This window comes from Heloderma suspectum, chromosome 1 (assembly GCF_057233095.1).
Source record: "Heloderma suspectum isolate Gila_16-S chromosome 1, 16-S_ref, whole genome shotgun sequence".
NCBI lineage: Eukaryota > Metazoa > Chordata > Lepidosauria > Squamata > Helodermatidae > Heloderma > Heloderma suspectum.
In genome coordinates this window covers 246001553-246289910 of record NC_139458.1, presented here as the reverse complement: position 1 = coordinate 246289910, position 288358 = coordinate 246001553, and the positions used below count along the sequence as shown (strand labels likewise).

Sequence of the window (288358 nt, the reverse complement as noted above, 5' to 3'; positions counted from 1 at the left end):
AGGGCAATTTTGACAAAGCTAATTAAAATATTTCATAGGGGGCTATTAAAAATTTCACTAAGTCTAGACAATATTTATTAACCTATTATAATATATTAGCAGGCTTTTTAAAATCAATTTTTATTGTGCGTTTCAACAAAACAAAACAAAAAATTGAAAATATAACAACATACTCTAAAGTCCTCAGTTTCAAATATTACAACATTCTAGGGTGAAAAAAAAAAGAATTACACTTAAACTTCTGCAAAAGCAGATCAGATATCCAAATATAAATCCATTCAATCAGTCATTTAGCAGCCAAGAGGGAGCAAAAAATCCATTTATACTGACCGTGTGTTACATTCCAAAAAGCAGGTAAATAGTTTAAGAGAACATGTACATAAATAAATATTAAAGAGCTTTCCAATACAAAGTTTATCCGTATGATAACTTCCTCCCAAAAGGAGGCAACTATTGGGCATTTCCAAAATGTATGAATAAAAGAAACATTAACTGCATTACATCTCCAACAATTAGCCAAGTTTGACAAACCTTTGTTAAAAAGACATTGTGGTGTCCAACAGACCCGAAACAAAAAGTTTTTGCTGAATAAGACATAACCAGAGGTCCACAGAGATATCAAATAGAGACGTTGAAATGGCAGTCCATTGATTAGACAAAATAGGACATTCCAATTCCATTCCTGCTTGTAGATCCCATGTATCATATTTATTCATTGACAATAAGTAATTGTAAACATGAATCGTGGGTCAGTATACCTGGTCAGCTTCAATAAGTGTTTCCAATAGCAAAGGAGACTCTGAGGCAGTAAAAGCAGCAGAACCGAATCTAGATACTAACAAATTATTCAGTTGCAAATAGCATTCTGCTCTAGTAGGCAAGTCAAATTTATCTTGCAAAGTTGAAAATAACAAAAACTCATAATCAATACACAATAATTGATCCAGGGTAAAAATCATTTTATCTGTCCAGGTCTGCCACAGAAACATTTTCTTTCCTGTTCTGGATTTCCCCATAAAGTCAATTTTGCATGGGAAAATAGGTCAAACTGTAATTGGCGTGACACCATGCACCTCTAACTGCCAAGATTGTGGGAGGAGCTTTATCTGCCTTAATAGCCGAGAACCTAATGCCTTCCATTTGGGGAGAGGCTCCAGGCAGGAAGATTCCAGCAGTGACGAAGGTGGAAAATCAAATCTGAGTGGAAAAGACCAAAATTTAGTACAGGTCAGCAAGTAAGCCTGATGCATAGCAAGATCTGGAAAACTGGACCCACCTTCTTTAATTGGAAGCTGCATCCTTTTCAAATATATTCTTGCTGTAAAGGCACCCCAAAAGAATTTATGAAACAAAGCATTATGTTTTTGGAAATATCTTCCAGGTATAAGTACGGGGATCCCATGTATGATGTAAAAAATTTGAGGTATAGTATTAATCTTAAGTGTATTAACCTGACCCCATAAACTCAACTTTAAAGATGCCCATCTATCTATATCTCGTGGAATATCGTTAATCAGTTAATCAACTTCTTTAAATTTAACTTAATCATTTGAGATGTATCTCTAGGGATAATTATTCCCAAATAAGTAATAAACTCTGGGCACTGTTGAAACTGGCAATTGGCTAATACACTAGAGTAGGAGTGTATGAACCCCACCTACCTGGCTCCGCTGGGGGTCCGCAGGGGGGGAGGCGATCCAGTCCTCCCCCCCGAATCCTCCCCAGCCGGCTCCAGCCGCTGCCAGACTTCCAGCTGTGGCCGGTCTTCGGACACAAATGGCGTCCAACCTAGCGAATGCCATTTGCATCCCTTTGTCTTACCGTGATAGGCTATGTAAAGATTTACGTAGCCTATCACGGTAAGGCAAAGGGACGCAAATGGTGTCCGCTACACCGGACGCCATTTGTGTCTGAAGACCACCGTGCATGGACCCGGCCAGACCCAGACCCGGCGGTGCCAGGTAGGATCCGGCTGGGTTGGACTTAGGGGGTGCCTTTTCCGCCACGGACTCTGGGGGGGGGGATTCTAAGAATCCGCCCCCCCCGAGTCCGTGGCGGAATTCTCCGCCATCCCTACACTAGAGTATACCCTATCTCCAGCTGGCATTATTTTAATTGAATAGCCAGACAAATCACCAAAAGTATTAATCAATTTCATCAAAGCTGGAACTGATGATTGGAGTTTCCAAATAAACAGCAAAAGATCATCAGCATAAAGGCTAATTTTAAATTCTAAGCCAGAACGCACAAATCCATGAATGCTACTATTTTGTCTAATAGCACATGCCAGGGGTTCCAAGCTTGTCAAATATCAATGGGGAAAGTGGACATCCTTATCTGGTTCCCCCCCAAGTAAAAAAAAAAAAATGCTGAAAATAAACCGTTAGTCATTACTTTTGCTCTTGGAGCTGAGTATAAAATTTTAACCCATTTCAAAAATTCTATAGGAAAACCAAAATTAGTCAATGTAAATCAGTCAAAAGTAAATTTCCAATGAATTTTGTCAAAGGCCTTTTCTACATCTAAGGAAATTATGGCCACCTGGTCGGTTCTTTCAGAGTTTAAAGTGACTAGATCGACAACTAATCTAAGATCATCAGCACGCTGTCTATTTTTTAATGAATCCCACCTGGTCCAGTCTAACCAACGTGGCAATAATTTGTTGCAGTCTATTGGCCAAAATTCCCCTTCATGGATCACTGCCTTGTTGTGGCGAAGGGGCTTGCGTAACTCAGTGAAGCCATAAGCTATGCCGTGCAGGGCCACCCAAGACGGACAGGTCATGGCAGAGAGTTCTGACAAAATGTGGTCCACTGGAGAAGGAAATGGCAACCCACTCCAGTATTCTTGCCAAGAAAACCCCATGGAACGTATCACAAGGCTAAAAGAGATGACGCCGGAAGATGAGCCCCTCAGGTCGGAAGGTGTCCAATATGCTACTGGGGAAGAGCAGAGGGTATTTCCAAGTAGCGCCAGAAAGAGTGAAGCGGCTGGGCCAAACCCGAAAGGACACTCAGCTGTGGATGTGTCTGGCGGTGAAAAGAAAATCCGATGCTGTAAAGAACAATATTGTTTAGGAACCTGGAATGTCAGATCAATGAATCAAGGTAAGTTGGAGGTGGTCAAACATGAGATGGCAAGATTGAACATCGACATCTTGGGAATCAGCGAACTAAAATGGACAGGCATGGGCGAATTTAATTCAGGTGACCATCATATCTACTATTGTGGGCAAGAATCCCTTAGAAGTAATGGAGTAGCACTCATAGTCAACAAAAGGGTGGGAAAAGCAGTACTGGGGTACAATCTTAAAAATGATAGAATGATCTCAGTACGAATCCAAGGCAAACCATTCAACATCACAGTAATTCAAGTCTATGCCCCAACCACTGAGGCCGAAGAAGCTGAGGTTGATCGGTTTTATGAAGACCTACAACACCTTCTAGAACTAACACCAAAAAAAGATGTCCTCTTCATCATAGGGGATTGGAATGCTAAAGTAGGAAGTCAAGAAATCCCCGGGATAACAGGCAGGCATGGCCTTGGTGTACAAAATGAAGCAGGACAAAAGCTAATAGAGTTCTGCCAAGAGAACATGCTGATCATAGCAAACACTCTTTTCCAACAGCACAAGAGGCGACTCTACACATGGATGTCACCAGATGGTCAATATCGAAATCAGATTGATTATGTCCTTTGCAGCCAAAGATGGAGAAGCTCCATACAGTCAGTAAAAACAAGACCTGGAGCTGACTGTGGCTCAGATCATGAGCTGCTTCTTGCAAGATTTCGGCTTAAATTGAAGAACGTAGGGAAAACCACTAAACCGTTCAGGTATGACCTAAATCATATCCCTGATGAATATACAGTGGAGGTGATTAATAGATTTCAGGGATTAGACCTGATAGACAGAGTGCCTGAGGAACTATGGACGGAGGTCCATAACATTGTTCAGGAGGCAGCAACAAAATCCGTCCCAAAGAAAAAGAAATGCAAGAAAGCCAAGTGGCTGTCTGAGGAGGCTTTACAAGTAGCTCACGAAAGAAGGGAAGCAAAAAGCAAGGGAGAAAGGGGAAGATATACCCAACTGAATGCAGAGTTCCAGAGAATAGCAAGGAGAGACAAGAAGGCCTTCTTAAATGAACAATGCAAAGAAATCGAGGAAAACAATAGAATGGGAAAGACTAGAGATCTCTTCTAGAAAATTGGAGATCTCAAGGGAACGTTTTGTGCAAAGACGGGCATGATAAAGGACAAAGAAGGCAGGGAACTAACAGAAGCAGATGAGATTAAGAAGAGGTGGAAAGAAGACACAGAAGAACTATACAGGAAAGATCTGAATGTCCCTGATAGCCATGATAGTGCGGTCACTGAACTTGAGCCGGACATCCTCGAGGGTGAAGTCAAGTGGGCCTTAGGAAGCATTAGTAACAACAAAGCTAGCGGAGATGACAGTATTCCAGCCGAGCTATTTAAAATCCTAAAAGATGATGCTGTTAAAGTGCTGCATTCAATATGCCAACAAATCTGGAACACTCAACAGTGGCCACAAGACTGGAAAAGGTCAGTTTACATTCCAATTCCAAAGAAGGGCAACGCCAAAGAGTGTTCAAACTACCGCACAATTGCGCTCATTTCACATGCCAGCAAGGTGATGCTCAAAATCCTACAAGCTAGGCTTCAGCAGCATGCGAACCGAGAACTACCGGAAGTACAAGCTGGGTTTCGAAGAGGCAGAGGAAGTAGAGATCAAATCGCCAACATTCGCTGCATCATGGAGAAAGCAAGAGAATTCCATAAAAACGTCTATTTCTGCTTCATTGACTACGCTAAAGCCTTTGATTGTGTGGATCACAACAAACTGTGGCAAATTCTTAAAGTGATGGGAGTACCAGACCACCTTACCTGTCTCCTGAGAAACCTGTATGAGGGTCAAGAAGCAACAGTAAGAACCAGACATGGAACAACCGATTGGTTCCAAATTGGGAAAGGAGTACGACAAGGCTGCATATTGTCACCCTGCTTATTTAACTTATATGCAGAGTACATCATGAGAAATGCCGGGTTGGATGAATCACAGGTCGGAATTAAGATTGCCGGGAGAATTATCAACAACCTCCGATATGCAGACGATACCACCCTAATGGCAGAAAGCGAAGAGGATCTCAAGAGCCTCTTGTTGAGGGTGAAAGAGGAGAGTGCAAAAGCTGGTTTGAAACTCAACATTAAAAAAACTAAGATCATGTCATCTGGCCCTATCACTTCCTGGCATATAGAAGGGGAAGAAATGGAAGCAGTGACAGATTTTACTTTCTTGGGCTCCAAGATCACTGCAGACAGTGACTGTAGCCATGAAATTAAAAGACGCTTGCTCCTTGGGAGGAAAGCTATGGCAAACCTAGACAGCATAGTAAGAAGCAGAGACATCACCTTGCCGACAAAGGTCCGTCTAATCAAAGCTATGGTTTTCCCAGTAGTAATGTATGGCTGTGAGAGCTGGACTATAAGGAAGGCTGAGCGCCGAAGAATTGATGCTTTCGAACTGTGGTGCTAGAGAAGACTCTTACGAGTCCCCTGGACTGCAAGGAGGTCAAATCAGTCCATCCTAAAGGAAATCAACCCTGACTGCTCATTGGAAGGGCAGATAATGAAGCTGAAGCTCCAATATTTTGGCCACCTAATGCGAAGAGAAAACTCTCTGGAAAAGACCCTGATGCTGGGAAAGACTGAAGGCAAAAGGAGAAGGGGACGGCAGAGGATGAGATGGCTAGATAGCATCACGGATGCAATGAATATGAACTTGAGCACGCTCCGGGAGAGAGCGCAGGACAGGAAGGCCTGGCGTGCTATGGTCCACGGGGTCACGAAGAGTCGGACACGACTGAATGACTGAACAACAACAACAACAACAATTGGCCAAAATTGCTGTTAATTTTTTGCTATCTATGTTAATTAATGATATAGGTTGATAGTTAACATAATAGGTATGATCCTTGCCAGGCTTAGGAATACGGTAATAAAAGCATCATTGAATGATGAAGAAAGGGAGTCTACCTCAAAAATATGGTTATAGAGGCAGTACAGCTTTGGAGCTAAAAGGCTGGAGAATGTTTTGTAGCACTCAACTGGGAATCCATCCAGACTGGGTGATTTCCCAGTGTTCATATTCATAATTGCATTCATAATTTCCTCCAAACACAAAGGAGCCAAAAGAAGTTGTCATTGTGAAGGATCTAAGCAGGGAAGATTAATATGAAAAAAAAGCTTCCATATCTTGCTCTGATATCTTGCTACCAGTGCTGTAAAGATCAGAATAAAACTTTTTAAATTGTGAGTTTATATTTATAGAAGTATATACTTTGTCACTTTCATCTTTAATAGCTGAAATGACGTTTTGATGTTGATGCTGTTTAAGACAATGTGCAAGGATCTTATAAGGACATTCTCCATTTTCCCAATATACCTGTCATAAACAAGTGAGAACAAATTCTGCCTGCTGTGATAGAATATTATTCAACTCATGCTTAGCATTCTACAGCTCTTGATAATATTGTGCAGTAGGGGAATGTATTGCCCCTGCAGTAGGCCTCTTAATTTAGAGGTGCCAAGATAGTGATAAATCAGATCCAGGTTTACTTACAAGGAGTACTTTATTGAGTACCATCAGCACACAGGTGTACCCAATGGTTGGATCAGACAGCTTCTCTGTACCCAGAGCCATGGGGTAAAATGGGTTTTATACCATACATGTTAGCAGTGAGGCAGCATGACAACAGCAAGTGTTATTTAGCATTCATCTACAACTTTCCCAGCATAGGCTAACAGTGCTTGGTCAGAAGGGAAACAATCAGAGCTTTCCCAGCCCAGACACCTGCAGCTTTAAGGCAAACAAGCTTCACTTCCCAGGCACATCTTGATAAGACACTCCAGCTGGTTAGCATGGAATGTGCTGAGGCCGCACTATCGACCTTTGACTCATCCTGGTAAATCAAGAGGCCTGTTAGGGAAAACAGCAGCCAACTGAGCCAAAGTCAGAGAGCATTATGGATCATCTAAGCCCCTCTAAAACTACTAATAGCTTGGTTCAGGACTGGGGCCTTACAGGGAAATGGCAAACTGAGTTATAAAAGATTTCAACTTCTTATTTAAAAACATCTGTGTTTTTGTTTGTTTTTTAAAGAAGCATAAGCAATAATTTGCCTCCTTATAAAAGCTTTACTGGCATCCCACTAAATGGTGCACAAACCTGCCGTACCCTCATTAGTATTAAAATACTCTGTCAGTTCAGCTAACATCTGAGTCTTAAACTTCTAATCATTAAGAAGAGAAATGTTAAGGTGCCAAAGACCAGGGGCCCTAGGGGTGTCAGAAAATTGCGATTCTAAACATACTGGGGTGGATATGACACCATGTGTCAATCTTGCAGTCTTTTATTTGACATACCAAAGATGTAGAGACCAAAAAATAATCTAATCTAAAGCAATTATGGTGAACTGGTGAAATAAAAGTATACTCTCTGTTGGTAGGATTTAAAATTCTCCAAGCATCAATTAAACCATATTCCATCACGTAAGCCTAGAGTGCCAGTCTCACAGCACTTGGGTCTTAGGAGAAGGTGTACTCCTATCCAACAAAGGATCTAAGACCTCGTCAAAATCCACACCCGCAATCAAACAATCATAAGCAGTATCAACCAGTTTAGCAAAACAATCATGAAACATAACCAGAGAATCAATATCAGGCCTATATACATTGATCATAGGAATTAGTTTATCCATATACTTCCCAACTAGGATCAAAAAATGCCCCTCAGTGTCAAGAATCACCCACTGAACTGAAATAGAAAGTTGCTTATGAATTAAAATTTCAACCCCGTGTTGAAGTAACTGTAACATAAACCTCACCGATCAGTCCTTTCACAAGATATATCCATCTACAGTCATCAAATGGGTTTCTTGTAAAAAAGCCATATCAGCGTTAAGCTCGTTTAACTTAGAAAGAATTATTTTCTGCTTATTTACATTTCACAGCCCCTGGACATTCCATGAAGTCAATTAAGCATTGAAAAAGCAAAAGCAAGTTATTTGTCTCTCCGCCCAAACACATCTTTCCAGATTTGCAACAAATAACTAAATTTGTATAGCGTAAGTAGTATAACAAATACATCCTTAGTTTACATTCAGGACTAACCATTTCAAACATCATCAAAATAATTTTTATTATATAGAAACTGAGAAAATCTTTAAAATTATTCAAAGGTATAAACAATAATTGAAAATAATCCTCCCCCAAATAAAAAACAAATAATCAAATTTGTGCCCAAATCTTTTATCTAATTCCAAAAAGAAAAAGTGCCCCAACCCCCCAACTAAAACAAAGCAACCTCAACAAAAACAAAAACATTTGCATTTTGAAAAAAATTCAAAATGTGGCAGGATATTTGATATGGTATTGCAAATTGATTTGATTTGCAAGATTTCTCACCTTGGTAAACCATTTTCTTCTATCAGCGATTTCTTTAGTATAATCAGGAAAGAGCATAATCTTATCATTGGTTGGCCCCCACTGAAGTTCTCCTCTCTCCCTGGCTGTACACAGCAGATATTCTTTAGTGGAGGCCCACAGAAACGGAACAATAACCGGCCCTGCTCTAGAACCTCGCGTAGAACCAGGAATACAATAAGCATGCTCGATATCAAGTGGAAAATTGGAAGACAGTGCCAATAAAGTCACGCAAAAATTCATCCATAAATTCAGCAAGATAGAGGTCTGTCGTCAACTCTCTAAGGCCAAGAATATGCAGATTAGCTCTCTGAGTAAGGGCTTCTAATTGAGAAATTTGAACAGATAATACACTGTGAGAGGCATCCATTGCAGTTTCATGAGCAGTGATCCGTGTTCAAGCACATTGACTTTTGACTCCATCTTTTGAAGATGAGCATCTATCAAATCTATAGACCCTTGAAGAGTATTGATGGAAACTTGAATCAATTTCAACTGTTCAAGCTGCTTTGACTGAAAAGGTAAGTGTGAAGAATTTTTTTTATCAAAACAAGCAGCTCTTCTCCCTCAGTTGCCGTTTTAGAAACCTTCATGAGGGGCCAATGGTGGCATAGGTGGCATTCCTAAGCTTTTCTTCCCTTTCGGTGTAGCCACGGCTCCTCTTGCCTCCAAAAGCACAACAAGGAGATAAAATGTAGAAAACAAAAACAAAAGCTTAAAATGAGATTAGTAGCAAATACCCAGATAATGCAACAGTCTCAAAGAGGATTTTTTTAAAGCTGAAACTTGGGAGAGACCCAGGGAAGATCTGACCACGATGCCATCTCCAGCTGGAAGATGCTAAATTAAGCCTATATTAGCAGGCTTAATCTTCTATGCCAGTCAATAGTTTTCGTTTCTCCCAAACCCACTGGACAAACTTGGCAGTCCTGTAGGACATATAATAATCTGTACCACCCAGTAATAATGTTATACTTAGAGGAGATTTGTTACTGGATCCAACTGTTAATGGCTCAAGTTATTGCTTCCTCAGGGGACATTCCATTAAAAAGTGTACCATGTCCTCTTTCTTGGAACAGCCAACTGGGCAGTATCCTTTTGCACCATGGTGAACTCTATAGTGTGCCTTCACCTTCATCAGCTGCAGCGAATTCAGTCTGCATGTTGTCAAAAGCCATCTCATATTGAGCCAACAGAGGACAAATAAAGGGGTACCTTTCCTGGAGAAATAATACTGTCATGTTTCCCAATTCCCCCAGCACACAGGCTCAGGTATTCTGACACCAGATACCTGAATAAGTGAGATTTCTTGATTGCAGGAAATCCCACGGCAAAAGCATAGTGGTTATACACTTCAAAAATCATATAGCTGATGGTCAGTAGCTATAGGCGCTATGTAATTCCAGAATAGTCTAAAGCTATTAGACTACCACCGTGACTGAGATCCTCATCAACATGGTTTCCTCATTGCTATCTCCATGGCTCTGAACACAAGGGAAGGGACTGTGGTTTCCTGGTATCTACCCAGGCAATCCATACATGGGGTTCCAAACCCCGGACAAAGAATGGGAATTATTCCAGGAATTAGAATATCAGGAAAACAGTCCATGGAAATATTACCCCCTTTTACTTTTGAAAAATTAACTCCAGCCTTCATCTTTCTTCCCTCCTCCATGAGGTGCTGTAGTAGCTTCCTCAACCTTGTGTCCTCCAGATGTCTTGGGCTACAATTCTTATCAACCCCAGCCAACTTTGGTACATCTGGATGGCATCACATCTGAGAAGGCTACTGTAGGAGAAATCCAGGATATGGGTTTACTTCGGTGGGCAAGCTTCTGGTGAAATATTTGTCAGAAATGTTGTATTCTTCAAGTTAAAATCAATCAGGCTGAGTTTTACCATGTTCAGGGTTTGTTTACAGGGCTGTTCACACAACACACTAACCCACAGTCAGTGATTGGGTGTGGGTTGTTTTGAAACATGGGTTTTTGTTGAACCGTGGGTTATTTTTCTGTCTGAACGCAGCCAGGGTGGCTTGTTAACCATGCAGTGTGCTTATTTTCTCAAACAAGCCACCTTGAGAACCCATGGTTTGTTGGGTTGTTCAGGGTGGTCAACAAACCACACTGCATGGTTAACAAGCCACCCTGGCTGCATTCAGATAACACAATAACCCACTCTGCGGAAAACACACTGCGTTGAGACATAATGCTAATCCACGGTTCAACAAAGACAGGTTGCTGCCTATAACTGTAGTTCTTTTAGTGTTCATCTGTGCATTCACACATGGGCTCAGTGCCTGTGTGGAGCTTTGATTCGGGAAACTTCTATAGCTGAGCAGTTTGGATAGGAATCCCTCCCTCACCGTTCTAGTGCGCATGTCCACAGTGGATTCCAGCCTATTTCCTCAGTTCCCTGAGACTGACATTGTAGCCTTGGAACCGAGAAAGAATACCTTCAGGACCCTACATCAAACCTGAGTATGACACCGAAGAAGGGATGGTGGGTGGGTTATGTGAATGCGCAAATGACCACTTGAAGAACTACAGTTACAGGCAGCAACTGTCTTCTTCGTGGTCTCTGCACATCACACATATGGGCAAGCTGACTTACAAGGAGGTGGCTTAGTGTCCTATTGCAATACAGAGGAAGATAGTATGACCAAAACTACAATCAGCTCTAGCCCAAACATCCAGTCTATAATGATGAATAAAAGTAGGCAGGGTCGACCAGGATGCAGTGCGACACAGCTCAGCCCTCTGTTCAACGCGACCAAAGTCGCTACCGCAGGACTAAAGTGAGCTCTGACCGGGGCAGACCATTGGAGTCCAACCAGCTCATGCTATAGTTCAATGATCTTAATGACCCAGGAAGCAAAGCGCTGAGTTGAAAGAAGTTGAGCTTTGTGTCTGGCACCGTAGCAAACAAAGAGACAGGGTGAAGTCAAAACTGTTCAGTCCTCGACTTGTAAAAGGCTGAAGCATGGTGAACATTGAGCACATGCAAGGTCAACTCCACAGGTATAGAAGGGGAAGTGAAGAAAGCAGGCAAAACAATGTCCTAGTTTAAATGAAACCCTGACACCACTTTGGGGAGAAAAGCAAGATCAGGTCTGAGGACCACCTTATCTCGGTGGAAAGTGAGGTAAGGCTGGTCTACTCTGAGTACACAGCGTTCACTGGTGTGGCGGGCAGATATAATGGCCACCAAAAATGGCACCTTCCAAGAAAGGAGGTGCAAATCCGTCATCAGCAGTGGCTCAAAAGGCTTAAGATGAAAGTGCCTATAGCACCACAGAAAGGCTCCAGCTTGGTACCATAGAACGAACCAGTGGGGCCAGATTCCTGATCCCTTTCAAGAATCTCTTCACTGTCGGATGCAAGAACACAGAAAATCTCTCAACAGGAGGGTGAAATGTGGAGACAACAGAGAGGTAGGCCCTTAAAGAAGATAGTTCGAGCCTTCTCTTTGCAGAGTCAGGTGGAAAGTTGGTGGCTCCTTTAACAGAGTTATATAAGGGCAAATTACTCTATATGGAGAACCTCTGTGGACCCATGCAGACATTACTCTACTGGAATCAACACAGCATAAATTTCTATCTGGAGTGCTTGGAGTACACAGATCCACCTCTGAGGTTATTGTCCGATTAGACACAGCTTGCCATTCCAAAAAGCAGCCATTTCCTTTTGGTTAAAGATAGCTTTTCAGTTGGCTCAATCCTTGGTATTGTTAGCATACAAAGACATGGGGAGAGACTCTTGGGCAGATAAATGTACTTATTTCCAAGCTGGGCTTTTTGCGAACTTGTTTGCTTGCAAGGGGGTATGATGGTGCCTGGGAGGAGATCTCTAGAAGATGACATGATGTTGCTGCTCAGATTGCAATGGCCACTGCTGCTGGGAGCCGTTCCAATACACCCTATAAAAGTATTTGCTAGGGCCCAGCCTCAGCACTGCAGTGGGCCTTGTAGGTTATAGCCAGGAATTGATTATTTATTTATTATTTAAAACATTTCTATCCCACCCTGTATCATTAAGATCTCAGATCGATCTAAAATAGATTTAAATAGTATAAAACAATAAATAATTTAAACAGCCAAAAACATACTAAACATTGAACAAGCTAATACCAATTAAAACCTAAAGCAATAAAATCGTTAAAACGGTGTGCTACCTTAGGGAATGCATTTAGCCCTCAAAGGCTCTGGTAAAAAGCCATGTTTTTACTTGGCGCTGAAATGAAACCAATGTCTGCTCCAATCAGGCCTCCAAGAGTAGGGCATTCCACAACTGGGGTGCCACAGCACAGAAGGCGCTCTCCGATGTCACACCATAGTGTCTTGTATGTAATATTCAATTATGAATATTAGAAGTAGCCTGAAAGTGCTGGGGCCTATTCAGCTTCTGGGACGTCAGAATCTGCATGAGCTCATCTCTGTCAGTGTTCCCAGAGTAGAGCTGGGGGAGTCACTCAACTCCCAGTCCACCTGCTGGTGTGGCCTTAGAAGGCAGGGAAGCTGGAAGCTGTATGTGAGAACATGACAGAGGTGGGGTGGGGTGGGGTTTGCAGAAGGGTTGCCTAGGCTGATATAAATTCCTCTCGAAAGACGTTTGCCCCATTAGAGAAAGGTTGCAGGTTAAGGCCATTGGTGCTTGCTAACATATAGGGCATTTCTACATGAGGCTTTTATCCTGCACATTTACTGGTGCTTCTGCTTCCAGATTCTTTGCAGGATCAAGATTGGTTTACACGTGCTTTTTTCTGGGATTTTTCTTTCTCTATCTTTCTATGTTTCATTATACAACTACTAGATGGTGCTGAGGTATAGCGGAATTGAACATTTACATGAGGCGTCTATGGCGTAATCAAGCAAAAATACCAGACTTTCCTTGTTATGAAAAAAATCTGCAATACTGTTTGCAAAGAGCGGGAGATGTCCTGGAGGATGACAACATATGTAAAGGACTTGCAAACTACTGTGAGTGAGCAATCATGAGTGCACAATAAAAACCTTGCGTAGCAATGCCCATATAGAAGCTGTCCATCCATATGCCCTCTAAATGCAAATCATAACATGCAAAAATGTTGATCTTGCAGACAGAGGCTGCGTTCAGATTATCATAGTGGGGGAAGAAGCCATTGAATTGAACCCAGAGAATTTCCCTCACAAGGCCACCACAATGACGGTTGAAAGAAAACTGAGGCAATAGGCAGGAACCCACTGGGAACATGTGTGCTAGGACAGTGACAGTTCCTGCCAAAACTCCTCAGCTATAGAAGTTTCCTCAACTGAGACTCCGCACAGGCACAGAACCTATATGTGTGATGCACAGAGACAAGGAAGAAGAACCTACAGTTCAAAATAACCCTCACTCAACCACTGAGTATGGGTTACTGTGTTGTGTGAACAGCCCCAGAGAGTGAAACCTGTTTAGTATAGAGAGTGTACTACTGCTGCAACAGTGATGCCTCAAAAGGGGAAATCCAGAGCTGCTGCATTTGAATCCTCCCACCAACCCATAAATAGATGACACGTAGTACTTGAGAAGAAGCTAAACTTCTCATTGATTGTCACTACAAATCACCTTGAAAGCTATTGTGGCTGTTACTAAGATCTCTCCTGGGACAACCTTCTGAAGAGCTGGTGTTGTTCTGTTTGAAGGATGATTCATCCAATGTCACTGGGAAGGTTGCTAGGTTCTTTCTCATTTCAATGCAAACAAGGGAAAAAATTATGTTGGCCCCATTTTAAAATGTATTGGTTTTATTTAATTACTCTTAATTAGTTGTATCTTTCTTTTGTACAAATTTGTGTGCTGGTCTGTGACCATAGTAAACAATTCATGTGTTCTATTGTGGCTGTAGTGGACATCACAGGTGCTAGGGCTATGCATTGTTTCACATGAAAAAGCAAAGCAGAGGATGTGTGAGTTTAAGAATCCGAAGTTCAAACTCAAACCAAATGAGCACGGCTCATTGAATGGGAACTCTAAAAGGGTCCTTTATTTTAATAAAATTCTCCAGCAGAGAATAAGTTATTTTATCACTAACAGGAACCAGAAGGGAATGAGTGGCCCTCCAAAATATGCCGAGGGGTTTGGACTTGGGAGAGTTTACAATTTCAGGATTAGAATGTGGATATCTGCATGGCTGACTTCTCTATTGTAATGCATTTGTGGGCTGGCCTAGATTTATGCACAACTTTGCCACTTGAGAGAGTGAGATATTTAACAGGAAAAATAAATATCTGGCTTCTGACATGGTAGTAAGACATGCTCTAGTAGGAAGCAAAGGGCAGAATCCAGCATGGTGCTTTCACCCCTGCTGATTCCCTTCTGCTCCGCTAATTCCCTTCCACAAGTGGCGGGTCCCACTAATCCCATTGTGCAAGCAGGACCCATCACTTATGCAAGGAAGATTTAGCGCTCCCTAGAGGAAGCCCCCAAGCAAGCAGAAATGCTAGTTTCTGAAAGGAGGCAGCTTGGCAGAGCTCCCTAATGTGAGCTCCGCTGACCTGCCTCCTCCTAGAAATGAGTGTTTCCTCTTGTTTTGGAAGTGCTAAATCAAAGTTGCGCAAGCAGTGGGGGGCGTTTGTGCAATGGAATCATTGGGGTGTAAGCACCCTGTTGGATTCTGCTCAAATACAATATATAATTTCCTTCCCATCCAACAGCAACTTTCCATCAGTTGCAACAAAGATCTCACCTGACTTGTGCAACATGGAATTAGATCAATACTCGAAGTAAGGGATTGGCAACTTGTGGCTCTCCAGATATTTTGGGCCACAACTCCCATCAACCCTAGCTAGGATAGTCAGTGGTGAGGGATGGTGGGAGTTGTAGGCCTAAAAGGTTGCCCACCCTTGGTGTTACCAAATGGGGAATAAAATGGGGGGATTATCTCAATCACTAAAGTCCAAAAGTAAAACTTTATATTTATTAACTTTTGTTCTCAAAACACCCATGCACATTCAACAGTAGAGAAAAATGGTTTCATTAGTATATCCACCCCCTAGCACATAGGGTGGCCAAGTGTCCTCCTTTACAGAGGACAGTCCTCTATATGGAGGGCTGTCAGAGGACCATCCTCTATTTGAAGGGCTGTCCTGTCCAATTCCAGTTTAAAGATAAAGAGCCCTAAGAACTGTTGCTCATCCACAGCGAGTACCTGGACAGCAGGCTGAACAAGCAGGCACACAGGTCAAAGGCTTCTATACTGTGGTGAGATGTACTGTATTTCTATTTAAATTAGAATAATTATTTCTAAATTTGCATCTATACATATAACTTAGCATCTGGAAAGGTTATGGAAATCATGGTCCTCTGTGGTCCTCTTCTTTGGTGATGCATTTCCTCTTTTTTGATGATTCATAAGTGGCCATCCTACTAGTACATGGGCCAGCATAGTAGTTCTAATAGGTCTAAGAGATGGAGACAGATGGAGATTGGGGAAAGTAACATTTGCCAAATAAAGAAGGAAAGGTGGCACTATGGAAATAGCAAGGCAGGGGATTGGAAGCACACTGAGCTTTTTATCTGTGATTGAGATTGCTCCTTCACGGAAGTTTGCGGGCTCTTTACATGACACCGTGAAGTGGCAAGAAGAGGAGCGAGATCAATGAAAGGTAACGGAAGGCTAAGATACGGGGAGGAGGAGGGGGAAGGGGGCGGGGGGAAAGGAAGCACGTGAAAAAGGGAGTCATTGTGATCCTGCATTTAAAACGGAAGCAGAAAGCGCCATTTTAAATGCAAGATTTTAGGCTGGTGTAGAGATGCCCCAAGGAAGCTCAGGAGCTGGTGACAATGGCAGGAGTGGAAATTGATAAATTTAGGAGGAAAGGAAAGGATATAGAGCACAAGCATACCCAAACAGACCCTTGATTTCTTGGTACTTGCAGCAAGGATGGGGAGACTGAGTACAGGCTCAGCTGTTATGAGAGATTGTGCTGCCTCCAGCCCTGTATTGTATTAAAGTATAAGAAATGTATATACTGTGGGTGGAGAAATCAAGGATCTGCTAGCCAGGCCTGCTGTAGCTGGATCCTAGCAGTCTGAGATGAACTAGTAGAGACTTTCCTTTGGGCAGGAGTCTTTCTTTACTTTAGGCCTAGCCAGCAAAGAAGCATGAGGCTCAGAAGACTTGGTGGAGAATACTCTTGATTTTTACCAGACCTCACCCCTTTTTATCCAGCATCCACCAATCAACCCAAGGACAGCGGAGCGTGGCGGAATGGACCACTCACCTCCTCCACCCTGCAAAGTTCACACCGGCCGGATCCTATCTGCCACCAGCCGTGTCCATGTCCGTCCGCTCACTCCGCTGCCGTCCGGCGGACGCAAATGGTGCCCCTGCTCTTTGCCGTGATAGGCTACGTAAATCTTTACATAGCCTATCATGGCAAAGAGCAGGGACGCCAGACACCATTTGCGTCCGCAGACGGGCAGCCGATGGACCCGTCTGGTGGCTTTGCAGACTTGCCGCAAAGCGGAACAAGCCAGGGAGGATTCCGAGGGGAGGAACGGATTGCATCCCCCCCCCCCCCCCCGCGGACTCGGGTGAGTGGGGTTCGTACACCCCTGCCTAACCCTCATTTGTGACAACCTCCTTATTTTCTGTGGACTGTGAGTTATTATTTCTTTGTTGTTCCATTGAAAGAAACTGTTCAATAAAGAATTGTTTGTTGGATTTAAAGAGAGGCTTGAGTTCAGCTGGCTGAAAAGTGTCTATATGCAGGACACATAGGCATGGAAACAGCATAGAGATCCCAGAGCCACCTAAATTCGGTTAAATATAGTTTTAGATGGAGAGCCTTGCCAATGGGTCTTCTTAGAGTTTCCAATGAGATTTAGAAATTGTCCATTCAGCTGGACGCTTGTTAGTAGTCACTTTCCAATAACCTAAGTTCACTTCTTGACCACCCCTCCACTGGGCTCAAAGACAGCAGCTCACATGGAAGTTGCAGACTACCTGAGTGGCCCCACAGGTCAAGCTGCATTTCTACATGTATGGAACCTGACTTTGGGACCGAATGGGCATTTCACCAAGGTTGGTAAAGTGTTCTGTTTGGGTGTTCTCTCAAGGTACTTCATCAGTACCACATTATACACATTCAACCTCTACTGAAAGATGTAAAAAATCCAAAAATGAGTCACTTTCCCAACAAAGACTTTTTGACCATGGTGAAAACTAAAACGAGCTAGGTTGAGAAAGGATGCATCACCCAAATCTCTGGAGTGATCCAGCACATGTCCAGTTAGTTTCTTCTAGAAATGGGAGGTCAGACACTCATTGGTTATTGAAGCCATCGACGGGTTAATTACAACTAATGCTGTCACTCGTCCTCCTTGTGCTACTGACAGAAATGGTTTTTATTGATGTAAATTTTCATTTTGTTCTGTTAATGTGTGTCATTTTTATTTTGCCAAGCACATGGATGAGCAGGATAAACATTTAATGAATTCATTCATTTATGCATGCTTGCTTTGTCCAGGGGACTGCATTGATTACACTGGTTTCTCCTGGATAAATGCTGCAATACTAAAGTATTGCAGCATTTATCCAGGAGAAACCAGTGTAATAACAAAGGCACAAAACAGAATTTGCTGAAGAATTTGTCTCTGGCTTGTTAGATCAAATCTCAGGCATTGTGTATGGGTGTGCAAATATTTAACTTCAAAGTGAAAGTAATGAAGACTTCTCCCAAAATATGCAGCAATTTCCTGGCTGGAGGAAGGTGAGGAGGAAGTTTCCCTCTTTACTTCAGAGAAAAGCCCTATTTAACTGAAGAGCTGCAGGCTCAACCCTGCCAGTCTGGAAAAAGTTGTGACATTAAAACAAGGCCAGTTCAGCAAGAATGTAGGACTAGGAAGTAACTTCTAAGGTGGTGAAACTGGCCTTCATAATAGTGTATAATTATGATGACTCAGTTTCTTAATCTAATAGGTGCATATGATACAACCACCACCCTTGGAAAGATCCACATGTTTATATTTTGGCAGTATAGCTTGGGTTCATATTTCTGAAGAATTTTGCCATAGTGCACAGAGTTTGCAATGTGTGAAAAACATAAGACCAAGTGACTCCAATGTGCGTAACTCACATGTTACTCACAAGTGCATGATTTATTCTCCATCATGACCAAACACACTGAAAGTAGGGGATTTTAGTAGCACTAACTAGCCCGGCTAGGTGATATTCAACCTGTTCTGGAGGGGGTTGCACTCCCCCTAAAGGATCAGGTTCGTAGTTTGGGGGTGCTCTTGGATCCAGAACTGTCACTTGAGGCACAGGTGAACTCAGTGGCACGGAGCACTTTTTATCAGCTTAGGCTGGTATACCAACTACGCCCTTATCTGGACAGAGATAGCCTAGCTACAGTTATCCATGCTCTGATAACTTCTCGTCTGGATTACTGCAGTGCATTATACGTGGGGCTGCCTTTGAAAACGGTCCGGAAACTTCAGCTGGTCCAAAATAGGGCAGCAAGATTGTTAACAGGGACTGGCCTGTGAGCTCATATTATGCCAGTACTTTTCCAGCTGCACTGGCTGCCAGTCCATTTCCGGGCCCGATTCAAAGTGCTGGTGTTAACATTCAAAGCCCTTAACGGCTTGGGGCCAGGTTACCTGAAGGATTGCCTCCTCCCATATGTGCCTGCCCGGACCTTAAGATCATCATCAGCGGCCCTTCTCCGTGAGCCCCTGCCAAAGGAAGTGAGGCGGGTGGCTACTAGGAGGAGGGCTTTTTCTGTTGTGGCACCCTGGCTCTGGAATGAGCTCCCTAGTGAGGTTCACCTGGCGCCTACATTGTACTCCTTTCGGCGCCAGGTGAAGACCTTTTTATTTTCCCAGGCATTTTAGCATTTTAGCTTTCTAAATTTTTATCTTTGCTGTTTTAAATCTGTATTTTAAACTCCTGTACTGCTGCTAGGTTTTATTGTGGTTGTATTGTTATATTGTGGTTTTAATGTTCTATATATTTTAAATTGTTTTATTGTGTGTTGTTTGGTTTTAATTTTTGTGAACCGCCCAGAGAGCTTCGGCTATTGGGTGGTATAGAAATGAAATAAATAAATAAATAAATAACTGTTTCTCTTTTTACAGCATGTTACTGCTTGCTCTTGAGAGTCAGCCCCTTTGAGCTGAGCCACCTGGCAGTTCAAAGAAAGAATGACAAAGCCAGGACATTTCAGCTTTAATTTGGGCTCTGAAGGATGAGAAATGTTTGTGTTGAACATATTCTAACATAATTCATTTCCACTTATTTCCGTGGAGCTTACTTCCAAACAAGTATGCTTCTAGAGCAATCCTGTGTTTTGCTACACAGAAATAAGACCAAATGAATTAAATGGAACTTATTTCCTGGTACGTGTGTATAGGACTGCAGAATTAGAACTGCAGTTTAAATTCATTCTCTCTCTCTCTCTCTCACACACACACACACACTTTTATGCAAATTAGGCAAAAGTATATTTAATTGTGCTAAGTCATACCTTAAAAAAAAATGAACAGGGTTTTTTGGAGCTATGACTGGATGATAGGATGAGGTATGTGAGCACTGAGAGTGGTAAGAAATAGGGGGAGGAGGGAAGTCATCTGGAAGCTGTAGCAAAGATGCTGACCTGTACAGGCTATAGATTTCATGACTTCTAACAAGCAGACGTGTTGCTTATACCAAGGTACAGCCCTATGCATGATGTCTTTGAGAATTTGATCCTTCACTGGGGCAATTCTACTGCTACTAACAGAAATATGTGGAGGACATCCATGTAAGTTATCCCACCATTCACTTCTGATCCACCATAAATCTATACCCCTTTTACCCAAGGTAGCTGGTCATTAAGCATGAGACCAAGAGATCAGAGGTACAGGTATAATGAACAAAGATATAGAGTATTTTATTTAAAATAAATGAAACAGGAACACTGTTTAATTTAACAAAATTTATTTATTTAAATTAAATGAAACAGGAACACTGTTAAACACATTTATGTAAAAACACACACCCAGGGCTTTTATGTTGTGACTGTTGCCACGAATCAGGCTATTGAAGCTACAGTTCCTAACCCTAATCAAACTTAAGCCAATTCTCCTATCAAGCTCCACACTAGTTAACATACAGGCCTGGCAATGAGGACTTGATATTCCTTTATTTGCATCAGCTAAAGGCCTTTGCATTTAAAATGTAACATACAACGAATAAAAGCAGAATTAGATTCTAGAAATTTACATTAAACATAAATGCCAAAATTAGTATGCAATCCTTTGCACGTGAAAAAAATTAAACACAAACTACCGATCAGTCAAAAGTACTATGTGAACTTTAGACTCAGATAAAATAGTGGATCTTATTTTAATAGCGCCCATGAAACATTTCACAGTCTTTGCTGACACTAGTTTATCTTGATCGTCAAGAAGAGAAGACACAGAAACATTAACTGACCGCCCTGAAATGGATAACAGTAGTGAAGTAATCAGCTCTCTCCTCAAATCTCTCTAAAAAGAACAAAATAATATATGAGCTACTGCTTCAGTACTGCCATCTCCACATGGGCATACACAATACTGCAATGGGATTCTTTTAAATCGGCCCTCAAGTACAGCTGATGGCAATATAATCCATCTTGTGTTAGTAAAAGCTATTCTGTAATTTAGAACCATTTTGCAAATAAGATGCCAGTGTGTCAAAAAGACTGGGTGGAAAGTAATCATACCATGGAAAGAATTTTCTTATGGTGGCCAAATTGTTCTGTCATTCAGTATCATGGATGTGCTGTCTAATTAGATCTCTTGCTTTACTAAATCCCAGAATTGATAACTGATGTGATAATAAACCAAAATAATAGAGCTTTAAAGCGGTGGTCATCCAAACACTCTCATGGAGATCCTGCAGAACCAAGGGGATCAAACGAATAGGAGTTAGGTTCAGCCGAAGCCAATAATTCAGTGTCCTGCATCAAGCCTGCAAACCGATAGAGGCAAGATCAGCTTCCAAGTGCAAGGAAGCATTTGGACTTCATATTCTGATAAGGTTTGACTTCCACTTGGGACCTTTAATGACAGTTTACCAAACTTCCCTTGAAATCTTCCATATAGTCCAACAGCTTACTCTGTCTTCAGACTTCCTCCAACTGTTACGTAGGCATCAGCTCTTTCTCTCAGGGCGGACAAACTCTCAGACAGCTGGACAGGCCAAATGCCTGGCTCGGACGCAGTCCTTCCTTACAGCCAGGCATTTGGGGAGGAGGGGTGTCCCTGGAGATCACCCATACCCCTCAGAGCCAGGCATTTGGGCCTGGACACTTGTCTGAAGAGCTGTGCTAGCTGCTTTTCCAGCCAACACAGCTATTCAGAGGGCTCGGCCGCCCAGCCTGAGAGTATTTGCAGAGTGGGCGGTGGTGGCAGCAATACAGGCAGATAGGTAGGTAGGGTGGTGAGTAGATGGATGGTAGGCATGCAGTGGTGGCAGGTCCTCCTGGTGGGGTGGGTGGGGGAGTGCACAATTTGCCACTCGGTCACTTGAGGCGATTCAACCCACCTCATGAGGGCCAACCCTGCACAGAATACACCCATTAAATGTGGGGAGGATACTCTTTTGCTGCACTTCCCATTAAAGACTAAGGAAAGTTGTACTTGAGGAGTTGGAGTGCTATTTCTACTGCTGCAGTGTTCACTGCTGAGAAGACAGCCCAAAAGGCTTGTATCTTTGGTAGTGAGTGAACCTCTAGCAGCAAGAAAAAGCAAGAGAAGGTCCAGCAAGGGGCCATCTACATGGCACTGCTTTCAACCTTCACTCTGTCAGAACTGTGCAGCATTGCAACTGCGAATTAGCTTCCGCTGTGGTACACATGCGATTTACTGTGGACTTCTCCAACAGGAAAATCCCTGACACATAGCCATTGAAGCAAAGTAAACCGCAGCAGTCTCGCTGCTTTTTTACCATTATATTTAAATGCGCTGCTTTTTTACCATTATATTTAAGTGCAGGCACGTGGGGGTGTGACACTTCAGGTTTTGTGGCTGTTTTGTATTTTAGGGGTTCTTTTGTGTCTCTGTTCCTCATTAGGTAAAATGTGGGTGGTCTGCTCCTTCATTATCATGTCAGCTGTTTGGCAGTTCTCCAGTCTGAGACTCTCATGATGGTTCACATATGCCAAGTCGTGTGCCCATAAGAGGTATGTGCCTACCCATCATTCCAAAATGGAGGGTGAAGCGAAGTTGGTCCTGGACCTTCTGCTCCTCCTGATACCCCCGGCCCTTGGCCACTGACTCCAAAGCAGTCATTGCGAAGATATGAAGCTGTGAAGGTGTGCAAAGATGTGGATGAAGAAATGAGCACACTTCTCCATGCCTCTGTAACTGTGCAGCCATGAAGGAACGTGGAAGGGCATCACAGAGTGACACAAGCACTAGGCGTGCCTACCAGACACCCACCACAAAATGTGAAATCGGTTCAGGGAAGGGACAGACAGCTTGCAACCATGGGAAACCTGCAGCAAACCAAAACGCCTCTTTGGAAATCCGCATTTTCTGGGTGAAAACCCCAGTTTGGCTGCGATGTGGCGACTGCATCGTATGTCCCGAAGGACCTCAAATTGAAGCAGCACCAGAATAAATGGCTCATGTAGATGGGGCCCAAGAAAATATCAATTAGAGTCTGAGGCATAACATTCCTTAGTTGTCCATGTGCAAGTCTGTATATAAGAAAATCCCCCCTAACCCCATGTAAGTTGTACTTGAAAGGAAATAGATTGGTTTATGACTGAACTGGCAGTTTCCTTTCAGAAAGTGATGCATGAATCTCTTTGATGAGTACACTGCAAACTTAACTTAGAAATTACTCACAATTAAACCACTGCTCAGAAAATGGCTGGGGTACATGTTCTCTACCCAATTATGCAAATGTAATTGTGTCTAATGGATGTAACATAATTGGGAATGTATCATGGAAGATCTTAATAAATCTGGAATAGTAATAACCAATGATTTCCTTGCTCTTCCTCTCCGTGTTAATTTGTGTTGCTATTAGTAGCAACTGCTTCAACTAGTATAGCATACATGATGACACATAATATAGTGATTAAAACAAAATCTTGTCTTCCACTGTAATGAGGAATCAGAAGATATACAAGTCTTTATACATTAGTCATAACAGGCAATGACGGGATCCTCCATTTCACCTCAAGAGTTAAGATGCATGCCACCCTGGTAAAATTGAGTTACATTATGCCCACTATACTGGAGATGTAAAAACGACAAGGGCACTTATATGCATGTGTCCTGGGACTGTCCACAAAACCAAGAGATTTGGAAGGCTGTGGGCGAGATCACACCTCATGACAACCCATTGTGGGTGACAAGCTAAGTTTGTGCACTTGACAATCGGGCTTGACGCGGCTTGTTTTCCCCCTCAGTCCTCCACATGGTATCCCAGGGTCCTGCACAGCAGAACCCCTCTTGTCTGCCCATCCCATCCCCTCCCCCTCCCCGCTACAATCATGATCCCATTTTAATTCCCAGCTTAAAAAAAAAAATTGTTGGTCTTTCACAATTGTGAAAGAGCACACTTTTGCCTGTCTGATATAAATAGCCTTGCTGTTTTAATGTCTTCCTGTGTGAACGGGAAGAGGGGAAAGATTGGGAGAAGTGCACCAAAACGTGAGAGGGAATATCTCGCAGTTCTCAAGGTGATCCCCAGTTGAATTTACCCGAGGGTCCCACATTCCATTGCATACATCCCCGAGTCTCCAGAAATTACAGAGCAAGCAGTGGAACTATCTGCAGCTATGGGATTATCACTGTATACTGGTCCTAACAAACATCTGAATTATAAGGAACTCTTAATATTTTTCTGGATGGCTGCCAGTCTAGAAATAGCAAATTGGAAGACACACAAAGAACATAATTTGTGGCTTGGGAACATAAGATGTGGGATTTTGCTTTGATGGGAAAACTAACAAAATAGATTCAGCTACAGCTGGGATACAGCCAGTCTAATAGATTTTAGGATAAATTGTAGGCATTCACTGAATTTGCAAATAAACACAAAGAAACTGATCATCCACTCATGGTGACTTATGGAGAGACTTATTGGGTTGAGGCAGTGAACTCATTAAAAAACAATATAACAAAGGAAATAAAGAAGGAAGCAAAAGGAACATACATGTGTGTGCACAAGACAAAATGAATGTAAAACATGTTATGGTGTCTGTGTTTGCACACAGTTTAATGTTGTGAACAAATTTAAATAAACAGTTAAAAAAAAAGAGCCAAGATGCAAAAGGCACCACCGGGAACAGTTCTACTGGCCAACTTTGTACAGATGCAATAGTGGTGGAAAATTCCAGTTTCTTTACTATCATGGAGTAGTCACTGACTCATGTTTGGTTGAATTCATCATGCGTTTTCCTCCACCATCATTCTAGCCACCATCACCTCTGGTCCTACAAGGAAGACCTGGCTGCAATGCATTTCTCCTTGCTTAGGGTGCAATCCCATGGGGATAGGTGGCCCCCTCCGAACTCGGAGGTGACCACCTAGCCAATGTAGGGCAAGAGAAGCATGGAGGGGATTGTTCCCTGCGCGCTTCTTCTGCCCTGCATTTCTGGCTAGACAGCTGATTTCGGCAGAGCAGGGGAGGAGGCTGCTGGATGACACATAGGATGCGTCGTACCGGCATTTCCGCCTTCCCCACCCCGGAACACCGTTTTGGCCACTCCGTGCTCCTCTTTGGGGGTGGGGAGGTCAGTTCTCCGGGAACCGACCTTGGAGTGCGGGCTCTGAGGTCAGTTCCTGGAAAATCACATATCCTATGGCCATCTAGCTACTGACTAGCGACCGTAGGATTGCTCCCTTATTGACTTAATGGTGCCACTACCCACTCAATTCACCCTACATCTGTGGTGAGTGGAACCTCAGACCTGTAGGATAAATTTACTTCGGAGGGAGGCAACTCTTAGCAGTCCCCCCAGTCACCATTCACCAGAGTCCAATCTGTTGTCCCTTTACCCGTAATGGCAAGGAACACACATGACCCTTTGGGATGTCGGAGTACACAGAGAACCACCTTCGGTTCCAAGAAGGATGCTTTATTAAGGTAAAAGACAAAGGAAGGTGAAGGAATCCTCACAAAATAACTTTTTACTCTCTAATCCATGATTTACATGCATGTTGTACAGATTACCCAGGAGTTCAGTCTATGAACAATGGGTGTGTCAGGGGTGCCTCCGAGCATAGTCAGTGGCAGAGCAGCTCAGATTCCGAAGAGGAACTGCAAAACATGGGGGAGGAACTTTCCCAGACTCTTCCAGATAGGGAGAGACAGATTCCTCAGGTTTCAATAGTCCAGTTGGACGGAGAGGGCTTTGCTTCACACACCCCTGTGAGAGATAGCGAACAGGGAGAGGTGGGGTGTTGAGAGCCTGAATTCTTAGACGCCAGGTGCAGGCGCAGAGCCAACAGAGAGATGGCAGGGGTGGAGCTTAGGCGATCTGCCCGATTGGCCCGGCGGGAAAAGCTACCGGTAGAGTCCTCACGAGATAGAGGGAGATCCCCACCCCACCCCTTAAGTTAGGATAGCCTGCCCACCTTTTTTCAAACAGTGGGCAACTTTCAACCTGGGTAGCTTCCCCTTGAACTCCCTGAAGGCTTTTCTTTGTAGACTGTGAGTTACTGACAGTTTGCATCTGTATGACGCATTGAAGTAAAGGATTAAAGAGCCTTTTGTCTGTGTTTTCGATTTGGTTTTTGAAGTTCAGCAGGGACAAAAGGGAATCCTGACAAGGTGATGGGTAACAAGTTTCAAGCAGTATAAGCCTTGCCTTTAAGCATGGAGACCCATGGAAAGGGACTGACTGGGTCAACCAATTGAGTAGGAGTAGCTGTCCTTAATGGGGACTGTGGATGTTACATTGATGCATGTCAAGTCAGCACTGATGCAGGAAGCTCTTATGAAAATAAGAGATCAATAACTCAGGTACATAGGAAGGATAAGACATATGAAGTGGAGCCATTTCCTTCTGTTTCCTGGCAGTCAGGGCTCACTAGGAGGGAAGGAAGTTCATCCTCTGTGTGGGAGTGATGCTTGATATGTGACAGGAAGGAAACCATGGAATGGAAATTCCAAGTCAATGTGGCCAGAGATAGTGCATTCTCAGCTGTCTTCACACCCAACAAACCAGGGACCTGGTTGAGCTCTTACAAATAGGAAAGTGTCCCAGAGTGATTTGCCTTTGACATGTTAATATCCAGTAGAACAATCTATCTCCATTAATCTAACTATGTACTTAATGGTGCACAGTTCCATGGGAGGAAATCCCACTACAGAGGTCTTACTTCCAAGTGGACATGTACAGGATTGTGCTGTTTTTCGTAATAATATCTGCTGTGTTCCCTTGCATTGTAGTTGCAGATTTAGACTGCAACATTATAACCACTTACCTGGGAGTAAGCCACATTGCACTCAGTGAGGCATACTTCTGCAGAGACATGAATAGGATTGCTTTATTAAACAGCAGGGGGAAACCTGGATTATTCAAATGGGGCTGGCTGGGCCAGGAAAAGCAAAAAGCAGCATAATGCTATATTAAGAGACAATGTAAGCGCTAAGTTAATAATAAAAGAAAAAAACAAGTTAAGAGCTAGACTGAGCAATTGTTTTACCAGCTCATTTCTACTTTGGACCTGCTTTACCCACAGCCAGCTCCTGATTTTCTAGCCAAGTTGCTAGGTGGATGGAATTTCCATGTCATGCGACTTTCTATCAGCTTTATCTCAACTAAGGATACACAGCCAGAATGTCTGAACATTTAATCAAATAATGTGTAACTTTCAGGTTAACCAAAGCCTCTGGGCTTTCCTCGACTGGAAGAGTTTCAGGATTGGTTTTTCCCTCCAAATAAAATGTGTTCTATGCTTAGCATTGACCCTGTCCTTTAAGTACCCTTATTCCCACTAAAACATTGTAGATATTTCTTAGATACTTTCCAGATGATCAATTTATTGTACAATCAATGCAGAGGTTTTTGCAGGTAGGGGTGGAATTTTACAGAGTCTGCATGTCTTTCCTTTTTTTCTTTTTTACATTAGAGACTTAAAAAAAAAATCCCCAGCTCTCAAGTCACAATATTTTGTTCTTGGGAAAATTTGACTCCTTCTGCAGATAGCGCGTTTATTGCTATCACGATTATTGTGTGGAATGTAATTCTATGAATGTTACAGGCTCCTACTGGACATTATTTATTATATTATTAATTACAAGATAATTAACTCTCCTCAATGCCCATGCCATTCCAAGAAGGAATATCTTTTAATTACTCTTGAATGCTTGAGAGGCTCTTTTGCTGTACAACAGCAGCATTCGGGCCCTTGTACAAAAATCTATATGTTGAATCTCTTATTTAGTTTCATGTTATGTTCTATTTTTATTAATTAGAGGACGATTAGGGAACCACTGGCTCACAACCTCCCTTCCCTTGGTGGCAATTAGGCTTACAAATCCCACCCCCGCAAAACACTTTTCATTCATATCAGAATGTTTTTCATAAGCCCAATTGTAATGTGTGTGTGTGGGGGGGGTGTTGGGGGGTTGGTAGGTAGGTAGCTGGGAAGCAAAGGGTTAGCCCTTCCTTCCCCATGCACCAGAGGCAGCTGGTAAGGTTTGGAGTTGGTGGGTCCAGTTGTAGTGTACAGTTTTTGTGTGTGTGTGTGCACACTTTTGGATAAACACTGTAAGCCAACTAAAAACCCTTCAAAAGCATTGATCTACAGTCCTGTAGCAAATGATAGTCACTTCTTCTGCCATTATCACACTAGTTCTGATACTTATCCCTTGTTTATTTACATTTTTGTAAATAAAGATAGGCACCTCAAGGCCAGGTTATAATGTACCTTTGGGATTGTCAAATCCCCAAAAAGATGTTGAATGGATGTTCCCTTACATTAAAGTTTCAAAGCTACAGATTCAATGCTATACTTAATGTACAGCCAACCTGATATTGCTTTATTCCATATCCCCAAGTAACCTACATTGCACTACTTTTATCATGGGTAATGAAATATACCAGTAAAGTACTTTGAACATTCTATGGCAAACCTAGACAGCATAGTAAGAAGCAGAGGCATCACCTTGCCAACAAAGGTCCGCATAATCAAAGCTATGGTTTTCCCAGTAGTAATGTATGGCTGTGAGAGCTCGACTATAAGGAAGGCTGAGCGCCGAAGAATTGATGCTTTCCAACTGTGGTGCTGGAGAAGACTCTTAGGAGTCCCCTGGACTGCCAGGAGGTCAAATCAGTCCATCCTAAAGGAAATCAACCCTGACTGCTCATTGGAAGGACAGATACTGAAGCTGAAGCTCAATTATTTTGGCCACCTAATGCGAAGAGAAAACTCCCTGGAAAAGACCCTGATGCTGAGAAAGATTGAAGGCAACAGGAGAAGGGGACGGCAGAGGATGAGATGGCTAGATAGCATCACCGATGCAATGGATGAACTTGAGAACACTCCGGGAGAGAGCGGAGGACAGGAAGGCCTGGCATGCTATGGTCCATGGTGTCACGAAGAGTCGGACACGACTGAACAACTGAACAACAACAAATTTTTATTCTCAGTACTAAATACCAGCGTCTATATTTCCCAAAGATGAAGTATCTCCTACAAAACAAATATATCATACATATACATTACTACTGTATACTCTGCTCATGCTCAAAGCCTTTCAGTATGAGTGCAGTGTAATAAACAGCCTCCATATTGGTGGCTGTATGAGGCAACACAGAACAATACAGAACACAACCTTCCCAGGCCCCCAGCTGCCAACTCTGGCTGAAGTCATTCCTGGATGCCGCCCCCCCCCCTTACTATTACTATTTTAGACAGTAAACTATTAAAATATCCAGGATTGCTTAACCACAGGGGTTTTGTGAAGATAAGAGGGGGTTGACGGAATTGTATGTTTGCCACTTGGCGCTCCTTGGAGGGGAGGGACACAAATGTGAACATTTGTGTTCACATTTGTTCACAATCCTTGAATGGAGGGAAGGGAAAATGGGGTAATTTGACCATAAAGAATTTGCATGCCTGGCTTACTTTTTACACCAATTGGGCCTGCTAGAGTAGGGTGGGCAGTTAAACTGCCAGCTCCAGTTCACATGGGATTAAGATGGTCTCCTTTACACATGTTTTGTTTTCTTCAGGGGAGGGGTCTTTCTCTGCCTTTCTATATTTTCCATTACACAATGATTAGGTGGTGCTGTGGTATAGTGGAATTGCACAAATATGCTAGGGTTTCAGGCTGCCATTCAGGGATATGCCAGACTTTCTTCGTTTGGAAAAAATGCTAAAACAGTTGCAAAGCACAGAAGAGACCATGGAGGACAACAACATTGTATAAAGCACCTGCAAACTACCATGAGTGAAGAATCACAAGCACACAATAAATGCCATGTATAGAAAGGCTCTCAGAAATAAAGCTCAAATTTGTGTGAATGGGACCTTTTTTTCTAAACCTAATTGCCACATAGGGGAGGGATTTTATTTATTGATTGACTGATTGAGAGATAGACAGACAGACAGACAGACAGACAGTGAAGGGGGCAAAGAACAAACAAAACGAAAGTGTCAGAAAATGGATAGCCCACTGCCAACTCTGGCTCAACCAACCCCTGGCATGCAGCTCCTGAGAGATTTTCTCCAAGAGAATGCAGCCCTTGCTAAAGTAACATTCTGCACCTCTCATGTGAAGGGTACACTCTTTGCTCTTACCCTTCTGTGCTAAAACGAAAATTTAACCATTTTTTAAAAGCCAAAGGTCACAAACAGCAGTGCCTACATCCCTGCATTTAAATGCAGACAAAATTGACTGTTAAAAGGGCTTACTAAAATGTAGTTGGGCCAGGCTAAACTTGATTGTACAGAAAGTCTAATGCTGCAATCCTAAACATATTTACTAGGCAGTAAACTCTACTGAACACAGTGCATAAACATGCACTGATTATACTGTATCTATTTGGGAGTACAGATGCTGGCAACAGCACCGAGCATCACTCTCTTCTATAGTGGAAACATGCTCACCACCTGCACACTGGCACATCCAGTAGGAAAAAAACTACTTTAAAAAGATTGGGGTTTTCATTGCCATCTCAAAAAACCTTTACTATCTGAAGAAGAGTCCAAATGGCACCCCCCCCCAAAAGAGCCAACACTTCAAAAATAACGTTTTGCTACACCATTGACACCCCAGTTTTAGCTTTCATCTCTCCCGTTCAACTACGATTGCTTAATGACAGAGCTAAGGAGTTTAATTTTGCAGGTTGCCAAATGCCCAAGGAAGGAAACTTGTTTACTGAATGTATCAGGCCTTAATAAATGTAGGCACCTCTGAGTTGTTCCTCTGGTCATTTGCTGCATTCAGTGCCTTTCCCTTGTGGTCCCCCCCCACCCCCAATCTATGTGTACACACACACACTGAACACTAGGCTTTTCCATGATATGATGAGTTTACAAAAAGGAACCCTGACATTCTACAATATCTTTTCCTGTGGTATGTTGACATACTGGGTAAGTTCTGCTTGCACAATCTGTATGTCCCAGCTGTGTCAAGTAGTTTCTAAGTACATCAGATTAGCTGATGACTCGTCTTATGCTCCTGCCCTTCTCGTTAGCTGTATAGCTTCCTTGTTTGAGCAATCTCCCTTTCATTTTACTAAATCTATCCCGTGTGCTACAAGCTCACCCTCCCATCTAACAGTGTCATGCTTTCTGTGCTGTGATTCACTAAACTTTAGCTCAGTAATTCTTGGGTTTTGTTACATTTTGTCCCCAAATTCAGAAACAAGAACAAGTTTGAGCAACTCTAACATTTGAAAAAATAAAAAGTCTGAATTTGCTCTTAAATTCAGATACTAAAGAAAAATGTCAACATTTAAAATGCAAAATACACTCATAGCACTATCAATGATCAGTGCTCCATACACAGCTGGGTTTCCTTAGAACAAGCATATAAGTGGTGATCAGGAACGTAAGAAAACACACCTATTTAAATACGTATGTGTCATTCATAACATCAATTTTGAAATTAAAACATGGTACAGTTGTACTCAAGTTTGAAAAGTTATATGAGTTTGCCTTAAGTAATTCAAGGAGTCTAAAACAAACATACATACAAACAAACAAACAAGAGTATTTCCACTCAAACCCCGGGATGGTGATAGGGGGAAACATGCAGCCCCTAGCATCTCCTTTAACCTGTATAGGAATACCTATCTTACAATTTGATTTTCAAAAACTGACGTATTACACACTCGTTTCTTCTTCTGTGTAATATATTTCAATACACTTATTGGAGTGCAAATATTGCTGCTTTGAAGTAGGCAGTTTAATCTTTGGAGTCCTCAAATTATCTCAATTCTACCATTCCCATTGCGGATGAAACTTTCAATGTATTCTTTAGCAATGCTACATCAGTCCCCATGTACAAGTAAGAATCTAACCATATGCTAACCTATCAGTGGCCAAGAATAACATATCTCTCAAAAGGCCATGCCTAAAGACACATACATGCAGCTTAACTATCACTGAGTCCATGGAAAGCGCTATGCAAATCTGACCAATAATAATAGCTGTATTAATTCCCATGCATGGACAGGTGGTTTTTGTTTGTTTGTTTACAAAAAAAGAGTCAAATAAGTACTTTCAAGTTGAATGTGTGATAGAAAGTGGAGGATGATTTGGGAGCAAATGAGAGGAGGTGGAGCCTGGTTTTTTTCTCTCAACTGAATAGAGTTTCAGGCTGCAGTCATTCTGAAATGCCAGACTACTACTTTCACTAACCTCCTGCATAAGAAGTGGCTTGGTTTGTAGACTGCAACCTTACAGTTTCCTCACACTCCAAATCCCCTTAGTTAAATGGGAATGTTTTTTACTAAGCCTCAACTCCTTTTAAATCATAGGATAAATGATCCTCTAGCAGACAACATCAGAACTGTCTTTGGAGCGCAGCGCAAATCAACCCTTCTTAGAAGCCAGACAAACCATTCACACAATTTGCAACACATTGCTCTGATAAAGGGAGCCCATTATTTTCAGTGATCCTGGAAGCTGATCCAAGTGACCCACCCCTATCAAATCAGAATAAATTATTTTGGGAAAGCCTGTTCCAAAAATTATTTTAACAGGTGTTCTGGCAATAAAAGGTACTACTATCTTTAAAAGGTCTCGGTTGTATTAAAGGTAGTGGCTTTCTTCACACGGAGCTTTTATCCTGTGATTGAGATGGCTCCTTCACGGAAGTTTGCAGGCTGTTTGTGGTGTTTACATGACACTGTGAACCTCCAAGGCATCTCCTGCACTAAATGCCCTTTGTTCCGTTTTTAAACAGATCACAGATGAGCTATCAAATTACCCCATTGTGTTCCACTTGAGTTCCCTCCATGAAAAGAGGAAAGGCAGCAAGAAGAGGAGCAAGACCAGTGAAAGATAATGGAAGACTATGGGGAGAAGGAGGGAGAAGGGGGTGGTGGAAAAGAAAGTGGGTGAAAAGGGAGTCATCGTGATCCTGCATTTAAAACGGAAGCAGAAAGCCCCATTTTAAATGCAGGATTTTAGGCTGGTGTAGAGATGCCCAGTAGTTGTACCTTTTGTTGCCAGAACACCTGTTAAAAGTTTTGGGGACAGGCTTTCCTGAAATAATTTGTAGTCTTTTCTTGTCAGAAAAACACCATGCCTCCTAATCCAAACCCCCAAAAGGCGCAGTCTGAGATGGCTGAAGTAGCAGTGTTTTCTTCCCGTCTAGATAGTTAGCAGTAATGGGAGTGAAGCACATCCTCTCTCAGCAACATGCTAGGACAGTCCAAGTTCTAAGCAATGTACAGAAGCTTCATTATAGAACATGAATTCAATTATTATATACCAACCAATGGTCCTAGAGCCCAGCATTATATGAAAATTTCATTTGTTGGGATGCCATTTACTTCCAGCTCTTTTCAAATTAGCCAAGAAATAGCAACTGTTGAGGCTTTGTAGTGTGTAGATATAGTGGGCATACTGGAAATCTGGTGGGATGGAGAGAACCAGTGGGATACAGTCCCCACTATAGGAGGGACAGTAAAGAGCGTCCTGGTTGCAATGCCACTCTGTACATCAAAGAAGACATCGAATGAGAAAGCTCAAGAGATTCTTCACAGAATCACTGTGGATGATAACACTACACCCCAAAAGTAATTTAGTACTGGAGACATGCTATTGCCTCTCTGACCAGAATGCTCAGGGTGATCTTGAGATGGAGAATACAATCAGGGAGGCATCCAAAGGAGAAAGTGTTGTAGTAATGGGTTTATTTATTTATTTATTTATTTCATTTCTATACCGCCCAATAGCCTTACGCAGACTGGGTAAATACACATTCGAGTCTCAAAAAAGAGGTAAAATCTCTTGATACCCTAAATGATTGTGTTGTAGCGCAGTTGGTTATGGGATTGACCAGAAGGGAGGCGACCTTGGACTTTATCCTAAGTGGCACCCAGGAGCTAGTGCAAGATGTATTATTGAATCAATTGGAAATAATGACATCAGCACTATAAACTTTAATTTATATGTAAGTGGAAAATTACCAAGGAAGTCCAACATAGTCAGATTAGATTTCAAAAGAGGAAGCTTCTCAAAAAACAGAACACCACCTTGATCCCTTTTTATCAGATAAGGTAGTATATAATGTTAATGCTAAATAAATAATAAAAAGAAATTTGAAATGAAAATTAAGAGGGTCAGATCTCTTCAGAATACTTGGTGGTTACTCAAAACCACAATAATACATAATCTAGAACGTATATCCCAAACTGTAGAATACACTCCCCTATGAACTACGACTGGCTCCCACTCTCTTGGCTTTTAGAAAGTGTGTGAAGATGCATATTTTTAATCTAACCTTTTAAGTTGTGCAGTTGTTTTAATATTTTACTGTTTTTAATGTTCTTATTGTTTATTGTTTTAAGGTTTTGTTGTTTTATATTGCTGTGCACCACCTTATTGGCTTTTTAGCAAATAAGGTGGTATATAAATGTAAATAAATACTGCAGGTCAGGAAAGGTACCACAAAGTGCAAGAGGTCACCAGCATGGTTAATGAACAGTGTCAAGGAAGCTATTTGAGGAAAGAAGGCTTCCTTCAGAAAATGGGGGTCTTACCCATATGAGGACAGAAAAAAGGAACACAAGTTTGCACAAAATAAATGCAAGCAGACAATAGAGGATACAAAAGGGGTTTGAGCAGCATATTGCAAATAATATTAAGACCAACAATTAAAAATGCCTGGGGCCTATAGCATTTGTTTCCACAAGATGTAGTGATGGCTCCCAACTTGGATGGATTTAAAAGCGACTAATTCATGGAGGATAAGGCTATCAACTCATGATGGCTGTATATTACTTCTGGTGGTTACCTCCAGCAGTATGCCTCTGTATGCCAGTTGCTGGGAAACATGAGCAGGAGAGTGCTATTGCCCTCATGTCCTGCTTGTGGTCTTTCCTAAGTCTGGTTGACCACTGTGGGAACAAAATGCTGGACTAGACATGCCTTTGGTCTGATCCAGCACAGCACTTCTTATGTTCTTATGTGTAACCTGCAAGACTGAATGCTCCCATTTGAAGCCAATGCAGAGTAATAATTACTGAAGAACTGCCCTGTTTAAAAAAAGATAAATATAAAAAAGATTTATCTAGATCTATCTAGTTAAACTCTCAGGCCCAGTTTGCATGATCACTGCAGCTTAAACTGGTGCATTTGCCTAATTACCCACCTGGGCATAGCTTGTTGTGGCTTGTTGTAGGGAGAAACAACCCTCAAATAACCCAAGGGACACTGGCCTGGTCTGCACGATCACAGAGGGGAAATAACCCACGGTGGCTACAACAGCCCATGCATTTTGAATGGCTTGTTATCCATGGCAACAAGCCACCTTGGCCAGGTTCACATAACAGAACAAGCCATGCTGCCAAGGGTCCCAGCTCCAATCGCAATTGCAGCCCTTTAAAAAACCTTCCCCCAGCCTTGTTTGTGAGCAGAAAATGAGACCAGGAATTAGGGCAACTGGGTCTATGGAGGGAGTTGGATTTCCCCCCTAGAGCCGGTTTTCGGCTCAAGGGGGCAGTTTTAATTTTTTAAAAAGCCATTTGCACCCATTCTTGGGGCACAGGGAAGTGCAGAAAAAAATCCTGGTCCCATTTTTTATGCACAAACAAGTCCAGGAAATAGGGTTTTTTTAAAGGCTCTGATTGCGATCGAAATCATGATCATAGTTAGGAAGGGGGGATTGGTGCAGGTGAAGGGCGGGGTGACAGCCCCTCGAAAGTGCCATTTGGGCACCACTGGAGGGGCTGTCACTGGCTAGGGAGAAAAGGCAAGGATGGGCAGAGGTTTGGCTGTGATCATGAATGGCGATTGTGGCCCTGCTTGGCAAGAATAGTGGGGGGGGTACCACTCTTGCTGAGCAGCTAACTGCCCAACGCCCTTAACCATGATGGGTTGGCATGTCTGGGTTCAAACGACACGCCAACCGATGGTGGGTAAAATAGCCCCTACTGCAGATCATTGGTTATCAGGGTAGATGGTTTGGGAAAAACAAACTACCCTGATAGGAACGGTCCAGGTTGACAGCTGCCCATGATGGGTTAGCGTGTTGTGTTAACCCAGTCACTATTTCCAACTATGAACAGCCAGATAGCATGGGAGCTCATAAGCAGTTTGTTCCCAGCAAGACACAATCAGATGTGTAGTGCTTCTGAAAAGGAAGGCCCTATGTTTAGCTAATATAATTCTCCAATAATTTGTCTAATCAATTTTCTAGTCCTTTTTAAAAAGTCATCTAAGATATGACCATTAGTACATCTTTTGTATTCAACGTATTATGCATAGCATAAAGCAATAATGTAGATTTATCCTGAACCTCTTCATTTTGTGTGAACAATTTCTCTATTCACTTTCCCCACATTGCTCATTAAAACTCTATCATCCTCCTCACCCTCACCTATGGCTGCTTTTTTTCAAAAGCAGAAAAACTCAGCCTTGCGAACCTTTCCTCATAAGGAAGATATCCCATCACTCTGATAATGTTGGCCACCCTTTAACACAAGTATTACCAACTGAAAGGCATCCAGGTCATATTTTTCTTTCCACTAACAGAGAAGTCAATCCTGATCTGGCCTTGACTCCCACAGTGATCATTACCTTTGGGCAGTCTTGAGAATCCCTTGACCACCATTCCTTCATTCCTTGTCCACCAGTCTTGTGTTTCTATTTAAAACTTGTTTCTTTATTGAAGCAGAAATCAATTCCTAAGAATAACATTACCATCACCACCCCTTTGGGTGAAGAAATTAAAGTAACTATGTTGAAAAATAACACTGGTCCCTTGGTTTCATGTAAGCAAGCGCTAATTGAATCATTTGGGACCAATCAAAGCCTGATAAAGAACATTGCTCTTCTAGATGTAATCAGAGTTTTTACTTTGTTTTGTTTTGTTCTCTCTCTTAAATATTGACATATAATCAACAGAGCCTCTACCTGCTTATATGTCCCAAAACACACACAATGGTTTAACTTTGTATTTTAATTATGCTTACTAATTTAAAAAATTAAAATCTAGCTATTGATTGAAGAAATAATATTTATGGTGTTTTGTATGGTCCTCAAATGATTTATAGAAGCACATCTGGTAACTTGGATGTTGCTCAGAAAATCCTGTCTTTTAATTACTTAAGGACGAAACACTTGACATTAATTGTGTGACTGCAATTAATGTGCTTTTTTTTTGTTGTTATGTGTAACCCCACTTTCCTACCCAGCAACGCTTTGTGATGGTGGGAACTATGGAACCTGGTTCACGCAGTAGACTGAGAGAGTAAATGCTGACCTCCCAAAAGCGTGTGGTACCTCTTGACTACCAGGGACCAGTTCCCTGAAAGGGGGTAGGGAGAAAACCAGTGAGCAACTTACTGGGATATAAAAAACAAGAACTAGGAATTATTTAATGGGGGGAAGAAGCAAAAGGTACATGGAAATGAACAAACACTTTAATTGAAGTCTCTAAGCAATTAAATGAACGCCCAAAACTATATGATCCACAAGTGTGGAGATAAACTTTAACATGTGTCTTTGGCTGTGTAGTATGGGGTTCAGAGGCAGATGTAGGCCTCAGTTGCTGTCACTTGATGGTGGAGCAGCTGCTGAATGGTAATTGTGGGTGAGTCGAATGATACTACTGCTGCCATTCACCTTCCCAGTCTTCCCTCAGTACTCCTCAGGATTTTGCTTCTCTGCCTCCTCTCCCTCTTATAGTCCTCCTCAGAACCTCTCTCCTCTCAGAACCAACCCTTCTACTGTAGCTCATCAGGATGAAAAATGGGTTGAGCTCCAGGCATATTGTTGTTATTCAGTCGTTAAGTCATGTCCGACTCTTTGTGACCCCATGGACCATAGCACGCCAGGCCTTCCTGTCATCCGCTATGTCCCGGGGTGTGCTCAAGTTCATATTCATTGCATCGGTGATGCTATCTAGCCATCTCATCCTCTGCCGTTCCCTTCTCCTTTTGCCTTCAATCTTTCCCAGCATGAATGTCTTCTCCTGGGAGTTTTCTCTTCGCATTAGGTGGCCAAAATATTTGAGCTTCAGCTTCAGTATCTGTCCTTCCAATGAGCACTCAGGGTTGATTTCCTTTAGGATGGACTGATTTGACCTCCTTGCAGTCCAGGGGACTCGTAAGAGTCTTCTCCAGCACCACAGTTCGAAAGCATCAATTCTTCGGCACTCAGCCTTCCTTATAGTCCAGCTCTCACAGCCATACGTTGCTACTGGGAAAACCATAGCTTTGATTAGACGGACCTTTGTCAGCAAGGTGATGTCTCTGCTTCTTACTATGCTGTCTAGGTTTGCCATAGCTTTCCTCCCAAAGAGCAAGCGTCTGTTAATTTCATGGCTACAGTCACCGTCTGCGGTGATCTTGGAGCCCAAGAAAATAAAATCTGTCACTGCTTCCATTTCTTCCCCTTCTATATGCCAGGAAGTGATGGGGCCAGATGCCATGATCTTTGTTTTTTTAATGTTGAGTTTCAAACCAGCTTTTGCACTCTCCACTTTCACCCTCAACAAGAGGCTCTTTAGATCCTCTTCACTTTCTGCCATTAGGGTGGTATCGTCTGCGTATCTGAGGTTGTTGATAATTCTCCCGGCAATCTTAAGTCTGACCTGTGATTCATCCAACCCGGCGTTTCTCATGATGTACTCTACATAGAAGTTAAATAAGCAGGGCGACAATATGCAGCCTTGTCGTACTCCTTTCCCAATTTTGAACCACTCGGTTGTTCCATGTCTGGTTCTTACTGTTGCTTCTTGACCCTCATACAGGTTTCTCCGGAGACAGGTAAGGTGGTCTGGTACTCCCATCTCTTTAAGAATTTGCCACAGTTTGTTGTGATCCATACAATCAAAGGCTTTAGCATAGTCAATGAAGCAGAAATAGACGTTTTTCTGGAATTCTCTTGCTTTCTCCATGATCCAGCGAATGTTGGCGATTTGATCTCTAGTTCCTCTGCCTCTTTGAAACCCCGCTTGTAGCGCAATTGTATGGTAGTTTGAACACTCTTTGGCATTGCCCTTCTTTGGAACTGGAATGTAAACTGACCTTTTCCATTCTTGTGGCCACTGTTGAGCGTTCCAAATTTGTTGGCATATTGAGTGCAGCACTTTAACAGCATCATCTTTTAAGATTTTAAATAGCTCAGCTGGAATATTGTCATCTCCGCTAGCTTTGTTGTTAGTAATGCTTCCTAAGGCCCACTTGACTTCACTCTCTAGGATGTCTGGCTCAAGTTCAGTGACTGCACTATCGTGGCTATCAGGGCCATTAAGATCTTTCCTGTATGGTTCTTCTGTGTATTCTTTCTACCTCTTCTTAATCTCATCTGCTTCTGTTAGGTCCCTGCCTTCTTTGTCCTTTATCATGCCCGTCTTTGCACAAAATGTTCCCTTGATATCTCTGATTTTCTTGAAAAGATCTCTAGTCTTTCCCATTCTATTGTTTTCCTTGATTTCTTTGCATTGTTCATTTAAGAAGGCCTTCTTGTCTCTCCTTGCTATTCTCTGGAACTCTGCATTCAGTTGAATATATCTTCCCCTTTCTCCTTTGCTTTTCACTTCCCTTCTTTCCTCAGCTACTAGTAAAGCCTCATCAGACAGCCACTTTGCTTTCTTGCATTTCTTTTTCTTTGGGATGGATTTCGTTGCTTCCTCCTGAACAATGTTATGGACCTCCGTCCATAGTTCCTCAGGCACTCTGTCTATCAGGTCTAATCCCTGAAATCTGTTCCTCACTTCCACTGTATATTCATCAGGGATATGATTTAGGTCATACCTGAATGGTTTAGTGGTTTTCCCTACGTTCTTCAATTTAAGCCGAAATTTTGCAAGAAGCAGCTCATGATCTGAGCCACAGTCAGCTCCAGGTCTTGTTTTTTACTGACTGTACAGAGCTTCTCCATCTTTGGCTGCAAAGTACATAATCCATCTGATTTCGATATTGACCATTTGATGATGTCCACGTGCCTCTTGTACTATTGGAAAAGAGTGTTTGCTATGATCAGCGTGTTCTCTTGGCAAAACTCTATTAGCCTTTGTCCTGCTTCATTTTGTACACCAAGGCCATGCTTGCCTGTTATCCCGGTGATTTCTTGACTTCCTACTTTAGCATTCCAATCCCCTATGATGAAGAGGACATCTTTTTTTGGTGTTCGTTCTAGAAAGTGTTGTAGGACTTCATAGAACCGATCAACGTCAGCTTCTTCGGCCTCAGTGGATGGGGCATAGACTTGAATTACTGTGATGTTGAATGGTTTGCCTTGGATTCGTACTGAGATCATTCTATCGTTTTTGAGATTGTATCCCAGTACTGCTTTTCCTACCCTTTTACTGACTATGAGTGCTACTCCATTTCTTCTAAGGGATTCTTGCCCACAGTAGTAGATATGATGGTCACCTGAATTAAATTTGCCCATGCTTGTCCATTTTAGTTCGCCGATTCCCAAGATGTCAATGTTCAATCTTGCCATCTCATGTCTGACCACCTCCAGCTTACCATATACTCTATATTTATGGCAAGGGTCAGTTGGCCAGAAGAATAGATGTTCCTAAAGAACAAGGAATAAGACCTATGACCTGAAACACAGTGGAGGGAAATGATTTCCGTACCCTTCCTAAAGGCACCTCTGCTACCCAGGAACACGATGGTACAATTTCCTGTTATTGTAGGGGTATTCATATTCTGAAACTAACACAGTTTTCTGGGATTTCTCAGTTCCTGTACAGGTTCTGAAACACTTTTAACTTACATTGTAGTATGATACAATTTCAATTTGGAACCTGTAATAAATTGCTTACATAGGCATACCCCCAAAAGCAAATTCCAGCATAAGCACTCAAATAAGCTGGCTGTGCACTCACACTCTGAAAAGACCCTTATTCGTGAACATGAAATTAACGAAGTATTTCATGCCATTTTTATATATAGAGAGTGGCCCAAAAGTAGGTATACAGTTGTTTAGAATGTTGATGGGAGGGGGAGAGAATGTGTGAGTAGAAGATGTGTGGGTGGAGTCAGAATGACAGTTGGGAAGAGTGAGTGACAGGGAGTGACAGTTAAATCAGTTAAGTGTAGAGAGTGAGGGGAGTGAGGCCCTTAAGTAGGTATACAGTTGTTTAGTTGTTGTTTTTTTACTAATATTGTGAATGATGGCAGCGAACTTGAGTCAAGAACAAAGAAAGTGGATTCTAAAGCAGTACTGGAAGACTGAAAATTCTCTCCCCCTCCCATCAACATTCTAAACAACTGTATACCTACTTTTGGGCCACCCTGTATAAAAAGAGCTACCTCTTAAATATGGATTTGTTTATCTTATATGTATTCATTTAAGTAGATGCTTTGCTGGATGTATTATTGTCTAATTGATCCCTGGGGAACTTTTTCAGACAAGTGGCATGTTTCTGAATACTGTCCAAGCAACCAAAGCAGGCCCTTGATCAAAACAAGATGAGAGAAGAAAAAAGCTTTTTATCCAGTCATGCTGTACCAGGTCAAGTTGAAGGCACTCAAGTCTGAAAAACCATTCTCTCTCTCTCTGTCTCTCTCTCTCTCTGTCTGTCTCTTTCCACTCTCCACTATTTAAGCAGTCCCCATCAGGCATTATATCCATATTAAACCACAGCTCTAAAATGGAAAATGCTTAGTGTTGAAAATGAAAGACGTTGGCAGAAGCAAGTGGGAAAAAAGGATACGCTGACAGATCAACATATTTTAGCAACCTGAGGATATTAGTTAAGGACAAACAGAACTGAAGTAATAGCTATTACTGTTAAATGATTACATAATAGTAATGTTATTAAATAGTATTTTAGCACATACAATAATAAATACAAATACAGCTGTAGAGGAGGTATGGACATGCATGAGGTAAGAAGGATTTACAGAGATCTCACTCATATTTGCCACTTTGTTCAGATGTAACAATGCTGATATATAAGCCATAGCTCCCTTCTTGCCCCTCCCCTTGCATGCCTCACTTCGAGAAAGATATTGTGGTTTGTTAAAATACAGTTTCCTGTGATTTCTGACAGTTGTATCCAGCAGCGTCCTTCCGCATGTGAAAAGAACACTGCTGACAGAATAAATTCCCCCTCTCACCTGCTGGCCTTCCACCTCTTCCAACACATTTGGGTTGGGGTTGGGGGCTGCAGTGGGAGGAGGAAAAGGGAATCTGCATGGGGAGCAGGGGGAAGAGGAGAAGGGAATTCTGCATGAGCAGAAGTCCACTCATGTAATGTTGGATTTAACATTGGATTTTACTGAACCAGGAAACTATGGTTTAAGCATTGCTTAAAACCTAGGATATCAGCCAGGATCTAGTTTAACAAACCACAGTATCTTCCCCAAAGCTAAGCATGCAAAGAGAGGTGAGAAGGGGGGGGAATGAAGAGGGAGTGTGTGGGCATAAAGTTCATTCGATGTCTGTTAAATTATTTTGATCCATGATTTATCAGACTGAGATTATTATGTGTGAACTGAGCTTTTGAGATGAATACTGGAATTCTATAGATCAATCTTAAAATGAATATCCAAGATTTATTGTCAAAGATGCAACTGTTTTTCTTCTCCCAAATTATTTTAGGACAAATATCAACAGGGTATGTACTAATCCAAAACAAATGAAGGAAAACAGGGGTGACATCATTACTAGATAATTGTGGGTTAGGGTCAGAGCTCCCAACTGTGACACAGTTTTAATTTTAAAAAAGCATGCAAAACTAATTAAAAATTAACAAAAGAACAAGGGAAATACAGGTCATGCTTCAGAGCCATCATAAATGCAGTGTACGAAGCTTAAAATCTTATTTTGGTTTTAGAAATAATCTGATAAGTGCAACTTGATGAAGAAGAAACAGAAATGGCAACAAAAAAATCAAAAGGACATTACAAATCAATTAAAACAACTTAAACAATAATTAAAAATAGAAAGGCAAGACTCAAATCAGCCTTCTAGAAACAAAGACCTAAGAAGTAAATGAAACTGCCAAGACAGCTGATGAGGCTTTTGAGTTGGAAATTAAGACATTAAACAAGCATTATAACATTTAAAAAGTCTAGCATAGAACGACAGGATCATGTGAAAGACTTAGAAAATATGAACTGCCAGCCAAATCTAAAGGCCAGGGATTTATAGGGTGAACCCCCCTATTCAGGAATCTGCTGAAGAATAGAATTTAATAACATTCCTATTTATTTATTCATTACATTTCTATACTGTGCCATAGCTGAAGCTCCCCTAGTCTTAATGCTGTCTGAAATACTCCCTGACCTACCGATTACAGCAGGAGAGACTGAATGGGTGCATAGAACCCTAACCTCTAAGGGGGCAATCCTACAAGGATGGTCAGCTGCCTCCGAACTCAGAGGTGGCCAACTATCCAATGCAGGGTGGGTGGAGCGCAGAGGGAATCTTCTCCTCCGTGCTCTGGCCGCCCTGCATCTGCAGCTAGATGGCCAATTTTGGCTGTCTAACTGGGGCACCTCGGAGTGGGGGGTGGGGAGCGTGGATGGCGCATAGGAAGCATCGTAATGGCACTTCTGCAGTTCCCCCCCCCGCCCTGCCCCCAGGAACGCCCCCTTTTCAGCTCTTCCACACTGCTCTTCTGAGTGCAGAGCTGCACCACCTATGAGGTGGCGGGGGAAGGGGCTGGGAATCGGGTTTCTGGGGACTGAGCTCGGAGCACTGGCTCTGAGCTCGGTTCCCAGAAACCAAAAAATTCTATGGCCATGTAGACACTGTCTAGCAGCCATAGGATTGAGCCCTAAGTCACAAAATGGGGGAAAAACAGAATATGTTACAATTAGATTCACAAATAGTACCATGAAAGATGAAGATGAAGGAGAAGAGGGAAATGAAAGTAGGTTTGGAAATAAAACTAAGTGAGCCAGAAGTGGAAGAAAGAAAAAGAGAAAATGAGATGCAAAATAACCAAGAACAGGGAGATCTCCGACACCATATCTCTTTTAAGAACATAGAAGAACTGAACAAGCATCAAAGCTCAAACTCCTACCTATATTGAGCGTCTTGCTCAGTACAACAGGACAATTACCAACAATAGAATTCAGGGGGGATAAGGTTAATTTTTTTCCAGGACTCAAGCCAAGAAACTTTACAAAAACCTACTGATAGTTCACAGAACATAGAGAAGTGGGAATCTCATACGGATAGGCTTCCCCTTTAAAATAACCATAACTCAAAGACGATATAACCCACATTATAAATACCATGATGCAAACCATGATGATTTATAACTAGAAGTTATTCTAGTTATAAATCACTGTCTGATGTCAGTAATGGACTGGATGAGGATGAACAAAATGAAGCTTAATCCAGACAAGACAAAAGGTGCTCCTGCTAAATAAAAAAGCAGAGCAGGGAATAAGGATTCAACCTTTGCTACATGGGGTTACACTCAGGCTCACAGTTTGGGTGTATTCCAGGACTCGGCCCTGAACCCGGATGCCCGGGTTTTGCTAATAGCCAGGAATGTGTTCATACAGCTGAGGCTAGTGCACTAATGTCTGATCTGGCCATGGTCACACATGCCTTAGTTACATCAAATTCGACTACTGTAACATGCTCTAAGTGGGGCTGCCTTTGAAAACTGTTCAGAAGAATGCTGTGGCCAGACTGTTGAATGAGCCAGTTACAGGGAGCATATGTTAGAACAGCTTCACTGGCTACCAGTCTGTTTCTGGGCACAATTAAAAGTCTGATTTTGACCTATAAAGCCCTACATGGTTTGAGACCAGACTACCTGAAAGACTGCCTTTTCCCATGTGAGCCTGCCTGATTTAAAAATCTCTGGGGAGGCCCTTCTGTCCATACCACCACTGTAAACTACCCAGAGAGCTTTGACTATGGGGTGTGATAACACTGGGGGGAAAAAATCATACCTACGTTTGGTGGGAACATGAGAGAGTGCCTTCTTAGGGGTCACTCCCAGGCTCTGGAACTCCCTGCTGAGGGAGCCTAGGTTGGCCCCCTCTCTGTCTGTTGTCCTTCCACCAGCAGGCAGAGACATTTTTATTCAGTCAGTATCATCTGGTCTGTTACTGAAGGGGGCTTCAATTTGTTGGTGCTATTTCTTTCTTTTATTGCTGTGTTCGTAATTGTTTTTATTTATTTGTTTTTTTATGTTTTAGTTAAGATTTTGTTTTTAATCTAGATTTTATTGTTAGCTGCCTTGGGCCCATTTTTGGCAGAAAGACAGCATATAAATCAAGATTAAATAAATACAGATGAATTGGCATTCACAAGTGTTTGGGATACGATGAAAGTGGTGTTAAGAGGACCTTGCATAAGTTAAGTGAGCTATATAAAAGAAGAAAATAAAAAATGACAAGCATTTCAACAACAAGAGATTACCTGTTAGAGATAAAGCATAAACAGAATGGAAGGAAACCAATACTAGGCTTCTTAAATAAAAAATGGGACTACTTGACATAGACAAAAATCACAATATCCTTGCACCATTTAAGCAAATAGAATTAGAACACAAAAATTAAAAAATGATATTCATATGATAAGAAACTACGGCAAAATTATACAAAAATAGGACTACTAAATTGGAAAAGTTCTTTTCCTCACTATATTCTTCATATGGTCCAAATATTGAAAAAATCAGAACTGTACCTAGAAAAAAAGAAAATAAAGAATGTTAGTATTGAACATCAAGAATATTTACAATAAAATATAACCACTGATAATATTTAAAAATTAAAATTAAACATAGATTAGATAGCCTATTCAAATATTTTTATTAAAAAATGAATCAAGTCTTATCTTCCACTTGGCTACATTATGCAATAAAATATTACAAGGAGAACCTATACCATAGTCCTGGTCAATGTCTAGAACAGTAGTACTACTACAACTGGGATAGGATAAAGAAAATATTGACGTGTATCAACCAATAACCTTAACAGATCAGGTTGCAATTTTTACAGGGATTTTAACTAACAGTAATGTAGCTTCAAAATATATTCTTTATAATCAACTCTACCTTGTTAGAAATTGACCAAAAATCATGTTAAAATTGGCCATAATATTATTAGAAGCCATTAAGGCATTCAGTAAAAGAATTATTAAAAGAACTTAATTTGGGTAACAGAATTTTAGAAATAGTATTTGATATCACAACAATAAGCACTCATAAGAATAAATGACCTTGATTCAAAACTGAGGAAAAAAACAAGATTGCCCCATGTCTCCCCTTTTCTTTGCTTTTTCCATTGAATCTCTAGCAGATTCTGTTAGAGATAATATCAACATTTTTAACTTATTTATTACTTTACAAAACACTGTGGACACTAAGACATTACTATTCATTAGACAGTTAACACACTAAAACCTATTACAAACATTAAAAAGCACTAAGGCCCATCAAATGCCTTATAAAAAGGTAAAGGTGTCCCCAACCAGTCGTGTCCGACTCTAGGGTGCGGTGCTCATCCCCGTTTCTAAGCCGAAGAGCCAGTGCTGTCCGAAGACGCTTCCGTGGTCATGTGGCTGGCATGACTGAAAGCCACCGCGGCCCCACAAATGCCTTATAACAAGGCATAAATAACCTCTGAACAGTGAGACATTACAGTAAAGGAAACGGATTGCCATGTACCACACTGTGCTTATCATTCCAGAACTTCCCGAATGGCTCCCATTTCTGTTCAAATTGATTTATTTTATATCTTCCCTGCTTAATTCAAAGGACCCATGTAATTTTGCTTAGGGTTGCCATATCCCACAGTTTAGTATACCACTCTTTTAGTTGTGTTATTTCTCTTCCAATACTTGGCATCAAGAAGATATGCTGCTAACTTCATATAAAATAGTATTTTTTTGGTTCTTTGGTACTGCATCTTTCAGTTAAGTTAGTAAGCAAATTCTAGGATTAAAGGGTATTGTATACTGCAGAATATTATTAATATTAAAAAGTAATTTCTTTCCAGACTTTCCTTACCTCAGAGCAATTCCACAAACAATGCATGAAGTCTGCTCTTCCCTTTCCACACTTCCAACAAATATCCTTACACTTTTCATAGATTTTAAAAAACAGTAAAAGAGTTATGTACCACTGAGTCAGAAGCTTAATTGAATTCTTTGTTGAAGATATAAAGGCTGTATATCAGTTCGAGTTATTGCAAATAAATTACCTCATTTTACCTGATGTTCTTTCTCCAAGTATTTTCTCCCATCTTTGAATTTAATCTAGTCTTCTGTTTTCTTCAATGGGTGCTATAATTTGGTAGATTTGGGTTGGGCCCCATTTATATGGCACCGCTTTGACCCCCCCCCCATTGCAACTGTGCAGCAATGCGGCTTCAAATCAGCATGCCCTGTGATACTCTCGCGATGTACTGTGCACTTCCCTAACAGACTCGCTGTGCCCCCTTTTTTTGCTATTATACTGAAATACGCAGCTGTGCAGTCCCGTGAGTGTGGGGGTGTGACACTTCAGTGTCTGTTTTGTATTTGAGGGGCTCTGCTGTGGAGAGAGCGGAAGACAGGAAGGCCTGGCGTGCTATGGTCCATGGGGTCACGAAGAGTCGGCCACAACTTAACAACTGAACAAAAAAGCTGTGTCTTTCTGTCCCTTTTTAGGTAAAAGGTGAGTGTTTTGTGCTTCTTCCTTTCCATGCCATCAGTTTGTCAATTCCCCAGCCCAAGACTCTCGCGATGGTTCGCACTTACAAGCATGAGCGGTACGTGCCTAGCCATCGCTCCAAAATGGTGGCTGGAGTGATGCTGGTCTCAGCCCTTGGGTACTGAGTCCAAAAGCAACGTTGTGAAGATATGAAGCTGCAAAACTCTGCGAAAATGTGATTAAATAGATGAAAACGCCCCTCTGTGCATCTGTAACTGCGCAGGTGCAAAGGGATGGGGGAAGTAAAGGGGCATCACAGAGTGACGCAGGCACTACGCACCCCTACAACACGCCCACTGCGAAATGTGAAGTTAGATTGGGACAGAAGGCTCACAAGTGCAGGGAAACCTGTAGCAAATGAAAAACATCGCAGCAAAACAACTCTTTGGAATTCCGCATTTTCTGGGCAAAAACCACAAAGTTGCAACTGTGTCATCTATCATGAGTGACCTCAACTCGCACCCACCCTGTAGTAAAAGCCAGGTGTAGATGGGCCCGTGGAATCTTTTTTGGTTTGTCCCACATTATCTTCTCGAATATATTTAAAAAAGCAATCCTAGGGCCCCTAGAGAGCATCGGGGGGGAGGGGCATAGGATAGTTCAAATTCCTGGATCCGATGTCCGAGACACCACTCTGACCTTGGACCAGGCTCCAAAAACTAATTCAGTGCTAGGAAAATGCTATCATCCCCCAAACCAGAATGCTCAGAGTGACCTTGAGATGGAAAACAAAATCAGGGAGGCCTCCAAACAAGAAACGGTTGTAATAATGGGCGAGTTCAATTACCCCCACATTGATTGGATAAATGCATGTTCCAGCCACAAGAAAGAGGTTAAGGGAGCAATCCTATCTAGATAGGTGGCCACCTCTGAACTTGGAGGCATCCGCCTATCCAAAGCAGGGCAGGAGAAGCATGGAGGAGATCGTTCCCTCCATGCTTCTCTTGCCCTGCTTTTACAGCTAGACAGCTGATTGCAGCTGTCTAGCTGCAGGAGGATGAATTGGGGAAGGAGGCTGCCGTACGACACATCCTATGCTCTCCCTGCCTTGGAAATGCCCCCAGCTGCGCCCCATTCCGGCCTCTCGGCACTCCTCTTGCGAGTGTGGAGGATGGGGCTGTCCTGCGCTGCCTCCAAGGCCGTGTGGAAGTGGGAGGAGGTCGGTTCTCTGGGAACCGACCTTGGAGCATGGGGTTGGAGCACAGTCTAGCCACTGTCTAGCAGCCATAGAATTGCTCCCTAAATTTCTCAATTGCCCTAAATGATTGTGCCCTAGAACAGTTGGTCATGGAACCAACCAGAGGGAAGGCGACCCTGGATTTAATCCTAAGTGGTGTCGCCCAGGACCTAGCATGAGATGTAAATCTTGTTAAACCGCTTGTAAACAGTCATCACACAGCACTATCAGATTTAAGTGGAAAATTGCCCAGGAAGTCCAACACAGTTACATTTGACTTCAAAAGAGGAAACTTCTCTAAAATGAGGGAACTGGTGAAAAGGAAGTTCAAAGGGGGAGTCAAGAGGATCAAATCCCTTCAAAATGCTTCAAAACCACAATTATAGAAGCCCAGCTAATATGTATACTACAGGTTAGGAAAGATAGCACCAAGTCCAAGTGGTTGCTGGCATGGCTAACAAGCAGTGTTAAGGGAGCTATTAGAGAAAAGAGAGCTTCCTTCAGAAAATGGAAGTCTTGTCCAAGTGAGGAAAACAAAAGGGAGCACAAGCTTGCACAAAGGCGATGCAAGCAGACAATAAGAGATGCAAAAAAGCATTTTGAAGAGCAAATTGCTAACAACAACAAGGTCAAGGTCAACAATAAAGAATTCTTTAAATATATCAGAAGCAGAAAACCAGCTTGGGAGGCTGTTGGACCATTGGATGACAATGGAGTTAAAGGCGTACTGAAGGAGGACAAGGAGATTGCAGAGAAGCTGAATGAATTTTTTCATCTGTCTTCATTGCAGAAGAGATAGGACAGATACCTGTGCCTGAACTGATGTTTTCAGGAAGGGAGTCGGAGGAACTGAGGCAAATAGTGGTGACAAAAGATGAAGTTCTCAACCTTATGGATAGATTGAAAACAAATAAATCACCAGGTCCAGAAGTTATCCATCCTAGAGTTCTCAAAGAACTCAAATATGAAATTGCTGATCTTCTAACCAAAATATGCAACATGTCCCTAAAATCAGCCTCTATACGGTATCGTCCTGGACCGCATTGGAGACACCATATTGTGGTGGTTCCGGTCCTTCCTCTCTGGCAGGTACCAGAGGGTAGCATTGGGAGAGGAGGTTTCGGATCTGTGGCCACTCACTTGTGGGGTGCCATAGGGTTCCATCCTCTCCCCGATGCTATTTAACATCTATGTGAAGCCGCTGGGGGCTATCATCAGGAGGTTTGGGGTGCGGTGTCATCAATATGCGGATGACACGCAGTTCTACCTCTCATTCAAATCTTCACCAAGGTTGGCCGTAGAATCCCTGTCCAAATGTCTGGAGATGGAGAGTGGCTGGATGGGGAGGAATAAGCTGAAGCTGAACCCTGACAAGACTGAGGTACTTTTGGTGGGAGACAAGAGAAGGCTGGGGGATGTTGACCTGGTGTTGAATGGGGTACGGCTACCCTTGAAAGACCAGGTCCGCAGCCTGGGGGTCATTTTGGACTCCCAGCTGTCCATGGAGGCTCAGGTGTCAGCTGTGAGCTGGACAGTGCTGTATCAACTCCATTGGATACGGCGGCTGCGCCCCTTCCTTCCCGACCATCTGCTCCCATTGGTAGTACATGCCCTGGTCTCCTCTCATTTAGACTACTGTAATGTGCTCTACGTGGGGTTACCCTTGAAGACGGTTCGGAAGCTGCAGCTGGTACAGAACGCGGCAGCTCGCCTGATTAAAGGCAGCCACTGGCAAGATCACTTCACTCCCATGCTGAAAGAGTTGCACTGGTTACCAGTTGTTTTCTGGGCCAAATTCAAGGTGTTGATTTTGACCTTTAAAACCCTATATGGTTCTGGCCCAGCCTATCTTAAGGAGCGCCTCCAGCAACACCAGACAGGCCGCTTAACAAGATCAGCCTCGGATGGCCTTCTCTCTGTCCCATCAGCCAGGACAGCTAGACTGGTGGGGACGAGGGAGAGGGCCTTTTCTGCGGTGGCCCCCACTCTGTGGAACTCCCTCCCTAGGGAACTCTGTCACACCCCCTCTTTAATGAGCTTCCGCCGTGCATTAAAAACGTGGTTGTTCAGGCAGGCATTTGGGGTGGGTTAGGGCATTTTAGAAAATGTTTTTATTGTAGAATTTTCTTGTTTTAAACTGTTTTATTATATGTTGTACATCGCCCAGAGTGGCTGGGTGACCAGCCAGATGGGCGATTAATAAATTAATAAATTAATAATAATAATACCAGAACTGGAAGACAGCCAATGTAACACCGATTTTCAAAAAGGGATCTGAGGGGGTTACAGGCCGGTTAGCTTAACATCTGCTCTGGGTAAATTGGTTGCAGGTATTATTAAAGATGAAATTAGTAAGCATATAGAAGGACAAGCCCTGCTGAAAAAGAATCAACATGGCTTCCACAAAGGTAAGTCCTGTCTCACTAACCTTTTGGAGTTCTTTGAGAGTGTCAATAAATATGTAGACAGGGGTGATCTGGTAGACATTGTTTACTTAAGACTTCCAAAAGGTTTTTGACAAAGTCCCTCACCAAAGACTCCTGAGCAAACTTAGCAGTCATGGAATAAGAGGACAGGTCCTCTTATGATCAGTAACTGGTTAAACAACAGAAAGCAGAGAGTAGGAATAAACGGAAAATTCTCCCAGTGGAGGGAAGGAAATCATGGGGTCCCACAGGGATCTGTGTTAGGACCAATGCTTTTGAACTTGTTCATAAAAGATCTGGAATTAGGAGTGAGCAGTGAAGTGGCCAAGTTTGCCAATGACACCAAGTATTTAGGGTGGTTAAAACCAAACAGGATTGTGAAGAGCTCCAAAAGGATCTCTCCGAACTGGGAGAATGGCAAAAAATCTCAACTTCAAGTATAGCCTGATGGGATCTGAGCTAGTGGGTGACTGACCAAGAAAGAGATCTTGAGGTTGTGGTGGACAGCTCAGTGAAGATGTCAACCCAGTGTATGGATGCTGCAAAAAAGGCAAACTCCATGTTAGGCATAATTAGAAAAAGAATTAAGAATAAAACTGCCAATATCACACCGCCCCTATACAAATCTATGGTGTGACCACACTTGGAATACTGTGTACGGTTCTGGTCACCACGCCTAAGAAAAGATATTGTATTGCTGGAAAAAGTGCAGAAAAGGGCAACTAAAATGATCATGGGGCTGGAGCATCTCCCCTATGAGAGAAGGTTACAACAGCTGGGATTGTTTAGCTTGGGAAAAAAGGAGGGTGAGGGGAGACATGATAGAGGTGTAGAAAATTATGAATGGTGTGGAGAATGTGGATACAGAGACATTTTTCTCCCTCTTTCAAAATACTAAAACCCAGGGTCATCCCATGAAGCTGATTGGTGGGAGATTCAGGACAGATAAAAGGAAGGACTTCTTCACACAGTTGAATAGTTAAACTATGGAATTTGCTACCACAGAATGTAGTGATGGCCACCAATTTCGATGGCTTTAAAAGGGGGTTGGACAAATTTCTGGAGGAAAAGGTTATCAATGGCTACTGGTCTTGATGGCTATGTACTACCTCCAGTACCAAAGGCAGTAAGCCTCTGTACACCAGTTGCTGGGGAACATGGGTGGGAGGGTGCTGTTGCACACATGCCCTGCTTTTGGGTCCTGGTCAACAGCTGGTTGGCCACTGTGTGAACAGAATGCTGGAGTAGATGGACCCTTGGTCTGATCCAGCAGGGCTCTTCTTATGTTCTTATGAGTGCGAGCGTCCCTCCCCTCCCCCTCCAGGTGGTGTGGAAAGAACTGCAGCGGCTGTTTCTCTGAGGCCACAAAGGCAAACTTGGAGGGAAGGGAAAAGGGGCATGTCGGTGAGCAGTGAGGGGAGGGACGGCTTATGCTGTACCCCCAGGCCTCCCCAGCCTCCGTTCCTCCCCCTCCCCAATGCCTCAGCTAGACGGGTAAAAAAGCCCATGTAGCAAAAATGCCGAGCGGGGGAAGAGCAGAAGAGAAAATCACCTCCACTATTCCTCCCACTCTCTATGGGATGGCTGTAAGCCTCCAAGTTCAGAGGCTTACGGTCATCCCCACAGGATTGCGTCCTAATTGTCTTAATCCTCCCCTCCTGATTTCATAACTAGCTATTTCAATCATCTCTAATTTGAAAATAGTCAAATAATATCGGTCCTGTATTAAGCATTTTTTTCTCCAAGTGGTTTAAACGTTTAATTTGATCACATCAATACAATGAAAAAAATTATCAACCCCATAGCATATTGCTATTTTATAAAATTACCAATTACCCAATTTTTACTTATTTTGGAACATGTAAGACTGATGCCAGTTGTGATTTTGAAGGACATAAATAGACCTTTTGTTATCCGAAACTGTCAGTAAGACTGATAATACAACTGATTTCCTTCAATTAATTTCTTCTTTCAGATTCATCCAAAACATGGCTTCTAATGGTATTTTAACAAAACTTGTTCTAATACCTTTCATTCTCTAATTTCATAATAGCAGTCCACAATCCACATTAAAAATTTGCTTGAAAATAACTCTTCAAATCTGGTAAAGAAAGTCCCCTTCTTTTCTACTGATAATCATGGTTTTAATCTTTATTCTAGGTTTTTATATCCTCCTGCTGAATATAATCTTACATTGCCATGAGTTCATTCTTGATTCTTTTATTGCTATAGCAGTATTTTGTAATAGGAAGTTTATTTTAGGAAAAATATCTTTATTGCTGCTATTCTTCCTGAAGAAGATACATTAACATGTTCCCATCTACCCTGTTCATCCTGTATTTTAGTTTCCAATACTTCATAATTTTGTACTTGTAAATGTTCATTTGTGGTTGTAAATCCAATCCCCAGATATTTTGCTGACATTTTCTTAAATTTGAATTTTATCTTACTTTCCAGTATTATTAATTCCTGTTATGTAAAATAAAAAGTTAACAACTCTGATTTAGTAATATTTTTAAAATAATTATTTACTGAAAAAGTATCTAAGTACAAAATAGCTGTAGCATGCATCAAATACACATGTACATATAACATACCAAAAAACAAAAAAAAAGTCAACATACAAAAGATACAGTCAGATAGGGACCACGTGATATTAAAGAGGAATTCTACCAAAACATAAAACTATCAGCAGCATCACTGGTTCATGCCAGAAGTTTGATACATAGCAAGTAAATGGTCTCCATATGAGACAGATGGCTTGATAGTCCATAGTGGTCCTCTGATAAGCAGTTAGTTTAATAAATTTAAGAAGATCTCTGTTAGACTGCTTGAATCCTACTGAATCCCATGGGATAGAAAGTCCAACTGTGCACAGGATTGCAGCCTACAGCAATAGTACAACAGGGGTTCAACTTCTGAACCATTTTTAAAAAATTATTAATTTATTATTGTTTATAAACAGATTTCTCTACAAAGCTGATCACTGTGAACACTAAAACATTACTTTTAGACACTGTGAACCCTAAAACCTATTACAAACATGAAAAATCAGAGAGCCATCAAATATCTTACAAGAGTAAAAACATCTAGACATAAATAAGCCTTCAAATTTACAATAAAGGAATTGGATTACCATGTATCACACCTTGCTTATCATTCCAAAATTTCCTAAATGGCTCCCATTCCTGTTCAACTTTATTTTTCCTGCGTCGTCCCTGCTTAACCCAGAGAACCCATGTAATTTTGCTTAGGGTTGCCAAATCCCACATTTTAATATACCACTGTTTCAGTCTGGGAATTTCTTTTCTTTTCCAATATTTGGCATAAAGAAGATATGCTGCTAGTATCATATAAAAGTGTAGTTTTTCTTTGTTCTTTGGTACTGCATCTTTCAGAGAAGTTAATAAACAAATTCTAGGATCAAAAGATATAGTATATTGAAGAATATTACTAATATTAAAAATAATTTATTTCCAGAACGTCCTTACCTCAGAACAATTCCACCAACAATGTATAAAATCCCTTTCCACACTTTGAAAGAATATCTTTACGACTTTCCTAGATCTTAGATAACTGTAGAGGAGTCATGTACCACCGAGTCAGACATTTAATTGAATTTTCTGTTAAAGATACAGAGGCTGTGTATCTATTTAAGTTATTCCAGATATATTTCTACATTTCATCTGATGTTCTTTCTCCAAGTATCTTCTCCCATCTTTGAATGTAATCTGGTCTTCTATTTTCTTCAATGTGCATTATAATTTGATAAATTTGGGTTAGCATTTTTTTTGTTTGTCCCACATTATCTTCTCAAATGTATGAAGGGCGCAATCCTATCATGATAGTCAGAAGTTTCCGAAGCTGGAGGCTGCTGAGTATCCAGGGTAGGGCAGCCGGAGCATGGAGGTGATCCTGACCTCCATGTTCTGACTGCACTGCATATTCTCTAGATGGGGAAAGTGCAGGGAGTGGCTAGGTGCAGCTTTGGGGAGGGGGTGGGAAGGAGGCTGGGACACACATAGGAAGCTGTGTAATGCAGCTTCTGCTGTCTCCTCCCCTTCCTGCCCCAGGCACGCCCCCTTTTCTCTGTCTTTGCGCTCCATTTCTGAGCGCAGAGATGGAGCTGGTGTGGAGAGAACCGCACCAGTTACAAGGGGGGGAGGGTGGTTTCTGGGCTCTGAGCTCAGAGCCCTGGTTCCAACCTCAGACCTCAGAAACTGAACTATCCTATGTCCCCCAGATGCTCTCTAGGGCACATAGGATTGCACCCTTACTTGTGGAAAACTTAATTCCCAGATATTTTGCTGATGTTTTATTGACTTTAAATTTTGTCTTACTTTCCAGTATTGTTAAGTTAACTCTGACTTAGTAATATTACTCCTATAGCCCGCTATTTTACTAAATTCCTCTACAATGTTTAAAAACTCAGGGAGCAATCCTATGGCTGCTAGACAGTGGCTAGACAGCCATAGGATATGGTGTTTTCCGGGAACTGACCTCCGAGCCCATGCTCCAAGGTCAGTTACCGGAGAACCAACCTCCCCCCACTTCCACAGAACAGCCCTGTCCTCTGCGCTTGCAAGAGGAGTGTGGCATGTCTGGAAAGGGGCGTGTCTGGGGGGTGTTCCAGGGCAGGGAGAGCGTAACTGCCCGTATGACACAACCTATGTGTCGTACAGCAGCCTCCTTCTCCACTCTGTGCTCCCGCAGCTAGACAGCCACAATTGGCTGTCTGGCCAAAAAAGCAGGGCAGGAGGAGTGCAGAGGGAACGATCCCCTCCGTAGTTCTTCTGACCTGCTTTGGGCAGGCGTTCAACTCTGAGTTTGGAGGCGGCCGCCTATCTTGATAGGATTGGCCCTTAAAGAAAACTGGTTCTGTATTGATCAGGGCAGCAGCATATTACACAGCATATACACGGACCTTAATTTCTTTATCTCCTATCCTTTGCCCTTTTATCTTAGGGTTGTTCCATAATGCAGACAAAAATGGCTCAAAATATAAATTAAATAAATATTGGGCTAAGGGGCATCCTTGTCTACTTCTTGACAGTTGAAACTGTGGGGATAATAAATGATTAACTAGTAATCTTGCATGTGGGGATCTATAAATACTATTAATCCAACTCTTAAATTTTAGTCCAAATCCATAATATTGTAAAACCTGAAATAAGTAGGGCCACCCTACCCTATCAAAAGAAGGTCTCTGTTAGGCTGTTGCCCTGTGAGCTCCTATGTCTCTGCTCTCCAGGGCACATGCTGTGAGTCACAGGGCAAAAGCACTTTAGCTCTTACCTTTAGGCTCATGTCAAGGGCTCATGCCCCTAGCAGGCACTAGCCTTTTATTATCTGGTGGGGGAGGCTGAACAAACACAGCCTCAGTTCAGCCTCAGGGTCCACAGATGCACTTGGTCCTCTTCCCCACAAGCTCCTTCCCCAGATCATATCAACATTAAAGGAATTAAATGAAAAACATAATAAAAGCAACTTATTTGCAGATGATACGGTTCTTTACTTAACACATTCAGAAGTATCAATGAAAGCAGTAATGAATGAAATTAAAATATATGAAATAGTAGGGTATGAAATAAAAATGTAAAAATATTGACATATTATGAATATGGATAAAGAGTCACAGCTGAAACTACAGAAGGGTACAGGAATAAGATTCTGCAATTAAAAAACTGAAATATCTGGGAATCCTCAGGCAGTATCCAACTGTGTCATTCCACCAGCGCAAATGACGTTGTGCTAGCAGAAGCCAGGTTCCAAATTATGCATAAGAAGAGAATCCAACTAAAGTTCTGTTTGTGCACGCAAGTTTCACAATGGAATGCACAACCCATTGTGCACCCTGTTGTGCACCCCCTGCACAAGTGTGATGCACAAGTGCTTGTGCAATTGAAAGATTTGGCAGAGCTCCGCTAGCACTATTTGAGTTTGTGGAATAACACTGTTGGATACTACCCCTTATCTCACAAGAAATTATTGAAAATAACTGTTAATCCTCTCATAAAACAAAACTTTAAAAATATACATAAGTGGACTACCTAAAAATTTCCTGGTTAGGAAAAGTAAGTGCTATTAAGATGAATATCTTACCTAAACTTATGTATCCTTTTCAGGTCCTTCCTACTCACATGCCAGAAAAATATCTAGTTAATTTGCAAAAATATTAAATAATTTTATACACAATAATTTAATATTCTAGACTAAGCAAAACACATTATACAGGAATTCTAATTATGGGGGAATTTTATGTCCAACCTACAATGATACTGTGAGGCATTCCAATGAGGTTAATGACAATAATACATAATGATAAAAAAGCATGTCTAGAAATGGAATGCAGGTATAATATAGCACAAGACATACCAGGTTTGCCATATTCAATGCGCAACAAAACAGCATTGAAGAGTATTAAAAAAAACCATTTCTGTAAGAGACACTCAAAATCTGGGGAAAATGGTATAAGAAGTTATCTCCTCCCCTATAGCTCTTCCTGTCACCTATTATTTTTTAATTTAGACAAACATTTACAGTACAAATATTGGAAATCAAAAGACTTATTTGTGATCTATATATATAGGTGACAATCATAAATCAGGAACACAAAATATCAGCTTGGAGAAATAAATATAAATTTGAATACAACTTCATCAAATTCTGCATTTTAGTGTCATCTTGAAGTGAAAAGTCAATCCATCAGACATCTTACATCCTATGAAGAGTTAGCCAACCAATTCTGGAAGTATATATTTTTTACATTTATAAGATTTTAGCATCAGAGGCCACAGGAATCACAGATGGTCTTAAAAAATGGGGAAAATATATGAAACAAAATATAGATCCAAAATACTGGGCAACAAACTTGCAGAAAAAAACCTTTCTAGGGAAGCTTGGCAAACATAACAGAAATTGCCATTACGACTACACACCAATGGTATCTGTCTCTAGTTAAATTGTATTTATATTATTTTGCCTCCTAAATGTTGGAGATGATGTAATGAGACAGGAACTTACATTCACATGTGGTAGGAATATACAGTGGTGGAGAAATTTTGGAATAAGGTATTTCAAGAATGTAGCAAAATTGTGAATCAAAATATATTAAGTGACCCAAAAATGGCTTCACTATTTATCTTTGATGTACTAGATGAAGCATTACTTTATAAAGAACTGTTAACCTTTATGTTTGTACTTGCTAGATAAATAATTGTAAACAAATTGGAAAACAAATATAACTGCATTTTCCCAGCACTCAAGCCACATTTTCTTGTTGCTGGGAGGAGATAACTATTCTCATAATCTTTCTAATTGCCATTTGTACATAACAAATAAGTTTAATCTAGGCTTTCTGAAAGCAGTAAGAAATCTACTGATTTCTGTATATCTTATATCTTAGATGAAGTGAATGCTTGCTAATATTTTAAAAATATTTACATTGTTTAAAAAATATTTTAAAACTGACAATAGGAAATTAATGCCAATTTCAATTGCTCAAAACCAAGGACTGTGAATCAGGACATCTCCTTAAGTCATGAAGCAAAGTGGTTCTCCCTCTCTTCCCACTCCCCTTCTATTCAACTACTGATGCGCCTAATTTGTCCATATAAATCAGGAGTGGGCAACATGCATACTGGTTATGCTAAGAAGTCCTCATCCTGCAATCATCACAGGAACAGCAGCCACTCAACTGGAGCTGCCACAAAGGATCACAACAGAGATGGCAGGCGAGTGGATGTGCCAAGGAACCTGGACCTGAAGGAGCCACAGGCCTCCGAGCAGCCCTTTGGCCACCAGATGAGAACTTGAGACTATCATCTTGGATCAAGATTGGCTAGGATCTCCATGCTGCACCACTTTCAGTGCTTAGGAAGAGAAGAAGGGCTGCTCCTGAACTCAGGTCACGGACATTATAGGATAGACTTCTTGAACTATAGCTTCTCTGTTCCACACAAGTTCTTTCGCCATCCATCCTCTGCAACCTTAGTACCTGTGAATTTTTTTGCTGGGTATAATCCTATTTCACACAACTCACCAGTTACTGTTGTCACTTTCCTAACATCACCTTGAAATACCTTAATAATCTGTTTCTATCAGTTTAATTTCTGATAAACTGATTAAGGGTGCAATCCTATGCATGCTTAGACAGCAAAAGGTCCTACAATTCCCAAATTAATTTTCAGAACAGGGAGATTACATAGGAGCTTGTGCTGCATTCTCCATGGAGTACTTCTGGAAGTTCCCCACTTGGCATTCATTTCTGAGGCCCACGAAACTTTGTTCTGTAATAAACATTTTAGCATTTTAGGTGTCACAAGACTCTGTTTTCTCTGCAACAGACTAACACAGCTACCTCTCTAGTTTACCACTTTTGTGATTGCAAGTAGGCAGTGGTATAGCTAGGTAATTTCAGACCCTGGACCAAATGGCATACATGATCATCCTCTCCATTCTATTTTCACAACAATCCTGTGAGGTATGTTAGGTTGAGAGTCAGTGGCTGGCTCAAAGTCACCCAGTGACCTTCATGGCGAAACGGGGACTAGAACCCAGCCCAGCACTCTAACCACTACACCACACTGACTCTCTTCAGTTGTGAAGCACACAACTAATATTTCTCTTCCTCATCCCCAACTACCATTCCATGCTTTACAACTGCTTCAATATTGCTTGCATGTTAGAACAACAAAACTGTTTGCCTAATTTAAAATATTTTATATTTTAAACTCACTTAAATAGTAGCACCATCGTGGCTACGGGAATAAAATGGAGTTTGCTTCTGCTGCCGTCATCGCTTATCACTGTCTGGGTGGTCCTTTGGGGGCCCTCTGGGCTGTGGAGCCCTGACCTCTGGCCCCAAGGTCCAGCCCTGGCTGCACCACTGGAATTAGGAAGCATATGATTTCTCACCAAAAACCCTCAATGTTGGTGGTACACCGGCCAGTAAATTCAAATATGTGTAAGGCTTCTCAGTGCCTGTGCCTGTGGCACATGCCATTTCTCCAATATGGATACAGGGTGCTATTAGTGTTGCCAGACACATTCTGGTATGGAAAATGCTTACCAGTGTTTTGTTAATTATCAAGAGCTGTTTAAAGCAAGCTTATCAAGTGCAACATAGGTTCCTTATCAGGATCAAATTCCAAATCACAAAACTATATCTGAGACTGAGACTACATACATACTTACCTGGGAGCATGCCCCACCGAACTGGTAGGATTTCTGAATAAATACCCAGAATTTTGGACTGCATGTAGATTTTGAAACTGGGTGATTTTGCATTTCTCATGGACTTGCGGTTTAAAAGGCACAGCATGGTTTGGAATGTTCCTAGCTTTAGAGCATCTGTTCTCTATTAAGAGCAGTTGCTTTAGGCAACACAGTTTAAATGTTTCTGAATTTTGTTACATGCATTTGATCTATTGGGAGCTTACTGCTGTGTAAGGGCTTACTGTTTATTTCTTTTGTCTCACATTTGTATCGTACCCTTCTCCTCCAAGTGGCTCAGGGCAGCACACATAGGATTATTCAAGTCTGTAACCACAACCATCCTGAGACGTAGGATTAGGATGATTTTGCCCATGGCCATCCACTGAGCTTTGTGGCTTAATGAGGACTTAAATCTAGGTCTATGAAGTCTCAAGTCCACCACAATCTTGCATGGCACTCTTCAACATGGGAAGAGAACTCTACAGTTACATTAACACCCCCTGCCCCCAGAAGGCATCACAGCTAGATCCTGATTGTGGCTGAAGTGGCCTTAAGGACACCCAGTTTTCAATACAGGAGCCATGCACAGAAAAAATTTGCATTAAGAATTCTACAAATACAAAATACATTAAAATGTACTTAAGTGTTCTTAGGGCGCAAACCTATGGCCACTAGACAGCATGTAAATGGCCACAGGATTTTTTGTGTTCTGGGAACCAAGCCCATAGCCAGCACTCTGAGGTCGGTTCCCAGAAAACCGACTCCCCTCCCCTTCCCAGGAGTTGTGGTTTGTCCCAGGCTCTGCGCTCAGAAGAACAGTGCAGAGCGGCTGAAAAGAGGGCATTCCTGGGGGCAGGGAGGGGATGGCGGAAGCACCATTATGATGCTTCCTATGCATCATCTGGCCTCTCACCCCCTGCTCTGAGGCGCCCTGGCTAGACAACCGAAGTCGGCCATCTAGCCACAAATGCGGGGTGGCCAGAGCGCGGAGGAGAAAATCCGCCTGCCCTGCACTGGATAGTCTGTCACCTCAGAGTTCGGAGGTGGCCAACTATCCCCATAGGATTGTGCCCTTAATCTACTTGGTTTATTCTGAACTTGGTATCAGATCTGAGGAGGGCGCAGAAGAAGCAGCATTGTTAAAGGGGTGTCTGGGTAGAAAAAAGTGATTGGAGTATAAGGAAGGGAATTTTACACACACACACACACACAGTGTGAATGAATATGTGAGAGTGAAATCCAATGAACTACTTTCCTGGTAACAGAACCAGGAGGGGCATGATTCACCCTCAGCACTGTGAACCCTCAAAACCTGCTCCAGATGCTGGGGGATGCCCTGGAGCAGATTATCAGGGAAAGGCCAGGGGGATGACAGGAGGAGGAGGGAGAGAGGGAAAAAGTCCCATTGTATGAGCAGACGGATGTTGGATTCTGCCCTTAGTCTATTAAACACCATCATGTAAGCAACAAAACATCACTATTTTGAGATCCTGTTTCTTTCACTGAATAATTTTATTATTTTGGAAAATCACAGGATCGAAGTTCATTCCTAAACAACAGTTATACTTGCCACTTGAAAAAGACTGAAGACCACAAAGCTTTCAAATTATGCCTCATTAAACAGTTTGCTTTGGCTGTTTTCCATTTAAGTTGCATAGTAAAAAAAACAACAACCCTATCCTATTAGGTAAGAAATTCTGTTCCTGGTCCCTGTATCTTCCCAGTGTCTGTCATACTAAACTGTATGCCAGTGGCCAGGGACAGTCTCCAACGTTATTGTTGTATAGCGTGTACTAGTTCAGAGAGCAACCCCAGGAACCCCAGGATTAATTCAGAGTCCCCGCTCCAAGACTGTAGACACTGCTACAACCTCAGAAGAGGGACTCTGGGATGTGATCGCTCCCCCTGCCCCTTCACGGCCGCTGCAGAAAGAACCTCAGTGTCTGCATTACGAGGTTGCAAAAGTGGCTTTGGAGGACCTCAGAGAGATCTGAAAGGGGGTGTTGCAGTGGACAAGGGAGGAAGGACAGGAGAGGCCAGATTACAAAGAATCTTGTGGCCTCTCTAGCCCCAGCCCCGCACCCACCACCACGCCTCTGCTAGAGGAAAACAACAACAACGGAGGACAGAGGTGAAAATCGCCTCTGTCACTCCTCCCGCCCTGCCGGCAGCAGCCTTGCAGGGCACTGGATACTTGGAATCCTCTGAGATCAGAGGCTTCCACCCACCTAGACAGAATCCATATGATTACGCCCTTAGGCACTTTTGAAATGAATAATAATGGGTTCAATCCACACTAAATTAGTTACACTTAGTTCCCACTGAAATAAATGGGACAAGTCATGACTAGCCTGTCCCACTGATTTCAATGGGGCTTAAGTGCAACTAAGTTAGGATTCCGCACATTGACAGACATGTATTATTGTTATTACATACACAGAACATACGACATAGAATAAATCTGCTGCAGGAAGTTAAAGTGTCGAACTATTGCAGAAATGTTTCTAGCAAATCTCACAGCAACACACCTGTTTTCAAATTCAAAGACATTTTATTACATTTACAAAAATAGAGTTGAAAAAACTTATTTTTATCTCCTGATAAAATTTAGAGACTTCAGATAACATGACCTTTGGGGATGCAATAAGCAGTGGAGTAAAGCAGTAAAACTGGATACAGAAAACAGAAGGACAAAAGCAAGGAAGCTAGTAACACATGTTAAGGTAAGTACACTTACAGCACTATCATATGCATGTTTACTCACATGTAAGTTCCACTGTGATCAATAAGCCTTATTCTCAGGTATATGTGTACCAGATAGCAGTCTTACACAGTCCAATCCTATATATCAGTGGAAGGCAACTTGTGGCCCTCCAGATGTTTTTGTCTATAACTCCCATCAGCCCTAGCCAGTCTAGCCAATGGTGACAGCTGATGGGAGTTGTAGGCTAAAACATCTGAAAGGCCACAAGTTGCCCACCCTTGCTATGTATCTTTACACAGAGGTAAGCCCCTCTGGATGTAGGCCTGCAGCCTTAGAGGACAAAGGGGAAGAATATGACATTTTCTGTGTTAACTTAAGCATGCAATTTTATCACCAGGATGGAATATTTTAAGAACGAACATTTTCTTTCAATCAATATATTAGGAAGAGCTTTCTCTGATGTGCTTCCATCACACACTATTTTAGTGAATGCGGAAGAATGGCATTGCTCTAATCCTTTAGATCAGCTTTCCCCGGCCTGGTGCCAACCAGATAGTTTGAACTTCAACTCCCATCAGCCCCAGCAAGCATGATTAGTGGCCAGAAATTCTGGAAGGCAGTAGGTTAGGGATGGCTGCTTTAGATCACCATCTAGATAAGCATTATATATGCCTTTACAACAGTTTATGTACGTTAAGAGCCTTTACTACCAATGCTGTTATTGCAGGTCTCTTTAGCAGGCTCTTTGCCACTGGAATGGCATCTCATACTATCATTAAGCCTCCCCTATACGAAGACTGGATTTGAACTATCATGACGGGAAAAGAAGCCATTGTGGCTTCTCCCCCTGCCCCCATGTGTGCAACCACCATTTGCATAATTCCCCTATGATGCAGCGCAGGTTGGCGTATCATCTGAACCTAGTGCATGGCAGGCCAGCTTCGTACCCACCCCACAACCTACAACATGCAGTAGAGGTTGCAGGCGGGTACAAAGCCACCCCCACCGCACTGTGCGCCAGGCTCAGATGACACGCCAACCCACGCTGCATTGCGGGGGAATTATGCAAATGGCGGACACGCGGGGTTGCAGGGAGAAGCCACAATGGCTTCTTTTCCGTTGCGATCTTCCAAACAAGCCCAAAGATAATGGCAGTGTTCTTGGGCAGCACTGCTGTACCCAATCGAAACAGAAGGGCTTTTCCAGTGCAAAAATATCATCCAAAGCTCCATTCTGATCACAGCCTGTTTTTGCAAGCAGTACAATGATAGGAATTGCTGATGGACATGAGTATTGTGCAATTTTATGGACTTTGATGCTCATGCAATGAATCACTGAGCAGGCTACAAGAGTACTATAGTAAATGAAAGTTCCAACATACTCCTGAACAGATTGTTCATGTAGTGATTGCTGTAGAGTGAACTTTTAGGATTTTCGGGAAGCGTTACACAAACACTGGGATGTGCACAAATCACATTTTTTTTCAAATTCAAAAACAATTAACTTTATTTAACATTTGATATTTCAACACATTTAAAATAGTGTATTCTATTTAAATATGATTGACAACACTATACAAATGTTTCTTAAATATATTTAAGAAAATGTTTTGGTCTTCAATCTGAACAATAAATACAGGCACTTCTACTTATATAAAGACAGCAGTCACTGTTTTGAGTAATTGTCTGATATAAGACTGATGAAGATATGGCAGGTAGGAATTCTAGTATTTTAGGACCTATTCCTTTGAGATACCCTTCACAATTTTAGGTTCACTTGAAAATCTTGAGATATCAATAATCACTACATTTTCATGAGGTTGTAAGTCTAACCTGTAGAAGAGGCCCAATCTTTCTGAACCAATTAGCAGTTTCACATATCAATTAAATTGTATCAGTCAAGTTGCCTGATGTTTTTTTAATCAATGTAAAAGGCAGCAACTGAGCAAATGTTAAGCCTAGCATCTAAATAAAAGGAGGCTGTGTAGCTTTGATGCCAATTTAAAAGTGTAAAATGTTTGTCAGTTAGCTAAGCTTGATACAAAGAAACACTTAACCTCCCAAATTACATCTCAAGCTTTAAGCTACATTACTTCTCAGCCACAGAGAAATATATCATAACATTTGAACTTTTAAATGCACTGTCACATATAGCTGCACAGATGTCTCCATCACATTTAAATGAATACTGTTCGGTGGTGGGATAATTGGGGGTGGGTGGGATAAAAAGAAGAGTTGCCAAAAAAAAAATTGTTTCAGGAATTAGGGCATTATTCATCATGTTTATTTACGTTGAAGTTACTTTCCTGAATTTGACCTATAACACAGTCTCCAAGATATGACACCCCAGGTAAACAAGTCAAAGAGTGTATGGATCCTACCACCGCAATTAAGTAATTACTAGCACTAGAACACAGGAAAGTCCTTCCAGTATCACAGGGCTAACTAGTCATTTAATCAATGATTAGTTTAATCACAACTTCTGATGGCTAACATTTTTCAAAATTTTATTATGTGAAAGTATTGAACACACATGATAAAAGATAAGGATTATATCTTCGTGCCATATCCGCATAATGTGCACTGTTATAAATCTAGCCTTACTAGAAGCACTGGACAAACTGTTCATAGATCATTTTGGTCTGCAAAACAAGCTATCAAATGAAAACAATATACTATATAACTAAGAAATTTAAACCAAAGCTTAGAAAGCACTTTGGACACATGTACTTAACAACTTAAATGTGGATCTTGCAAGTTTGTCCAAATCTTAATCATTTCTTGAGGTTTCCTGCTGTGGACTAAGATTAGGTTTGTGTAGGAACAAATATTATTCCTGTGTTTCTCATCGATATCAAAGGTCTTGAAGCCTTTGTGTTTTTCTGGAGCAAGCCCAAGTTTCTGAAGGCACATTCCAATATACACATCATCGATCGGATAGAGAAGGACTTGGTCAGATATGTTGGTTAACCTTAGTGCTAGATCACCAGAGTAGAGAAACCCACCACCTCCTGCATATGGAGGATAAGAACCATCATAAATACTTTCTGGGATATAGTACTTCAGTTTCTTATCACGATGAGGTCCAGCATCTTGGATAACATCACCTACGAACAAGTCTTTGGCTTTTTCCTTGGTTAAACTCTTCAAGTAATCCAGGATCTGATGGGTATTCACAAAAACATCATCATCTCCCTTAAAAATAAATTGGACATCCGGGCAGGTACTACTGACCCATTTCAGAAACAGTACTTCTTTCAGAGTCAAATTGAAGAAAGTATCTCTGTAGTTCCATAGAAGAATGTCTTGGTGGGTATCACTCTCAAATTTCAACATATCTGAGAGATCAGGATAGTTGTCCTCTGGAGGGGTCTGGCCCAAAAGAAAGACCCTCACAATAGTTATGCCTCCTGATCTAATTTCTTTTCCCCAAGACTCCCTGATTGCTTGTCTTCTATCAAAATGTGGTACAAGTGATTTAATAGCCAGAAGCAGGAAAGGTTTATGCTTGCACTTGTGTGGTTGGTCCATTAGTAATGAATAATTCCTACATCTCAAGTAAACCAAGAAGTCTTTAAATCTATCTGGCAACTTTTCAAAGCCATTAAGTTCTGAAGCTACATATGGGTCAGGATCACAGGAGCTTGAAAAGTTACTATTAGTGGATAACCTTTCTTCCACCGTCATATTGAAAAGCAATGCAAAAATAGGATTGTATAACTGTTCCAACTTCTGCTGCTGTTTATTCCAGTATGCCTTATGAGGAGTATACCTCCGCCAAAAACTGCTGTCTGATAGTATAACATGTATTTTTGAATTCTTCCCTTGGCCACTGCTCTTTGAGACTTCCACGATCACATATATAAAGAAGTTTACCATCATCAGAATTCCCAGCAACTTTAATCTTCTGCGTCCAACACTCATGTCTCATATCTGGGGGGAAAAAGAGCTATTAAAATCAGGAAAAAATATGTATAGTATAGCAAGATATTATTCTAAATTCATTACGTGAAGGTCAGCAAATTATATTGTCTTAAAGAATATCTAACTAAAGCACAAATGACATCCAGCAACCATTTTGAATAAAGGTTTTCAAAAAGCCCAATGAAAGCTCTCAAACATGAAGAGTATCAAGACCTCTCCAGACACAGAACTGCAAGAAATACAGTCATATCTGATAAGAGAACAAGCTAGCTACTAAACAGTTTTATATAATCATTAAAGTAATACACCATAAACCACACACTGGGCAGTATCCAACGTAGCCCTTGTGCAGGTGGCTCTGGTGCACACGCAGCTGGCCACACCGGCATGCACGCAGCCCCTACCACTGGCGGCTGCAATGTAGCGCTTCTGGGGGGAAGCAATGCAACAAGTGAAAACACTTGTTTCTGGAAGGGGCAGGTTGCACCCCTTCTAGAAATGAGCATTTCTGCTCACTGCAGCGCTTCCCACCGGAACTAGTAGGGGGTTCAGTGGTACGGGCTGCGCATGCTCCAGCAGGCCTGGGACGCCCATGCAAGGGCTCTGTTGGATACTGCCCATTATTCGCAAAAAACCTGGAACTAAATATGGAACATACAGCCAACTTACAGAAAATGGCTACATATAAACAAATAGGCTGCATTAATAGAAGCATAGCTTCCAAATCCTGGGAAGTACTAGTTCCCCTCTACTCAGCACTGGTTAGGCCTCATCTGGACTACTGTGTCCAGTTCTGGGCACCGCACTTGAAGAAGGATGCAGACAAGCTGGAGGGGGTTCAGAGGAGGGCAACAAAGATGATCAGGGGACTGGAAACAAAGCCCTATGAAGAGAGACTGAAAGAACTGGGCATGTTTAGCCTTGAGAAGAGAAGAATGAGGGGAGATACGATAGCGCTCTTCAAGTACTTGAAAGGTTGTCACAGAGAGGAAGGCCAGGATCTCTTCTCAATCATCCCAGAGTGCAGGACACGGAATAATGGGCTCAAGTTACAGGAAGCCAGATTCCGGCTGAACATCTGGAAAAACTTCCTGACTGTTAGAGCAATACGACAATGGAACCAATTACCTAGGGAGGTAGTGGGCTCTCCCACACTGGAAGCATTCAAGATGAGGCTGGACAGCCATCTGTCGGGGATGCTCTGACTTGGATTCCTGCATTGAGCAGGGGGTTGGACTTGATGGTCTTATAGGCCCCTTCCAACCCTACTATTTTATGATTCTATGAAATGATAGAGGATCTGAGAATAGTCTTATTCAATTATATTTACATAGCACTACATGTAGTTTTTATTGCAGACATGACTTTAAAAGCAATTAGGAATTAATGACAGTGTAGCAGCTTGGATGTTAGATTGTCGGTGAAGATCCTCTAGCTCAGAATCTTACCCTTCTGATGTTGGCTGTATGTTAAAGGTTAAAAATCACTCATACAGAGAGAACGGCTAGAATACTAGCATGCACTTCCTTCTTACCCCTTTTCACATAGTGTCTGATTAGCTCATTGGTTCAATTTTCTTCTCCCATTACACGGAAGGGAATGTTTGAAAAAGGAGTGAGTTTTGTGAGGCTTCATTTACATGATTGGCGGATTCAACAATTGCTTTCACTCATGCTTTTAAATAACTCCAAACTCATGCTTGGAAAAAAAAGGTAGTGTGTAACTAGTTTAATAAAATGTGATGCACGCAGAGCCCATTTAAACAACAAATGTCTGCATGGTACATACCTTTGACTCATCTGTACCACTGCAAAAATAAATAAAAGGGACTGTGTTTTAACCCCCCCCACACACACACATACATTTCAGGACATCCTTTCATGTAAAATATGCTTGAATATGCACACTGGATTCTAATGTAGTAGTTTAGGAATTAATATTACCTTCCTTATTTGCTGTTGCACATTTTATCATTCAAGAAAACAGACACATGTCAAAAGAGACAACCACCCACTGTAGCTGTGATGGAATGTTCTTAGTACTTGTTAAGCGCTCCAGAGTAGAGCCAGTGTGGCATAGTGGATAGTGTCAGACGAACCAGGAAGACCTGGGATCAGATCTCCACTTAGCTCAATAGGCGATCTTGGGCCACTCATTCATTCTCAGCCTAACCTACCTTCCAGGGTTGTTGCAAGGATAAAGGGATGGGGGGAGATCACCCATATGTGTACCATCCTGACTCCTTGGAGGAAGGGCAGGTGTGTGATAATTATGTCAAAATTTGTACCACTTGTATTTAGGACAGTCAGAGCAATGTTAGCAGATCAGACTGGAAACATGGGTGCCTCGAGACACGTTTGTGATACTTTACAACACAGAACACACAACAGCAACAAAAGCTGAATTACTTGCTTTGTAGTTGTAATACCAGTTCTTCTATGCAGTCCTGGTTAGGTGGCAATTTTTGCTCACAGACCTGAAGGAATGTGCCAGAGTAATATTTAACATTTCAGATTTTTTATTCATAGCAAAGAGAATTTATTCATAAATTCACCCTTTCAATCATGTGGTTTGTCAGTTTTATTTTAAAATATTTATAATCTTTTTTTTGCACAGAACATTCAAAGAAGCTCATGTGATCTCATAGATAGACATAAAAACAATCAAACTGGTCTTATTCAACAAACTGGTCTTATTCCAGGGAGTCGCCATTTTAAAAATGGCAAGTCCCTGCAAGAAGCTTCACCACACATCCAGGCCTCAGGAGGTGGCAGCTCCCACTTTCGCTGCCTCTGCCGCCATCTCCTGAAGCCTGGACGTGCGGTGACTCTTCTTGCAGGAAGTTGTCATTTTTAATATGGCGACTCCCTGGAAGAAGACCAGACGCTGCATGTCCAGGCCTCAGGAGGAGGAGGAGGAGGCAGCAGCAGTGGGCGGCAGCAGAGGAGGCGGCAGCGGCCCATGTAAGGAGCTGGGGGGCTGTGTGGGGGCAGAGGAACCCGCTTTGGGGCGGAGGCGGGTCAGCCCCCCCCCCCGGATCTGCATGAGCTGGATTGGGCCCAACTCGGATCGGGGGGTCCCGGCAAAGCCCAATACAGTCCATAATGAAGGATGAGTTACATGTACCCAGGATGAACAGCATGAGAGTCAGTGTGGTGTAATGGTTAAAGTGGTGGACTAGGACTGAGGAGACCTGAGTTCTAGTCCCTACTTGGCCATGAAGTGTACTGGGTGACTCTGGGCCAGTCACCAACTCTCAGTCTAACCTACCACAGAGATTGTTGTGAGGCTAAAATGGAGAGGAGGAGAATCGTGGAGGAAAAGCCGGGCTATAAATGTAGCAAGCAAACAAATAAACAAACATGTAAATCAGAAATTCTAACAGAATGTGTGGTAAAGTGCAGGTTTCTAGGTATCGTAAAACACAACTGATTTCAAGTAAGCAACAGCAGCCTATTCAGGCATCCCCAAATCATGGCCATTTAAGTAGCTGCTTTCTATATTTGGAGTTGCAGTGACTGTGAAATTCAGAGAGAGTTTTGCAAATATGTGATATTTTGCTACCAAAAATGCAAACTTGCTAAGTAATTTACACATTAAGCTAATGATTTGGGATTTAGCACTACCTAGGAGCAGTCCCACTTTACATTATGTACAGTTTACATTATTTGTGCTACAATTTGTAACTGCAACATGTGTCATTGCAATCTGAACCTATGCATACTACTTAGAAGTAGGAGCCAATGAGTTCAATGAGACCTCCAAGTAATCCTGTGCATACTTTTCAGAAGCAAGTCCTAGTGAACTGAGTGGGGCTTACATCTGAGTAAAAAAATATAGGAGTGGGTTACTAATCCCTAAAAACTAAACTAAGTTCACCTATATATCCTTTTTATCTTCTGCTGGATCAGCCTAGAGTGAATATCTAAATGCAAGGGCAGATTGGAGTTCAGAACACAAATCTCTATTCCTCATCTTCAACAGCTATCCAAATCTGGCTTATAGCCATATGAAAGTATTAAAACTTACTGCTAGCTCAGTACATTATCTTAGGGATTTTAGCGCTAAACATCTGTTTGATTCCTAGAGTTTCGCAAGCTTCTAACGCAAGGGTTGGTGACCTGGTGCTCTCCAGATCTTTTGAACTACAACTCTCATCAACCACAGCCAGCACAACCCAATAGTCAGGGATTGTATGAGTCATAGTCCAAAACATCTGGAGGGCACCAAAGGTAGAATCCAATGCAAGTCCTACTTAGAGTGGGCCCAATGAAATGAATGGGACTTCAGAATGACTAACTTAAATCCCATTCAATTCAATGTGTCTACTCTAAGTAGGACTTACATTGGATTTCACTCAGTGTTGCCTACCCTGTTTTAAGGCCTGTAAGTGCTACTAGCTTCTAGGCCTTCAGTGTCAGATCCAGGATCCCTCTTTCACTTCTACTTTCAACATATGGTTTGCTTTTTATTTTTCCCCTTCTCATAACTCTCTGCTGTATCCCTCCTCATGCAGTTTACCTGTCTAGTTTAGCAGTCTAGCCAAGACAGTCACACTTGGCGCTAAACTAGACAGGATGTTAAATATGCGAATGCATTAACAGGTCTTTTTTTCACTTTCAAAATTGCAGATGTGAGGGCAAAAGGGGGGGAGAGAGAATCATGATTGGGACTGTGGTCTATAATTTTTAAATTACATATTATAAAATGCAAATACATTTGCATCTTGGTAAATTTTGTAAAAAATTTTTTTACAAGATTGGTAAATATTCTAATATATACAATTTACAACACTAACTTTGCATATACAAAATACAACACTAACATTTTACAAGATTGGTAAATATTCCAATATATACAATTAGGAACGTGATTAGTGCGTCTACAATTTTTAAGAAAATACTATAAATACTATACAACTACTACCAATACATAAATTTAACCCTATTCTAACCATACATCTAATATTTAAATCTCATCATTCCTTAATATGTCTTATATTTATCAATTTACCAAATTGTATTTCTGATTCAAACTCTAAAAAAAAGGTTTCCAGTTATTGAAAAAAAACACCTTCCTTCTTCCTGTCTCTTATTTGTACATACTCTGTTAATTTTAACATTTTTGCAATTTCCCATAGTTTCAATAACAAGCGTTTAACAGCGTGTACCTTGTTATTTCTCTATTTGGTGGCTATTAATATTTTGGCTAGAGCAAATAAATTCCAAGCAAACTTCTGATATTTACTTAACAATACCTCTTTCACATATTCTAATAATATAACAATTGGGTCTAATGGTATCTCATAACCTAACTTTAAGTATGTTTACTATTTGTTCCCCAAATTGTACCACCTTAGGACAACTCAACCATATATGGTAAAAATCTGCATTTCCCTCTTGATAGTGCCAACACTGATCTGTTCCTTGCCTATCAATCTTAAATTGTCATGCAGGAATAACATACCATGTAATATTTTACTTATAATTATTTGTAGGGCGCCTTTAAGAGTGGAACTTTATAACCTTACACTGGCTCTGTCTAATGTCTGAGCACTGTGATAAAACTGGTCCTTCACTAAAGATATACCACAATTTTTGTTGTGTTTACTGATTTTCAGTCATTTTCCCAAGTATTCATAAATGTCTTACCCTTTAAACCTACAGTCAATACTGCATTATAAATTCTAGCTGTCAATCCTTTACTGGACTCCTTCATGGTTAATTCTTCATGACAATTTAAAGCTTCTCTCAGAAGTCCTTGAGGCTTTTTTTCCTTTCTATGTAATTACAGAGTTGCAAATATGCTAGCTGTTCACCTGTTTTTTAATCCTAACCCAACTCCACTTAAACAGGATCCATTAATCATTATATCTTTAAATGTGGTTGTAACACAACATCTATTCCCACAGGATGCCACTAGTTTTAAATCATGCATTGTAAATGATCAATTTCAAATTAGTGACCTGAGGTTTTTTTTAAACCCCATTCTCCTGTGTAGTGGCCCCTGTGAGAACCCCCACACCAAGCTGCTATTGAATCCAGCAGAGAGGCTGCCATTTGCAGCAAAAGCAACTTCCCCGCTGAAGGTGACTAGCAGTTTGGGGATGGGGGGATTTTCACTGAGATCACAGCATGGGGGCAGGAAAGGGTAAATCCCTCTCTCCCTGGTCCCAAACTTGATCTCTCTCACACACTCACATATTTTGAAAGTAAAAGAGACCCATTAAATACATTCATGCATTTTACATTATGTCTGGCTTGTCACTGGCTTCTGATCTACAAATGCCCAGCAGCAACCTTTTTAGATCCCTCTTTGGTGCTTTTTTATGCATTCCAATTTCTTCCTGTCAATCAGAAACAAAGAACAAAAATTGGAGCACAATTGCTCAAATTCACCTCAAGTCAGTTTTTGCAAACCTAAAAACTGACAGTTTCTAGAATGCAATCCTGGCCCCACACTGTATCCCCAAAGGAACCCCCAGATCATACAAGCAGTACTCTTAACAAACACAAATCACCACCAGAAATAGGACCATCTTCTAAGGGCTCCATCACACAGCCAGAGAATTCCACATCAAAGCCCATTCTTTCCCCATCCAGTATCATCGCAGGACTGGGTCATTCTCTTTAGAAGGCTGTCCCCATCATGTTCTTTTTCGTTTCTTTCCTTCTCACAGGGGTGGTGACGCCGCTCAGAGGCACTGCCACCTTTCAGCAAAGAAGCATTACACGTGCTTGGGGTGTAGCGACAGCTCCTCCCTGGTTCCTGCCCCTTTCCCTCCCCTTGCACGTTACTGGTGGATGGGGACTGAGGCGCAGACAGTCCCCCTACCAATCCCCTCCCCACCTCTCTGTTCAGTATTTTTGACAATCTCTGCCGTTTACTCAACCGTTTACTTGCTGGGAATGCACAGAAGGGGGGCATCCCGGCAGGTCGGAAGGCTGGCATGCTGCTCTGCCAACCTGCTGCCTTGTTCAGAACGCTGCAGGCCGAAAATGAGAAGGACCCAAAGTGGTGCAGGCACGAGAAGGCGACACACCCCACAACCCGTTGTCATCGCCTTCGCCATCATGACCGCACCCCCAACAATCCAACACAACCGCACTCCATCATGGCGCTCCATCTGCACATATTTGGAAAAATACCATGTTTTTTCTGTTTGAGGAAAACAGAGGATAGGTGGGTAGAAATGGTGGGTTAATGACTGGACAATGACGACATCATGTAATGGACCGACACAATTCAGCAAGTGGCCAATCACGAACGTGCAATAAACTGGAGGTGTAGAGACGCCTTAAGTCTAGGGCTATGCTGCAGAGCTTACTAAAACATCTTCAGTAGAGATGTGGGTGGAAGATTTCCTATTTCTAAAAAATAAAATAAAAACACATTTTTCCATAAAATTAATTAGTAACATAATGAATGGAAATAGGAACTTCAAGGTTGCAATACTCTTTTCAGGTAACTATCCCAAGAAGCATATATTTTAAATAGGCATCTCACACACAAACTGCTTATATGTATAAATGGAGTTTGTGGGATGGTAGTGGAAAAATTAAAACTAGAAGTACACATAACCCAAACATGCCAAATCAGATCCTAATTGATTTAGGATACTGGAAAATTTCACTTGCTCTGTTTACGAATTTGCCTAATCTTGCAACATTTTTTTAAAGGTTACCTTATTTTTAAATAGTTCGTTCAAGAGCATTTTGATGGTTTGGCAGGCTTACAACACAGTTACCCAAGCATTTTCCCAGTGTTCTAAAAAGGCACACTGTCTTCCCAATTTTCTTAGGGGGGCAAGGGAAGAAAAAGGAGGAAAAAGCCTATGAATGGCTCATCCACAAATATTTAGAGAAATAACATAAGACCACTAAAGCATTTATCACTATATCTATGAAACTGATACTTGGCGCTCCACACCTTCGTTAAGCGAGGCGAGAATTATTACAAGGATTTGACATGTTTCTCCACATCACAGTTAAGCTGTAGAAAGTCAGGCAGCTTCAACACCCTCTACAATCTGTACCAAGATTCACCTTTCATTCTCTGGTTACTTAGATTCTCAGTGTTGAAGGACCCAGAATAACTAGAAGTAGAAGTAGTAACTACTTCCTCAGTTCTCTGTGTATGCCAGAACTCAAGAGGGCCTCCTGAGCTCTGCAAGAGGCCCTTCTCCCTACATTCTCTCCAATTCACTGAAAACCTGGAGGAAGGAGGGGGAGGGCAAATCTTTATGCTGGGCATCCATGTCGTGGCAGGACCAGAAGTGAATGTACACTGGCAACCCTGATTTCCGGAGTCCTGCAAATTTTGCTTACAGGATGTTTTCCACCACCCACTAAAAGTTGTTTGGGAGTATGTGTGGTGATTCTACATGTACAATATGTAAGTAGTAAAAGCTTGTATATATGTATGGTGGCTGGTATGTATCTGGAATGACTGACAGGTGAGTGTGAGGTGGGGTTTGGCAGAGTGTGGGCAGAATGACAGTTTGGCAGGTGGAAGAAAGGGGGAGTGGCTGAGTGAGAATGGAATGCAGTGTGATTGGAGAAGAGCTTGGGCAGAAAAAGGCGGGGCGATTGCTTCTAGGGAGTCAGATCAGTCTGGGAGGAAGGTAGATTCGGTACAGCTAGAGAAGTCTGAGATGTGATTGGGAGATAACAGTGAGAACATCCAGTGCGACAGTCTGTGGGGTAGAGAGAGTGCGTCAGATAGTGCGAGAGAAGGTGTGAAGGGTTTTGAATATACAGCTACAAGCAAGAATTATACTGTTGCCTTATTTTAATCATCATCCCTGATATCCTTTCCTCATCCCAACCCAGTTCCTGTTTCCAATCCTGTTGTACCAAATAAACCTTCTTCGTTTTTGGTTTTAAAAGACAGTTTCCTTTTCTAGTGATTAGGGGGGGTTTCGTGGAATAACCCCCACGTGCTGGCTGCTTGGCCTGTGCTCCCAAAAAGGAAGAAAGCGGCTCTGAAAGGGTTATTGGTGGCAGCGACTGACAGAGTGGTGAAGCATCACAATACACCAACAGAGGGCTGTGGGTGAGATCCTAAAGGTGGAAGTGTGAGGGGAGACACTGGCCAAAGCACCTGACCTGGTGACTAGGAAAGGCAGACCCGATGGCAAGGAGTTCTGTAGTCATCCAGGGGTGTGTGGAAAACAAGGATTTTGAGGCGAACTTCACCAGTGCAGGAGCATAGACACTGGTTAGAAGAAGGGAGGGAGACACCCCCCCCCAGGTAAAGGGAACCCCACTATTCCCTCCCCCTTCCTCAGACATGCAGCGCAGCCCTCCACAACCTGTGCTTTCCAGATGCATTGTCTGGGGCTGGTGGAAGTTATAGCATAATGCATCTGGAGGGCACCAGGTTGGGGATGGTTGATCTAACTTCTGTACTGCATGCTAATGAAAAAACTATTGGTGTATATTACACCTGTGAGATTTTTATTCTTTAATAGGAAGCCGAGATATCAAACACATTGATACACGAATTGCCCAATCAAAGTAGTTATAAGTTAGGAAGTTCCAGTTTTGCATATGCCCAATAAGTTTAATTTTGCTTTTCCGCCTGTATGACAATAAAAACTTTTGACTACTTGATTATATTTCCCTCCACAGAGGAATTGCCTGGTAAATGATCTATTTATAAGGGACAGAATTAAGAATTGTGCATACAAGTATTAATTCTTAATTTTCAAGTATCCAGTTCTGCAATTTCAGGCATACGTCCTATGGAGTAAGTCCTACTTACTCAGTTGGACTTGCTGCTGAGCAAGCATTCTTAGGATTGCTATTGCTTTACAAGGTGTCTTTCAGTCTGATCCTAAGCAGATTTATTTAGAATCTGGAACCCATAGGTTTAATGGTAATTTATTTTCATAAGAATGAACATCCAAGAAATCATTTTCAAGATAGGCCAAAACCTGTGTCAGCTTATATTCCTACAGCTATTAGAGCAAACTTGCCAAGTTCTCAAGTACACATTGATTAGAGTTACTTTTGAGAAGCACTCTATATACTTAGAACTATAAACTCCTTATATGCTGTAGGCAGCATCACAGAAATCTTGTAGAATGGCTGAAATAAAATATGAAGTAAACTTAAAGATCACTCCCCTTCAGTTTTAAAAGGAAATAGCCAAGAATGTGTGATGAAAGTTTTTATCTAGATTGTATGATAGTCAAGATCATGAAGTGGTAAAAGAACAGTCACTGGCTTGATTCAAGATAAGAGACCCTCAAGGGAGTAAAATTTGAATTACTCTGCTTTTTAACTAACAACTTCCAGAACTCTAGCAGTTAAACTTCTCCGAAAAAGAACCAGTGGGGGGAAAAAGAGTTCAGCTACAAATTAACAGAAGCTGGTAGAAGACCACAGGGGTCAAATGGTTCACTAGTTGTTTGGTTGCCTCTCCTGAATTTTTTTTTCCTCCCCCACCCCACCCACAAGTACAGACCTTTAACACAAATATTGCTGTTTGCAATGCATCACCACTGAACAAGATAAGCACTTCTATTGTGAAGAGGAACACACCATGAAGCACTTACAGTTGTTTTGAACATGTTCATGCAACAATATCAGCAATACAAAAATAAGAGGGATATATGAAGGGCCAAGCCAGTGTCACACTTTTTCATGCACCATTATTCAGAGTATTAACAACATTTGAACAGAGTCAATCATGTGTCAAAAAGTTCTGTAATGAACCAGTCAATATTTTCTAAGTGCTGTAGGGACTATGATGACAAGCTTTCCACAGTGGTGCATGCAAAGTTAAGTCAGGCTCTCACCAAGTACGAAGTCAGTCACAAGCCAGCTGCAAGGACTAACCTACACAGTCCTTCTGCTTACCCTCTGTTCACATCTCTTATTCTGCTTGGACCACACATAACATGCCCTCTTAAGGCTGCCAAACTGGGAGTGGGCAAGCAGGGTTATGTCCTTTCCTTTCTTTTAGCCACCGTATGGGATGGCCAAACCTCCCAGAAAGGAAGTGGCACAAACCAAGGGAAGTTGCATTTTGCTCTGCACTCATCTGGGATGTGGCTTCAGGACACCATTCAAGGGGTGCACCCTGAGATGTTGCAGAAGATGCTGAAGCACGACTCTTGGATTTCATCGTAGCCTCTTTCCTCGGCCAGCTACTTCCTTTGTTTTCTTAAAAGAAGTTAGGACACACCTTATCAAGGTGAGATTAATTCCTGGTGGGCTGCAAACTGAAGAGGGCTACATTCTGCTAGCAGATCATACACTGTTAAGGCCTGGAATAAAGCCTTGACTAAGATCTTTTCCATGAATAAATTCTGACTAAAGAAATGTTTGATCATGCCAAGTGATTTTTCTACTCATGTCTAACTAGGCTTTATGCTAACCTACTGCTGATGAAATCATTTCATCAAGTTTATTCCTGCTTTTTAAAAAAATTAACCAATCCACCAACCACATTGGGACTTATTTGGTTAAGCACTAATTGCCTCTCAAGGGGTTTCTATTACATTTCTTTTTCATAGCTGAATATACAATAATGCAAACATTTCATTATTCAGCCATCTTGCTGCATTCAAATGACTTGTTATATTTATTTATTTATTTATTTATTATTAAATTTATTAATCGCCCATCTGACTGGTCACCCAGCCACTCTGGGCGATGTACAACATACCATAAAACAATTTAAAACAATAAAATTCTACCATACAATTTTTTTTAAAATACCCTAACCCACCCCAAATGCCTGCCTGAACAACCACGTTTTTAATGCACGACGGAAGCTCATTAAAGAAGGGGCATGACGGAGTTCCCTAGGGAGGGAGTTCCACAGAGTGGGGGCCACCACAGAAAAGGCCCTCTCCCTCGTCCCCACCAGTCTAGCTGTCCTGGCTGATGGGACAGAGAGAAGGCCATCCGAGGCTGATCTTGTTAAGCGGCCTGTCTGGTGTTGCTGGAGGCGCTCCTTAAGATAGGCTGGGCCAGAACCATATAGGGTTTTAAAGGTCAAAACCAACACCTTGAATTTGGCCCGGAAAACAACTGGTAACCAGTGCAACTCCTTCAGCACTGGAGTGATGTGATCTCGCCGGCGGCTGCCTTTAATCAGGCGAGCCGCCGCGTTCTGTACCAGCTGCAGCTTCCGAACCGTCTTCAAGGGTAACCCCACGTAGAGCGCATTACAGTAGTCTAAACGAGAGGAGACCAGGGCATGTTCTACCGATGGGAGCAGATGGTCGGGAAGGAAGGGGCGCAGCCACCGTATCAGATGGAGTTGATACAGCGCTGTCCGGCTCACAGCTGACACCTGAGCCTCCATGGACAGCTGGGAGTCCAAAATGACCCCCAGGCTGCGGACCTGGTCTTTCAAGGGTAGCCGTACCCCATTCAACACCAGGTCAACATCCCCCAGCCTTCTCTTGTCTCCCACCAAAAGTACCTCAGTCTTGTCAGGGTTCAGCTTCAGCTTATTCCTCCCCATCCAGCCACTCACCGTCTCCAGACATTTGGACAGGGATTCTACGGCCAACCTTGGTGAAGATTTGAATGAGAGGTAGAGCTGCGTGTCATCCGCATATTGATGACACTGCACCCCAAACCTCCTGCTGATAGCCCCCAGCGGCTTCACATAGATGTTAAATAGCATCGGGGAGAGGATGGAACCCTGTGGCACCACAAAAGTAAGTGGCCACGGGTCCGAAACCTCCTCTCCCAGTGCTACCCTCTGGTACCTGCCGGAGAGGAAGGACCAGAACCACCACAATACAGTGTCTCCAATGCCCAACCCCTCCAGGCGGTCCAGGAGGATACCGTGGTCAACGGTATCAAAAGCCGCTGAGAGGTCGAGGAGAACAAGGAAGGAGCATTCACCCCTATCCAGAGCCCTCCTCATATCATCCACCAAGGCGACCAAGGCCGTTTCTGTCCCATGCCCAGGCCTGAAGCCCGATGGGTTCAAATGGGTCTAGATAATCAGTTTCTTCCAAGTGTGCCTTCAACTGCACCGTCACCACCCGCTCAATCACCTTGCCCAAAAATGGCAGATTTGAGACTGGGCGAAAGTTGTTCAGAACTTGAGGATCCAAGGAGGGCTTCTTTAAGAGCGGTCTTATCACTGCCTCCTTGAGGGCTGATGGCATCACTCCCTCCTCAAGGGAGGAGTTCACCACCGCCTTGATCCCCTCACCCAGTCTCTCTCTGCAGCTCATAATGACCCAAGATGGGCAAGGATCAAGTAAGCAGGTGGTCGGCCTTACAGATGAAAGCACCTTGTCCACTTCACCAGGAGGAAGAAGCTGGAACCGATCCCACAAAACTGGTTTGCCACAGGCCGCCTCTTGCTCACTAACTGTATCCACAGCGTGCAGAGTAACACACCTAATCTGATCAATTTTATCTGCAAAGTGCCTTGCCAAAGCCTCACAGGAGGCCTTAGAATGCTCCAGTGGTTCCGGAGCCACAGGACCGACCAGGCTCCGGACCACTTGGAGCAGCCTCCTGGGAAAGCACTTGTTAGATAATAATCTGCTGCTGCCACTGATACTACTACTACTACTACAGCATATCTTTAGCATCAATGTGCTGGCCACTGTACCCAACTAGCAAGTAGTAATATGGCTCCATTTGAAGGCCAAGTTCTCATTTAAGTGGTAAATTTGTATCAGAGCACTGCCGCTTCAGACTACAAGCGAGGCTCACATGACTGAATGTACCTTCTTACAAAAAAAATCTCTCCACAGAGAAACTAGCATATCAGGGAGAATGGTGCTAGCTTAGCCTTCTCTCTGACATCTAGTTTTCTACATTCAGGGTGTTTTTTCTGTTTGGAGGAGCATGCAGTTTTATGATTCCTCACCTACAGTTTGAAGTGGCACAGCCCAGATACAGATTTACTACTTCAGTGTAAGGCCCCAGAGCACTACAAAGCACATTTTTAGAAGATATACTGATGTTGGAACCATTTATTAATTACATTGTTAATCCTGCTATAATGGAAAGTTCTTAACATTCCTTCTTCTTCAATATGTTTTCCTTGTAGGCAAACAGACGTCTTACTCTGCAAACACCAATTGACATCTGACAGAATATAAAATTCATACATCATTTTGGTTATAACAGGAGGGAACATGTTTGACCAGTTTGAGATACGAAACATACTGTACTTTTGATTTCTTCCCCCATAAAATATTAAATTTAGCACTCAAAGCAAACATGTAGACAAACAGACAAAATAATGGCTCTGGCTTTGACATTTCAATGAAACGGAAGGTTATAAACTGCTTTCCAAGATCTTAGTAAGGATATTTTTCAGTAAACACATTTTGTGTTTACTGTTTAGATAAACATCTGCCATCAGAATCTGCATGAAGATAGCTCAGTGGATGTGATCCTAGACTTGCATAAAGAGCCACTGCATCAACCCTTCCCTATCCATATTTTATGTAAAAAGGAAACAGAAGATTACAGAGGTAAGATTAAAATCAGAGTGAAATCCGATTGTGTCCATCTCCTGACAGAACAAATCCTGCTCCCCCCTGAAGCTCCTGTTCCACCACATCTGTTTTGGAGGGTTGGGGGGACCTTTTGGAGCAGGTGTGGGGGACTTGTGGGGGGAGGAGAGGAAGGAAAAGGCCTACTCGCACAACATTGGATGTAGCCCTCAGACCTGCAACAAGCTTTTTTAAAAAATTGAAACCATATTTGTATTTAAATCATTTAAAGTCCAAATCAAAATATAGTGAATTAGATGGCCCTTAAAAATAACCTACTTTAAAATTATATCTGAATACAAGTATATTAAAAAAATCTAAACTCAAAATCACTTAAAACTGAATCCATGACCCCTAGTCTGTTTGATACAAAGACTTTCTATTTAAAAACAAACCAGGGGCAAAAATGCATGACTTTTGGAGGTCAAGCACTATAAATATGACAATAGATCAGAGGTGGGAATCATAGAATCATAGAATAGTAGGGTTGGAAGGGGCCTACAAGGCCATCGAGGAATGTTGACTGAAGAATGAGTCATGGTGGATCAGGAACTGTTACCTGTGTTTCCGATCTTAAGTGTGGCTGTCACGTTATGCTACCTTTTCTCCTATAATTCCAGTCTTGCATGCATGCAATACAGGGCAAGATGAGAAGGGATGGAAACTTGCTTCTGGGCATATGCATAATCTGCAATGGTTGTTGATGAGGATTCAATTGGCTTTCTTGCCTTGTAGTTGGGTTTGGATGATGTCAGCCACAAGAATGGCTTGCTAGCAGCCTTCCACCAGCAGCTCCTCTGCCTTAAGAACATGAGAAGAGCCCTGCTGGATCAGACCAAGGGTCCATCTACTCCAGCATTCTGTTCACACAGTGGCCAACCCGCTGTCGGCCAGGAACCCACACGCAGAGCATGAGCACAACAGCACCCTCCTGCCCATGTTCCCCAGCACCTGGTGTACATAGGCTCACTGCCTCTGGTACTGGAGGTAGCACACAGCCATCAAACCTAGTAGCCTTTGATAACCTTTTCCTCCAGGAATTTGTTCAACCCCCTTTTAAAGCCATCCAAATTGGTGGCCATCCTGTGGTAGTGAATTCCATAGATTAACTACTCAACTGTGTGAAGAAGTCCTTCCTTTTATCTGTCCTGGATCTCCCACCAATCAGCTTCACAGGATGACCCCAGGTTCTAGCATTTTGAGAGAGGGACAAAAATGTCTTCCTATCCACATTCTCCACACCATGCTTAATTTTGTACACCTCTATCATGTCTCCCCTCACCCTCCTTTTTTCCCCAAGCTAAACAATCCCAGCTGTTTCCAAGCTAAACAATCCCATCTTCCCTCACAGGAGAGATGCTCCAGCCCCTTGATCATTTTAGTTGCCCCTTTCTGCACTTTTTCCAGCTCTACAATACCTTTTCTTAGGTGACCAGAACTATACACAGTATTCCAAATGTGGTCACACCATAGAGTTGTATAAGGGCAGTATGATATTGGCAGTTTTAGTGTCAATTCCTTTTCTAATTATGCCTAACATGGTGTTTGCCTTTATTACAGTGGCCGCACACTGGGTTGACATGTTCACTGAGCTGTCCACCACAACCCCAAGATCTCTTTCCTAGTCGTCAACGCTAGCTCAGATCCCATTTGGCTATACTTGAAGTTGGGGTTTTTGCCACAACGTGCATCACTTCCTACTTGCTTGCATTGAACTGCATTTGCCATTTAGATGCCCATTCTCCCGGTTTGGAGAGACCCTTTTGGAGCTCTTCACAATCCCTTTTGGTTTTAACCACCCTAAATAATTGGTGTCATCGGCAAACTTGGCCACTTCACTGCTCACTCCTAATTTCAGATCATTTATGAACAGGTTGAAAAGCATCAGTCCTAACACAGATCCCTGTGGACCCCACTATTTCCTTCCCTCCACTGGGAAAATTTACCATTTATTCCTACTCTCTGCTTTCTGTTCTTTAACCAGTTACTGATCCATAAGAAGACTTGTCCTCTTATTCCATGACTGCCAAGTTTGCTCAGGAGACTTTGGTAAAGGATGTTGTCAAAAGCTTTTAGTCTGATGGTGGCTGGTGGGGCATGTACAGCTGTGGCTAAGAGCAAGTAACACAAGTCAGCCTCAGCCCCCAGCTAATACATTGGTCCTCTTCACCATTCTCTTCCTAAGATGATCATTCCAGCATGAAGGGGGAAGGGAGTTGTAGAAATTAAAAAGATTTGGATTGAGAGTGTCACTATGTCCTTCATGTTTAGGATCCATTAGATGTACAGTCTACAGATTTGCCATGGGTACCCAAGGCTAAACTGTATGAGGCTGAGTCAATTGGTTTTTCACCCTAGGAGTCAATCTGACAGTTACTGGCAATCGGAAGGTAATGATTTCACTAGTCACAAGCAGGGAGTCAGGTAAGTTGCTGTTCTTTGGAAGATCCACCAGCATGGTTTGGGGCTGTTTGGGAAAAAAAAAGCTATTACATATACAATCTCAACCTCTGCTTGAGGTGGTAGGATGAGTAATTTTTTTAGGAAGCCCCTTTTTAATTCCAGATATTTCATCTTCTGTCCATTCTTCCCTTCTTGGTAGCAGGAGAACAAGTTATAAATAGGCATCTCCTAAGGATTTGGAGACCTTTCTAATTCTTAACAGAGTTCTCCCAGTATAGAAAATATGTTGAAATAGGAGCCATTCAGACAGACAGAGCAAATCCTCTGGAAATCCAACAGATACACAAAGATCATGTGTTTGGGAGTGGGGGAATGATCTGGCAAAGAAGAAAGATAGCTATCTTCTCATGCATCACCAGCTCACTGCGTTCCTATCCTTTCTCTTCTCGACACACAACATGGAAGCTAAGCAACCTGGCAAAGCAGGAACAGGGGAATCTCACCTTGGATTGTCAGCTTTCTCCATCCCTTTCTCAGCCCCAAGATGGGGGAAGAGAGAGAATGGGAAATAGAGAGTGTTGCTTTGGCCACACCCATTTTAGTTTTGGCCATGCTCACCAGCTGAAAGGTTATGCCTGACCAGATGTGGCCCTTGGGCTGAAAAGGGTTCCCCACCCCTGTTGTATCCTTATCTGGGCAGTTCTGGATGCTTCAATCTCTCCTTGGGCTTTCAGGTTCCTCAATAATGTGTCTAATCATTGGAGAAAATCAAGGGCCTTTTCATCAGGATTTTAAGTTTTGAACTTAAAATAGAGTTCCTCTCCATTGTAAGCAGGGCTACATTTGTCTTCAAGGGTCTTCTTTAAGCAATCCTTTCTTGTGGCATTAGGGCAGTGATCTCTTAATGCACTGGTTACATCAGCAGCTGGAGGCTTCAAACTGTCCAAAATCTTCTCTCTTTTTGCATCAGAACATGACCACTCAGGTAGGATCTGTGTTATGTGATCCAATTCAGACTTTAAAAAGTATTTACCATCTGGGAGAGGAATAGCTGCACTAATTGAATATAGGGTCAGGTCTCACAGTGTGCCTTCACAGCCTCTTTAAGAATGGTTCCTGGTGAGGCAAAGCTACGGGAAAGATCTATCACATCCAGAACATCTCAAATATTCTTGCCTTCCTGTGATAAGAGAGGTAGTTGCTAGAAATCCTCTGAGGAGGCAACTGGATTACTTGCTCTGCAGAGTATTAGTTGGTGCTCTAGTGCAAGTCAGGGTCCACTCAGTGACTTTAGTGGGGTTTTGGGAGGTAACTGACAATGCACCATCCACACTACATTCAACTAAAGCAGCAATCATAGATTTTAGAATTTGTTTAAAAATTTTTTTTTTTTTTACTTTAACGGTCCTCAGTATCTACAGGCTATTCAGGATGGATTTCAAAAGCACTCCTGATCTGTTTGGATGCTATCTACTGTAACAGCCTGAGTGGGATCAGTTCCCCCAACCGCACCAATCAAGCAACACAGCAGTTGCCATATCAGGAGAAGTAAACTCAAAGGGAGAAGTGAAGGGAAAATATTAACAATTTTAAATATTAAGGGAGATAAACTGAGGGTAATGCAAGGGCCACTATGCACACCTCACCCAAACATCTAAGGCAAACGTCACAGTGCCTCCAAATGCAACACATTTTCCTTCCCATCATCCCTTGTTGTGCAGGGGATAAATGAGAGGGAAGAATGCCTGGGCCCCAAAGCAGGGCCTTCAGCCCACGAACCCACATTCCTTGAAAGGATTTAGGGAAAACAACCAGTGGAAAACTTAACAGAACAGAAAAACGAAAGCAAGGATTTCGTTTACAGGGAAGCGGGGGGAAGAGGGAAGGAAGCAGGAGGAACACGGATAAGGCATGCAGTTTAAAGTACATCTCCAAACAACAAAACAGGAGTGGATGGAGTCCAAAAATGGAATTACACAAAGGTGAGCATTCAGTCTCTCAAACCTGTCTCTGGCTATACAGTCCTGGGACACATGTGAAGGCCTCAGGCTCTGCCACACAACCTGGCAGTGCGCTGCTGCTGAATAAATGCTGCTGTGTAAGGGCAGAAGGTGGCTGCTCCATGGTTTTCTCTGGATGGTTTCTTTTTGTGCCCTCCCTCCCAGTAATCCCCCCAGTACCTCTTTTCTAGCGCTAGTTCTCATGTCCCCACAGACGTCTCTCCCAATCTCCTCAGACCAAAAACCTTCAGCCCCCTATGGCAGCTCCTAAGAGCCAAAAAGAGTTGTGCTCCAGGCATTCCACTGGGAGCTACACGGCACACAGTTAAACAGGCATAGAATTAGGTATTAAATTTGGTGTCTTGAGAATGCCTGAAATCTTTGTTAGACCTACTGAATTCAGGGGAGCTCATATCTGACCTGCCATTTTGTGACTGGCCTCAGCTCCAGCCCTTGTGTTGCCATTTCGTGATGGACTCTGGCTAGTGGCTCTGGAGCTCTGGCGAAAAGACAGACAGATCACATGAGTCTGAAGTCCACCCACCCTGCGATACATCATGTATTATTATGTATTTACTACTGTGTAGGTTATGTCTACCTAGACAGTCACCAAAAAAACCCCTGCCGTTTGCTTTCTATGTTATGGAGAAAAAAACCTGCCAACTATCTACCAGCCCTTCCTTCTGGAAAGTGCTCAGGAGGACACAAGCCATTTCATAACTGCTACCCTACGCAGATATAAAAGTCTATAGCTCAAAAGGTATGTGGGCTGCTCAGCGGTAGTATAAAGCTCTATTTAATTTTAAACACATGAGTTTTAATTGTTATAGCAACGAAGTTAGGTGTTAAATGTTAAGTGTTCAGGAAATTGATATTCAGCCCTTTTTCTTAGCAATTTAAATCATTTATTTAAATTCACCTTGATTTAAACCAACCTACCCACACAAAAGTTCTAAGTGTCATGACTCATCAGGAATATAATCTACCAAGAAAGATTCTCACATTTTATGATAAATGATTTGATCATGTGATGCCAGTGCTTCATCAGCTGCACCAACTTCCTGTCCATTTCAAAGCGCAATTCCAAGTGTTGATATTGATCTTTAAAGCCCTAAACAGCTTGGGACCAGAGTATTTAAAGGTACATTTCCTCCTGTATGTACCTGCTTAGGTCATCTTCAGAGTCCCTCCTCCATATGCCCCCACTGAAACTAGTTCAGCAGGTTGTGGCACCCCCCTTAGACGTTTGCCTGGGGCCTACATTGTTATCTTTTTGGTGCCAGTCAATGACGCTTCTTTTCTCCCAAGCATTTTAGAGACCTAGTTCTAGATTTTTATGGCTATTCTATCTATTGCTGTGCTGTTTGTTGTTTTGTATTGCATTTCATTCTTTTAAATATTTGTATTGTATTTTATATTTTTAACTGTTTGTATGACATTTTAGTCATTCAACTGTTTATAATCTACCCAGAGAACATTGGCTATTGGGTGGATTAAACATAGCTTAATAAATAATAATGAATAAATAATTTATTCGTGTGCATGTGTGTGTGTATTCAACTAGTGAACTCACAGTGAGAATTCAAAAGATTCACCCTTCTGATTAAATATAAAAATAGGCTTGTTTCAGAAATAGAGTTTTAAAAGCGGAGTGTATCTAATGCTGTAAATTTCAACATTTAGCACTTCAGCCTTTAGTCAGTAGCAACTCTCACCATTCAACAGGATTTACATCTATGTATGAATACTCTTTTTATGTTTCAGCAGTGGTGATCTACCTTTAATTCCCAGTATGAACAAAAAGCCTTAAAGCATTTTTCTTGCAAATCAGTATGCAAATATACAGAGTCACCGTGGGCTCCTTGTGAGAAAGAGTGGAATATAAATAAATTTAACAAATATTGCAAGGGACCTACCCATATGTTGAGTATCAGGCATGCTATTTGAAAGAAGCTAGGAACTACACCTTCACTTTCATTTTACAGAACCTGTATAAGGGATGACCACAATTACCAAGCTTAAGTACGTCACAGAAGAACCATCCTGTAGCCAAGAGCCCCCACACTCTTTCATCATATCTCTTGCTAATCTGTCTCATCCCTAAATACCCTCCAGTACCACTTCCTTTACAATATTCTCCACTTCTGTTCCTCGAGACCATAATGTGTCAGGTGATCCCACCATGCCTGCAGTGTGGTACCTAATTCTCTGCTTGCTCTATAAGGTTCCTAACACGTGCCAAGCAGCTGAAGGAGGAAAGGGGGCAGGCCCATAATCTCTGTAGTGCACTGACACACCAAGAAGCCTTGGAACTTGTCTTTCTATTCAGTCCCTTGAACTGGCAGAGGCCAAACTTTTACCGCCTTTCACTCTACTATAGAGATGTATGCTACTCAAGTCAAAGGCTTAAGAACAAAAATGAGAAATCACTATGAAAATTGAACACACCATTGACGTTACATACCAGACATGGGAGTATTCCCAAACCTAAAATTATTTTATTGCCATGTAGATCACAAGTTAAAGCAGGGGGTCCGCAACCTGGTGCTGGACAGGACTCCCACAAGTGCAACTGCCAGACTCATCCCCATTGTTCCTCCCTCTCACCCACACTGCAGCTTCTGCCTCCAGCAGTGCTCAAATATCTAGGAAGCAGGAATTCAGCAAATCAGAAGACTTATTACATGATCTGTGGACCTCCTGCTTCCTACTGCTGAGGTGAGCACAGCAGGAGGCGGAAGCAGCAGTGTTAAGGGAGGCGGAAGCAGCAGTGTTAAGGGAGGCGGAAGCAGCAGTGGTAAGGGAGGCGGAAGCAGCAGTGGTAAGGGAGGCGGAAGCAGCAGTGGTAAGGGAGGCGGAAGCAGCAGTGGTAAGGGAGGCTGCGGGGGGCAAAAGAAGTGGGAACAGGGAGAAAGAAAAAGGGGAAAGGCGCAGCGGCAGGGGAGGGAAACCCTGAGTAGAAAGGAGAAGGAGGAAGAAAGGGGGGCAAGAAAATTGGGGATCAAGGAAGGGCGGGGACAATAAAATGTGCCTGTGGCCCTGAAAAAAATTGTCACATGCCTGTGGGCCCAAAATGGTTGCCTATCCCTGGGTTAGAAATATTACTGTAATAATTGCTCCGAAAGGCATTGGAATGTAAGCTGTGGAAGTGTGAGGGACAGAGAATGGAGGGAAAAGAGAGTAGGATGCAAATTTAAACAGTACTGGAGCTGGAGCAGAAAGACAGTAGGAGAAGCAGATAAGGCCAAGGAAAGAAGAGTGCCTCAGGAGGAAGATAAGGGAAAGCAGCAGAGTGGTATAGACACAGGGAAAGAAACAGAAAGAGCAATTCTCAGCCAGTGGGAAATGTCAAAATCCAGCACCAGAGCCCAGCCACAGGAGATCAAGAAATTATGAAAGTAACTGTCACTGTCCTCATAACTGGACTGTAATTAGTTAGCATTAGAGTTACTTGTATTTGGTCTAAATATTTATATCAGTTGTTTAATTAATACTGCTACCTGTTGTCTATCTTAAAACTAATTAAATATTTCTCCCTCGATATATTTAGCTGGATGTGCCTGATCTCGTGTGATCTCAGAAGCTAAGCAGGGTCAGCCCTGGTTAGTACTTGGATGGGAGACCGCCTGGCAATCAGGCTTGCGGCATTGAGCAGGGAGTTGGACTCTGTGTAGGCCACTTCCAATCCTATGATTTTATGATTTATATTTGACTCCTGAGTGATTGGCAATCTGCCCCTTCTCACCGTTTCCCTACCCATGAAATGGTGGTATCTGGTGAAAGGTTCTTGGTAGGCCATGTTTACTGAGACAGATTCCATGTTACCCATCCAAATCCTGGAGTTAATAATTAAACTACACCACTCTGGACTATTATCTGGATGTCAGTCTAAGGGAGTTTTAAGCGACTTTCCCCATACATTTTTGTAGAATGACTAATGAATTCTGGGTTACAGACTGGCTATATTTAAAACAGGAAATGTAAGGCTGCTTCACACATGATAATCTTGATATCTGAAATTAGTCTTAAAGGATAACAGTGTGTCATGTATTACAGAATTAGACACGATTCTGTGGAGGTACACATTCTAGCTAAACTATATCTTCAGAGCAGTGTTTCATCCCTTGTGTGAAAGGGACAAAGTAAAACAAATTTAAAATATCTAAACTGGGGGGAAATATTTATTAACCTGATAAAAAATATAACATTCTCTACAATTAATTAGCTTCATTAAATACAAGAGAAGATACCCTATATACACACACACACACACACACACACACACACTAAGAGGGGGGAGAATGGGGAAAAACAGAAGACATTAAAATCCTCTCAGTTTGCTACTCCACACTCTAGGAAGCTGAGGCCTGGGTCCACTCACCATGCTGCTCAGTGCTCTCTCTGACCTATGCTCAGTTTGATGGGACAAGTAAAAGAAAAATAGCTCTGTTGATCTGGTCTGTACAAGCATGAGAAGAAATGTTAAAAACAACAACCAACAACTTCTATTGGCTTATGCACATCCTCTATGGATGCCCATTTGTATACAAATCGCTGGGTCCTTTTTGGTTTGGGAGAACCAGATCAGGCCACATTTGGGAGTTAGGCAGAGTGGTCCTACTAGACCAGGGGAGGGCAACTTGTGGTCCTCCAGATGTTTTGACTTACAACTCCCATCATCCATTGGCTATGCTGACTAAGGCTGATGGGAGTTGTAGCAGCCAAAACTTTGGGGGGGGGCCCTACAAGTTCCCCACCCGTTTCAGGTGTTCTGTTTGCCCTCCCGCTGCAGTAACGCTTGCCTCAGATGATGTAAGGAGCCCTTCCTTGGCACATGGGCACACAGGAAACAAGCAGCCCCATAGAGAGATGCATGCAAGCAGTACCTGCCAGAATGCAATGGAGATTCAGACTTTATCACCTATGAAAATGACTCACTTTGTACATAGGGAGATGGGGTCACAAGAGACAGAGTGAGGGCTGTAGCTGGGGGCTCTGGCAGGCAGGAGGGAGGTCAACACCCTCCTTACCCTAAAGGAGAAGGCTTGGCTGGATTCTGTCTGGATGCTCACTGCCTGTAAGCATTGTCTTGAGAGCTTGCAAGAAGTCAGTATGTAAACGTTAAACAACAAAAACACTGAATATATTCAGTTATACCCCCTAATGTGTCAGTGCTTCAATTTCTGCCTACAAATAATCCAAAACATTAACATTTCCTTTCCTAAATGTAGAGCATATGTGTCAAATTGCCATTAAACGGACCATTGCAGCTTCCAGTTTAAAGAGCTCCATGCTGCAACACCGAGGGCCTACAGCTTCTAATAGCCAACTGACAGTAGAGAGTAGACATCACCACTGTCTGTCCTCTTCAGAACAAATCTGTGTTGCAACGTTTCATTTTCACCAGAAGATTGCAAAGCTCAGAGAACTCCCAGAGAGCCAGAGGAAGCATGTGCTACATTCCTTTTGAAACTGCAACTAGTGGGCCACTTGCTTTAGCATAGGAGTACAGGACACAGAACAAACCTTAAGGCTTTTTCACATGTGCACACACTGCCTGAACAGTTATGTGTCCTTTTGGTACTTGGGTAAAAACACAAGTCTGTCTCAACTTTGTTTTAACATCCAGATTTTACCAAACCCATGCATCAGATCCTCTCTCTCTACATGTCTGTGTGGACTAAAGCCCTCTACGTTTTCGTTTGTGCCCATATAAGCTCTACATTCTTGGATACAATCTGATCAAACTAACGAACTGCACAGCAACCCGCCAGCGGACTGCCGTTGGGAGAAAAGAAAGGGAAGAGCTGGGAAGGGAAGAGAACGCCCCACAAACGCCCCAGGCTCCTGTCACATACGACCCTAAAAGTGGATCTTTTGCACACAGCCACTCGGGGCACCGCAGGGAGGAAATGGCCTGATTTGTCTTTTTAGACTTCAACGCCACTCGCATGAGCCACATCCGAGGCTAGAATTTTCCACGTCCAATCCGGTCTGCCGTAGGGCTCAGGGAGTGGCGGGGAAATGTACCAAACCTCAGGAACAAGCTTGCCACTGAGCGTGTGCGCGCAAGACCAGACGGACAGCCCAAAGCCGGGAAGCCCCCGCCTTGCGTGCACCCCTCTCCCACCTCCCTAAAATCCGCAACCTCCCCTCCCCTCCCCCCCCCTCACGAGCCCGGAGCCCCGCCGGTGGCGGGGCTTCTAAGCTACAAGAGCAGCACTGCGGCTGCAGTCCGGCTCCTCTCCTCCCGCCTCCCTGCCAGACAAACACACAGAAGCCCAGATAGCCCAAACCGCGGAGCCCGACGTCTGCTTTACCTTGGCAGGCAATGGCCGGGGCCCGCTGCTGCTGCTGTCGTCGTCTGCGGATCCGTCACCATGGCTTTCGGGTGACGATGGCCTCGCCGGCGGCTCCAGGACCCGCCGGGTCTGCCCCCATCGCGCGGAGTTTCAGCAGCGCGGAGCAGGTCCCCCGAGGTGCGTCTCTCCCCGCGTCGCTCGCCCGGAACGAGGCCAGCGGGGAAGAAGCGGCCGCGGCGCAACGCTCCAGGCCTGGCAGCGGCGTGCGCGGCCGGCCGAGGGGCTTCCTCCCTCGCACTCGCTCACGCTCACGCAGCTGGCGCGGACCGGAGGCGGGGAAGGGCGAATTTAAGTCCGGGGAGGAAGAGAAAGACGCCGCCGCCGCCGCCCTCCTTGTCTCCGTGACTCACCCCAACGCGGCAACCACCTTGCTCTTCCCCAAAGGCAACCCCACGCGGGCTTCTTGCGATCAGCTGCGGACGGAGGAGCTAATGCCGCGGCGGCGGCGACGGCGCCAGCGCCAGCTCCCCGCCCCCCCGGGTGCCGGGAGACATGCTTGCGGGCTACCGGCCGAGAAGGTGGCGGGGCTCGAAGCCGAAACTTTGGGGAGGGGGCGGCGTCGCACGCGTCCCAGCTGCGAGAGGAGAAGGCGCCGAAGCCACGACTCGTTGCGCGCAGACCGTGCCTCTCGAGTCCGCACCTTCGCGGCTCCCCCACCCGCCGATTACCCCCGTCCGTCGCAGCTCGCCTTCCCCCTGCCGTTCAAGCCGAGGAGGCTCGAGATCTAGCAAAACCAGTCCCCCGCCGCAAGCCGACGGATGGAAAACAGGGAGCGAGCGCAGGCACCAAGCCCCACCTCCTGGGCGGTCTCTCGGGAGCAGGCACCGGGCGCGGAGGCAGGAAAGAGCCGGCGAGGGCCCCTGCCCCAAGTTAATGGCTAATGAAGGCGAAGGGGAAATAGCAGCTCCCCCGCCCCATCACGCGGGTATAAAGCACGACCGCGGCAAGAGCCAGTTCTGGCGCTCGCCTTCGCTGGTAAACAAAAGGGTGGCGAGCCCGTCTCGTGGAGAAGCTCCCGCTTTCTCGACGAGAGACACGCCCCGGGCTGCCACATCTTGATAAGCATCAGAGCATTTCGCTCGCAACTGAGCAGGTTCCGGGGCGGAGGGCGTCACTGGAGGCAGCGCGGATGGGCATTTTACACTACCGTAACAAAGTGACTCGCCGGCAGAACATGGACGGAGCCGAAATGGCTTGCTGCGTCGCCCGCTGTAGACCTGCCACCTGGGGCTGACCATATTTGCTGCTGACGGGGCTTTTCTGTCACGAGAGCGAATTAGGCTGCAATCGAGTAAGTCCCACTGAACGCAATAGGGCTGACTTCTGAGTAGACATGCAGAGGATCGCACCGGTAGTGCCTCGGCCTTTTCATCTGCATTTGGCGTAATTACACACACAAGCAATTAGTGCGTCAAAACAGCATTTTCTCCAGGGCTTTGCAGGAGCGCATTCTCATTAGATGGCTAACATTCATTCTCACAAGAAATCGAACCCGTCCTTATTTTCTCAAGCCCTCCAATTTTAGTTTCTAGAAGGCACCTGCTAGATCTGAGAGCCACCATGTTAGGATGTCTTGCTTCAAACCAAATTATTCAGATTTCAGTATGGGAGCAAGGGGTAAGATTCATCAGAGTCCAAAGGCTAATCTAGCTCTCACATATGTTTGAGGCAAAATTGCTACAAAGCTGGGTAATGCGACAACACTTGTGGTTATTTTATTTGTTTATTTACCGTACTTTTAAACTCCCCAATAACCAAAGTTCTCTAGGCAGTGTATACTATATTAAAAATGAAGTATAAACATCATAAAATAAAACAGCCAAGAATAAAAAAACCAAGACAAAACCAGCAGCAAAAATTGAAACCATCTCAGCACACAAAACCAAACTAGCACCAGAATAAAACACCGAAAGCACAAAAACAGTTCTTAAAATGTTTGGAAGGATTTTTTTTTAAGTCTTCACCTGGTGCCCAAAAGATCATAACATACGTGCCGGGTGAGACTCCCTGGGGAGAGTGTTCCACAGACTGGGTTCCACCACTAAAAAGGCCCTCTGTCTTGTAACCACCCACTTTGCTTCATTTGGTGGGTGCACCCGGAGGAGGGCCCCAAGATTATTATTTTAATGTCTGGGTAGGTATTCATAAACAAAATAAACTTTTGCTTAAGGCTGAGTTGGTTGTCTGTCCCTACAACCCTGATCAATTTGCTTTATAACTGATGCAACAAATCAAACCAAGGTGCATTGTGTTTAGGAACAAGGGTTGTCACCAATACATTTTTAATGCAAACTTAGGTAAAGTATCTTTTGAGGAATACTGATGTCATGAGGTGGAAGATTCTCAAACAGTCCATCCCCCACCCCACCCCACACACATATAATGAAGGTAAAACATGATGGAGAGGTTGTGAAAGCTAAGGGAAAATATTTTGAAGAATCGTTTTGAGGAGAAATATTTCTGAAGCTCTCAAGAGAGTACTATATCATGCCATTTAGGTAGTTAAAAAAAAAACACCTGGGGAGAAAGCCTTGGTCCTGCCCTTGAGCCATGAAGTCACAAAGGGCAGGAGCCATGAAGTCATCAAATTCAGGTGTAGTATGAGAGTACTGACCCCTTCATGGATCACTGCCTTGTTGTGGCGAAGGGGCTTGCATAACTCAGTGAAGCCATAAGCTATGCCGTGCAGGGCCACCCAAGACAGACAGGTCATGGCAGAGAGTTCTGACAAAATGTGGTCCACTGGAGAAGGAAATGGCAACCCACTCCAGTATTCTTGCCAAGAAAACCCCATGGAACGTATCACAAGGATAAAAGAGATGACGCTGGAAGATGAGCCCTTCAGGTCGGAAGGTGTCCAATATACTACTGGGGAAGAGCAGAGGGTATTTCCAAGTAGCGCCAGAAAGAGTGAAGCGGCTGGGCCAAAGCCGAAAGGAAAATCCGATGCTGTAAAGAACAATATTGCTTAGGAACCTGGAATGTCAGATCAATGAATCAAGGTAAGCTGGAGGTGGTCAAACATGAGATGGCAAGATTGAACATCAACATCTTGGGAATCAGCGAACTAAAATGGACAGGCATGGGCGAATTTAATTCAGGTGACCATCATATCTACTATTGTGGGCAAGAATCCCTTAGAAGAAATGGAGTAGCACTCATAGTCAACAAAAGGGTGGGAAAAGCAGTACTGGGGTACAATCTTAAAAATGATAGAATGATCTCAGTACGAATCCAAGGCAAACCATTCAACATCACAGTAATTCAAGTCTATGCCCCAACCACTGATGCCGAAGAAGCTGAGGTTGATCGGTTCTATGAAGACCTACAACACCTTCTAGAACTAACACCAAAAAAAGATGTCCATTATAGGGGATTGGAATGCTAAAGTAGGAAGTCAAGAAATCACCAGGATAACAGGCAGGCATGGCCTTGGTGTACAAAATGAAGCAGGACAAAAGCTAATAGAGTTTTGCCAAGAGAACACGCTGATCATAGCAAACACTCTTTTCCAACAGCACAAGAGACGACTCTACACATGGACATCACCAGATGGTCAATATCGAAATCAGATTGATTATGTCCTTTGCAGTCAAAGATGGAGAAGCTCTATACAGTCAGTCAAAACAAGACCTGGAGCTGACTGTGGCTCAGATCATGAGCTTCTTGTTGCAAAATTTTGGCTTAAATTGAAGAATGTAGGGAAAACCACTAAACCATTCAGGTATGGCCTAAATCATATCCCTTCTGAATATACAGTGGAGGTGAGGAATAGATTTCAGGGATTAGACCTGATAGACAGAGTGCCTGAGGAACTATGGACGGAGGTCCGTAACATTGTTCAGGAGGCAGCAACTCAATCCGTCCCAAAGACAAAGAAATGCAAGAAAGCAAAGTGGCTGTCTGATGAGGCTTTACAAGCCGCTGAGGAAAGAAGGGAAGCGAAAAGCAAGGGAGAAAGGGAAAGATATATCCAACTGAATGCAGAGTTCCAGAGAATAGCAAGGAGAGACAAGAAGGCCTTCTTAAATGAACAATGCCAAGAAATTGAGGAAAACAACAGAATGGGAAAGACTAGAGATCTCTTCAAGAAAATCGGTGCTCTCAAGGGAACGTTTTGTGCAAAGACGGGCATGATAAAGGACAAAGAAGGCAGGGACCTAACAGATGCAGATGAGATTAAGAAGAGGTGGAAAGAAGACACAGAAGAACTATACAGGAAAGATCTGAATGTCCTTGATAGCCATGATAGTGTGGTCACTGAACTTGAGCCGGACATCCTCGAGAGCGAAGTCAGGTGGGCCTTAGGAAGCATTAGTAACAACAAAGCTAGCGGAGATGACAGTATTCCAGCTGAGCTATTTAAAATCCTAAAAGATGATGCTGTTAAAGTGCTGCATTCAATATGCCAACAAGTTTGGAACACTCAACATTGGCCGCAAGACTAGAAAAGGTCAGTTTACGTTCCAATTGCAAAGAAGGGCAATGCCAAAGAGTGTTCAAACTACCGCACAATTGTGCTCATTTCACATGCCAGCAAGGTGATGCTCAAAATCCTACAAGCTAGGCTTCAGCAGTATGCGAACCGAGAACTACCGGAAGTACAAGCTGGGTTTCGAAGAGGCAGAGGAACTAGAGATCAAATCGCCAACATTCGCTGCATCATGGAGAAAGCAAGAGAATTCCAGAAAAACGTCTATTTCTGCTTCATTGACTACGCTAAAGCCTTTGATTGTGTGGATCACAACAAACTGTGGCAAATTCTTAAAGTGATGGGAGTACCAGACCACCTTACCTGTCTCCTGAGAAACCTGTATGAGGGTCAAGAAGCAACAGTAAGAACCAGACATGGAACAACCAAGTGGTTCAAAACTGGGAAAGGAGTACGACAAGGCTGCATATTGTCACCCTGCTTATTTAACTTATATGCAGAGTACATCATGAGAAATGCAGGGTTGGATGAATCACAGGTCGGAATTAAGATTGCTGGGAGAATTATCAACAACCTCCGATATGCAGACGATACCACCCTAATGGCAGAAAGTGAAGAGGATCTAAAGAGCCTCTTGTTGAGGGTGAAAGAGGAGAGTGCAAAAGCTGGTTTGAAACTCAACATTAAAAAAAACTAAGATCATGGCATCTGGCCCTATCACTTCCTGGCATATAGAAGGGGAAGAAATGGAAGCAGTGACAGATTTTACTTTCTTGGGCTCCAAGATCACCGCAGATGGTGACTGTAGCCATGAAATTAAAAGACGCTTGCTCCTTGGGAGGAAAGCTATGGCAAACCTAGACAGCATAGTAAAAAGCAGAGACATCACCTTGCCGACAAAGGTCCGTCTAATCAAAGCTATGGTTTTCCCAGTAGTAATGTATGGCTGTGAGAGCTGGACTATAAGGAAGGCTGAGCGCTGAAGAATTGATGCTGTCGAACTGTGGTGCTGGAGAAGACTCTTACGAGTCCCCTGTACTGCAAGGAGGTCAAATCAGTCAATCCTAAAGGAAATCAACCCTGAGTGCTCATTGGAAGGACAGATGCTGAAGCTCAAATATTTTGGCCACCTAATGCGAAGAGAAAACTCTCTGGAAAAGACTCTGATGCTGGGAAAGACTGAAGGCAAAAGGAGAAGGGGCGGCAGAGGATGAGATGGCTAGATAGCATCACCGATGCAATGAATATGAACTTGAGCACGCTCCGGGAGAGAGCGCAGGACAGGAAGGCCTGGTGTGCTATGGTCCATGGGGTCACGAAGAGTCGGACACGACTGAACAACTCAACAACAACAACAACGAGAGTGCTGAACTGGCGTCTGAGGTCAGTAACTGGATCAGGGCTAATAAACAGAACCTCAATCCGGATAAGATGGAGATACTGTTAATAGGTGGTTGTCTGATCAGGAGGTGGTGATCAACTTGTTTTGGACAGATTTGTAATCCTCCTAAGGCAAGGGTGGGGAACTGCCAGTCTGCAAGTTGGTTGACAGGTGCAGGTGGGAGAACTTTGATCCCACTCAGGCTCTTATAATAGATAGTATCCAAACTTCTGCTCTCAACAACCATAGAGTTGATTCTATATAGCCATGTATGTCTCCCCCTTCCAAAGTACTTTCACTCCATCCACTCCCTGCTCATCTCAATGCTGCAAAAGCAAGGCTGCAATTCTATGCACTCTTACTTGAAAGAAAGCTCCATTGAACACAGTGAGATTTACTGCCAAGTAAATTTGCATGGAGTTGTACTGACAACATCCCATCCAACATGAGTTGTGCAGCAGGGTGTAAACGGGTTCTTGGCTAAACTAGGAAATCAAGTGTATGCTGTATAATTAAACACCGGCACCACTCATGCACCAGAAGTGGATCCACCCCAAGTTCATTCCTCTTATTCAGTAAATCCCCATAAGTCCCTTTCCTTCTCTGTCTCTTAAAAAAAAGATGTTATTATGAACATATCAAAGTAAGTACACAGAACATCAGTGTGTTTCATATAATTGAAACTGCAGAATCAAGAGTCATAATTAATTAATTGAATCCAATAATAGATCAACAACATTTACATATCAAGCCAAGGACTAGAAAACGAACACTAGGAGAGACATAGCTGGCCTGCTATAAAAACACAGGAACCTTAAAGTTCCTGACTGTTTGCAAAAAACAGAGAATGTATTAAGAATCTCCAGATTCCTTTCCACTTTACAAATTGTATGGCTCTACAGACAGCATCAGGCCCTCCCGCCGCACAACTGTCAGCTTACTGAATTTAATTCCTGTGCTGCCCTCCCTCGACACTGAACTACCATCACTGGTTCCACTTGCATGATTTCCACTGTATCCATCCATCTGCACTGAGAATGTATGTTGGTGATGCATATTGGGGCAAAAAATCCCAACTTCAAGTATAAGCTGATGGGATCAGAACTAGTGGTGACTGACCAAGAAAGAGATCTTGGCGTTGTGGTGGGCAGCTTGAGGAAAATGGCAACCCACTGTGTGGCTGCTGTGAAAAAGGCAAACTCCATGTTAGGCATAATTAGCAAAGAAGCTGAAAATAAAACTGACAATATCATACTGCCTTATACAAATTAGGCATGATTAGAAAAGGAATTGAGAATAAAACTGCCATCGTACTGCCCCTATACAACTCTATGGTGCGACAACGCTCGGAAAGCTGTGCATAGTTCTAGTCACTGCACCTAAGAAAGGATATTGTAGGATTGTAAAAAAAGTGCAGAAAAGGGCAACTAAAATTATCAAAGAGCTGGAGTAACTCCCCTGTGAGGAAAGGTTACAAGTCCCGGGATTGTTTAGCTTAAAGAAAAAATGAGTGAGGGGAGATGTGATAGAAGTGTACAGAATTATGGATGGTTTGGAGAAAATGGATAGGGAGACATTTTTATCATAATGCTAGAACATGGGGATCATTCTATGGACCTGATTGGTGGGAGATTCAGGACAGATAAAAGGGAAGACCTCTTCACACAGCGCATAGTGATTTGGAGGGGTTTCAATGGGGATTGGACAAATTCATGGAGGAGAAGGCTGTCAATGGCTACTAGTCCCAATGGCTATATGCTATGTCCAGTATCAGAGGCAGTGTGCCTATGTACATCAGTTGCTGGGGAACTTGGGCGGGAGGATGCTGTTGCATGCGTGTCCTTTGTAGGTTTTCCGTGGGCAGCTGGTTGGCCACTGTGTGAACAGAATGTTGGGCTAGATGGACCCTCCAGCATGGCTCTTCTTATGACTTGTGGGAGGGCAAACCCTGTGCTCCAAGTGTAAAAAAATGGAAAAACCCGCTTTGAGCTGGTTGATGTATGCTCTCTCATTATCAGTGCATAGCACATCAAGCCATGCCCCATTGTCACATGAGGGAAGGGGATGGGGTTGAGCCTTGATGCTGGGCAACAACCTTTTAATTATATGGAGCATATGCTCAAGCATAGGAAAGGGCGGACACACAACTTCCAAAGAAGAACATTCAGGATCAAACCAGTTTAGAACTGCTCTGTTCTATAGTGCTTGGCCAAGGAAAGTAAAATTCTGTGAAAGATTTTAAGATGTAGAATGTGTAGTCACTATACCCTTTGGGGGGTTCTCACAATGACACATGCTTGTGGTGAATACCCTCTTACATCCTTTCCCTGAGCTATGTTTATTGAGCTATGTCCCCCAGAGTTCAATGACATGTAATTCCTAGTAAGGCTACAATTCAGCACTAAGTCCCATTGAGTTCACTGGGACTTGTTTACATGTATTGGATATATATACACCACCTTGGGTTCCATGGAAAAATGGTAGGATATAAATTAAAACAGCAACAACAAGATGTGCAGAATTCATTAGGATTTACTCCTAAACAAGCAGGAGTTAGGATTGCAGCTCTGATGCAAAACAAACATAGCTGATTTTAACTGGCAGACAGAGGATGTTCATGCTTAGCAGTCTGGGATGTTAATTTGCATTGCAGAGTTTGCAGGCCCATTGTCAAGAAGTTAATTCTGGCACTCTTTGCAGTGGAACCTGTTCCTTAGAGAGGGCAACACTTTGTCAGCAGCAAAGGAGCGTATATATCCTGAGTGTACCTTAATTTAGAATGCTTTGTGTACTTAAAAAAAAAAAACAACCTCTAATTTTTAAGGAGTCTGTTCTGCATACAGGCACATAGACTTTTGCACAACAGGTCCATTGTTGGTAGAATGTGTGCTCCAAATCTGGAGTGGTCCCGTGAATGCAGAGTCCTTGACCCCACAAAGAAACAACAGATTACTGGTACTCGTATTGCCTGTGGTATGTACATAATGACACTGTCATTTGTTTAGTGTATGGAAGACAGTAATAAAACATTTTAATTGCTTTCGTTAAAATATCACCTTCAGTCATCAACTGTATTCAAATTAGCAACTTTGCTTTACAGACCCAGTAAACTGCAAAGCCCAGTATGCTAATAACCGGGTGAATGTAGAAGAGCTACATTCCCAGGGTATCAATACCATGCAATTTAATGTCACAGTATATAGTAATCACCCTGCTAAAACCTTTGGCTCAGAGCAAAGGTGCTGAAAGTATTGTTGCCAAAAGTGTGGGCTTTTAAAATTGTTAAAAAAATAATTTAAAAAATCTGTCTTTGGCTATAAACCAAGCACTTCCATTTCCTCAAATGAAATGACACTATGTAGTCAATAAATGAAACGTACGTGCTTGTTCTCTTGCTGGGACATTCACAGTATTTAGGGCGCAATCCTATGCATGTTTAGACAGAAAAAAGTCCTACAACCGGTCGGCTGGGGCATGCTGGGAGTTGTAGGTCTTTCTTCTGTCTAAGCATGCATAGGATTGTGGCCTTAAAGGCTTTTAAAAGGTATGCTCAATGGGTTTTGTCTCCCACCCCGTCTCCAGTTTAAAAAATGGTTTTCCATGAAGCATGGTGAGTTGTTGTTCAAAACAGACAAGTCCAGTGCTCCTTTGGGCATATGGAACTAGTGCGATTTTTAAAAACAGGCCTAGGATTGCAGCTTTAGCTTGTTTATCATGGAAGCTTGCATTTCTTCTGCGGTTTAAAGCCTGAACAAAAAGGGTGCTGTGGTTACGAAATGACTTCCTTGAACTTGCCACATGAACAATGGGGTTACAAAAGAGCACTTTTTTTTGGTAAAGTTTGCCATTTAACAGACTAACTTTTATTAACCTTTATTATTATATATGTATTATATTATTATTTTTATTATAATTTATTTCTATAAATTTGATTTTAGTATAATTTGAATTACCACTACTGTAGACAGGAAACTAGAAATCTGCATAGCTACAATCATGCAATAAATTCAGCTCTGGTAGTCTTTTCAGAATCTTGATAAACTTTCTCAGCTTGCACTTTTTAAACAGAGGTTCTAGTCCTGATTACTGTGGTAAAGAATTTAAAATATGCATAGAGAAATATATCACAGTGCTAACAAGCCAAAAAATATAAGTAAACTTAACCATGAAAGAGTAAAGACATTTCAAAAGGTTGGAGAAAACTTAACTAATTTATATTTATGAATTCACTTTAATGTATTCTATTTGCAAAGGAAACACATTTTCAGGGTCCTGACAATTAGGCTGAAATCTTATACACACTTAATTGAGATGGAGGGAGCAATCCTATGGCCTCTAGACAGCAGCTAGATGGCCATAGGATATGCTGTTTTCCAGCAACCAACCTCGGAGCCCGTGCCCCGAGGTCGGTTCCCAGAAAACCGACCTCCCCCCACATCCGCACTGCCTCGGAGGCAGCTCAGAGAAGCCCCATCCTTCGCACTTGGAAGAGGAGCATGGAGCAGGTGAAAATGGGCAGGGCTGGGGGCGTTCTGGGGCAGGGAGAGCGGATCTGCATGTACAACACATCCTATGTGTCGTACAGCAGCCTCCTCTCCCACTCAGCCCCCTGCGGCTAGACAGCCGAAATCGGCTGCCTAGCAGAAATAGCAAGGCAGGAGAAGTGCGGAGGGAACAATCCCCCCCGTGCTTCTCCTGCCTTGCTTTGGATAGGCAGTCACGTCCAAGTTCAGAGGCGGCCGCTTATCTAGATAGGATTATGCCCTAAGTGTCCTTGAACTCAATGGGGCTTGCTTCTGAGTAGACATGAATAGGAATGCACTGTGAATCCCATGTTTATTAATATATAAATTTGTAATTTTCAGTACAGAAGGAAAGCTTATTATTACTTAAGGCAATGGATGACTTGGTGCATCTCTAATTATGATTTAAATGAGAATCCTTTTGCATGAGACCTCATAAAGTCAGATTTGGAACATAGGTTTCAGTGATAACAATGCAGGAAAAAAGCGCAATGTCATTTTTACAACTTTGAGCTTTGTGAAGGTTATTTAATTCTATCACAAACATGACATATTAGTTCTCCATTCAAGAATAAGGAAGTCAGCTCCAAGCAAAGTCCCTCACCAAAGACTCCTGAGCATACTTGGCAGTCATGGAATAAGAGGACAGGTCCTCTTATGATCAGTAACTGGTTAAAGAACAGAAAGCAGAGAGCAGGAATAAATGGTGAATTCTCCCAATGGAGGAAAGGAAGTAGTGGGGTCCCACAGGGATCTGTGTTAGGACTGATGCTTTTCAACCTGTTTGTAAATGATCTGGAAATAGGAGTGAGCAGTGAAGTGGCCAAGTTTGCCGATGACACCCAATTATTTAGGGTGGTTAAAACCAAACGGGATTGTGAAGAGCTCCAAAAGGGTCTCTCCAAACCGGGAGAATGGGCATCTAAATGGCAAATGCAGTTCAATGTAAGTGATGCACATTGGGGCAAAAAATCCCAACTTCAAGTATAGCCGGATGGGATCTGAGCTAGTGGTAACCAGCCAGGAAAGAGATCTTGGGGTTGTGGTGGACAGCTGAATTAAGATGTCAACCCAGTGTGCAGCTGCTGTAAAAAAGGCAAACTCCATGATAGGCATGATTAGAAAAGGAACTGAGAATAAAACTGCCATCGTACTGCCCCTATACAAATCTATGGTGCAGCCACGCTTGGTATACTGTGTACAGTTCTGGTCACCACGCTTAAGAAAAGATAATGTATTGCTGGAAAAGTGCAGAAAAGGGCAACTAAAATGATCAAGGGGCTGGAGCATCTCCCCTATGAGAGAAGGTTACAACAGCTGAGATTGTTTAGCTTGGAAAAAAGGAGGGTAAGGGGAGACATGATAGAGGTGTACAAAATTATACATGGTGTGGAGAATGTGGATAGGGAGACAATTTCTCCTCTCATAATGCTAGAACCTGGAAGTCATCTTATGGACCTGATAATTGGTGGGAGATTCAGGACAGATAAAAGGAAAGACTTCTTTACACAGTGCGTAGTGATGGCCACCCATTTGGAGGGGGTTCAGTGGGGACTGGACAAATTCATGGAGGAGAAGGCTATCAATGGCTACTAGTCCTGATGGCTATACGCTATTTCCAGTATGAGAGGCAGTGAGCCTATATACACCAGTTGCTGGGGAACATGAGTGGGAGGGTGCTGTTGCAGTTGTGTCCTGCTTCTCGGTTCCTGGTCGACAGCTGGCTGGCCACTGTGTGAACAGAATGCTGGACTAGATGGACACTTTGTCTGATCCTGCATGGCTCTTCTCATGCTCTTATATTCTTATCACCCCTATTTAAAATGTATGTAACACTTTTCCAAATGTAAAGCTACATTAGAGAAGTGGGAATTAGTTGTAACCAAACCTGAATGCAAAGGAAGGACAAGCTGCCACACGTAAGTGGTCCTTGTGGAGAGTTGCCACATTTTTGTAGCTCCTGTGCCATTAATTGATTTATTACGGTTTTAGCCCCATATTCTGTGGGGTGGACCTGGGGAGAAGTGTTCTGTGTGTGCGTGTTGGGATTCATGGCTGGTGGTGTACTGCATGATTATTTCCCCAACCTGGTGCCCTCCAGATGTGTTGGACTGCAACTCCCAGCCAGCATGGGAGTTGCAGTCCAGCACATCTGGTGGGTGCCAGGCGGGGGAAGGCAGGTTCAAACAATTACAAAACAGCCGTGTAAAAACACAGCCAAACATGCACGCAGGGTAACATAGAACAATGTAAAACAGATCAACTCTTTCAAAACCAGCAGTACCAAAATCCTTTGAAAAGAGGGGATACCAAAGAGATGGGTTTTAAGGCATGTTTAAAGGCTGCCCTGTAGAGAAGAGGCCATGCAAGCACAGGTCATTGGGGAAGGAATTGCATATCCAAGGGAGGGGCGCCACCAAAAATGTCACGTTGATAGCAGTGATCTTTACGGCTGTGGAGTGGATGTGCAATGACTATAGAACTGCAGCTCAGTGTGATTAACTGCAGTACTGTGCCATCCTATCCTGCTAGTGCAGGTCTTGTAAGAGTCTGCTGTAAATAGTGGGCCGATCTACATTGTGCCCGCCATCGCAATGAATTCGGTCTCCCGTCTGGTGAAACGCTCTTGCATTAAAACGTGATTATTCACACTCACCCATTTTCCCTATTGCAGTGCTTCATCGAATGCACGAGCTCAGTTCACACTCGAGCGCTGCGCTGTTTTCCTGTGCGTGCTTGTCTGATCTCAGATGCTAAGCAGGGTTGGCCCCGGTCAGTAGTTGGATGGGCGACCGCCTGGGAATCAGGCTTCCTGCATTGGGCAGGGGGTTGTTCTATCCCTTCAAAGGAGACTAAGTTTTACCCCCTCCTATCCCCCGCTCCCGTTGTTTTTTTCACAACTTTGAATCTTCGAAGATCATGCCTGAATTAGAAAAAAAAAAAAACATCGTGGAGAAGCCCCGATTCTGTGAGGATAACGCCTTAATTTAAAAAAAACACATCTGGAGTGGGGGATAGGAGGGAGTAAAACTTAATCTCATTTGAAGGGATAGAATAACCCCCTGCTCAGTGCAGGAAGCCTGATTCCCAGGTGGTTGTCCATCCAACTACTGACCGCGGCCGACCCCGCTTCACTTCTGAGATCAGACAAGCGCGCGCACATCCAGCCCTTTGCTTGTTGCTGAGGAAATGGGGGCTGCTGAGGAAGCCATGCCTTCAGTAGCTGGAAGAAGACATGGGGCCGTCAAGAGCTGTGATTGGACAGGAGGGAAATACAAACACCGCCGTATATGGACAGGCAGGGGAAGGGACTACGACCAGATACAGTAGCGAAGGTGGAAAATCAGAGCACTTTAAGGGGAAATACCGGGATATTAGGGTATTGAAAGCGGGAGCACGGAAGTGGGAAATTCCGGTTCCAATTCGAGGCGGCTACTGTGTAGTGTGAAAGGCGGGCGGTGAAACCTCATTGGAAGCGAAAAAAGGCAGTAAGTGTAGATCCAGCCAGTATCTGGATAATGTAACAGCTGTTATACTTAGTGGCAGAAGCATTAATATACATGAAGCACACCTGCTTATCAATCCAAAATTATTTGGCACAATCAAGGTCTTAGGGACCGTTCAGATTTGCACCAAATTCCTTTTATGTGACCAGTCCTTAGGAATGCACATGCCTTCATCCGGGACCAGAACTATGCCTACATGGATCTTGTCTATGTATAATAGGGCAAATGTGAGTAATCTTCTTATAAGGGAGATTAGCTGTCTCCACAGCCACAAGACTATATTTTGCTTTTGAGAGAAGAGGAGAGAAAGATACACACCAGCACTTATTAAAACACTTATTCATTTATTAATTTCTTATTAAAAAGAAGCATAATAACAAGGCAAATTTTGTGGGTGATGGAGAAAGTGGCAGTAATCCCGATGGTGCTGGCTGCTTTTTTTGTTTTTAAAAGGATGCCTAAGTGGCACGTGCCTGATTTGTACACAGGTTAAAGTAAAATATTCTGCACATGTGCATTGCAAATGAGACTTTAATTCCCTTCAGAAACTAAAGGGTTACAGCAGCAAACAACTGAGCATGTGCAAATATGACAGAATTTGGCTGCTTAGTCATGCCAATCACGTAGACTGCACAGAAAATATAAAATAACTTGTAATCAATCTCAGTTTGAAGTATGAAAATATTAAAGTTCCTTGGATTCAAGTCAGGGCTTGGTATACATTCTACAATTAAGAAGCCACTAGATTCAACTTACAAACCGACAAATGTTGTGTTTTGGTGGCATTGCTTCTTACAGTTTTACCTGTTTAGGCTAGGGATGCGGAACTGCCAGCCCGTGGACCTATTCCAGCTTGTGGAGGTTCGGTATCTGGCCCACAGGGCCTCCAGGGGCAGGGCTTGGCAGAGGAATCCCCCGTTATCTCTACACTCCTCAATGTGTCTTCCATTTTTATTTTTAATTTTTTTTAAATGAAGCTTTACAATACAGAAAATAATACAAAAGGATGAACATTATTATGAAATGTATCATTTTAATATTGTATAAGTATTACCCAACTCTCCAGAAGCCAATTTACTAACTGATGTGCTTGTGAGGCCAGGGGCACTCCCACCTTGCTGAAGCCCTGGGATGCAAGGGCAGGGTCCATGCCAGGAGGAGAATGCAAAGGAGATGTGAGGCCATGGCAAGAGAGAGGGAAACATCAGAAGAGGAGGAAGCAGCTTGACTGTGAAGAAGGCAGTGTCTCTACAGCAGTCAGCCTGAGAGAAGGGATGCACAAGGCTATTGGGCAACTGTAGTCCGCTCTTAGATATTAAGGGGAGGGGGGGAGAGTAGGAAATAGCTGCAGCTTAGAGAGCTACCTGTCAGAGACAGAAGAAGGATCTCTGGAGCTTCTTTCAGGGCCAGAAGAACCCTGGATTCAAGGAGAAGGAGTTCCATGCATAAAAGGCAATGCCTTTGGACCATGGGTATGGATGTGATGGTTAGGAAGGAGAGTTGTACAGGTCTTGCTGGGGTGTGTGATGGAGATGCATTCACATGGTACTTTTCCAATCCTAATAATAGAGTGTTGGTTGTTGGGCGGTATAGAAATGTAATAAATAAAGTGGTCTTTTTTGGCAATCTTCCAGATCAGTTCTCTACCACGGGGTGGGCAGAAGGGAGATCTCCAGATGTTTTGGACTTCAACTATCATAAGCCCCTTCCAGCATGTCCAGTGGTAAGGATTGCTAGGAGGTGAAGTCCAAAAAAATCTGGACATCTACCAAATGCCTACTCTTGGTCTGTGTGGGAGCAATCCTATAGGGATAGGCGGCCGCCTCCAAACTTGGAGGCAACTGCCTATCCAATGCATGGCAGGAGGAGAGCAGAGGGGATCCTTTGCGCTCCAGCCACCCTGCATTTGTGGCTAGATGGCTGATTTCGGCTGTCTAGCTGCAGGACGTCATTGTGCAGGGTGGGGAGGCCGGATGACACATAGGAAGTGTCGTACCAGCACTTCTGCCCGTCCCGTCCCTCCCCTGGAAACCGACTGATCCTTTGGCTGTCTAGCCACGGACTAGCGGCCATAGGATTGCACCCTAAGAAGATTCACTTTTCTCCAGTAGTCATTCTTTTAAAAAGTCTTTGTTTGAAAAGTAACAGGTTGTTCCTTACAGCAAAGCTGCCCCACCTTTTCCCACTATGTGGGGGTGAAGAAAATGGCACTGCTGTCAGAACCTTGAGTGAATGAAGCCCCTCCTCCATTTTCCCCACTTGAAAAGCCTTGTTTCTTGAGTAACAAAAACAGCACATCTAATTTAGACTATATTGTACTTTATAAATATAAAGTTATTAAAATGCTAGTTGAGGATAATGCCCTAGGAAGTATCAGGCCATGTTAGCTTTTCCCCAAGGAATTAACCAACTTTACAAACCCTTGTGATCCAATGTGTGCATTTCTATGATGGTGTTGCTTGGCATATTCTGTCATACTGGCTTGTTTGGTTTGGTTTTGCTTTTGGTTGAGTAATGACATTGGGAGAGGTGCTCTGCTGTACAACTCCAGATACTCTTGCAGAACACTAGTTTTCTAATTTAATTTCATTCTAGATTACAAACTAGGGCCAGGCTTGTAGAACACATCTTGCCAGTCTTAGAACGGCTTTACTGGCACTCAGTCCACTCCCAGGCCCATTTCCAGTTCTGGCTTTTACCTTTAAAGACCTAATGGCTCAGGGACAGAATACCTTAAGGACCACCTCTTCCAGCACCTGGCATCGCCAGGAAGCCGCCAGTGCCCCAGCAGGGCCTCCAGTGTTGGCCTGGAACCACCCACTCTCCTGGTCTGAGCTTTGAATTTTATACAATGCCACAACATTGCAATGTTAACACCATTTATTCTGTCACATTCATAATTAGAATAGTAAAAGAGATTCCACTGAATTTTATGGTTGAAATGGGGTCCAATCCTTATTAAGGCCTTCTTAATAAAGGCCACCAAGAAGAGGACCTTCTCAGTGGCTGCCCCAAGGCTCTGGAACTCCCTTCCCAGGGAGGCGAGAGTGGCACCCTCCTGAGTATGTTTTTGCAGGCAGGTAAAAACGTTTTTGTTCCAGCAGGCCTTGGGGATAGTTAGTCTGGACCTTTGAGAATATGATGGATTGATACGATGGTTTATATTGTTTGCTGTCTTTTAAAATTTTGATATTTTATACAGTTTTAATATTATTGGTGATTTCATTATATTTTGAACTTTTGTATATTTCTTTGTATATGTTTCAACTGTACAAGTCTGTAATGTTGTAAAGCCGCCTTGAGCCCCAGTATAAGGCCGGATATTAGTAGTAGTAGTAGTAGTAGTAGTAGTAACAGGGCCAGGTTATGTTATTAATTATCAACCAAAAACTGTGGAATTGTGTCTGTGATGTCAGGCTTCAGTTCAGTATCCAGTTAGGTTTGCTTTACCCTACTGGCTTAGGAGGAGCTGAATGCAAGGCAGGTATCAAATTCTCTGACTATCTTGTGCTCTGATCAGGGCATGTTGCAGGTTTGGCAACATGCCCCAAGACATGGTATTGGAAGCTATGTCCAAAAATGGAACATGGCCAGCACTGACTGCTTTGTACTTCCACAACCCAGTACATCATATTGCCATGTACAGCCTGGTGGAATGGATATGGCCGTTGGAGGTGAAACCATAGTAAATTGAAACTCACATATTCAGGAAAATGTGGTGCAGCACTTAATTCCTTGGGTACTGTGTTCCATAGAGTTAAGGCTGCTTCCATTATAACCTGACACACAAATACATGTACAAACAAACACATCCCCCTTTCTGTCACTGTCCTTCTGGTGGTTGTTGTTTTTTTTTTAAATAGGCATCTCTCTTTTCTTGGCTGCGATTTCAACTGCCAGTGCTCAGGATATCAGCTTGATGTTGTATGCAATCCAATGTTTAAATGGAACACTTTGCTTTAGGGAAAACTGCTTATTATGGGCCACATTCTTACAGGGTGACTGCCAGCATAGCTTCAAGGCACCACTTGATATTTGGAGGGAGCAATCCTATGTCCCCTAGACAGCATCTGGGGGACATAGGATTTTTCAGGTTCTGGGCTTCAAGGTCAGAACCAGGTCTCCAACCTGGGAGCCCAGAAACCACGCTCCCCACCCCCTCCCCCTCGTAGCCTGCACTGGTCGTGTCTCTGCACTCGGAAACCGAGTACAGAGACAGTGAAAAGGGGGCAGTCCCAGGGGTGGGGAGGGGAGGGGAGGAAACTGCGGAAGCTGTGTTACGCAGCTTCCTATGCGCTGCGTGGCACCCCCCCCACTCTGAAGCTCCCAGGCTAGACAAGCAAAATCGCCTCTCTAGCCAGAACTTCAGGGTGGCCAGAGCACAGAGGCGAGGAGGATCACCTCCATGCTCCGGCCACCCTGCATTGGATAGTTGTCAGCCGCATTTGGAGGTAGCAACGATCTCCATAGGATTGCTCCCTTAGTAATTTTGTAACCTGGGGGAGTTTGTTTATATATGATGAGGTGGTCATGTTGAAGATATTACTCTAAAGTGACAATGTGTGAAAATATTTACCCTTGATCACATGAGTAGACATGCATGTGTGCTGGGGTAGTATAAGGATCCCCTGGATACTGAAGGCGATGTTTTCATCTGGACCTATTCTAGAAATCAGACTTGACCTTATGCCATGACCAACCATTTACAACAGTTGATAAAAAGATGCTGACAGATAGAAACTTTGCGATAAATGTGTTGTAATTTCCCAGATACATCTTGCCTAGGGTACTAGTGCCATTTCACACATCACAGAATATAGGCATCAAGGAAAAAAGAGAAGTCCTTATCTCAAGTACAGTGATCTTTTTTTAACCTCATTTTTTGCATGAGGAAGTTGTTGCACACATCAGCTTTCTGATGAAACGCCTGTGTGTACGTTATATGACCCACCCACCCCTGTATAATTATGCAAATAAAAAATTGTGCATGTTTCCTTACTCTGCATAATTTATTTTAGTTTTGGTTGTCATGGGGAGGGAAACAACTTATGCAGGCCACTGAAGCTCGGCCCCCACTGACAGATCTTATTTAGCTTTTCTGCTGGCTTCTGATATTTCACTAAGCATTGTCGATAAATTTCAGGCATATCTTCACGAACATAAGGGCAGGAAACTTGTGTTTTGTCAAATGAAAATTGAGATTTTTCAGGAAGCTGAATTCCATGTCTATCATGCTACATTCTATATTTTTTTCTTTCTTTCTTGAGCAGAATCACAGCCAGGAGAAAAGGACACTCACTAGTTTAATCACACAGTCAGTACCTGATACACTCTTATCCCAACATCAGGTCATCTCTGCATTGGCAAAAGTACAATACAAAGTGGCCTTATGGTCAGATAAAACTGAGGTGGAGGCCCTTAAATGCTGCTCTCCTGGGAGAGGGCTGGCTAAGAATAATTATTGCTTAGGGGACCATCTTCAGTGGATGTACTCTGGATATGAAGTTAATCTCTGAAACATTCATCTTCATTCTGCTGCTTATGGACTGAGAAAAATGAAAGAAGTTGTACCATTTCTTCCAGTGATTCGATGGTGTTTTACAGTGTACAGCTTGCAGTATTTGTCCTTGCACTGTGGTATCACTTTTGCTGAGGTGGGATGAAAAGCGCTAGTGTGTGATGATGAAGCAGCTAGATTTCATTTCCTGATGTACCCAGGTAATTATCCGTCACATTTGTATTGCATCCTTCCATTACCTTGGAAAGGTCAGCCTCTTTCATTGTCTGAAGTACAGAAAAAAGATATTTTAAGGGAAGTATGTTCATCTTTGGAAAGTGAATTATCATGCCTCAGACTAGGATGGGACCCATTTGTAAAGTAACAGAAAGAATGCTGGAATACATGCTTGTTTACTTGTCTCAAGCATCCTGGCAAAACTTACCATTTGACAACATATTTTTAATGTAAACACTTTTAGAAACACAGTGTCAGCTTCTTTGGGACAAGGTATGACAGTGAGTCCTTTTGTCATAACAGATTTGGAACACACAATTTTAGAAGATGACCAATTTTCAAGGAGAACTACCTTTCAATGGGCACCTAAAATGTGACTGACTGTTTTGTGAAAGCCATGTAACCTTTACTTACTTCAGAGGAAAATATACTTGTTAGTCACTTTGAATTTTTATTTCCGTATTTGGCGCATACCCTTGCTTCTCCTTGCTTTAGTCATCCTATTTTACTTCCACAATAACCCTTGAGATAGTAGCTTCCTAAGGCTGCACTCCTATGCACACTCACATGGGAATACATCCTATTGAACATAATGGGGCTCACTTCTGAGGACATTTTAACTTCTGTCCTGCAAAATGGGAGATTCAGAGTGCACCCCCAAAATGTTTAGCGTATTTCTAGGCCATGCAGAAAACTGAAAATTGGCACACACATGGTTCAAGACATCCTTATTAATACAACAGTCTGAAAATGGGATATTTTTACACCTAACGTGTACTTGGGCCATGACGTTTACGGTTTACCTCATAATTGGGGACAGCATGCCAGCACAGAGCAGGCCAAGCCATGTGTGGGGCAGAATGTTGGGTTGGGGGAGTTCCACTGCTTGAATTAGATGTGGATATGTGGACTGGCCACTTCCAATAGGAGCCAAGTACAATAATCTATGCTTGCAAGATGCAAGCTTTAGTCTGTATGTATTTAATAGCATTGACTTTAGATATTGCACCTTGCAGTCATGTGAGTACAAGCAGACTGACCATTTATTGGAGCAGGCCAAGGCTCAAAAGCCTCACTGAGTTCAGGAAACTGAACTATGGGTTTACTAGGGCACTGGCTTTCTCCCTAGTGTTTAATTTCCCCTAAGTATGTGTTTTTACCCAAGAGTAATATGATAGAATCCAGGTGAATGAGAATTAGCTGTCTGTGAATCATGGCTTAGAAGAATCATCCAATATCCCAACATGCAATGATTCTGTCATAATAATTAGATGTCTTAATTAATTATGAATTAATAATTAGATGTCTTAATGAGAGCCAGTGTGGTGTAGTGGCTAGAGTGTTGGACTGGGAGTCAGGAGATCCAGGTTCTAGTCCCCACTCAGCCATGGAAACTCACTGGGTGGCGTTGGGCCAGTCACAGACCCTCAGCCCAACCTACCTCACAGGGTTGTTGTTGTGAGGATAAAATGTAGGAGGAGGAGGATTATGTACACCGCCTTGAGTTCCTTAGAGGAAAAAAGGCGGGATATAAATGCAATAAATAAATAAATGGAGAGCCATCATGCTTAGATTAGAAAATATGAGATTCCCGTCTCAAGCTTGTTTTAGGTCTGCCCTAGAATGTCCTCCTTATCCCAGATTCATGCAGACTGTGGTTGCTCAGGTGTAAGGGACAGTTCCTCTGTACAGGTACAAGCACCAGATGGTACTGGGTACATACCATGGGGGTACATGCAATAGTTGAGGGCTCTCGATACTATGCCTTGTGGGTGGGCTTCTCCTTGGAAGCAGAATGCTGGACTAACTGGGCCTTTGGTCTGGTCTAGCAGGGTTTTTATTCAGAACAGGTTCTAGGATTCACATTAAATGCTGTTAACAGTCCATCATTGATACTAACTCTTGTGAAATGTATTTAGAAACGATCCTGCTCAAAGCCTAATTAGTATGTGAACAATGTTGAATTCCAGCACTTCTGGGAATGTAGCTTTTGATTTCACATTAACAGGGGGTTGGACTCGATGGCCTTGTAGGCCCCTTCCAATCCTACTATTCTATGATTCTATGACTATTCTATGATCTGCATATATTATTACTGTGCCAAAATTGTGTGGTACTGCTCCCGACACATGTGTAGCATGTGTGTGTTCCTTCCTTATCAAAATGAAGCTATAGGATATTTAGTGTTTCCCTTCTCCCACAAAGCACATGACAGCTATAATTTGTGTAGGCACTTACATGTGTAGCTATTTCCAGAAGTGGCTTCCAAATGGCAAGAATATCAAATGTTCTAAAGTTTCATAAATCATAGAGAAAGGGTGTCTCTCCCTAAGGCTTATCATCTGATTGACGTTTAGTGAAAGGATACAAATGAGAGTCCATGACATTTCATTTCAAGATCTTGTGACTACAATAAAGTGTTTCAGATACTAACCACCCTTCATAGTTTCAGGATTAAACCAAAATATCTTTAAGCACAGCCTTGTGGCTTCCTCAGACCCTCATTGCTGTTACAGAGGGCTCTTTCATTGTACATTTCTTAGGAACAAGCTGCTTTTTTTTCAAGGAGGAATTGCAAAAAGATCTACATCCATTCCAAAGGGATCCTTGCTGATCTTGGCTCATGAGTATCCCGAGTTTTCTTCCGCAGGCGGAAGCATCCCTTTAGTGGAGTTCTGCTCATAGGACATTCCCACCAGTAGAAGGGGGAGGTGATGTTCACAAATTCTCCCTTCCCCCTTGTGCCTCCGGAAAAACTGCCCTGGAGGGTTGGGGGACCCTTCAGAACAGTTGTGGGGAGGGGACTGCCAAGGGAGGGGGAACTGGGGGAGCTTCGGCTATTGGGCGGTATAGAAATGAAATAAATGAAAATGAAATGAAATGAAACTGGTGAAAATTATCTCTCCCCCCACCCCTTTGGTTAGCAGGATCCTCTGCTGGATAGAAAGCTTTCCATGAATGGTAGAAGCCCTTCTGTTTATAGAAGGGATAGTAAGCCCTTGTTTTTCTCTACCAATTGCTCCACTAAACAGACTGAAAGGTTTACACACCATTTTAGAATCACATTATCAGAGATTAGGACCAAACAAAATACTACATCAAAGGTGTCTGCACAAGGCAAAGAAGAGTTGTATAGAATTATCCAAATACCTCCAGTAAGTGAGTCAAAGGAAAAACAAAATAATACTCTTCCCCCAAACTGATTGCTAAACTGAACAGAGAGGATCAGGATGGGATTAACTTTGTTATCAATAGTTTATTTAATACACATATGCCCCACTCTTCTTCAGAGTAGCATGTACACAATTCCCCAGGCAGCCTCTCCTGGCAGCTTACAGGGCCAACTGTGCTTAGCTTTTTTGATCAAGGGACTTCAGACCATTCTCTGGGCCCGTAGTAGGAATAATCCTCTATGGGTGTGTTTCCACCCTATTGGCTTCACTTTGTTTGTAACTTTGTTGTGATGTTTCCCTAATCTCATCTTCTCCTTTTCCAGTTTCCACAGTGCTTAAAGTCCCGGCTTATCGCTGTAACATGGGGCTCTGTGCTGTTTCCACTGAGCTCTAATCAAATTATTATCTTGCTGGCTGGGTGGAGTCTGGGTTAGGGATGTACGAAAGTGCCCTTACCTGGCTCCACCGGGTTCCGCTGGGGGGGGAGGTGCTCCGTCCCTCCCCCCGGAATCCTCGCCAGCCGGCTCCACCCCACGGGGATTCCGCGGAGCTGCCAGCTGGCTCTGCCAGCAGCCAGACATCCGGCCGCTGGCTAGCAGGGATGCAAATGGCGGCGGCCGTAGCCACCGCCATTTGCATCCCTGTAGTCAACTGTGATAGGCTACGTAAAGATTTACGTAGCCTATCACGTCTGACTTAAAACAAACAAACAAACCCGCTTGTACGCAAATGGCGGCTATGGCCGCCGCCATTTGCGTTCCTTATTTTTGGCCATCTTAGTCTACGTAAATATTTACGTAGACTAAGACAGCGAAAATAAGGAACGCAAATGGCGGCGGCCATAGCCACCGCCATTTGCGTACGCACGTTTGTTTGTTTTTTAAAGTCAGACGTGATAGGCTACGTAAAGATTTACGTAGCCTATCACGTCGTGTTTTTTTTTTTTTAAACCTAGCCATGATAGCCTATGTAAATCTTTACGTAGCCTATTGCGTCTTTTTTTTTTTTTAGAACACTGGAAATGGCGGCGGCACCAGAGCCACTGCCACCCGGAAGATCCGCCCCAGGTAAGTCTCATCCCGGGTGGGATCCGCGGGGGGGCGGGGGGGGGCAGGCCGTTCCGCCACGGAGTTCGGGGGGCCGAATGCACTGGAATTCGGCCTCACCGAGATCCGTGGCGGAATTCTCTGCCATCCCTAGTCTGGGTTGGGTCTGATTCCCTCATCAGTGTCCCCACCTTCTCAGCCATGTTTCTTGGACAGCGGAATGAGAAGCTATTGGAGGAGTACAGGATTTTTAAAAGAATCAGCTTTGCTGTGAAGAGAGACTTCCCCCCTCTCCCCTCCCCTGAAAGTGCAGATGCACCTGCATTTCAGGAGCAAGCCTCATTGAGCACCATGGGAATTACTTCCGAGTAGACACACATATGCTTGTGCTGGGAAAGGAGAGGGAAAACAAAGAGGGAAACCAGCCCCCATTTTAACCCAGAGGACCTCATTGACCACAATGGGAATTACTTCTCACAAGACAGTAATGAGTTTGTTGTGGGAAAGAGAGCAAAACCAGCCCCCATTTTAATGCACAGGATCTCTATATGGAAGCTGTGTGAATAAATTACGTCCTAAGACAACTGACTGAAGCCTCGAGATTGCACTTAATCTCAGTTAAGGAATTGAGGACTTTGATATGTGCCGTGTCAATTGAGGGGCTTCTCTGTTATTTCTGTGGTCACTGAGAGGGCAACCCTCATTCAGCACAATGGGATAAAAAAACCCTTGACTGGGGTCATGGGCTGTGTTCTAGTGCTTATTTTCAATGTTATTTTAAAAGTTGCTCCCTGGGCATCCTGCTCCAAAATGGCGATGTAACTTCCAGAAAACAGGGAGGGAAAGGGTTGGGTCACTGAGGTCAGAGTGACACACCCACAAAGGCTGGGCTACATGCCCCATGGGCAGGACTATGATACTGGACCCAGTGCGGTTGTGGAAACAGGTCAGTAATGGAACTGTGGTAAGCTGTAAAAGTCGGACTATAAGCAGTCTCAGAAGAAGCGGTTGTTCAGCGATAAAATGCGGGGCTGGTGCTGAATGGCCATGCACCAAGCCATCCCTAGCAGCCCCTAGCCCCCTCCAGGCGACCGCTTCATGGAGGACACCTTCTTAATTAGACTAGGCTTGCTCCCCCCCCCCCATGCTGTTGTTGCTCTTCCCCCTTATTTTGGCTTCCCAACAACCCTGCAGGGTGGGCTAGGAGAAGAGCTAGTGGCTGCCTAGGTGGGAGGGGGATCCTATGGAACACCACCTCAGCATTACTGCCTTATCAAAAACAGCTCCACACCCAAAAAGGAAACTATTAAAAATGACCATTTCAAGCTCTGCATGATGAATTTATTCAGGGGAGGAAGAGGCACTTTTAATACCTATTGAAATCCTAACTGTCAAGCCTTTCTCCTGCGTGGCTGAGAAGGGGGACTCCCCCATCACCTGGGAGGAAAAAAGCCCATCAGACTGGTGAGTTAAAGGGAGAAGAAGCAGTCACTGAAGTGAGTGGGAGGGGGAAGTTCCAAGTAAATGCACTGAAGTTCCAAGCAAATGCACTCCTATGCATCCCTACTCAGAAGCAAGCCACACAGATTTCAGTGGCACTTACTCCCAGGAAAGAAAAGACTTACAGCCAATGAGTTTACTCAGAAGTAAGCACTGCTGTGTTCAAGGAGATCTCAGAGCCTGTAGTGGAATGGGAGAGAGGCAGAAATGGTCACCCGAAGACAGGTCAGTGACCTACCCTCCCCTTCCCACCAATTTGTTGTCATGACAATGTTCTTCAACACCACCCAGCTACACCCCCTAGCACACGTTCACACAAAGCAGGACAAAACGCTCTAGGGAAAATACAGGGAGGAAATGGCGATTTCAGTCCCAAGCACAGAAAATGCTGGGTTTTCCCCATTTTCAGATAACACGGAAAGAGGTAGTGGAAGTTGTGAGATAGCAGCAGGAGAGCAGTGGTGTCATCTAACACTCCCATGAAAACCAGTGATTAAAGAGGAATGATCCTGCTAAAAAACTCAGGTGTGAAGACAGCCTAGGATGGGGACCTCTAGTGCAGTGGAGGAGCAAACAGATGGACAAACAGTGGTGCTAGAGTAAAGGCCACTAACGTAAGTCGCTGTTTCCCAAACTGAACAAATATTCAAGGCAGAAATCAGTGTGACCTTCCTAGGAAGTATGGGGGGTGGGCCTAGAAAAGATAGGAACTAAGCACAGGAATATTTAAAAAACTGCCCATAAGTCCCTCCCCAAATAATCAATCTCAAGTAATTTAAAGTAGAATAAAGGTGTGTGTGTGTGTGTGTAAGTAAGTAAGTAAGTACATCTGGCCAGTATTTCAAGTGCTAAACCCTCCAAACCAACTGAGATTAAATATTAGATCGGATAAAGGAAATCTATAAAATAAAGATGCAAAATGGAAATGGAAATAAATTAGGAAGTATGCTTTTCATTTGCATAACAGGCAATCCAGTGTTCTCTGTCACTCCCCAAGGAGCAAAGGGACTGTGGCATGAAATGACAAGGAACCATGTTGCATCTCTAGTTGCCAGTGTTGGTAGGTCCCTGTGTGGAACAACCTATTGCATTGATGGATACTTTGCTATATCCCAAGTCAAAGACTGGAGAGTTTGTCAATTTTCCCTTTTCTTTCTGTCTCTGTCTGTCTTCCCCACCCACTTCCCATTGGTCCTAGTATCCCACAACTTATGAGCCACACCCACCAACTCTGTTGGTGGCTAAGGAAATCAAAACCAAGATGAAAAAAGAAGACACAGACAGCACCAAATGAACAGTTATTCATTTGGGAGGCATTATGAAATGGCTAAAATGCAACTGGGAATAATTTAGCGGCCCCCCCACACACACACCTGGGGTGCTGCTAGTCTCATTATGGAGTGGGCTTATCCTTGTGAAGCCTACATTTTTGTCTCTGACTTTCAAAAGCCTGAGAGGTTTTGCTTGTAATTGGCTTTGAATAATTTGGCTTTTGCAATGTTAATAGCAATATCACAGGACATCAGTTTCACTAGGGAAAAATGCATCTTTCAGGCTCATTCTGCATCTGCTTTGCAATTCAGCTATGAGGGAATCCTATAATACTCACATGGCAATCCCACCTCATCCCAAACCAGTTAGTTTGCAAATCTCCCTTTACCGGAGGCTAAAGAATACTAACACCAACAAGTTTTCTGCACTTTTTTCTTCAGAAACAAACCAAACATAATCAGTATACTTCATTAGCATTCCCAGGTTAACTAGCCTTGTGGAGCAGGTAGGCATTGATTTACTCTCATGCATGAAGAAAGCACAGCCAAAGGTCATACAGGATATTTGGCAGGGGAGAGACAGAAACAGGCTCAGATCTCCTGACTTCAAGCCCTTTGCTGTATTGGCATGATCACACTTGGGCTGTTTGCACAACATGGCTGCCCACCATGGGTTACTTAACTCACCATGTTAAGTAACATGGTGAGTCTGCTGTGTGTGTGGCTGCCATTTTGCATATCCAAACCCTGCTCAGGGGTTGTTGTGTCATATCATGTAAACCCAGGTAGCGTGGGTTATGCGAGGGTTAAATAACCCTCGCATAACCCTAGAACAGGCCATGTTCATGGCCTGTTTAACGTTCACATAATGTTTAACATTCACATAACCCACACTCACTAGGTTTGCACAAAACAACAACCCCTGAGCAGGGACTGTGTCAAGAGCACCCTAGCTGCCTCTTACAGTCTACTTCAATAGCCAACTCAAGACACAGACAAAAGGATTCTTTTCAAGGCTTTAATCCTTTTACAACTTAATGACTCTTTCAGATGCTAATCACCAGCGACTAAGCAAGGAACAGCACTGGGGAAAGATAGCAGAGTAGCCTATGCTCCAGGTTAGGCAGTTGGTCCCTGTTTGAGCACGCTCAAACTTGAGCACGCTCCGGGAGAGAGCGCAGGACAGGAAGGCCTGGCGTGCTATGGTCCATGGGGTCACGAAGAGTCGGACACGACTGAACGACTGAACAACAACAACCCTGTTTGAAGGAGAATCACGGGAAGACCCTGAACTTATGGGCTAGGGAGAGATCCTCCCTCTTTCCCTTGGGTCCTCGGGACGCGACCATTGCTTGCGCACCAAACGAGCACTACGCCTCCTTTCTGTGCCCTCCATCTGTCGTCGCTCTCTGCATCGACGCTGAGTGTCCAGCAAGCCCCCCTCCAGCACTCTCTCACTGCCAGGGTCACTATCTATCCCAGGAATGCTGGCAGGAGGAATCTCTGCCAGCTGCTGTGCCTGTGAGAGATGAGTGAGCTCCACTCCCATGGATTGCTGTTCCTCCTCAGAATCAGAACTGCTCTGGGGCTCTATCAGCTCAGTTTCCACCCTGACATCATCCCCGTTCCCATGAGCCCCCCCATTGTGATCCTCCCCTGGGGCCCCGGCTTTGTGGGGGTACAGCTGGTGGAAGTGCCTCAGCAGCAGCGGAGCATTCACATTTTCCGCGGGTTCCCAGGATCGCTCATCTGGCCCGTACCCCTTCCAGTCCACTAGATATTGCAGGCGGCCGCGAGAAAGGCGGGAGTCCAGAATCTCCGCGACCTCAAACTCCTCCTTGCCCTCCACCAGCACTGGCGGCAGGGGGGAGCCGACCAAGCAATGAGGGTCGCCAGAAACCAGGGGGTACAGCAAGAACTGATGAAAAACAGGGTGGATCTTCATGGAGTGGGGGAGCGCCAGGCGAAAAGCAACAGGGTTAATTTGGGCCGTAATCTGGATAGGCCCCGTGCAGCGAGGCACGGGCTTCCTTGCGGGCGAGTGAGAGGGGAGGTATTGGGTGGACAACCAGACCCGGTCCCCCAGTTGCAGAGACGGACCCGGCTGGTGCCGCCAGTCCGCAGAGGCCTTGTAGGCTGTCTTGGCTTGCTTGAGGGAGTGCCGTAAGAGGTGGTGTACTGCTCACAACTCCTCTAAAAAGTCATGGGCCGCTGGCACCGAAGAGGGAGCTAGGGTGGACGGGAAAGCCTTGGGGTAGGGATGTACGAAAGTCACCTTTTTGTGGAATTGATTTGCGGTGGGGGGGAGGCGCTCCATCCCTCCCCCTGGAATCCTCGATGGGGGGGAGGCGATCCGGTCCTCCCCCCCAGAATCCTGCCTGGCCGGCTCCGCTCCGTGGCGGCTCCACAGAGAAGCCGGCCAGGGCCGTCTGCAGCCGGACTTTCAGCCGCAGACGGGCTGCTGCGGATGCAAATGACGGCCGCCATAGCGGCCGCCATTTGTGTCCAGCCAGGCTGCCACGATAGGCTACGTAACTATTTACGTAGCCTATCACGGCTGGGCAAAAAAAAAATAGCGTACGCAAATGGCGGCGGCTACGGCGGCCGCCATTTGCGTTCCGTACTTTTAGCCGTTTTAGCCTAGGTAAATATTTATGTAGGCTATTACAGCGAAAAAAAAGGGGAACGCAAATAACGTAGTGGGCGCTATTTGTGTTCCTTTTTTTCCCATCGTAATAGCTTACGTAAATATTTACGTAGGCTAAAATGGCGAAAAATAGGGAACGCAAATGGCGTCCGATGTAGCCACCACCATTTGCATACACCTTTTTTTTGTTTTGTTTTGCTTGGCTTGCCGTGATAGGCTACGTAAATACTTACGTAGCCTATCACGGCAAAGACTAGGATGCAAATGGTGGCCGTGGCAGCTGGTCGAAAGACCCGCCACTGCCGCAGCCACCACCATCCGGAACATCCGCCCCAGGTAAGCCTCGTCCCAGGGGGAATCCCTGGGGGGGCAGGCTGTTCTGCCACAGATTTTGGGGGGCCGAATGCCAGTGCATTTGGCCTCACTGAAATCTGTGGCGGAATTCTCCGCCATCCCTACCTTGGGGTGGAAACCAAAATTGGCAAAAAATGGAGTTTGGTGGGTGGAAGCATGGCAGGCATTGTTATAAGCAAATTCTGTGAGAGGCAGCAAGGAAAACCAGTAATCTTGTTCGTAATTGACATAACAGTGCCAATATTGCTCCAGAGTCGCATTGGTGCGCTCGGTCTGACCGTCTGTCTGTGGATGGTGGGCAGAGGAAAGCGGAGCGTCACATGGAGAAGCCAAAGTAGCTCCCTCCAGAAATGTGCAGTGAATTGGGCTCCCCTATCCGAAATGAGACCCTCAGGCCATTCGTGGACCCGGAAAACATTTGCCAAAAAAAGCTCCGCCGTCTCCCTGGCTGTGGGCAACCCAGAGCAAGGGATGAAATGAACCATCTTAGAAAACAAATCCACCACCACCAGAATAGTGGTCTTACCGTGTGAGCGAGGCAAGTCAGTGATGAAGTCAAGGGAGAGCAGTTTCCAAGGTCCTGAGGGGGTAGGCAGGGGGTGAAGCAAGCCTGTGGGCTTGCCTGAGGGTGCCTTCGCCTGCTGGCAGGTTGGGCAGGAGGCGAAATAGGTCTTGACGTCCTGACACACACGAGGCCACCAAAAATCCTGCGTCACTCTGTGCAGGGTCTTGGCGAAGCCAAAATGCCCAGCGGTGGGGGAGTCGTGGCACTGATGGAGGACCTTCTCATGGAGGGGTCTAGAAGGCACATAGACCCGGCCAGAATGGTAAAGCAGGCCACCTCGTAAAGAGAAGGGGGTAGAGTGGGGGGGCAGAGGCTAGCCCCAATTCCTCCACTTTTGTGCGGACAAAAGCATCCTGAGCCTGTGCAGAGTGAAGGAGCTCCTCCCAAGAGTGAGGTACCGCAGCTGCCGCCAGGCTCTGGGGGAAGAATCAGAGGGGGGGGGATTTCCCTCACCCCCTGGCTGGAGGTCCGGCTTACGAGAAAGAGCATCTGCTTGTAGGTTGTCGGAGGCCTTCACATGGCAAATCTTAAGGTGGAACCGGGGGGGTGGGGGGAAAGCGACCACCTAATCTGCTGCTGGTTTAAGGCACGGGCTGTCTGAAGATGTTCCAGGTTGCGATGGTCAGTTCTAACGTTGACTGGGTGCTGTGCCCCCTCCAGAAGATGACGCCAGGTCTCCAAAGCAGACTTGATGGCCAACAGTTCCTTCTCCCAGATGGTATAATTCCTCTCAGACATGTTCAGCTTCCTGGAGTGGTAGGCGCAGGGTTGCAACCCGCCGCCCACCCGATCTGGCTGAAAAAGCACCACCCCCACTGCAAAGTCAGAGGCATCAGTTTGCACTACAAAAGGCTTCCTTGGGTCAGGATGTAATAGGATCGGCTCAGAACTAAAACACTTCTTAAGTTCCTCGAAAGCCTGTTGGGCAGATGCCTTCCAATGAAAAGGAGATTTCCTGCCCTTAAGGAGGTCTGTGAGAGGAGATGTCAGCCAAGCAAAGCTGGGCAGGAACTTTCTGTAAAAATTAGCAAACCCCAGAAAACGTTGCAAGTCCTTCTTGGTGGATGGAGCCTGCCAGGAGAGGACAGCCTGGACCTTTGCAGGATCCATCCTGATACCGTCAGCTGAGATAATGTAGCCAAGATAGTCCAAAGAGGTTAGGTCAAACGCACATTTCTCCAGCTTGGCATAAAGATGGTGTTTGCGGAGGCACTGGAGGATGGTGGAGACATGGTGAAGATGGGTATGGGGGTCCTCAGAAAATATAAGTAAATCATTGAGATACACAATGAGGAAAGTGTCCAAATAGTCCTGGAAGATGGCATTCATAAAATGCGAAAACATGAGGGCGCAGGCGAGCCCAAACGGCATCACTAGGTATTCATACGCTCCGTACCGGGTACTGAAACAGGTCTTCCACTCATCCCCCTCCCAGATGCGAATCAGTTTGTAGGTGCCACGCAGGTCAAACTTTGTGAAAATCCTGGCTCGCCCCAGGCGCTCCAGCATCTCTGCTATGAGGGGGAGGGGGTACTTGTCGGGGATCGAGTTCGAATTCAATGCTCTGAAATCGTGCACCAGGCGGAGTTCGCCCAATTTCTTGGACACAAACATGGTAGGGGCACATGCGGGGGAGGAGGAGGGGCGAATGAAGCCATGTCTGAGGTTTGTGTCCAAAAACTCCCGCAGAGCTGGAAGTTCCGGCTCTGACATTGAATACAGCCAGCCAGTGGGGATGGTTGCCCCAGGAGGGAGGTTAATGGCACAGTCAAAAGGGTGGGGGAGGAGCTGGTCGTCCTCCTTCTTGTCAAAAACATCCTGAAAAGCCGCATACTTCTCTGAGAGGATCACGGGAGCTGAAGAACTGCCAGAAGCAGACGAGGAGGGGGAGGAAAGGGTTAAGGCCTGGACTGGGACTGGCGCCTTGGTCGGGAGGCAATGATCTTGGCAGTAGGGAGACGCAAACTCCACTTGCTGAAGTCCCCAAGAAATCTGAGGATTATGCTTAGAGAGCCAGGAAACACCCAGCACGATTGAGTATTGGGGAACCTTGCCCAAGTGAAACTGAATCTGCTCAACGTGGGACTGGGTGCGCAGAGTGAGTGGAGCTGTAATCCAGGTCACTGCGCCCAAAGAAAGAGGAAGCCCATCAATGGTCTCCACTGCCAAGGGGGCAGGAAGAGGCAGGGTAGGAATCTTGTGGAAGAGGGTGAACGTTTCATCCATGAAACTGGTCGTAGCCCCAGAGTCCACTAAAGCTAGGGCCTCCACCTTACCCCACTGGGAGGATCGGAGGTGAATCTGCAATAGCAGATGGGGGGGGGGTTGCGGAAGGCACCCACCTGGTGGGGAACCGACTCCCACACTGGAGACCCCCAACAGGCTTGGGGGGCAGCCTAGTCAGGCCTGGGGATGAGGAGGAGGAGGAAGGAGAGGAGGGGGAGGTAGCGGGGCTGCGAGTCTAATGCAGTAGAAATTTTGCAGTTTGGGCGAAATGTCCCAGCTTTCCACACCGAAAGCATTGGCGCTCCGTGTGCCGCCGCTCTAGCTCCTCCGGCGGCAGCAGGGCTTGGGTAGCTCCCAGCTGCATCGGGGTCTTCTCCACCCCCACCGCAGGGGCAGGGGGTGGGGGAGGGAGCAGGAAACATGGGGGAATGGGAGGAGGGAAATCTCAGCCCCCGGCACCCCGCCGGGTCTGCCGGCGCCCCTCCAGCCGACTATCTATCTGGAGGCAGGTCTGGATGAGGACCTCCAAAGTAGGCAGGCAAGGCGTCCGTGCCAACTCATCCAAGATCTCGTCGTTCAAACCGTCCAAACACTGAGCCACCAGCGCGGCATCATTCTGGCATCACCAAGCGAAAAGTTGTTGCGTAGCTGGAAACTGAGACCTTGCCCTGCCTGAGGCGGCGAATCTCCCAAGAAGCTGTCTGTGTGCGCAGGGGGTCACCGAAAAAACGGGCCATTGCTGTCATGAAACCTTGATAGTTCCCGAGCAGGGGGTCATTAGCGAGAAGAAGTCCCGAAGCCCATTTAGCTGCCATGCCTGAAAGTAGGTTAATGATGAAGCCCACACGAACCTGTTCTGTCAGGAAATCCTCAGGTAGGAGGCGCATGTACAGCTCTGATTGGGCCTGGAAAATCTGAAAAAGTCCTTTCTCACCAGAAAATGTCTCTGGCAGAGCCACTGGGCACTTGCGGCGGGGGGGAATTGGAGGTAGTGGGGGTTGAACCGCAGCTTGCAGATTCTATACGGCAGTCGTCAGTTGAGCCATTTGATCCCGAAGAGCCTGGTTCTCTTGCACGAGAGCCTGCGCCGCCGGGTCCATGGCAACCTCCATAGGCAGTAGGAGCAGAGAGAGAGAAAAAAAAGAGGAACAGGGACCAAGTGTCAAGAGCGCCCTAGCTGCCTCTTACAGTCTACTCCAATAGCCAACTCAAGACACAGACGAAAGAATTCTTTTCAAGGCTTTAATCCTTTTACAACTTAATGACTCTTTCAGATGCTAATCACCAGCGACTAAGCAAGGAACAGCACTGGGGAAAGATAGCGGAGTAGCCTATGCTCCAGGTTAGGCAGGTGGTCCCCGTTTGAAGGAGAATCACGGGAAGACCCTGAACTTATGGGATAGGGAGAGATCCTCCCTCTTTCCCTTGGGTCCTCGGGACGCGACCATTGCTTGCGTGCCAAATGAGCGCTACGCTTCCTTTCTGCACCCTCCATCTGTCGTCACTCTCTGCGCTGGCGCCGAGTGTCCAGCAAGCCCCCCTCCAGCACTCTCTCACTGCCAGGGTCACTATCTATCCCAGGAATGCTGGCAGGAGGAATCTCTGCCAGCTGCTGTGCCTGTGAGAGATGAGTGAGCTCCTCTCCCACGGATTGCTGTTCCTCCTCAGAATCAGAACTGCTCTGGGGTTCTATCGGCTCAGTTTCCACCCTGACATCCTGGATATGCAAAATGGCCCCCACAAGTTAAATACCATGTCAGGGAGGGACTGTCTATCTTTTAGGTTACAATCCTCTGCATGTTTAGACAGAAAAAAGTCCTACAACTCCCAGCATTCCCCAACCAGTATGGCTGGCTGGGAACGCTGGGAGTTGTAGGACTTGTTTCTGTCTAAACATGCAGAAGTTTGCAACCTTAATGCCTTCCTCCTCCCCCCTGCCCCTGCCCCCCCCCCCAGTTTAGAAAGCACACACACACCACACAGCAGAGACAGAGAGCGTGTTCCTTGGAGCACTTGAGGATGAGACAGAAGGACAGCCTACAGAGGAAGAATTACAGGAGAACAATGAAACTAAGGCCTACAACAACAAGAAGAGAAGAGTAGTAGTAGTGGGAGACTCCTTGCTGCGTGAGATCGAAACCCAAGTATGTTGTGAAGACCTGTGGACTCACCAGGTATGCTGTCTCCCGGGAGGACGGATTAGAGATGTGACTGAAAGGTTGCCTGCACTCATAAAGCCCACTGACAGGTATCCCTTTCTTCTCATCCATGTGGAAACAAATGATACCGCCAAGCAGAGCTACGAAGAAATCATGTGAGACTTTGAAGTTTTGGGAAGGAAACTCAAGAACTTTGGGGCCCAGATAGTTTTCTCATCCATCCTTCCAGTAGTTAGAAGAGGGATAGAAAGGGAAAGAAAAATACTCCAGGTGAATGACTGGCTACGAAGGTGGTGCCGATGCGAGAGATTTGGATTCTGGGACCATGGGCTATACTTCCTGGAAGATGGACTGTTGGCAAGGGATGGGTTGCACCTCACTAAGTCTGGGAAGAATGTGATTGGCCACAGCATGAAGAACTTTACCAAGAGGGCTTTCAACTGAATCCTACGGGGAATGGAGATGTAAAGAAAGCCAGTTCATGAAACACATGGTCTTCGATGTCTATATACTAATGCCCAGAGTATGGGAAACAAACAGAATGAACTTGAACTCTTAATACAGGAGAGAAATTATGACTTGATAGGTGTAACTGAGATTGGTGGGATGACTCTCATGACTGGAATGCAGCAATTGAAGGATAGAACTTGTTCAAAAAGAACAGGAGGAACAGAAAGGGAGGTGGAGTTGCACTATATGTGAAAAATACTTATCTCTGCACAGAAATACGGGAGGATGAGCTTGGTAGCACCCATCAAGAGCATCTGGGTTAAAATAAATGCAGCAAAGAATAAAAGGAACATGGTGGTCGGAGTCTACTACCGGCCACCCAATCAAGGAGAAGAAGAGGATGAAACTTTTGAAAAGCAAATAGCCAATGTTTCAAGGAATCATTATGTAGTAGTAATGGGGGACTTCAAAATGCAGCAAAGAATAAAAGGAACATGGTGGTCGGAGTCTACTACCGGCCACCCAATCAAGGAGAAGACGAGGATGAAACTTTTGAAAAGCAAACAGCCAATGTTTCAAGGAATCATTATGTAGTAGTAATGGGGGACTTCAATTTCCCCAATATTTGTTGAGAGACAAATTCTGCAAAACTTGGCCCTCCAAGAAATTCCTGACTGGTGTTGTGGATAACTTCCTCCTACAGAATGTAGAGGAAGGAACTAGAGGATTGGTTATCCTTGATTTGATCCTAACCAAAAGAGATGACTTAGTGGATAAAGTAGCAGTTACAGGAACTCTGGGGGAAAAGTGACCATGTTATGCTTGAGTTCTTGGTTCTAAAGGAAGCAAAAGCCGAGTGTAGCCAAACGTGTACCCTGGATTTTAGGAAAGCCAATTTTAATAAACTCAGAACAATGATCAGTAAGGTCCCATGGCAAGTGAGTCTAACAAGAAAAGGAATCCAAGATGGGTGGGAGTTTTTAAAAAAGGAAATTCTCAAGGCACAATTACAAACAATTCCAACAAGAAGAAAAGGTGGAAGACAACAGAAGAAGCCAATGTGGCTTCACAAAAAGCTTAGAGATGATATGAAAACAAAAACACACACATATAGGAAGTGGAAAGAAGGCCAAGCAACAAAGGAAGAGTACAGGCAGGTAGCACAGAATTGCAGGGATGGCATCAGGAAGGCTAAAGCTGAGAACGAGCTGAGGTTAGCGAGGGATGCTAAAAGCAACAAAAAGGCTTTCTTCAGATACATGCATAGTAAAAGACAGAGGAAATAAATGGTGATTCAACTATTAAATAAGGATGGCAAAATGATAACAGATGACAAAGAAAAGGCAGAGTGCTGAATTCCTACTTTGGCTTAGTCTTCTCCCAAAAAAAGGTCTATGAGCCCCCTGGCAAAGGCAAAGTACAGGCTGAAGGGGCAGGATTGCAGCTTGAGATCGATAGGCATATGGTCAAGGAACACCTAATTACTTTGAATGAGTTCAAATCTCCAGGGCCAGATGAACTGCATCCTAGAGTAATAAAGGAACTGGCTGAAGAGCTCTCAGAACCACTGTCTATTATCTTTGAGAAATCATGGAGGATGGGGGAAGTGCCAGATGACTGGAGGAGGGCTAATGTTGTCCCCATCTTCAAAAAGAACAAAAAGGAGGAACCTGGGAACTACAGACCAGTCAGTCCAACATCAATACCTGGGAAACTTCTGGAGCAGATGATAAAGCAATCCATCTGGAAGCACCTTGAAAACAATGCCGTGATTACTCAAAGCCAACATGGATTTGTCAACAACAAATCCTGCCAGACTAATCTGATCTCATTTTTTGATCAGGTAACCTCCCTTGTGGACTGTGGGTAAGCTGAGGACATAATATACCTCGACTTCAGCAAAGCTTTCAACAAAGTGCCCCATGATATCCTGATGAGCAAACTAGCTGAAAGCGGGCTAGATGAAACAACGATCTGGTGGATCCACAGTTGGATATCAGACTCAAAGAGTGCTTATCAATGGGATCTTCTCAAACTGGGGAGAGGTAATGAGCCGGGTACCGCAGGGCTCAGACCTGGGCCCAGTGCTCTTCAACATTTTTATTAATGACTTGGAGGAGGAGGTGCAGGGAATGCTGATCAGATTTGCAGATGACACAAAATTGGGCAGGATAGCTAATACCTTGGAAGACAGAAACAAAAATTCAAAGTGATCTTGATAGACTGGAGGACTTGGCAGAAAACAACAGAATGACATTTAATAGAGATAAATGCCAAGTTCTGCACCTAGGAAAAAGAAACCAAATGCACAGTTACAAGATGGGGGATACATGGCTTAACAACACTACAAGCGAAAAGGATTTTGGAATTGTTGTAGATCACAAGCTGAATATGAGCCAACAATGTGATGTAGCTGCAAAAAAGGCAAATGCTATTTTGGGCTGCATTACCAGAAGCAAAGCTTCCAAATCCTGGGAAATACTAGTTCCCTCTACTCAGCACTGGTTAGGCCTCATCTGGAGTACTGTGTCTAGTTCTGGGCACCACACTTTAAGAAGGATGCAGACAAGCTGGAGAGGGTTCAGAGGAGGGCAACAAAGATGATCAGGGGACTGGAAACAAGGCCCTATGAAGACAGACTGAAAGCACTGGGGATGTTTAGCCTTGAGAAGAGAAGACTGAGCACTATATCTCATGATAGCGCTCTTCAAGTACTTGAAAGGTTGTCACAGAGAGGAAGGCCAGGATCTCTTCTTGAACATCCCAGAATGCAGGACACGGAATAATGGGCTCAAGTTACAGGAAGCCAGATTCTGGCTGAACATCAGGACAAATGTCCTGACTGTTAGAGCAATACGACAGCAGAACCAATTACTTAGGGAGGTAGTGGGCTCTCCCACACTGGAGGCATTCAAGATGAGGCTGGACAGCCATCTGTTAGGGATGCTCTGACTTGGATTCCTGCATTGACCAGGGGGTTGGACTCGATGTTCTTATAGGCACCTTCCAACCGTACTATCCTATGATTCTGTGACCAGCTGCGAGCCATGATTATTCTCCTCCCAGAAGGCAATGGGATGGTGCTTTGATACCACCTCCTACAAAGTGCCCTCCCACCAAAAATAGCCAAAATGGCCACCCTGTTTCTTTGCCCCTGAACAGAATGGTAAAAAGGTAGGGCCATTTCAGTTCAGCTCTAAGATAACATTCTGCTGTGAAGAATTTGTGTTCTCAACTTCCTGCTAAACCTGCCACTTGCCTTTTGAACGACAGTGGTGTAGATTCAAATTCGCCTTCTCGATCTATTGCAAAGAAAAGTCCCTACCACAGAGAATGGAGGAAGAAGTATTCTTGGAGAGAAAGTTTTAATCATGTACAAAAAAGACAAGGCAGATCTGGCAGACGTATGATTGAAAACCACTTCCCCCACACCATCTCCACCCCCCCAAAGCTGTCATGACTGAAAACTAACCTTAAAAACCTTTCAAAAGTGAACTACAAAAAAACAGACCATTGTGCTAAACTGACAAGAACATCCTATGTGCGCTATTTTAATTCCATTAACATGATATAATTATCCAGTTAGGAGTGCAAGATGCCCTGTGTCTCAAGGACAGTCATGAGGCAGAACACTCTGGCTTCATCTGTAAAACAAAACAGACCAGCACCAGAGAACAGTGGAGAACAGTTGCATCTGTCAATGGATGCTCATTCCAGGAAGGGGGGCCCTGAGGATCATGGATGCACACTAGCATGGCTGCTACCATTCATGACAAGCTCTTACCCAATGCTACTTTGTTCAGAGGGCAAAAGACTTCCCATCTACTAGGTTCCCAGCCAGGGGGTGAGAGAAGGCAACCACTTTGGCAAAGATGTCTCCGCTTCCTTTGCCCTTATCCTTTCCCACTTTCTGCACCTGGCTGGGAAGTGAACATCAGCAGATTTCCCTGTCACCGCAGCACTATGCAAGATGGTGCATCTTCTCCCTGCCTCACAGATATAAAAAAGAAAGGCCTTCTTGGGTTACGTTAGCAGCAGTGAGGAAAGAGAAAGGAGGAATTGCAGGGTGGTTAATGATTGCAGGGTGGTTAATGAGCCACCGTGGCTCATTAACCACCCTGTGTGTGCCAGTTGCGTGCCTTCTGGATTTGCATAGTTACCCTTGCCAGTGCAGCTTCTCATGTTGTGTGAACCCAGTGAGGGTGGCTTGTTGGGGTGGGAACAAACCACTCAGAACCCATGGGCTGTTGTACGGTGGTTTGTTACCCACCACAACAAGCCACTCTTGCTGGTTCACATGACATGAGATGATAACTATGCAAATCTGGCCGATACACACATGATGTTTAACAAGCCACAGTGACTTGTTAACCACCCTGCGATCGTGTAAATCAGGCCACTGTGCTTGCTGAGAAATAAGGATTCCAGTAATTCTGCAGTAATTCTTCCTCTGGGAGGGAGAGTCAATGGAACAAAAGGTGTGTGTTTGTTTGTTTTTTTAAAGGACTCATGAACCCACATTCCAGGTTAACCAGGATGCTACCTATGTTGTACCTGATGGCCCCAAACCATGGGTCATGGAAGCAGAGCTATTAATTTAAAACCCAGGTGTGTGCCAATCACATTTATTTATTAATTCATTTAAAGCATTTTACCTGGCTTTTCGGCTGAAAAGGCTCCCAAAGTAGCTTATGTATGACCAATAAAACTAAGGCAGTCCCTGCTCACAGGCTTAGAAACTAAAAGCCAAGACACAATGGAAAGGGAAGAGGAAAAAGAAAAGTCAGGCACCAGTTTTTAAAGTTAAATAGTAGTTCCTATGATGACCACCTTGACATAGAGGAGGAACTGACGGAACTGGTCTTTCAGCAAGGGGAATGGAATAGTCCTGCTTCCCATCTCTGTCTGTTGCAGCCTGAGGGAGCTTAACTTCCTCCCCTCCCCTCCCCACCCCCAACCTTTTTCTTTATGGCTAAGCTTGATTGGGTTATTGTCTTGTCTAGTTTGGTTTTCAAGGTCCCAGCCAAACTGATAATCATTGTGGTGGTTAATTACCTGATGTGGTTCCCTAGACAGTGCTTCTTGTTATCTCCATTAAAATTCTCCCACAAGTCCCACACCTTACAATATAATGCCTGTTCCCTCAACATACAGATGGGAAATCGATACCTATATTTGCAGCTGCAGAGAAATGTATAGTTCTCCATAGCTGCCCACCATGAGTAACAGAATGCTGCTTTTTGCATGCAGGTTCTTAGGGGTGTGTGTGTGTGTGTGTGTGTGTGTAAGTGAATGCATCTCCCTTCCAGTTTCAGGTCTACCAGGTCCATCAATGCCTTGTTTAAGCATCTGTCTAATGAACTTCATGCCAATCTTTCATTCCTTCTTTTGTCTTTCCCCCAATCTGAAAATCGATCCTGTATCTGTGTAGTGATAGTTGCCAGAAAATGACACTTTAAAAAAATGATTACACACCACTCAGGGTGGCTTAGAAATATTAAAGAAAAAGATAAAATACAACAACATAACATTAAAAAGCAGTAAAACAGAGACATTGCTATTGTACATTTAGCATCAATGGTGTGCCATGCATTTTAGTGCTGTAGTATGCCTGGTGGGGGTGGGTGGGTGGGGGCAGAGTTTCGAGGGGGAGGAAGGATGTCAAGACTAAAAGTCCCCAGATTTTGGGGCCAAACCTTACTAAAGATGTGTCTGCTGTGAAAAATGGCAGCCATGTGTTTAGCTTTCCTCTCTTCCTCTGTAACATTTAGTAGCATTGCCCTCTGTACTGATACCACAACTTTCCACATTTCCCCATCCTCTGTCAATCCGTGGACATGTTTAAGTTGTAGTATAGAATCATAGAATAATAGCATTGGAAGGGGCCTATAAGACCATCAGGTCCAACCCCCTGCTCAGTGCAGGAATCTAAGTCAAAGCCTCCCTGACAGGTTGCTGTCCAGCCTCGACTTGAATGCCTCCAGTGTGGGAGTAGTAGACCTTATGGAGGGGGTTCTCAAAGCATGTCCGCCATTTGGGTGGCAGATACACATTCACATAGTGTCGAATGTGGCCAGTAGAGTGAAAACGGTAGCTCTTTTAAAATCGGCACACAAAGAATATATTTCATTTGTCTTGGATGAGAAGGCCTTGGGGTGTTGGGGGTGGAATCAATACATGTGTACTTTGTCTTTTAATCAAGCCCCCAGTGTAGAGTTCTTCTGTACAGATTGCTGTGAAGAAACATGTGGAAAAAACAGACATAAAATCAGTGAGATGAGAAACTAAAAATAGCATAACAGACAAATGTAATTGTGTAAATAAATTTCTAATCAATGTTCAAGAAGAAGAAAAAACAGGAATACCATTTTGCCGAAAATGGAACAGACCCGACAGAAACTCCCATCCTTTTCAAAAATAGTAAGCTATGATCTGCTGAGAAAGAAGAAGAGGGTTCCATTCTGGTAGGAGAAGTGAAAGTAGCGCTAGGAAACATCTTTCACTACATCACTGGGGAATAGAAACTAAAAATGGAACAGACGACAACCAGCTACAACACACAGAGGTGCTCAAGCTTAATACCACTAAGCCAGGAATAGGCAACTTGGCACCTGCCAGATGTTTTGTACTACAACTTCCATCAGCCCCAGCCAGCATGGCCCATGGTCTGGGGATTATAGGAGTTGTAAAGTCTCTCTGACTTTTCTTGTGTGGCACCAGAGAAGCAACTACCAATCTGAAATGACTTCTTCATCAGGTCAAGATGGGAGGTAGATTCTAACTAGAGCAACGAGGCTAGGAAATGGGGATTTCAAATTTGCAGATTCGTATTTTATTCTCTGTCCAAATCAAACTTTCTGTTCTTAACTCCACTCCCTCCCCAGTTTGTACAAACAGTTAGCCAGGAAAGATTTGGAGCTAGTTTTGAATACTTCACTCTCAGAATCTTCCTCATGGGCCACTTAGAGATGTATATGTGAACAATGCGCAGGCAATGTGCTCCTTTTGGCCTTCGCACAATTGATCTTTTGACTTCCAGGATGAGTTCACCTTTCCTCTTTCTTGTACATAGAGAGCCAGTGTAGTGTAGTGGTGACAGTGACGGACTGGGAGCCGGGAGATCCGGGTTCTAGTCCCCACTTGGCCATGGAAGCTCACTGGGTGACTTTGGGCCAGTCACAGACTCTCAGCCCAACCTACCTCACAGGGTTGTTGTTGTGAGGATACAACGGTGAGGAGGAGGATAATGTAAGCCGCCTTGAGTTCCTTGCGAGAGGGAGAAAGGCGGGGTATAAATGCAATAAATAAATAAATAAATACATCCTTGTCAACCCTGCAACATTCTCTCATGGTTGCCCTTCCCAGCACACCGGGAGCTGGTGGCTGAGGCTGCAATCCTAAGCACACTGGTTAGTGAATAAGCAGCATTGTACTCAGTAGGTCTTCTGAGTAAACATGCTTAAAACTGCACCACTTGAGACAGGACATTCCTAGTTCCAATCTTACTTTGGCTAAGTGTACTGCTATCCTCTCCATCTGCAGTATATGAATCATAATAATCAGAATAGCAATAATGGGTAGAAACAAAGGCGGCCTGGTGCTCGAGGTGGTGCTGAACCTGCACGTGGGCTATGCTACTTCAGACTGCAGGGGGATGTTTGCATGACTGAACCAAAAAAGCTGGCACAGGACCAGGCTAGACTGGAACCTGTCTCTTCAGTAGCTTTTGTTTCAGATGAAGGAGCATTCAGTCACGTGAGCTCTCGCCTGCTGTCTCAAGCGGTAGTCTCCGATAGATCAGACACAGATTTATCCCCTCATTTCTCAATGGGATTTATTCTGCTTAGACTGTTGTTCATCAGCTCTTCTTCAGCGAGACAGGCTGGGATATTTTCAGTTCTTTGAGCCTTAAGGAAAAGGCGGATTGTTGAGACTACATCATTCCCTCTACTTCCAGTGTCCAGACATGAGTGCTGTTGCTTATGCAGCAAAAATGACACCACATATGCACAAGAGGGGGGTTATCAGCAGACTCAGGGGAACTCCAAGGCTTGGAGGAATATAACAATGTTTTTTAAAGCCCTAAGTGGGAGGAACCCCCCAAAACAGCCCAGTGACTACTGTCCATGCTCAGTGGCCAGATGGGAAGAGAAAATGGGATGGAGTACTGTGGAGGAGGGCATGGGTGACTGGAACAGGGAACAAGAGACTGTCACACTGCAACAATTTCATTGCTGGTCCCAGTTGTTTTCTATTTTTGATTCAGTGGAGAGAGCCCAAGTTGAAAGAGCACATCTTTCACTCCACAGCAACATTTCTTACTGAATGTGCCCATGCACATTTTCATCAACATTTATTTTCAATGAAATGTATGGAATTGAAGCATGGATTAATGGCTGTGCTGCAGTTTCTTCTCTGTGTTATGTCATTGACTTTGGAACTTTGACTGGGAAAATGTTTCCTAATTGTTGGTTCCATAATATAATGCTCCAGAGCCAGCATAAAACGTTCTGGCATCAGGCTTATGCAGGGGTGATAAAAATGCCCATCATTTTAGCCATGTGAGCAAAATTATGTCTTACCATACATGTGTGGCTCCCACCACCTTACATTTCACCTCCACAACTTCTGGTAACATTTAGTTAAGTAGACATCTGATAGCAACATGCTCAACGTTTCTCCACTCCTGCTCCACTTCATTGGCTGCCCCTTGCTGGGATGGGGTGGAGGCCAGGCAAAGACTAAGTGAGGTGACATGACATCACCCCTGTTTTAACTACAGTTTATTGGGAGTCACAAGGAAGAGATGGAGATCATCCATATCCACGTGTTTAAGGTAACATGCAGTTTGGTTCGAAGAAAGATCTGGGTTCTAGGAAGATCTGGCATACGTTGAAGCATGAAAATGTTGTCTCTCTTCAAGCTAGCAACACACTGTATCTAGCCGGCTCTACAGATGTTTACACTGGAAATAACAGAACAGGCGTGTTAGTGTACCTCATAACAAAGGTAATTACCTAGGGCATGGCCCTTTAGAGGATGGAGGTCACCAACTACTTCTACAAGCACATCACAAATATATGAACATTGCACAAATAATTAGGAGAGAGATAGTTGGGCTTCAGCCCACGGGCCTCCTCCACCTCCTCCCTGCCTATCCCCCCTCCCCCTTTTCTCCACTTGAGGAGTGGGGAAAGGGAAAGGGAGGGGAAAAGAGTTGTCAGAAGACAACAAAGACTAAGCCAATGAAAAGGGATGGGAACAAGGGGACAGAACCAAGGTCAACCACAAAAAAAGGGGGTGTAGCGTAGTGGTCATTTCCATAAAGTGGGATGTGGCTGGGGCAGTGAGATTCAAAGTGATGATTGTGCGGCACTGAGAACTTTCAGTTTCAAAAGAATGCTATAAGACTGCAATATCAACTCTAAGTAGTAGAGGGTGCTGCGGTCTTAGTGGTTGCACAAAATGGCGGATGTCACAAAATGGCTGCCATGCTTCGGCAATCTGAATCCGAACTTTGCACAACCCAACATTTTGTTTGGTCCTTTTGTGCATTTGAATATCCCTCAAATTGGCCTTCCTTACTGGGAGGCAACTAAATTGCTATTAGGAAACTGATGGCATAACATGGTGTCCTTTTCATCTCCAGGTATTTTTTGATGCACCTCTTGCTATGCTGTTGTCTGCAATGCACAGTTTTCAAACTAGAACACCTGTTGGTCTACCCTCTTAATTCACAAGGCTTCAGCGTCTATCGCACAGAAGTGATCCTTATTGCAACTGTACTCAGGGTCTTGAGAACCACTTCAGAGATGAGATGAGAACCTGATCACCCAAGACATGTAAAACAAGCATTAGGAGTGGGGTGGGGGCGAAGGAACATTACAAGGCTCAGAGTCTGGTACTAGTATGAGATCAGAAACGTGTCCTTCTGAGTGTCTTATAACTGTTCTGTGCTTATGTCATTTTATCCTTCACAATTCGCCAAAAGAAAGCTTTCCAGCAAACAGCAGAACATGCTTATGTAACTTGGTTTGTTGATATATCGCCCTTTGGGCCAAGAGAGGAGCAGCACAGACAACTGGCAATGAGAGAAGTCATGTAAACAAACAAACAAACAGTCGAACAGTCAAACAGCCAGCAACCCAGAGCCTTTAAGCCAGCAGCAGCTATAGCAGTAACCCTCTGTGGATGGCCGTAGAGTCAACCAAGTGTGAAAACTGCTTTGCAGATTTACCCACTCCCAGTCAAGCCCTGTCCCCAAAGATGTGGAGAGAAAGTATTTTCTAGAGAACTCTCTCATGCAGAAGAGGCAGTTGGACTGTGCGCTTTCTCAGAGTATGAGGAAATATTAGAGTAACTGGAATCTATTTCTCTGACACCGTCTATAGACAAACTCACTACATTACTGTATTGCATGTTAATGCATTCAGAATAACTGCCACCCCTGGTCTATGTATTCGCCATATTTGTATCATGTTCTTCTTTTAAAAAGCTCAAGGCAGAGGTGAAATGAGTCCCCCCACCCCCGCTCCATTTTTATCCTAACAGCCCTGTGAGATAGTTTAGAGATAGTGACTGGCTTACCTATGTCTAAGTTCCCATAAGAAGTCAAACGACAAGGTAAGTATGACGTGGAACAGAATAAGCTTTTGTTGACAGACCTATAAGACCTCCAATGCCACAGCCTGTCCCCAGTCCTTCCTTAGTGATTCAGCCCTTGTCTAAGAGGTGTACAGTTTTGGCTTCAGTGCCCTCCCAGCTATGGAAGACAGTCCTGTTGATCCAGAGGTTGCAGGCCTTGCTATCTCCTGCTGCCCTTGTCTCTCCCCCCGCCCCCGCATCATTCCACTCTGGGATCTTGTTACCTCAAGGGTGGGGAACCTCAGGCCCAGGGGCCAAATTGGTCCAAAATCAAAAAAGAAACAGCCGCACCAATTGAATTCCCAGCATGTTTCGACACTGGTCTTTATTTAGGGAAAACCTCTTAGAGCTTCTTCTGGAGCATTCCCTCTCCCTGGCTTCTTCCCAGAGGGGATCATCTAAGAGTTTTTCCCCTCGATAAAGACCAGTGTAGAAACACATTGGGAATGGGAATTCAATTGGTGCAGCTGTTTCTTTTTTTATTTTGGTTTCAGCTGTTTTTTCTGCCCCCTATTGGTACTGTAGCCAAATCTATTCCAGAGTTCCCTAGAATGTCCTCCCCCCCCAGCCCCAATCAAGATAATTTGGTGGTTTCCCGGCTTGTGTGCAGGTTTTCTTCCCACTCTAAAAGGTTGAAATGCCCCCTCTAAGGCTGAGTTACTTGCAGGAAGAGCTTTACTTTTGCAGCCCACCCCTATTGCCTTCAGCCCCACCCACCACTGGAATGCCCCCTCTGAGAGCTTCTCCAACAAGTAATTTGGCCCTTGGGCTGAAAGTGGTTCCACACCCTTGCTACACACCTTGCTACACATTACTCCTGAACTCAGATCCATTAGCAGGCCACAGAATCCAGGTCCAAACACACATGAAACAATAGGAAACAGACTGTAAGCAGCAAACCAGCCATGGAGGTGATTAGACTATTAGGTGACAAAGGAGTGAAAGGATTATTTGCATTGGTCTTCAAAGCACAAGATGTACAGATATACACACCTGAACCAATATTTTCATGGGGGATGTCTGAAGAATTGAGTAAAACAGAGGTGAAGTTCAAGGGCTAATTGATGAACTAAAAATTAACAAGTCACTGGGTCTGGATGGTATACACACAAGAATTCTTAATAATGCAGATGTGACATTGCTGATTTCCTAAGAAAAGTACTCAGCTTATCTCCTGATTTCCTAAGAAAAGTACTCAGCTTATCTCCTTATATAAAGATTAGAAAGTAACCAAGGCAATGTTGATTTTTAAAGAGTTTGTGGGGGAGGGGAGAATTAGGTAACTTGGTGGGAAAAATATTAAAGATAGAATTAGCATATTAGAACAAGCCTTGTCAAGGAGGAATGAGCATGGTTTCTGTAAAAAGAAGTCATGTCCCATGTTTTTCTGGAGATCTTGGACTATCAATAAGCACATATAGGGGTGACCTGATAGACCCAATGGGCTGGATCTAGTATCTGGGTCTCAGGGCCTAGTCTGAAGGCACAGGAGGCAGCCACCTTGCTGAAGCTAAGTGGGCCTGGGTCTGGTCAGTGCTCGGAGGGGAGACCATGTGGGAACCACATGTAGCCAGCTTGAGTTCCATGATGGAAGAAAGGTGGGATATAAATGTAAGAAATAAAATAAGATAAATACAATCTGCCTTCAGTGAATGGAAGGACTCCACTCAAGGAAGGTGCCTCCACCCAATTTTCAGGGTAGATTTTCTCCTCTTTCCACCTGCATCACAGCTCATCCCATTCAGCAGAGGGCCTCTAGCATTTTCAGGGGCTGGAGGGTCTGCTATGGGGAGAAGGGGTGGGGAAGCCCACTTACACCAACCCAGTTGCATGTGACTAAATCTGGATCCAACCCTATATTTTCCCAAAAGCTTTTGGGAACATCTCTCAAAGACTCCCAAGTAAATGTAGCCGTCATGGGATATGAGGATAGGTCCTCTTATAGACTGGGAACTGGTTAAACTGGAAGCCAAAGTAGGAGTAAATGGGCAGTTCTCATAACGGAGAGAAGTAAGCAGCGGGATCCTCCAAGCTGGTGTTACTGAACATATTAATAAATACTCTGGAGTCAGGAGCAAGTAGTGAGGTGCTCACATTTGTTTGTAGATGACATCAAATTATTCAAGGTGGTGAAAACCAAAGTGGACTGTAAAGCGATCCAAAAGGATCTTTCCAAACTGGATGAATGGGCAACAAAATGCAAATGCGGTACAATGTAAGTTAAGCGTTGCGTACTGGAGCACAACAGCCTAACTTTACATTTACACTTATAGGGTCCGAACTGGTTCTGATTAAGCAGGAAAGACATCTCAGGGGTATGGTGGGTAGTTCAGTGAAAGTGTTAACTCAGCATGTGGCAGTGGTGAAAATGGCAAGTTCCATAACTTGGAATATTGGATGACTAGGAAAGCAATTGAAAATACAGCAGTCATTATCATAATGCCTTTACAGAAATTTACTATGCAGCTGCATTTGAACAACTATGTCCTGTTCAGATAATCTCATCTCCAAAAAAGAAAAGAAAAGGTGCAGAAAAGAGCAACCAAAGGGGCCGGAGGGCCTTCCCCATGAGGAAAGGCAAAACGGTCTGGGTCTTCACCATACTTGACAGAATTTACTACCAGAAGATGCGGTTGATGGCTTCTGGCTTACATGGCTTTAGTTAGATAAATCTGAGGATAAATCTATCAGTGGCTCTTAGCCATGATAGCTAAATGAATCCTCCATGTTCAGGGAGTAGTCACTGAACACCAATTGCTGTTGGGGGTGGGAGGAGTGGGGGGCTGTTGTTGTCGTACCTTGCTTGTGGGCTACCCAGAAACATCCTGGTTGGCTATTGTGGGAAACAGGATGCTGGTTTAGATGGACCTTGGGTCTGATCCAGGAGGGGGTTGCACTTATGTTCGTGTGAGCAGGGGAGGGACAACACACACATTCAACCACAATGATTTTCAATATGCCAAAGGGCTTAAAAGCGATAAAGGGGTAGCTAATCTTCAAGAAAGTTTTTGCAGCTGAATGGGACTGCTCTAGCATGGAGGAATGCTTTCCACAAACCTGGCCCTCGTTTTTCTTCTCAGCTATATTGTTCCAGTCAGAACTAGTAATTGTTTTTACATCTTTCTCTTTGAGATACTGAGCCTGCTAAAACATTTAACTTATCATAGAACCATAGAATCATAGAATAGTAGGGTTGGAAGGGGCCTACAAGACCATCGAGTCCAACCCCCTGCTCAATGCAGGAATCCAAGTTGGAGCATCCCTGACAAATGGCTGTCCAGCCTGGTCTTGAATGCCTCCGGTGTGGAAGAGCCCACCACCTCCCTAGGGAACTGGTTCCATTGTCATATTGCTCTAACAGTCAGGAATTTTTTCCTGATGTTCAGCCGGAATCTGGCTTCCTGTAACTTGAGCCCATTATTCCGTGTCCTGCACTCTGGGATGATCGAGAAGAGATCCTGGCCTTCCTCTCTTTTACAACCTTTCAGGTACTTGAAGAGCGCTATCATATCTCCCCTCAGTCTTCTCTTCTCAAGGCTAAACATGCCCAGTTCTTTCAGTCTCTCTTCATAGGGCTTTGTTTCCAGTTCCCTGATCATCTTTGTTGCCCTCCTCTGAATCCTCTCCAATTTGTCTGCATCCTTCTTAAAGTGTGGTGCCCAGAACTGGACACAGTACTCCAGATGAGGCCTAACCAGTGCTGAGTAGAGGGGAACTAGTACTTCCCGGGATTTGGAAGCTATGCTTCTATTAATGCAGCCCAAAATAGCATTTGCCTTTTGTGCAGCCACATCCCATTGTTGGCTCATATTCAGCTTGTGATTGACAACAATTCCAAGATCCTTCTCGCTTGTAATGTTGTTGAGCCACGTATCCCCCATCCTGTAACTGTGCATTTGGTTTCTTTTTCCTAGGTGCAGAACTTGGCATTTATCCCTATTAAATGTCATTCTGTTGTTTTCTGCGCAGCACTCCAGTCTATCCAGATCACTTTGAATTTTGTTTCTGTCTTCCAAAGTATTAGCTATCCCGCCCAATTTTGTGTCATCTGCAAATTTTATCAGCATTCCCTGCACTTCCTCCTCCAAGTCATTAATAAAAATGTTGAAGAGCACTGGGCCCAGGACTGAGCCCTGCAGTACTCCACTCATTACCTCTCCCCAGTTTGAGAAGATCCCATTGATAAGCACTCTTTGAGTCCGATTCTGTAGCCAACTGTGGATCCACCGGATCGTTATTTCATCTAGCCCACTTTGAGCTAGTTTGCTCATCAGGATATCATGGGGCACTTTGTCGAAAGCTTTGCTGAAGTCGAGGTATATGATGTCTACAGCATTCCCACGGTCCACAAGGGAGGTTACTTGATCAAAAAATGAGATCAGATTCATCTGGCAGGACTTGTTTTTGACAAAGCCATGTTGGCTTTGAGTAATCACTGCTTTGTTTTCAAGGTGCTTCCAGATGGATTGCTTTATCATCTGCTCCAGAATTTTCCCAGGGATTGATATCAGACTGACTGGTCTGTAGTTCCCAGGTTCCTCCTTTTTACCCTTTTTGAAGATAGGGACAACATTAGCCCTCCTCCAGTCATCTGGCACTTCCCCTGTCCTACATGATTTCTCAAAGAGATTAGACAGCGGTTCTGAGAGTTCTTCTGCCAGTTCCTTTATTACTCTAGGATGCAGTTCATCTGGCCCTGGAGATTTGAACTCATTCAAAGTAATTAGGTGTTCCTTGACCATATGCCTATCGATCTCAAGCTGCAATCCTGCCCCTTCAGCCTGTACTTTGCCTTTGCCAGGGGGGTCATAGTCCCTCTTTTGGGAGAAGACTGAGCCAAAGTAGGAATTGAGCACCTCTGCCTTTTCTTTGTCATCTGTTATCGTTTAGCCATCCTTATTTAATAGCTGAACCACCATTTCTTTCCTCTGCCTTTTACTATGCACGTAGCTGAAGAAAGCCTTTTTGTTGTTTTTAGCATCCCTCGCTAACCTCAGCTCGTTCTCAGCTTTAGCCTTCCTGACACCATCCCTGCAATTCTGTGCTACCTGCCTGTATTCTTCCTTTGTTACTTGGCCTTCTCTCCACTTCCTATATGTGTCCTTTTTTGTTTTCAGGTCATCCCTAAGCTTTTTGTGAAGCCACATTGGCTTCTTCTGTTGTCTTCCACCTTTTCTTCTTGTTGGAATTGTTTGTAATTGTGCCTTGAGAATTTCCTTTTTTAAAAACTCCCACCCATCTTGGACTCCTCATTAGAGTCACTTGCCATGGGACCTTACTGATCATTGTTCTGAGTTTATGAAAATCAGCTTTCCTAAAATCCAGGGTACGCGTTTGACTACACTTGGCTTTTGCTTCCCTTAGAACCAAGAACTCAAGTACAACATGGTCACTTTTCCCCGGAGTTCCTGTAACTGCTACTTTATCCACTAAGTCATCTCTGTTGGTTAGGATCAAGTCAAGGATAGACGATCCTCTAGTTCCTTCCTCTACTTTGTGTAGGAGGAAGTTATCCGCCACACAAGTCAGGAATTTCCTTGATGAACTTGGTATGACAGCTGTTGCCATGCTAGTCTCAGAAATGCAGGTTTCATAGAATTCTATCAGGCAAAATTGAAATCCAATGAAATTGCAGCTCATGCAAAAATCACCACACATTTCTTTTGGGACAGACTCTCTCCTTGACCCTACAGGGTCAGGGACGGACAACTTGTGGCCATCCAGATGTTTTGGCCTACAACTCCTTTCATCCCTCACCATTGGCTATGCTGGCTAGGGCTGATGAGAGTTGTAGGCCAAGCATCATGAGGGCCACAAGTTGCCCACCCTTGCTATATGTTATTGTCAGCAGGCTGAGGTGTTTGTTTACTTGCAAGTAGATCTGCATACAGTTAGAGAGTCTAGAAACTGGAGTGGCTATTCACAAGCAGATCTACATTCAGGTAAGCACTCCAGCCTTTAGTTTCAAGAGGCAACTTGCGAGGGGCAAACCCTGTGAGGAATACTGGGCAGAAGCCAGACTTCTTCCATGAGGTACAGCACCCCAGAATTCTTAATCAGGGGCCACCACACATAATGAGGTTCTCTGCTGGATCACCACGAGGTCCATTTCTTCCAGCACCTGTTTCCAATACAGACCAGCCAGATGCCTCCAGAAGGTAAGAAGCAGGACATGGTATGTGGCCTCTGAGTGAGCCTAGAAGAAAACAGCTGTGATACATGCACCCTAGGGATCACATTTCTGTTGATGTCTAAGTCAGTTGTTTAGTTACTTCCATGTTCTCTCTCAGTCTTCTAAATCTACATTTTCTTTCCAGAACCAACTAAAAACATTCATACTGCCTTCTTCATTATAAACCTTGTAAAAGAGAATCAGTTCCAGGCAGGTTGCTGGAAAAGATCACTATGCTACTCAGAATCTCGCTATCGCCACATGAAATAATCTCCTTAAAAGGCTTGCTCTATAAATGAACATAACCCTCCACAGCTAAACTAAGCTACTCTTTCTAAATATTTAAAACACACACTTATACAAAAATGCCTGGAAGAAGGGGGGGAAAAGAGGAAAGTTCAGGAAAGGAGAAAGTGTGAACTTGGGGAGCTGCATTGGAATTATCCATCAAGATGAAATGCTTTAGTGTTTCCCATTAGGGATCCAAGAGGTGGATTCATTTTTTCCCCAAGGTATAAACCCCTCTGGTCTAAATTGCTTATTAAACAGAGCAGTAATAACTGAGTTCTGGTACTTTTAATATACTCTTTCCAGTATCATCTGACACTTTAGAGGACTATACTGTGCTAACAGAGAAAAGTGGGAACGTTATGCTCCTTAAAAAGAAAGAAATGCATTAGGCAAATGGATAGAAAAGAGAAAGTCATCTTTTCAGGCAGAACAAAACATTTTAGAAGGCTAAGAGTAGGCAGCATTTCTCAGCAGCAGCAGCAGCCAAGAAACTATGTCATAGCTGGAGAAATTATCCCCATGATCTGCTTCATGCCTGTGAAATCCATTGAAATGAAGGATGGTGGGTACATTCCCAAGGCCAAGATCAGCCACAGAACAGCCCAAGATAACATTCCAGCGCCATTTTCAGGCCTAATATGCTAGGCACAAGAAGAGGTAAGGTAGCAGTCAGCTGGAAGCAATCCAGGGAAACAAGGTTGAGTGACTGGATGAATAAACCATGGGATGATTTTAGGAATGGAAAAATTTACACGTCTGAGAAAGAACAAAGCTGAAGATTACAGTGAGGTTTTGGCTTTAATTTCTAAGCTTTAGACAAACAAGTGGAAAAGAATTAAGCACCTAATCTTTTAGCACAGAAACTATGTTTTTCTTTGGCTTTGGTTTTCTACCCTGTTGCATTCAACCATATCTGCATAAATCAGAGGTAAATCATCTTAGTCAATACAGCTGTCAATGAAAACAGATCAAAATAAAGCAGATTATTTAAGACTGCCATGAATGGGGGTGGGAGAGAGCCCGTTTACAGGATGTAAATAGTTTAACTGTATCCCTGATTGAAGCCTAAGAAAATAGTTTAAACTGTAAAGTTGTTTTATGCTTGTTGTTGTTCAGTCGTTCAGTCGTGTCCGAGTCTTCGTGACCCCATGGACCATAGCACGCCAGGCCTTCCTGTCCTGCGCTCTCTCCCGGAGCGTGCTCAAGTTCATATTCATTGCATCGGTGATGCTATCTAGCCATCTCATCCTCTGCTGTCCCCTTCTCCTTTTGCCTTCAGTCTTTCCCAGCATCAGGGTCTTTTCCAGAGATATTTTATGCTAGGACTTGGCAAAAAATCAGATGTTTCTAGTACAAATAATCAATGAGGCATGTAATAGTGACAAGAGAACCATCAAATATAATATGTGCATGTTAAATCAGTGTGATACATTGTTTCTTTAACAGCAACTGTACTTTTCTATAAAGCTAAATTACAATGTTTATGGACTTGATTACAGCCTTCATAGGTCCTTAGAGCATCGCCAGGCTGTAACAGATCAAGAGCCATAAACTAGCAATTTTGGAGATGGAGCACGTGGCATTTCATATTTCCTTGTGCTGTCATAATTATTGTCTTTCTGGAAGGAGCTGCTGCACAGAGTTGGGTAAGGCCATGATGGGCTAGCCATCCGCAGAGGGCCCCATACTCTGCTCCCTCCCAATACTTAGCTCACACACGTTTGTGATAGATACACACACACACACACACAGTCAACAATGTACAGTTATAAGGCAAAAGCATTTTTCACTATGTATTTTAGTGGAAATCATCTTTCATGCTTTGTTGGAAGCAAAGGACTAATATTTTCCATGGTAGAGAACTGAAATACATACAAGCTTCCCCTTTTACAATATACAGCACGAAGACACAGAAAGCATAAACACACTTTGAAGTGCGCTCTCTCTCTCTCTCGGCCAAACAAGACACACATACACAGCCAGTGCTGTCCCAAGCCATTTTGCTGCCTGAGGAGGACTAGCAAATGCCTCCCATTTTGCACTGGATGATCTGGGCCAGTCACTTACCTTCACAACAGGATCGTTGTGAAGGTAAAAATGGGGAGATCTTTTGTTCCTGAGGAAAGGCAAAACATAAATAGAATAATATGAAGTAAATAATGCTAGAGTTTAAAAAAAACCCCATAATTGTCTTACACTATGTTCATAATCAAAATGAACCGGGGAGTCCCTTTGCAGAAAAGTCATTAGTCTATATTATCTCTATGGCCAAATGTTGATCATACCTGTGACTTCACTTATTGGCTAAACACATTGAGAGGTGGTAGGAGGCTCATTTCTCACAAAATGATTGGACAAAATGATTATCCATTTCTCACAGAACAGTTGGAATATGCCTGAACGTTTTGCAGCATATCTTGGGTTCTACAAGGGCTAGAGATTTACTCTTTTTAAATTATTATTTGAAAGCTAGGAATCTGTGCTAGGAATCTGGGTCCACTCAGATGGTGGGCTGGAGGTTATAGCCCTCTTACCCCTGTGGTTAATGTGACTGTGCTGCTGCACCCGCTATTCAGATATGAACAATGACAACTAGTAACCTCGCTCTGGATTCTGTTATTTACAATCCAAAGGAAATGGTTTCCAGTGCTTACCTGATGGCATGACAGATGCTGTGCCATGAAGTCACCACCTGACAATGTGCCTGCCTGGCGTGAAGGTAGCAGACATCATGCACTGGGTATATAGCCTGGTAGGCAATGCAGGGGAAAGTCACTGGTCATGGTACATGTCAGCACCGCCAATAATGAGAAATGTGGTTGTGAGGCCCTAGAAGAAGAAAAAATGGATTGCTAGGGAGGATGTTGAAGTCCAAGACTTCCAAGGCAGCATTTTCAGAAACATAACCTGTTCCACATGGAGGGCCAGCTACAATGGAGAGCTGCAGGATTGAATTGTAGTGTTGTGGATGAAATGGTGGCTTTGGAATGAAGGGCTTTAGATTTGTTAGCTACTGGGGAAAACGTTGGGATAAGCCAAGCCTATACAGGAGGGATGGCTTTACTTGAACTGTAATGGACCCAGACTGGTGGTGCTTTATATCAACAAGTTTGCAGAGCAAGTTCTAAACTAACTTCTGGGGGAAAGCTGACAGGAACTAGGGAGCCTCTGGGTTGGGACTCGTCCCTTAGGCATAAGAATGTAAATGTTTCAAGTCATCCTAGTGGGGATACGGTAGAACATAACACAGTTAGATCAGAACTTGATGATGAGCATATAAAAACAGTAACTGTTTGAAGGAACAAATCCTGCCAGACTAATCTGATCTCATTTTTTGATCAGGTAACCTACCTTGTGGACTGTGGGAATGCTCTGGGCATAATATACCTTGACTTCAGCAAAGCTTTCAAAAAAGTGCCCCAGGATATCCTGATTAGCAAACTAGCTCAAAGTGGGCTAGATGAAACAACGATCCGGTGGATCCACAGTTGGCTACAGAATCAGACTCAACGAGTGCTTATCAATGGGATCTTCTCAAACTGGGAAGAGGTAATGAGTGGGGTACCGCAGGGCTCAGTCCTGGGCCCAGTGCTCTTCAACATTTTTATTAATGACTTGGAGGAGGCGGTGCAGGGAATGCTAATCAAATTTGCAGATGACACAAAATTGGGAGGGATAGCTAACGTCCTGGAAGACAGAAACAAAATTCAAAGTGATCTTGATAGACCGGAGTGCTGGGAGGAAAACAACAGAATGAAACTTAACAGGGATAAATGCCAAGTTCTGCATCTTGGAAAAAGAAAGCAAATGTACAGTTACAAGATGGGGAATACTTGGCTCAACCACACTACAAGCGAGAAGGATCTTGGAATTGTTGTCAATCACAAGCTGAATATGAGCCAACAATGGGATGTGACTGCAAAAAAGGCAAATGCTATTTTGGGCTGCATTATTAGAAGCATACCTTCCATATCTGGGAAGTACTAGTTCCCCCCTACTCAGCACAGGTTAGGCCTCATCTGGAGTACTGTGTCCAGTTCTGGGCACTGCACTTGAAGAAGGATGCAGACAAACTGGAGGGGGTTCAGAGGAGAGCAATGAAGATGATCAGGGGACTGGACACAAAGCCCTATGAGGAGAGACTGAAAAGAACTGGACATGTTTAGCCTTGAGAAGAGAAGACTGAGGGGAGATATGATAGTGCTCTTCAAGTACTTGAAAGGTTGTCACAGAGAGGAAGGCCAGGATCTCTTCTCGATCATCCCAGAGTACAGGACATGGAATAATGGGCTCAAGTTACTGGAAGCCAGATTCCGGCTGAACATCAGGAAAAACATCCTGACTGTTAAGAGTAGTATGACAATGGACCCAATTACTTAGGGAGGTGGTGGGCCCTCCCACACTGGAGGCATTCAAGATGAGGCTGGACAGCCACCTGTCAGGGATGCTTTGACTTCGATTCCTGCATTGAGCAGGGGATTGGACATGATGGTCTTATAGGCCCCTTTGAACCCTTGTTGTTGTTCAGTCATGTCCAACTCTTCATGACCCCATGGACCACAGCACGCCAGGCCTTCCTGTCCTGCACTGTCTCCCGAAGTGTGCTCAAGTCCATATTCATTGCATCAGTGATGCTATCTAGCCATCTCATCCTCTGCAATCCCCTTCTCCTTTTGCCTTCAATCTTTCCCAGCATCAGAGTCTTTTCCAGTGACTTTTCTCTTCGCATTAGGTGGCCAAAATATTTGAGCTTCAGTTTCAGTATCTCTCCTTCCAATGAGCAGTCAGGGTTGATTTCCTTTAGGACTGACTGATTTGACCTCCTTGCAGTCCAGGGGACTCGTAAGAGTCTTCTCTAGAACCACAGTTCAAAAGCATCGATTCTTCAGCACTCAGCCTTCCTTATAGTCCAGCTCTCACAGCCATACGTTGCTACTGGGAAACCATAGCTTTGATTATACGAACCTTTGTCGGCAAGGTGATGTCTCTGTTTCTTACTAAAGCCAAGGGAAAAATTGCACACAATAAGGACATTTGAGGAGGGACACCATGTAACAGTGTTTATAATTCAAGAGAAGGGAACTAGAGTATTTGATAGTTTAAAGAAAACAGTTCTAGTGGGCATACTTGGTCTGGTGGAACAGGGAGAATCAGTGAGATATGGTCATCCCTGGATATAGTCTACAGAAAAGTGAGGGAAGAGTTGCTCTGTATCTCAGAGAGGGCAGAATCTAAAAAGCTAGAAAACGCATGAGGAATAAACTCCTCCAGGGAAACACTGAGGGTGGAAATTACAGGCCTGAGAAGTGTATTAGTACAGGGGGCATACTGTTGGCCAACCTCACCAAAACAATGATGGTGATCTTGGGATAGAGAAAACTCAAAGAGAACATTGACCCAGTGTGTGGCAGCTGTGCAAGACAGATTCCATGCTAAGGATTATGAGGAATCAAAAATAAAACTGCAAGTATCATAATGCCCTCAGAGCAGGGGTGGGGAACCATTGGCCTGCAGCCCTTCCTCCCCAGCTCCACCCCTCCTCTTTCCTGCTACATCTCAAGCAAGCTGCCAGAGCAAGGACAGAGAGAATGCTCTGCTCCTGCTCAGGCACTTTACTTGGCCTCCATGCTGTGCAGGGGAAAACGAGGATTCTCTTTCTCCCCATACAAATCACTCTGTTCCTCCTCCAGCAGCGTGCTGCATATTTCCACCCACCCCACACCAAGTGGGTACAGGCTTCAAGCTAAGGTTCCTAACTTGAACTGTAGAATGGTGTCCTAAATTGCATGCCATCTTTCTTTCCAATATCTCAGTATTCAAGGGAAATATTGCATTGCAGTCTAATTTTCATTTTCTTCCCTGCTTTGAAAAGAGGTGTGTGGGTTGGGAACATATTCAGACTTGAAACACAGAATTGTGCGATGAAAATGTTTAGCAAATTTTATTCCAATATCTTGATTCTCAATGGCGTTTTCACATTACAAACAAACATACACAAAGAATGCCAAAATAGTGAGTTAAATCAAAGGCTTCACAATGCTTAGTCAACTGCTTTCTCTCTCAGTAAGGATACGAGGTACTGACTTACAGGAATCTTTATTTTACACTTCCTTCAGGAAATCACCCTGTCATTCTTCCTAAGCAAACCTCTGGCAAGCTATTTCAAATAGTTTTGTAAATATGTAAAATGTTATTTTCTGATATCTGCCTCAAGTTTGTTTCTTTACACTACATTGTTCCATCCAATGTGTTCATTCAAGCAAGAATGTTTGACATAAATTAGGTTACTTAAATTGAGTCACAGAGCAGCAGTATGTGTTTCTTACGGATGAAAGAATAAGAGTGGAATTTCTCTTTGTGCTGCTTTATTACTAACACTCTGGGCTGTATGCAGTCTACGCTAAAAGAAAAGAAAAAGGACCAAAATTCTGCACCAAGGAAACCCAAATCCTGGAGACACTTTAAACAATGCAAATTAAGACAAATTGAATGATTTCTTATTTTACATAATTTATTCTGCTAATTATGGGGAAGAGCAAATAGCTTGTAGAATACTGAAGACAACTGATAGAAAATGTACTCATCAGCTCCTTTAGTTTTCTAGAATTTCAACAAGGGTGGGCAACCTGGTGCCCTCCAGATGTTTTGAACTACAGTGTCCTCCAGATGTTTTGCGCAATCCCTTACCACTGGCCATTCTGGCTAGGGCAATTACCAGGTTGCCTAGACTTAGCCCACACACTAGCCCAGTTCAGGCAATCCAATAAACCATGGGGCTCGACCAAGGCTTAGTCATGTTTAGAGTAACCCCATTGTACTCAATAAAACTTAAGCTAGTCATGTGTTACTTGTTACATTGATTTCAATCTGTCTACTCTAAGCATGCCTACGCCTGGATTGAACTGAAAGTTCAGACTGCACGTGGGCAACTTGCAGGCTGAATGGAGCCCTCAGAGGCCTTCTGTGTCGCTTCCATCGCCACTGAATTCCCTGACACCAAACTTCGCTGCCTCCCCACCAAGACTTCACCTCATATCCTGCCACTCAGCTGTTTGGCAGTGGGGGTGGAGAATGCAATTTTCTTTGGGAGGGCATTGTGCAGGAACGACCCTCCCCGCGCACCGTTCCCCCATCATAACCACGTTCCCAGCACCCCGCCAAACCCTAGAAGATGTTAATTCACATTGAATGTTTCTCTCTGCAGTCTTATTGGCAGAAATACCTCCTCAGAATTTAGTCTGTATAGAGGACTTCATCTTCCAAATGTAGCCATTGGGAACCTTTACGAACCTTGAATCTGCCTGATAAGACAATGAGATTCTTATTAATTAAGGCACCACTAGGTTGCCATTGATGAGCCTCGTGTGGCGCAGAGTGGTAGGCGGCAGTATTGCAACCGAAACTCTCCCCACGACCTGAGTTCGATTCCAGCGGAAGCTGGGTCTCGGGTAGCCGGCTCAGGTCGACTCAGCCTTCCATCCTTCCGAGGTCGGTAAAATGAGTACCCAGCTTGCTGGGGGAAAGGTAGTCACGACTGGGGAAGGCAATGGCAAACCACCCCGCTATAGTCTGCCATGAAAACGCCAGCGCAAGCGGCGTCCCTCTAGGAGTCAGTAATGACCCGGTGCTTGCACAAGAGGAACCTTTCCTTTCCTTTCTAGGTTGCCATTGATATCCTTCCACAGCAGGAGCAGGGAAAGTGTGTCCCTCCAGATGTTGCTGGACTCCAACTCCTATCTGCCAGTGTATGACCAATGGTCAGGGATGATGAGAATTGTAGTCCAGCAACACCTGGAGGGCCACAGGTCTCCCACCCCTGCTCTAGGGGCACTTTAATGTACTTTTAAGCTAGTAGAGTAATGTACAAAACTAAAATAAATGGGAGCAATTGATACAAACTCTACCTTGCTCCTTAGATGGACCAGCAATGAATTAAAGAACAAAATAGACCACGGTGGCGGAAATATGGACGAATAAGTGAGTTTAAGAACACTGAGGTCCCAATGCTGCTCTCTTTACATGCAGTGAGGCAGGTGCAGAGCAAGTTTCTCAGAGCTCTATTCTAACCCTCTCCTCTGCTGGATGGGCTACAGCCATCCCAAGGGTGCTCCAAAATGGCCAGGCACTTCAAGCCAAGCAAAACCAATTCCATATCTCACCTAGGAGTATCCAACACCCGGTTCCTTCTCAGGCCCCAGAGAATAGCATGCGAGTGATTCTTGGGATAAGCAGGAATGGAGCCACACATGGGGCACAAATGCATTTTCTTCTTGGGCAGATAAGAGCAATAAGAACGGTCTTCACCTTGAGAGAAAGCAACTGCAAAGGTGAAACAGAATACTTGGTGTGCTCAATAAATTAGCTAAAAAGTTTAAGGATACCCTACTCAAGGGGTGGGAAGAAAAGACCAAATAGTTAAAAAACAACAACACAGAATCAAATCCATATGCAAAAGGAAGGCAACAGTATTGTAATCACTGAGAAGTTCTCGAGTTCATATGCATGTCGCTTTAATATTTTGTTCATATGCTGTACATTTGCAATGAACTCTGTATACAACAATGCATTGCTCTGGAGATGAAACAGTCCATACTGAAAATCCTTTCTGAGGTTCATTTGCTCTGCCATCTGAAATGAAACCTCTTTCACTTTTATAAGAATTATTTCCAGCATGGGTTTTTGAATTTTACTACATTGTGCTTGAAGAAATAAACCAAGCTTATGTGTTTTTCCCCCTGATAGGGTCTTACAGTCTGATGACAGTTTCCAGTTGTGAACTCTTACATGCTGGTGAATACACAAAACAAATTCAGTTAGAATATGAAGGGGGAAAAGGGTATCTATAGGAATTTATTACAGGGCTCTGGGCTGAGAGGCACACAGCAGCCACTGCTGCAACTCACTTGGTGGAGGAGTGTCTCATCCCTCTACTATGCATACAATGGAACAAGGGCGCTACACGTGGAAGTCCATATGTGTGATGGTCCGGACTGCTCAATTCCCCCTCAAAAGGGGAAGAGAATTTAAGAGATTGTGTAAATTGAGCCAGTGTGCACATACAGAGGCCTTTTTAGAGTACCTGTGTCACATGATACATTATGTGTGAGGTGGAGTGACACGGCATACACCTGTTTTTTTTCAGCATGCAAGCTGCAGTGCCAGCTGAAGTAAAATGTCTGAACCAGACTTCTTGTCTTTGATTACTCCCCAGTGAAATTTGTAAAACTTTCTTTCAGTTTTCTTTTTTACATTCTTCCTAATTTGAGCCAAGGGAACTCTCTTTATCCTGGTCTCAACTGCTCTAGAAAAAAAAGCAAATAACAGAAAACTCCCCCCCACCCCGCCCCACGTTCTGCAAGGCTGTACTATTCACTTTAACAGAGCCCAAATATTCTCTTTGGTTTTAACAGGCACAGAATTATTTCTATTGCATGTTTTCCTGCGTTTTTGTCAGCTTTATCCCAATTTTTGCACGACAGAAGGAATGTCTAAAATATCGTTGCAACAAGCATGTTGATCAATAGAATCAATAGGTGTTACTGAAGTCAACCTTATCATGAGTCAGACACTGTTTTAACTCAAAAGCTAGGATGCTTGGGTCAGAGAAGTAATGCTGTCTTCAATCTCCGAAAGCGTCTTCAGCATTTGATTCAATTTGATCTCATCAAACTCCACAGTCAAAAATTCCGATTCCTGGAACAAAGAAGTAAAGAGGATGTTATGCTAAGAGCCCTTTTGCTAACAACAATAATGAAGAAGGAGGAGGAGGAGGAGTTTAGGTGAGAACAACTCTGGGCTGGTCCCAAACCAATATTTTTCCTTCACAAGAATGCTTTGGAATAATGTCTGTGGAACAGTACAAGTAGAAAACGGTATGTTGGAATAAAAAAAAAGAAAATGGATCTTTATTTCAAATGGATAGCCATATTTGTCTGTTGCAGCCTACCTCCCCTTGGAAAAAAGAACTGCTGTGAGACTTTAAAAGAGAAACAACTTTGTTAGAGCATGAGCTTTCAGGGGCTTATCACACAGAGGAAGTGCTACAAAGTAGGTATTCAAATAGGTACACATATCTACAGAATAATCAAAGTTACAGCATGTGGTTTCTCCCCTAATTAATCTACTTAATATAAAGTCTGTGAAGGCTTCCTACATATTTTACACGGCAGTGTTTACGTAAAGCAATTGCTCTGGCTTTTCAACTTTCTACATTCAGGGAACCTTTTCCACATCAATTTGTCCGCTGAAGAATGCCTGCACATTTGCCACAGACCAGAGGATTCTGGTTTGTGTGTTGCAGAGGATTCTGGGTAGCGTTCTAGTATGCACACTCAGTTAATATGGGGTACCAGCCAGGTCTCTTGAGTCTCAGCTTTGCCCCCAAGCCGATGTTATACCCAAGAACACATTCCTACACTCCCGTGTGGATGCATATTGTGGGGAATGGGAGTGATGGACAAACTATCTTTCAGAGAACCTTGTCCACCTTTGCCAAGGTGTTTTTTTTCATTTAGGAACCTCTGATAAGTTTCTGAGAAACTCCCTTGAACACACTTAGAAAAACACTATACCAGAACAGTCAAAGTCCAAATGAGAAGTCTGGCACACTAGTTACAGCATGTACTCCATCAGTTTCTGAATGCCAGCCCAGGTGAAGCAACAACACTGCCAATCAGGAGTTCTTATGATGAAGACGACAACGAGTTGGCACATTCCCCAGCACTGAGAGGGAGAGAGCAAAGTAGAGCAAAACATATTATGTGCCAAATCTACGTCTGATACTTACAAATACCCTGTACTGTAGTTACAGAACTCTTGAACATAGGCTGAAATATACAGAATGCGTTTTACACGTGCCAGTGGGAATTAATGAACTTAAGTTATGGAAGTAACCTCGTTTGTGTTGCCAAGAAAGAAGCAGTAAGTGAAAGTTATAGTTTACCGACTTACAAGTCCAAACTATAATTTTGCATGAACAGATTTAAAAAACAAACTGCAGCACCAATCCTGCTTGAGAGCAATGTGTAGGCAGCAGCAAAACACCCACAAAACCACAGTTGCCCATACAAGTCAGGTTTTGTTTAACACAGGTGTTGTTTTTTTTAACAAACTGTTTAACAAACAACCAACATCATAAAGCACCTTTCTTACATGAACATTCACATTTACAGAGAGGGTTGAAAACAATCGTGGAGGGGGGAGATATATTGTACTGAGAACGGATGAGATACATAATCTCAAGTGACCTTTGTTTTTTCCAGATACATATAACACTGGCTCACACGTAATGATCTTGGCTTAATAATCATGGCTTATTAAGCTGAGAATGATGTCATTTGCCCGAGACCCTAGCCCTTGCCCTCATGCTCTGGCTTCAGCATTTCTATTGAGTTTTATTTAAAGTTCAAACTATGCAAAATGTAACAATACCGACAGGCACTCCCACCATCCATCATGGAGCATGCCACATTATCCTGAGCTCTAGTGGCTGCAGGGTAAATAAGATACAAACCCTAAACTCTCATGTGGTCTGGTTAGTCCAGTCCTGCCCTGCCAGAGATGGTTGAGGGTGTGGGGAGGGAGATCCCTTTCTGCTCACTTTTATTAAGACACGGAGAACAGCTGAAACAGTCTGAAGTGAACAGAATCAGGGATGGAGAGCAATGAATACGGTCGCCAACCTTTGTGTTCTTGCAGACCTCCTGTGCTTTTGAAAGCTGCAAGATAGCCAGCTGAGTGGCAACTGCAACTTTCCCCTTTGCTACATTCCCGGGCTGCAGATGCTTCAACCGTACGTGACTGCCAGGCAGTTTGCACAAGGTCTGGGAGCCCTGCTTGAACATCGAAGAGGCAACCCCAGAGAAGAACAGCTGGATCCAGGCTGGTCACTCTTGCCGCTGGTTGTGCAGACATGGGCCAGAGTGATACAGTCCCACACCGCCACACCCCATCATCTGAGCAATAGGCTTATATGCTGTTGCTGATGTGCTGCACAGTCGAGAGGTGCACAGTGCTTTGGGGCGGCTATGCAGGCACAGTGGAAGGAGGGGGCAGTGTTCTTTTGTCTTTCCACTGGTTCAGTGGCGTCTTTTATGATATGCCAGGCTATCATTGAGATCGAGGTCGGAGGAAATTGACTTGAGTCTTGCTGCTTTCCTGACACTGCCCAATTCTGACCTCTATGTCAGCATTACATTGGCATAACTTTAGTGCTGCAACACCAAATAACCCCAATAATGAGCTGCCAGTGCAAGGGACTTGGACAATATTGTACACATCTTGTGAATCGGTGGCGGGCAACTTGTGGGCCTCCAGATGTTTTGGCCTTCACCTTCCATCATCGGTCATCATTGGCTATGCTGGCTACGACTGATGGGAGTTGTAGGCCAAAACATCTGGAAGGCCACAAGTTGCCCACCCCTGCTGTAAACGGAGCCAGCATAAATGGAGTATTGGTGTGCACTTTTAGAAGCACAAATGGGTATATCACAGCAGGGGATTTTGAATGGGGCGCTACTCTGTTGTATGTAAGACTTAAAACATTAATTTAGCCTTATATCTAGTTTCTGGACAGTTATGCCAATCTTTATGCCATGGTGAACATTATTAAAAGGAGATAATTAAGATGTCTAAACAATAGATCCATTCATCTAGTGACGCACAAGTCATTCTCAGCAAAATATTTTGAGAAATGGGGGTGAACATACAGACCACAGACTGAGATGACAAACGACACTGAACAATGATCAGAAAGAATAACCTTAGTGAAGAAAGGAAGTAATGGTGAAGATTGGTTTCTACTTCAGATTGCTTCTTTGAAAGTAGACAGCAACCTACAATGATGTCTGCAAAAAATCTATCAAGTGAGCAAAAGGGATGCTAAAATCGTAGTATAGTTTCACATCAGGCTAGTTCAAATATTTATTTTAAAAACATATATCCCACTTTAGAGCCTCAAAAGGCTGTCAAAGTGGCTTTAAAAAATATCTCCACAACAAAGTCGTTTCTAAATAACCATCTCACTAGTGGATAGGGAGAGGTGTACAAAGTTATGAAGGATGAGAGTGGAAAACATTAGGAAGGTGGGGTGTGGGGGACCATTGGGCTACCACTACAAAGATATTTTTATCCAAAGTACACATGCAACTACAAGCAGGACGAGTTTTAAAAAATAAATGTATGCTGTTAATAAAATCCTTGATCCGTAGTCTTGCCTCTAGGGTAGAAGGAAATGTGACAGGCTATTTCAGTCAGGCTTGTCAGTTTTGCTTTTCCAGACTGATAAGTGCTGTCTGCTTTGGTACAGTCAAATATGTTTCTTATCAAAGCCTTCAAAATGGATCTTCATTCCCCTTGCCAAGTTTCCTAGCCTCCCGCATTTTATCAGTGACATTTAACATTACTTTGAAAGGACCCAGATGCCCTTTGCAAAAGCATATTTTAGGGACCTGTGCTTCTCTGACCTCATAACTCCAGATGACTCGCCAATAATTACAGTACAGCAGGTTCTCCACTTTGGACAGGGCCCAGCTCTATAATATATTTCATAGAATCATAGAATGGTAGGGTTGGAAGGGGCTTATAAGACCATCGACTCCAACCCCCTGCTAAGTGCAGGAATCCAAAGTCAAAGCATCCCTGACAAGTGGCTGTCCAGCCTCATCTTGAATGCCTCCAGTGTGGGAGAACCCACTACCTCCCTAGGGAATTGGTTCCATTGTCGTATTGCTCTAACAGTCAGGAGGTTTGTCCTGATGTTCAGCCGGAATCTGGATTCCTGTAACTGGAGCCCATTATTCCGTGTCCTGCACCCTCGGATGTTCGAAAAGAGATCCTGGCCTTCCTCTCTGTGACAACCTTTCAGGTACTTGAAGAGCGCTATCATATCTCCCCTCAGTCTTCTCTTCTCAAGGCTAAACATCCCCAGTGCTTTCAGTCTGTCTTCATAGGGCCTTGTTTCCAGTCCCCTGATCATCTTTGTTGCCCTCCTCTGAATCCTCTCCAGTTTGTCCGCATCCTTCTTAAAGTGTGGTGCCCAGAACTGGACACGGTACTCCAGATGAGGCCTAACCAGTGCTGAGTAGAGGGGAACTAGTACTTCCCGGGATTTGGAAGCTATGCTTCTATTAATGCAGCCCAAAATAGCATTTGCCTTTTTTGCAGCCACATCCCATTTTTGGCTCATATTCAGCTTGTGATCGACAATAATTCCAAGATCCTTCTCGCTTGTAGTATTTAACATATTTATTTAACATATTGGTTAATATAATATACGAGAGTTTTTTTCAGGCTCTCTCTTTCCTTGTATAGGCTTTTTGTTGTACAATTTTTCCTTTCTAAACCTGTTCAACACTGAAGAAATAATAACTAATGCGGCAAGTACTGCTTTTCTAAACATTGTTCCAAAGCCACCTGATGCAGTCTATTTTGCTCAGCCTTGTTATTTATGATTTTATCTCATTACCAGAAATGTAAAACGGTCCCAATGTGGTGCTGATGACATTATCCGCACTTTGATGCGCCGCTGACAAAATCTGTCTCTTTCAGAGCTCTGGAATACAATGCAAGAGATTCATGTTCTGCTTTAAACCTGCCATTTGGTCTGGGACTCACAGGCTGGACTTCCCCAACCTGGTGCCGTCTAGATATGTTGGACTACAGTTCTCAGTATCCCCCAGCCAGCTGTGCTTGGACTTGTAGTTCAACGCATCTGGAGGGCACCAGGTTGGGGAAGGCTGTCACAGGCTCTCCCAAGGCTTGACCTGCGGCTTTTCGAGACAGAGTGTGGGAGGTGGAAAGGCACTGCAGGAAAGTACCATCAACTAGTGGCAGGTTTGCAGAGTTGCTGTTTTCAGCAGGTGCCACATCTACAAGACAAGAGGTAGGAAAGATCGTACTATATGGTCTTGTGGTGTGAGTATGCCCAAGCCTGGGGTGAGCAATCTTTCAGATCACATGGGCTGCCTGGGCATTGTGGCAGAGGGATAGGTCATGTGTGAAAGGGGATTTGTAGGGAGATGGCTGGTTATATGGATGCTTGCAAGTGTGGGGAACTGGAGGTACACATCAGATAAGTTTATTTTCCTAAGAGGTACGTAAGTCTAAAAAAAGGTTCATGTTTCTGCTGGTTCTCTTTTGTGCCTCCCCACCCCACATGGATGGTTTTGTGAGGCAGGCCTGCCTGCCTGCCTGCCTGCCATTAATTTCTTAGAATTTGAAATGAGGGATAGAGCCAGTGTAGTGTAGTGGCTAGTTGTGGGTTCTAGTTCCCACTCAGCCATGAAGGTCACTGGGTGATTTGAGGCCAGTTGCTGTGAGGATAAAATGGAGCGGAGGACCATGTAACCTGCCTTGGGCTCCTTGCAAGAGGGAAAAATGTAGCAAATAAAACAAAATAAATAAAATGTTTAGGTCCTAAATATTGTTCACCTTTTAGGAAATACACTTTAGGACAGCCTTCCCCATGCTAGGAGTTGTAGTCCAACACATCTGGAGGGCACCAGGTTGGAGAAGGATGCTTTGGGAACTATTGACATAGATGACTTTTGGCTCTTGCTGTCTCTGGAGAATACTGGCTGCTGTAAACATCACCTGATAAAGAAGGTACTTTAGAATAAATGTGACTACACCCTGCATTGGAAAATGGATTGTCTTGGCTTGGGAGTGAAATACTGCCTATCATGGTATATGTATGCCTCAAGAAAGCTTGTTAGTTGCTGTTCAGCTAAGGTTCTGTTTTCCCTCTGCAGGCTTGCCTTGACGTAGCTGCAAAGCCATTGCTGCTAATATAAACGGATGTCAAAAACAAATACACAGCTATAATCAGTAACTGTGACAGCATGTGGTCCCCAAAAAGAAATGTTGCTTTTTGCAATTCGGTATAAAGGCTAAGCACACAGATGAATAGCATCTTTCTCACAAGACTTCAGTTGTGCTTATCTAGTCATACTGGAGGGACAGTATAATTTGGTCCAATGGAGGCAAACAAATATTGCTGATTGCTAGTGTTGCTCCTTTCTTATGAAATCTCAGAAGTGGCAGACTAGTGTTTTGTGAAGTAACACAAGAATGCTACACGGATTTTCAAAAAATCATCATGTTGCATCCACAGCCACATAATGCCATTGCAGGACTCAAACGTTACCTGAATGTCTACTACTATCTTGGGTGGTACAAGCAATGTGAGATCACCAAATACATGCTGAACAGTCTCAAAGATAACAAGATGGAGCACCAATATTATCAGCCCAGTTGGTTCATATGCATCTGCGAGGGGCAGTCAGGGGACACTGTGCAGGCCCCCAGGTTTCCCTGGCTGCCCTGTGACAAGAGCCTGCAACAGTTAGGACTAGCAGAACAGAACAAAAGCAGATTGGGAGAAGGGCTCTTAAATTGCTCAAGGACTCCAAAAGATGTGGAAGAGGTGGGGCAGAAGCAAAGGATAAAAGCCTGAATGCTGGAGGCACAGGGAGGAGAGAAGGAAGACAAGGTAAAGTAAATCTCAGGAGGAGTGGTTGGGGGAGCAACCCTAAAGAAACTAAGACCAGAAAGTACAAAAAAGGGTAGTAAGCCTGGAAAGGCACCTTCTGGCTCACTAGAAGGACAAAGAGCTGAAACAGATGACTGGCTGCTAGGAACAGTAAGAGAGACCTTCAAGCATAGACAGCAGCCAGCAGTCAGATACAAAAAAGGAGTGGATGCGGAAAAAGAACAAACTCAGCCACTTTTGCACAAAACTCATTAACAGTTCATCCTGGCCCTGCAACTATTTACCTATGGCTTACATCATGAGGTAGGCAATCTTTCTGATCCAGTGGCATTCAGCCTGGTCCAGTATCCACTTATCTTGCTCAGTGCATCTTCATTCTAGTTCTGCAGATACTTACTTATATCACCCACAGACATTTGTCCTGGTCCTGTAGCTACTTACCAGTATTGCTCCAGACCATATTGCCTTATCCTGTGAATATTTACAGGTATATAAGAACAAGTATGAACTTGAGCACACTCCGGGAGAGAGCGCAGGACAGGAAGGCCTGGCGTGCTATGGTCCATGGGGTCACGAAGAGTCGGACACGACTGAACAACAAAAGAACAAGTGGTTCTGATCCTGCAACAACAGACTATAATGATTCTGTGAGACAGTAAGAATCAATAAAGTTTATAGCTGCTATATTTATCTGGTCAAATTATTCTTTTCAGAAGAAAGCAGCAGAAAATGACACATTCCCCTTGACTGGAGGGATGGACTTTGTGAAAGCATCACATTCTTGGCAGCAAAAACAAAGGTTGGGCGGGGGGGGGGGGGAGAGAGAGAAAACACCAGCTGTTCATTATGGAGTCCTTGCTCCACAAACATAATATTTAAAATCTCTAAACTGAAGCTTTTTTCAATTATTCCTTTCAACGGGGGAACAAAAGAAAAGGAGTATAAGCACTGGATATGCAAAGTATCTTTTGGCTTTCCCATCACTGTTTTGGTATTACATAATTTAGGAGGGACCACCAGTTTCTGTGCCATGTTAGAAGGGGAAGAGTTACCCTCCTTTCAAGCAGAATTTTTCTTTAATTCTTCTAATGAAGAATCAATCCTATCCTACTGGAGATTAAATAGAAAGGATTGGGGGGACTGGAGCAAGTCCAAGTACACAAGGAAAGCTTTCCATTTGGTACAGGGCAGCAAATGTAATTTCACTGCTTTTATGATATTAAGTTGCTGAAATTTTTCAATCCATTATTTTATAGCTTTTAAATCAATGGAGGATTATTTACTAGCACTCAATGCAACTTAACCTTCTCAGGTTTAGCGCCAGTTAGTGTGTGCAAAGCATTACACCCAAAGAATGAGGAGTGGGAGGGAAGGAGGCTGAGGCAGCCTCAGGATATGACGTAAGGTGGCCTCCCCAGTCTCCTCCCCTTCCCATCCACCGGCATGCCCCCTCTCCTTTCCCTCTGAGGTTGCCTTTCTGGCTTCATAGAGGCATCTGGTGTGGTTCTCTCTGCGCTGGCTGTGCGGTGGAGGAGGCAGGGAGCTTGCACTCCGGGGTCTGAGGCTGGAGCACTGACTCCAACCTCAGATCCAGGAATCTGAAATATCCTATGGCCCCTCAGATGCTGTCTGGGGACCATAGGATTGCTCTCTAAAACTCACAGTTTTGCTATTGCATTTCCTTAAGTGAATTGTGCGATCTAAAGCAGGTTTTTTTCATGCATCTATTTAGCTGCATCCACTATATGGTTGCATATTCTGCTGAATGTTCCATTGTTTCTATTTTTGTCTGCACCACTTTGTGAGGGCTTGGCCCTGAAAAGCGACTAATAAATAATTGGAATAAATAAATAAATAGTCTCACATTTGTGATTTTCCATCTCATGTTTCTCTACATTATTGAAAAAGACCGTTTTGTCATAACCACTGTGAATAGCTCCCTCTCAGTGTTGCTAGGACACTGTTCATCCATAATTGATTTGGATTAGCTAGTTTTTAAAGCAGGATGTTTCAGTACAAATTTTAAAAAAAAACCTAACATAGACTCTTCAAAAGTTCACAGCATTAGTAGTGATGACATGGAAAGACCATGAAAGGAAGACAGTATTCTAAACATGAGGTATATTTTCCCAGTAAACAGAGATCAACCACAAATCCAGAGTACCATATGCACAGAGACTTGAGACTGATATTTCTTCAACCATCACCACTAAACCCTGCTGAACTACAAACTGTACTTGAAATGTAAGAGAAAAATGCTGAAGTCCATATTAGCATAATACCTTTATTAAGGCCAACTCAAAGGTCACAAAATACCATGTAAACTTCCAAGTTCTTTAAAACTCTTCATCAGGCAAAATAAAGCAAAAAAAAAAAAAAAAGGAGGGGGAAGTGGCTGATGTTAAAACTATGGAGTCTGCATTTGGTTACAGTCTTAAGGTGGAAAGTGGAAGGGGACTGCAGACATTTAAATTAGACCCTACGAGGTACATGATGATTTCAGCTTACACCTGGGACCCTCCCAAGGGTTTCTGGGAAGAAGAAATGAACAGTAGACTCCTTCCCACTAATTTCTGAAAATATAAAATCCTGCTGTTTACTCAAAACTGCTCCATCCTTAGGCAAAACACACTGGTTCCTATGTGTGAACTATTAACATATATTCATTGTTACTTTGAGTGATGATTGTTTATAGATCACAATCAAGTCATTTTCAAAGCTAAGATCTCAATATGGGGCAGAGAAATTACAGCAGTTTTATTGAGCACTTGTTATCTTGGCTAGGGATGCACAATCCTTAGCACATGCTCCAACAGCATGTGTGAAAAGGAGCACTGTTTTGCATGTGCTTCAAGCAAACAAGCACAGAACATTAGCAGCCACCAAAAGCACCCACTATCACCTTTCTCACCTCCTGATGGGCCCACCAAACTTACCTGGGATAGGAGAAAGAGGTGATGGTGCTTGTGGGTTTCCTGGGGGCAGCTAGTTGGCCACCGTGTGAACAGAATGCTGGACTAGATGGACCCTTGGTCTGACCCAGCAGGGCTCTTCTTATGTTCTCCAGCGGGAATGTGAGGCTATTCACATCAATCCCAATCCCCAATGGGGATGAGAAAGGATGCTCCGCCAAGGGGGTAAAGAATCCACTGCTTCCTTCACCACTCCCACCTCCTTTCTCCTTCCCCAGGTAAGTTTGGTGAGTTCTTGGGAAAACAGGGAAAGGGGTGCTGGCCATTGGCACTCAGGGTACACATTTAGCAGGCCTTGGTCACAGCAGACAAGAAGCAGGTTCCTGCCGGACCTGCAGCTACTCATGAGTAATCAAATAGGGGTGCTTGATTTTACGAGTGCTCCTAATCCATTACTCATAACATCTCTTACCTTGGCTTTCATGTGAGGAGCTCAGGGTAGCAAACATTGATGTTATTCTACTTTATCCTTACAACCACCCTGGGAGTTATGTTAGGAACTAAGTTGCAAACCACCCAGAAAGCTTCATGGATGAAGAGGCATTTGAACCCAGATCTAACATGCTATCCACCAGCATACATAGGCTCTATTTGCAACTCACATGGACATAAGCAGCAACTTGTTCACATTTGCATTCTAGCTTGCTTTCTGTCAGGGCTAAGAATTAGAGTGCAATAATTAAGCGTATTTTAAAAATGGAAGTAAATGTTGTTTGTACTTGCTCCCGCATCCAACACTGCCCCCCACCCCCATTCCCCAATGCTTTATGCTGGATAATGGGGCTGCCCTGGACATGCATTGAGGGACAGCTGGCTGCCTGCTACTGCAGTGTCCTTGATGGTAAAGCAGTTTACGAAGTGAGAGATGAGAAAAAGTATGCCTTCCCAGCATAGCAGTATAGGTGCAAAGGCATGCAATTGTGCACAGAGAAACCAACAGATGGAAAGGGGTTGAAAACAGTCCCATCACCTTTGCTCTGTGAGAAATTTTGGGGCAGTGGTCCACATGATACCCATGCAGGTCGCTAATCTAAGCGACTGGGCCACACATTTGAGGTTATTGTGATTCACAAAGTTTTCAAGGCAGGTTGTTTGCTTGTTTAATCAATTTCAACTTGGCACTACCTCTATAAATTCGCAGTGAAGAGAAATCCTAAGATTATAACCCAAGTGAAGAAAGCATTTGAGAATTCAGATTTCTCCTCCTCCCATATAAATAAATACACAGACTACACAGATATCAGACCATGTTAACCAATTAAAATAAAGGTGCATTTCTCGTCCTCTTACAACTGCATTTTATATACTAGCAACTGTATTGGGGTAGATATAGGCTCTCTTCACACTTGGCATTTTATTCCACTACAAACCATTCCTTTTGATTCCAGTTCCTTTCTGGGATTTACACTGGCCCTGTATATAGGCATCTCTTATAGCACGTCCCTCCGCATTATGTCTTTTCATGGCTGGGCTGAGCTGCACGGAACAATCAAGACAGAAAGGGGCTGCGGGCTCCGTACCCCCTCCTCTCCCCTGATCATTGGTTTCTGTAACATGATTGACAGCTCTGCCCCATCCCTCCACTGCAGGAGGGAAGTCGGAAGTGATCTGGATAGCAGGCTATGGGAGCTGATCCCTTCCTTCCTCCAAGGGAGAGAGAGTCTTCTCTGTGGCTTACCCCGAGGTTGCTGGTGCTGCTAATCCTTCTCTGCTAAATATGCGTGTGTGTGTGTGATGGAATTAAATGCTGTATATTGCTTGCACTACTGATTTTGAAGGGTATACTGATTTCTGGGTTCCCAACTACAGAAGTAAGAAATCCACAAACGGACTTATATACAGTCAGTGAACCAAGCCATCCCTAGCAGCCCCTGCCCCCGTCCAGGCGAACACTTCACAGGGGACACCTTCTTCATTAGACCTGGGTTGATCCCCGCCCCATGCTGTTGTTGCTCTTCCCCCTTATTCTGGCTTTCCAATGACCCTGCAAGGTGGGCTAGGAGAAGAGCTAGTGGCTGGCTAGGTGGGAGGGAAAACACCTCAGCATTACTGCCTTATCTAAAACAACTCCACACCTCAAAAGGAAACTATTAAAAATGACCATTCCAAGCTCTGCATGATGAATTTATTCAGGGGAGGAGAAAAGGCACTTTTAATACCTACTGAAATCCTAACTGTCAAGCTTTTCTCCTGCATGGCTGAGAAGCGAGACTCCCCCATCCACCCTGGGAGTAAAAAGGCCCATCAGTCTGGAGAGCAAAAGGGAGAAGAAGCAGTCCGTGAAGTCAATGGGAGGGGGAGGTTCAAAGTAAATGTATTGAAGGGGATGGGAGACCTTAAGACTGCTACTCTAAATAGACTTACAATGCACTCCTGTGCATACCTACTCTGAAGCAAGCCACACAGATTTAAATGGCACTTACTCCCAGGAAAGGAAAGCCTTACAACCAATGGGTTTACTCACAAGTAAGCACTGCTGTGTTCAAGGGATCTCAGCGCCCATAGTGGAGTAGGAGAGAGGCAGAAACAGTCACTGGAAGCCCCGTCAGTGACCTGCCCCCCCTCCCACCAATTTGTTGTTATGACGTTATTCAATATCGCCCAGCAACACCCCCTAGCACATGCCCACACAAAGCAGGGCAAAGCGCTAAAGAGGAAATGACGATTTCAATGGCAAGCACAGAAAATGCCGGGGTTTCCCCGTTCTCAGATAACAAAGAAAGAAGGAAAGTTGTGAGATAGCAGCAGGAGAGCAGCGGCATTATCTGAAGCTCCCACGAAAACCAGTGATTAAAGAACTATCCTGCTAAAAAAATCAGGTGTGAAGAGAGTCATAGACAGCCAGCCATTTATCACATTATGGTTGCTTACAAGTTCACTGCAGCTGTTTCTAAATAGAGATAGTAGAGATGATAATCTGTAGCATGAAAGAGATAGTACTGCAAGTTTAACCACAACCCAATGGAACATGGGATAGCAGGGATGTGGCAAACCCATCTCAACACACAGCCAGATGCTGCAGACAACTGTCCTCTACAATGCCATGTGACTGAATATCCTCCAAGATCAACCACAATGACCGTATAGTAAATGATTGCCTATATTCACCATGCTTCTACTAATTGTTAGTATATGGATTTCAAAATATTTAAGCTGCAAATGAACTCCTTATTCTTTGAATGATAACTAACAGGATGGATGATGTGGAAGTCCTAAGAAGGCACTTTGTCCTGTGTTATTATTGGAGTGAATGTTTGCACGGTGCATTTTGAAGTAAATGAGGACTAATAAGGCAATTATGCCCTCCTCAGCTTGGATGACATCCTCTGGCACAGGAAAACTCAGTTACGTTTTACACATAATTGCACACTACTTCCTATTGCCATTTTAAAATTCATTACCTATCCATGTCATTTTTTTCTTTTTCTTCCTGTTATTCTCCCTTATATATATTTGCAATGTAGAGTGCCCGTCTTGCAATATCTCAGTGTTTCATATCAGCCGTTTTTAAACAATGGTGAGAAAAACCTTGTGGGATACTTTCATCCTAAAAGAGAGAACTCAAGAGCAATGTTGCTTGCTTTCCCTTGGCCTCATTTATTCCTTCTGCTTGCTTTCTTCACTCACTGCCCAGTGAGGAAGCAGTTTTGTTCTTGCCTCAAACGGTTCCACAAGCTCTTCATTGTGTTATTAAAACAATGAAAAACTCCCTTTTGGAGACAAAGATGAAGAATGAATACAATGCTGAATCCTTATCAAAAGCCAGAAGTGCAATCAATACGACCAACCCCCTTGTTGAACTAGATAGGCCTGATAAAGTGCTTTCCAACCGAAGAGCAGGTACTCATGAACACTTAGCATGAATTACCTTCCCCTTATACATTTCCCCTGCCCTGACTGTTTGCACAAGAGGAACACTTTAAGAGGTGAAATGTTTCCCATTCTTTCAATACAATTTGAATGGATGGGATGTGATTTTGAGGCTATTACTAATAATTGCAAACACAAAACCCAAGGCATAGTAGGTCTGTCCCTTCCTTCCTTTTTTGGTGTGTAGCTGGGTGCGCTGCAAAATGAATTGGTGGCCTCCAGCTGCCCACTGCCTTTCCTTCTGCAGAATGTCTCTGAGTTCACATGGGGCACAGAGGCATTCAGGGGAATAAAGAGAGCAAGTAACTGGAGGCCAGTGCTTCCTTTTGAAGTGCTCCCAGCCACCCAATCTGTTAAGATTTCATTAAAAATAAAAATAATCATACGTTATCAGCAGGGCACTTTGTGGGTGCAGGGGGAAGGCATCACACTGCCTACCGCCATACTAGATAAAAGGGCTTGGTGCCTGGTTGCCTAACAATCCCTTTCTGACCGGAGCCTGGTGCCCTCCAGATGTGGACTACAACCACCATCATCTTCAGCCAGGATGGGTGGGGTGATGGGAGTTGTTAGTCTAATCTATCTGGACAGCACCAGGTTGGGGAAAGCTAAGACAGCAGGAGCCACTCTTATTTACCAAAACGCTTCATAAAAATGAACATTTCCCTCTCTTCCAGAAAGAAAAATCCACTCTATGGTTTTTCTGACTTGAACATATGAACACTGCAAATTCTGTTGGCATTGCAGAAGCAACAGAAGACAAATCTCACTGGCTGAAAACCAGCAGAGCAGATTCCGCACTAAGTGGAAGATAACATGACCTCCCTCAACAGCAGGTCCGTTCCACTGTTGTCAATATTCAGAATTTTTTGTCAGGATGCCATAGACCGGCACTCAATTTATCTAGGATATTTTTCTTGTTACAGACTATTGTCAGTAGCCTTCCTTGTCTTTATAGCCAAAGAATGTGATTAAACATTTTGTGTAGAAATGGATAGGCCTTAAAACAAATACAAATGCAAAAGGAGATGCCAGTTAAATCAGGCATCATAAGCAAGTGAGCTTTTGGCAACATACAAAGGCAAGTATGTTCAAAGCATTTGAAGTGCTACTCCCCTTTAGATAACAAACACAAATTAGTACTAAACAAACACATAGAATTATTTCTTCTGGCAGAGTAGCCATAGCTTGTCTTGCTTCTTAATTACTTTTCTTCAGGCTGTCTTGGCTTCCTTTCTAGTTGTTTTCTACTAAGATGTATACTCTCAGTGCTTATTCATGATAGGAAAAGACTGTACAGATTATAGATTTCAGTGAAACTTATATCACTACAGCAGTGCTTGATCTGATCCAACACTGGGAGCTTGATCATGGTACAAATGCATTGGGAAGGGAGAGGTCTACTTGCTCAGTTTTGTAATTGCAAGCCTCAAATCCTATATCCTGATTGGACCATGTTGAACCCAGCTTCTGCTCTGGAGATGGATCAGTCTATTTCTGATCTGTATCGTTTTGCATTTATTTATGCGTAAGTCTGTCCTGTTCCATTTCCACATCAATCTGCCAGTTTTTTAAAAATGCACAAACATTTGCAATCATTTGAAGTATATTTTATGTTTTTTTCCACCAAATCTGGATTTTACATGCATTTTATTTGAGAATGTGTATATTTTTATACTCATTTTATTCCATCTTTTAAGATATATTTTGGTAGGCTTTTTGAGCCAAGAACTGCACTGCAAAATTTGAAAAGTGTGAAAACTGATGGAAAACTGTTCTGATCTGCATATTAGTCGAGGAAGTGCAACTCAGGTCAGTTTGCTTACAAATATGGACCAAATGAAACTACAGCTGGAGAATCCCTTTGGAGCAGCTGCCATTTATAATGTAGGGATATTTAAGTGGGGGGAGTCAAGCCTGAGGAACTAACATATTTAGGGCGCAATCCTGGCTGGGAGTTGTAGGCCTTTTTTTTTTGTCTAAACGTGTATAGGATTGTGCCTTTAATGTGCTAGGAAAGCACTAAATATCACTGATTCATTTTAGTTCTTCTTAAGCTAATTTGGAAATCCACATAGATGAAATATTTACTGTAAGGACAAAGAAGAAATTTGCAAAAAGCCACGCAGAAAACTGAAGACTGGATTCATCCTGGTGGAAAGTAGTACCACAGATCATTCAGACTGGTTGCTTTCATGAAAAATGTGTGCACATTTCACAACCCCCAGAGGCTCACAGGAAGTCAGATGAACCACAGTGGGAGAGCAGGACTAGTTCCTCCTCCACATGAAAGATCATGCTGTGCTCCTACAAATAAACTCCAAAGCAGTCCTCCAAACATAGCGTCATTTCACATCCAGGTATTCTGAGTGAGAAAAATATAAAAGCAACATTCATGTAGCTTACTGGAGACTTTGAACTGATGGTCTGTCTAAGCTTAAAGTGTGTCCCTATCTTTTATGAATAGTTAAGCACGTAGTTATTCTGAAGCGACAGCATGCTATCTAGTCCACATGTAATGGATAGGAATCAGTCATGCACGCACTAACCTCATTATTTTCACCTTGGGAACAAGTCCAGGCAATTCCCTTGTACAGATCATCACATGGTTAGGCCTATGCTTACAACCTGTAAACTCCACAAGACCTATTAGATTAGGGAGACCTACCAGAATGGACCATCCTGAAGGCTGATGGATCTAATCAAATGGGTCTGGGAGATTTTCCTGCTAACATGGCTAGCAGTCTTGTTTATATCCTGTCAATCTCTGGAATAGCGAGACATCTCAGGTGGCTGACATGATTACTTCTAGGTGCACTCTCCCTCTCAGCAGAGCCCATGTAACTCTAGGGTTGACTGTAGGGCTGGGAAAGATTCATAGTGAATCTCCCCAAACATAGGCTAGAACCTATTCTAGGGTCTACGCTGAGATGGTGACGGTAGTGATCTTACCTTTCCACCACTATCGTGCTTATTCAGTGTTGTCCAGCATTGTGATTCTGAGTGATAAGGGGCCTTTTGCCATTTGGTCCCCAAGGGGAGTTAGGAGGAACCCTCAGAAGCCTACTCTGACCCATTTGCTAAACATTCTGTGGATAAAAATGGCTGGCATCCTCTCAGCCTCTGGTTGTTTAGGGCCTGTACTGGAAGTGTCCATTGTTCTGTCCTGTCAGGTTTCTTTGGATAACATTCAATTTGTTCATCTTAGAGAGGTGATGCCTCTCACCAAACATGGCATGTTTGCCCCTTGCTCCTTCAGGCTGCTTAAAGGGGTCAGGTTGGTGCTGGCAAGTTAGGCAGTAGGGGTTATAAAAGAAATTGCTGAGAGAGGGTATCAAACTAAAAGGTTTGAGGGGGACAGTAGTGGAGCTCCTATTGAGGACCACTATCTTAGACCCCTGTGCTTTGAATAACTATTTAATGGTTTCAATCATTCCATTTCTGGGCAAGGTACTCAATCAAGTTCTAGAGGCCCAGCTCCAGGTTTTTCTGGAGGAAACTGTTTATCTTGATCCCTTTCAGTCTGGCTTCAGGCTGTTATGAGAGAAACTGCCTTGGTCTCCCTAATGGATTATCTGTGCTGGGACATAAACAGAAGTGCAACCATCTTGATTCTCCGTGATCTCTCCGTGGGGTTCAATACCATTAACTGTGTATCCTTCTGTCTGTCTTGAGGGAATGTGTGTGCACGTGTGTACAGATGGCAATGGCAGTGGTGAGGGCACTCTGGGAGGGGGGTTGAAATTAGCTCCCAGAGGCCCCAGAGTTGCCCACCCCTGTTGTAAACCATTCAGGCATGGAACTGTCTATTTATTTTTTTGCATAGCACTTAGAATTTTAAGTACTTAATAAACAAACAAAGCCCCGCCACAATAACAACCTAGAGAGTAATGGTTGCAAACTTGTACTATGAATAGTTTGTGTCACAAAATGGGATCAGAAGGAAAGATCTATAAATGTCTCTTTAAAAGCTGCAAAAATCTGAACTGAAATACAACTGAAATACAAATGGAGAAGCAGCAAGCAAGCCATTACACTATACAGGAGTCAAGCAAAATCATGTTCCCTGTTCTCACCCTTGGACTATGTTATTTTAAAACAACACTAGGCTGAAGGTAGCTAACTATAATTTTTTAAGTGGTGTTGATCAAGAGACTACACATCAAAGGCTGCATTTTTATATTCAAACAAATATTTGAATGGAGAAAGAACCAAGGCAAAATTATGAAATCACTGCTGTGTCAGGGCTGAGATGTAGGCAGCAGTCAGAAGGGAACCAGGAGTTCGAGCTGGAGGATGAAGCCAGGAAGCTGAAGACCACATCATACATCAGAGCCAAGAAGACCCTTGATGCTCTAAAACAAAAGTCTCCGCCCAAACAGGAAGCCTTTTATAACACTTCCTGTCTGGAAGAGTCGAGCAGATACCCTTGGTGTGTGAGGCAAGTCCAGAATACTTCACTGGGCAGGGAAATTCTCCAACCCACATTGGACAGCTACACACAGAGCTAAGGGTTTCTAGTCCTAACCCTCTGGCATGTTATGCAGTCCTTAAAAATACATTTGCATGCACTCATTTACAAAACATATGGAAGCCACTATTGCTGACATATTCTGCTGAACTTTAACTTAAGTGCTATTTATCATTTACATGCATGTACAAATGAATGGATGCCTCATTGCTGTATGTCAACTTTCTTTTGTACATCCTCTCTTAGGTTAACAACGTATTTTCTAGCAACTACTACATACATTTGCAAAATTTCTAGTAGGTCCAGAATGCTCAGACATTCTAGCGACTGGGCCTCTTCAAATCAACACAATCTGCTTTTATGTGTTAAAACGTACACTGACAGATATTATACGTCCTCTAAAGCAGCGGTGGGCAGATTTCAGGCTTGCGGAATCTACTTTGTTTTTTACTAGAACTCCAAGATCCACCAACTGGAGGCTGGTGCAAAAGACATACACTTAAGAGTAAAAATAATTCTGATCCCAGGAATGTGTTTTGAGCTCCAGAAACTAATGCAGTTCAGAGTCCCTGGGAATCAAAAATCTTTGCTGATCTACTGCAAATTACCCAGAAATTTACCAGTAGATCCAGGTCTATCTTCTGCCCTCCCCTGCTCTAAAGACAGTGATGACGTTTATGAACACAGGCAACAAAACTTTCCAAAATAATCATACTTCCAAGAATAAAGGATTGCACCAGAATAGGGTCAGATCAAGTCAGGGACATATGGCTCTCAAGTATGTACTTTCATATTTTCTGGAAGCCTAACTATTCAGTTTCCTTATTGGCACAAATGTCCATTCGCAACTGCATTAAAAGAGTTTTATGCCCTAGCAGAAAAATTAAAGGAGCAATGAAGAGGTAGATCTAAAACTCCAGAAATCTATACATTCTGGACATAATAGTAACTTTCTAGCTCTGTGCAGGCATCCAGTCTTTTAACGTGAGGGTTAAAAGTGTGAAGGGGATCTGGGTGTGCACGCAAGCCCTGCTCCCATACCATGTTCCCATACACACCGACTAAGTCCCCAACCTTCCTGTGTTGAGGGGAAGGTCTGAAGCAGGTTGGAAACCGGGCTTTATCAGGTTCTCAACTGCACAGAGGCTTTGACTTGCATTCAGGCATCCACAAAAAGATAGATGTCTGCTTCAGACCTTCCCCCTCAGCTCAGGGAGGCTGGGAACACGGTGGGTGGAGATGCGGTGTGTGTGCATCCCCCTCATCCCCTCCCCCCTTTAGTCCTCACATGGGTAGGAAGAACATCTGCATAGGCTTCTTTTTTGTAGTGAAGCTTTTAAATCCTAGCTGCTTACAATACATTGCAAGTTGCCCTCCAAATGGCTGAAATATGTATGGAAATATGGCCATAATGATGGGATGTAGCTAAGTGAATGGGCAAGTGGTAGTCCAGCTTTTCCTCCAAGCTGGCTTTGCACCACCTCTTCCCATTTTCTCTCTCCTTCTATCCGTATAGCCCTGAGTCCCAGTGTTGCTCAGTAATATGCCGTTTGTTGCGCACCTTAATCCTTCTTGACATTTTGCTTCAAGGACTGCTAAGCACGGAGGTTCTGGCTGTTCCTTAGCATAACATGTGTGCAGTTATTAGGCATGTAAATGGGCCTGAAAGGGTGTGAACTGGAGTAATGTCTGCTGACGTCAAAAAGGAACCGATGCCTCTCTGAAGCAGGGGAAACCAATGTTGTTCCTTGGGAAAAGGAGCATTTTGGAAGAAGGCTACAGCAGGTAAAAGTTTGCAGGTTTCTCAACAAGAGTCTGTTACCCTTTTCTCCTGTTGGCCTTCAGATCATAGCTCTCCCATCTTGCATCAGAACAACTGTTCAAGAGCAGAAGGCAAAGTCTCAAAGCTGTGGGTCATTATTATAGGATAATACTTAGCACTTAACATTTTTGAGTATTCAAAGTGCTTCACAGACATATCTGCAGACTGCAGATGAGAGACCAAGGCTATAAAATAGTAGCTTACCTAAGGAAACCGCGTGACTTTATTTATTTATTTATTTATATTTATTTATTTAATTTATTACATTTATATCTCATCTTTCTTCCATCATGGAACTCGAGGTGGCTACATGTGGTTCCCAGGTAGTTTCCCCTCTAAGCACTGACCAGACCCAAACCTTCAGCACGGTGGCTGCCTCATGTACCTTCAGACCATATCCTGGGACTTCAGGGGTGATGTGAGATTTGAGCTGACTAGTTTTGAAAAGTGACATGGTAAATTCAGAGCCGGGTGTACAGCCAGCACTGAGGGCACAGTTATGAGAATTTTTTAAAATCCCCAGCACATTTTACTGAACAGTAGTCAGGTGCAATAAAAGTGAAGATATTTTAGGCTCCCATCGAAGAGTACTAAAGCAACTGGGGGCCTATGGATGAGCTCTGAAATAGGCCCATGCAGAGACATCACATTTTAGTATCAGGAATATAATGTAAATGTAACATATTAAATATAAAATGACTATGCAAAAACCAGACACATTTTAGTGAAGATTGTCGTTACTGATATTCTGTCAGCAATGGTATTTTCAAGCTGTCTTTAGAGTTATATATTCAGAATGAGAATAAACCTGAAAGTACAGGAAGAACTATACAAGCTTCAGTTCTGCAGACATCTGTGTGGGTGGACTTTTCACTTAAGCCTTGTGCAGAATATCACAGCAGACAAAAGGCCTAATGTTCCACCCACACAGATCCTGTGTTTTCATAGCCTCTGTTTTCATTAAACATATAATTCATAATTTGTTGCAGGAATTAAGCTGGGATAAAAGTATGAGATCTGCATTATCAGTTCAGCCTTTCAAAAGACCTGAATCAATGAAGCAGTGCATATCACAACGCCATCTGGCACCATGTCCAAAAAGTAGCATTCCCAGAATGAGCTGTTATTCAAACCACAATATTTTATTTTGGGAAACTACAGCAATGAAATCTGGCCCATTCATTGAAAATCAAAGAACATTCTATCCATAAGACTAAAGCATAGAACAGCAATTTAATTCTTATCTGTACAGGGAAGGACGTCCATCCACATAACTCATATCACACCAAACTGTGAGGCTCAACCATGTTCTCATGTGGCGTCTAAATTCACGCACTATAGTCTGCGATCAAGCTGGCAAAAGCAGAATCCAAAACCATGGTTTGACACGGGTTTGCAAACTATAGTTTGGTGTAATGTCTGAATTGACAAGCCATGGTTACAGCCATTCCTCTATTTCTGGAGGCTGCTGTATCATGCAGAGTAAACTGAACTGAACTCATGAAGCTGAGTGTTGAGAGGATGAAAATCAAAAGGAGACCAGAAACTCTACAACAGCCAAGCCACAGTTCAGAGAATGGGGAATCTTTGGCCCACAGGAGGTCCCCATCTAACCCACCAGCTTCCCCTGCCTTATCTCCGATCAGAGAGATAAGGTGGTTTCCCTGCTCCCCGCCTGTGCTGCATTAAGGCTTTTTTTTTTTTTAAGCCTCCATTGGTTCCAATGGGAGCTTTTTTCAAGCCTAAATGCAGCAAGGGGGCATCTTTTAGGGGGTGGCTGCTGGGGAGGGATAACAAAACAGCCCCTTTGAAAAATTACCCCTCCCCTGCTGGTTCCACTGGTTCCAGCAGAGGCTTTTTAAAAGCCTAATTGCATTGGGGGGGCAGTTTTGTGGTGGTGGCTGCTGGGGCGGGAAAGGCTAATCCTCCTCTCACCACCATTGTGCTCCTCCCCCTCAAGAAATCACCCCTCTTCAGTTGCAATCAGGCTTTTTAATGGGAGAGGATATATGGACACACTCACACACATGTGTGTGTGTGTGTGGGCAATCACATTATGGGGCCACATGCTAGCCACATGTGGGGTGGCTCCACCTACTTTGGGATGTGGCCCCTGACATGCTTGCCTGGAACCAAGTCAGCCCTCAGGCCGAAAAATGTTCCCCACCCCTGGTCTAAACCATGGTTTGCCCGTTGTACATTTGAAAACTCAAACTATGGTTTTGGTTCTAAACTCAGGCTAGTGCAAACCGTAGTTTGATGAGATGTCTGCCCTGAGCTGAATGCCCATCAGACCGTGTGTTATCACTAGTTCCTTCTTCAATGCCTCTTTTGCAACATCCTCCAATCTACTCTCAGGCTTGTACACACCATTACCAATTTCTTCCATCTCCCAACTCTGCTCAGCAGATAAAAACATTCAGTTTTGGTGACCATATGTCAGGGGATATGTTCAGGGGAAAATTTTATACATTTGTTTTGGATTTGGGATTCTAAGCAGCTTTAAGACTGCTGAAACTTCATTGATTTCTTTGAGTTTTTGGAATTTTGACCTAGAAAATAAATGAGGAAATAAGAGTATAGCGACCACAAGTAACTCCCATAGCCATGAAGACTTTTTAGTTCTGAACATTGTTTCCTTTTAACCACAATTAAAGTACACTGAAATTAAAAACAAAACCATCAGGTTTCTCTTTAAAGGGATAGATAATAATTTAGGAGATTAAGATACAGCGTATACACAAAAACCTTTGTACTGATGTGTTTTTACATCAATTAGGTTCCTATTGTGATAAAATGCTTCAAACATGCACAAAATGGAATGGAAATCTTGCCAATTCCACTAATGTACTTTCAGTGCTCTGAAATATGCTGGTTCTATTATTTTCAGGTTTGTGGGTGTTTTATTTTTTCTAAATCCTTACAAAATAACTGTGGATATTCTCCTTAAAAGTACTTCCTTAAAAAAACACATTCTTAGCCATTTGCCATCAACTCACTGAAGTACTGATTTCAATATTTTATTATTGGGAGAAGGACAGGGGGAATGCAACCCTGTTGATTCTCCTGGACCTCTCAGTGCCTTTTGATGCCATCGACCATGGTATCCTTCTGGATAGGTGGTCTCGGTTGGGAGTTGGAGGCACTGCATTGCAGTGGTTCTGCTCCTACTTGGATGGCTGATTCCAGAAGATGGTGCTGGCGGATTGTTGCTCTGTGCCTTGGTAACTATACCATGGGGTTCCACAGGGCTCTATTTTATCCCCTACGCTGTTCAACATCTACATGAAACTGCTGGGGGAGGTTATCTGGAGGTGTGGGCTGAGGTGCCATCAGTATGCGGATGACACCCAGCTCTACCTTTCTCATCAAGCCCAGGTGAGGCAGTGGCTGTTCTGAATCAGTGCCTGGGCATGGTAATGGACTAGATATGGGCCAATACATTGAAACTCAATCCAGGCAAGACGGAGGTACTGTTAGTGGGTGGTTCGTCTGCCCAGCTAGGTGCTGTTCAACCTGTTCTGGAGGGGGTTGCACTCCCCCTAAAGGATCAGGTTTGTAGTTTGGGGGTGCTCTTGGACCCAGAATTGTCACTTGAGGCACAGGTGAACTCAGTGGCACAGAGCACTTTTTATCAGCTCAGGCTGGTATACCAACTATGCCCTTATCTGGACAGAGATAGTCTAGCTACACTTATCCATGCTCTGATAACTTGTGTGTATTACTGCAATGTGTTATACATAGGGCTGCCTTTGAAAACGGTCCAGAAACTTCGGCTAGCCCAAAATAGGGCAGCAAGATTGTTAACAGGGACTGGCCTGTGAGCTCATATTATGCCAGTACTTTTCTAGCTGCGCTGGCTGCCAGTCCATTTCCGGACCCGATTCAAAGAGCTGGTACTAACATTCAAAGCCCTTAATGGGTTGGGGCTAGGTTATCTGAAGGATCGCCTCCTCCCATATGAGCCTGCCTGGACCCTAAGATCCTCCTCAGCGGTCCTTCTCCGTGAGCCCCTGCCAAAGGAAGTGAGGAGGGTGGCTACCAGGAAGAGGGCCTTTTCTGCTGTGGAACCCACGGCTGTGGAATGAGCTTCCTAGAGAGGTTCGCCTAGCACCGACGTTGTACTCCTTCCGGCACCAAGTGAAGACCTTTTTATTTTCCCAGTATTTTAGCATTTTAGCTTCCTAGTCTTTCAGCTTTGGTGTTTTAAATCTGTATTTTATATCTCTGCATTGTTGCTAGATTTTATTTTGGTTGTACCGTTATATTGTGGTTTTAAGCTTTCATATTTTATATTGTTTTACGCTGCACTTTGTGGTTTTAATTTTTGTGAGCTTCGGCTATTGGGCAGTATACAAGTGAAACAAACAAACAAACAAACAAACAATTATTTTGAGTGCTTTGCCCTTTAGGTTACCTTGACCCTTCTCTTTCTTGTGTTGTGAGAGAAACATATATATCATCCTAGTTGATTTTCCTAAGCTATTTGTTTTGTACACCTTCTATCATTTATATACTAGCAATTTCATGTGTCCTCTAATAACTTTTTCAACCTCTCTTTCACTGATGTTCTTAAGAATTTTACAGTTTCTCTCCTTAAATCTCTCATTTCTGTTGTATCCTGTAGAAGAAAGTGAGAACAGAATGTAAAAATGCAGTATGCTTTCATCAGTATAAATATGCAGTTCATGTTTATAATTTCAGATTTTATTGTTCCAGTCATGCTGCCAATTTTCCCCCCTAAACACAGCCAAAAGGTGGGACAGGATGGCAATAGCCATCATCTGTTGTTGACCCTAGTATCTGGTCATCAGAGATTGATTTTCTGCCTTTGAACATAAAGGTGGCAACTAGCTTGCTACTCATATCCTCTATGAATGTATCCAATCTATGAATTAATCCAGTTGTTTTTGAAGGTTTTTAATCTAATGCTCATCTAAATTATTGAATTTAACAAGTATGGGTTTTTAAACACTGTGTGTGTGTGTGTGTGTGTGTGTGTGTGTATGTGTGTAGGATCGGAATCATGGCACATATGGAGGGAGAGTTTAACTCTTTTCCCTCTGCCACAGTCCCACCAATCACTCCTCTGAAGGTGCTCTTTGGATCAGGAAAGAAGCTTCCATCAGTACCAATAAAAATGTCTCTCCCAATGCTATAGGACCTTTGGGGCAGGGTTGTTGGGACAGTAATGGGGAGGAAAGAGTTAAACTGCCCCTCCATGTGCTGCAGTCCCAATCCTGATCCCATCCCGCACACAGCTCTTTTTCTTTTTAAAAAGGCACACTGAATTCAATAATTCAGTGAAACGTATAGTTAAGCATAACACCCAGTAGTAATGAGTTCCATTACTTAAGTATGATTTGTGTGAAAGAGTACTCCTGAATCAATTTAATCAATGACTACTAGTTTAAATAATGCCAGAGAACATAATCTTACTTGCCCTTTTGATGCCCCTGCTTTAGCTGTATGATTTGTGTTTATTTGTTTTGGTTTGTTTCTGGAAGGGGTGGCCACACAGGACCAGCCCTGCAATGAAGCAGGTTGAGACTCTTGCCTCAGGCGGTTGATTGGGTGGGTGGGGGGCACCCAAAATGAAAACCTGCCTGTGGCTGTTGCCATTTGCTCCTGCAGCCAGACTTCCATGCTACTCTACCCTCCTGCTCTCTTTCCCTTGGCCTGGGAAGGGAGGGAGAGGTGCGGCTCAGCTTTCTAGTGACAAAGAGCAAGAAGCAAAATATCAGAAGAGAGGACTAGAAGTATTTGAGCTTTGCTGCAAACATCTAAGTAGCAGCAGATAATGAGTTGAACTTTTGTCCTGGGACTATTCCTTTTCTTTCTGAGCTTCTCCTGAGTAAAGAGATCAATGCATTAAAGACAGCAGCAAAGTGTCTCTCAAACTGTGCTTTTATTTAACACAATCCCATTGGCAATCACAGCTGCCATCAGGATGCACTCTGTTTGGGGTCTGCCTGTGTTTCTTCATGTCATTGGAGAAAAAAAATGGGAAAGCTCCTTAGAAGCAGCCATGATTTATAATTGCTCAGTTTCCGTTTTTCTTCTTCTTCTGTTTCTCTTCCCTACACAAAGGATACTTGAGTCCCTTTGGATTCTGTTGTGATGAGGGCTTAATTTCTGCCAGGGCTCAGCCCCAGCATACATTTGCCATATCAGAGCTCAATCTGAAACATATCAAGTAAAAACAGATGGGAGTGCTGTTGAGCAAGTGGTGAATGGATTTCTCTCAGCACTCATTGGCCCTTTCCAGACATTATTTGAAGCCCTGCTGGGCCGTTATGGCAATGTACACTGAACCTTTTTATAATTTTGGTGCATAAGAGAATTGTTAAGAGTTTAACTCTTCTTTAAGACTTAATCCAAAGAGTTTTTTTTTTAAATATACATCTTGGAATGTTCTTGTTTTCTGAAAAGGGAATTCCCAAATTATATGACTGTTGGGTGTGTGTAGGGGAATATCTGCAATTCTTACATCATCCCTGTAAGATATTATTAATTTTAAAAATTATTTTCCCCTTAGTTCTGTTATCTATGTTAGGTAAGCTACTTACCTGCCCCAGGGAGAGGACTGACGCTAAGGCTAACAACATCAAAGCTAACAATAAAGAATTCTTTAAATATATCAGAAGCATAAAACCAGATAGGCAGGCAGTTGGATCACTGGATGACAATGGAGTTAAAGGAGTACTGAAGGAGGACAAGGAGATTGCAGAGAAGCTGAATGAATTATTTTCATCTGTCTTCACTGCAAAAGATACAGAACGTATACTTGTGCCTGAACTGTTGTTTTCAGGAAGGGGGTCTGAGGAACTGAGACAAATAGTGGTGACAAAAGATGAAGTTCTCAACTTTATTGATAAATTGAAAGCAAAGAAATTACCGGGCCCAGATGGCATTCATCCTAGAGTTCTCAAAGAACTCAGATATGAGATTGCTGATCTTCTAACCAAAAATGTGGCATGTCCCTAAGATCAGCCTCTGTACCGGAGGACTCGAAGATGGCCAATGTAACTCCCAATTTTTAAAAAAGGGATCCAGGGGGGATCTTGGAAATTACAGGCTGGTTAGCTTAATGTCTGTTCTGGGTAAATTGGTTGAAAGCATTACTAAAGATAAAATTAGTCAGAATATAGAAGGACAAGCCCTGCTGAAAAAGAATCGAAATGGCTTCTGCAAAGGTAAGTCCTGTCTCACTAACTTTTTAGAGTTCTTTGACAGTGTCAATAAACATGTAGACAGGGTGATCCGGTAGACATTATTTACTTGGACTTCCAAAAGGCTTTTGACAAAGTCCCTCACCAAAGACTCCTGAGCAAACTTAGCAGTCATGGAATAAGAGGACACGTCCTCTTATGGATCAGTAACTGGTAAAAGAACAGAAAGGAAACAGTAGGAATAAATGGTAAATTCTCCCAATGGAGGGAAGTAAATAGTCGGGTCCCATGGGGATCTGTATTGGGACCAATGTTTTTGAACTTGTTCATAAATGATGTGGAATTAGGAGTGAGCAGTGAAGTAGCCAAGTTTGCGGATGACACCGAATTATTTAGGGTGGATAAAACAAAAAGGGATTGTGAAGAGCTCCAAAAGGGTCTCTCCAAACCGGGAGAATGAGCATCCAAATGGCAAATGCAGTTCAATGTAACAAGTGTAAAGTGATGCACAGTGGGGCAAAAAATCCCAACTTCAAGTATAGCCGGACGGGATCTGGGCTACTGTTTACTGACCAAGAAAGAGATCTTGGGGTTGTGGTGGACAGCTCAATGAAGATGTTAACCCAGTGTGCAGCTGCTGTAAAAAAGGCAAACTCCATGTTAGGCATAATTAGAAAAGGAATTGCTAATAATACCACCAATATCATACTGCCTTTGTACAAATCTATGGTGTGACCACACTTGGAATACTGTGTACAGTTCTGATGACCACACCTACAAAAGGATATTGTAGAGCTAAAGGGCAACTAAAATGATCAAGGGGCTGGAGCATCTCCTCTATGAGAGAAGGTTACAACAGCTGGGATTGTTTAGCTTGGAAAAAAGGAGGGTAAGGGAGATATGATAGATGTGTACTAAATTATGCATTGTGTGGAGAATGTGGATAGGGAGACCTTTTTCTCCCCCTCTCATAATACTAGAACCCAAGGTCATCCCATGAAGCTGACTGGTGGGAGATTCTGGACAAATAAAAGGAAGTTCTTCTTCACACAGAACATAGTTAAACTATGGAATTCGCTACCTCAGGCTGTAGCGATGGCCACCAACTTGGATGGCTTTAAAAGGGGGTTAGACAAATTCCTGCAGAAGTCTATCAATGGCTATTAGGCTTGTAGGAAGCCCTGTGGGTGAGTGGTTCCCGAGTCCAGGAGATAGGCTCATTGCCTGTTCTGGATGGGGTTGCACTCCCTCTGAAGGATGAGGTCCCTAGTTTGGGGGTACTCCTTACAACAACTCTACAATGTAGTCTAGTGTTTTTATCCCCTACTTGTCCATGGAAGGGAACAGCTAGAACTGAGTCAGAGTAATTTATATGAGGATGAGACATGAAGGAAAATAACAGCTTTGAACTCTCAAGTGAAGGAAGTGGCTGAGTGTAAATCCTTCCATACCTAAAAATATACATGCTAAAATGTACCCACATTTATATATTTACATAGTATATTAAATCATGCCAGAGCTTGGTCCTCAGATTTTTTTCACTGCTAGGTCTTAATCTTTGCTCATGTAAAATAAGTAGGGTTGTTAAAACACAATCTGGTGCTTCAAGTTGAATGTCTCTTAACATGTGCAGAGACTCGGGCTGTGCACCACTTAGAATATGGATTCCAAGCCAAAGTAGGTGAATTTGGACCAAATTGGTCCGGATCCAAAGCAGGTCCAGATCGTTCTGAGGCAGGTTGGATCACTCCGAACTGCTTCAGATTGCTTTGGACTGATCCAGACATTCTAAATCCCTGCTCGTACCCCCCACCGGACATGCCTGCTGAGCTGCGCGAACCCCCTGCTCCTTTCCCATTTATAAATGCCCCATTTACACCTATAACATTGCGTACATGACGGCCTTATGGCTGCCATTTGTGTAAGATTTGATTTCTAGAAAAGATGAGTCACCATTTTAAAAGAAAATGGCTACTTCTTTGAAGAGGGCGATGGCTGCAGGCGCTCGTGATGGGTCCAGGTGAGGAGCAGGGGCCTCACACGGCTCAGTGGGCAGCTGGCGTGGCAGCCCATTTTGGATGTTTGAATCTTGCTTTGAATCTGGAGTCTGAAGCGGGTCGGACAGGGTTCGAATGGGGCCCAGGCTGATTCAGAAGCTCCAAATCAGCCTCTGAAGCAGACTGGGGGGTTCGTGCACAGTCCTAGAAGAGAACTCTTCCTCCAGAAGGAGTACGTAGCTTCTCTCTCTTTCTAAGGACCAAGGGCCAATTTAGTATGTCAAGTAGTTAGTTAAAATATATTAGTGCTGGGAGAGTCCCCCTGCCCCGTGAACTTCAGCACTTTTAAAAAAGTAGTATGTAAGGAAATTATAAATCATTTTTTTCCAAGGCAGTTTGAATCATTTTTTTTCAAGGGAAAGTAACCGTCTGGGATGGCCAGTAAAATTCTGCTGGTTGAGAAAAAGAGCAGTTCTGAATATGAGCGGAGTGCATTTTGCTGCGCACTATGCACAGCTTCAGTCCACCACACAAACACACACATATATATAGGGGAGTATGTGCATGTGTGTGTTGGGGCTCTGAAATCTCAGCTATAGTGCATAGTAGGGGAGCTTAGCCCCCCTCCCAGAGGCTGTCTCAGTCAACTGATTTTGAGTGTCACGCAAGGTCACTTAATTGTCGGCTATTTAATTTATTGCATTTTATTGCCAAGGAGGGGGAAGAGACATTTGTGGGATTTTCTGCCAGATGCCAAAGTGATGATGGGGTGTGTGTGTGTCTTGGGCTGGGCCTAGTTCTCCCCTGCCCCACAGTACTTGTAAAGTGGATGAGCCATAAGATACTGTATGCAGTTCTACTTATAGATCTTAAAGAACAAAATTAAAGGTGTGGAAAACATGTAATTGGTTTTGTTTCCAGGTTTATTTGGGAAGAATTAAGCTGTTTCCCACCACCACCAAACAACAATATTCCTTAAATTATTCATAAGGACACCAAAGTCACTCTCCTAAAGTCACAGAGCACATAAAAAACCCAGGTGTATATAGAACTCGAATTTTCTCTTCCAATGGATATAATTTTGCCTTTGACTGGCAATTCATGTTGAAAATATTCCTTTTAAAAAGAGGTGGATAAAGGCTGAACTTGTTTTCAGTACATATTCCTACTTATTTAAGAACTGAACAACTGTCAAGCAGAAAATGTAGGATTTTCTGATTTGGCCCATTGTAAATAACCAAAGCACACAATGGAGTTATTGGCTGCTTACCAAGCTGCCGAGCAGCAGATCCTGGCAAGAGCCAAACGGTGTCACAATGGCCAACTGTGATCAAGTAAGGTGTGGAGCTCTGGGGAGGGCCCCAAATATAGACAACATCTTCGTTATTGACTTGTGGGCATGAACAGAACTGCCAGTCTTTAGGTGCCCTGCAGACATTACAGCAGCAGCGTGGAAGCTGCTCTAATATCTGTACGTTATGTGAAATTAATTCTTATTGTAACATGACTCCAGGAAGTCTAACAGGCACCCCTCTCCCAGTGCCAAACGTCCTTGGGTGTCTTTGAAGACAAAGCTATTGAATACATTGGTATAGGTTGAACAACATTACTGATTTGTCACACTCATAACCAACTTATAACTCTGTCAAAATGCACAGTTTTATTGCCACTGAATGTCCCTAATGCCAAGAGGTTGCGCCACTGGCACCTAAAGAACTGGGCGTGCTGAATGGAACTTGGTTTGCTAGAGAGCAAAGGAAGATGTTCCTCCTCTTCCCAAGCAGGCTACTACCCACAGGACCTGGCTGCTGCTTCCCTCTTGCTCCTCCCTTAGCCCCCACTTCATTTCTTTCTCAACTCCACTAGCTCTCTCAGTCACACCGCACTTTCAGGCACAGTGCTCTTAAGCTGCAGTGGACTAGCAGCAGAAGCAGGGACGTGGCAAAGGGGTGGGTGGGGGACAGACCAGAATGCACTGACAAGAACAGGATCCCTCCTGTTGATGGCATTCTGAGGTCTCCATCTCTCCTCCTCTCCCGCCAAACTGGTTCCTAGAAAATCTTGCCACTACAACATTTTGTCAACATTTCTGCACTCTTGCTACCCTGCCTTTAAACCGTATTGTAAATCACAGAGAGAGACAAACTGAACAATTAATAAGGTACTCAATGTTCAGCCAAGCCAATATCTGAGTCTCCCTACCTTTTCATGCCCAATAAGCACAAATTTAACAGGTGAAGATTTTCCCCTCACTGCTCACTAGAAAAAGCTGCTAAATATTGGCCCATCAGGCAGATGTTAGACAAACAGGAGCTCTACTTCATGCTTGCATATTTAATTGGGCCTTTATGAAAGAAGAACTTTTGAAAACAATTTCCACTAAAATGTGAATCAACCTCTGAATAATGATTAGGAGCCATGTGTTCATACCAGCTGGCAAAAATCTTCTTAATGTTTGGCGTGGTCCATATTCTAATCTCTCCCACTCCATAGGACTGCAGTGCATCCTTTAAACCTTTTAATTACAAACATTTTGTTAAAAGGTACGGCCTGTTCTGGTCACACTGTGGAAAGCTTTCACTCCATTACAGAGTGGCAGCATTAAGCATACTTTTTGAAAAGCATAATTCACATAAAGGGAGGGTTCGCACATCACAATAAGCACTTATCGTTTATGAGCAGCAGGCTTGTAAACACTGCCCGATTGCTCCTGCTGCAAGCAGGAGTAGCTAAACAACCTGCAGATACTCATTTAGCATGATGTGCAAACCTGGACATCTGGCTTGTCTCTTCCCTGACAAGCCAGAGAAATAACCCAACAATGAACCATGGGTTATTCCTCTGGCTTGTTGGGGGACAGACAAGCCAGAGATCCAGGTTCGCACATCCAGGTTCACACTAAAGAAACCACAAACTCAAGTTCCATGATTTGTTTAGCCAATTGGGCAATGTGCATGAGCACTCTGCTTGGACACAATAAGCCAGGGTTCCTTTTGACCCTGAGAAAGGGTACGATATGGAGCCATAAATCTCTCTCTCTTTCCACCGCTTAACTCCCCTCCCCTCCTTTCTCTCTGAACAGCGAAGCATCACCATGCAGCCTCCTTGGCCTTGCAGCTACCTCCATTCTCATTCCTTATCTGCCCCTCTCTTCTCAGGGACAACTTTAAATACTTAACCTATACACTGCTTTTGTTTTACTTTCTCAACAAAAGCTCATTTTCTGGGAAAGCCCTGATCTCATCTTTACTGTTCTCGTCCAAGTACATTACAAGGGCACTTGTTTCTTGGGCTATATTCCTAAAGTTATGCATGCTGTGCTCCTGTGTATTTCAGTAAACGTGCTAGTTTCTGAGCCAGCATTAATAGACTGATAGTTAGGGATAGCGGAGAATTTCTCCACGAATCTTCGGGAGGCCGAGTGCCTGGGCATTCGGCCCCCCGAAAGTGTTGGGGAAATTCTCCGCCGGCCCCCCGCCCCCCCCCCCGGGATGGGACTTACTTTCAGCGAATGTCCCTCTCGGCGGCGGGTCCTGGCGGCGTTTCGGCGGGGGCGGGAGCCGGTCTCCCAACTGGCTGCCGCCGCCGCCATTACAAAATAAAAAAGTAAAACAAAAACACACACCCATGATAGGCTACGTGACGATTTATGTAGCCTATCACGGCTAGATTTCCAAAGTCAGCCGTGATAGGCTACGTAAATCGTCACGTAGCCTATCACGGGTGACTTTGAAAAAAAAAAAGCGTGTACGCAAATGGCGGCGGCCCATGGGCGCCACCATTTGCGTTCCTTATTTTGGCACGTCTAGTCTACGTAAAGATTTACGTAGACTACGGCGAAAATAAGGGCAACACAAATAGCGTTCCCTTATTTTCGCCGTAGTCTACGTAAATCTTTACGTAGACTAGACGTGCCAAAATAAGGAACGCAAATGGTGGCGCCCATGGGCCGCCGCCATTTGCGTACGCGCTTTTTTTTTCTTCCCAAAGTCACCCGTGATAGGCTACGTGACGATTAACGTAGTCTATCACGGCTGACTTTGGAAATCTAGCCGTGATATGCTACGTTAATCGTTACGTAGCCTATCACGGGTTTGTTTTTTTAACTTTTTCTTTTGCGGCCGGGGAGACGGGGCGCTTCTCCCCGGCCTGAATTTTGGCCGGGCGAGGCGGGGCGCCTCCCCCCCACCGGCCTGAATTTCGGCCGGGCGAGGCGGGATGCCTCCCCCCCCTCGCCTGAACTTCGGGGGGAGAAGCGAAGCGCCTCCCCCCCCACCGCGAATCACCCCTGCGAAAATGTAAGTGACTTTCGTACATCCCTACTGATAGTAGCCTGTCCTCTGGCAGAACACGTCTAGGGCTGCAGCGGGGAGAACCCCTAGAATTTGAACACCCCCCCGTTATATGTGTTTCAGAAGGCCTTATTCTCTGAACACAGAGAAGTAGTTTGCAGAGGCATGGTAGCACCAAACTCGGTCCCATCCATTACAGTGACTGGGTTCAGATGACACAATACCCCATGATGGGTTAAATAAGCCACCATGGCTAATTTAACTCATTGTTGGTTATCTTGTCTTCTGTCGGGAATTTTAAAATCCACAATGGCTTATTTGGCCAAAATAAGCCACTCTGATAACCCATGGTCTTCAGTATTGGTTATTTAACCCACTATGGGTTATTGTGTCATCTGGAGCTCATCGTGGCTTATTACAATTGCCTACAGAGTTGACTGGCAAGAGCAGCCAAAACTGGTGTGACCACTCTGTTCCAGCCTGGAGAGCCCTTTTTCTGAGATCTGACAAGCAGCCCAGGGACAACTGCAGCCAAAGGAGCACAACCTTCCTTGATACCATGCTACAGTTACAAAACGACAGCTTTCCCCAAGTACAATGACAGCTTTGTGCTATTGCGCTACTCTGATACAGCGAAGTTACACAATGACAGCCTTCCCTGATCGCTCCTTTGAAACTGTGCAAGTTGGGAAATAGGGGAAAAGGGAAAGAACTGCTCACTTTTCCATGAAGAAGAACAATTTTGCAATAATTAAATACAGCATCTGGAGGCTCCCCATGAAGGTACCCCACCTGTGCAATTTCACCCAATTCCAGAGAACTGTCAGGGACTTATAGCTCCCATCCCCCTTTTTCCTGTTATGCACACTTTTCCACGAAGAAGCAAAATTGCAGGGGGGAGGATGCACAGTTGAGCTTTTATGCAAAATTGCTTTAACACTAAAGTGCTATAGTGAACAGAAGTGGCTCTGCCAGCAACGTAGTGTGTGTGTGAAATGCACAACTCCACTGTATCACTAAACCACTATAGCGCTTTAGTGATTTTGAGACAATAAAGGTTTAATGCCAGCAATGGGTATGGGGGGGGGGGGCAGGTTTGTACAATTTCGCTTTAGTGCTATAGCAAACAGAAACGGCTCTGCCAGCAATGTCTGGGAAGGGTGTGCGTGAAATGCACAACTCCACTTTATTGTCATCGATTTTTGGACAATAAAGGTGGCTATGCCAGCAATGGCTATCGGGGGAAATGTGCAATTGAGGGTTTTGTCCCAATTCTGCAAACCTCTAAGGTTTTATTTGTGTTACCCTTTTGTTGCACCTGGGATTTTCCCTCCACTGGGGTAATTGTGCAGGGTTTTGATGGTGTTTCAGGTACCTCCTGACTAGGGGAGGCTGTGTGTGAAGTTTGGTCCTGACCCTGCAAACCTCCAAGGTTTTATAGTGCCACCCCCTTTTTGGTGCACACATGATTTCCTTTCCTTTGTGAGTAATCGCACAAGGTTTTGATGGTGCGTCCAGTGCCTCCCAACTAGGGGAGGCTGTGTAGGAAGTTTGGTCCTGATCCTGCACAATTTCAGCGCTTTAGAGCCACCTCCCCCTAGCCGGGGTGATGTTGGAAGCACTGAATTAAGCCCCTGTACTTCGCCCCACACTTCTCCCCTCTCATTGGGATATTGTGGAAGGTTAAAACAGGCTACTGTGACGTTGTCAATGGGTGAAACAGCGCCACTGCTGGGGCAGGAGGATTGCAATGGGACAGGGGGATGACTCAGATTACTCACAGTAGCTTATTCGCCTGCTTGTGTGGTGGGGCATCTATTTCAAAACTAAGCTACTGTGAGTAGATTAAGTCACCATGGCTTAAAGTGACATCTGAACGTGGCCAGTACTTTGTTTCTATCCAGATGCTTCTGACGGGCCTACAAGCAAGGTATAAAGATGAATAAAGACCTGTCTTTCTCATCAAATCCAGGTGAGGCAGTGGCTGTTCTGAATCAGTGCCTGGGCACGGTAATGGACTGGAAGAGGGCCAATAAACTGAAACTCAATCCAGACAAGACGGAGGTACTGTTAATGGGTGGTTCGTCTGCCTGGCTAAGTGATATTCAACCTGTTCTGGAGGGGGTTGCACTCCCCCTAAAGGATCAGGTTCGTAGTTTGGGGGTGCTCTTGGATCCAGAACTGTCACTTGAGGCACAGGTGAACTCAGTGGCACGGAGCACTTTTCATCAGCTTAGGCTGGTATACCAACTACGCCCTTATCTGGACAGAGATAGCCTAGCTACATTTATCCACGCTCTGATAACTTCTCGTCTGGATTACTGCAATGTGTTATACGTGGGGCTGCCTTTGAAAATGGTCCGGAAACTTCAGCTGGTCCAAAATAGGGCAGCAAGATTGTTAACAGGGACTGGCCAATGAGCTCATATTACGCCAGTACTTTTCCAGCTGCACTGGCTGCCAGTCCATTTCCGGGCCAGATTCAAAGTGCTGGTATTAACATTTAAAGCCCTTAGCTGCTTGGGGCCAGGTTATCTGAAGGATTGCCTTCTCCCATATGAGCCTGCCTGGACCTTAAGAGCCCTTAACGGCTTGGGGCCAGGTTATCTGAAGGATTGCCTCCTCCCATATGTGCCTGCCTGGACCTTAAGATCCTCTTCAGCGGCCCTTCTCCATGAGCCCCTGCCAAAGGAAGTGAGGCGGGTGGCTACTAGGAGGAGGGCTTTTTCTGCTGTGGCACCCCGGGTGTGGAATGAGCTCCCTAGAGAGGTTTGTCTGGCACCTACATTGTATTCCTTTTGGCGCCAGGTGAAGGCCTTTTTATTTTCCCAGGCGTTTTAGCATTTTAGCTTTTCTACACTTTTAGCTTTGCTGTTTTAAATCTGTATTTTAAATTCCTGCACTGCTGCTAGGTTTTATTGTGGTTGTATTGTTATATTGTGGTTTTAATGTTCTATATATTTTAAATTGTTTTATTGTGTGCCGTTTGGTTTTAATTTTTGTGAACCGCCCGGAGAACTTCAGCCATTGGGTGGTATAGAAATGAAATAAATAAATAACCCTTCCTCGTTCTTTGTCCCCAGCATCTGATATTCATAGATACACTGTATCTGAATAGTGGATCTCTGAATTAGTGGTTCCAATTAGTTATCATTTATTTCATTTTTATTTATTTAAAATATTTCTAGACCGCCTTTCAGACAAAGCTTCCAAGCAGAAACAATACAATAGCCATTAATGCCATACTCCTACAGTGCTACTAATTGTGGGAGAATTAAATAGATCAATCTTCTAAAAATGGACTTTTCTTTCTAGCAATAAGTGCTAGGGATGTCAGAGAATTCCGCCACGGATCTCAGTGAGGCCGAATGCCAGTGCATTAGGCCCCCTGAAATCCGTGGAGGAACGAAGCCCCCCGCCCCACCACCCCGCGAAAGGCGTGCGAAACAGAGCACTTACCTGGTGCCATTCGCGCTGCTTTGCAAATGGTGTCTGCGTCTGCGGCCACCATTTGCGTTCCCTTTTTTTGCCATGATAGGTTACGTAAATACTTACGTAGCCTATCACGGCAAAAAAAGGGAACGCAAATGGCGGCCGCCGTAGCAGCCATTTGCACCCCTGTCTTTCGCCGTGATAGGCTACGTAAATATTTACGTAGCCTATCACGGCCAAAAACAGGAATGCAAATGGCGGCTGCCGTAGCCGCCGCCATTTGCGTCCGCAGGCTCCAGACGCCTGCGAATGCACCCAGCCAGTGGCTCCGCGGAGTTGCTGTGGAGCGGAGCTGGCCAGGTTAGGATTTTGGGGGAGGTGCAGAGCCCCTCTCCCTACCGCGAATCACCCCTGCGAAAAAGTGACTTTTGTACATCCCTAGTAAGTGCTGTCAAAGATATCCAACTATTATTAATATTAGCCAAAAATAATCCTGGGATACAGTTTGTCCAGTCCCTTATTATATGATACAGTCATATTTACAGGCTTGGAGAAAGTCAGAGAGTCAGAAACAGTTTTCCCAGCAAACTTGTATGACACTGAACTCAAAATTATATCACCAGCATACCTGTCTTGTTTTCCCAAGGAACTGAACATGATACTGTGTACATTCCAGAAGAACATTCTACAGAATTATAAGGCTGCCAATGCCAGAAGTTATTTTTTATATATATATCAAATATTTGAAGAACATTTTATACATTTGTTAGTTATTGTCCACCTAAATATCCTCTCAAAACAACTTACAAAAATAATTTTAAAATGCATGTATTAGTCTTACATTAATTAACATGAGTTAATATTGCTATACTTCAGCAGCCTCAGGTAGAATAGCTGCTGCTTATATGGTCAGGGAGACCCTCTGCTACTGGCTCCCTTGGAAGTCTGAAGAAATGAGGGAGCCACCTGCAGTCTCTTTAGCACCCTTAGCCAGGCTGGCTAAGACCAGGGTGGGCAGAAGGTAGATCTGCATCTACTGGCAGATTGCAGGGTGATTTGAGTAGTTCGGCTAGAGTTTCTGCCTACCAATGGTTTCACAGTAGCCGTATGTAAAGGGCCTCTTTCTTCCCTAAATTAGGCTGTTCTAAGGAAGACTGCTTGGGAGGAAACCAGGCATGAATCTCTGTGCGTGTGTGAAAGGACTGTGAGCTCAGTTGTGGTAATGAAAACCAGTTCCTGGGCTGAGCATATGCTCAGAACCATCTTGGTCCTTATTTCTAACTGGACAGAATCCCCCCCCCCCAATTTGCATCTGTTTTTGGTGGATCTCAAGGTTCTGTATAAAAAACCAAAGTATATCCATAAAGCTGGAAGTCTGCCTACCCCTGGGCTAAGTGCATATTCATGTGGACAAGCATGAGGCATCACTTCCCCAGTTTCAAACAGGATGTTCTGCATTAATTTTTTCTATTATTTATTTATTAGCAATATTTATAAACCACTTCTCATTTGAAAAAAATTCCAAAAACAAAGTTTAGTCCAGAATTGAATGCAGAGTAAATGGGATACATGTAGACACAATGGGCATGAAATTATGTGTGTCGGGGCGGAGGGGGGACATGCCAGGAGCGGTTTTCGACATACTGGAGGGAACACTGAGATTTGGGGAGAAATCATGATTTAAAACCAAAAATAACTTGCCTGCATCGATGGAAGGTTGTGCGTGCCTGCTACCATCATGATGCCAATGGACACTGAAATCATGAGTGTAATTGTGCAGGTGTGACACCACAGCTCGTTGGGGTTGGCAGCTGAGCTAAAGAGCTGCAAGTGGTCTGAAACTTGATTCCCTACAGCAGGGGAGTCAAACTTCTTTCAGCCAGAGGCCTGAATTTCCATTCAGAGAAGCTCTCAGGTGCTGGGCTGCAGTGATAAGTGGGGCAAAATGCCAAAGGGGCGGGGCCAAAAATACCAGCATCTTGTAGCTTACAGCTCTTCCTGCCAGTAACTCAGCCTTAGAGGGGGCATCTCAACCTTTTGGAATGGAGAAAGAACTGCACAAAAGCTGGGAAACCACCGAACAATCAGTGGTTGGGGGAAAGGGGAAGGAGATATGGGCATCTGGGGGAACCCGGAAGGGCTGGATTTGGCCCGGGGACCTGAAGTGCTGCGCCCCATTGCACTACAACCTGGAGCCCTTGGAGCTTAAAAGTGAGGGATGGTGGAGGTGCCAGACAGGATGGCTGCTGCTTGGATCCTCTTGCCCGCCTGATCCACAGAGCTGTTGGTTAAGAGGAGAGTCTGCCAAGTGGTGGCAGAAAATGGACTACCACTCAAAGGACCAGGGGAGTGGGCCAGGGGAGAGAGAAGTGGAATTGGTCTTGGAGGATGTCCATCAAAGTTCAACTGCCTCCCTGGAAGTGAACCCAGAGTAAGTAGGATGCATATGCCAATGCACATCTGAGAGCAGATGGTCTACTTGCACTGGATTGCTTCCAATGGAATCTGCACTCAAATATTCATCCAAGCACATATTCCATTGAAAGCAATGCAGTGCAGAGTGAATATTTCCTCTTAGATACACATTTGGGCGTGCATTCTTACACAAATACAATCTTTTTCCACAAGCCTTCACTTGTTTTATTAGATTTATTATCTTGTTTTCTACCAGGAATGTCCAAAATGGTGTACACAAAAATAAAGCTATGATAAATACAGTTCAATAAAAACCAATTAGATAAACCAATGAAAAATCTCAGCCTAAAATTAAATCCCAACAAAAGCAGCAGCAACATTTTAAGTATATAATCCTGGCAGGTGCAGTGAAGGCCTTGCAATACAGAAAATTCTTTGCCTGCCAGATCAAACTAAAAGAAAGAAAGAAAGAAAGAAAGGCAGGCAGGCAGGCAGGCAGGCAGGCAGGCAGGCAGGAGACATGCTGATGAAGTTTGCAAATAATGGGTTCACAATATGCATCTTCCCTGCTTGTAGTACTCGGTTTTCTTACAAGTCAGGCAGCCTTATCCTGAAATGTGTACTCCATTCATAATTAATAATGAGATGTATTTCAATCTGATGTCTTGCTTTTGTGCTTGCATGGTCAGCATTTATCAGACAGGCCGATAGCCACTGTTGGCATATAGAGTAACTTGATTACTCTAACAGCTTACCAGGTCTCGGTGAAGAACTCCCAGATAGCTGCATTTTAGTCTAGCCTCTAGCCTCTTGATGGTATGTAAGGCTAGAGATGTGAAGGCCTGGAAAAAAATTGGAAAAAAAATGTTTTTTTCCCCCATTTTTTTCCAAGGACTTTTTCAAAAAATTGAACAGCTTTGGATTATGAAATATTCTCTTTTAGAATTTAAGACAAAGTATTTATATATTGTTACCCAGACTTTACTCCCTCACAAATGATTTCTAAAATCTATGTAATAAGAACACTTTTTAGAAAGACTAGAGATGTAAAATATCAGAAAATAATGAAGCCGAGGGGAAAAACATTTTTAATCCTCTCTGTAAGATTCCCAGCATAGTTATTTCTTTCATTCCTTATTAAAATTATTGATCTAAAGTAAATTTTACTGATAGACAGTTATGCTCAGTTTCCCAACATGTGAGTAGAGTCACAACTGTGCATTCTTGACAGTAAATGTGCATTCTTGACAGTTTGGATTTTGTTCTATAGTGTCCTGCGTTTCTGATGCTGAAGCAGTAATGTAATGTACTTCTAGTCTATTCAAACAATAATTACAAATTTACTGACTTTACTTTTTAACATTTTAAAATATAATGATAATTTTATGAGCAAACTAAGTCATACATAAAATAACTTTAGGAACAGAAAGGCTGCTTTATTGTTCCTAAAGCAGCCTTCCCCAACCTGGTGCCTTCCGGATGTTTTGGACTACAATGCCCAGCATTCCTGACCATTGGCCATGCTGCCTGAGGCTCATGGAAGCTGAAGTCCAAAATATCTGGAGAGCACCAGGTTGGGGAAGGATGTCCTAAAGCAACAAAGTGACTTTGGATCTGTAACGAGCACTAAAAAAACAAGTATTGCTTATTTTTCCATTTCCAAATGATTTTTTCCATGGCCTCAAAATTTCCGGAATTTTTACATCTCTATGTATGGCTTCCCAATCCAGGTCCCACTGCCCACCCCCTTGATTCCTTCTCGTCTGAAGCTGACATTCTCATTTACTAGCATAAGGCTCCACTTCCACATGAGAAAGAGGGCTGGGGGCGGGGGGGGGGAGGAGTGGAGAACATGCACCACTGGAACAGGCACTTGCTGTAGGACAAAAGCTACTTCCTGCCTGGCAAGCATGACTTCTACTGCTGATGCCACTAAAACTGCAATTAATACAAATACTGCCCAGGATCCAAAGCAGTGTGCATAATCTGCCAAGTGTGCTCAGGGCATTTCAGCACCCCAATTACAGCAGCAGCCCCCATGAGATATGAGGGGCAGCTGGCAGAGGGAAAAACTGGCCATCACTCCGTGGCACACATGGCTGTGCTCTGTATGTGCACATGTGCCTTTCTAGGTCCCAGCCACTGTTCTTCATCAAGAAAAAAACATTTTGGTTCTGTAGTTCACAATTCTGTATTGACCCCAGGCCTGTAACCGAGTCACCTGTAATTTCAGAGGGGCCTAGAGATCCATAATGCTTTGCTTAGGTTCATTATAAGTACAATTTCCTTGTTAGTAGGCCTCTGAGCATGTGAGATGAGTGAAAAGTTGATAGCGCGGCCTCAGCACATTCCATGCTAATGAAGGCTAGTATCTTATCAGGGCCTAGCATGTGCCTGAGAAGTGAAGCTTGTTTGCCTTAAAGCTGCAGGTGTCTGTGCTGGGAAAGTTCTGACTGTTTTCCTTCTGAACAAGCACTGTTGGCCTACGCTTGGCAAGTTGCAGATAAATGCTAATTAACGCTTGCTGCTGTCATGTTGCCTCACTGCTAACATGTATGGTATAAAACCCATTTTACCCCATGGCTCTGGGTTCAGAGAAGCTGTCTGATCCAACCACTGGGTATGCCTGTGTGCTGTAAGTAAAGGCTCCTTGTAAGTAAACCTGGGTCTGGCTTATCATTATCTTGGCACCTCCTTAGCAGCCCATGCCTGGGGCATACAGATGCCAAGTGCCACAGATACATACCCACAGAACTTGGATGACCATCATGTGAAAGACCTTATGCTTAAGGGCCTCAAAATCATGTTCCACGTTTTTTTTTCTGTGACCGTGTTGCTACACAGAACAGTTAAATGAGCCCTTTGAGGTTTGTCTGCCATGGGACAAAATGAAATTAGCAGAGGTAGAAGCCAAAATCAGTAGCAAAATAACTAGAATTCTACTCTTGGAAATGAGATTAATTGATCTCTGTTAGGAAAATTTGTTCTCAAGCTTCCAAGTATTTGTCATTAACAGCACGCTTTGCAAAGTATCATTTATTAATGTTCTCCAATTGCAGACTCTGTTCCAGTAATTCAGAGTGATGTACGAAGCCCCAAGTCAGACCACTGGTCCATCTAGCTCGGTACTGTCCATACTAAATGGCAGTGGCTCTGAAAGGATTTAGACAGGCGTCTTACCTAGTCCTGCCTAGAGATGCCAGAGATTGAACCTGAAACCTTTTGCTTGTAAAGCATGTGCTCTACTACTGAGCTCAAGTGATTATACCAACGTAAAATGTATTTATTTGCTTAATTTATATTCGACTTTTCTTTCCCAATGGAAGATCAAAGCAGCTATACACTTCAAAACAACAATAACATTATTGTAAAACATATTTTATAACTAACTGAATCCTGTTGGCTCAGCTTTCCTACCAGTTTGTGATATAAACATTCAAACTTAGATGTAATGTCATAAAGAGGCTGCTACCCCCCTCGTTTATGGGTTGATCCAAGTAGAATGGGTGAGCATTTCATTTTTGATAATTTTGATAAGAATTTACCAAGATTTGCTAATTTCCTCATATTCAGGATGGAAAGAATTTCAGGTTTAAAAGATCTGAAGGTTGGACAAACTGAAACTGACAGATGTATCCACCCAGGCTTTGAGCACTTAGCTCTTAAAAGTCAGGGTTTAAATCCCTGTGTGTGCAACCATATTTGTGGTACCGAATTAGGATTGCCACCTCTCTCTCTCTCTTTACAGGCTCCTAACATTTAACAGGTGTATGGCAGGCTGGCACAACATGGTCCTCTCCATGTACCTACTGAATTTGGAGACTGCAAATGGGTAAGACTTTCATTTTGCTTAGTTTTTGATGAGAATTTACCAAAATTTACGCATTTCTTATTTGAGATGGAAATAATTCAAGATTTAAACAATCTGAATGCAAGAGAAAGTGAAACTAACAGATCTGTTTATCCCTGGATCCAAGTCTCACCAAGATGTCCCTGAGCTGGAATCTCTTCCATCACTCCCCTTATTTCATAAGAAAGCACCCTGTGTACTTTGGGTTACATTCTCCCAGCAATTCAGACTGAAATGGGAATGAGATTTCCATGGCTGGGAAACATGAATGGGAACTTGCTCCATCAACTCACCCATTAGACCTCAACCTGGAATTGAACAGGAAGAAGGTAACTCTTCCCTTGCCCGCTTTAGCACTAATACTATTACAGGGCCTAACAATATCAGCCACAACATCAGGGCTGATTCACCTCCTCATCACTCAACATGATATATGCTACCTACAGGTACAAGGATCAGTGGCATTTATTTGTGTACACAACTTTCCTCAATATATTCATTTTGTCGTTACTGTTTACATTTTTTTCTCTATATCCATGCATGCATATATACATGCCAACAGAGTATAACATTTTATGCACCTCATGAAATGGGGGTGTTGCCCATGAAAGTGTATGTCATAATAAAATGTGTTAGCCTTGCAGTTAGGTACAGACTTTCTTGGCTACCCGTGTGGAAGTTGTTAGCAAAAGTGACAGTTTATAAATACATACCATCTTACTAGGAAATCTTCAGAAACAGACTGAGTCTAAAGATGTGTATTATTCCAGCTCCCCATACACAAAATTGCTTGTGGTAGCAGGATACTCTGCAAGAACAATGACCCTTGTTCATGGCTATTATTTTTACACATGGTTCTTAAGTATCTTCCCACCATGTGATAAGACTGAACAATAAGCTCATTGCAAAATCTTAGGGAACTGGAATTCTCCAATTAGAAAATTAAATTCTGCTAGTGAAATCATGCAAACTACCTACTCTGACATACATCTACTTAAATACTGGTGGGGGGAAATCCAGGTGGTGCCTAGAGTCACAATCCTAAGCACAGGTAATGGAGAAGTTTTTCCTTGTTAAAATCAATATGGCTAACTGCTATTCTAGGAGTAGCTGCTATTTTGCTCCTCTTCTCCCAAAACTGTTTTCCTGAGTGGCCATTCCATCTAGTCACTGAACATTATGTAACTTTATGAAGAATGAATGCTTGAATTTGCTTGTTTTCCTGTTCTTTCCTTTTGTGTACTATGAAATTGGAAGCCTGCAGGCAGGGACACCTATTTTCTTAATATTTGTACAGCGCCTAGAAAACTTTAGTACAATAAAACAGCAATCCATATTGATGCAAACCTATGCATTTGATACTGGTTATTATGCTAACAGAACTGAAACACAGAGCAGGAGTACATTATTGTTCCATCTGTCTTGCACAGGCTGTCGCTTTTGTAGCACTGGCATACAACACAATGTGCCTTGCAGATAAAGGTTCTGATATTTCTAGTAGCTCTAAGTGGATACTTAAGCACCAATCAGGCATGCATTAAAGTGCCTTCCCAGACAGACCCTAGATTCCGTGCAATTGTTGTCCATTCCATATTCTGAATATTCACGATTAAAGCACATACTCAAATGCTTTTGTCTGACTACCCATTGAGATTTCTTCCCCATTCGACGGACTCTAGTAAGGACATTCCCAGAAATTTCTGGTTTTATGTATTTATCATGTTGAAACATTTTGTTAACTGCACTGCAATGTTTTTAGATGTGATGTATCATTCTGCAAAATACAGTAAGCTGTGTTTATAACAAAACATACTGTAATTAACAGATCTGCTACACATTGCAATAATTCTGTTTTTCACTTGGGTGATACCTCAGTATCAAGAGTTTTTATTCAGAATCACATTTCTCCTTCTCTTCTTTTGTTTATTTCATAGCAATAACCAACACCATGAAACTTACATCAGGGAGGTACTTACAGAGAGTTTTATCAAGACAGGACGGGATTTAGCAGCATCACTAATTTCAATGGAATTTGATGACTAATTTCCTCTCCATTAAAAATTCCAGCCACATCAACCACTTTATCCTTTGTCATATGCTCCATCTGCAGTTGCTTGTTCTACTGTCTCAAGTGCGGAGCTACTTACAAACTACTGGCACTGAGTGTTGGACATGGCCATTTCTATATTTTAAAATATTTTCTGTTCACTTGTGCTACATCCAAAAGGCAATACCAACAAAACCAAAATTATAAGCATATTATTGGTAGTAGAGTTCTCTACTGAAAGCCTCACTACCTGTAAAATTCTACTTGTGCTCATATAACCTTTATGCAAGAATGTATGAAACAACTAGACATCTCAATGCATTAGTGAAATCAGAGCCTTACAGAGAAAAATAGATACTATCGTTCTGTTATCATTTCCATCTCAAGGGAATTCAATAAGATATCACTGCTTACACTGCATTTTGTACAACACAATGAGCTAATTAAGCATGGGAACTTACTTTAGTATAAATATGATCCTTTGGGGCTTCTACCACCCCACCCCACCTCCCACCCCACAGCAGCCTCTGAGCTAAACTAGCATTGCTAAGGGAAGCTCTGAAGGAGATGAGGAAGGAGTGAGCTGATGGAGCATTCACACAAAACTATACAGTTAAAATGTAGAAGACCTTTAAAATTAAAACAAACAACAAATTGGGATTATTGGAGATCAATGACTTACCTGTGACTGAGTCTAGAAAATTGGGACTGGGTAAATTAGAACTCTGGGTAAATTAGAATTATTGGAATGAATGCTACATTGACTCAGTTTGTATGTTACGGCCAATTCCTGGGTTGTTTTACCCAGGAACTGGTGGGGATGCAGGAGCAAGTGAGCATGCTGCTCGCCACTTCATTTTCAATTAACAACCCAAGTTGTATGGGGGTTAAACAGCCCAGACTTAACCCAACAGTTGTCCATAAACAGTCCAGAGTAGCTTTGTAGGGTTCACTCTTCAAAAGTTTTTTGCCAACATTTCAAATGTACAAGATATAAGCCACTATCAGAGAAGATACAAGTGCCTCCATGAATCTTCTCCCCTTCAACTAAGCAGTATTCCCACCACCATCTAGCTGGACTTTTAACAGATGGTTGATAGAGTTGTCACCCTGTGGGGTTCTGGTCAATATTTCTTTAAAAAGATGCATGAAGGCATAAGGTGGTTTCATTTCATTTTTTGAATGTTTTTTTTTTCTGAAGGAAGAGTGAAGTGAGGTACTGGCAGAAAGTGTTATACATGTCTGATAATTTTCCTATTCATGTCAATGGGGAAGTCATACGAAGCTTCAGAAAAATGAACTGAAGCGAGGCTCCACTTCAGATCTGAGCCAAAGTGCAATGTCAGTCTGAAGCTCTGATTTTCTTCCTGACTTACTTTCCTCAGCGCATTCCATTTTTCTTTGAACTAGTTATGTGTAGTATAGTACGACATTTTGAGGCGCAACAGCATCTCCATATCTTTGATTTTAACGAGAGCGGAGGACAGGAAGGCCTGGCATGCTATGGTCCATGGGGTCACGAAGAGTTGGACACGACTTAACGACTGAACAATCAAGATACACATTCTCTCATGTCCACTTGGTCTAACCCCTGAACCAAATGCTTCCTGGTGGCTACTTCACAAATATGAATTTTCCTTCCCAGTGAAGTCTTCACGTCATGCCTGGCTTTTAGAGGTGGATTTAAGGTCAGATGTTGCGTAAATAACATGTGCCTGTACTGTAACAACTTTCAAAGCCATCCTGATTATAATAAAGCCATCTTGATATGACAAGAACCTAGGGCCAGCCTCATTAGGTTCAGCCTCATTAGACACTGACTTTCCCTTAATGATAATTTACACGTCCTGCCAGACATCTAAGACAGTATTCTGATGATTGTTCAATTCCTGCTTCAGCTACCACAACACCCAGGTTAAAGTCACTTATTAAATGAGTGAATAATGCAGGCAAACTGGGAGTGAGAGTATAAAAGAGATTGTAAGTATCACACTGGGCTACAGCACAGGGCCAGCACCAGATCTGTTGAGGCCCTTGGCAGCTTCCTCAACTGGGGCCTTTGGCAATGAGGCCAGCAAAGATCTCTCCCCTCCTGGCCAAAAAGGCGAGGTTGGAGGCTTCAATCACCTCCCCTTCCCTCACCTGAAGCAAAGCAGAGGGGCACTGGCACTAGCAGCAACAAAAGGGCTGATTTAGCTGAAGGCGCTGCTCCTGCTGTGCCTGCCGAGCGATATGAACAGCCACAGAGCAGGTGGCTGGTACAGCCAGCGAAGCCCACTCCCGCCGCCCCCGGTACGAAAGGAAAGGCCAGTGGCGGCTCTGATTGCTGCCCCTTACTTTGAAGCGTTCAGGTGCTAGCAGCAGCAAAAAGTTGGTCCCACGTCAGCAAACATTGTTGCTACACCCACCATTTTAATTTCCACAGTGCATCTAAGGTCTCAACAGAGAGAGCAACACTCCATTTAGGATCCTGAGGCATTGTGGGGAAATGTAAATGGCAGGCCCAGCAGCAGCAGTTGATGGTGCAAGACTTGTTTTTTGCTGCTGCTGCTGCTAGTAGCTGCTTGCCTTAAGGCAAGGAGAGGGACCAATGGCCCTCAGCAAATGCCCAGCGGTGCTGATCCCCGACATCAGATCTGCTACAGCATTTATCTTTTCTTGCTAAGCCAGTGTATTAGCTAATTTTTTAATACATATTTCCTTGCTACGGGACAAAATATGTTTCATTTTCTTAACTAGTGAATATCCCAAAACAGGTCATACAGCTTCAAGGAATTATGGTTGGACAGCCAAACTGTATGGATAATGGAAGTGAAGGCAAATACTGAAAAACAGGATTAGGAATCCTAATGCCCCACAAAAATATTTAAAAATGCTTTATCGTTAAAATAAGCAAACAACAAAACTCTTCTAAATAAATTTTTTAAAACCCATGAAATTCTCAACTGGAATGAATTATTTCACCTAATCTTCTTATTATAATCTTAGCAATTAACATTTACTGAAGTTATTTGACAAGTACATACTAGCTCTGCCACAATGGTATTTCATTGGAATGCAGTTGGTTGTTAGTAAACTCCAGCAATGTGCAGCGTTTTTTAGTGCAACACGCACTCTTTGGGGAGGCTGGAAGCAAGAAAAAATGGCTCATATAAGCTTCTCTGGAGAGCTAAGCTACATATTATGTTATTTGTATGACAAGAAGCCCTGAGGGCCAAGCTGTACTTTATGTTAAATATGTGACTGCATTTAGCACAACTGTTTTTTAAAACCAAAATAGCCAGCACATGGGGTGGTAGTGGGGAGAATCAGGACTGTGGCAGGAGAGCAAGGAGAGTTGTTTGCATCCCTGTCATGATCCGAACAAAAATCCCACCCCCAAGGCTGCTATTTTCATTGGGATCAAAGCTCCCGCTGGTGCTAATGGGAGTTTTCCTCCTAATACATAGCAGCTTGCATTCTATGGAATTCTTGAAGGGCCAGTTTTCCCTCCCCTTCCCTGTGCTTCTGAGAAGGAGAGAGCTGTGTCAGACTCCCTGCCCCGCAACCAAGCAGCTTCTTGTTGAGAAGATTCAACTGTCTGGCCATATTGTTCCTTCTGTAATTACCTCTAGTGGCTGATCTTCCCTAAACCTCTCCCTTCAAACTGCTAGCCTTATATGACTTCCTCCTTCCAAGGAGTAGAGCAATGGGAAGGAAGAAGCTGGTATCTCAAGCCTTTCTAGCCATGTCTGCTTATAGGAGCGGCTTGCAGAAGAAGTCCTTTGGCATTCTGTACAAGAAGCGATTTCCCACATGGGTAATACAACATGACATTTGGCTCACCAGAGAAGCATGCACAATGCTGTGTAACAATCACATAAAAGTTAACAGGCAGAACTAGGGCTGCCACCTGTCCACAAAGCTCTATTACTCCAGAGTCAAGCCCCACATTATACTGTAAAATGAGGCAGCAGAATGGCAGGCATATAGAGCCGCTGTGCAGGTTGTTGTTGACGTCTGTATGCCGACTTTCATTCTTGACACTTTGCTTCAGAACTGTTAAGCATTTATTTTATTATTAATATTTATATACCACCTTATCTGCTAAAAAAAGCAATCAAGGCGGTATACAACCATATGAAACAAGAAAACCTTAAAACAATAAAAACAAGAACATTAAAAACATTTAGAATTTTGTTGTTTTAAATTGTTTTATGGTGTGTTGTACATCGCCCAGAGTGGCTGGGTGACCAGCCAGATGAGCGATTAATAAATTTAATAAATAATAATAATAATAATAATTTAAACAACATACTTGAAAAGGCCAAGGGAACGGGGGCCAATTGTATTCTTAGGGGGCACATTCCATAGTTCAGGGCCAACACAGGAAAAAGCCCTTTCACACGTGTCTGACAAATGGGCCTCTGCGGGGAATGGTGCCCTCATAAGGGTGTCTCCTGCAGATCTTAATACCTGGGCAGGTTCACAGCGAGACAGGTAGTCCCTTAGATACCAAGGTCCTAAGCCGTTTGGAGCTTTAAAGGTTGAAACCAACGCCTTAATTGTGCCCAGAAAGCAATTGGCCACCCTTGCGGGTCTTTCAAGACAGATACTATGCACTGGTTAGCAGCCTAGCTACTGCATTTTACACCAGTTGAAGTTTCTGGACAGCCTTCAGGGGTAGCCCCAAGTAGAGTGCATTGCAATAGTCGAAATGTGATGTAACCAAGGCATGGATAATTGGTGCCAAGTCAGACTGATTCAGGACGGGCTGCAGCTGGTGCACCAAGTGGAATTGTCCAAACACAGTCCTTGTCACTGCTGCCACCTGAAGCTCCAGGAACAGCATAGGATCAAGGAGCACCCCCAAGCTACGGACCTGAACCTTTAGGGGGAGCACAACCCCTTCCAGAACAGGTTGAATCCCAGTCCCCAAATCAGGCTTTCTACTGACCAACAACTTGTCTGGGTTTAACCTCAGCTTGGTTACCTTCGGCCTCTGCCCCTCTTTTAGTGTAAGATATGTTCCTTGACATGAGGGTGGAGAGGAAGCAGGGACAATTGTGATTTCTCTGCCCCCTCTATTGCCATCCTCTTTGTCCTCCATAAGTTGTAGGATGATGGTCTGCAATGGGAAGCCTACATGAATAGAGCAGACTCCCCACTGTCCTCTAACTCATGGATGGTGTTGGGGGTGGAAACGATGGACTCATCTCCATCGTTTCCATCCCCATCACCGCTTCCTCTTGTGTGAAGAATGCAATACCTCAATAGGGCTAAGGAAATAGGTGAAAACTAAGGATAGATTGGTGTAATTGCTGCTGATGCCACAAAGGCACCTAAAACAAAGCAAAGAAATATTCCCCTTTGTCGTTCCTGGGGAAAGGGATTTCAGAAAGCAGCCCTCCTGTTCATGCAAGAAGAATTGTTCAGGAGAAGAACGACACATATACATTCTAACAGATTATTTCAGATGCAAACATATATTGCATAATATTCAAGTCCAGCCAGTATGTTTTGAGCTTTGCAAATTGTGTGAACTTGTATGCTAAAAAAAGCCCCATATAAATAAAAATTAACATGATTGTGGATTTAGGCATATAATACGATTTATGCCTTTTCCCAAGTACTACAGACACAAGAGGGCTTCCCTTCTTCCCTAAAGTATTGAATCCATGTTTTTCTGCAGCTTTTAAAAGAGCTGTGCTCCAGTAGGCAGGGATTCCCTGCTCCTTAATGATTAGCAGCAATTTTTTTTTTAGACTGCCTTCTTTAAACACTTCTGCAATATCTTGTATTTCACATCCCATAGTCAGGCAGCTGTACTCTGGTAGTTTATTTATTTACAATATTTATATACTGTCCCAAGTGGTATAAATACATAAAGTTGGCAAGCTCACTGGTACAGCTGAGATGGAACACGGAAGATTTTCATTCATTCATTCATCATTAATTTCATTTCTATACTGCCCAATAGCCAAAACTCTCTGGGGGATGAACAAAAATGTTATATTTTTGCATTTGGAACTCATACTTGGCTTAACAGTGCAAGGTTACTTGCTCCATACATTACGGAAGGGACCCCATTGCCTGTGCTCTGTTGCTGTGATAAGGGAGGATATTTACTGTCAGAGACAAATGCACTGACAGGGTTTGTGTTTACACTGCAGCACACTGCTTGGTCTATTTCTCTGTAAAGCAGTTGGGCTGGCTGTGTGGGGTTACATCCTGAGCCAGTTGGCCTAAAATAAGTGAAACCTAATCAGGAGGTTAGGTAAAGAGGAGGAATAGGTAACAGGAAGTTTAAGAGGCTGCTCCTTCAGAGCAGTGAGAGGAGCCGGAGGAAGTTGTCAGGAACAGGAAAGATGAAAAAGGGCCCTGGTCTCTATGGAAAGCTTTACTGGTTGCCTTCACTTGGGAACTCGCTATCTGTTGTTTTATACTGGACTTTTCTAAGTAAATAAATTCTTTGTTGTGCGACTTTCATATGAGTTGAATATAGACAACAAATATATAAGCCCAACACACTTGCTTTTCTCCATAATATGTGATGCGTTCAGAATACGCAGATCGGTGGTCCCAGAGAAATAGCATATGGGACTATTTTAATATCCTTTGTGCACACATCACAGGCTACCTGGACCCAAACTACCTGACTGTTGCCAGTTCTTATGCAAACAGTATGAAGTGTGTGTGTGTGTGTGAGAGAGTGTGAGTGTGTCTTCCACACTATCCACACTCATTACACTGCTTTGAAGATTCTGCTAGCTGTTCATGGTACAAGTGCCATCAACAGTGTGTGGGTTTATTTCAATGCTACCTAATATTTTCTCACTATAGGCAACAATATTCACCAAGGAAGACCCAGGGAGGTATCTCATAATTTGCTCTGTCAGTCTGGGGAAGATGTTTCCACAGAAACAATAGGATCAGAATAATATGAACATTTGTACACAGGCACTCTCTTTACCAAGCTGCTTCCTTGTGAACTGAAATATAAAGAGAGCCTCTGTCATGACCCAGGTTCAAATCAAAGTTCAGGGCCATGAATGATTTTCAGTGTTGGCCTGACACTCTCGGCTTGGGGAAACACTGCTTTCGGGTTGATTTATCAACAAACAATCAGGGGGTTCCAACCTCAGGGAGGAAATATATATGTGAGAAAAGAGTAAAAATATTTTATCAAAATCTTTGTAACTGTATGTGTGTGCAAGCTGGAACAAAGTTTACAAATGCTGAACACCTAATTTTTACCCCTCTCTCACACATAGTATATTACATACATGGTTCACAAATTCTCAAGTTTTAAGAATTTAAATAGTTTTATATATAAAACTTTAAAATATTTACCTTGTAAAATCTTAAAGCCAAGAGGTAAACAAAGTAAACGTTTGTATCCAACTGTGCTCATATGCCAGAGGACTGCTGGTGGAATGGATTCCCCCTCCACACTGCAGCCTTCTGCACAAACCCAAAATCTGCTCTAGGAGGATTGGGAGATCCTTCAAAGCAGATTTGGGGGCGAAGGGGCAGGAGAGGAAAGGGAAGTCCCACTGGACAAATTGAAGTCTGTTCATGCAACGCTAGATGTCTCCCCAAATCCCAATGCACTAGGTGTTGGCTACAAAGTAGAAAATGGGTGACTAAACCATGGAAAGAAATTAAAACAAATCCTCAAATTCTAGAAGTAGTTGACAAAATATGGCACTCAAGGGCTGAAGGGCTTACCTTTACAAAGATAAGGATTTCCATTGTGTTTACAGGCAAACTAACCAGAGAAACAAGACAATTCACACTGAGGTGGTAAACTGTGTCATACCAACTCACACTGCAGGTAAGAGAGCACATATACAGAGAAGCATTCAATCAAAAAGATTATTAGTCACAGGGTGACTAAGGCTGTTTCCATGCCAAAACCTGGCCTGAACCCCAACTGAAATGGATCTAGATAATCAGTCTCATCCAAGAGTGTTTGGAGCTGGTTGGCAACCAGCCGCTCAATAACTTGCCCAGGAAAGGAACATTTGCCACTGGCCTAAAATTATTAAGATTTTCCGGGTCCAGGGAGGGTTTCTTTAGGAGTGATCTCGCCACTGCCTCTCTGAGGTGGCCTGGGACCACTCTCTCTTCAAGGAGGCATGTATCACCTCTCTGGCCCAGCCAGATGTTCCTTCCCTGACAGTTTTTATAAGCCAAGAGGGGCAAGGTTCCAATATGGAAGTGGATGCACGAACCAGTCCAAGCACCTTGTCAACATCCTCAAGCTGTACCAACTGAAACTCATCCAAGAAAACTGGACAAGCCTGTGCTCTGGACACCGCACCAGATTCACCTGCTTTAAGACTGGAGTCTAAGTCCTGGCGGATGCAAGAGATTTTATCCTGGAAGTGCCTAGCAAAGAAATTGCAGTGAGCCTCAGATGGGTCTACAGTCTCCTTATGGCCAGCATGTAATAGGCCACAAATGACCCTAAAAAGCTCCACTGGACGGCATATGGAAAATTGAATGGAAGCAATGAAATGTTCTTTGCCGCCCTCACTGCCCCTAAGTATACCCTACTGTAGGCACACACCAGGAGTTCTCCATCTGTACTCAAGCCGTCTCCTATTTCGTTTCATTGCTCTCAGCTCTGGGGTATACTATGGAGCGGTACAAGCTCTACTCTGGAGAGGGCGCTCAGGAGCAATCATGTCAACTGCTTGGGTCATTTTTGCATTCCACAGATCAACCAGGGTTTTGACATGAGAACCAGCCATATCAGCCAGAAAGCTCCCCAGAGCCCTCTGGAAATCATCTGGATCCACTGTCCTCCAGGGGCAGACCATCTTAATAGGTCCCCCACCCTTGCAGGGGGGAAAAGCTGCCACAAGTCTACACTTCAGCAAGCAATGATCTGACCATGACAGAGGGACAGCAGCAAAGTCCCCCACCTTCAGATCACCATCACCCTGTCCAGTTGAAAAAAACAAGTCTAGACTATGCCCTGCTACATGCGTTGGACCGATGACATGTTGGGACAGTCCCATGTTTGTTATGGAGACCATGACTTAGCACATCTGTGCAAAGTTCAGATTCTTCTCAATGAATGTACCAGGTCAGAATGAAAACAAAGAATGCCCAACACTGTGGTCTCACCCTGAATAAGAAAAGGTTTTCAAGTATTGGGAAAGGGCACCCCAAGTAGACAAAATCTGTGCGAAACACAGTGACCTCACTCTAGGAAGTGAGCTGATCTCACTTCTTACAGTTAAGAATTCCTCTCTGGGTTAAACTCATGGAAAGCAGAACACATATTTTACACTTGGTGGTTGAGAGCCTTTGCACTGCATTGCATAGTGAATGTAATAAGGATATTTAAGAACACATAACAAGGTGAATGGATAATGTGATTGGCATATTGGTTGCCAGTTGGGAGACTGCATGAATACAAGAGAACAAAATGTTTGTTTTTGGATGGTTAAAATAGTTTCACCCGAGTCAGAGGTCTAGGTAAACACAACTAGCTTCAGCTACAATGTTATCTATAATGCAATGTATTTCTACCCTTCTTTAACAAATGTAATTTAGGAGAACTGAGTAATTATCTGGGCAAGAGTAAAAAGCGATGAAAGGAAACTGAAAAAAGTTGGGGAAAGGGGCAGTAGTGGAAAATAGTACAACTACTAATTAGACCTAATGAGACAGACTGGGAAGAAGACTTGGTGACAGAATAAAGGACTGCAATTTGAGTATAAAGCTAGAAAGAAAAAGGATTTCAGCTGTGCACCGGAAGGATTAACTTTCTCTTCTTGTTCCCCCTCATAACCACTACCTTGAATTTTCTTTGGATACATCATATTCGATTTTTCCAGCTGCTAAAGAATGTATAGAGTGTTCCCTGTTTATTTGCCTCAGATGCTTAAGTAAATTTACCAACCCACAAATAAAGCTCAAGTAAAGGTCCGAGGCATACACCTTTGCACTATCCTAAACATAAGAGCTGTTTTGCAATCCCAGTTCCAAATTCCACATAGGGGTGGGTAGGCCAGGTTTGTAGGAGCTATTTTTTTAAAAAACAAAAAACAAAACTAAAGCCCTAAGATCCACCAGCTGGAGCCAGTAAAAAATGACGGCTAAGGAGGAAGAGCTCACAAAACACTCTCTTCTAACAGACACACATCTGTTGGATGTTCTTACAGATTCTCTACCTCCAAGCAATACCACAGATAGCAGGCTACTACAAATCAACCTGACATAATCCAGACTCCATGCCAGACAACACAAAACACACAAAGACCAGATAATGCAGGACAGTGAACCAAACGACACACTATATATTAAATCATACCTATGCAGCCTTTGGTACTGTTTTATTTAAACCACTGGGGGAAAACATGTGGCCCTCCAGATGTTATTTGCCTGTAATTCCTATCAGCCTGAACCAGCACAGCCAATAGCGGGGGATGGTGGGAACTGCAGTCCACCAACATCTTGAGGGCCACATGTTTCCCATCCTTAATTTAAAGTATTTTTTTCTGCTCTTCAGCCAAAAAGGGTCCCACAGCACCTTACATGGGATCAATAAAAATAGGACACCCCCTACGCACAGGTTTATAATTTAAAAGAGGTGACACAGAAAGAAAAGGGGATGAAGGAAGAGGAAAACAAACACACTCAAGGCACCAGTTCTTAAAGTTACATAGTAGTTCTTATAATGACTGACTGGAATGGAAACATTTAAGGGAGACAGGAGATAAATGTAGCTGATCTCTCAGCAAAGTCAATGGTGTGGCCTTGCTTCCCATATCTCCCTCTGCTGCAGACTGACAGAATGGCTGCTGTCAGGTGACAATGTTGGAAGGACAAGTTGATGGTAACATAATTAATTGAAGACTTCCTGGCTTATCATGATTCACTGAGGAGAAGGGAAGGTGTGGCACAAGGGCCAACTACAAAGGACAAGGCTTGGGCTTAATAAACTAAGGTATGTACCTCTGAACTGGGCCTCTGTCTTTAATAGTTTCATAACAGAAAGAAATTTCTTAGGCTAAGGGTATACCAGCATGAAGATAAAATGATGGAAAAGCTTCATCTGCTAAGTTTCTGACTTTCCTGCTTCTCTAGAGATGTGAACAGTAAGCCTAGTGACCTTGTATGGCATTTACTGAGGAGGAACGTGTGGGCATAGGAAGGGCATAGGAACATTCCCCTACTGACCAATTCTCACATAAGTCACTCCACTCCTTCATTTACGTCCTTGATAAATGCAAAAACAACAAAGAGTCTTGTGGCTCCCTAAATACTAACAAATTTATTCTGGCATAAGCTTTTGTGGACTATAGCCCACTTCATCAGATGAATGGGGTATTACAGAGAGTTTCAGCTATATATGCAGTACATATAATGGCAGGGGAGGGGGGAGAAGAGGAGAACTGTAAACAGTGAGGTCAGAAGGAAATTAAATGCAGAAAGTACCAAGAGTGAGAACCACATTATTAACAGCAGTTATTCACAGTGCAGTTGTTGCTGATAACACAAACATCCTGGCACCAGGTAATCCAATAAAAATCCTTTATCCCAATTCATACCTCTGGTGATAGAATTCATCAACAGGTTTAATTCATCAGTTTCTCACTCTAATCTCCCTTTGAAATTCCATTGCTTTCCAATGCCCACTTTAAGGTCAGTGACAGAGTATCCTGGGAGGCTGAAGTGTTCTGCCACTGGTTTTTGAATATTGCCATTTCTGATGTCAGATTTGTGTCGATATATTCCTTTCTGTAGAGACTGGCATATCTGCCCCATATAGAATGCAGAAGGGCACTGCTGACAGAAGATGGCATATATTACAATTTCCCTCTAGAAATGAATAAGTGCATTTTGGGAACATGCTTCCCAAAATAATGCATTCTTCTGTTCAAATGTTGACCTTTAATTAACTATCTTGCAATATGAGGAGGGAGTAAGGAAATACTGACTGCACAGCAATATTTTAAATTCTTTAGCAAAAATTACTTGCTAATATTTCAATTTATTCAATGCAATTACTGAAAATATTATTCAACAAAAACTCTGAACTGGAATTAATATTAGTTTTTGTGAAAGAGACAGTTCTTGATTCACTCCTTGCTACACATAAGGATTTGGGAAGCTAAGGGAGCAATCCTATCTAGATAGGCGGCTGCCTCCGAACTCAGAACTCACAGGATGTGTTGTACAGGCAGCTATGATCTCCCCGGCCAGAACGCCTCCAGCTATGTCCCTTTTTAGCCGCTCCGTGCTCCTCTTGCGAGTGCGGAGGATGCAGCTATTCTGTGCTGCCTCCGAGGCAGTATGGAAGTGGTGGGAGGTCGGTTCTGCAGGAACCAACCTTGGATCACAGGCTCCAAGGTTGGTTCCCGGAAAGCAACATATCCTATGGACGTCTAGCTGCTGCCTAGCGGCTATAGGATTGCTCCCTCCATGAATGAAACAGTATTAGAGGATAGCATCTATAACTAACTTAAGAAAATGGCTGTAGTGAAACAATGTTTAACCAATTCAATTTCACCAGTTAATATTAATAATAATATTTTCAAGTGAGGCCTTCCATTTAAAAGAAACGAATACCATAAATGCAGATAAGAACCAACTAGTCTATGGAACACTGAACACATGGTAAAATGTTCCCAAGTCTAAACGTAGAGGACAGTTTTTCAAGTATTCAATCTATACAGTAATAATATTTGTAAGCAAAATTACATTTTAACATATTCACCTTAATTGCATTTTAACATAGCTATAGCTCTTTAAATACATAATGGTTGTAAGAGATGGACAATTTAAAATTATCCACAAATGATTCAAGCCATTTATTTATTTATTTATTTATTTAATCGCCCATCTGGCTGGTCACCCAGCCACTCTGGGCGATGTACAACATATAATAAAACAGTTTAAAACAATAAAATTCTACAATAAAAACATTTTCTAAAATACCCTAACCCACCCCAAATGCCTGCCTGAACAACCACGTTTTTAATGCACGACGGAAGCTCATTAAAGAGGGGGCATGACGGAGTTCCCTAGGGAGGGAGTTCCACAGAGTGGGGGCCACCACAGAAAAGGCCCTCTCCCTCGTCCCCACCAGTCTAGCTGTCCTGGCTGATGGGACAGAGAGAAGGGCATCCGAGGCTGATCTTGTAAGCGGCCTGTCTGGTGTTGCTGGAGGCGCTCCAGGCTTCTGCTCTGAGCTGCATAAAGGCATCTTAAAAGGGGGGCTTATTGGATATGAACATGATATATTGCGATTATGATCTATCTTGCTTCATTACTTTACCTAAGGTCAGATATGTCAGGCTACCGTGGCCTGCTACTAAACATAACATGAAAAACCCAGTTTGCTTGGAACCTTTTGAGACACTGGCATTTGCAGAACAGTTGTTGTTGTTCAGTCGTTAAGTCGTGTCTGACTCTTCGTGACCCCATGGACCATAGCACGCCAGGCCTTCCTGTCCTCCGCTCTCTCCCAGAGTGTGCTCAAGTCCATATTCATTGCATCGGTAATGCTATCTAGCCATCTCATCCTCTGCTGTCCCCTTCTCCTTTTGCCTTCAATCTTTCCCAGCATCAGGGTCTTTTCCAGGGAGTTTTCTCTTCACATTAGGTGGCCAAAATATTTGAGCTTCAGTATCTGTCCTTCCAATGAGCACTCAGGGTTGATTTCCTTTAGGATGGACTGATTTGACCTCTTTGCAGTCCAGGGAACTCGTAAGAGCCTTCTCCAGCACCACAGTTCGAAAGCATCCATTCTTCGGCGCTCAGCCTTCCTTATAGTCCAGCTCTCACAGCCATACATTACTACTGGGAAAACTATAGCTGTGATTATAGGGACCTTTGTCGGCAAGGTGATGTCTCTGCTTCTTACTATGCTGTCTAGGTTTGCCATAGCTTTCCTCCCAAGGAGCAAGCGTCTTTTAATTTCATGGCTACAGTCACCGTCTGCGGTGATCTTGGAGCCCAAGAAAGTAAAATCTGTCACTGCTTCCATTTCTTCCCCTTCTATATGCCAGGAAGTGATGGGGGGCTGAGTGAAAATGTTGAATTTTCATTCTCTTAAAGTGATTCCTTTAGAGTCCTTTTGACAGCAAAATTAAATTTCAAAAACTGACCATTAAGTTCCCACCTCCCACTCTGCAGATGTGGCTAACACAGTATAAAGCAATCACAAGTGAGTTTTAAAGTACATTGGCCGTGTCACAGAAAATTCAAGCCCATGGCAAAAATTCTGGATCTTTCCAGTGGTGAGGCAAAAAAAAAAAAATGCTGCCAGGACATCAAGCTTTAGGAAAACTACTTAGCACAGTGCATGCAGCCCTATCAAATGACTGGAGCCTACTAAGATATTTGGGAAGGAGGGTGGCAGGGAGGTGAGACGGTGTAGAAAGGATGGGGTATATTGGAGAGTGAAGAGGGCAGCGATGAAGAGAAATGAGAGGTTGGATGTAGAGAAGAAGATGGCTAGTTGAGAAATTAAGCAATACAGAAGGGAGACAAGGAAGCAGGGAGGAATAGTGCTGATCTAAGGGGTGATGAAAAAGTGAGGGGAAAGTTCACAGACATGCACCTTTCTATAATAATTCACAACTTCCAATTGTTTTGAAGCTGCAGTCCCATATTCACTTACTTGGGAGCAAGCTTCATTGAATAGAATGGGACTTATGTCTGAGTAAACATGCATAGGATTGCATTGTGAGACTCCTAAAAACTTTATTGAATACTACATGACATTTCAAGGTTGTCTAACATAAGAACCAAACTTGGGGCTGAACTAGATATGAGGTAGCAGTACTGTGTCCTTTCAATCCCACAATCATGTAACAGGTCCCAAAAGAGGGGGGAACATGGGTTAAAGGCAGTATGGAAGTGGTGGGAGGTCGGTTCTGCAGGAACCAACCTTGGATCACAGGCTCCAAGGTTGGTTCCCGGAAAACAACATATCCTATGGACGTCTAGCTGTTGCCTAGTAGCTATAGGATTGCTCCCTCCATGAAGGAAGGAGAGACTAAAACCTCCCCAGCTACAGCTTATCTACCTAGTCTGTGTATCTGTTCCCACACCCATCACATCTTTCAGCTAGGCTCAGATACTGCAGGTGAACCCAGCTGGGGACTAAGGAAGTGGTTCAGGAAGATGCTGCTGGGTGGTAAGTGGCAATAGAAAATATTAAAAGTGATCTTGCTTACAACTTTATACTGTTAATATACATTTTCTTTTTGCACAGTGTTTGAGAATACAGCACAGAAAGAATGTAGAGAAAAATAACCACTTACATAGTACACTCTGTTTAAACTATGTTCAGGATAATAAATCAGTTTTGTTCCACTTCTCCTTGAGCTGTGTGAGCCTTGACCTTTTATTATTTTTTATTTTGTTTTTGTTGTTCACAGTTTACTTTATCCTATTACATAACTGTTCCCTCTAATACATATATTTCCAGGGTGAACAAAATTCAAGGGATTACATTTATCCTGGTCACTAGGGTGACTGGTTTCTAATGATTTTTACTTGGGAGATTGTATAGTTTTAATAAATTGCTGTGGTTATGCCTGTCATTTGGCTAGGCTGTAAATTAATCTATTCTTTTTTTGTTTTCACAAAAGTGAGATGCCTATAAAATAAGAGATACATGGATTAGGTTTGATTAAAGTGGCAGGAAGTGGGGAAAGACTACTATTCTTTTTTAATGTTGTGTTGGATTTTATTGATCTATTATGTTTTTGTTGTATTATTGACTTTAATTGAACAGTACAATGCCTAACTAATTTTTAATGAGGCATTTAATGCATGTAAAAACATGAATAAGTACTCATACATTTCTGTGCAAAATCTTTCCACAACTACTACAAATGACATTTTATGTGCTGTCTCCTGCCAGTTAACCCCATTCTGTTCAGTTAACCCCATCCCAGCCTTTGCTTGCTTGCTAAGTTCTCTTCTCTCCTGCCTCTTTTTTTAAAGACTATTTCACATGACATCTTTTCTGCCTAAGTGCACAAAAAACAATTGTGTACTCCCATGTACCCCATCTTGTGTAAAAGCTGCATGTACATTTTACTGTATGCTGTAGTTTCTAAATGTGCAAACCCTCTCACTGCTGCAGAATAGGCATTTGACTCACAGGCTGAGTTCACACAATACGACAATTGACCCTGCGAAATAAGCCACGCGGTGTGGGTTGTCATCCGAACAACCCATGGTGAGCCTGACAGACGATCAGGCTCACCATGGGTTTCCCCCCTCCTTCCTCCTCGGTCCTCCAGCTGGCTCCGCCCAATATCCCAGGGAACTTTACAGCAGAACCCGTCTTCTCTGCTGCTGCGTCCCCTGTCCCAGCTCCGATTGTAACCCGTTTTGTTTGTTTAAATCTTTTTAATTTTATTTGCCCCAAATGGGACCAAAATAATTTTTTCGCATTTTTCTGGCCCCAGAGAACGTGTGCAAATGGCCTCCCTTTTAATTTTTTTTTACTGGGCTTTCAGAGCTGTGCAAGCATGCAATTCCAACTGTCAAAAATATACAAGCTTACCTTGCCTGGAGCCCTGTTATGTTTGAACTGTCGAGCATACAAGGTAACAGGCAAGACTAGACTATTTACTGGCTGGTTGGACAGCCTATGACAGTTGACAAGTGGGGAAACGGGGTGTAGATCAGCCCCTTAGCAAGGTTATCTCCAGGGTTCAAAGGTTGCCTTGAACCTTGGGGGTGCCCTGCTTTGAATCCCCACTCGCTCAAGTTCCCAGCAACTGTTTTCATAGAAAAATGCACCCCTCCCTTTTGGCTCTCAGTCGCAGGAACTGCGTCTACTCTGTCTCAATCCTTGTCATGCATGATGGGTTGTCGTGTCATGTGAACCCAGACCTAGTGTATCCTCTTCCAACATCAAGATTATCTCTAAGTAAGAAAAATGTCATATGTGAAGTAGACCTTACACTGAGAGTCTGTATGTTGTAGTGACTGTTGGGTTCTCCACATGGTTCTGAAGCTCACTGGGCAGCTTATATAACTTGCAGGGTTCCTGCAGAGAGTGTTGTTCTGAGTTCCTTGAAGGAACAGTTGGTACAAATAAGCATTCAGCCAGCCTTCTTTGGGTTCTTTTCATAGCTTTTGGGTTTTTCTCAGCACCTATCATACCATTGTAGCTACATGAACATTAAACAGAAAGCATGGCATGCAACGGTAAGTATTCATAACTCGCTACTTGAGTTAAACCATTTCCTATTTTATCTGTTTCTGAAAGCATTAAGTCCCTTAAATATATTACCTTCTCAAATCATTCTATTTTTACGTTCATCCCAAGCAACTAAAATGCAGACCCCACATCTTATATCCCCTGATCTTGTCAAAACTATTTCTGTCATCATGTGAATTTTTTCTCAAGACCTTTATTTCAAATAGTTTATTGCACAAATAGTTCAAGTGGCCTGAATAGTTCTCCTCCCAGCCTTTAGAATGTTCTGGCAATGACTGCCATTGCCATATACTAATACTTTTCACACTGTCCTCAGACACTTACCAGGGATTCCTTGATGAGATAACTGATAATGAAGGTCAAGGAGATGTCAACAGAGGGGAAGGCAGGCCTATACACCATCTCCCCTTTTGGCCTACGTAATTTGCAGTCCCTTCTGGTCTGAAGGTGGTACTAAAGAATATCAGGTTGGTTAATGGAAAGACACTGATTATCTCTGATCTTGTCCAAGAACAATATGCCAGCCTGGTTTGCATAACTAACACCTCACTGGACAAAGGGGTAGGTGTTAATCTCTCCCACATGTGTCCACCAGGGTATTAGGTGCAGCACCAGGTATGAATAGGGCAGGGGGTGGCATAGCCATGATCTATAAGGATTCCATGTTCCTGATAAGGTATCCTGTTCTGCAGTTGACCAGTTCTGAGTGTCTATATCTGGCACTGGGTATTCAAGACAGGGCTGGGGCTGTGTTGGTGCACTGTCCACCTCGCTGCCTGGATGCTTGTGGGGACTAGGTGTTCAGAACATGTCACTTCAATTTTATATCAGCTGCATCGGCTGCCTATTCACTTCTAAGCCTGATGCAAAGTGCTGGTTTTGACCTTTAAAGTCCTAAATTGTTTGAGACAAGGTTACTTGATGGACCACATGCACCCATATGAGTTTGCCTGGATCCTGAGATCAGCTATGAAGGCCTGCTTGCCGAGTTCCCACGGCGTACAATCAGGCTGTTGGGGATGTGAGACAGTGGTGGCAGCTCCCCATTTATGGAACTCCCTCCCTAGAGAGATACATTTGGTCTCCTCTTTGTCTGAAACATTTCTGTTTCAATCCACTTTTGTTTGGGGTTGATTATTTTAGTAGATAACAATTAAATAAAGTTTCTTTTCTTGCATTTCCTCCATCAAACCATTTAGTAAATTCTGCTTGAACAGAGAACAACTTTAATCTACAACCATGCTCTCTGTCTTGTAGAAGTTCCTCTTGTACAGGTGGAATGGTTTGCCTTTGAAAGATGCATTGCGGAAATTCTGCAGGAGCAGCTTTTCCTAGCACAGAAGTGTAGGGATGGAAGGCTTTACCTTTTGAATTTCTGCCTGTTGTGCAGCTGTTATGTACACACCAAGTTATATCAGATGGGCCTTGAAAAATAGTTCAGGCAGCTCAAGTAAGTGACCTAAGTCAACACAACTCAGGGTACTGGGGCAAGTGAGGATCTACAGGAACACTGGACATATGATACTCAACCCAGAGAGGGAAAAGGAGGCAGTCTTGAGATGAAATAGGAAAAATAAGAGAAGGAAAGAAATGAGATGGAGGGGAATGTGTCTTGTTCTGTGTATGAAACCTGGAATAACTAACTACCTTGTTAGTAACGCACATTTACCTCTCAGTCCTTTTGCATTCAAATATTGGTAGACCCTGAATTGCCATGGAAAATTCCAGAACGTACCATGCTAGAAGGCAAGATACATTAGGCAGGCGACTGAAGGAGTGGGCGGGAAATCTTGTACTGCAATTACAGTGGGGGAGACAGCTCAGTGGCAGAGCCACTTTTCATGCAGAGCTCCCAGGTTCAACCTCTGATACTTCTAGGCAGAGGATCAGGTAGCAGCAGATGGGAAAACCCCGTGCTTGAGAGCCTTAAGGCTACCAGTCAGAGTAGACAACAGTGCACTAGATGGATTAGTGATTCATCTCACTATAAGGCAGCTTCATTGTTTCAATCCCAGTCTGGAATGTTATTCCTGTAGCCGCAGCCGAGAGTTTCCCCACTACCCACCTCCCCTGCTGCCTCAGTATTTTGTCAGGGACCTATGGCAACTTGGGATGGGGAGAGGGCATGGCCATTTTCTGGGTAAGCATTTATCTTCCTGTGGCACCATCTATGCTGCACTCTACATTACAACTTTGTTCATTAAATGTATACACCACTCAGTATAACAGCAGTTTACAATGAAAAAAACACAATCTTAAACACAACACAATCAAAATACTCTGATCAATTCCAAAATTTAATACACCAGGCAGGAAGTAAAAGCATCAGTTTTCCAGCTTAGCAACAAGTAAAAATTGGCCAAAGACAACTGAAGTAAAACAGTTTTCACCTGCCTCCTTAATGCCATTCTCCTTGACAAATAAGGAAATATTTTAACATTATTTTTGATTCTGCAAAACAGAAATTCTGCTTGTTGGATTCTCAATTATGCAATCACCTCTTACAATCTACATTTTCATCCTTCTCAAAAATGACTCATCAGCCCAACATGGAGGGATAAAACCAGTTAATTTTGTGATATGCAAATTCATGAAAGCCACACTCATAGTGACAGGATTGTGGGTTTGAGAATATTTTTATTCTACTTGAGACAGGAATGTCCAATTCCACAACATGGATGTAAGAAGAGTGAAGGAGAGGACATAGGGAAGGAGAATATTTTCCTCCCAAAACTGTGATGTAAGGAGAGAATGTACAGAGAGATTGACCCCTCCTGAATGCATCACTGCTTACCTCTGACTAACATCCTCGACTGCTGTACTCAATTCATAATTCCATATCTGAGGATTATCAACAACCTCCGATATGCAGACGATACCACCCTAATGGCAGAAAGCGAAGAGGATCTAAAGAGCCTCTTGTTGAGGGTGAAAGAGGAGAGTGCAAAAGCTGGTTTGAAATTCAACAGTAAAAAAACGAAGATCATGGCATCTGGCCCTATCACTTCCTGGGATATAGAAGGGGAAGAAATGGAAGCAGTGACAGATTTTACTTTCTTGGGCTCCAAGATCACCGCAGACGGTGACTGTAGCCATGAAATTAAAAGATGCTTGCTCCTTGGGAGGAAAGCTATGGCAAACCTAGACAGCATAGTAAGAAGCAGAGACATCACCTTGCCGACAAAGGTCTGTCTAATCAAAGCTATGGTTTTCCCAGTAGTAATGTATGGCTGTGAGAGCTGGACTATAAGGAAGGCTGAGCACCGAAGAATGGATGCTTTCGAACTGTGGTGCTGGAGAAGACTCTTACGAGTCCCCTGGACTGCAAGGAGGTCAAATCAGTCCATCCTAAAGGAAATCAACCCTGAGTGCTCATTGGAAGGACAGATACTGAAGCTGAAGCTCAAATATTTTGGCCACCTAATGCAAAGAGAAAACTCTCTGGAAAAGACCCTGATGCTGGGAAAGACTGAAGGCAAAAGGAGAAGGGGACGGCAGAGGATGAGATGGCTAGATAGCATCACCGATGCAATGAATATGAACTTGAGCACGCTCCGGGAGAGAGTGCAGGACAGGAAGGCCTGGTGTGCTATGGTCCATGGGGTCACGAAGAGTCGGACACGACTGAACGGCTGAACAACAACAAATCTGAGGGTTATTTCCAGTACTTTTAAATCACTACTCTTTCTAATGTTTTAGAGACTCTATGCAGAAACCAAATCTAGTTATTTACTCCAGCTCAGGCAAATAAGGCCTCTTGCATGAGGGCCAGACAAAAAGAAAAGAAGAAAAAACACATTTCCTCAACATTTTATAGTCTGAAATGAACCAGGCTGCATAGCTTAGCACTGACAGAGGGACTAGCATATCAGGACTTGACTGAAGAAAAGTGGGTTTCTGCAGAACTGCATGTGTACAAGACAAGATGAGGCTGCTTCTGAAGCAGAGCTTTAGTAGGATCAGACAGCAGGGTACTTTTTTTTGCACTACTTTTAGTTGCATATGGAATAACCTCTTATTATGAAGATCAGTCATCTATCATAACACGAAGAAGAGACTTTCATGATGCTTAACAGGATTTCCGGTAAACTGGAGCTTGAATTTTCTCTCTAAACAAATATATGTGAAATAAAACCCTTTGAAATACTTCTAAAAAAAAAATTAAAACCTGTATAGATGTTGCTACCTACCAATCAGAAGTTCATTTATTTAGTTTCCACATTTATATACACTACCTTTCTGCCAAAGCATTGAAGGTAGGTGCATCAAAGCACAGATTAGCTCCTTAAATTTTTGTCCAGAAGCAAATAACTGCCTTTGCAAAAAATCAGGGATTTTAAAAATACATTTACACCACTAAAACGGAGATTAACAAATATTGCATTAGAACAGTCCATGTCCTCTTTTTTTTAGTACAATCTGTTGCATGCACAGAATATCTATGGAATATCTGTTTGGGTGATTCTGATCAAGATTTTCACAATGGGTTCTCTCCAACTGTGTCTGTATGCCAGCGGAACAGACACTTCTGGTAGAATGGATTTGCCCTTCATGCTGCAACGCCCCTGCCCCATGCATGCACACCCTCATATCTGCTCATGCAATGTTGGATGTTGCTCTATTTTTATGTATGACAGTTCATTACACATTAACTTGGTATATAACCCCTACCCACTATCAGGTATCCAAATAAAAGCCGGGGGAAGATGGCGATGGAGTGACATTGACTAGACGCAGCTCCCACCTACACTGGGACAAGTGAAGCCACAAACATGAAAAATAATAAGGATTTATTCACAGTCAAAGGGAAGAGGAGATTAAGAAAGAGACGGCAAACTGTAAGTCCCAGAGAAGAAAAGTTGGAAAAGGAGAGGAAGAAGAAACAGCTTAGAATCAAAAGCTTCCTTCCCTCAAATGGGGCTACGTATGCCGTGAGTATCAAAAACAGTACTAAGAACAGACTGGCGGCATTGGCCACAACCGCTATAAGCACCTCCGTCTGCCAAGAGACAGAAAGCAGCCTATTAATTAAAACCCCTGTGAAGGAGAATGCAGGAAAGCATAAATTGCTAGGACGGAATGTAAACAGTCAGAAGGCAGAATATGCTTTCCCTACACGGCCAAATTGCCCTCCTCAGCTGGGTGAAATCTGCTTTATATCTGCAGAAACTTTATATCTGCAGAATTTTAATTCTAGAGCGTTTAAATAGAATTGAAGGGCAATTAGGAGCCTTAATCCAAACGCACGCTCACCCAGTATCCAAGTTAGCGCAAAGAGGTGAGAACAAGGACGACGCCATTGTTACACGCCCCCCCTCTTTTAACCCTGAGCGAACGCAATATGTACAACACAAGACAAAAGGGAGAGTACAAAGAATACTCCAAACAAATCAGGTCCTCATATGCTTCCCAAAGAAAGATGCACAGCTTTGGACAAATAAGAAAAGAATCCTTACCTCTCTGGCAGAATTACTGAATTGTGTTATACCCCCGTTGGATTTAAAACACTTCCACTTTCTGCCATCGCAAATAGACTGCAAAAGATTATTCCTAGACTTTAAGTCAACAACTGTGCCTTTGCAACCTTTCCACTCAGCACAGTACCTGAGAGGATATGGTATAACCCCTCAGAGAGTTTTTAAAGAGCTCGGAGTTAGAGCCCTTGTCAGAGTCAGAAGGGTTAACTATGGCACCACTTTATCATCGACAATTTGGACAGCTGTGGAGGAGTCTAGCCATGATAAGAAAGATAAACTGCTAAATAATAATTACCATGAGCTGGCTGCTAACCACCCAGTCGAGCAGGATGGACTCTTAAAATTAAGGAACAAACTGGATGAGCTACTAATGCCAACGAGAATCAGATTACGTGAAGAAGATCTGGCCTTGGGGAGAGATAGCGATACTTTAGATCTTGACTCTTCTACCCACACAAGTCTAGCCCTTATGAGCTCCCTGGACCTAAATTTGGGCACCCCTGATAATCATTTAGACTCCGATATGAAACCAGCTGATAATGTAGAACTGGATAATAGACTGCTCCACTCCTTATTGATCAAGGAAAAGCCTATGGTAACAATGACCCCAGAAATAACAGCAATTTCAAACCTACAATCGTATAGCAGAATGGCTAAACCTGACACTGGAAAGTCACCTGAGCTATGTATGCCACAGACTGTCATAATGGATGACAGGGAAGTGGAATTAGAGATAGAGGCACTGATGGGGACAAGGGAGTTGACCCCAATAAGGCCACTCCCTGCAATGGAAAGGAAGAACTACAACTCCTATGTTATATGTGAAATATCTTCAATAGACCTAGAAAGGACGCTGGATGAGATCCAGACCCGGAGGCCTCAGACTTCTGCTGAGAAACTTATAGAAGGATTACAAAATTCAACAAGTATTCAGCTTAGTACAGAGCCAGATGATGCTGCAGAAGCAGACTGCCAGGCCCCTCCGATACTCCAAGTCAGTGCCTCCAGCCCTCAAGGGATGACTGGACACCATTTAAAATCAGGTGTGATATATCCCCAAGTTGATTCCCCATTGGGAGAGAATTGGATGGACTCACCTGTCCCCTCAATTGGACTGGCCTCAGAGCTAACAACTGAGCTGAGGGAAGAAAAAGAGTGCCCAGGAGTTGGAAAGTATCACTCCTGAGTCCCAATGACACGCAAACAACCAGCATATAAATAAAATTGGCCTTACAACATGGAATATAAACGGCTGGGCTGGAATCCTGCAGGACCCTGAATCAAAAGAATCTCTTCCAAAGATATTGTACTGCTACAAGAAACATGGGTCCAGGGGAATTTGCTGTTTAATGGTTTTCAATCATATTCTATTGGAGCAGTCCCTGGGGACGGACACGGAAGATGTAAAGGAGGTTTAGGAATCTTAATTGCTACATCTTTGTGCGTAAGCACAAGGATGCTGCCATCCCATAAACAACATGCAATGGCTGTCTTTGCTCATTTTGATCGATGGGATCTGTTGATAATAAATGTTTATCTTCCCCCTCAAAAGAAGAAATTGCAGACTGGGGAAATTTGGGCAGAATTTGAAACATACGTAGCAGATCTGCTCCAATCCTATCCCAATACATATGCGATTTTGGGAGGAGACTTTAATGCCAGGATGGGTCCAAGTGATCATGCCCTATATTCCCAACAAAAAGCTTATCCCCCTACACCTAGTATAAATGGCCTTCCATTTACTCGACAATCTAAAGATATAAAATCTAACTATTCTGGGCTCTTACTACATCAATTGACTACAAGGCTCAACCTGCACACTCTTAATGGTGCATTCGGGAAAGACCATCCAGCGGAATTTACCTATCTGGAGGGAACCAGAATGAGTCAAATAGACTATCTCATTGTATCAACAAACTTGATTCCCTTTTTGAAGGACATGGAGGTCGTCCCAAAACTTCACAGAGATCATCTCCCGGTCTTATTGACTTGGAAAGCCCCGCACCCCTATCTACGAAGTGCCAATCGCTATATGCCTATGATACTCCCTGAGGGGGAAGCTTACTGTCGTGTCAAATGGACCCCAAGGATGGACATGGAATTACGGGCTGTACTTGCATCAGACAACATGCAAAACATTAGGACATCTCTAATACTTAACACCCAAATAATGAGCCCAGTGGAATAATATCAGGAGTTAGGCCGAGAACTGAAACAAGCCTTCACTCGGAGAGTAAGGGTGCCTCAACAACGGCACCATCCACCCTCAAAGCCCTAGTTCGATAGGGAATGTGTTCAAGCAAAAAAAGCCTTACAGAAGGCCTATCAAAAGTATAAATTTAGTTCTGATCTGAAGGCGGCTCAAGATCTTCTTGAACAGAAAAAATCCTACAAACAGCTACTGATACAAAAGAAAAAAAAGGCTTGGAAGGAGAACTCTGCGAATCTGATTCAAGCAGCCAAATCTAAGGATCCAACCATATTCTGGCGGTTGGTAAAGATCTCGCCAATTTGTGGACCAACATTGCCAGACTGCTATATTCATCCAAAGGCTTGGGAGAAGCATTTCCATCAATTATACAAGGATTCTGACACTGCCCATGTGGCCTGGAATATTGCACGTGAAGATGCTCTGCCTTGGTCCCCGGTCTTGGCTTCAGAAATTTATGATCTAGCTGCTCAGATGAAAACGGGCAAAGCACCGGGCGAAAATCTGATCCCTCCAGAGATGGTCAAAAATAACTTAGAATGGTGGGGCCTGGCTCTAGCATCATTATTCTCCTACATTGACATGACTGGGCAGACACCAGAAGGTTGGGGCTCTGCCATTATTGTTCCTATATTCAACAAGGGAAAGAGAGATGACCCCGCGAATTACAGGCCCATCAGTTTATTAAGTACTATCGGTAAATTATATGCCAGACACTTATATAGGAAGCTTAAAGACAGGCTGGAACAGGTTATGATATTGGTGGAGGAGCAGGCAGGCTTCAGGGAGGGTCGCTCTACCATAGATCAATGCTTGGTACTACAGCATCTCATCGAGAAATACATTTCAAACAAGGTTACCTCGCTCTATGTAGCCTTCATAGACCTTAAGGCAACTTTTGACTCTATCTCGAGAGTCAAACTATGGAAGAAATTAGAGGCCTCCAACGTTGATAGGCGCCTGCTCCTACTCATTCAGACTCTATATAGGGACACCTCCCTTAAGGTCTGATGTAGTGCTCACGGCCACCTTACAAAGGCTGTTCCAACAAAAAAAGGGGTCAAGCAAGGCTGCATTCTCGCCCCACTTTTGTTCAACTTCTACATCAATTCAATGGTAGACCAGCTAAACCATACCGATTTTCATCCCCCCAAAATTGCGGGGAGGCATATAACTACTTTACTATATGCAGATGCTGCTGCTATTATCTCAAGGACTCCAACTGGGCTTACAAGAGCATTGCAGAAGTTGACTGAATACTGCAAGGAAGAAGTTCTGATGATCAATTATCAAAAAACAAAAATCATGACTTTTGCAAAAAGACCAAAAATCAGATCACGGATGATAAACCAGCATAAGATTGAGCAGGTCTCCCAATTCAAATATTTAGGTGTAGTCTTCCAAGCAAATGGTTCCAGGAAGGCTCACGGCGAATATGTGGCATTAAACGCACAGAGAAGCTCATCAGCAATAGCACAATTTATGAGAACGAAAGGCAACCACTATATCCCTTTAGCCCTCCAATTATACCAAGCAAAAGTACTAGCGCAATTATCATACGGCTCTCAATTGGGGCCTTTCCCGAATACCCAAACATTAGAACGTGTACAATCAACATTTTTGAGGGCAATATTGGGTGTTCCTAGGGATGTCTCCAATGCAAAGATAAAATTAGAGACTGGCCAGATCAAAATTGAAGCTAGGGTCTGGGTGGCTATTCTTGTGTACTGGCTTAGACTGTCATATTTTCCTACTGACCTTGCCCCACTAATTTTGCAAGACGATTTTAAATCCAATTGGATTCAGTCATCTGAACAGAAAATAGCTTTCTTGGGGCTTCCCTTGTGGACTTTATTAAATAAGGGTTTTGAAAAGGCAATGGAGACTATCAAGCAGCGCACTGCAGATATTGAGAGACAAAGTGACCTCAATAGTGCCCCAGAATTCTATCTCAGGGAGGACTACAGATACATTGTAACAGCTGCACCCTATCTTGAACAACTGGAACTGCATAAACACAGAAGGGCATTTATCTTGGCCTGTCTAAATGGACTCTCCTCGGCAGTTTTTGAGGGACGGTACGAAAGGATCCCCTGGTCAGACTGCCTCTGCCCCTGTGGCATGGAACAGATAGAAACTACAGAGCACGTTTTGCTGTGGTGTATATTTTATAGAGATATTCGTGCTGCACTCATCTCCCCACTGATAAATCGCTTTCCGGGATGTACAGGACAACAATATGCCTACATATTGTTGTCTGACATTTAATTTGACATTTACATATTGTGTCGCCAAATTTCTTGCGGCCGCGATAGATGTTTGAAGAAGGATGCTGAGGGAGCTCGGACTTACCTAGCTGGATGAAAGACAAAGTTTGGAAAGTAATGCCATTCACCCAATATGGCTGATACGCATTACATTAGTACTACACTGTGTTGAAGTATCTATTAATTTGATTGGGGATATATGGCAGATAATTTTAATGTAGTTCCTTTTTTGAGCTGGTCTTTGACCATAATAAAGTTTTATTCTATTCTATTCATCCAAGTTAATCATGGCTGGACCCTTCCCTACCAGTATTATAAGAACTCCTTCTTGCATCTCAATCACTATTACATTTTCCTTTCTGATACTGCACACAATATCTCCATCACCCTTTACATTTGTTATGCAATAATGCTGCTGTTCAAATGGAAGGATGTGTGGTGCAATATTGGAAAGAGGCTGAGTGCTGTAGCCAGTTAAGGGAAGCAAAACCAAACCATACAGATACCGGAATGCAACAAAACAACATAGAAAGCTTTTTCTGGAGAAATAAAGGAGAGAGATACATCCCATTAAACACAACGATTTAATGGCATAGAGGACAGATATTGAGAATCATTGAGCATTTATTGTCCTAAAGGTCCTATAGTTCCAAAATTTCCCCAGATCATTTCCATGTAAATCACAGTACTCAAAAGTTAGTAAATACTTATTTGAAAAAGGGCTGGAACTCTTCCATTACATTTAGTTTAAGTGTTTCTGCCTTGGGGATAGAATACTTAGTTACAAATGAACAATTCTTTAAGAGTTGTTTCATGGTTATACATTCTTCAGTATCAGATGACTGGGCCTGCAAATGGTCCAATTGGACCATTAGGAATCCTATTTGGTCCTTGAAAAAAGTGGTTTTTGATTTAAGAAGAACAAATATTACATTCCTTTCCCCAGAATAAGGAACATATGAAGACCACACAGGTTATAGCTGCAACAGTGGTACCACTGTTGGCCTTGAGCATCATTTTTAGTGGAAAGGTGGGATAGAAATTTTATTAATAAATACCACCAAATGCAAAAAATAAATACACAGAAAGAATACCTTGGTAAATCTCATGGGAAGAGTAGGCCTTGGAATTGGTATACAGAATACTATAAGTGTCAAGCTTTTGGCAAGCAAGTACAATATAGCCATTGCTCAATTAAAGTATATGCAGACACCACTGGCATCCTCAAACTGGGGATGGGAGCTCAAACAATCGCAGATCACATCTCTCTGGGAAAAGGTTAATGAAGCCAAAACCATGTTTTTATTGTAAGCCTTAGGGATGCTAACAAGAAATGCTCCCATCCCTAAGCTTGAATGCAGCTCAAGACAAGGAAGACAAGACATTGTCATGTTGTTATTTACAAGGAGAAAACAAAATTTTTCCACTTGAGGGTAGGAGAGTCATTTGGGATGCTGCTACCTGGACAGTCGTTTCCAGAGGGTTGTGCTTGGGGGGTACTGTTTGGCTCCATGGTGCCTCCAGGGTGGGGTACCAAAGGCATTGATTCTATCCCCCATGCTGTTTAACATCTACATAAAATTGCTGTGTGGGCTCATCCAGAATTTTGTGAGGCGTTGTCATCAGTATGTTGATGACACACAACTCTATTTCTCCTTTTCATCTCAGGCAGGTGTGGAAGTGGATGTGCTGAACTGGTGTCTGGCCTTGGTGATGAACTGGATGATGTATTACACCGGCCGTGGGCTTCGACCTCTTAATTTAGAGGTGCCAAGATAGTGATAAATCAGACCCAGGTTTACTTACAAGAAGTACTTTATTGAATAACTTACAGCACACAGGCATACCCAATGGTTAGATCAGATAGCTTCTCTGAATCCAAAGCCATGGGGTAAAATGGGTTTTATACCATACATGTTAGTAGTGAGGAAGCATGACAACAGCAAAGCGCCCTCTAGTGGTCATTCCCAGCATAGACTAGAAGTGTTTGGTTCTCAGCATAGCCCCTGAAGCTTTCAGACAAACAACCTCTGCTTCTCAGGCACAGCAGTGATAAGAAACTCTCCTCTTTTGTTTTTGTGGTATTTATTTGTATTATTGTGCTGATTGTGATTTTTACTGATTTTGGATTTTCACTTTTCTTCTTCTTCCTGTTATATTAATCATGGATTTCTGTATAGTGTTGTGTGTAAGTCAATTGGAGACTGCTTTTTGTGGAGAGAAGTGACACATACATTATTGGTAGTAGTGTTATTGATCATGATGATGATGTGTAGGAATGATCATGACAGGTTGGGTGGAATGGGTTAATGTTTATAGTAATTAATCATGGGCAATCATTTTATGTAACAAAGGGGAATAAATAGTGGATGATTTTTTGTATCTGCCCTGTATTCTAAGACTGGCTGGATCGTGCAGTGCTTTCCTCTTGGATCACACTGGGTCAGTGTGATTCTGGTCTTAGGGAAAGACTGAAACCTGGTTGCAATAGACCAGGCTTCCCCAACCTTGGGTCCCTAGTTGTTGTTGAATTACAACTCCCATCACCCCCAGCCAGCATAGTGAATGATGGGCATTGTAGTCCAACATTTGGGCACCGATGGTTGGGGAAGCCTAAATTTGAATCAATAAAGTGACACCCATTGCTTGACGGAGTGATCTGTCACTGCATTTTCTTATGCGCTTTCCCTTTGACCCTGCTTACTAGGGTAACACATTATACAAGCCCCATCTTGAAGTACTATTTTGACATTGATAAAACAAGATAAAAATTGCTCACCTGTCCATTTTTCTCAAGTTCCATTTCAACTATTGCCACAGGGCTATTTAAATGGTTAACGTGTCTTGATTGTGACTTTAAATCCACTCTCCAGCTTATGTTCTTCAAGCTATTTTCCCACGTGCTTTGATTTATCAGGCTCTCTCGAATTTTCACTCTGTGATTCTTCCAAAATGTTGCAATGACTGCAGCTTGATCAGCTGTGATGCCTCCCGGTTTCTTTGTTTGTGCAGTTAAAAAGGCCTCTAACTGATTCGAATCCATGTCAGCTGAAGCTATTGACTGAAACAAAATGAAAATTACATAGCTTACATCAAAATACTCTGTGATAATTGAAGTATGGGATACAATTTTGTAATGCCACATACTACATTAGCCACCACCATACATCTTTGTAACTAACCAACCTCCAACGGCTGTCACACTTCTCTGAGCTTTTTGGAGGAAAGGTAGGACATAAATGAAGAGTTAACCTCTTGCCTAAATTCATGCTGAGAATCCTCCAGCACAAAAATGTTCACTATTGCAAGCCTGGTACAGGCTTCAGTTCTCAAGGCGATCCTACTGTGGACATATCATCTCAGAAATATGGGGACGTTCTGTTGAAAGTTGCACAAATTTTTACTTAGCTTACTAGCCAAAGCCATTACCTGTTGTGGCCACAGACTCATCCCTTCCCCAAGTTATGAGGGATGAGCTGAGAACTTAGGGGAGGGAGGGGTGTTTACCCTTCGTGCTGGACCTTGTACGATGTATGTGAAGTGCCTCGCTGCTACCGCCTTTTGCAAACCCCCATCAGAAGGCAGAGAACGCACCCCTTTGTTTCTTTTTCAACTACTCCATGGAGTAAAAGAAGGGTGGTTTTCCTCCTGTAAGGAGGATTTTTTTCCCTGGATGTGCAGAGGGTACTTGCCAAAAGGAGAGAAAGGGGGTTGCTGGTGGCAAGCAGGAAAGTGAATTCATGGAACTCTTAGTATTTTATACTCAAGAAGAAAAAAGGAAGAATTATAAAAAGTTCTTAAAAGTCAGAAAAGCATGTTTAGCACTCTCCCAAGAATTTCATTATGTTATAGTTTTGCTTGTTCAAAACAAATGCCTTCTCATAAATCAGCCAACATAATAATAATTTCAAATGCCACTTCCATATTAGAAAAATAATAGTTGATCAACAAGATGGTTTTGTATGGCCTAATTACTTTATTAGGTCCAAAAGGAATGTGCCCTAGCACACACATGGCAGGAAATACTGATATAAACTCATTAAAGTCTCTGAGAAATAGAGTATGACAAGCATGTAATACTACTGAGAAAGGACAATTGGTAAAATCCAGAGGGAAAACACCCTTAGTTTCCAGAAACAGAACTTTACTTGTCAACAGCTATGGCTGTGATCCAGGAATTTGCTATGCTAGGTTGTGTAGGCATTTTCTTTAGCAAACCCTCTAAATTGTAGATTGCTGCCAATCTGTAATACAATAAAATCAAAGGCTCGGAGAAACAAAACAATTCAGCTTCATGTACCATATCAATTGTTTTGTTTCTCTGGCTCACCCACAGGCAGGGAGAAATACAAGGGAGGAGGGGAAGCAGTCATTGTATAAAGATAGATTTAATTAGGATTCTTCAAGGATAATAAATTTTGACACACTTTACTGGAAGGCATACATACAATATGGGTGGATGAAGGAGGGAGAGACAAAACACAAACCAAAGTTTCATTTGAGAAAAGATCCTGAGTACATTGACTTTCAAGCGCTCATCCGCTTTCTCTCGGTGCAATAAATCAGTCTACCATATCTATCACTACCAACCAAATTCTGAAGCACCTCATAGATTGGGTTCACACAACATGCTAACCCACACTCAGTGCTTGAGTGTGGGTTGTTTGTTGAACCATAGGTTAGCATGTTATCTGAACCCAGGACAATTTCCACAGGGTGGCTTGTTAACCATACAGTGTAGCTTATTTTTCTTGAACAAGCCACATTGAGAACCCATGGTTTGTTGTTTGGTTGTTCAAGGTGGTTAACAAGTCACACTGCATGTTTAACAAACCACCCTGCAGAAAATGTCCTGAGTTCAGACCAGGCTCTAACCCACAGTTCAACAAACAACCCACGGTTCAATAACAACCCACACTCAACCACTGAGTGTGGGTTAGCAGGTTGTGTTAACAGTCCCATAGGCTGGGTTCATATGACATGCCAACCGACAATGGGTTGCTGTCTGAAACAACCCATGGTGGGTTAGCATGTTGTTCAAACCTGGACTGGTTTTATCAGGGTAGTTTGTTTCCCCCCCAAAACCACCTTGATACCCCACTGTCTGCAGTAGGGGTGGTTTTACCGATGATGGGCTGGCATGCTGTGCGAATCTGGACATGCCAACCCATCATGGGTAAGGGGCATCATGCAGTGAGACACTCGGCAAGAGCAGCAGAAACCCTTGCTGCTCTTCTAGAGCATGGCTGTGATTGCAGCCAAGCTATTGCCAGTGCCCCTTTCCCCTTGCCAGAGGCAGCCCCTCCAAAGTGCCCAAATGGCACTTCAGACGGGCTGCCGCCAGCCCCCCCCCCACTCCTGCCAAGCCCTCCTGTCTCTGCTCTGACCAAGATCCCAATCGTGGTCAGAGCCCCCCTTTAAAAATTGTTTTTCTTTTTTTGCACAAAAAACTGGGCTGGGAAACGTTTTTACACATTTCCCCAACCCCTTTTTATGTGCACATATGGCCCTTTATCAGTCAATGCTGGTGGCTCTGATTTTAATGAGGCTGTAATCCATTCTGGGTTTCAGTCAGAACCAGCCATAACTCTGGAGGAGCTATCCAAGGTGCTGAACCTATTTTTGGCATAAGGTTCAGCACCATGGCTAGATTCTCTAGAGTTCGGACCAGTTCTGACTGAAACCTGAATGCATTACAGCCTCACCAACATAGTAGCCACTACCCTCTCTGCCCTTAATTTAATTTATTATTATTATGGTTATTTGCAGTTTCAGAAGTGCACATCTGCAGGTATCCAAAAATATAGAGGCTTGCCTTGGCTGCTCCTTTGTATGTCAAGCATACAAGGGAATACTCAATGCAACACTTGCCTGAGTCCTCTCACCTGTTTTTAAGGGTGCCCCCCCCACCCTAGATCACCATAACCACTTCTATTTCGGCAGCTATCAAAACAGAAGCAGTTATTTACTTTGGGGTAGGGAAATGAGGTGGCACCCACTTTTCTATGGAACAGCATGCTTGGGACTCGAGAAGGGTGCCCTAGAAGGAGGAAATCCGCAGGGGTTGGGTGGCACTTTACATTGCGGGGGTCCTTGACTAACCGGGTGATACACTTTTGACAGGTGGGGAAAGTGTTCAAGATCTCCTAGTTAGTCGAGTGCCCCCCCAAGTTAAAGTCTTGCCCCCAGCAACGTGGGTACCCACTCTCTACTTTACCCCAAACTGAGTCAGCAGGACCTCCTTTTCATGTCCCCCTTTTTCAGAATTGATCTATTAGCTGCACAGGATTTTGACAGCATGAAAAAGACTCTCCTTTATCATAGAGAGTACACTCGTTCTCTCCCCTTTCTGCTAGCCAAGCTAGGTTCCGATGTGGAGAGTTGCCAAAATCCCATGTGACTAACAGATCATTTCTTGTTACCCCCTCTAGCCCCCCAGGACACTCCCTATTACCATCACCCCCAGCTTCCCTTTGTCTTTTTTCTTGGTGGTTAGGCATGCTTCATAACAAAGGGTTGGGCTGCAGTCACCTGACATTTTTATATTCTAAGAAACCATCTGGAGTTCAGATAGGGCTCAGAAGCATCTTGGAAATAAAGATGGCGCTGGAGACCTGCGCTTCACTTTGCAGCATGCCAGACTTCCAGTGTTTTAAAATTAAATTTACAATTCAATTAATTCTTGAACAAACATCTAAAAAAAGAGAAACAGGAGGGGCAGGGAGCCTGGAGGGCACCAAGGGAGGTGTTCACAGGCACCACACTTCAGACCCCAGAGTAGAATAAGCATCTCAGTTAAATTAATGTTTGTATTTCTTATCTCTTTTTTAAAAATACGTACTTTGTCAAACATGGCTCCATTGAGCCCTCAGGACAGCTAATATTATACTGTATTGTTCTATATATAACTATTTCAAATAGAAATATCACCATCATAAAAACAACAGAATAGTAGCTACACAGAAAACCAGAATAACCCTCCCAGCAGACTGAAAGACTCCTATCCCAACATCAACTCAGATAGCCAGTTGCGTCCTCCTGTAGATAGAAAGGAGCAAGGGCACCAGCTAGGTTAGGCCATAGTCCTCATCAAGGATTTAAAAACTTCAGTGAATAGAGCCGGTTTCATCTGAAAGCTGAAAGGCAGCCATTTCAAGGGAATCCAAAAGGAAGAAAAACAACTATGGGAAATGAGCAAAGAGGATGAGATAGAGCTTTTAAATGCCCTTTGCTGCCCTGGACAGGTCATGTGAATTATTCTCTTTCCTTCACCTTTGCAGAAAAACCATGAGTACCTACTTATTACATTTTAGCAAGCATTCTGGGAAAAGCGCTTGCTATTTGGGAGTACTCCTCAATGTCTCATCGTGTTTTACTTAGACAGCTAAAAATAGAAAACGGGTCAGCTCATGTTTTGAAGACATGAGGGACAGAAAGTTGCAGTTCTCTATGGCTAAATTTAGCATAGCGCTGATCACCCGAGGATACTATAGGCAATTACTGCATATTTTACAAGTACTTTTTACTGCATAGTAACAAACAACAAATAACTGCTGTGCTCCATGGGACAGTGAAAATATTGTACTGCTCCAAAGAAAGGTAAGAAAGGAATTTATATTTCCCCTTGATAACTTCCAGTTACCCGATTTCCAAAGACTTTATATTTCTTGTAAACAGAATTCATCCCAAAGCTTGTGTGAACAGTACTCTAAAGGAAGAAATGGTAGTTATCATAATGTGCAGACAGGGTTGAATCCAATGCTGGCTGAACACTGGCAGAACTGAAACCACTGGTGAAATGGATTTCAATTCCCCTCCCTGCTGCAGTCCCCTGCACAACCCTCAAATCTGCTCCAGATGGTAGAGGGCCTGCTAGTCCACATTTGGGGACACATGGGGAGCTACAGCAGGGAACAGAGCAAGGGAAGTTCCACTGTGCAAACGAAGGTCTGCTCATGCATCATTGGACTGAACCCATGGTGTTTATCATTACATTCAAGCCACAGCCACACTTGAAGGTCAACAGGTACATAGAAAAATGTCACAATCCTGGCATCTATGCCCCATTAAGCCAAAAGAACTAGAGATAATTCAAACTGGTAGACTCTCCAGCCATACATCTTTCCCAGTTCACATTTTTCAACATCACAGTGGGAACTGTGGACTGGAAATTGGGATGTGATCCAACAAGGCCATTTACATGCATGCAATAGGGCTTTATGTGGGTGGGTTGAAGAAACACAGCAAGTCTGTGTCATCATCATGATTTCTTGATTTTTTTTTACCGTTTAGAGGTAAATAGAGGCTATACTGGGTTTATTAGCAGCAGTGGAAATATGGCAGAGGGCTGCTATGGAAAAAACAAAGCACTTTTAAAGCCCCCGTGGAGCAGAAGGAACTAGTTTCATAATCCTATGGATCCTGCTTATTGCATTGGGGTATAAAATAATTCAATTTCATCTAAATATGAAAGGGTTGGATCCAGACTTAGTCATACTAAGTTGATTTCAATATGTCTTCTGTAAGTATGACTAAGAGTGGAACCCTCAGGGCGAGGAGCCCTATTGATAGAGTGCTCTGATCTTGGAGGCTCTGCCTTTCCAAAACCATGCCAGGCTCTTGTATTTTTTGCCTCTCCATCCTCCAAACATCAGTTGGGCAAACTTCAGAGATTATTTAACTTCACCTCTGAGCTGAAGGCACTGCTGGGGAGCAGGAGAGCTTAGGGTCCCTTGGATTCACTCAGTCCCCATGCGCTGGCACGCTCCCAGCACACCCATTCCCCCCCCCCGCCCATGAAGTTGGGAGTTCTGATCTTGTAGGAGCCACCATGGAAGCCTCCATGATGGCTGGGAGGAGCCAGGAGGGGACTCCAACATTGGGGGAAAAACCTTGCGAAGTCGGAGCTCCAAAATCTTGTGTGGGAGGCAGTTCTGAACAAACCTATAAGCCCTGGGATGCTGTCTAGGGAGCATAGCATTGCTCTCAAAGCCTGGATCCAACCCAAAGCGAAATGTCACACACACAGTAAGAGGAGAAAAGTTCTAATATGTTTTACACATTTCTTTCAGACTTTGGATATAGTTCTATATTTTATAAGGTTCTGAACTACATTAAGAATGGCTTTAAAGAATTTCAGGGATTATGGATTTTTAAAATAATGTGACTGGATGAACCTTTTCATGCTAAACCTTAGAAAATTGACAGAGAAAGAACAAAATCCTCCACTCTCTAAAAGGAAATTACATTCAGAAAAGTATTTCATGAGCTATTTGAAATGGCAAACAGTCCTTTGTGTTTGTATGAAAAAGAGCTATAATGCTTGGTATTTCAGAATTCAAAGAGAAGATCTTAAGCAGAATAGGCTGGAATAGGAGAAATTCAGGGCCTGTTTGCATGTAACAGTGGCAAATCATGGGTCAATTAACCCACGATTCACAGTGGTGTGTGCCAGGCATGTTCCACAACCATTTTGCATATTTGAATTTCCGAATCTGGACACTATTGGTTAATTGTGCATTAAACAAACCAAAGTCCTAACTGTAAGTTAACTGCAGGTTGTTTACCCCACAATTAACCTATAGTGTCTTATGCACTATAAACCCTATAGTGCATAAGTGGACACAAATTCAGTCATCATTAATTTATATAATGCCTAAAAGTTGAGATGGTGCTTAAGAACTGAATGACTGGATAAGATTCTCCTCTTTCTGTAATCCCTTTCTGTAACCCCATTCAAAACTCTAGAAAATTGGAAGGTATAACCTTTTAGGATTACTTCATGTGCAGAGAAGTCATGGCAAAGCGTACCACTAGAAATTGTGAACATATAATCATCATACATGCGAACACTCTGAAACCTCAGGTCAAATGCCAAGGCCTGGCAACTCTATTTAATGCTTGGTTGGCCATTTTAAAATAAGTTAAAATATTGGGCTTGTGGGGAGAATGTAAATAAATTCAACTTCAACTTCCTAAAATGGTAGGTAAGCAACAGATGTTGTAAATTTGTGACTTTTACAAATTGTGTCTTCCCTTTTATCTCTAGAGTCTTGTCAATGGGCATACTTTATCATTTTAGGTTTTTTGTACCAAGTTAAAGGATAGTTGGAGCTGATATTTTAAAACCTATTTTCATATTAATTTCTATCTTTAAAAAGGTAGAATACCACTAAATCTACACTTGTGGAGGATGTGTTACTGTTCCATTCTTTCAAAAAAACAAAAAACAAATCTCAGGTAATCCAAAAAGAAACATGGGCAAAAACACAGGAGAACGGCAATTTGATGACATCATGTAGATGCCCTGAATGAAATGTGGCTGTTCTATAGTAAACCCCTGATGTGGAAGCTCCATGTTTTTCGGTATGCATTATATGCATATTTCTGCCAATGGCAGATAATACGTCATACATCTAATGTTGTGGGCTGTAGTCCACAAAGTTTATGCCAGAATAAATCTGTTAGTCTTTATGGTGCCACCAGACTCCATTTTCCCATTCTAAAACGTTGAAATGCCTCTCCTAAGGCTTAGTTACTGGCAGTAAATGCTTTAAGCTAAAATAGGCTGGTATATTTGGTCCACCCCTTTGGCCCTGCCAACCATTAGAATGCTGCTGCCCCCCCCCCCCCGAGAGTTTCTCCAAAATTTAATTTGGCCGTTGGCCTGAAAGAGGTTCTACACTCTGGCTTTAGGGGAATTACTGGTCATCAGAAGTTTTAGAGCAGAGCATACAAATAACATAGAATGGGGAGAACTGTGTAAAAGCCTGGAAACCAACAAATGATTGAGGGTCAAGGGGAAAAGACAGAACCATTTGGGGAACTCTGAAGGACCAGACTGGGATGCCAGGCAGCCTGAATTTGGCTCACAGGCTTGAGGTTCGACATCCCTGTCCTAAAGTCTCATGTTGAGAAACAGGGAAATTGTACTACAACTGCTGAATACCAACAAAACAGTGAATAAAAAGATAATCTGCATCCAAAGCATTTCACTAACATAAAGAAACGTTGTAGAATGGCTTGATGCATATTCTCAATCTCTTGTTCATAGCTTCAATGAATTAACAATAAACAAAAATACTTGTAATCTTAGGATACAATCCAACCAAAAGTTAATTTCATTGATTTCAACAAGAGAGAACCAAGCATGCTTACATTTCTACCACTGAAATCAATGCAACTGACCATGCACCCCTAACACAATTACTCAGAAATAAGCCCCATTGAGTTCAATAGGATTTATTCCCAGGGAAATTTGTGTAGGACTGCAGCCAAAACGTATTTAATTTTGGCTGGATTATGTCGTTAGTTTGAAGAATTTCTGCAATGTACAGTGTCTTTAGCTGAGAGCAACTAAATGGCCAAGAAAGGATTGCACATATAAGGACGCTTTGTCCTGTTGGGATAAGCAACAGCCATTAGTTCCAACCCACTGTATAAAGGAGGAAATAACTAGCTGAAAAGCCAGCAAATGGTTAATGCATGTAGGGAGTTGGGGTGCTGGTTCTGGTTTCACTTTTGCCTACTTACTTTGCCTGTTTTTGCTGTACCAAGAAGAAGCCTGTAAATATTAAGTAAAAGTCCTGTTTAAAGCTTGCAGTTGTCTTCTGTCTCAAGTGTGGTCAGATAAAACATACTCTGCAACGTTCACTTTTCAGAGCTTAGAGATTTTTCAGCCCTTTCCACTCAAAGGGTTTCCCACAGCTGTGATAAATTCCAGAACAGGGGTAGAAAGAAATCTTTTCTTATCTTTTGGGAAGGGCTGTGGCTCAGTGGTAAAGCCCCTGCTTTGCATGCAGAAGGTCACTAATTCAATCCCTGGCTTCTCCAGTCAGTGTCAACAATACTGGGCTAGATGGACCAATGGTCTGACTCAGTTACTTGGATCGCACAACACAACAGCCCACCATGGGTTAATTTACCCACAGGGCTGCTGCATTGTGTCAGGTGCCTGCAAGTCTTATAGGCCCCTTCCAACCCTCCTATTCTATGAAATGCCATTTTTGCATGGTGCCCACAGATAACTGTCTTGCCATGTTGAGCGAACCCAGAAGGCAGGGGTTGTTTAACCCTCCAATAACCCCTGAAGTCTGGGTTTGCATGGCAAGGTGGGCGACTGTGGGCAACATGCAAAATAGTGCCCAGCACTATCTGACACCTCCTGTGGGTCAATTAAATCACGGTGGGCTGCTGTGACACGTGGACAGATCAAGTATAATGCAGCTTCTGATGTTTGTACTCTGTGCTACTGAAATTAAGGGCCCTATATAGTAGCTGGGCTATGTGGCAGGTAATGAAGAAGATGCAAGGACTACTGTTTTGAGTAACAAAGCAACTGCGGGGGGGAGGAAATCCTTTTTAATCAATCCCAAAAGCTAGACACGTTAGTAGATCACCACTTAGGATAAAATTAAAACAAACTCATAAATATTTAAGTAGTCTACACATCATAAATATCAAACTCTCTATCTAACCTCTTTCTCAGGTTCAGTCTGTGTTGATTATAACCAACTAAGATTAACAGTTATGTGTGTGTGTGTGGGGGGGGGGGAATGAAACAAAAAATAGTTTACACCCATTTCATATGGCAGTATCAACTACTCAGAAGTTTCATTTTTTCTTGTCTTCATGGAGTGTTGTACAGTAAACATATCAAAGTAAGAAGAGCAGCCAGAAATGAAATTCTAAAAGGTAGAGAGAAACTGAAGGGTTTGTTTAAAGTCAAAAATCATTTGTCCTCTTCTCTAGTTATATGATTAACAGAGCAGTCCTATAGATACCTACTCAAGCGTAACTCCCCCTGGGTTCAATGGGGCTTATTCCCAGGTAAGTGGGTACAAAAACTGCAGCCTAAGTAGCAATAAATATAGTGCATAGTGCGGGTATCCCTATATCAAGAACAATTATTAAAGATGGAAAAAATAATTTAAAACACCAATGAGAAATGAGTTAGAATATCTGTTTTAGAAAGAAAGACTTACACCTGGGACTTTGGGAAAAGACTGGGGAGAGAAACACCTAAGACAATGAACCATTTGATAAAACTGATTGGCAGTAGGCTTGGGAAAAACAAAGGGAAGTATTTCTTCACAAAGCACATATCTTGCTTTATATAATTCATTGCTACAATGAATTATATAAAGCAGTGTAGTGAAGTGCTATGTAAAGCAGCGTAGTAAAGGCTATTATGCAAAGGTTGCTTTCTAAAAAAAATTAGGCAAGTTCGTGGCCGATGGCTATTAATGGCTATTAGCTAAGCAGCTAACACTGGAACATCCACATTCAAAGGCAATATACATTTGCCAGATGCTGGTGACAATGGCAACCTACAATGCCCTGCTTGTGAGCTTTCAGAGCTCCAGGAGGACTTTTGGTTTGATGCAGCAAGACAACTGTTGCGTGTGTGTTCTTTCTCAGTAAGGTATGGCAGAGCGTACTTCAGGGCCCTGCAACTTTTTTGGACCAGTAGGCAAATCTGGGAATCTGAGAAACTGCTCTGGGCACCACCACAAAATGCCTAATCAGTGGATTGCCGCTTTGGTGTCTACCAGTTGTGTCTATGGATCTTAGGCTGCATCTTATTCAGCAAAAACTTTTGTTTCATGTCTATTGGAGACTGCAATGTCTCTTTAATAACGAATTGTCTAATTTGGCTAATTGCTGGTGGTACAATACAGCGAATGCTTCTTTTAAACGTATGTTTTGACAATGTCCAGTGGCTGCTTCGTTTGGGGAAGAAGTTATTACACAGCTAAATTTTGTACTCAAAAAGTCTTTAATATTCACAGATGTACACACTCTTTTAAATTACTTACCTGCTTTATGAAAATTAACAAATGGTCAGTGTAAATGGATTCATTTACAGCTAAATTTACAGACTGATATTACAACATTGGAAAGATAAACATTCACCTGCGATAGTGCAGTGGACCAAGGACCTTGCAACATTTTCAACATCTGAATGGGTAGCCTATAGATGTCACCTTCAAATGGATACTTATTTCGATATTTGGCCTGCTTTTCTTGGAGTCTATGTATAATTGCTAGAAAGTTGTATGCATTCATATGTATTCATTGCTATGGATATATACAAATCCATGTATTAAAAAAATACATATATTAGAAAAAAAAAGTTTTCCATGTGCCCACAGGCACCACATTGAGGCTTCCTTCATGAGATGTCATTGGAGGTGGTGCGTTGCGTTTGGGCCCCCTGGTATACTTTGTGCTATTCTCATAAGAACATGAGAAGAGCCCTGCTGGATCAGACCAAAGGTCCATCTAGCCTAGCATTCTGATCACACAGTGGCCAACCAGGAACCCACAAGCAGGACATGAGTGCAACAGCACCCTCCTGCTCATGCTCCCCAGCACTTGGTGCACACAGCACACTGCCTCTGATACTGGAGGCAGCACACAGCCATCAGGACTAGTAGTCACTGATAGCCTTATCCCCCATGAATTTACCTAACCCCCTTTTAAAGCCATCCAAGTTGGTAACCATCACTACATCCTGTGGCAGTGAATTCCATAGTTTAACTATGCACTGTGTGAAGAAGTACTTCCTTTTGTCTGTCCTGAATCTCCCACCAATCAGCTTCATGGGATGACCCCGGGTTCCAGTATTTTGAGAGAGGGAGAAAATGTCTCCCTATCCACATTTTCCACACCATGCATAATTCTGTAGACCTCTGTCATGTCTTATTTATTTATTTATTATTAAATTTATTAATCGCCCATCTGGCTGGTCACCCAGCCACTCTGGGCGATGTACAACATAATATTACATATTATTAATAATATTACAGCATGTCACTAGCCTGTCCTTCCCTTGCCCTCCTTTTTTCCAAGCTAAACAAACCCAGCTGTTTTAATTTCCTCTCATAGGGGAGATGCTTCAGGCCCTTGATCATTGTAGTTGCCCTTTTCTGCACTTTTTCCAGCAATACAATATCTTTTCTTAGGCCTGGTGACCAGAACTGTACACAGTATACCAAGTATGGTTGCACCACAAATTTGTATAGAGACAGTACGATGGCAGTTTTATTCTCAATTCCTTTTCTAATCATGCCTATAATGGAGTTTGCCTTTTTTGCAGCAGCCACACACTGGGTTGACATCTTCACTGAGCTGTCCACCACAACCCCAAGATCTCTTTCCTGGCTGGTCACCGCTAGCTCAGATCATGTCCGGCTACACTTGAAATTGGGACTTTTTCTCCCAACGTGGATCACTTTACACTTGTTTACATTGAACCTCATTTGCCATTTGGATGCCCATTCTCCCACCTCTCTGTTTGGTCAGTAGACATCAATAAATCAGATAGTTAATTGGCAGAGTACATACTGTCGAAGACCACAAATTAAATGGGGCATTGCAACAATGAAATAAAACATTTTCAATTAAACTAAACAGCAACTTGACAGAACCTAAATTTCCTCCATATTGAGAGTTCTGTCTTCCTCGGGATTTTGTTGAAAATGGGAATCTGTTCTGTGTAGATTTAATTAATAGCTAGTGAATACAGAACACTTGAAACGTTATGTCAAATGCCAAATTCCTCAGGGATGAAAGCAATTTGGTAAAATGCCCCAAAGTGACAGCAATATTCCTCAAACCCAAAAACCATTTCTGAGCCCGAGGTCTAAATCAACTGTGCCAGTCAGCATCTTTGATTTCAAGATGCTGTTCCTTGCCCCCATACTCACTGGGCAAGCTAGTTTCAAAGTTTCTTCTTTGTAGGTAGGAGCTGCCTATCGAAGAGCCAGGGTAAACTGCTGCTTTGTTTGCCCATTAGCATCCACTGTTATGTAACCAAAGTGTGTCAAAGCTAACAGGATACACTAAAAGACAAGATACTTCGTAATATTAAGTATTTATATCTCTGGCTAGAGCAAAGCCATGTTGTTGTTCAGTCGTTAAGTCGTGTCCAACTCTTCGTGACCCCATGGACCATAGCACGCCAGGCCTTCCTGTCCTCCGCTCTCTCCTGGAGTGAGCTCTAGTTCATATTCATTGCAGCGGTGATGCTATCTAACCACCTCATCCTCTGCTGTCCCCTTCTCCTTTTGCCTTCAGTCTTCCCCAGCATCAGGGTCTTTTCCAGAGAGTTTTCTCTTCGCATTAGGTGGCCAAAATATTTGAGCTTCAGCTTCAGCATCTGTCCTTCCAATGAGCAGTCAGGGTTGATTTCCTTTAGGATTGACTGATTTGACCTCCTTGCATTCCAGGGGACTCGTAGTCTTCTCCAGCACCACAGTTCGAAAGCATCAGTTCTTCGGTGCTCAGCCTTCCTTATAGTCCAGCTCTCACAGCCATACGTTACTACTGGGAAAACCATAGCTTTGATGATATGAACCTTTGTTGGCAAGGTGATGTCTCTGCTTCTTACTGTGCTGTCTAGGTTTGCCATAGCTTTCCTCCCAAGGAGCAAGCGTCTGTTAATTTCATGGCTACAGTCACCGTCTGTGGTGATCTTGGAGCCCAAGAAAATAAAATCTCTCACTGCTTCCATTTCTTCCCCTTCTATATGCCAGGAAAAGCCATGTTGACTGTCCCTCAAGTCTTCTCTTTGTCCTTTTGACCCATTTGTCAAAAGCAAACTATGACATGGTTCACATGTCACACTAAGCCACAGTGAGTTGTAGTAGGGTTGTTTAAGGTGGCTTGTTCTCATGGTGATTTGTCATGACATCCGAACCCGGAAGAGTCGCTTCAGCATGGGTTGTTTAAAATGGCGAGAGAGCTGCCTGGCGAGAGCAGCGATAAACCCTGCAGCAGCTCCTTGCAATCTCACTAATGATATCCCTTCTCTATTACATTTGGAAATGACACTAGTCGATTTACTCTTCCACTTCATCGTGGTTTCTGTGCCTTAGTGGATTTGCACAAATCTTCCCAAAAGTTAAGAAAACAAGTTAAAATTGCACGTATCTCACTGAAGGTGAAAAAAAAATTCTACCAAAAAAACTCTACTCCGCTAATGAGCACATTAGTGGAGTGGGCTGCTGAGGTTGTGTTGCAGAGGCCCATGGGATATGTGCTGTGAGTGGGCGGGAGGACTAAGGGGGAAACAAGCTGCAGAGCACTTGCCTGTCAGGAGTAATGTGGGTTAGTGAGCGGACAACCAACCCACTGTAGCTTATTTTCAGGGTGGGACTTGCATCCTGCAACTTCTACTTGCATCCTGCAACTTCTACCCACACTGGTTTCTTATTGCTGTGATAATCCAATCTACACCTGAATAGGTACAGATTAGTAATCACCCCTCTTTGACAAGCTATTTCCCCCTTTACAAATGAATGGAGCAATTTCTCCATTCACTTGTATAAGGGGAAGAGGTCCTCCTTGCTCTAAAATGGCTGGAGGGGAGAGTAAAGCCCACCCCCCACCAAGGACCCAGTTGCCCCAAGGGTTCATGGTGCAGGGGGTGGGCTTCCCCCCCCAGTCATTTTTCTGTAGCGGGGCATTTTCCTTCCCTAGTCAAGTGAATGGAATGTTATCTCCATTTACTTGAATAGGGAGGGAAAAAACATTCTCCCTGCTGAAAAAGCGCTGGAGGGAGACCCCCTCTCCCTCAAAGGGAACACAGGGTCCTTGATGGGGCACTTCTCCCCTCACTCCAGCTAATTTTCAGGAGGGCAGCTTCTCCTTGCCCCAAGCAAATGAATGGGGAAATTGCTCCATTCTTACAAGGGGATGGGGCAGGAGGGAGGGAGAGAGAGAGAGAGAGAGAGAGAGAGAGAGAGAGAGAAAGAAAGAAAGAAAGAAAGAAAGAAAGAAAGAAAAGTGGAGCCACAGAAAGAGAGAAAGAAAAGTAGAGGTAGAAAGAGAAAGGAAGGAAGACAACTGGAGCCAGAGAGAGAGAGAGAAGCCAGAGTGAGAAGCATATACACAGGGTACACATTCATTGCGCACACACAAACACAGAGAAGGAGGGGGCACTCCCAACAGATCAAAGACTGCAGCAGGGGAATGAGGGGTGCCAGGCATTGAGACTCGCCCACACCAGGGAAAGCATCTGCTCTCCCCACCCATTGGTGAATACCTTTCTCCTTCACAGGCCTTGCCTCCTTCCCATAATGGGTGAAGGAAGCATGGGGGCAGGAAATGGCTGTGTCCCCTTTGCTTCCCTAACTGGGAAATCTGGGGCACGCATTGGGCCAGGGAGCAAATGATGGGAGTAGCCAAACTCACCTGAAAGTATACGGACCACAGAGGACTGGGTGTGTGTGTCATCCAGCCCCCCCACCCCAATGTAGTCCTGCACCTCTGTCCTAGTACTACCAGTCAAAAGGCATTGTGCAGGTATTCGTTCTGTCCCTGCTTAACTCATTTTTTATTGTAAGAATTGTAAGAAAAATGGCAGAACTAACAGTGGGAGAATTCTGGAGGGTTACAAATGGAAGCTGATGATGTCTGCTCCTCCCATAAATAAGGGAGCATTAAGAAGCAGTAAGAAGTGATGGCAGGCAGTGTTGATATTATATATTGGCTGAAAGGCTGTAATATATAATTAATTAAGAGAGAAAAACAATCTCTTCCCTTTAAGGAATTGTGTTTGAAGAAAAATCAGTTTAAACCAAGGGTCAGATAAGAAGAATCCAACAATGTCTGGGACAGATAATACAAAACAGTTACTCAAAGAAATTGTAGAACAAGGTATTACATTTTACACATATAAAAAAAAAAGGAATTGAGAGCTAATTAAGGGCGGTAAGAGACGGATCACAAGATAGCGTGTGGACTGAGCACTTCCTCAGACTAGAACGTGTAAAAAGAAAAGATGAAAACCCATCAGTTTGGACATTATATTAGGACTCGCTGACGCATGCAACAGTGCGACTAACATGTGAATATCCTCAGGCTCATGTTCTCATAAAGGAAGTAGCATGTACGGGAATGGAAGCACAAGTATGGCCTCTTATGCTGTGATGACTCTTTTTTGATGAGCCACAATTACATCATAGCAATTTATGTAAACAGATTATGTAAACAGATTATTAACTGCAATATATGCCACATGAAACATAACACAAGATTTTGTTTCATCTTCATTGGCTACTTATTTGTGTCCAGGCTCAATTCAAAACATTGATTCCAACCTTTAAAACTTGAAAGAGTTGGTGACCCAGCTATCTGGAGGACTGCTTCCACCCACAGGAGCCAGCTTGCACACTTTGATCAGTAACTGAGATCAATAGCTCTATGTTCCCCCACCGTCAGAAGTGCAGAAGGTGGGTACAAAGGCGGGCCTTCTGAAGTTGCTGCACCTAGCTTGCAGAATGCCCTCCTGAAAGAGGCCCACTTAGATGCTTCAATAATGGCATTTAGATAGATTGGGAAATCCCTTTTAATTTCTGCAGGCTTTTGGTGCTGTGTGAACGGTTACTGTTTAATCCTTGCACTATTACTTTTAAGGTTTGTTGTTGTTTTGTTGTGGGTCTAAAGATCAAACGGTAGGATCAAAAAGCTGGCTGGGGCATGCTGGGAGTTGTAGGCCTTTTCTCTGCATAGGATTGCACCTAGGATTGCGCCTTAAGTAGACCACCATATTCTTATATAGTTTGTTACGTATTTTATCAAAGAAGTTTCAAAATGCTACAGAAGTCACACTGTATCAGCAGAATACTATACTTTGCATGTTGTTGTTGTTCAGTCGTTCAGTCGTGTCCGACTCTTTGTGACCCCATGGACCATAGCACACCAGGCCTTCCTGTCCTGCTCTCTCTCCCGGAGCGTGCTCAAGTTCATATTCATTGCATCAGTGATGCTATCTTGCCATCTCATCCTCTGCCGCCCCTTCTCCTTTTGCCTTCAGTCTTTCCCAGCATCAGGGTCTTTTCCAGAGAGTTTTCTCTTCGCATTAGGTGGCCAAAATATTGGAGCTTCAGCTTCAGTATCTGTCCTTCCAGTGAGCACTCAGGGTTGATTTCCTTTAGGATGGACTGATTTGACCTCCTTGCAGTCCAGGGGACTCGTAAGAGTCTTCTCCAGCACCACAGTTCGAAAGCATCAATTCTTCGGCGCTCAGCCTTCCTTATAGTCCAGCTCTCACAGCCATACGTTACTACTGGAAAAACCATAGCTTTGATTAGATGGACCTTTGTCGGCAAGGTGATGTCCCTGCTTCTTACTATGCTGTCTAGGTTTGCCATAGCTTTCCTCCCAAGGAGCAAGCGTCTGTTAATTTCATGGCTACAGTCACCGTCTGCGGTGATCTTGGAGCCCAAGAAAATAACATCTGTCACTGCTTCCATTTCTTCCCCTTCCATATGCCAGGAAGTGATGGGGCCAGATGCCATGATCTTCGTTTTTTTAATGTTGAGTTTCAAACCAGCTTTTGCACTCTCCTCTTTCACCCTTAACAACAGGCTCTTTAGATCCTCTTCGCTTTCTGCCATTAGGGTGGTGCCGTCTGCGTACCTGAGGTTGTTGATAATTCTCCCGGCAATCTTAATTCCGACCTGTGACTCATCCAACCCGGCGTTTCTCATGATGAACTCTGCATATAAGTTAAATAAGCAGGGCAACAATATGAAGCCTTGTTGTCCTCCTTTCCCAATTTGGAACCAATCAGTTGTTCCATGTCTGGTTCTTACTGTTGCTTCTTGACCCTCGTACAGGTTTCTCAGGAGACAGGTAAGGTGGTCTGGTACCCCCATCTCTTTCAGAATTTGCCACAGTTTGTTGTGATCCACACAATCAAAGGCTTTAGCGTAGTCAATGAAGCAGAAATAGACGTTTTTCTGGAATTCTCTTGCTTTCTCCATGATCCAGCGAAAGTTGGCGATTTGATCTCTAGTTCCTCTGCCTCTTCGAAACCCAGCTTATACATCTGGTAGTTCTTCGTTCGCATACTGCTGAAGCCTGGCTTGTAGGATTTTGAGCATCACCTTGCTGGCATGTGAAATGAGCCAATTGTACAGTAGTTTGAACACTCTTTGGCGTTGCCTTTCTTTGGAATTGGAATGTAAACTGACCTTTTCCAGTCTTGTGGCCACTGTTGAGTGTTCCAAATTTGTTGGCATATTGAGTGCAGCACTTTAACAGCATCATCTTTTAGCATTTTAAATAGCTCAGCTGGAATACTGTCATCTCCGCTAGCTTTGTTGTTAGTAATGCTTCCTAAGGCCCACTTGACTTCACTCTCGAGGATGTCCGGCTCAAGTTCAGTGACCGCACTATCATGGCTCTCAGGGACATTCAGATCTTTCCTGTATAGTTCTTCTGTGTCTTCTTTCCACCTCTTCTTAATCTCATCTGCTTCTGTTAGGTCCCTGCCTTCTTTGTCCTTTATCATGCCCGTCTTTGCACAAAACGTTCCCTTGATATCTCCGATTTTCTTGAAGAGATCTCTAGTCTTTCCCATTCTGTTGTTTTCTTCGATTCCTTTGCATTGTTCATTTAAGAAGGCCTTCTTGTCTCTCCTTGCTATTCTCTGGAACTCTGCATTCAGTTGGATATATCTTCCCCTTTCTCCCTTGCTTTTTGCTTCCCTTCTTTCCTCAGCTACTTGTAAAGCCTCATCAGACAGCCACTTTGCTGTCTTAGTTCATACTTTGTACCAAGTACATACTTACCAAGTACATACTTACCAAGTACATACTTACCAAGTACATACTTACCAAGTACATACTTACCATACTTTGCATGTACTAAGATACAATTTTTTTTTTTGGTCAATTAATTTCAAATACTAACTTTTTAAACAAGAATATCAGATTCAACACCTACCAACATTTGCACCAAAGCTGATGTTGCACTGCCACCCAGAGGCAGAAAATGAAGCATCTCCACCTAACAACTATTTCAGTAAGAAAGGGAGTATGATCTACATTAGAAAAATATTTCATAGTTATATTTTTAGCTTTCAAAAATATATAAATTCATATTATTTTTGTCTATGAATGTAGTTTCATTCTGAAATTTAGGAGATGTTACCGCTTGGCAACCAAACTGAGTTCTACAGTAAATGGACTGGCCAGCTATTTCAGCATTATAGGCAACAACTACAGTGGGAAGAGAATGCACTTCATTAACAGTAGGGCACCTTCCTACTTCACTGCCCAGAGAGCAACAAAAGGAACCGAATACAGATGCTGGCAGCTTTCACTTGCTGTGGGTAGGTAAGATGAAGTAGTGGCTGCTTCTCTTTAAGTCTAAGGTGATATACACCTTCACTTATGTAAGTCAGTATCTATCCAAAATAATAAATGGTACCTAAATCTGACATCAAATATGGCTACACTCACAAACTAGTGGTAGAACATTTCAGTCCTTCAGGATCTTCTGTTGGTGCCCTGGAAGTTACTGCTTTTCACACAGAAGAATCTCAAAGAGGACTCCAGCATGGAATTGCTGAACCAGAATTAATCAGCAAATTTTATTCTATTTGATTAGGGCTCAATCAGAACCAGGGGTTAATATCCAACAACAGGTGTTAAATTAACATAGCAAAGCTAAAAAGACTGTTATTGCCAATTACTGCTCTTGTGAATGGTCACTGTGCTTATCTTTGTATATATTTCAGCAATATTGCATTTTATTGCCTTCTGGCCTTATTGTTTACAATTCTTTCCTAGACTATACCCATTCTTGTATCTGCCAAATGAGGATAACCCTTCGTACATATGATGAAATGGGCTCTCGTACAAAAAAACAATAAATGGTCACCTTTCAGGTGCCGCAAAATAATTTTTGTATGTTTGTTATAAAATCAGTAACATGAAAGAAATTATCTCGATCATTAGGAAGTTAATTTACAAAGTTCATGAAAAACAGGCAATATTCAGGCTTAATAGAAACAAATTCCAAGACAGGAAAAAGTACCTGCCAAGGGCCTAGTGAAGAAAATAGAATTTGATTTCAAATGTGTAGTGTGTGTAGGCTTTTATTCCTGCGGTCAGAGGGAGGGCCATTGTGTTGTTACCTGCTGAAGTCTTACAATTAAAAGTAAATAGTATGCACATGCTATGGAAACAGATCAACCACATAACTTTCTTGAACTCCTCTGGCTGGGGTTTGGATAGATTTTACAAGACAAGAAATATACCTATGCTTTCTTTCTCGAGCGGGGGGGTGGGGGAGGCAGTAAGTCAATCTCCCTCACACAAACACAGACTGTGCGCATGTCCTGTCCCAAGCCTGAGAACTGACACATCTAAAGCAACGGCAGAAGAGATATGTAAACTTTGTAGGAAAAAAAGCTGTTGGGGGGCAGTTGTGTCTCTTTATACAAATGTGTATTCCCAGGGGAGAAATAGTCTCTTTTGAGGTCCAGTTTAAAGAAATGAAAATTGGTTAACTTAGGGTGCAATCCTACGCATATTTAAACAGAAATAAGTCCTACATCTCCCAGCATACTCCAGCCAGCATAGCTAGCGGGGGATGCTGGGAGTTGTAGAATTTATATCTGTCTAAACATGCATAGGATTGTGCTCTAAAGCACAGAAAAGCACTTTGTTCATGCCCAAAGGCCCTTTGTCCTTAGGACAATTTTTTTTACAGCAAAGCGTTATCCGGATAAGAAAGGCACTCTGCACATGCCGAGTCATAGCTCCCAGTGGCAGAATTTTCGAATAGAAAACAACTCAATGCAGAAATTATATTTCAAGTTCCAAGGAAAATTATGTGTATTTCAAATTCCAGCTCTGGGCTAGGAGACCAGGAAGTCACGAAGCCAAACCCTTTACCAAGCAAGGAAGGAACAAGGCACATTCCACAAATGGTATGAGAATGAACAGTGCCACTTCCTCCTCTGGCTTGCCGGCGCTTTCCCTGCGGGTAATGTGGCAGGGAGGACTGGTCAATCCCCACCCCGCACAGGTGAGAGGAGAAGCAGCGGCCAACGCCGCCTCGTCTTGCCGCTCACACTTTCTTGGGCAACATACCAGGAGAATTGGGCCCACTCGGGCCGCCCGCAGCAAGCAGAGGTCGCCCTGCTTCTATTCAGTTGCCCTTCTGGGCAACGCAGTAGGAAGGGCCGGGCTCGAGGCGCCCCCAACCCACACTGCTCCAGCACCCAGAGGGAGAGCGCAGGTGAGCGAGCGAGGGCATGAGGCGCCGGTTGCTCCTTCCACGAGCAGCTGCCCACATTCACACCTGGCCTCTCCGGGGGGGGGGGCGACCCTGGGAGCCCAAACCTCGCTGCTGCTTCTCCCAGGAGGAGGGCGAGTGGGCCGTGGCGGCGGTTCCCCCTCTCTAGGCGGCGAGAGGGGGCCCAGTGGGGAAGAATGGGCGTCCACCATCAGTCCCTTTTGCTCGCCCCCTTTTCTCGGCTCCGGGGCGGGGCGGGGGCGAGAGGAGGAGGATTGTGGTGCTGACCGGAGGGCCAGGGACGCTTCCCCGTCCCGTCGGCAGGTTGCATCCTTCCCATGACCTGGAACTGGCTCTGAACTGAAGAGGGCAGGAAATTAGAAAGATCTTTCCCGTAGCCAACTCCAGCCGCCTGTTCCGATTGACAATTTGTTTCTATGGCGCCATCTGCGCACGTGGCGCTTTACAAAGAACGGGTATCGCCGGGTTTTCAATCCCGACGCTGCGACCCGGCTGTGAACGTGTCAGATGCGCTGCCCCGTTAGCGGCGGCAAGCGCCAGCCCCGCCCCCGTTACCTTGACGATCCCCGTCATCTTGGCCAGCAACACCCCAAATTCCTGCGACGCCATCTCTGGGTAGAGCTGGTCCCGCAGCAGCTCTGCCGTGATCTCCGCGTTGCCGTAATAGGTAGCTTGGGCAATGCCGTTGAAGAGCCCAAGTAGGGGCTTGGCGGCTTCGGGCGGGGGATGTTCCGTGGTAGCCGCCATCTTACTTAAGGATGCTAGGCCGCAGCCCGGGCAGACGGGAGCCGGGTGCGGACAAAGTTAGCTCTCGTCACGGCGATTGCCCACCTGCTGGGCTCAGTAGTGACCCCTGTTGGCAGCTGTAAGAAAAAGGAACGGGCCCCGTCCCTTTTTACACTTGCTGCGGGAGGCCCAGCTCCGTGGGCGGTCTTACGGCGTTTCCACACAGTTGTGAATGCAGCCTCAAACAGCCAAGAGAAGGCGCATGTATGAATTATGCAGCCTCTTCGATGCAAGTTCCACGTTCACATTGCAGGCCGATGTAAGAAGAACCATGGTGCATGTGTGTGTGTGCGCGCGCGCGTGCGGGGGGGGGGGGATGTAGTTGTGAAGTCCTGGAAAAAAAATCTAGGTTGCTAGGGGTTTATATGCTAATGCTAGAAGCCTCCGAGCCAAGATGCAGGAGTTGGAGGTTTTCATTTTAAAGGAAACCATAGATATAGGGGGTTTCTACATTAACCAACCCCCCCTCCCCCGCAAAAACCCACATCCTTTCCGGAGCTTCCTGCTTTTGGCTTCTTTGCGGGATTAGGAAAGGCTCCTTTACATGGCAGACACGTGGTCTGAACTGAGGGAGTGCCTCCCTCCCTCCCTGGCATGTGTGCAAAGGGGGTGGGGGAGTCTTGTTTTCATAGCTTAACTTCTGCTGTACTGTTTTCTCGCAGCCCCCAGGAAACCTCTGACATACTTCTGAGTAGACAAAAGATCACCCTGTAAGTCTACAACCATCAGCACACTTACTTGGGAGTAAGCCCCACTGAACTTAATGGGGTGCTCTGAATCAACAGGATGTTGCTTCTGAGCTTGGTGGGGTGGGGGATCAGATGTGTTCCCTTCATTGCAAGGAGGCATTAACGCAAATAGCGTTGCCCTTATTTTTGCCGTAGTCTACGTAAATCTTTACGTAGACTACAGCGACCAAATAAGGAACGGGAATGGCGGCTCCCTATGGGGGCCGCCATTATCCGTACACACTTTTTTTTTTTTTTTTAAAGTCACCCGTGATAGGCTACGTGACGATTGACGTAGCCTATCACGGCTGACTTTGCAAATCTAGCCGTGATAGGCTACGTGAATCGTCACGTAGCCTATCAGGGGGCGTGTTTTTTTTTTCTTTCATTGCAATGGCGGCGGCAGCAGCCGGTCGAAAGACCGGCTGCCGCTCCCGCCTCGCTCGAACACCCGCCGAACCGCCGGCTGGACCAGCCACCGGGAGGGACATTCGGTGAAGGTAAGTCCCGTCCCGGGGGCGGTGCGGGAGGCGGGGGGGGTTCGGAGGATTTCTCCCCGAAACTTGTTCGGGGGGCCGAACACGTTGGCGCTCGGCCCCCCGAAGTTTCGGGGAGAAATTCTCCGCCAACCCTAGTGAAATGCTGGTGTAGCACTATAATGACAGTGCCATCTAGTGGCTGTAAATTGAAACACACAGAAACATAGAGAACTTCCAAGGAAGGACTTTCCTTGATTCAAAACACATGTCCGCTGTGTAAAGGAGCCCGCTGTAATCCCATACGGAAAGCAGAAAGCCTGTAAGGATGCGGGGTGTGTGTTGTGCTTAATATAGGGCTTCATCACACAAGGCTAAAAATCCTGCAGTTCACTGGGACTTCTGCTTCCAGAATCTTTGTGGGATTAGATTGGGTTCTTTCCACGTGGCTTTAAAAAAACACACTAAACTTCTATGTGTTTCATTACAAAGCCACTAGGGGGCACTGTTTTATTTGCAATAAAAGCAACTTTAAACTGTATACCCTCATTTATATTGACTCCATGGTGGAAAGAGGAAAAATGCTGGACTTTTGTTGTCATGGAAAACAACTCAATAGAGCTCACAAAGAGTGGGAGGTTCCCTGGAGGAGGGCTGTGTCGTGTACAGGACCCACAGACTTCTGTGAATAAGCAATCTCCATAGCAGGATAAAAGCCCAGTGTGAAGGAGCTTACAGAGAAGCAGAGTATCCGCTGTTACAGAGGCAGAAACAATTATGGATACATGATGTCTCATTCTCACTAATTGCAGTGCCTTTGATAAACAAATAAAAATTAAGTTGAGAGCTCATTACCAATATTACAGAAAAGTGAGATATTAGTATTGTTTATAATTCTAAAACCTTGTATGGAAACAACAGCAAACAAACAAAGCCAACAAAAATTAAGCTACTAAGATTACTTTCATGCCTATACATGTTTTGCATGAGTTTGTGGGAGCTGAGGATAGAGAGTTGCTAATTTGTTAATTATGGGCAGGATCTTATTGGTATTGGAAACAAGGCCCCCTGCCAAATATGTAGATTTGGAAAATTAAAAACCAGAATATTGTGTTAATGTACATGTTGAACTATATTATTTATTTATTAAGGTCTGGATCCCAGCTAGGCATCTGTGAATGGACGGGCTCCTTCCATTCACAGACAGGACCAAAAGCCAGCAGAGGATTTCTCCTCCCCCTGCTGCCCCCCACATTTTATTTCTGCTCTGTAACGGTCCTCCAGCCCTTATAGAGCAGATTTATGTGTATGTGGGGGCAGGCGCAGAGGGCTGCAGGGGTGAGGCACCATCAGTGAAAATCACCTCCCCTTCTACTTGTTCATCACATGAACTCTCCTCAAGGGACATATCTGCCAGTGGAAGCAAACTCAGGATCCCAGCCTCAGCCATTTTGTAGTCTACCTTTCCACTTAAAACTGTACAATGCAGTTATTAACCCAAATCCAACATCTTTAGACATCTTTGGGATGGGTAAATCAAATCAAGTGAGACTTCACTGTCACAATCAATCCCATTTATTCAATAAGCCTAAATGTCCCTACCTCAGCAGGAACATTTGAATAATGAAATGTTAAAACTAAAATGAAATAAAACATTAAACCACAAGTCAATAGTGTGGAAAGAATGGCACTGGCAGGATGGTAAACACACTTTTCTGGAAATAGGTCCTATTGAACTCTATTGAATAAGTATTTCCAGCCATTGGTTATTAAAACATTTGCTCTCTAATTTAGGGTCCAGTCCTATTGGGATAGTTGGCTGCCTCCGAACTTGGAGGTGGCCGACTATCCAGTGCAGGGTAGGCAGAGCATGGAGGGGATCCTTAGGGATGGCGAATTCCGCCACGGACTCCAGTGAGGCCGGATTCTTTGGAATCCGGCCCCCCGGAGTCCATGGCGGAACGGAGCACTCACCCCCACGAAGTCTGCGCGGACTAGATCCTACCTGCCTCCGGTGGGTCTGGATCCGGCCTCTGCTGGCCACCATCCGGGTTACAGCTGCAAATGGCATGCCTCCCTTTGGCTGTGATAGGCTACGTAAAGATTTACGTAGCCTATCACGACCAAAGAGAAGGACACAAATGGCGTCCGCTACACCATTTGCGTGCCTCCCTTTTTGCCGTGATAGGCTACGTAAATCCTTATGTAGCCTATCATGGCAAAGCAGGGTCGCAAATGGCATCCCCTATGCGGGACGCCATTTGCAGCTGCAGCCTGGCCGCGGCCAGAAGTCAGGCTGCGGTGGGCGGCCCCGGCTGGCGGCTCCACAGACTTGCCGCGGAGCGGAGCTGGCCAGGGAGGATTCGGGGGGGGGAATGGATTGCTCCCCCCCAGTGGAGGATTCCAGGGGGAGGAATGGATCACCTCGACCCCCCGCGGACGCAGGTAAGTGGGGTTTCGTACACCCCTAGGGATCCTCTTCTCTGTGCTCCAGCTGCCCTACATTTGCAGCGAGACAGCTGATTTTGGCTGTCTAGCTGGGGACTTCAGAGTAGGAGGGGGGGAGGCCATATAGTGAATAGGAAGCATTGTAACGATGCTTCTGCAGTCCCCTCCCCTGGGAACACCCCCTTTCCACCCGCTCCATGCTGTGTTTACAAGCATGGAGACGGGGAAGAACTGTACCACCTACAAGGAGGCAGGGGAGGGGGCAGGGAGTGCGGTTCCCATAAACTGAAAAATCCTTTGGCCATCTAGACACTATCTAGCGGCCATAGGATTGCTCTCCTCATTACATAATGAAATATCACTGGTAGGAATTACCAGTGTCTACAATTAATCTTGTCTGCATTAATGCAAACATAATGATTAGTTGTATACATGACTTTCTAATAGTCACCATTATTTTTACTATTAGTAATAATTACGGTGTTGGTTAGTCATGTAAATCATCCTGTAGTATAGCCTCAGAAGCATTTACATGATAACCACCACCGTTGTATTCCCTCCTAAGTGAATGTAGGGTTACAGCTTATGTCCCATTGAAACCAATGGAACAAGTTGGTCATAAATGACACGTCATTGGTTTCGATGGGACTTAAATCACAACTAACGTTAGCTGAATTGGGACATTTATCTTCAAGTGTTGTTTTACACTTCCACATCAGTGTTATAAAACGATTTTTGTTCTTTACAGCACAAATGGGTCTTTCCACCATGGGTTATATTTCTGAGTAACTTCTCAGGTACCATGTTCTGTTGTTGAATCCACTTGAGATAAGATGGACGCTGACTCAGATCCAGAAGTTGCAGGACATTACACCTGCCCTAGGAATATATAAAGAAACTGTTCAGTATAAAGGAACTTTCAAAGAAGCCATTTCCCCCTTGAAAATGTCCTATAATGTAAACAGCTGCATTTGAATTTTTTAAAAGCATCTCTATTTCTAGTGTTTAGGCTTTTCTGGGCAATTGTTAGACAGTAACTAATTTTGCCAGAGTACCACCCCCTATACTTCATCCCCTAAAGTGGTCTGTAGGCAAGTCCCATTGGTGCAGCTGCAATTCCCTCCACATCCACTCTTTCGTAACTAGGTGGGCAACTACAGTACTAGGCCAAATCCTTTTAGGGGCCAGATTTGGCCCAACGACTGCCCGTTGCTAGACACTAGTAAAATGGAATCACTTAAGGTGGCACAATCCTTCGAGTTGTCAGGCATGAGTTCAACAATATTTCCCACAGTGTGCAGCCTATAAAGTGCACACAACATTGTTCAGGTAGGAGATATGTTTAGGATTACTTCTCCCTACATTTATACTGTTTAATTTAAAAAATGAGAGCTGCCTGGTGAAAGACTGCCTCAAAGCGACACACCTGCTGATGCCAGCTGTGTGTGGGGTAGGTTGAAATGACTCACCTGAAGAGAAAAATGCTTCATTTTTGCCTCTGGAAAAATCAAAGGCAATCTTTATTTTTTTATGCTTTATTATTACTTCATATACTTTGTGTTAGAGCCTTTGCACTGAAAGCAGATTCCAGCTCTGGCACAGATTAAGTCCTGCCTATCTTCAGATGGCAATTTCTGCCCTTGCAGCCCACTCCTATTTATATTTACTCAGATGTAAGTCCCACTGAGTTCAGTGGGAATTATTGCAAAGTATTTGTTCATAAAATTGCAAATCTGAACCAGGATATTTCCCAGACTACATACTTCCCTCTCCTCCTTGAGGTACTTCTGTGAAGCCTTATCTTCTCCTGGTAGGACCTTGAGAATCCTGGCTTTTATATCCCTTGGTTACTACAGTGAGGGCCAAAACAGACATTACTTTAAATGTGTGCCCAGCAGCTATGTCTTTTCACTTTTTACTCTAGAGTATGTGCAGGGCCCTCGATCTGTATTTTAAAAGCCCCCCCCCAACACACACATTAGGGGCTGAGTAAACATGTTTGAGATTCACCTCGAAGTCTGAAAACAGAATAGCACAGCAAATAGGAATCAGTTAAAAGCAAACACAATATACAATATATTCAACTGCCATGATTTTCAAGGCTTAGTTTCAGCATTTCTTTGTTTCAGAATTGTTTTATCCCAGCCTTTCATTGTTAAATACAATGGTTCATTTTTACAAGCACACATTTTTTGACCTTCAGCTGGATGCAAAGTCACTCAGGCATGGTGGAGACAGCTCTCTTAAGCTGCAGAGATATACATGAATTCCTTTTGCAGGTCAACGTGCACTGTGGTACTGAAAGAGGAACATCTATTCCTGTGTAACAAGCAGCCTTGAATCTGTATACCGATATTTTCTTACTTTTGAGAGCAATCAATTAGGAATAAGAAGGATACATAATATGAAGTGTATGTGAAGTACGGTTGTCAGCAACCTATTGTTTAAAAAAACTCTGGCTCCTCAGGTAAAATGCCTGAGTCTGTGTGGAACACTTTCCCCCATGAGGAATTTAAAAAAGAAGGCATAAGGACAAAGCGCCCCAGTCATATCCAGAAAACCATTATTTTGTGAAGGAAATGCTCCCTTGCTGGCCCAGATACTGTCTATGCATGCTCCAAGACTTAGTACTGTATGTCAGTCCATTAACCTGCTTGTCTAAAGCAGCAACTGACAAGAGCCATACAGGTGGCACATTAGGCAGTCATAAGATGGGGGAAGAGGGAAGAGAAGCCTGGGCTCTGCTTTGAATTTTCTGGGTGGTATGCACAAGTGGTGGCTTGCAGGGCCAGCCCAAGACATTTTACAGCCTGAGGCAAAGAACAACATGATGCTCTCTCTGATTCCATCTACAAAAGCTGGCTGGACTAGCAGTTGAATCTTTCTTCAAAACTGGCAAAGGGACAGCATCCTCCATCGCACCTGAAAGCAGCAGGCTAGCTTAGGGGGCCCAGGGCAGGCTGCTTGGCAGACCTCTCTTCCAACACCTTGCTGCCGCCTGAGGCAATTGCTTCATTCTGCCTTTTATTAGGGCCGGCCCTGGTGGCTTGGAGGGTCAGCACATGTTGCTCAGTGCACCCTACAAAATGGAACCCATTACTCCCAAATGACTGTTTTAAAAGGGGAAGTTATCTGTAAGGAGAAGTGTGACTACAACTTTAAGGGCACCTCCCCTAGGCGGTTAGGCCTATGGGAAGGATTCTAGAAAGAAAAAGTATCTCAAGGAGAGAAAGCCTTTTGTATATAGCCCCTTAATAAAATAATTCATTGGATATTGCCTCTGACCAGCTCCTCATATGAGAACATCACAGTCTCTCTGTGGTAGCAGAGGAGTAACATTCACAAGGCACATCATTTACAATATAAACAGTACATGTGTAGCTACTCGCACATAACCTTTTAATGTACAAACTCATGGCATGATCCACCCTTTGGCAATAACAGCATAAAACACCTAGCTGCTATTTTGTCTGGCTTTCCATCCTCTGGTTCTGACAACAGACCAAGAGAATAAACATTCCTGCTGGACCTCTAAGATACTGGGCCTGTTCACATGATCATGGTGAGGGAAATAAGCTATGCTGGCTTATTTCCTCCACCGCTCATGCTAGTCATGTACTGAAGGGATTAGTATAATTACCCTCAGCAGCGTAGCTTCCTGTGTCACATGAACCTCGCCAGAGTGGCTTGTTGCTGTGTTTAACAAACCACCCCAGAACCCTACAACAACCCATGGGTTCTGGATGGCTTGTTAACCACAGCAACAAGCCACCCTGGCCAGGTTTGCACGACATGGGAAGCTGCACTGCTAAGGGTAATCATGCTAATCCCCCTGGCATGCCCAGGGTGGATAACAAGCCACGGTGGCTTATTAACCACCCTGCAATCATGCAAAATGGGTTGCTGAGTGGGCAGCTGGCAACCCCAAGGTGAGTGTAGTTTGGCTGTCTGCCATATCTATAAAAATGACATTCAAATTACATTAATTATATAATTAAGGGCTGTGTCCCAACACCTAACAATCCTGGAGCACATTTCAGCATTTTCATCTTAATATCTACTGCTTAGCAATTTAAATGTTAATAATTGAGATATTCAGACCACAGTTCTCATGCTGTTCTGGTAATGTGTGTACCCTCATTTTCTTTGAAGTTTGCAATGGTACACCACTTCAAGGGGTGGATTTTTTCCACTTTAGTTTTTAAGTCATTAATTCATTATGTGCCTGGCAGGGATCCAGTCCCTAATAATGAAAATATGTCAAGATTTTATCAGTTACCATTTATGTATGCATTAGCCATGTTTAAATGTGCTTCCCTAATTTAATATTTGCCTGCCTGACAAATATGGAATTCTATGCCTTACAGTTATATGCTTATAGGCTTATTTAGACACTGAAAAACAACCTTTTAAATCTTTTTAAAAATAAGTGACACTCACTTGCTGTCTTCTACAAAGCTTTAAAACCTTCACAGAAGGCAACAAGTAGCTTTAAGAATGCATCTATAAATGGCAAAAAGCTATTTCAAAAATTAAATATTCTAAACCCGAAACAGTTTCTCAGTTAAGCAAAATAATGGACTCACGCAGACCATGCAGAATTATTGTCTAAGTAACAAAGAAATTCTAACTGTACTGCAACTTGAAAGTAACACAAAGCACTTCATAGGCACTTACTTTAACAATAAAGATTATATTCTTGGTTTTGCTGGTATTGCTAACAACCACTTGGCTGTGGTGGAACTGCTCTGTCTTGCAGTGGCCAGCTAGCATCCTCAGGGATTCATCTGATAGGACAGAGAATAGGTCCAGTGATCGGGGGGGTGGGGTGGGGATGTTGATAAAGAGATCTACTGAAGATTTTTCTCTTACAAGATTGTACCTGTGGGGTCATGTTACTTGATTGCTATTCTATGGGATTCATGAGGCTGTTTTCCAATCCCACTACATCTGGTAGATAAACTGGTAAAACTCTCACTTACAGCTGCTTCTAAATATTATGTGTACTCAAAAAATCAAATGTGATACTTGTGTTTGCCAGTAAACACATGAGGGGAATTTTCCTAAATTCACAAAGATAAATTTTTTGCTTTTTTCCAGAAGGCTTTGGGTTCCTTTTTAATATTCATTACATCCTATGAGAACAGAAGTGATGACCATGATTCTGCAAACAGTGAAGAAAAAGATACTGTCCCCTAATATAACATGAAATGATTTCATACGGAAAAATCCTAGTAATCTGGAAAGCAGACTGCCAAAATATTTTTGAGTGCGTTTTTGCAAAACACGTCCATCTTTTCCAGGTAGAAACCTTTTAATTCAACCAAGCCTTTTAAGTTGTGGTCTCAATGTCAGGTTTGTAATGTATTGTATATTTGTGCTGCTACATTGGTCTTACCTTTTTCTCTACTGGTGAAAATATTTTAGTGCTATAGTTTATTGTTTTTGATATTGTACTGTATTTTTTGTAAACTGCCCAGAGAACATGTTGTTGGCCACCCTATACATAGTTAATAAAATATTCTGTACTCACCTTAAATACTGGAATCTATATTTAAGCTCCTTCTGAAGCTCCATGTCGAAGCATCCTCAAATATTCCTCCTTATCTACCACCAACAGCTCTGTCTCCTCCACACACGCAACAGTGGCATTTCTCCTGAGACCCTTCAGTAAAGTGATTTCCTGAATTGGATGAACAAACAACCAAAGCTAAAGATGCAGGTGAGATTTATCAAAACTATTTTCTAATTAGCAAGGTTTTCTTTTTTCTTTAATTTCTATCTTGCGCTAGGCTTCTACAAATAAAACTAAAACCTGTTCATAGTTGTGCCCAGCCAATAAAAGCTAACATTTATTTTGTTTAAAGGCCTTCATTATTACCAGGAAGCATCCAGGTTTAGATTCTAGTAACTCTCATAAGGTAAGAAGTTTACAAAACTGAGGCGCAGCCACCAAGAAGGTCTATGTATCTTGTTCTCTTTTGATGTATGGAGTGCATAGTTTACAAAGACACAATTGGGGCCTGTTGGAACATGGACTGACCCTGTTCAGTGTTCCAGCCAGCTATGTCTTCTTTCTGTTCCATTCTCCCTCCCTCCCTCCCTCCCTCCGTTTACAATTCTTCCCCACACCCCACAGTGTTCTGTTGCCACTGAGGATGCTCTCCTCTCACTGGGCTGTTTTGGCATGCTTGAGTTTGTGTTTGTACATGTATCCCTTTAGAGTTTGTTTCCTAATTTATTTATTTATTTTACTTCTGCAGACCTTGGGGTTCCTCTGAGCATGCTGATACCTCCCTCTTGTTTCTCAGTAACATCATCATAACCCAGCAATTGAATTTGCTATTAGTATATACAAATGGAACCTGCAGTGTGGCGTGTTCCTGTTCATTGTTCCAGCCAGTTAAGCCCTTTTCCAGGATATTCCATTCTATCCATCCACCCAACTCATTTTTTTTTTACTTTTCCTCCAGCAAACACTCAGCATTCTATGGGCACTTAGCAGGCTCAGTCCTCATTGGGCTGTTTGGGGCCCTTTTTGCCCCCTTAGTTGTTGTTTTTTCTAAATATCTGTTTCTGGTACTTCAGCAAATCTTGGGGCTCCTCTAAGCATGCTGATACCTCCCTCTAGTTTCTCAGTGGTTCCGTTTTCACTACATTGCTGCCATAACTCCATACCTGAGTCTGCTGTTAGAAGGACTGATGATAGGCAGACCATGATGGGTACAATTTGCAGCAGAGAATGAGGTGGTCTTGGAAGTATCTAGGAGCTGAGCTATATGGGATTTTACATGGATAAAACCAACACTCTGCATTTTTTCTGGCAGGCCACAGGAAACCAGAGCACATGCTGAAGAGCTGCTATAGGATGCTTCTGGTGACCTAATTTTATCAGGAGATGGGCACCCTCATTGTATACCAGATGTTTTGGACAAAAACTGTTTGTCCAAAAGAAACAGTTTCATGGATAGACAGTGTGTGTGTTTGAAGTGTATACTGGAGGCATGGATGATGTTAGCTAGATGGGACTACAGTCTCATCAGATGAAAATACAACTGAGCAGTCAAAACACATCTGGTAATTATAAGAATCTGAAGAGTGAGGTGCAACAATAGATCCAGAATTGTAAACCTATCTGCATATGAGTCCACAAGTTCAAATCAGTACAATGTTCCTGGCAAAGGCCCTGCCAACCAGTATTACTTTGGTCTTTCCTACATCCGCTTTTAACAACCCACCTACATCTAGTCCACAACTATATCCGAGTATATGCAACACACACACACACACACACACACACACTGACAAATAGCTGCATGATATAAATGTTAGTAGGGGGAACAAAAGGGAACCCACAGGCATCTCATGGAAGAAATCCTGAAGGGACAATAAGAAATCACCCCTCACTGCCCACAGAGATCTTCCTGCCAGGTATGAATAGAATTCTCACAATTGTCTGCCATGTCTCATAGTCATGCGCAACAGCTCTTAAATTGGTCTCGCAGTAAACCAACAGAGCATGACAGGGATTTATCCTAAATTTCAGAATCATAGAATAATATAGCTGGAGAAGGTCTTGTGTGCCATCTAGTGCAACCCCCTACTTAACAGAGGAAATCCAGAACTAGAGCATCCCCAGTAAATGGGTATCCAGCCTCTGCTTGAAGATTTCCGGTGGGGAGAGCCCCTCCCCCTTCAAGTACTTGATTCCAACTTTGAACTGCTCTTACCATTGAGTTGAACTGCTCTTACCATTGAGGAGTTTCACGCAATGCTCAACTAAAATATACTCTCCTGCAACTTAAGTCCATTAGATCTAATCCTGCCTTCTAGGGTAACAGAAAACAAATATTTTCCCTCTTCTATGTGACAGCCTTTCAGGGGTTTGAAGAGTGTAGCATGCCCTCCTCACTCTTCTCCATGCTAAGCATACCCAATTCCTCCAACCTTTCTCATAGGATGAGTTTTCCAAACCACTTTCCATCTTCATTGCCCTCCTCTGAACTTGTTCCAGTTAGTCTACGCTTTTCTAAAATGGTGGCATCCATAACGGGATACAGTATTCTATATGTGGTCTGACTAGTGCAGAATATAGTGGAACTATTACTTCTTGTGACTTGGAAACAATGGTTCCATTAATGCAGCTTAAAATCACAGGAGTCTGTTTTTGCCGCCCAATCGCACCGCTGACTCATATTTAGCATGAATGAGCACAATGCCAATATCCTTTGCACACATTGTGGCAGATTAAGCAAATCTTTCATATTTGCATGATCTTACCCCTGCTGCTCGATTAGGAAATTCTATAATTAAATGCCTCCAAGAGAATTCTGGGTTTAAAAATGGGATCCCAATGTCTAGTATCACCCAGTATGGGCTTCTGACCCAAGAGTAATTAAAACACCTTAGCTCTGAGGTTTGCCAGATGTACCAGGCAATTAGAAATAGATCCTTTTATTGCTTAGAAAGGAATCCAGGAAAGGAGGTGTCAATGCTAAATTTAGGTTTATTACTTTCAGTTAACAGAGTCTCGTAAAGTCATTAGGTCAGATGGGCCATCAGATAAGTGACCAAGAGGCCTCACTGGGGGCCATAAATATGTAAGAAAAACAAGCTCACAAGACAAGATGATATCAAGTGAATAGGTCTGTGTCAAGAACATTCCTGTAACATGTCAAAGAAAGTTAAGATGTTTGGATAAGTATGTTGGTATGCTCATTAATCTCGATAAGAAACTTCAACATTCAATACTATTATTTAGACATATGAAGATTTAGAGTAGAAAGGTTATCTTTGGAATTCTTGGATAAGAAATATAAGCTGTAGTACAAATATATATTTATAGCATCCAAAAAGTATATAAAGGAGACTCAGAGGTTATAGTAGTGGGATACAATAGTGGGAGCTCTCCTCTGGGATCAGCTTCCCCAACGTGTTGCCTGTAGAATCAACCTGGTAAACTTGATATTCATTATCATTGAGAACTAGCAAGTATACTTGACTCTGCCTTGTTCAAGAATGATGTTAGATGTTTTCATGTGTTTGAATTTATGCATGCATAAGCTCTTGTATTTAGAACTGTTATGCTAATACTTTGGAGTAAAAGACAAAATCTTGTCTAAGAGAGTGTTTCTTGGATTACCTATATCAGAGTGAAGTATTGAACTGGCTCTAGATGGTATCTGGTTGTAAGAGAGATCTGACTGTATACACAGTAGACAGGTGATCAGTGGTCACCAACATACTGACAATATAATTTGAGAGAATCTCTGAACCAGGGCATATGCCACAGCACACTACTGCCAAGCCAGGAATCCTCCATCCTATAGCTCTTTTGCCTAAATGCAAAAAAAAAAAAAAAAAAATAGTCTCTGTTGAATTTTATTTTGCTCCTTTCAGCCTAGTTTTCCATTCTGTCAAGGTCATTTTGAATTTCATTCCTGTCTGATGTGGTGTTAGCTATCCCTCCCAGCTTTGTTGTCATCCACACATGTGATGAGGAATTCACTGTGTTGTTAATAGTTACTCAGTCAATAGCTATAGAAAAGAATCATCACTCTAGCTATTCTAGTTTTCATAGTAATGTACTTTAAAGATAACTGAAAATGGCAACCCTGGAAAGAGATGGAGAATGCACCTCCACCCCTTTATTGGTTTACAGCATCGTGACATCACATTCAACTCTCCCCAGCCACTGCTGATCAATCTGTAGCTATTCAATTGTTTTTATTATTGCTGTTTTCCCCCACTCCCTTGTCTGTCTTTTTTTTTGGGGGGGGGGGATAGCTCTACTGTCACCTGGCACATCCCAAAGTCCTGTCAGGCTCTTAAGGTGAGCAGGTTGAAGTCTTTTAGGTGGGAGGAAGGTGGGTTTTTCTCTTACTGATCTGGGCTCTCCCAGGGTCTCTTGTCCCTTTCTTGTTTGATCTGTTGTTATTTTGGGGGCAACAGAAATATTACTTTGGCATGGACCTTTTCAGGATGAGAAACCAGCAGTCCTTATTTGGGTGGGGGGTGGAGGGTGCTGAGGAACTCTATTATTCCCCACCCCTGGCTCTATGAACCCTGCTGGGCTGTTGGAGAGCAGAAGGCAGGGAACAGCATCCAGCTAGAGCTGTATGAAAGGAGAGCCATGGACAGCGTGTCATCTGATGTGTATTCGGAGCCTTGAGAGACTGCCTTGTTGCAGAGGGAAACCTCTGAGCTGAGGGCAAAGGAGTGAGAAGCAGACTGTGTATTCCTGAAAGTAATTACAGGAAGTAGTTACAATAGCACACCTACCCATCTGCAAATAATGAATGGGTCAAATGATAGCCATGCTGCTCTCTGCTCATGTTAAAACTGGTTTGGTGTGTGCATTCAGGCACAAGGAAGGAGTGTATAGGCACATTTTTAAGGTAAATAATTACAACTAAAGGTTCACAAAATGGTTGGGAGGGGTGTTACCTTGCTATTTTTCAGCACTTAAAAAAGTGGATAAATTTTTCAACACTGGGACTGCAGAGTGACGAAGTTCACGCCATTGATGAAATTTTAAAAAGGGGGAAAATAGTAATTTTGTAAACGGTCATAAAATGATGTGAGCAGGCTGTATCTGTTGTCATTAATTGCATCCCCCCCATAATCTTACAGATGCCAATGACACTTGCTCAATAATATCCTATGAAGTGATCATAATCACAACATATGAGCTCATGGAGGGGAGTCCTGTATTTTCAAGTGCAATATATTGGCCTAGTTCACATGTCGTAATAACCCAAGGTTATTGTTGAAAAGATTATTCCCGGCTGCTTGCTTACTCCCACAGAGATAAACAACCCATGGACACTCCTTCACCTGGTTGTTTATTGTGACATCCAAACCTGGAACTCTGGGTTGTTGGAGGACAAACAACCCAAAGTTGGAACCCATTGTCTGTCCCCCAACAATCCAAATTCTGGGTTCAGACATCATGATAAACAACCCAGGGATGGAGCATCCTTGGGTTGTTTATCTCAGCGGGAGCGGGTGGACACCCAGAAACCAGCATGCAAGCTTGTTCCCACTCATCTTTCTAATGACCTGCAGTTGCTGAAAACCACGAACTGGGTCATTGTGAACTAGCGTGAATCAGGTCATTGTGTCTTGCGTACTCAGACAATGTGACAATTTACATCAGAAATGCAACCTTAAGGAAGACACATGGATTGTGTACAATAAAAGCGTCTGATCTCGGAAGCGAAGCAGGGTCAGCCCTGGTTAGTACTTGGATGGGAGATCGCCTGAGAATCAGGGTTCTTGCACTGAGCAGGGGGTTGGACTTGATGGTCTTGTAGGCCCCTTCCAACCCTATGATTCTATGTCTATTACACAGAACCATGCAGATATATATGCAACAACTGCTTAGGGATTTTATTATATGCAGCAGTATATAAGTATTACAAATAAATAAACAAACAAAACCTATGCATTTATTGTCCAAAAACCTTATTATAATTATGTACACATTTTTCCCATTCTGCTAAATCTCTTGTACTTTGCCATATTATCTTTCTAATTCTTATAAATTTACTGATTTGCATCCATACTAACCATGACATTGTGTTATAGGATTCTGCTGTTCATAAAAATTTCTCATTTGGGTCAATCGTATTTCTTTCAACTTATTTTTCCCCACTGCTTTCCCTTTTATATCAAACTCCAAGTGTGCCCAAATCAGTATTAATGGAGAAACTCCTGGCATTAGTTTCTCTTCCCGAAGTTCTATGCTTTTAATAATCCTTTTATTGTACTTCTGTTGTTTCTTATCTGTTGTTTTATATACTTTTTACTATAAAACATATTCTGTAATTCCTCTTCCTTTAATCCCATCAATTCCCTTTCTATTTCTATCCAATTTACCCTCACCCCTTTCTTCATTATTGTTAACATATGTCTTAATTGGGACACATAATAACTTTTTAAATGTGGTAAACCCCATCCTCCTCCTTGCATAGATCTGTACCTGAAAACCTTTGCTGTTTGTGGCGTTTTAGTCTTAAAAAATAATTTTTCTATGCTGTTTTGTCATGTTTTAAACCTTTTAAATGGAATTTCTTGTGGAAGCACATGTAAAAGATAAGTAAATTTTGATAATACCATCATTTTTATAGTCATAATCAGATCAGAAAGTGTTAAATTTATCCTTTCCCATATGGTTATGTCATTCTTTATTTCCTTCCATAGCTTCCCATAATTTAGTTTCAGCACATTCTTCTGTCTTTTAGGGAGTTGAACTCCTAAGGGCATAATCCTATGCATGTTTAGACAGTCAAAAGGCCTACAATTCCCAGCATGCCCCAGACAGCCATATTGGCTGGGGGAAGCTGAGAGGTGTAGGCCTTTTGTCTGTCTAAACGTGCATAGGACTGTGCCCTAAATATCTAAATGCTTTTGTTACTAAAGCAATACTTGTCATTTTTGAAATTACTATTTGTTCTTGTGGTCCTATATTCAAACACATTAAATCAGATTTCTTTGTCTTTTAGTCCTGCCACCTGTAGAAATTCTGTTAATTCTCTTATCAGTTCCTTTATTCCCTTTTCTGAACTTCCTAAAATAATTAAAATGTTGTCTGCATATAGGTTCAGTTTAAATTCTCTCTTGCCTATATGTATCCCTGTAATATCCTTATTTCCACTGATTCTGTCAGCCAGAAACTCAATTACCATTGTAAACAGAAGTGGTGAAAGGGAGCAACCCTGCCTTTCCTGAATTAAGCCTTATTTCTTCTGTCTGTAATCTATTGTACCTTATTTTTGCAGTTGTTTGTACATATATTGCCTCTATTATATGTTTAAACTTATTCCTAATGTAGCCAAATGCGTACCCTGGATTTTAGGAAAGCCAATTTTAATACACTCAGAACAATGACAAGTAAGGTCCCATGGCAAGCAACTCTAATGAGAAAAGGAGTCAAAGAACAAGAAAAAATGGTGGAAGACAACAGAAGAAGCCAATGTGGATTCACACAAAGCTTAGAGATGACCTGAAAACAATCCCCTCCGTGCTTCTCCTGTCCTGCATTGGATAGGTGGTTCCCTCCGAGTTCGGAGGTGGGCACCCATCCCCATAGGACTGTGCCCTTAATATAAATTTTGGATTAACCGTATTGAAAGCCTTGCAAAGATCAAGTGTCATTATTACAATCTGTCTTGTAATAATGAATCTTTCTTGTCTTACAAATATTAATCATACCAAATACTTTTCTAATTGGATCTGCAATAAACCTATTTTTTAAAAAAAACATATTGATCTGAACCTATACAATTATTAATAACTTATTTCAAGCGTTTTGCCCATATTTTAGTAAATATCTTATAATCCACATTCAATAGAGATATTGGTCTATAGGAGTCCAGGTTACATTTATCTTTGTTTAATTTGGGTATCAGCGTTATCATAGTTTGTGTCCATGTTTTCGGGAGCGGGGCCCACTCTTGTATTTCCTGATATAATTTCTTCAGTTGTGGCACCAACACATCCACAAATGCTCTGTAAAATTTGCCCATAAGCCCATCTTGGCCTGGTGATTTATTATTTTTAATTCTTTTATAGCTTCTTTAATCTCATCTTCTCCTATCTCAGCTTCTAAAAACTGTTCTTTTAGTGAGGGTATTTTTGTTTTTTCTTGGTATTCCTGAAACTGCTTTATTTGTGTCTGTTTCCCTTCCTGAAGATCTTTATAATAGCTTCGTAATAATTCTCCCATTTCTTTTTTAACTTATGTTTTAATTCGTTCTTTTGTATTCAAGGCTAAAATTCTGTACTTAGTTCTCTTTTTCTGGACTCTGTTCACCAACAATTTTGAGCTTTTTCCCGTAAACTCATAATGCCTTTGCTTAACATATAACATGTCTATCATGGTTTTATTTTTGTGTAATGCCTCTCTTTCCTCAGTTTTTCCATTTCTTTTCTAATTCTGATTTGACCAGTATACTTGTACTGCTCCATTAATCTGTTAATGCCTTGATCCAGTGTCTCCTTCTTCTCCTTCTCCTTTTTCTTTATTAAACTTAACTCTGATTACCCACCCCTCTTATTGTTGCCTTGCCCATTTCCCATCTCATTGTTTCTGTTGTTTCCCCTGTTTCATTTTCTTCAAAATATCTATATTCCTTTTATCCTAGCTTTAATATCTTCCTTAATTAATAATATGGGATTCAATCTCCCTATACAATCCCTTTTAACGTCTTGGTTCATCTCTACATACATTTTGACTGGGACGTGGTCTGTTACTTCTATTCGTCCAATTTCCATTTTTTAAGCCTTAATAGATAATTATCAGTTAGGAGACAAAGGTATAATAACCCTTATATATAAAATTCTGATAAAGCAGGAGATAAGGGGGAATGTAACAATAAAGCAGATATGGGAAAGAGATACTGATGAAGAGATAGAGGAAGAAGATTGGGAACAACTTTTAGATAGATTTCCCTTTCAAGCAATATCCACCCAAATAAAAGAAGGTGCATTAAAGTTGGTTCAGAAGTGGTATTTGACACCTGTGAAGTTGTGGTTTTAATGTTCTGTATATTTTAAATTGTTTTATTGTGTGTTGCTTGGATTTAATTTTTGTGAACCGCCCAGAGAGCTTCGGCTATTGGGCGGTATAGAAATGAAATAAATAAATAAATAAATATTTCAAGAAATAGAATTACTGATCAAGAGATTTGTAAAACACCAGAATTAGCTTTGTTGAATATGTTTGTAAAAGAAAATAGAGAGATTGGAGAAAAAACATTAATTGGTTTCTTGTTGACAGCTGCAAGGCAATTAATTGCAAATAACTGCAAGACAGCCCGGATGCTGACAATACCTCTGTGGAAAAAGAAAACCTGGGCCATAGCAAAAAATGAAAAGTTGACACAGAAGCTACGAGTCCACAGAGGAATAAAGAAAAGACACCTTCAAGTAGGATTGGGAAAAATATATAGACTTTATGAAATAAAGAGTCAAACAGAACAACCTTGGTAGAAGCTTATAGAAATTTGTGAGACTCATGAAAAGAAGATGATAATAAAGGAATAAAACAGGATAAATTAATATATTACCCTGGAATAGAAATAGAAAATAAAGGAGGGGAGAAGAAGAATCTTGAAACTGTTTGAGCTGGGTAAGGGATTGGGAAGGGATTTTGAATCAATATTAATGTGTTTTTGTAATTTATTTTGAAAAATAAATACAGAAAAACAAAAACCCAAAAACCTTATTATGTGAAAAGGCTCTTAGTAAATTCTGTGCAGTTATCTGGGCTAGAGTGTAGTTTGTTTTGGAGACAACTGGTATAGCTAAGAATCAAGATTAACAAGAACACTTTAATATAAAAGATGGTGGCCAGGGGCCTGTTTCCACGAGTGATTTACTCCGAACTGGCTGGGTGTGGAGTTCGTTAGGGATACATGATGTCGTGGCCATCCAGCAGCCACCCCAGAGCTTATTGCGGAAAAAACGGATTTCCTGAGACTGCTTATAGTCCCAATTCCTTTCCTTAAGTCAGGTTCTCCTCGGTATAGTTGCTGTGTCCCTCAACCCCCGCATTTACCTCGGGTACGCTAGCCCTGCCCAGGTGTGTGCCTTTCGCCATGACCCCTGTCAAGGAGTGTGTCTTGTGTGTTTCTCGTCCCTGCACAAACCCGTTAGTGTCTCCTCAGAATTAACTCCCATTGTGCTGAATGAGGCTTGCCCTCTGAATGCTGACAGCAGAATTTACAGAGATCCCCCTCAATTGACATGGCACAGTTTAAAGCCCAATTCCCTAAGTGCGGTAAAGCGGTAAGCGTGATCTCGAAGCTCTGATTCTCCTTTGTTTGGTTTATGGCCTTAGCAAGAAACTACTTCGATCCTTCGTTATAGAAATCCTTTGGGTTAAAATGGGGGCTGATTTTCCGTCTTTGTGTTCTCTCCCCTCCCCTTTCCCAGCACAAGCATATGTGTGTTCACTCAGAAATAGCTCCCCTTGTGCTCCATGAGGCTTGCTCCTGAAATGCGGGTGCATCTGGACTTTCAGGGGAAGGAAAAAAAAAGGGGGGGATCCTCTCTTACTTGTCGAGCAGCCCCTGCCAGTCAGATGACATTCACTCCACCCCCCACCCCCCGAAGTATGTTCTGTGAAGTGGTTTTTACTGGTGCGAAGAACCTGCTCGTGGAGCCCTGCATGGACCAAAGCGCAACACAGCAACACAAAAATCCAGTACTCCTCCATTAGCTTCTCCTTCTGTTGTCATGGAAATACGGCCCAGGTTTTACATTGGTACCCTAGAATGGGGGAGATGTCTAAGCATGTATGCTCCATTGCTATTTTCCAAGTGCAATTATTATTTCTCAAATACCTGAGGGTGTTAGGAGTCTATGGAAAAGTGCTACCCTGGTCAAATCACAAAATTTGTGAAGTCAGCACAAAATTAATATTTACATAGTAGCAATGTTATTGAATAAATATAAACAGGTCATCCAAGACTTTCCTTCAACATTAGTAATTTGGACCACCAATTTGGACCACCAATGGTTCCAGTCCCATTTCTCACCTCTCATAACAAATCACCTGAGCCAGCATGAGCTGCATGGAATTGCTGTAATACCTGAAGCTGAACATTCCTCTCATCACATGCTGGACAAACAGCACATCTTCTGCTGAGTGTTCCTCTGGTCTTTGTAGGGAAATTATTATCACTTTGTCTGGAAATGTGAACTAGGGATGGGGGGGAAGAGGCAAAGGATGGAATAAGGTCTAGATCAGGTAGAGCAGAGATCAGTCCTCATAACAAGTCTGAGAGTGGAGACAGACATAACAGTGTATTTCAGAGATTTGAAGGCTGTTTGAAAGAGGGATCAACATCTGTTTGACCAGAGGTAATTGTGGGACAAAATAAATATGTCTACCCCACAGGAAACAATGCCTCTTTCAAACTCAAGTCTCTTAGAGCTCAATCCTATGCATGTTTAGACAGAAAACGTCCTACATCTCCCAGTATGCCCCAGCTGGGGAATGCTGGGAGTTGCAGAACTTGTTTCTGTCTAAGCATGCATAGGACTGCACCATTAAAGTCTAAAAGAAGGTGACCCAAAAATGATATTCTCATTTAAGAAAACCAAAACCCTAACCTTACACATTTTTACTAGCTTCCCCTATGGTTATGACATGAAGGGTGGTGGTGGTTCTATTTCAAAATGAGCAAAATAATGCAAACTTTTTTTAAACAACAACAACACTAATTTCCAGAGAGGTAGACATATTAGTCAGTTGCAGCAAAAACAACAAATAGACTTGTGGAACCTTAAAGTCTAACATTTTTATTATGGAATAAGTCAACAAAAGCTTATACCATAATAAATGTGTTAGTCTTTATAGCGCCACAAGACTCGTTGTTGTTGTTGTTTTTTACTGTCACCTAATCAAAATGCTTCCCAAGGACTGGTGAAGAGGCAGGACTACTGCTGTTGGATTCATCCAGAATAATAAAATGATGATGATAATTGTAATTATATATACATTTACCTGAGAGGTTCAAAATTGGGAAAGGAGTACGACAAGGCTGTATATTGTCGCCCTGCTTATATAATTTATATGCAGAGTACATCATGAGAAACGCCGGGTTGGATGAATCACAGGTCAGAATTAAGATTGCCGGGAGAATTATCAACAACCTCAGATACGCAGACGATACCACCCTAATGGCAGAAAGCAAAGAGGATCTAAAGAGCCTCTTGTTGAGGTTGAAAGTGGAGAGTGCAAAAGCTGGTTTGAAACTCAACATTAAAAAAACCAAAATCGTGGCATCTGGCCCTATCATTTCCTGGCATATAGAAGGGGAAGAAATGGAAGCAGTGACAGATTTTACTTTCTTGGGCTCCAAGATCACCGCAGACGGTGACTGTAGCCATAAAATTAACAGACGCTTGCTCCTTGGGAGGAAAGCTTTGGCAAACCTAGACAGCATAGTAAGAAGCAGAGACATCACCTTGCTGACAAAGGTCCATATAATCAAAGCTATGGTTTTCCCAGTAGCAACGTATGGCTGTGAGAGTTGGACTATAAGGAAGGCTGAGCGCCGAAGAATCGATGCTTTCGAACAGTGCTGCTGGAGAAGACTCTTACGAGTCCCCTGGACTGCAAGGAGGTCAAATCAGTCCATCCTAAAGGAAATCAACCCTGAGTGCTCATTGGAAGGACAGATACTGAAGCTGAAGCTCAAATATTTTGGCCACCTAATGCGAAGAGAAGACTCACTGGAAAAGACCCTGATGCTGGGAAAGATTGAAGGCCAAAGGAGAAGGGGACGGCAGAGGATGAGATGGTTAGATAGCATCACCGATGCAATGAATATGGACTTGAGCACACTCCGGGAGAGAGCGCACGACAGGAAGGCCTGGCATGCTGTGGTCCATGGGGTCATGAAGAGTCGGACACGACTGAACAACAACAAAAAGTCTCAGTGAAGTCAATGAGACCTACATTTGAGTAGACACACAAAGGATTGCACTATTAATGTCCTAATGAGCCTCCAAGCAATCTTTCTCATTGGCATCATACAGATAGTAAAGAACAGTGGAGATAGAACTGAGGATAGATCCCATGGGCAGAGGTGTAATTCCCCCCTCCCCCTCTCAATGTTTTGTAGCTTGGGGGTGCTTCTTGATCCAACCCTGCTCCTGGCACCCCAGGCGGAGGCAACGGTGAGAAGTGCCTGTTATCAGCTTCAGCTGATACGCCAGCTACGCCCATTCCTGGAACATGTGGACCTGGCAACAGTGGTTGGTGCATGCGCTGGTAACCTCTAGGCTTGATTTCTGCAATGCACTGTACTTGGGGCTGCCTTTACATTTAGTTCCGAAACTCCAACTGGTACAAAATATGGCAGCCAGGTTGGTCTCTGGGACACCCCGTGGAGACCATATTACACCGCCTTTAAAAACTTTACACTGGCTGCCAATTTGTTTCCGAGCAAAATATAAAGTGCTGGTTCTTACCTTTAAAGCCTTACGTGGTCTAGGTCCAAGGTACCTTGGGGAGCGCCTTCTCCCCTATGTCCCAGTCCGCCACCTAAGGTCCTCTGAGGGTTCTCTGCTGGGGCTGCCTAATGAGACTGGCAGCCGCACACAGGGGGACCTTTCCCTTTGCCGCCCCTCAGTGGGGGAATGACCTGCCGGTTGAAATATGCCTGCTGGCCTTGTTGAAGGTTTTTAAGCAGGCATTAAAGATGCTATTATTCCTGCAGGCCTTCCCTTTTCAGAACTCTTGTTCCTTTTGCTGACTCTTGTATACTGTTTTTAAGCTGTGTTGTTTTAAGCTGTGTTTTATTGTTGGACTTTTAAAAAAAATGTTTTTAGTTTGAAGTTGTTGTTAATTATATGTTGTTTATATATATTGTTCCTATGCTTTTATGTAAATAGTTTTTAAACTTTGTATATTGTATTTTAATGTTTTAACTTTTGTAAACCACCCAGAGAGCTTCGGCTATGGGGCGGCATAGAAATGTAATAAATGATGATGATGATGATGATTCAACAGCAAATACTGGATAGAGTTGCTATATACTCATAGGCTGTGTTTCCACCAGCACTTTACTCCAACCTGGCTGAACAGTGAGGTCTCAGTGTTTCCATGACGTCGTGGCCATTCAGCACCAGCCCCGCATTTTATCGCTGAACAACCACTTCTTCTGAGACTGGTTATAGTCCGACTTTTCCAGCTTATCACGGCTCCATTACTGACCTGTTTCCACAATCGCTCTGGGTCTGGTATCATAGTCCTGCCCAGGGGGCGTGTAGCCCGGCCTTTGTGGGTGTGTCACTCTGACCTCAGTGACCCAGCCCTTTGCCTCCCTGTTTTCCAGAAGTGTCATTGTCATTTTGGAGCAGGATGCCGAGGGACCAACTTTTAAAATATCGTTGAAAATAAGCACTAGAACACAGCCCATGACCCCAGTCAAGGGTTTTTTTCTCCCATTGTGCTGAATGAGGCTTGCCCTCTCAATGACCACAGAAATAACAGAGAAGCCCCTCAATTGACACAGCACATATCAAAGCCCAATTCCTTAAATGTGATTAAGTGCTATCTTGAGGCTTCCGTCCAGCGCCTTAGGATGTAATTCCTTCACAGCTTCCATATACAGATCCTGTGCGTTAAAATGGGGGCTGGTTTTGGTCTCTTTCCTACAACAGACCCATTAGTGTCTCCTCAGAAGGAACTCCCATTACGGTGGATAAAGCTGAGATTCCCCCTCGATTGAAATGGCACACGTTAAAGCCCAATTTCTTAAATGTGTTTAAGTGACCAAGCGAGGCTCCGATTAATAAATAAAATGAGGTTTTATTGTGGTTGTATTGTTATATTGTGGTTTTAATGTTCTGTATATTTTAAATTGTTTTATTGTGTATTGTTTGGTTTTAATTTTTGTGAACCGCCCAGAGAGCTTTGGCTATTGGGCGGTATAGAAATGAAATGAAATAAATAAATAAATAAATAAATAATTGCCTTAGGAAGAAAGTACTTCACAGCTTTGTTATAGCTATCCTGCGGGTTACAATGGGGGCTAGATTCCATCTTTGTCTTTACTACTCTCTTTCCCCACAACAAACCCATTAGTGTCTCCTCAAAAGTAACTCCCATTATGCTGAATGAGGCTTGTCTTTGAATGCCTACATCGGAACTTACAGAGATTCCCCCTCAATTGAAATGGCACATTTTTAAGCCCTATTCCTTAAATGCGATTAAGCGCGATCTCGAGGCTTTGGTCCATTGCCTTAGGACGTAACTTATTCACAGCTTCCATATAGAGATCCTGTGCATTAAAATGGGGGCTGGTTTCACTCTCTTTCCCACAACAAACCCATTACTGGCTAGTCAGAAGCAATGCCTCATTGCGGTCAATGAGGTCCTCTGGGTTAAAATGGGGGCTAGTTTCCCTCCTTGTGTTCTTCCTCCCCCTTTCCCAGCACAAGCATGTGTGTGTCTACTCAGAGTAACTCCCATTGTGGTCAATGAGGCTTGCTCGTGAAATGCAGGTGCATCTGCACTTTCAGGGGAGGGGAGAAAGTGGGGGAGAGGGGGAAAACCTTTTGAAAAATCCAGTACTCCTCCATTAGCTTCTCCTTCCGTTGTCCTGGAAGGCAGGAACACTGATGAGGGAATCAGACCCAGCCCAGTCTCCCCTCAGACTCCACCCAGCCATCAAGAAAATAATTCAATTAGAGCTCAGTGGAAACAGCACAGAGCCCCATGTTACAGCTATGATAAGCCGGGACTTTAAGCACTGCGGACACTGGAAAAGGAGAAGATGCGATTGGGGAAACATCACAATAAAGTTGCAAACAAAGTGAAGCCGATAGGGTGGAAACACACCCATAGTGTGTTTATATACTGCATTTTCCACAGATACACTGTGCTAAGGCACTTTACAGAAACTAAAGTGACAACAATTTATATATAGTAAGTACATTCTCTTCTTGGCTTTCTCACAAGCTTTCTGCTGTCACCATGCTTTATGTGACACTCTTTAAAATTAAAGGAACCACTCCCAACTTCATCTAAACGGTATCCTTTGTTAAGATAGTTCAACTCAGACCAACTGCAGGGCCTACTGTCCTCTCCTTGCCTCTCTAATACTCTGCCTCTGTCTCCTCCTCTGAGCTCCATACATATTGTTACACGTATCACGAACCAGAATAACCATGATTTTATTATGCCATCCTCTGAGGGGGTGGTGTTTTGGTTTTTCCAATATACAGCTATTTGAAATTTGGCTGTTGCTGTAACTAAAATAACCTTCATATAGGGGGAATGTTATCTTTACTGAGGTGGTTTGTGGGTTCAAAGGAGATATATTGTGTGTGTGTGTGTGTGTATATATATATCTATATGATCCAGTTTGTATGCCTGATACCGATTCGTACTCTTTTATTAAATGCCCTAATAGAATATTATCCCTATGCACAAACAACTGAACTAGCCAATATCCAGTCCATTCTTATATGTGCTTATCCCCTTGAAATAACTAGGGCTTAGACATGCCTAATTCTGGGTGAGATTGTGGCCAACTTTGCTGTTATTGTTGCATAGTTATAATTTTAAAATTGTTTTTGTCATTAAAAATAATTTTTTGATACTAAACAAAAAATTAAGGAAATTAAACTAAAATTAATTATTTAAAAAAATTCTAATACAGTCCAAGAATTAATTAATGGTTCAGCACATTGACATTTTAAATAAGTACAAAACATACCAATACATCGATTAACAATATATAATACAGTTAACAACCTTATAGTATCCATATATGATATCACCCATCGATGCTCACCTCACAAGGACGCTTGAAGATGCCCTTATCAAAAGCGCCTTCAAAACTGTTTGACTGTTGGGCTATGCTCTCTTTTACCTAGAGACAACAGCAAGTCTAGCAAGAGGATAAAATATTACTCCAGTTTCTTTGCTGGAAGGACTGGACATTTCCTTCCATGTTAAAAGACTCTTGAAACTGCAGTCCTATACCCAGCTACATGAGAGACGAAGCTCCACTGAACTCAACGTGACTCTTCTAAGTAGACATGTATAGGATTGCGCTGCAAATGCCTATCTGGCCCTCAGTCACTTCTTGTTCTTCCGTGGCTATTGGCTATTGCAACAAAGCAGCAGTTATACATACCCGAAGATAAGGCAGCCTTGCCGTTAAGCTTGGTATCCTCCCTCCACATCCCTTAACTAAAAGCCAATCTGCATATTCAGTCCTTTTTGGGACTGTACTATTTCAGAATGCAGACAGCGGATTGCATGTTTGAATGTTCCCTTACATCAAAAAGTCCTTGTGCACAGAACCAGCATGTCTGACTGATCTCTTCAATCAGAAAGTTGGTGAGCATCAGTGATACTTTGAAAGGTAAATTGGCATCACCCGTAGCCCAACACATTAATCTCCTTGAACAAACTCCGCACAGGCTTGAACTAACCTTGGCTTGGAAGATAAATGCCTGCAGGCTGTGTAAAAACTGGTTTCACCCCAGAATTGTGTATTCTGAGCCTTCTTGGTGATCCGGATGATCTGCCTTGTGACTCCTTGAAGCAGCATCACTTTCTGCACTGCTTTACAGAACCACTGAAAAATGGAGAGGGGGGCAGTGAACCTAATGAAACAGGGAAGAAGAAAACTAATTATGCCTGTCCATGTAGTTCGGGGGTATTTTCCAGAATATGAAGGCATTTTCAAATCCTCGTTTTTTAAGCCTAGGAAATGGATTAATGGGAGATGCACAGAGAAAAGAAAGTACTTGTTAATACAACACGTGGTAAACTGATGGAATTTGGTGGCATAAAATGTGGTGATGGCCACTCAGGGCATTGCTTAAGGATTGTTACTGGGTGTCCATTTTTTTCCATTAAAATGGCTTGCACATAGAAGCTTCTGTACCATGTACATGCCCTGACGTTTGAATTGAGGTGAGAGTGGTTAAAACTAAAAAACTAAATAAAAACAAAAAACCACAGGGGAGCGAATACAGTCTCGCAAATGCATTTAAACAAGTTACTAGCCTAGCAAAATTCTTACTAGCATGAACACTAGCCAGTAAATACATGAATTAAAAAGCAAAATCATCATCACCACCACCTCTAAAACTCTAATTTTGGAACTTGGAAAAAGTGGTTAAAGACAGCGCTATTCTGTTGTTAAAGAATATATATATATATGGGGATTGTTTTTATTTTTGTTTTGCAGTAACTTGAAGAAGGCATTAAAAAACTGCACAGCACATAATAAAAACGAAAAACAATGAAGGTTTTCTTTCTCCCCACCCATGGCCTCCAACATATATTTAGAAGAGCAAGGCTTTGCAGTTGAAGGTAGAGACACACACAGCATATCACTTTTTCAGAACGTGTATGGGCTTAGTTCGTGCTGGATTTCCATCCTAGGGCAAGGTGATTTCAATACCAAATTGAGCCACTAATAATAACATTCCTCTGGACCCTCTGAGCATATTCAGAGGGCAGGCACCCCCCCTCCCCAGTAAATAGCCATAACCCTATACATCAGATTAAATGAAGCGGAAGGATTTTTCCAGGGCAGATGCCATGGTCTTGAGGCAGCTTTAAACTTCTGAGCCCTAACACTTTTCTTAGGAATGACGGCCTGGCCTCTGAGCATATACAGAATTCCCTTCCCATATCATAGAAAGTAACCTAACCAAAAAGGAAAAAGCAACAACACAGGGGGTGGGGTGGAGTGTTTTTTTTCCTGGCCCACAGATAATCACTCTTGAGTCAAACAAACAATACCTTACCAGTTGGGAGGGTGACCATCCAAGAGATATCTGACCCAGAGAACCACTGCCTGCCATAGGTGAGTTATAGGCCCCACCTGGGCTGCTCAAGCCAAGCCCAAAAAGCACGTTAAATCTGTCCCCTGAGCGCCCCCTAGTGACTGAAAGATGGCACTAGAACCTCTGTTGTGTTGTGCAAAGGGGATTTTGCCTCCACTCTCCCTCTATGCATGAAAGAGGTATTGACTCTTCTGATTTCTCTCTCTCTGGGACAAATATCCCTTTCCTCCTAAGAATCCACTAGGCAGGCAGCCATAATTTATAAGGTTACAAGTGCATTCTGCATCTAAAGAACAATACTGACAATATGAAGCGTTCCAATTTGACTGATGTGGTCAAAAAGGAGCAAGAAAACAAAAAACTGTGGAAAGATGCTCAACAAAAAATTCAACAGAAAATAACCTTATTCACCTGCACTGCTGTGGCCTCTGCAGCACCTCAGCCCAAATCAGACCCCAAATCAGTAGAACCACCTTGTATTTTTCTGGAACCCACTTCAGAGAAAACCATAATTGCTGCAATTTCTTATGATCTGCAGCTGGGGTCCCCAACATGGTTCTCATGCGCGCCCATTTTTTTTAACTTAATCCCCCCCATTGTTTAAATATACATACATGGATTTGTATGAAATGCATACAACTTTCTAGCAATTATACATAGCCTGCAACAAAAGTGGACCAAATATCCAAATAAATATCCATTTGAAGGTGGTGTTTATGCCACCTGTTCAAGTACTGAAAGGGTTGTAAGGTCTCAGCCCATTGCATTATAGGAGGTGAGTGTTTATCCTTCCAATGTTGTAATAGCAGGCTTTTAGCTGTCAAGAGGGCACCAAGAACCCGTTTACACTGACCATTCATTAATGAAGCAGGTAAATAATTTAAACTCCCTCCCTAGGGAACTCCATCATGCCCCCTCTTTAATGAGCTTCCGTCATGCATTAAAAACGTGGTTGTTCAGGCAGGCATTTGGGGTGGGTTAGGGTATTTAAAAAAAAAAAATATGGTAAAATTTTATTGTTTTAAATTGTTTTATGGGGGTTGTACATCGCCCAGAGTGGCTGGGTGACCAGTCAGATGGGCGATTAATAAATTTAATAAATAAATAAATAAATAAAAGAGCATGTAACTCAGTGAATATTAAAGACTGTTCCAGTACAAAATGTATCTGTGTAATAACTTCCTCCCCAAAAGAAGCAGCTACTGGACATTGCCAATACATCCATTTAAAAGAAGCATTCTCTGTATTGTACCATCAGCAATTAGCCAAATTAGACAATTCCTAATTAAAGAGATGTTGTGGTGTCTAATAGACACGAAAGTTTTTGAGGAATAAGACGCAGTCTAAGAACCATAGACGCCATAGGTAGACACCAAAGCAGCCATCCATTAGGTATTTTTTTGGTGGTGCCCACAGATAGGGTCTCAAATTCCCAAATATGCCCACAGGTCCAAAAAGGTTGGGGATCACTGATCTACAGCCACAGGCTGAAGCATAATCTGTAGCAGTTCAATGTGGGGAGCTGATCTGTTCAAAATCTACTGAATCAATCCTAAATCAGGGGGAGAGATTTTGTTAAGCGGTTTTTCAGAAATACCAATGGTTTCTAAGAATCCTAAGAATTATTGTGTAATATGCCCCATGTTCTAATATTCCTAATGAATATGGAGTGGAGGTGAATAATAGATTTAAGGGACTAGATTTAGTAGATAGGGTCCCGGAAGAACTATGGACAGAAGTTAGCAACATTGTTCAGAAGGCAGCAACAAAAAAACATCCCAAAGAAAAAGAAAACCAAGAAGGCAAGATGGCTGTCTTCTGAGACACTGGAAGTAGCCCAAGAAAGAAGGAAAGCAAAAGGCAACAGTGAAAGGGGGAGATATGCCCAATTAAATGCAAAATTCCAGAGGTTAGCCAGAAGAGATAAGGAATTATTTTTAAACAAGCAATGCGTGGAAGTGGAAGAAGATAATAGAATAGGAAGGACAAGAGACCTCTTCCAGAAAATCAGAAACATCGGAGGTAAATTCCAGGCAAAAATGAGTGTGATCAAAAACAAAGATGACAAGGACCTAACAGAAGCAGAAGAGAGCAAGAAAAGGTGGCAAGAATATACAGAAGATATGTACAGGAAGGATAATAATATCGGGATAGATTTGACAGTGTGGTCAGTGAGTGGGAGCCAGGCATCCTGAAGTGTGAGTTTGAATGGGCCTTAAGAAGCATTGCTAATAACAAGGCAGCAGGAGATGACGGTATCCCAGCTGAACTGTTTAAAATCTTGCAAGATGATGCTGTCAAGGTGATGCATGCCATATGCCAGCAAATTTGGAAAACACAAGAATGGCCAACAGATTGGAAAAAATCAACCTATATCCCCATACCAAAAAGGGGAAACACTAAAGAATGTTCAAACTATCGAACAGTGGCACTTATTTCACATGCCAGTAAGGTAATGCTCAAGATCTTGCAAGGTAGACTCCAGCAATTCATGGAACGAGAATTGCCAGATGTACAAGCTGGGTTTAGAAAAGGCAGAGGAACTAGAGACCAAATTGCCAATATCCGCTGGATAATGGAGAAAGCTAGGGAGTTTCAGAAAAACATCTATTTCTGTTTTATTGACTATTCTAAAGCCTTTGACTGTGTGGATCATCACAAATTGTGGCAAGTTCTTGGTGGGATGGGGATACCAAGTCATCTTGTCTGCCTCCTGAGGAATCTGTATAATGACCAAGTAACAACAGTAAGAACAGACCATGGAACAACGGACTGGTTTAAGATTGGGAAAGGAGCATGGCAGGGTTGTATACTCTCACCCTACCTATTCAACCTGTACGCAGAACACATCATGCGACGTGCTGGGCTTGATGAATCCAAGGCTGGAGTTAAAATTGCTGGAAGAAACATTAACAATCTCAGATATGCAGATGATACCACTTTGATGGCTGAAAGCGAGGAGGAGCTGAGGAACCTCATGACGAAGGTGAAAGAAGAAAGTGCAAAAGCTGGGTTGCAGTTAAACCTCAAAAAAACCAGGATTATGGCAACCAGCTTGATTGATAACTGGCAAATAGAGGGAGAAAACGTGGAGGCAGTGACAGACTTTGTCTTTCTAGGCGCAAAGATTACTGCAGATGCTGACTGCAGGCAGGAAATCAGAAGACGTTTACTTCTTAGGAGGACAGCAATGACAAATCTCGATAAAATAGTAAAGAGCAGAGACATCACACTGACAACAAAGGTCCGCATAGTTAAAGCAACGGTATTCCCTGTAGTAACCTATGGCTGCGAGAGCTGGACCATAAGGAAGGCTGAGCGAAGGAAGATAGATGCGTTTGAACTGTGGTGTTGGAGGAAAATTCTAAGAGTGCCTTGGACTGCAAGAAGATCAAACCAGTCCATACTCCAGGAAATAAAGCCAGACTGCTCACTTGAGGGAATGATATTCAAGGCAAAACTGAAGTACTTTGGCCACATAATGAGAAGACAGGATACCCTGAAGAAGATGCTGATGCTAGGGATAGTGGAAGAGGGGCCAACCAAGGGCAAGATGGATGGATGATATTCTGGAGGTGATGGACTCGACCTTGGGGGACCTGGGGGTGGCGACGGCCGACAGGAAGCTCTGGCGTGGGCTGGTCCATGAAGTCACGAAGAGTCGGAAGCGACTGAGCAAATAAACAACAACAAATGCCCCATGTTCTACTGTTTCAATTCAGTTTCACTCTAGTCAGTATTTCTTTTCTTTTTTTTTTAAATACTTTTTATTCTATTTTTTATCTTTATAAATGAAATAAACAGTACCAACAACCTAATCAGTAACTACAATTTCCCAGCAATACAGTATTCTTAGGAGGGCACAGCAATAACAAAAAAGAAAAAGAAAGAAAAAGAAAACAGAAGGAGGACAAGGAATAAGAAAGCATGAAAAAAGAAAAAAATATAAAAAGTTATTTAAAAAGATTAATTTTAAACTCCATTACACAGAAACTTCAGATCTCATTCTACTTAAAAATTATACCTATAACATTGACAATATTATAATTCAATACAGCATAAATAATCACCCTTACATTTCAATATCATATCATCAATCTTGTAGCAAGGAAGCAGGCCTACAATTCATTTCCAGTAATCATATATTGCCCTTCAGCTAACATATAATAGTAAAACTTAACAATTTAACCAGCCAAAAATCTTACTAACCAATCTCATAATACTGATAATAATAGTAATAAAAAGGAAGGAGATTAAAAAGGATAAATAATAATAATAACAAATTCCTAATAGATTCTATAATGTTATATAATAATAAAGCTTAAAAGCAACCTCACAACAATCACTAATGTATTTTGTACTAGATATATAAATGAGTGTGCACATTTCTATACACCCTCAAACAGTAAATTTAAGTACAGTATATCATATCCATTTTAAATAGAAAGGATTTAATGAAAAGAGAAAAAGAAAAAAATGAGAGAAGAAAAAAAAAAGACGCATATATATACGAGCAATTATCTCTGGCCTAGCCTGAATCTTACAGACTAAACATAGCCAGCTAACAAAACATGTTTGTAGATTCCAGTTCATGGGGTTGGAACAGAAATCTCCTGTGATTTTCCATTTAGCCACGCCTCCGCCATTTCATGATTTAGAAAATTCTTCATCTGGCCTTCAGAAAAAATGCAAAATGTAGCAGGATATTTTAAGTGATATTGTAAGTTCATTTGTTTTGCCAGATTTTTCGCCTTGCTAAATTGCCTTCTTTTATCAGCAACTTCTTTGGTGTAATCCAGAAACAGCATAACTTTATCTTGTTTCCAGAAAAGATTTCTGCCCTCTCTTGCCAAACGCAGGATATAATTTTTTGTGGAGATTCTTGCAAATTGGACTATAATCATATAACCAGTCCCTTTGGCATTTGACACACGGAATGCCTTCTCAATATCAAATGAATAATCAGATGGCACAGGGAGTATCTCATGCAGGAGCTTATCTACAAAAGTAGGCAAATTTACATCAGGAGGTAAATCTTTAATACCAATGATATGTACATTTGCCCTGTGCACAAAAGCCTCCAGTTGAGAGATTCTAACAGAAAAATTGTTGAAAAAAGCTTGTGATGTAGTCTCATTCCCTGCCACCCGATCTTGCAGCTCGTAACCCTCGCCTCCATTTTTTGCCAAGAAGTGTTGATTAAATCCACAGCCCCTTGCAGGGCGGTAATGGAATTTTGAATTGTATCCAACCTCTTAGCCTGTTCAGCAAATTGCGAAGACAAAATTTTTATCAGAGCAAGTAACTCCCCTGTCCCCTTCACGGATCACTGCCTTGTTGTGGCGAAGGGGCTTGCGTAACTCAGTGAAGCCATAAGCTATGCCGTGCAAGGCCACCCAAGACGGACAGGTCATGGCAGAGAATTCTGACAAAATGTGGTCCACTGGAGAAGGAAATGGCAACCCACTCCAGTATTCTTGCCAAGAAAAACCCATGGAACGTATCACAAGGCTAAAAGAGATGACGCAGGAAGATGAGCCCCTCAGGTCGGAAGGTGTCCAATATACCACTGGGGAAGAGCAGAGAGTATTTCCAAGTAGCGCCAGAAAGAGTGAAGCGGCTGGGCCAAAGCCAGCTGTGGATGTGTCTGGTGGTGAAAAGAAAATCCGATGCTGTAAAGAACAATATTGTTTAGGAACCTGGAATGTCAGATCAATGAATCAAGGTAAGCTGGAGGTGGTCAAACATGAGATGGCAAGATTAAACATCGACATCTTGGGAATCAGCGAACTAAAATGGACAGGCATGGGCGAATTTAATTCAGGTGACCATCATATCTACTACTGTGGGCAAGAATCCCTTAGAAGAAATGGAGTAGCACTCATAGTCAACAAAAGGGTGGGAAAAGCAGTACTGGGGTACAATCTTAAAAACGATAGAATGATCTCAGTACGAATCCAAGGCAAACCATTCAACATCACAGTAATTCAAGTCTATGCCCCAACCACTGATGCCAAAGAAGCTGAGGTTGATGGGTTCTATGAAGACCTACAACACCTTTTAGAGCTAACACCAAAAAAAGATGTCCTCTTCATCATAGGGGATTGGAATGCTAAAGTAGGAAATAAATAAATCACCTGGATAACAGGCAGGCATGGCCTGGGTGTACAAAATGAAGCAGGACAAAAGCTAATAGAGTTTTGCCAAGAGAACACGCTGATCATAGCAAACACTCTTTTCCAACAGCACAAGAGACGACTCTACACATGGACATCACCAGATAGTCAATATCGAAATCAGATTGATTATGTCCTTTGCAGCCAAAGATGGAGAAGCTCTATACAGTCAGTCAAAACAAGACCTGGAGCTGACTGTGGCTCAGATCATGAGCTTCTTGTTGTAAAATTTCAGCTTAAATTGAAGAACGTAGGGAAAGCCACTAAACCATTCAGGTATGACCTCAATCATATCCCTGATGAATATACAGTGGAGGTGAGGAATAGATTTCAGGGATTAGACCTGATAGACAGAGTGCCTGAGGAACTATGGACGGAGGTCCGTAACATTGTTCAGGAGGCAGCAACGAAATCCATCCCAAAGAAAAAGAAATGCAAGAAAGCCAAGTGGCTGTCTGATGAGGCTTTACAAGTAGCTGAAGAAAGAAGGGAAGCGAAAAGCAAGGGAGAAAGGGGAAGATATATCCAACTGAATGCAGAGTTCCAGAGAATAGCAAGGAGAGACAAGAAGGCCTTCTTAAATGAACAATGTAAAGAAATTGAGGAAAACAACAGAATGGGAAAGACTAGAGATCTCTTCAAGAAAATTGGAGATCTCAAGGGAACGTTTTGTGCAAAGACGGGCATGATAAAGGACAAAGAAGGCAGGGACCTAACAGAAGCAGATGAGATTAAGAAGAGGTGGAAAGAATACACAGAAGAACTATACAGGAAAGATCTTAATGTCCCTGATAGCCATGATAGTGCGGTCACTGAACTTGAGCCGGATATCCTCAAGAGTGAAGTCAAGTGAGCCTTAGGAAGCATTAGTAACAACAAAGCTAGCGGAGATGACAGCATTCCAGCTGAGCTGATCATGGCATCTGGCCCCATCACTTCCTGGCATATAGAAGGGGAAGAAATGGAAGCAGTGACAGATTTTACTTTCTTGGGCTCCAAGATCACCGCAGACGGTGACTGTAGCCATGAAATTAACAGACGCTTGCTCCTTGGGAGGAAAGCTATGGCAAACCTAGACACCATAGTAAGAAGCAGAGATATCACCTTGCCGACAAAGGTCCGTCTAATCAAAGCTATGGTTTTCCCAGTAGTAATATATGGCTGTGAGAGCTGGACTATAAGGAAGGCTGAGCGCCGAAGAATGGATGCTTTCGAACTGTGGTGCTGGAGAAGACTCTTACGAGTCCCCTGGACTGCAAGGAGGTCAAATCAGTCCATCCTAAAGGACATCAACCCTGAGTGCTCATTGGAAGGACAGATACTGAAGCTGAAGCTCAAATATTTTGGCCACCTAATGCGAAGAGAAAACTCTCTGGAAAAGACCCTGATGCTGGGAAAGACTGAAGGCAAAAGGAGAAGGGGACGGCAGAGGATGAGATGGCTAGATAGCATCACCGATGCAATGAATATGAACTTGAGCACACTCCGGGAGAGAGCGCAGGACAGGAAGGCCTTGCGTGCTATGGTCCATGGGGTCACGAAGAGTCGGACACGACTGAACGACTGAACAACAACAACAACTCCCCTGTATCTTCGGTTCTCGAAACCTTTGCCAAGGGAGGTATGGGGCGGGGGGGGGGGGAGAGCAGAGATCCTTTATTTCGCCTTGATGTAGCCATCCTTCTCTTCAAACAAATCTTGCAGGTCCTCAAATATTGTTGATATTTCTTAATCCATTCCTCAAATATTGTTGGTATTTCTTAATCCATAAACTACAATGGAGCACGCCAGCCCTAATTTCTCCTAAGTAGATAGGAGGTTCAAAACAACTTTGAACGATGATTAAGCTGTGGCAGTCTAGCCCTGGAGCCCAGCCCCCCCTGCTACTACGCAGAGAGATATTTTATTTATTACATTTATACCCCGCCATTTTTCCTCTTTAAGAAACCCAAGGCGGCGTACATAATCCTCCTCCTTGCCATTTTATCTTCACAACAACAACCCTGTGAGGTAGGTTGGGCTGAGAGTCTGACTGTTCCAAAACCACCCAGTGAGCTTCCATGGCTGAGTGGGGACTAGAACCCAGATCTCCTGGCTCTCAGTCCAACACTCTAGCCACTACACCACAACTTCATCCAGATGCTGCTCCTGCCTCCCCTTTTCATTCCAGGGGAGAGATAAAAAGGTTTTTCAACCTTTTAAAAAGCTATTTGAGATAGCGTCCCACGGAGGCTCTGCGGAATGCTGCAAGAGCGACATTGGCTCCGACCAGAAGTCCACTGTAGTCAGTGTTTCAATGATTTCCAATCTGAATTTGTGTTCTTGGTTAACTGATTAAATTTTATGTGTCCATTTGTGTCCACTGGGTGTTCAAAAGCTAGGACTGGGTGTTCATTTGGTAAAAAATACCTTGTGGCCACTGGCTTTGATGTCTTTAAAAGGCAGCTAGCCACATTCATGGAAGATACTTCTGTCACTCACTCTTAGCCATGTTAGCTAAATGGAACCTCCAGGTTCAGGGGCAGAATGCCTTTTTTGGAGGCAAACAGTAAGGCTGTGTTATTTCCTTTAGTTTCAGCAAGGGGCTACCTGGAAGTATGTGGCTGTCCCCTGCTGGAAACAGGATTTTGGACTCAATAGACTTTTGGTCTGATCCAGCAGGCCTCTCCTTATTTTCTGGACCAGCCTTTCCCAGCTTGGTGCCCTCCATGTAGTTGTAGTTTGAGGGTAATCTACATGAGCGTGTTATCCTGGTACTCTAATGTCTGGCTCATGCATGGGACACACAATGCACCCCTCAACCCATTGTGCTGATGCTATTTCTCCCTCAATA

The 288358-nt window shown here is 43.2% G+C and overlaps 2 protein-coding genes and 2 long non-coding RNA genes across 12 annotated transcripts; 2 read left to right on the top strand and 2 right to left on the bottom strand.

Moving 5' to 3' along the window:
- Positions 1-62089: 62089 nt before the first annotated feature.
- B3GNT2 (UDP-GlcNAc:betaGal beta-1,3-N-acetylglucosaminyltransferase 2) lies at positions 62090-93466 on the bottom strand. Of its 4 annotated transcripts, XR_014786148.1 has the most exons (3): positions 92430-93227; positions 64604-67224; positions 62090-63459 (listed from the first exon to the last, which is right to left on the bottom strand). XR_014786148.1 is itself a non-coding variant. In XM_084822877.1 (2 exons), the coding sequence occupies exon 2, from the start codon at positions 67213-67215 to the stop codon at positions 66022-66024; it is 1194 nt and encodes a 397-aa protein (XP_084679003.1). In that variant the 5' UTR covers positions 67216-67224; positions 92430-93466; the 3' UTR covers positions 64592-66021. The 4 variants fall into 4 exon arrangements, 2 of the variants coding, with proteins under 2 accessions (XP_084679003.1, XP_084679017.1); XR_014786150.1 differs by lacking the exon at positions 92430-93227 and having other exon boundaries at positions 64604-67278; XM_084822877.1 differs by lacking the exon at positions 62090-63459 and having other exon boundaries at positions 64592-67224; positions 92430-93466.
- A 105-nt stretch (positions 93467-93571) lies between these two features.
- LOC146358909 (uncharacterized) lies at positions 93572-150947 on the top strand. Its single transcript, XR_014786163.1, has 3 exons — positions 93572-93762; positions 116232-116287; positions 147888-150947. It is a non-coding gene; the product is annotated as an uncharacterized LOC146358909 (long non-coding RNA).
- On the bottom strand, positions 150461-251332 carry COMMD1 (copper metabolism domain containing 1). Of its 6 annotated transcripts, none has more exons than XR_014786153.1 (4): positions 251134-251332; positions 229298-229579; positions 152705-154238; positions 150462-151846 (listed from the first exon to the last, which is right to left on the bottom strand). XR_014786153.1 is itself a non-coding variant. In XM_084822906.1 (4 exons), exons 1-4 carry the CDS (start codon positions 251323-251325, stop codon positions 154131-154133), a joined length of 669 nt encoding a protein of 222 aa, XP_084679032.1. In that variant the 5' UTR covers positions 251326-251332; the 3' UTR covers positions 150468-154130. The 6 variants fall into 6 exon arrangements, 5 of the variants coding, with proteins under 5 accessions (XP_084679040.1, XP_084679032.1, XP_084679058.1 ...); XM_084822906.1 differs by adding an exon at positions 194233-194319 and having other exon boundaries at positions 150468-154238; XM_084822914.1 differs by having other exon boundaries at positions 150461-154238.
- LOC146358907 (uncharacterized) lies at positions 251180-270281 on the top strand. The gene is made up of 4 exons (XR_014786162.1): positions 251180-251623; positions 260117-260319; positions 260637-260738; positions 269799-270281. It is a non-coding gene; the product is annotated as an uncharacterized LOC146358907 (long non-coding RNA).
- The last annotated feature ends 18077 nt before the right edge of the window (positions 270282-288358 follow it).

Excerpts from the sequence above, each read along its gene's own strand:
- B3GNT2 (XM_084822877.1), bottom strand. The coding sequence starts at position 67,215 with ATGAGTGTTGGACGCAGAAGATTAAAGTTGCTGGGAATTCTGATGATG.
- COMMD1 (XM_084822906.1), bottom strand. The coding sequence starts at position 251,325 with ATGGCGGCTACCACGGAACATCCCCCGCCCGAAGCCGCCAAGCCCCTA. Across the intron at positions 194,320-229,297 it reads AACTTGAGAAAAATGGACAG|GCCTTCACATCTCTAGCCTT; the intron begins GTGAGCAATTTT and ends ATTTTTTTCCAG. Across the intron at positions 154,239-194,232 it reads GAGTTCTTCACCGAGACCTG|GAATCGGAATTTTTGACTGT; the intron begins GTAAGCTGTTAG and ends TCTTTGTTCCAG.